At 41.2% G+C, this 205,355-nt stretch overlaps 10 protein-coding genes, 1 long non-coding RNA gene and 1 pseudogene across 39 annotated transcripts; 7 read left to right on the plus strand and 5 right to left on the minus strand.

Moving 5' to 3' along the window:
* Window positions 1-27,447: 27,447 nt before the first annotated feature.
* LOC100698378 (alpha-1,6-mannosylglycoprotein 6-beta-N-acetylglucosaminyltransferase B) lies at window positions 27,448-50,212 on the minus strand. Of its 2 annotated transcripts, XM_025909624.1 has the most exons (18): window positions 50,089-50,212; window positions 49,610-49,665; window positions 47,576-47,691; window positions 41,912-42,041; window positions 41,673-41,821; window positions 37,899-37,963; window positions 36,279-36,452; window positions 36,033-36,200; window positions 35,764-35,933; window positions 35,378-35,509; window positions 34,795-34,928; window positions 33,390-33,523; window positions 31,831-31,986; window positions 31,603-31,749; window positions 31,346-31,462; window positions 31,153-31,227; window positions 29,559-29,719; window positions 27,448-29,248 (listed from the first exon to the last, which is right to left on the minus strand). In XM_025909624.1, exons 2-18 carry the CDS (start codon window positions 49,633-49,635, stop codon window positions 29,077-29,079), a joined length of 2,226 nt encoding a protein of 741 aa, XP_025765409.1. In that variant the 5' UTR covers window positions 49,636-49,665; window positions 50,089-50,212; the 3' UTR covers window positions 27,448-29,076. The 2 variants fall into 2 exon arrangements, with proteins under 2 accessions (XP_025765409.1, XP_025765410.1); XM_025909625.1 differs by lacking the exon at window positions 27,448-29,248 and having other exon boundaries at window positions 29,577-29,719; window positions 31,351-31,462.
* Window positions 29,133-29,645, plus strand: LOC112847649 (uncharacterized). The gene is made up of 3 exons (XR_003221303.1): window positions 29,133-29,265; window positions 29,371-29,439; window positions 29,528-29,645. It is a non-coding gene; the product is annotated as an uncharacterized LOC112847649 (long non-coding RNA).
* On the plus strand, window positions 47,657-67,614 carry tbc1d24 (TBC1 domain family, member 24). 6 transcript variants are annotated; one of them, XM_005448273.4, is made up of 9 exons: window positions 47,779-47,793; window positions 53,544-53,654; window positions 57,546-58,655; window positions 59,390-59,395; window positions 59,574-59,732; window positions 60,056-60,119; window positions 61,376-61,471; window positions 64,322-64,568; window positions 66,579-67,614. In XM_005448273.4, exons 3-9 carry the CDS (start codon window positions 57,667-57,669, stop codon window positions 66,731-66,733), a joined length of 1,716 nt encoding a protein of 571 aa, XP_005448330.1. In that variant the 5' UTR covers window positions 47,779-47,793; window positions 53,544-53,654; window positions 57,546-57,666; the 3' UTR covers window positions 66,734-67,614. The 6 variants fall into 6 exon arrangements, with proteins under 6 accessions (XP_003438507.2, XP_005448330.1, XP_025765413.1 ...); XM_025909626.1 differs by lacking the exon at window positions 47,779-47,793 and adding an exon at window positions 55,161-55,230 and having other exon boundaries at window positions 53,568-53,654; XM_025909627.1 differs by lacking the exon at window positions 47,779-47,793 and adding an exon at window positions 55,179-55,230 and having other exon boundaries at window positions 53,571-53,654.
* Window positions 67,615-70,376: 2,762 nt separating this feature from the next.
* Window positions 70,377-78,312, plus strand: atp6v0cb (ATPase H+ transporting V0 subunit cb). Its single transcript, XM_003438458.5, has 3 exons — window positions 70,377-70,675; window positions 75,347-75,530; window positions 77,096-78,312. Exons 1-3 carry the CDS (start codon window positions 70,600-70,602, stop codon window positions 77,301-77,303), a joined length of 468 nt encoding a protein of 155 aa, XP_003438506.1. The 5' UTR covers window positions 70,377-70,599; the 3' UTR covers window positions 77,304-78,312.
* A 309-nt stretch (window positions 78,313-78,621) lies between these two features.
* nubp2 (nucleotide binding protein 2 (MinD homolog, E. coli)) lies at window positions 78,622-81,680 on the minus strand. Its single transcript, XM_003438457.5, has 7 exons — window positions 81,543-81,680; window positions 80,987-81,102; window positions 80,600-80,798; window positions 80,171-80,325; window positions 79,798-79,908; window positions 79,544-79,613; window positions 78,622-79,088 (listed from the first exon to the last, which is right to left on the minus strand). The coding sequence occupies exons 1-7, from the start codon at window positions 81,574-81,576 to the stop codon at window positions 78,949-78,951; spliced, it is 825 nt and encodes a 274-aa protein (XP_003438505.1). The 5' UTR covers window positions 81,577-81,680; the 3' UTR covers window positions 78,622-78,948.
* Window positions 81,681-82,402: 722 nt separating this feature from the next.
* spsb3b (splA/ryanodine receptor domain and SOCS box containing 3b) lies at window positions 82,403-89,093 on the plus strand. 5 transcript variants are annotated; one of them, XM_019362716.2, is made up of 7 exons: window positions 82,411-82,995; window positions 85,020-85,188; window positions 85,687-85,867; window positions 86,434-86,621; window positions 86,720-86,822; window positions 86,901-87,026; window positions 87,829-89,093. In XM_019362716.2, the coding sequence occupies exons 1-7, from the start codon at window positions 82,955-82,957 to the stop codon at window positions 88,335-88,337; spliced, it is 1,317 nt and encodes a 438-aa protein (XP_019218261.1). In that variant the 5' UTR covers window positions 82,411-82,954; the 3' UTR covers window positions 88,338-89,093. The 5 variants fall into 5 exon arrangements, with proteins under 5 accessions (XP_019218264.1, XP_019218261.1, XP_019218263.1 ...); XM_019362718.2 differs by having other exon boundaries at window positions 82,424-82,995; window positions 85,031-85,188; XM_019362717.2 differs by having other exon boundaries at window positions 82,429-82,995; window positions 85,053-85,188.
* On the minus strand, window positions 88,937-91,955 carry eme2 (essential meiotic structure-specific endonuclease subunit 2). Of its 2 annotated transcripts, none has more exons than XM_005448271.4 (8): window positions 91,360-91,955; window positions 90,629-90,750; window positions 90,402-90,503; window positions 90,184-90,308; window positions 90,001-90,064; window positions 89,712-89,827; window positions 89,439-89,628; window positions 88,937-89,362 (listed from the first exon to the last, which is right to left on the minus strand). In XM_005448271.4, the coding sequence occupies exons 1-8, from the start codon at window positions 91,778-91,780 to the stop codon at window positions 89,207-89,209; spliced, it is 1,296 nt and encodes a 431-aa protein (XP_005448328.1). In that variant the 5' UTR covers window positions 91,781-91,955; the 3' UTR covers window positions 88,937-89,206. The 2 variants fall into 2 exon arrangements, with proteins under 2 accessions (XP_005448328.1, XP_005448327.1); XM_005448270.3 differs by having other exon boundaries at window positions 90,402-90,506; window positions 91,360-91,954.
* Window positions 91,956-92,540: 585 nt separating this feature from the next.
* On the plus strand, window positions 92,541-103,501 carry mfsd1l (major facilitator superfamily domain containing 1-like). Of its 2 annotated transcripts, none has more exons than XM_025909629.1 (13): window positions 92,541-92,577; window positions 93,438-93,538; window positions 95,168-95,277; window positions 95,361-95,416; window positions 95,508-95,651; window positions 95,749-95,907; window positions 95,994-96,109; window positions 96,249-96,349; window positions 100,644-100,755; window positions 100,845-100,982; window positions 101,114-101,253; window positions 101,346-101,457; window positions 101,538-103,501. In XM_025909629.1, the coding sequence occupies exons 1-13, from the start codon at window positions 92,556-92,558 to the stop codon at window positions 101,673-101,675; spliced, it is 1,449 nt and encodes a 482-aa protein (XP_025765414.1). In that variant the 5' UTR covers window positions 92,541-92,555; the 3' UTR covers window positions 101,676-103,501. The 2 variants fall into 2 exon arrangements, with proteins under 2 accessions (XP_025765414.1, XP_003438661.1); XM_003438613.5 differs by lacking the exons at window positions 92,541-92,577; window positions 93,438-93,538 and adding exons at window positions 94,296-94,479; window positions 94,954-95,054.
* Window positions 103,502-104,324: 823 nt separating this feature from the next.
* On the plus strand, window positions 104,325-126,458 carry LOC100697311 (actin-binding LIM protein 1). Of its 8 annotated transcripts, none has more exons than XM_005448262.4 (21): window positions 104,325-104,716; window positions 111,643-111,786; window positions 113,456-113,639; window positions 113,723-113,832; window positions 115,317-115,443; window positions 115,614-115,707; window positions 116,194-116,281; window positions 117,571-117,629; window positions 117,770-117,826; window positions 118,335-118,412; window positions 119,100-119,282; window positions 120,964-120,993; window positions 121,139-121,268; window positions 121,392-121,481; window positions 122,206-122,253; window positions 122,581-122,639; window positions 122,981-123,026; window positions 123,122-123,129; window positions 123,379-123,453; window positions 124,455-124,535; window positions 124,687-126,458. In XM_005448262.4, exons 1-21 carry the CDS (start codon window positions 104,401-104,403, stop codon window positions 124,798-124,800), a joined length of 2,121 nt encoding a protein of 706 aa, XP_005448319.1. In that variant the 5' UTR covers window positions 104,325-104,400; the 3' UTR covers window positions 124,801-126,458. The 8 variants fall into 8 exon arrangements, with proteins under 8 accessions (XP_005448319.1, XP_013128109.1, XP_005448318.1 ...); XM_005448261.4 differs by having other exon boundaries at window positions 104,326-104,716; window positions 122,203-122,253; XM_005448266.3 differs by lacking the exon at window positions 104,325-104,716 and adding an exon at window positions 106,030-106,100 and having other exon boundaries at window positions 122,203-122,253.
* Window positions 126,459-130,085: 3,627 nt separating this feature from the next.
* Window positions 130,086-182,938, plus strand: LOC100697039 (myosin phosphatase Rho interacting protein). 10 transcript variants are annotated; one of them, XR_003221304.1, is made up of 27 exons: window positions 130,086-130,973; window positions 133,233-133,310; window positions 136,018-136,083; window positions 153,884-154,035; window positions 155,698-155,782; window positions 159,552-159,605; window positions 160,509-160,734; window positions 161,059-161,581; window positions 162,744-162,882; window positions 163,803-163,919; window positions 164,837-164,893; window positions 164,999-165,067; window positions 165,176-165,265; window positions 167,030-167,139; window positions 167,286-167,324; window positions 169,640-170,393; window positions 171,414-171,530; window positions 172,283-175,993; window positions 177,822-177,969; window positions 178,059-178,164; window positions 178,377-178,536; window positions 178,623-178,730; window positions 178,808-178,894; window positions 178,977-179,139; window positions 179,561-179,646; window positions 179,764-179,846; window positions 181,613-182,938. XR_003221304.1 is itself a non-coding variant. In XM_005448260.4 (26 exons), the coding sequence occupies exons 1-26, from the start codon at window positions 130,854-130,856 to the stop codon at window positions 181,682-181,684; spliced, it is 7,437 nt and encodes a 2,478-aa protein (XP_005448317.2). In that variant the 5' UTR covers window positions 130,086-130,853; the 3' UTR covers window positions 181,685-182,938. The 10 variants fall into 10 exon arrangements, 7 of the variants coding, with proteins under 7 accessions (XP_005448317.2, XP_025765419.1, XP_025765417.1 ...); XM_005448260.4 differs by lacking the exon at window positions 179,764-179,846; XM_025909634.1 differs by lacking the exon at window positions 179,764-179,846 and having other exon boundaries at window positions 161,059-161,230.
* Window positions 182,939-183,162: 224 nt separating this feature from the next.
* Window positions 183,163-184,783, minus strand: LOC109203147 (insulin-like growth factor-binding protein complex acid labile subunit; annotated as a pseudogene).
* A 1,625-nt stretch (window positions 184,784-186,408) lies between these two features.
* prr35 (proline rich 35) lies at window positions 186,409-196,421 on the minus strand. Its single transcript, XM_005448256.4, has 4 exons — window positions 191,783-196,421; window positions 191,249-191,295; window positions 187,770-189,340; window positions 186,409-187,664 (listed from the first exon to the last, which is right to left on the minus strand). Exons 3-4 carry the CDS (start codon window positions 189,164-189,166, stop codon window positions 186,851-186,853), a joined length of 2,211 nt encoding a protein of 736 aa, XP_005448313.1. The 5' UTR covers window positions 189,167-189,340; window positions 191,249-191,295; window positions 191,783-196,421; the 3' UTR covers window positions 186,409-186,850.
* Window positions 196,422-205,355: the final 8,934 nt, after the last annotated feature.

A 205,355-nucleotide genomic window follows, 5' to 3' on the forward strand; every position in this document is an offset into this window, starting at 1 on the left:
TGGTTGACAATCATGTTTACTTTATGATTTTCACAGTGAAAACAACTAATATACTGTAATCTTATTAGGAGGTGTATTTTGGAACTTTAAGTTTGCAACATGCATCCTAAAATCTGATTGGTAGGTAAAATATCTAGTGCATGTTTGAAGTTACTGGCCAAAAAATCGCCACTTCACATTTGAATAAAGTGCAGGTGTACAGACCATCCAGCAAATGACAGGGGGAATGATATTTTGAGATAGTGGACTGTCAGTGAGGCGCAATACAGAGCACCTGTCTGAGGTATCCCTGAAACCAGAGATGAGGTGGGGGCAGGGAAACCCCCTCTGAGGTCATTGCGACAGATGCGCTGCTTGTTATTTTTCAAGAATGTTACGACTTAGTGTCGTCTAAGTCTGCAGAAGGAAACCTGTTATAGATTAAATGATGTATTCTGCAAAATAAAGCAGCTTCTTTTGTTGCTGGAACAAATGTGCACTATCTTCTTTCATGGAGACGCTTTGCAAAGTCTAAGTTGATGTTCATATGTGAAGGTAAAATCAGACCATTTCCTCAGAGATGAAGCAGCTTTGCATGTAATGAAAAACACCGCATCATGGAGAAGCATTTAACTTCACAATCTAATGTTATCCCCTCTGCTAAAGGGAGAAAACAGACTACAAATGAGAGTTATCTTCAGGGTCCAACTTATCAGGCCCCCCGATCCAGGTGTAGCTGTACCACACAAAAAGCATACATTAAAAACAACCATGTGGGAAGACTTTGTAAGCTCACTGGAATGGAAAAAACCCTGAATCTCTGTCTTGCTATTAAAAAAATTAATGGATATCGTAGTAGAGATGATAGAAATGGAAAAACGGGAAGAAGAAAGAAGGATTTTGTGCATCTTCTTCTTTAGAAAACCCTGAATGTTCATAAGCAAAACAAATAAAAGCACAAAATAAACCAAATTTTATTTCATAATTAAAAATTCATCGTACATCTCTGGCAGTACTCATCCGAAGTCTTTTTTCATCCTTATCTTTCACCAAATCCAGCGTCTTAGTCAGTTAGGCCGGCTTTCAGTGGAAATCAATTACAAAGCACCTTTTGAAAAGTCCCTCAAGACCTGTTTGGTTTGTGGTGTGAACAGCGGTATCACATTACACATCTAAAGTGGGCTTCAATAGGCTACCAGTCATTAGAAGGTGCTGAGCTACAACACGGCTAACACCAGCCCTACAATAACCGCTGTGGTTATGACTTTTCAGCGGTGGTTACCACAGCACTGCTGCAGAGTTAGACCAGCTCGAGCGCTTTGGAGTGAATTAATGCCGACTTGTAACCATTAGTGCTTTCCCTCACAAATCTGTGGACCTGAATAGTTATTTGTGAGTGGTTAATTTGAAGCAGACTTGTGACACGTGTCATCTGAAAAATTGGCTGTAACGTGATGTAAGGTTTGAATTTGACAAAAGTCCCCTGAAAACATTCAACCTTAGAATGAAACATTTATTTGCAATTTAATGTTTGAATTTTTATTCTCTGTTTCGTTTAAATGTGTTTTTGTGCTTGTGACTGAAGATTTTTTGTGTACTCCTGCTGTCACTCAGGTGACTGTCTATATATTTCTCTGTGTGATGCAGGCTTCCTATTCATTTTTTTTCTTTTTTTTAATCAGCCAACATCTGGTTTTAATTAAGGGGCCATATGGATGCCCCCACCTCATGCACTCCTCCTCCACAGAAGATGGAAAGTTACGCATATGTGCAGTCACCTTTATACCTGAGAGGTGAAAGACTGTGAGTGATGAACACTGTGACAGACAGATCCAGACAGCGAGAAGAGAGATGTTTTGGGGGACGCGTTTCCTTAATTTGGATTAAGACTGCTCAGGCACAGGAATATGAATCGCTGAAGTTGAAATTTTGATGATACAGTAATCAATATGAATGAAAAAAGACTTCAGACGTGATACTGTATGTAAATTGCTGTTGTCGACGCTCTTTAAAGTCTAGCTTTCACACGTCATGCCTTCATCCAGTGAAGCCATGCTGTTGCTTTGAATTGCTGGCGAGCAACAAAGTAACATAAAAAGTTAGCTTCTCATTTGAAACCGTCGGTTATTAAGTTACTTTTCAAACAAGCAATCTGCAAAGAATACTTCACACAACAGCAGCCGCAGGATTTTAGCCCGCCTGCAGCTATCACTCTGAGTGAATCCAATGAGCTTGTTGCTGGGCAAATGGTGGAGGAGAAACCCTGAGTATTACTGTGCTGTGCGCTAAGGTGGAGTCAGTGTTAACAGCAATTTTATCTACAGTATATTGAACATTTCATTATACATAAAAACACTGTGCTTAAGGCTATGTTGGCCAATGATGCCTTAAAGCAAAAACAACAAAAATAACCTTTACAAAAATAAAATAGAAGTTAACACAGACATTAACTGTAAGTCTCAAACTCTGGCTGCTGCATTGTGAATAAGATGAAGTCTCCCTACTAATAATTTGGATTATCCTGCATAATAGAGTGTTGCAACAGTCTAACCTGCTTGATATGAATGCATGCACCACTTTCCCCGAGTCAGTGTAAGATAACAATTTTCTGATATTTGATACATTTTTAAAGTGTATCAGTCTCGTACACTGTCATAGCTAAGCGTGATGTCATACTAGCTAGTCCTCTGGCAAGTTTTTGACTAATATAGTTTTATTTAATGGAGGTTTTGGCCTTGTGCTAATCAGTGTTATACTGATATACTATATTACCACCAGGCAGACCAATCACAGTTGTTACATTGTTACAGAACTTCTATAACAGTACTATAAAACAAGCTAATCTGTCTACTTTTGTTGTTATTGTTAAAATGTTACTGTTAAAATGTACCATTGCCCAGCTTTCATGTTGACCTGGACACACAATGCGCAGTGTTTTTAACCTTGCTGTGCTCTGTGTGACTTAATGCTGCAGCAAACATGCAAACTTTCCTCAATATACCATTTGGCCCAAGTCTGGTTTGGACCCAAGAACTGCCAAACCAGTCTAAGCCCTGGGGAGACCAAGTGCCAAGTGAGGTGTAAAGTGATGTTTGAAGGATGTGCTGATTTTAAGCAGTTAGAGAGCAGTGACATTCTCCCTAGATGTATTACAATTTTCTGAACACGGCTATGGGAGTGAGAGGAACTGCTGCCTCTACGGGCAGAGGTATTATGTGTCAGGTCATGCCGGCGAGCAGGCCACAGCGGGCTACACTGCCAGGGGGCCTCTGCTGAAATTGGGTACATCCTGGTACAGAATTGTTTCCTCAGCTGTTATATTTAGCTTTGGATCGTAGGTTGTTTTTCTTTCTTTTTTATCTATTTTAATTCTTTTTCTTGGCTTGACCTTTTTTTCGGTTTGGGCAACAGTGAATATGGCACACCGATCCACTACTCTGAGGAAAAAGGTGAATAAAAGCAGATGGGACTGTTGAACTGTTTGCCCATCACTCACAGTTCTAAATAGAGATTTATTATGTTTGTTTGTTTCGTTTGGTTAAGTTCTTCACCGCCCAATCTAAGTGAATATGTGACTTTTCCTCAGTTTGAAATGTTGCATGTGTTACATTACAGTCATTACCAAAAGTCGTTAAAATTCTATTGAATCTCAGTCAACCCTTAAAGCTAGCCTAAATTCCTAACAGCTGCCTCCTCGCCTCTGCGTTTTCAACCTTGTTCTAGCACAAGGGTTTTACTCACTGTCTATTTATCTTGATGTCTTTCTTTGCTCTAGCTGCTGCCTGTCCTTCAGCTTTTCTCCCACGGTGGAGCGTACAGGCAGGCTGCAGATGGCACAGACCTCCACCCTTTCTGAGTATTCCACCTCACAGCCCCGTGCATACCTGTGGCAAAGCCCAGCTGCAGCAGTACAAACATACAGAAAGCCTGCATTCCTATACACCCTGTCGGACTGCTTAGCATCAACCCCCGACTGTTGAATTTTTTAGTATAATGTTGTGGATATGTTAGCATAATGTTAGCCGAGGTTAAATGTGAAGACAGCACAGCTGGTGCAGTCCAAGGATGAGAGAATCAGATCAACCACATTAACATTTTTTACTTTGAACTTAGATAGATCATCAGTTCCCGATAATCTGGCAACCTGCCAACGAACAATTTAAAGATTTTATATGCTGGTGTTTTTCATACATGTGGTGCCACATATTTTAAAGCTGCGAAGTAAATGTTCTACACAGTCCGGAAAATGCCTCTTTCTGAGGAAGAACGCAGAAACTGAAATTACGGTTTTTGTAACCTGTGTTTCCAGGGCTAAAAATGCTATTTTTTAGTCTTTTAAAGTTGATCTTAAAGTTTTATTTATGGGCGGCTCAACTCATTTCAGTCATCTGGTTTTGGTGATGGTTCTATTTTCTATGCCTGATTAAAATTTCCTGCATGTGTAGACATCATCAGCTGCAGCGGTGTTGAGATTTTGGAGTATTACCAAGAACACTGTCATCACTGTAGCAGTTCCCATTTTAATGACCTTGCCTTTCATTGCCTTAGTCAGACAAAAACAAAAAGCTAGTAATTCAGCTTTTAAGATGTATATCCAACTTTGTTCCACTTGTACACTGGTGTTTTACTTGTGCAGATTTGGGAGATAATCTGTCTTATAACCCTGCAAATAATAACAAATAGTACTTGTTGCCTGAGATATCTTACGTAATTTACATATTTTGTAGTTATGGGCACCAAATGTGAAACATTAGCTGCCTGGCAGGCAGGTTGTGGGCCCAAATGCAGGACCTGGGAACAGGCATTAATCAAAGATATCATTCACAGGGCTGATCAGGCATAACATTATGACCACTGACAGGTGACGTGAATCACACTTAATCATGGCACATGTTACTGGATGGGATATATAAGGAAGCAGGTGAGCACTTTGCCTCTGAAGTTGATTTTAGAAGCAGGATAAATAGGCAAAGGTAGGGATTTAAGCCAGTTTGATGAGGTCTGTATTGTGATGGCTAGATGACTGGGTCAGCATCTACAAAACTGCAGCTCTTGTGGGGTGTTCCTGGTCTGCAGTGGTCAGCATCTATCGAAAATGGTCCAAGGAAGGAGCAGTGGTGAACCAGTGACAAGGTCATGGGCAGCCAAGGCTCACTGATGCTCATGGACAGTGAAGCCTGGCCTGTGTGGGTCAATCCAACAGATGAGTTAATGCTGGTTACAAGGTATCAGAATACACCGTACACAGAGTGCACAGCAGTTTCTTTCATATGGGTCTGCATAGACTAAAAACATCAGGGAAGCATGAACACACAGGAACACAAGGAGTTAATTTTAAACCCAACCATAACTATGAACAGAACTAGATGAGAAACTGAAACCTGCTATTATAAATATAAAGAAACCAACCAGGAAGCATTATAAGAAAAATACAAAACTCAAAACAAATGATTCTCAAAACCAAAAGCAATATTAACTTACTGAAAACACAGGACCCTGGATCAAAAACGCAGGGACTGTTACGACCAAAACTATTTCTCCTTCAAATGTAATTCATCATAACTGTTACAAACTTGGAAAATATGTTTTGTTTTCTTGTTCTTGTTTTGTTTCTATCTTGAGAAAGGAGCTACAGCCTTTGTGCCCGAATATGTCTGTACATGTGAATACAAGATCGTAGCCAGAAACTAAATATGAGCTAAAGAAGTCCAACAATTCAAAATCACGCGATCCTTTCACTGGACTTAAATTCTCCTTTTTCAGAGTAAAGAATAAATAAATGAGTTAAACTGTAATGATGCAGGTTTTCAATAAGTTTGTCAAGAAATGCAGCTATGACAACAGATTCATCACTGAATTACAGGATTAACTGCAGACATTAGAAGTAACAAAGTACAAATACCTTACTGCTGTACTGTAGTAAAAATACTACTTTACTTAAATATTTGTTTTGCTGACAGCTTTTTAATTTTACTCCCTGCATTCAAACACAAATATCTGCACTTTCTACTTTCTTACATTTGAAGACATCCAAGGGCAGCTATCATTTCTCATCACTGTGCATTCTTTTAAATCAACCTGATGCAACCCTAATTGGAAACAATGGAACAATAACACATAAAAGGTGTATCCATTGCAAGTGCTTATTGCACACAACAAGATGAAATAGGCAAAAACTCTGGGATCACAGTGAGCTGGAATGATCCTGAATGGTATTTTTAGTGCAGATGTTCAAAGCAAAAATGTTTTCTTAAATGGCACATCATTTTGAATGTAACATGCAAACATTGAAACAAATATCAGCAAACACGCAAACTATTTATGTGCAGTTTGTCACACAGTGTGATTGCACATAGCTAATGCTAAAGGTACCTAAAGATTAAGGTACAGCTGCTCTGTTTCACAGGGAGAGAAGACAGGACAGTTTAATGCAGGCTACACCGGTTAGTGTGCAGCACTGTGGTAAAGTTTGCAGTAATACTTGCTATGTTGGACTGGTGCAGAGTTGCTGTGGTGTTCATGGTCAATGTAGATCGAATTACATTTACGTTGATCCTGATTAGAGTCATTCACTGAATTCCACCTTTATACTAACAGTTTACTGTCTAGGGGTCAGAGATCGGCTCCAATAGCTCATTCACACACACTTCCAACACTGTAGTGTGGTTCCCCCACTTATTGAATCTCACTGATCCCACCAAATCTATACTTTTATTTATTTATTTTACGTATGGAGGCAAAGTCAGCCATCTAAAATGTAGGCAACAGTAGATAGAGCTATTTTTTTTAATTCCCTTTGATTTTTCAGCTTGTGTTCTACCAAACAGATGTTAGGTAATATTATTTTATCGTTGGCAAAAATAAAATAAAAAAAGCTGGGAGAAACGTCCTCTAAGAACTGCTTTTTTACTTTTTGAATTTGCGTACAGGTACTTTTTCACTTTTACTTGGCTAATTTTTTGACACTATTTGAGCAACCAGTGTGCGTACCTTTGCCACCTCTGATTAATTGTGAGTTAAATATTATTGTTTTGTGTTAGCAGACCCAGACAGCAGCCACAAACTTGTAAAGATTCCTTAAGAGATGCACACCTGAGCCGGTGTGACCTGTGCAGCTGTTTGCTTGTCTTGCTCATTTCTTTTATAAGGGACAACGGTGAGTCAGTACTCGCTGGGCTTTCACTTCAGTAATTCCTATCGGTGACTCCGACCCCGTCACCTTTTATCGCCTCACACACCTGCACATTCACTTAAATACCTGTTACGGCTGCAAACCCCTCATTTACTTTCCCTTAATGGCTTTTCCTCTAAATGACACTGGATAAGTGGATGTTTGTGAGCAGCTTAACATTCTGAGCAACTTAAACCTTACATAAACGTGCATTCGAGAACACACAGCTCGTTACCACATTAGGTTACGCACACACGCTCACTTCCCCTGCATCCATCTGAATATCAGGGTGGAAGGCGAGCTCTTCCCATTGGGAGCCATGCCAGTTTTCTTTTCATTACTCTACCTGGGAACTGAACCCCCACTATCACAATAAGCTTTATTTTTATCGACGTGTCCAGACGGAAGCGGCATTCCAGGGAATTAGGCTCAGTTTCACTTGGCCTCCAGTGTTTTTAGGGAGTACTGTGCTCCAACAACTGCTGACCTCCCACCCCCCTCACCTCAAATTGGAACACGGTGCTCACTAAATATCATATCTCCCCTGATATTGTATACTGTTGTTGCAGGGCTGAGTAGAATGACTCCACTTGTCTGGCTTTCTGAAAGGCTTCACTGCAGCAGTTATTGGGCAATTAATTAAATTACTAAATGAGCGCTCACTTTGTTTACACTCATCACACTGATAGCCATCTGAACTTGTCAAAAGCTACATGTCGCAGGCTTCTTTATCAGATGATAAGCAAAACCTCCTTGAATAGATGTATCAGGTGTTGCGTTTTAGCGCAGTGAGATGTGCCACCAGGCAGGGAAAACGCCAACTGCTATATGAACTGTAGCAAGCTATCATAGCGAGCATACTTCGGGGAGCTGTGTCACATATTTGTCTAGTATTATGTGTTGGTGTACTAGAGCATTTATCTTCTGAGGAATGGTTACAGTTGTCACAAAGTACTGCTGTTGTCTGTAAATCACAATTTAGCTGCTGCAGTTATAATACTATCACTTTGTGATACAAACTTTTTTGTTCCTGGAGGTTTAACCATAGATGTTCCAATGTTTCCCATCAGCTATTCAAACTAATGCTTATGTACGCACTTTGTGGAGAAGTAAGAAAGTCCATAGTCCATGTTAACTTGACTGGGAATTCCTAATTTGTTGTTGGTATAAACATGTTAGCCCTGTGATAGACTTCCAACCTGTGCAATGTGAACTTTGCCTTTTACCCCAGGGTACATGGGTAAAAACAAAATTTTCCACCCATAACTGAAAATTTAGAGTTCGATATCTAAAGATTTTGAATTAATAAGTCAAAATTGCCAGAAATTAACTTGAAATTTTAAGTTAGCTCTGCTAATCAGGAAGCTGATTATCAGGAAGGACATCATTTCCTTGCTGCCCAGAAGCAGAAGGTGGAAGGCTTTAGCTACCAATGCTACAGTTCCTAAAGGAGAGACACTCTAATTTAATTGTACGTACAATGACAAGAAACACATTCATTTATTCATACCAGTCACTACCTGAATTCAACTTACTGACTCAAAATTTCAAGAATATAAGTGGACATTCTGAATTATTTTCTCAGTATTTTGACCTCTTAACTCAAAATCTCGAGTTATAGGATGACAATTTTTCAGTGGTGGAAACAATCTTTCATACTTTGAACATATGAGAAAGGTTTTATGTAGAGTTTGGGCTATGATGCAGTGGTCGTGATCAATAGTGAAATATATCTCAGGTCCAGCTGTATACGTCTGTATACAGCCATTAAGTACCCTTAAACGTTTTTTTTACTCTGCAGGGTTAGTGCTGCAAAGGGCTGCAATCATTTCTCAAACCTACCCAAGCAGTGTTTGAGTCCAAAATGATGAACTACCACATGAATGCAAAAGTTAAAAGTGAGTGAAGAACTCCTAAGCAGGACACAGATGTTGGGATTGCCCCCTTGATTGCAGACTTTCTTTCACTTCTTTTGTTTCTCATTGAATGAGGCCCATTTTGTTGCATCAAGGCACCGGCATCAAGGGACTTTTCGATCCTTCTAACAAAACAGCACCATCTGAAGCCACGAAATGGGAACGGTTGGGTGACTTTATTGTGTAATACTAAAAAAAAGCCCATTATCCTGATATGAGCATAGCATCAAAATAATCCTTACTGTTCTTTGAAGCTCTCAGTCCCAAGGAAAAACTTCAAAATGCAAACAAAATCAAAACTTGATTCTTTGTAGGGCAGATATAGAAGGTCAGTGCAGAGTACAGTCATGTACACAGGGGGCTTTTACCACATTGCTCACTAAAAAAATCCCTCTTTTGCCAACTGAGCACAACTCTAAAGGGAAAACCCAGTGTGGCAGGTATTTCCCAGGAAGTCTGTTCTGCCAGGGTGTGGTGTTTTCATTAGAAAACTGAGGGTTTTTTCAGAATAAAGAACTCAGTACTCAGCTTATCATAGGTCATTTACACAGAAAAACCACCACAGTGTAGCAAACTTGGTATTTGAAATTCTCACAATATTTCCAGGGAAGGCTGATGCTGGAGAAGCTTTTCATTAGTAATAAAGAAACAGAGAATTTTTATTTAAACCTACTAACCACTTTGGAATTGTCACCTAAACTGACTTTTCCACGTAAGAATGTGTGTAATGAATTATTTTTTCCACTAATTGCAAGGTAAATGTGTTGATTCATGAAAAAATGTTTCATTCATCTATTTAATTTAAATCCACACCATAATCATTTCCCATCCTTGTAAAGCATAAGTCAAAGAAACAATACCATTAGTGGAAGGGTTAAACTGCCGCCATTGGTAACCACCTAATATCTACAACTTCTGGGTAAAACCACAATTTGCTTCTTAATGTCTTTGAAAAATAAAATAAAATAAAACAGGTTTGTCTAAAGTGTCTCAAGATAATGTTAGTAAAAACACTGTCGGCCCACCTGTTAAGGCTCAGTTATTGCCACTTTTAAGGAAATAAACTTGTGGTAACAGCGTGCGCTAGCTTGAGCCTATTAGTGTTTTATCATCTAAGGCAGGCCTGGTTATAGAGGTTGAGGGGTTGACCTTGGGTCCTGGGGCCTCCCCCTCAGTGTGTATACAGATCCCCCCACCTTTAATTATGTGGGGATTACCCCTTTATATGAACAGGCTTTGTAGCATTAAAGAACCTCTTCCTCAAAAATCCTCCAATAAAAAAACACTTCTGTAGCATCACAGCAGGGCACAAGCCAATCACTGTCTATCCCCAGAGTCACATGTTCATCAAGTGGATGTCTATGTTCAAATGCAGCCGTTCATTATTGGAAAATACAGCACAAAAAGTATAGTTTTACTCACTACGACTGCTATTGCGATAAGAATGTTTTGACAAGAGGTGTTCCCACACTTTAAGACTTTCCTGTGTTTGGATCGCGTAGCTCGTTTGCCACATGGACTGAATACATTAATGGACCAACATGGCAACTCATCAACCCCCTTTAGTACTTTAAAAGTGGCACTCACGGTGGTTTTTACCTCCAATCCTTTACGCTAAGCCGTGACTCGTTGGCGAATGGAAGAAAGGAAAGGAAAGAACTGTAAAATCATACAGGAATTCTGTTTATGAGGCACCGCAACACAGTTTGTTGGAGCTGGCGATGGAAGTCCATGTCAAAGGACAAGCAGCTGGACCTATAGTGGCATTTACCAGATGTTTTACCAGAAGTCTTTTAATATACATAGACTGACATATTTAACAAGACTCCGACTTACTACAGGTGTATCCACTGTTTCGGTAACACAGTGCATGCACAGCTATCCACCACGACGTCGTGCCAGCTGTGGTGTTGCTCCTGGACTTTGTTCCCCACAGCCTGTAGCAAAACCCTTGCACGCAACGTGCCAACTGAAAGCACCCCAAATCACACAAAGAGAGGAGAAGCCAAAGTGGGAGGGAAAGCCGGAGGAAGCCTGCAGAGGGTTTAGACATGGGGCAAAAAGGAAAAGCCCATTAAGTGACTTCTCTAGCTTAGCCAAAGAAAGTCATACGCAGCTTAAAAGGAACGACTAAATTTCGCCACTTCTCTGCTGCCAGCTGTGAAAAATTATGTTTGTGGATCATAATTGAAATCTTCATTAAAGTGGAGGAAATCCAAGAAATGGCTTTGTTGGAACTCTGTTAAGTTTGGAGAAACATTTGTTCAACTGTAAAGGTTACATTTACCAAACTGAAACATTACAATAAAGCCAGTGTATACAGGTGGCTTGAGGAAAGAAAATGTAATGAACCCCCAGTTTTTACAAGCCTCAAAACCCCTGTGTACACCTCATTCTGGGTTGTGCTTGGACTCTTTTCCTGGCACGTCAAGATGAAAAATAATAATAAAGACAAATATGTAAGCACTGAGAATTTTAAGCCACTGGGATGCTTTTGTAGATGAAACTCCCACTTATGTACGATGACCTTCGACAAAGGTGAGAAAAGGCGGTTCTGCTTGTTCTTTTTACAGGGAGTATTGCTGAGCTCTTGGATTGCGAAGAATAACACACAGTTTTCGCCAACAGAAACGAGTTGTAAGCACTGTTAGACATGTTCACTGGCAGGAAGCCGAAAGCGTCTGTTAATTCAGTGGGTACGGACAAACAGCCGCCTGGCTGATCACTGGTGACTCTGAGCTTTGCTTTGTTGTTCCAGCAGCTTTTTAACTGTTAAATGTGCTTTTTGACCAGTTGTTTGCCATTTGGCGCCAGGTACACATTTGGAGTTTTTCACTTGGAGCAACTTCCTGTTGTGTTGTTAGTGAGAAGAGTGAGAAAGCATCCAGCAGTTTAGTATAAGGAGGATTTTTGTGAAGTGACAAAAATGTTATGATAAGAATTTATAGACTTGTAGTTTTTAAACACAAGGTTTAATTATCAAAGGAGGGAGATGAAATGAACATTTAAACCAGTTGCTTTACTGTATTCTGATGAGAAATATGTGGAAGAGCTTGACACGAAGAAAATCGCAAACATAATCATTGTAGGTAAAGAATATAAATAATTTAGGATTGTTTTAGTTTCTTTTTTATATTTTTATGTCTAATGTATCTGATTGGTAATTACCAACAGGATGTATGTCTGCACCACATGAAAACTCTGTAAACACAATAGCTTGAAAACATTTGAATGAATTCTAATAAAGCTTTGTAGTTGTGTAGAGTGGAGTCATATAAAAATCCATTCAAATTTGGCTCACATCTACCAGGACCTTCAAGGTCTGCTTAATGATTTATTGGTCGAAAAATTAACAAAAAGCCTTTTAAGTTAGAAACTATGATTTTACAAATGTAGTGTGTATTTGTCAATATATAGAAAGTACCGTATACGCATTTAACATTTACCATAGTTGACCTCTGATCTCTCCTTCAGGGTAGATAAATTGATCTGAAGTTCAAAAGTGATAATAACGCTATATACGTATTGTATGTATTGACAACATGTAGGGAATGCTACATGATGATATATGGGGATTCTAAATATCACTTTGAACCTCTGACCTCTTCTTCAAGATCAAATAAGGTCAAGATTTCATGAAATGTCTTTTATCTTAAAGTTCTACTCTCTTTGTTTTATTGAGACTTTGTTGCGTACACTACAGTAACACGTTATAACCACTTAAATACAATACGTTCCTCTAAAAAAAATATCAAAAACTATTACATGACATTTATGACCAAAATTTTAAGAACTATTACTGCAAAATGACAACCAGATGCTAACAGGGTCTTGAGGTGTCATTCCTTTTTATTAAAGGATCTATTTAAAATAATACAGCGGGGTAACGTTTTAAATAAATCCTTTATTCTTCTGCAATTTTTTCTTTTGTGGTAGAACCAACACAACTTCCCTCCCAACTCATCTTATTCCAGCATTTGGTTACAAATCCTTCCTGTCACGTTTTTTTTTTTTTTTTTTTTTTTCAGTAATCACAGTGTAAACACTTCATATAAGGTCTAAAATCTGCATAACAACCAAAGCCACTTACATAAGCCTGGGCTGCGTTCTTATTAACATTTTCACAGACTCTGTATCTCTTTACCGTTATTTTCCCATATAGGAACACTTATTTGCTTTTCTGATACTGCTTGGGCTGGGCACCAAAGTTACATATATCGACAGCATTAACCACAGGCAAATATCTCCTATCTGATATTAGCTTTGCCACCATTTCCTTGGACATCATGGTTATCACAGTCAGCAATAAAAAGATTTCCTGGTGGTCTCTTGGTATCTGTTGCAGTGAGGGTCTTCTATTAAAGCCTTTAGGACTGCATGGACCATTTTTAAGAAATTGCCGTCTGCCTGGCCTCGCAACAAGATGGCACTTTTACTTACTAAAAGGAAAAACTAACTAAGGAGAGATGAATAACTGTAAAGAAATGAAATAAGCAAAAGACAGGGCAGCTTGTGTGGTTGACACACTAAACTGCACAATCAAGCTAAAATGTGATAAAGCAGGCATAAACAAGAGAGTGGCACATGAGACTGCCATTAAGCATTGGGCAACCAAACACACTCACCGAGGCGAATAATGTGGGGTTTTTTCCACTAGCTAAAAACCAAGTAGAGTCGAGATGGTCAAGTCAAGTAGTTGCTAGTAGAAAAGACTAGGACAAAAAACCACTAGGACAAAAAACAAGGGGCTATAGGTCATCCCTCTAATCATGCTCTGATTGGAGCGCTGGAGTCGGAGTCCGGGTTATGTTGCATTCACAAGCACAACTCAGGTGAGGAATCTTTTTCACTAGGAATTCCCCTCATTGATACAAGTATCAAGCATCAGTATATGACCGGTTGGGAGTGAGAACAGGTTCATGGCACATGCAGTAACACCAGGTGCTGACTCACCTTCTTCTTCCCTCTATTTCATTCCTCTCGCTCCCTTTTGAGTCTTTTTTCCCTCTTATTATTCTCTCTTTTTAATTGCAGATATTAAAAAAATGTCCAAATATTTCCCTTTGATGGGGAGGGATTCCTGACATCTCTTAGATGTCTGTGCTGCTTTGTGGTAACCCAACTCTGGTTGAAAGCATTTTCCTGGGAAAAAGAGGCGGCTCGCAATCGACGGGGCACAGGGACACCTGTGGCTCTGGCGCGGCGGCGACTACAGATCATTCCTGGACGCGACTCAACACCGACCCAAGCACACAAACGCACGCACACACACATACACAGACTTCCACTCACATAGAAGAAAGTCCTCCGGCCTTCAACCTGAGACTCCCCCCCACATTTCCAGTGGCCTCTCCAGTTCATTCAGTGATGTGCACACTAATGAGAGTAATATGTGAAAATGAGGACAGCTGCGTCTATAAACCCTGTCATCAATTTGTCCCAGTCATTAAAATTGGCTGTGATTGGCCTAATTGTGGTCAATCATGCTTGCCAATGGTGCGGAAAAGTACATGGTATCCCTTTACAAGAAGAGTGGATGATGAAGTCGGAGCGCGCCGCTCTGCTATGGAACAATGATGGTGAAGTATATTCTTTGTCCAACCCGAGGCCACAAGTGACCCATCTGATTAAGAGGAGAACACATAATGCACAAATAGCTGACAGGTTTAGACAGTAAGGCTGTCTTTCTGAATGTTAACTGCAACTCATGTGATTCCCCCTGAACAATGTTTTATTTTCCCTCCAACTCAAATCTGCAGACCGCCACTCAAAACCAGTATATTATCTGATCAGTCACAGCACTGAGCCGCCGCAGGATTGCATTCTTCAGACCTACATCGTGAGGTCTGCTGAGACAAAACACTTTCAGGTACTGTGAAACAAGACTCCTCCCACGGGGCCATCGACTGTCACTCTTCGGAGCGAGGTGATTGACTCCCCGAATACTTTGCTCTTCAAACATCACATTTCCTATGCACACAAACACGGACGCGGCGTACATGAGGAGAATGTGTGGTGGGCGGCCATGAGTGACAGCTACGCATGCCGGAAAAGGTGGGTGAAGAGGTGGGAGGGGGGGCTCAGTTTCTAGGGAGGTGTGATGGGGCAGCTCAGGTCCACCAGGGCAGATGGCTGTGCCGGTAGGAATTCATATTAAACACCCCCCCCCCCAAATTGTTTCCATCCCGTGGCCATCAAAACGCTGTCAGGTCACCATCTCTTCTCTCGTTTTCATTGTGCTTCATCCCTCCTATTACAGATGCTCACAGGCTTTGTTCTCTTACTTACTGGGTGTTTTCTTTAGAGGGGGGGGCTGTGATGTGTGTGCAAGTAGGTGTGTCTTGCCTGTGTTATATGTGCAGACTTGTTTCTGAGCCATCAGGAAAGGTCTAACCTCCTAAAAAGCAGTGCTTGGAATAATTTAGGTGTAACTGAAAATACGTCTCAGGATTTCATGCATGCTTGGCAGCTGTAATCAATCTCTTTGAAGAAGTGGCCTGACTCATTTGGAAACCAAATAAATGGCCACTTTCGCCGAGCTGTTTGACATTAGTTTAACTGATTGTGGAAAATAGGACACTGATTTTAAGTACTTATGTCACTTCGGGTCTCTTTGTTATTTTTCAGCAGTTATCCAAACTAATATTCGCTGCACAAAATAAAATCCTACAAATTAGTATGGAAAAGGAAGTCCTTCAGCACATTTTATTAATGTCCTGTAAAGTAGCTCTACCACCTCCGATGTTGCTGTAAAGGAAGCAAATCTGAGGAAGTTTACTCCAAGTTCTAGTCCAAGGTCATGGTTCTGGGTCCCAGCTGTGAGCTGTTTGATGGTCGGTTGAGCTCAGACAGAAAAAAACAACCTCTCCCCTGCCTGTCAGACCAAACGTACAAGGCTATGTGTGTCTACGAAAGGTGGGAGAGTGAGAGAGCTCCTATTCGCTATTTTGGGGATCTGGGGATGCTGCGCGGGGTTACTCGGGGCAACAGGCCACGCCTGAGCGGAGGGTTCTGTGAGGAGGGTGGGAGTCAATTAGAAGCAAATGTCCTCCATCATGATCATTCCATTGCAGTACATCTCTTTCATGTTTTGTTGTGCATAATAGGACTTGACCTGACCTTGGACATATCACTCTCACTTCATATCACTCTCAACAACTGTTACCCATATAAAAAAAAACAAAGGGCCATAAAATTGGCTAAACCTTTTGGAAAAGCTTCTTACATCCCAGCACTTTGAGAATGCACTCTAGTCTTAATAATGCATTCCCGTTGTCGTTTCTGCGATATGGGGAGCCCAGTCCTGCTGCCATGTGATTTAAGAGAAGCATCCAGGAGAACGAGGCAGGAACAGAAACTTTAGGATCTGATTTTTTATTGTTTTTCTTCAGACGTGTGGAAACATTCAGCAAAAAAATCCCCTGACTTTTCCTGCTCTCCTGTCACTGGTCTACTTTTATCATGCTATAACGCTCAGTACCAGGAACCCATGTGTCCTTCGCTTTTTGGGCACACATATGTTTTTAAAACTGTCTCATGGAAAGGATACACCTACACGCACTACACACACACACAGGAATACATTTACACCTCAAAGACTGAGGGCTTATGAAGCAAATCCATCCACTGATACACACACATCGCATTTCTCTAGAGAGGAGGAAGATGTTTTTTTGACGTAAGCCTCTCAAAGCAGTGGGATGTGAGAGGTAAATCAAACATCCTGCAGTGACACAGATGCAGCCTCCCTGTAGGAATACCGTTCAAAGATTTCCGAGTAGACTGGATGACAAGTACACGGACCGCTGATGTGTTCAGGGGAGAGAAAGCACCGGGAAAAGGGATGGCTAGCAAAGAAGAAGAAGAAAATGAAAAGGTGAAATGATGCAGAAAAGATGTTGGCAAAGGATATGAGAAATGTAAAAGGAAACGATGCATTGTGAAAGAAAAGAAGGTGGCTGTCAGAGCAGCGGGAACAACAGCACAGACGAGACTGATGGGATGAACGAAGAGACACAAGCGGGGCTTTGGGGGGAGGAAAAGATGCAGACGCAGAGTGAAGGAGTGGGTCCATATACAGCTGATTAAAACCACATGTGTCTGCCTGAGGTGAGGACACCGCAGCGCTGCGCACACATGTGAGGAACGAATGCCGTCACTCGCACCCATCAGGGGTACCGCACGCTTGTTTTCACAATTTATTTTCTCCTGCCAACTTTCTGTGCTCGCAAAAACTTTTAACTTGTCATCTCCGCTGCGTCTGTCTCCCCGAACGGATAAATAAATACACGCAATTGTTCTCGGGCCATCTTTCCTCTTACTTACTCTGCTAATGGAACAATACTTTGGTAAGCGTTGCCATGACAAGAAGCTCCCTAGAGAAACCTATGCGGTCAGAGGAGTCATGGGAAGAGGGCAGCGGGGGAAACCGGATGCCCAGGACACGTCGGAGGGCCCGGTACTATGAAACGTATGACAAGTCAGACTTTCAGGTGTCTGTTTTTAAAATCAGTTACACTATATATTCATCATCTCGCTATCCTCCTTTGCATTTATTCAAATTTGTCTTTCCATGAGCTTCTTTTTCTTTTTTTGGATTCAATAAATATACATTTCCATGCAATTTGGATAACTTACATCCTGACAACCTTCACGTGTTAGTGTGCATGCTTTTAAAGAAGCACAAAAAAAGTCAAATTACAAAAAAGTATCCATGACTTATATATATCATCTTCGGTAAAATGTATTTAGGACAGCTGGAAGAGCCTGGAGAAAGGAGGGAGTGAAAGGCGAGGGGTAGCTGAGAGAAAAGGGGGCGAGACAGCCATGCTATGGGAAAGTGTTTTGGGGAAACCAAATTAAGGGAAAGAAAGGCTGGACACAAAGGCCTTTGAAAGTGGCAGACAGTTCCCTTGACATGTGCCTTAAAAGAGATGCTGCCGCTGATGCCAAGAAGGGGGGAAATGATAGGGGAGAGAGAATGGAAAGAGAAGGAGGAAAGGAAGGAAAAAAGAGATCAAGGCAAAAGATATAGCAAAACTAAGAGGGCAGACATAAGTGTGCACACACAACGAAACTCCGTGGAGGAAGACAAAGGTGAAAAGTGGAGGGAGGGAGCAGGTGAAGTCACAATAGATGAAATGAGCACGACGGATAAGGACATCAGTGCAGGCCTGTGGTCTGTGGAGCAGACCAATTCAAAACAGCCTTCCAAGGTATGCGCTTTGTGAGCATGCCTGTGCACGTGCACGTATACTTATGCATGTGTGAGAACACTTAAAGGAGATGGATGGTTGGCTGGCAATTGTGCACTTAAATGTTCGTGTGGGAGAGGCGTCAGGAAGCGGAAGCTGAATTTAAACAGACTGTAAAACGATGAGCATCTGCAATTGTCTGATCCGGTTTTCAAATCTGAATACACGGTAAGGCACAGCGTTCCGCCCTGTTTGGTTTAACGCAGTGGTCATAACGTTTGAAGAACAGGACGGAAAGTTGTTTTTTAAAAGAGACTGATAACTTAAATTTTAAAAAAGTAACAAGTAAAATCCTCCCAGGTTTATTATGTTGCAAGCCTGTAGATAAAGTGAAAATGTCATCTCCTCCTGCCTTAATTTGAGACACGAGAGACTGTACCATTGCACCATTCCTATTTCTGTGTATGCAGTACCTATAAGCAGAAGAGACCCAAGATCTTCTGCGTCAGATCTAAACAGCAAAACGAATGTACGTTAAATCGCTGCGAGGTAATTTATGGAACTGAAGGAACAGATGACATAAAACGCCCACTTTGTGTGGCGCTGCTTGCTGATGATGTCAACAACAAAATGGCAACATGCTTTTTCTCATGCAGATCCAGCCTCTTTGATGCAGGTCGGCCCCTCTCTTTTTCCGTGTCTCCCTCTCTCTCTCCTTCTGCCATTGTGTGTCCCTCAGAATTCACACTGGACTCTCTCCCTCTCGTCCTCACACACACACACGCACACACACATATTATTCCTTCCTCGGGGCTGTGTCTGACTCCGGCATGAAATCAATTTCAGAGCCTGCACCCTCCCACCCCGGCTTTGGCGCCCATTCTCTCTCACCATGAAGCGAGACTGTTGCTGTGCCAGCCTGAGAATAAACCCCCACCACCACCTTAATGCCCCCTTCCTGTCCCAGAATCCTTCAGTGCTCTACCCTCGTACCACCGGGCTCGCTTCCGTCCTCATCATCACCCGCTGTTCAAAGTAGCTGCGGAGCTTTCAGCTTCCTGTTGTATGTAGCCCACATTTTGATCAATACATGAAATGGGAATTCTTAGTTTAAATATAAAAGTGCAACTTAGGAGATAGTTGAGGAATGCGCTATAGTAAGATTCTTTGTTTTTTTCTTTTACTATCATGTTTGAGTACAGAAACACTGGGGAGGAGTCTGCAGAGGAAGAGGGTTCAGAAATAGACTGAAAATGATGTCTGAGAAATTCTTACTTGATTTTATCATAAAAAGCTTGCCTTTGATCATCAGTACACTCGCAAAAGCTAAATAGGATCCCATTAAAACTCCACGAGGAGAAAAAAATCAAAGGCGTAACAACAGTTTGGCAAAGTGACAACTGCATGAAAAGGCTCGGAATCCCAAAATTGGTATAAAGTGACAAACAGTGAGTAAGTTGAAAGAGGGGTGGACATATAGAGGTCCTGTGCCACAGCTTTTATCACTGTTATTCCCTCCACTGACACACACCGTTCTTTCCTAATCCACACTGACAGAGTTTTCATCATCTGAGGAGGTGGGGACGACGGAGGACTGAAGGGAATTGGTCGAGGCAGGGGGACTTTCCTCCGCTCTCTCTCCCCGGTGGCGTTGCGCGTTGAGCGGCTGCAGCCGTGGCCACCAAGGCCCCCTTTGTGCCGGTAATCACCAGGTGGTGAGTGACGGCACCGTGGCCTCCCGCTTTCAGAGAGGGAACGGGGTTGGGGAGGGGAGGAGAAGGCGAAGAGAAGGTGCAGGAGCGGAGCAGCCTGGAATGTTCCCAGAAGAGACGGAGGGTGCGAAAGAGAGGGAAAAAAAGGAAACGAAAAGAAAGAGGCCGTTTGAAGAGACGGGAGAGGAGGAGTTGGAGCATCTGTACCTGTCTCACAGGTGCACCGCAGGAGGAATGTGCTTCGCTGTGATGACTCAATAGGGCTTGAACCGTCAATGAAATAGCAAGGGGGAAAAAATCTTCTAACAGTGTGGGAATTGTCGGTATTTCACTCATTATCTTTCAAGTTCATCTCATAACCTTGTTTTATTTGACGGCTCCACTTTAACGAGCTGATGTCATATAAGCTCCAACCAGGCTCGCCGCGTGATTACCGCTATGATTTCATGTCTTGACTCAATTATGCTCACCGAGAAACGGCCGTAAGCACCGAGTGATGTTGAAGCACATCCGAGTCTCTGGATCTTGGGAACCAAGCGAGGAGTCAAAGTTCAGTTTTCCTTCCTCTGCCACTACGCTTCTCTCTCTTCCCTTTTTTTCACCTGCATTCCCTCCATCGCTGACTCACCTGTGATATAACAACACCAACGTCCCTTTTTCTCGTTCTATGTCCTACAGAAGCACAGATAGCACTGTCACAGTCGTCTCTCTTTCACACACAAACACACACACACACACACACAAATTCCAAGCCTTCCCAGCTGCCTGTGCACCTGGTCTAGCAGCTGTCATCACTGTGGTAACTGGCATACAGCAGGCTGTGTCACTATCACCTGGTTCATCTGCCTCTCAAGGAGAGAAAGAAATGGGCACAAAAGCAAGACAGAGAGGTGGTTGGGAACAAGAGTAAAAATTTGAAAGTGTGTTTGGACTGAATATCGGTAAATTGACTGGTTATTATCTAGCGCCTTTCTGCTCAAGCACTCAAAGCGCTTTATACAACATGTCTCATGCACCCTTCACACAAGGACTTTTCTTTGTCTAAGTGCTTCTAGCTAACATGCACACTTGAGTGAACGCATCAGGGGCAACTACCTCCTGATCAACAGCCACCCTAATATTGGACAAACAACCTATTGCATGCCATAGCAACTTCATCTCATACAGCAATTTTAATTATACTCATCTCCCATGCCCACCATACATCACTGTTAATAAGTTCCACCCAGCTGCTCTTCATGTATCCAAGCAGCTATTGCTATACCTGAAAAAGGAAGCAACAGAAGTCGGTAGAGTGGTCTCCAACCTCGTCTTACCTCTTCTGGCTCAAACAGAAAAACAATATGGCAACAGCCATAAAGGTAAAGTTAAGGTTCACGGGCATCTTTTAACATTTATGATTACTTTCTGCATGCACTGAGGGTGAATATGATCCTCTCTGTTAGATGAGGGTTTATTTTGCAAAAGAATTTTATTCAGTGCCAGTGAAGCATCTTTGCAGGCACAAAGGTAGTAAGCAAAACAGCTGGCATTGTGTAAATGGATCCCTTAAAGGTACAGTGTAACGTTCTTCAAGGCTTTTTATTGGAAAACAAGAATGTTGCGCTCATAAATATGCATTCATTAGTGTGTAATTACATCTTCCAACAAAGTGATATAGTCTCATAAACTTTAAAAATACATAGGAGCGGGTGCCAGTTTGTGGAAGCCACGATGTTGCCCCACCATCTTGAATGCAGTGTCCAAAATGGACATAGCCATTCCACCTAATCGTGTTTTATGACTGGTCACATATGTAGTACATCGAAGACGGAGGAGGCAGATTTGCATTTAGGCTCAAGATAAGATCATACCTATGTTTTATGCTCTAAGAAGTTGTCTGCTTCACCATAGAAACAGAAACCCATAGTAAAGAAACAATGTGATCGGACTGTGGAGAAAACCTCACACTCTTCCTCCTCACCTCAAGCCTGAACAGAAGTCACACACTAACATATACATAAACATGTTTATTTATTACAGATATTGTTGCAGTCAGTTATTATTATATTAGACATGTGACCCTATCGTCCCGGGAAAGCTGACAGTAAGACAGCTAAACAACAGCAACAGCTGGTTAGAAGCTAAGATTACACCAGCTGATGCTAGTGTTCTAAAATCACACTTTCCCTCTGATAAACAGTTTGATTAAATTCTCACATTATATGAGATTTTATTCACTAAGTTTCCAAGTCCCACAATGTTAAAGCCACTTCAATTTTGCTAACGCTGGCTAACAGCAGCTAACAGGGGCTAACAGCGACCAAAACACACTCTTACCAAAAGAGAAGTTCAGGATATGTTTAACAGCTCACCTCAGTATCGCCGTCTTCGGACAGAAGTGAGCTTTACTGACTCATCAACTCCTATCGAACTCCTTTCACAAAGTTTTACAGCCTCTTTCAGAGTAAATAGGCGTGGACACCAGCCTAAACAGACAGCCTACATGCACTACAGATGAACAGTGGCCGGAGCTCTTTGTCCTACGACAAAGAACTAGGATGATGCATTGAATTGGGAGGGGTAAGAAAATAGAATCAATTTGATTGCAGTCTTTTACCAATCTATTGGTAAAAGTAGTATGATTTTACACACTGTAACTTTGAGATTTTTCTTTACATTTAAAACACTGGAACAAAGCAGGTTTGCAATGGGGTTGCAATGGCCTTACGTTTGCTCTTGTTTGACTTTTTGTTTGTGGTGGACAAAAGAATGAAAGCTATGACTTGCTTCTGAAACTGTTTTAATTTTCCTGCAACAGTATTTGTTCAGGTTGACGTTTGGCGCCTGTCAAAAGCAATGATTGATCACCACCCAGAAATACACAGAAACTTGTTCAACAGTTCAAAAAGCCTTGCCCTTGCCTTTAAAACGGGTGTAGCAAAACAAGACTTTTAGAGACCCCCTGCACGGGCAGCTTTAATTACAGCAGAGGAAGTGGCAGAGCTTAACGTGAACCACCCTGCTTGGCTGTTGCTTCTCATGACTCTGAATGAAAGCAGAAAAGCAGTTTAATATCTTTTAATGTGCCTGTGTGTGAGAGAGTCGCACGCTAGCAGTGTGTGGCAAAGGCACCGTGCAGCATATGGGTAGGCCCGTCTGCTCTGCCTGTTAAGCGCGGGGAGGGGGGGACATCAAAAGGTGGATTTTATACCCCCCCACCCCCTCTGCACACCCGATTCCCACACCTCACTATAAATCCCACCCCAAAAGGAGCCATTTATGGGACAATAAGAGCCAATTTATGGGCCTCCAGAAAATGAAGGCAATTCAGAGGTGTGGGATGAAAGATGACAAGGGCATTCTTGAGGTTACAGCCGTTAGCTAGTTGCCCTGTGTTTTTTCACAGCTCTGCAACAACATTGAATTCTGAAGATGGAAAGAAGAGGTTGGGTATTAGAGGCCTGGAGAATTTAAGGCACACCAGTTCAGCATAAAATAAGCGCACATACCAAACAAAATAATCAACTGTTTTATTGAGTTTTTGGCTGCGTGGTGTTCTGGGACTTAGATATTAGTTCAGATTTCACATTTAGTCGTGTGGCTATGGATTTGTCTCAGCCTGAATGACCTTGCCTATCCCCTGGAGGTCACAAAACGCTTGCCGTTGAATACATACATAAAGACAATGGCATTAGCAGCTTTTTTGAACACACACACACGCTAACACATAGATGCACAGGAGAGGTGGACCAGATCACATCTGCCTCAGAGTTACTCAGGTGTGATGGGTTTGCTAGAATACTGACATGGGATGTTTGGGGGGGGGGGGGGATCACAGAAAGGCCTGTGCTATACCTCAACTATTCAAGCATATACAATAGATCCCTGGCTTGCAGTGAGTGCATTGCCTGATGGGCGTAACAGCAAATCAGGCAATGCACTGCTGCTTTATCTAGCTGCTTGCATGGTTAATCGGTGAGCTACACTCAAATGGTGCATCTCTTTGAGGTTGCCCAACAATGAGTCAGCTACCTACATTAGGTCTGGAAACAACTCCCGAACAAATCAATGATTGCCCCATTTCTTTTTTTTTTCTTTCTCTACTTCTTTTCTTTTTTTATTCATTTTGTTTAATAGTCTGTAATAGTTACCACATATCATTAAGGCCAACCTCTGTGGCTTCTAACAGCGCTGTAGGCAAGCCAAGTGTTTGTTGTCGGCATTTTATTGGCTTCCAGGGAGGAGGGTTGTTGTTGTTCAGTGTAATCTTGGCACGCCAATAACAGGTTTCAATAAAAGCAGCTGCTTTCTTTTGGTAGTTGAGCCGCTCTCTCCCCTACCCCTTTTTGCAAGTGTGTTGAGTGGAATAAATGGAGCGCTTCCTGTAGAGAAGAGTTTGAGGGTCTCCATTTGTCCAAACACATCTGCAGATTTTCTCTTTCTCGCTGTAGCTCTCAAAAAGGTTCAGAAATCACTTGGTGTGTTTGTTTGTCTTTCTTGTCGTCTCTGTCACTCATTTCTACAGCAGGTTGATGTGGTTTATAAGCTAAGACATAGCACAACAAGTTTAACCACACTGCCCCCTTCAGGATAGAGAAGGTTATTGCAAATCAACCAAGATGAAAAAGCAGATATTTCAAAGATTTTCTTGCAGTATTACATCTGTCCTTTTAAAGTAGGTTTGCATACTTTTGAAACACAGGTGAACGACACTGTATGACTAAACTAGAGGTGTTTCAGTGATATTAAGTACCTATCCTATAATAATTTCGGCACCATCAGCACTTTAGTGATAAAAAAAATACAGTGCTTGCCCAAGTTGCTGCACAAAGTTCCCTTAAAAATCCTTTTAACCATAAAGTCTGTCTTATTTATTGTTATATTGGTTGTAGAATTTGTATGAAGATGAAATGAGGAGACGCGGAGATGAAAATACGAGCAGAAGGAATGTTAAGACAAGTGGGCAGAAGATTGAGTAAAATTAGAAATAAGTCTGTCTGAAGTGGTGTCTGACTGGACACCGCAAGAACATTGTGAAACACAGTGTAAACACCATGATTGATTGCACACAGTCCTGCAAATGTAATAAAGCAACAAAAGTTTCAAAATTTTCCAGGAACTCTCAGAAAGAAACAAACATTTATGAGTAATATGTATAAAATCTTTCTGAGATTCTGAGTATGAAGCTTGATACTGACTCCTGATACTGTACAAGGAAATATAAAACGTGTTATCTCAGTTTTGTCCAGAACCAAAAGTTTGATAAATAGGAGTGAAGTCCTCCAGCTTTCTTCACCAAAATATCTCCTTTTCCTTGGCAATGAAATTGAAATTGTCACGACACTCTACAGCTAAAAGATAAAGAAAAAGTCCCTGTGTAACAAAAAGATATCATTTCTCTAGTGTAAAATTAAGAAGCACACTGATAAACATTATTGCATCTCTGCTGGAATATGAACCCTGACACAGCTTAAAGTTTCCTCTCTTGGTTTCCTTGAGGTTCTGTTGTTTTGGTTTTTTTCCTCCTCCATCAATCATCCTTTATTTTCTAGCCGTCTGATCCTTATTTCACTGTGCAGAGGTGGCATGCAGCAGCCACATGCGTCCAGTGGGTGGTCAAATTGTAATGACTGTTCAAACAAACCATACAACATTAAAAATTAACAGGGTTTTTTTTGCTTCTTTGTTTTGTTGGGGGTTTTTAGCTATGCTGGTGGCATGGTAGTGTCAGTCTTTTGTTTGCTCTGTCACTTTGTTTTGGGAAATGTCTCTGTTGGAGGACGACAGAAACAAAGCTTTATACTGATATTTATAGTTCCCAGGACACTAAAGTCAGTGGATTTTTGTAAACCTTATATACTTTGAGTCATATAATGACTCAAATACAAATAAACTTGGCATCAAAGTAGAGTGTACAAAAACTGTATATAAAAGATGGAGTTTTGGATCTGAAAAATAAAGCCAATGAAGAAGAGTCTAAAACCTGCATTAACTAACTAGGTTTTAGGCACATAGAAAGCTGCAACGAGTCAGATTATGAAGGCAACTATGACAAAAAGACCCTACTGTAAACTTTTTCCTATTTGGTTTATAATCTCATTAGCTAGGCTTATTTAAGGACAAGATGCTAATTTTGTCAATTAGAGCCATCCATATATTTTCAAAGTTAGATCCACCTCTGTCTCATCACATCAAAAATCCATGGCCAAAATGCTCAAGATTGGGCTTCATAATTGTTACCACTTGCCACCAAGCAAGGTAGACAAACTTTAAACAATGTCCAAAGTTTGCAGTGACAGTTGGCGAGACCTGACCTAAGAAGGGGATCCCACAGGACTTCATCAACGTCATTAATAGTTGCTACAAAGGCCACTCGCTGACAATGAAGAGGAGTGGAAATGAAAAAGAAGAAAAAAGAAAGAAGAGGAAAAGGAGGATACAAAAGCAAGACAGTGCTCAATGGATAGATAATAAAGATTAAATGTGCTAAATGCTAAACTAAACTAAATGCTGCTATCCTAAACTATGGGGGAGAGACACTTGAAACTTACGTGTAGGCATCAGTTTTATTCTTCTGTTTACTTTTTAACACTTGTTAGCTTAGCTAGCTGAGCAGCCTAGTGTTTACCAACTCTGCTGGCTGTGATGTCACCGATCCAAGTATGTGTGGGCGTGAATCAGAGTCAGGACACTGGCAGTCATAGGCTAAAAGAACGTAGAAGCTAGTAGTTATAGTTTTAACACTTCGTAACCTATCACCTTGATCTTGGGCATTGTTACTATTAATATTATTATTATTTATGATTTTTGCCATTTCTACAAAAAGGTTCTTCTTGTTATTTGTTGTTGATGGTGTGTATTTATAACACAATCGGGCCCCCTGGGAATTTTCCCCTCACTACCCCAACATAACCTTGAATTTGCACAGTCTCAAGCACTGACTCTACAGATATTGCACTGAAAAAAAAATCTTGCATAGACATTATTGTTGCCCTCAGGATGCACCGCAATCAGTTTCCAATCAGTCAGTTAGTCTATAGCACCAACATTTTCAGCAGTTTAAAATATGCTTTGGTTAAAATACATCATATTTTGTGGTGAGCTGCTTATCTATACTATTGAACTGGAGGTACAAATTTGCAGTTTGCAGCAATAACCACAGACCTCAAATTATCATCCAAATCACATAATGTCTATAATCAAATTGGTTTCTGGCAAACATATGGACTGTTTAAGTTCTGCACGCGTATACCCAGTCAGCATGAGGTCAGTAGGCAACCATGTGGAACACTACAACCTTTGTCCTGCCTTGCTCCATCCGTACTTGGGCTTGTTTTTGAAGCCTCGGTTTGAACCCTCTGCTATCAGCCACCTGGGAAGTGAGTGACAGCTTTTATATGCCATAACACATGTAACTGATATGAGTCAATGTGACTCATCCAGAAATTACACTCGATTTTCCACAAATTAGTTTCAGAAACGTCCCTCCGAGTCAAAAACAACTTTAATTTTCCTTTGTTCCAAATACCCTCCTGACTTAAATACAAGTCCATTTCCATCATCTTTGGACGGGTCCAGCTAATTTTGCGAAAGTCACATCTGACAGAGCCAAACAAATTCACAGAAATGCACCAAAGCTGTTACAAATATTGTTTTCGTGGACGATTTCACAGCCATTTACTAGTCTATCATGTTGTCAACCAGTCTTGTTGTCGCAGGCCTGAGCGGTCTGATCCTTGAGTGACAACATGTTCTGGTCACATAAAATGTACTGAAGCAGAAAAAAAGGTCTCTTTTTCCGCCAGTTAACATTCATCAGTGTGTTGTTTCCAAGAAAAACCTCACATCAGTCAAGCTCAAAACAGCAGATTGTTGCCATTGCTGGAGCCATCTTTGCTAACAGCTGTGCTTTGTAAGTGCAGCACCTCATCACTGACTGTGAGCTGTAGTTTCACCTTTACTTGTTATCATTTGTTTCTTTCACGTGTAGTTGTGCAACCGGTTGGTGGGGGTGATGAGAAAAGCCTGTGTGACTCTTTGAGGCTTTCAGAATGGAAATGATTAAATGTACGTATGTAAGATTTCCATTTTTGTTCATATCAGCTTGGAGCATAACGCACCCTTGGGCTCTCAACAAATCTGTAAGTCATGAAGCAATCGGGGAATAATCCTGGAACCCCAGTGCAAAACGAGACAGCCGTTGTGATTAAAATCATTTTAAGCTTTAATTTCTATTTTTAAAAAATCATGGAAACACAATTAATTCTGTCTTAACTGACTTTTTTCACAGGTTCAAATGACATAAAGTTTGCGTTTGAAAGCCAAACAATGAGTTTCTTCCTACAGCAATCGTGGGGGGGCATAGATTTAAAAAGAGCTGAGGGGGTTTCCTAAGTCAAAGATGGTTGGGAACCAATGGTTTAGATGACAGTATAATAATGGTCATATGGCTGTGACCTCCCAAATGGATTCAGAGGTTATCCATGATTCACTCCGATAATGAGCCTCATCACTTAGGCTGTCACCCTCTCTCCTTTAAGGCCCCAGGCTAATATCTGTAGCCAGCAAAGCATGAAGGAGCAACATGAGCAGCAATCCCATGCAGCACTGGCCACTGTGATACATTACTGTAAGCGAATGAATAATTAGATACTTATTTTGCATAACACTGAAGCCTACTGCACTGTGTGTGACTAGAGTAGGCGAAGAACTGATGTGAACTGGCCTGCTTTGTACTCGCCGGTGCCAGTTTCCACTTGATTTAAACACATGTAAACACATTTTCCCTGAGGTGCATATTGCCGGCATTCAAAGGCTTTTTTTCTTAAGTTACAGCAACACTTGACGCCAAGGGAAATCAGGCCTTGGATTTACAGTTCTTCAGCTTGTCAAGTACTTTAAGGAAATGACATTCAGTCATGGTTGCTTCCTCAGAATTGTATGTCATTTGAATGTGTACACGTACACAAACATGACTGCAAGGCTTTCAATGGCTTTGGCGGGAGAGCTGTCTCCCTTTCGCTGGGAATCTTTACCTGTACAGCATGCATTGCAGATGGCTCTTTGGTGCTTTTCCTGAGTTCTTTCAGTGTTACTTAGAGGGAGTCAAGACAGATTGCAACCTATCCAGTTAGGTGAGATCTGCAGGGACACAGTCTGCGATAGGACGGATCAGAGCCAGCACAACTGAAAAGCAGGGGCTCCTGCTGGAGGCCACACTGACGACCCCAAGGACTGTAGGAAGGAAACAAGTGGTTGAGTTCTGGCAGCACGCTGGCGCAACTTAATCCAAGCCTGCAAATTAAAAAAAGGTAATTAGTTTATTTGTATATACAGTAGTGTACCTATTGATACTATAGAACATTCTACTATATTGCATTGTATTTGTTTAATGGTATCTTTGTGATCTTGTTCAGTTTTATGGGGAATCCTGGATGTTGTACAAGAAAAACGGCGGTGCTTACTGATTTTTATCTGCTGAAAAGGTTACACAGCATTAACATTCAGATCTTATTACCACCAAGAGATCTCAAACATTATATTATTCATGTTTTGCCCTCGGTCTGTTTCCAGATGTGCGTCTCAGTGTTTGCTAATTTCTCACCTGGTAAACGCAGCAGGGGTGTTGAGGTGGTGAAACAGAGCCGGCTCACACACGAGGGAGGACCGCCGGCACGCACTCACACAGGACTGACCCAGTGGACCTAGGTGAACCCTCAGAGCACTTTTTGGTGGCCAAGTAGGGACAGATTTACTGCAGAAGTTCTTGGGCGATTTAGGATAACAAAGAGAAGGAAAAAACTGACAACGATTAGTGTTTGAACCAAGCAAGAACTGAAAAATCTCTCCAATATCTAACGCTCATAAGGGAGCAAAGGCCTGGGAAACAATCCTGACTTTAAATTAAAATCCGGATTTATCTATTATATAAATACACATAGGGTCTTCTTCTTGTTCCTCTTCTTTGATAATATTCTGTTTGATGGATCCCCAACTGGAGAAATCTTTTTCTGTCAATACTTTACTCATATGAACTGCAGTTGTGATCAGAAGTTTCCATATACTCATCATGGGCATGATTGTTATGGTATTGCTCTATTGGAATATCCAATAGGACTCAATAGTAAAGTTTAAGAATTTCTTCATTATTCCATCCACTTTGTGCAATGTAGCAGTACCACTGCCAGCAAAATAGCCCCAGAGCGTGATGATACCACCACCATGCTGGTACAGTGTTGTTAGGCTTGAAAGGCTCAGATTTACTCCTCCAAACATACCTCTTGTCACTGTGGCTAAAGCTCAGTCTTTGTCTCATATGATCATAAAACTTTTCTCCACTTTTCTCTCTCTAGTCAAGCTTGAATACATCAATTTTGGAGCACTGTGATGTAAAAATGACTTTACAGTGATGTTGGTGTTCCAGGGGTTTCAAGTTCAGGGCAGGCTTGAGCCCTCCTGCTTCCTGCGTTGTTCCTGAACCCATTTTCCCTTTTCAGGACCTTTGCAAAGAGGTGACACATCTGAATAATTTGTGCTTACGTACAACTGTCTGAATTATGATCTTGGAATCCGAAGTTGTTTAGAAATGGCTCCAACTTGTATAAATCTACAATTCTGTTTCTTAGCTCTTCACCAAGTTCCTTGGACTTTCCCAATGTTCTGAGTATTGGTCAATCCAGTGAGGGCTGGTAAATAAATCCTTTTTGTGCCAGCAAAGAGAAAGAGTTGTAGGCTATCACGATCACTAATGAGAAGTTAACAGGCTTTGGCCTGGTCAAGTTAAAAGACCCTGTAGAACCTTAAACTTATTAAAAGATTGAAGTGAGTGTCTGTATACACCTGAGACTGTAAGTCTAATTTAAAACCTGTGAGGATTAGAGAAAATCCAAACTAATTACCAACTTGTGCACCCAATTTTTCATTTGTAAAGTCATTAAAGATGCATGCTGTACAATCATTCCACTCTCTAAAGAACAGTTAAAAAAATAATTAAAAGCCCCAAATTATCGTGTAAAATTTTGACCACAAAAATTCCAACAAAGGCACTGAGGCATCAACTGATAGGTTTACAAAGGCATTCATTCTTTTTTGAGATTTCCACACATTTCAGAACATACTTCATAATTCTGATTTATGACTGAAATTTGCTGGGGTACCACCTAATAATAATATTCCATCTCCTTTTTACATCTTTGTACCTGGTGAGTGATGTAACCAAGGACCCGCTTCAGCATTCCCACACAAGTGAACTCCTGAGGAGTGAAGGACTTCACCTGCAAGATCAGACATACACACGCTACCTTAAATGGAATTTGGGGAAATAATATATGTGTGCATGTTTGTACTGAGCATACAGTTTAACTGTGATTTGGTATGTTTAGTGGAAACTACCTCACTTCTTAGAATCGCTTTGATGGCCTCGCGTATGTCAGTCTTGTTGGTTACATCCACAGTCCATACGTAGGGTTTACCAATGAATTTCTCAGCATAAGGGTGCTGGGAGGAGATCTACGATTGAAAATTATGAACTGTTATTATATCTTTAATAAAATATTGCCAGTATTTTGAATTCAACAATGAAATAACAATTTAGATAATATAAAATATTATTTTTAAGTTTTTTTCCCCATGATTTAAGAGTTGCTTACCTGTCTTGTGGTGGGCTTGCCCTTGTAGAAGTCATTGTTGACTGATGAGTGTGGAGGGTCAAATCTCGGCTGAATAAAGACACAGCCCATTCCTATTGCCTCAATAGGTGCTGGACCTTCATAGGGGAAGCCAAGACCTACAAACAACTGCAAGGGAAGATTTATAATATTGCAGGTTGTCCAAAATAATTCTCTGGCTTTTTACACTGTGATAGGCTCTAATTAGACCTTAGCTTTACGGAGAAGTTGTTGAAAGTGTTCCTGAGTCAGCAGTCCGTGGTTTCTGATGAAGCTGGGCAGATGCAATGTGTGTCCAGGAGGCTGATAGACTGTGGCGTGAGTCTCCAGTTCCTCACTGATCACTTTCACATACTCATATTTACCCTGGAGATTACACACAGAAAAACAACAACAACAAAAAAACAGATGGAGCACTGAGTACATGGAATTCAGGCGTGTTCAAAACCAAAATATACATGATATAAATATTTTCTTCTGTCCTGTGGCGCTATTTATCCATCTGGTGTAAGCTTCCCAATTTTGGTGATACCGGCTGTAGAAATGTTTGCCTTCACATCAGCATAACGGAATAAACATCGCCAGTCTTGTGGTTCTCCAAAAAAGTCCAAAAAATGCTTTTTAAAAACAGAAATAACGATCAAGTTTCTCAAATAAAGCCACAAACTTTCTGTGAGCAACAGAACCATTTCCGTTCTGTCAAAGTGAACCCACCAACCTGGCAAACATGCAAATAAATGGACTGGTATTTATATAGTATGGTATTTACCTGTTCTGCTCTAAATGAATGAAATCACACCACATAAGCCATATTCACCCATTTACATGGAATTACTTCTGCTCCTTTAAGTGAGCTCAACCTAATAATTGCATTGAGAGAAATTAGAGGTTCAGTGTACGAAGTTTGTTCAACAATATTTTGACATGTTGACTGGAAGATGCCCTCTGCCCCTCTCCTAGCTATCTACCACTGATGAGACACTTGACATTAATGCTCCATGTCTCATCTATAAGGTTTGTTAGTTGCATGTTTTCTTTGGCTGGTATAGTTTGGTATAAAGGCAAAAGCTTCACAACAGTTGCCATGGAGTTTCAGATTTACTTATCTTTTAACTTTTCAACAATTCAAGTAGCTAGTACCCTTAGTAACGCAGTTATTAGCAGTACCATCTAGAACCATCGTACTCGAGAGAAGGCAGACATTTTTATACCCAATATCTCCAGTGCAGTTATGGTAAATGGTAAATGGCCTGTACTTATATAGCGCTTTTCTAGTCCCTAAGGACCCCAAAGCGCTTTACATATCCAGTCATTCACCCATTCAGTGTCTTGCCCAAGGACACAACAACCGAGACTGTCCGAGCCGGGGCTCGAACCTGCAACCTTCCGATTACAAGGCGAACTCCCAACTCTTAAGCCACGATCGCCCCAGTTCACACCAAAACATGAATCCTTGAATAAGTAGTACTACAAGTCTGCCTATTAACAAGGATTTTTGAGTTTTAGGTGACGTACAAACTAAGATCTAGTCGATACAGTGGCCATGAGGTTTCAACTTAAGAAAACATTAACATGGTTTTTTTTCTACTGCCATTGTGTTTTATTCAAGCTTAGCTGTATTGTGTGTTTTTTAATTGTTGGTGTTTTCCTAAGTTGCAGTGCATTTAACCTCTCATAGCCATCAAGTAGATGGCTATGAGAGGTTCTTGGCATAATTTATTGTGAATGTTTGTTTTCTGACATATATGTACTTTTTTCGGTCCTCATACCTGCCACATGTATTCTTGTTTTCCATAGACCACCGCTATCCTGTCTTTCTTGTAGCTCGCTGGCTCGAGCTCGCTTCCCTTCCTAACGGTCCCTTCACTCACAAAGCCCAGGAAGGAATTATCAGGAGTGTGAGCTGGAGAGAACAGAGCAAAGAGGACTTAAAGGACATCTAAAAATAATTACTCAAGGGTTTGAACTTCAGTTACGTTCAGAAAGAAAAAGGTAAAGCAGCAAGTCAGTCCAGCAAGTTTTTGGTAGAAATGCTGACAGACTTGAGTAGAAACTTCTCCCTAACTCGGTGATTATTTTAACTAAACTGTGATCAAAGATGGCGAACACTTATGAACCTATCTGCTCTGAAGATGACATAAAGAATAAGCTGATTGAGAGAAATGTGAAGGCTACCATTACCGAGGACGCTTATTAGGACTACAGTTGAATAACAGTTTATATTAAAATTCTGCAAGAGAGGAAAAACATGCTGTGCAGCATAAATCATCCGCTGAAGGAAATGAGAACTCCACATATATAAGAGGGTTAGGTGTTTGGATAGGCAGCTGCCACCCTGCTGCCCTCTGACACACTGAGGTAGGTGTGAGAGATGAGTATTTACTTTAAAAGGAATGTGCCAGCAAAGGTGTGTGTTCAAACATCGATTTGTAACCTTTGCGTGTGTGTGTGTGTGCTGTCCTCTTGTCTCAAGATACTTGTTTAAAAGACCTTTGCCAAATCTCCCCTCATTCACCCAGCACAGAATTTCCTGCTGGCTCCTTTTCAGCTCCACTTGTCTCCAGCATCTGTCTGGGTTCACCACTTCACACACACCTATCAGATATAGTAGTGATATGCAATGAAACACTGCTATGGTCATGCAGCATGTGGGGGTTTGGAGAAAAGCGACCTTTGGTTTCTTCTGCCTGTTTACAGTTCTTGTTTCCTGTAATCCTTCAGTCAACTGTCTTCCTCTGGACTTTTGCAAAACAGAAGCATAAATGCTTAAACATTCTCAAGCTTCATTCTTTTCTTTCTTCCTACCGTGTCCTTCTTCTGTTTTGTTTTCTTTCTGTCTTTTGGTCCTTCTCACATCCTCAACTAACACCCCCCTCCTCCTTTAGCAGGACAAATAAACAGTGTTCCAAGCTGAGGGATGAAGAGTGGCTCTCGGCCCAGGGCTTCCAGCTTGTCTCCATCTCCCGGCAGGGTGGGAAAGATGACAAGGAGAGGTGTTGGAATGAAAGCTCCGTCTGGGCACCAAGTTTATTTAACCTTAGCTATTAATCCTCCCATTGTAAGGACGCTTAGAGGGTTGCATTGGAGACATATATATTTAGAGTGCATTTTTAAGATAATTGTATCCATGCATAGAACATAGGTACAAATCAACACGCGTACATAATGACTTACGGAACATGGTCATGTACTGCAGAGGTTGGAGATCCCAGCTGCCCCACAGCGTTTTATATCCATGGCTACGTGCGTAGCTCGCAAAGTTAAAGGCCGGTTCAGTGCCAAATGAGTCCAAGATTCTGAAGCGACACCTAGAAAGATTGTTGTTTTTGAATCATTTGTCATTCATTGACATACTTATTACTACATGTTTTGGCGCATAAAGCTGCAATCGTCATGCGACATACTTATATTTAAAATCTTACAAGGCCCTGAATGTGTCAGGCAAATATCAGGGCCAATAAAAACTGGACAAAACAACATGTAAATGTTTAATTCCTCTTTGACTGAAGGATCTCACAGTTTTCCTACTTCCCACTGAAACAATAATCCACTAAAGCAAGCTGTATAAACGTGTCATACAAGTTCAACTTTATGGAAAACAGAACTAATTTTTTATTATTATTGTTATTATCGCCGGTGGCTTTTTTATTAATGACAATAATGGTAGTTTCTAAATCATTTATCACTACATCAAAAGTCTTCATAAGAAAGGACTTGAAATGTACTTCCAATATGATCCAGAAAATTGTTTATGTACTGGTAATGCTTGAAAGCCAGTCCCATGGCTCCTTGGAGGTGAGCAAGGCCATGATAGTCGGTATAAATGAGGTCAAAGGTCAGGGGCCTTTGGATCGGACAGCTGCCTCTGCCTGGAGCAGCACCTATCAAGCTGAATTAATCACAACAAACACAAGTCAGGTTCTAGAAAGGACACCAATAATATTGTTTCCCTCTTTTCAACACTACAGTATGAAGTAATCACAGATTAGCTGGACTGATAAACACAAGGTTGTGTAAAACATGTATAAGCTGGCTTTAAGGTCTGTAATTACATCATATATCAGTGACGCCAGAGTATAAATCCTATTCAGTCCAATTAACTAATTAAATTATGTCCAAATAAATAAAATTAGTAGTAGTAACCTGTGAAGTTGGTGCTGTGAGGTGCTGAAGATCAGGTTGTGGCCAAGGATTGTTAGGCAGGCGCTGAGGTCTGCCCACTGAACCAGTTCTCCTAAAGGACCACCTCTTTCCACCATTGCTTCAAAATGCTGGCCAACACTTCCAGACAGGGCACCAGGATAAAGCAGCACCTAAAGTATATAAAGTCCAAAATTATTATTTCATTGAGTATGGACTATATAAAATGAAATACCTCAATAAACCTTAGTCACTTATACATATACATATACCCTCATCTGTGTGGAGACTGTGTTATTGCTGCTCTCTTTCATCCTCAGACCAGCCTGTATCCACTGTTCAGACATTTTTTCCACTCTGGAGCGGATAAACTTAATTGCTGGGCTGCTGTTGTTGCTGATCGCCTCATACAGTGGGAGTAGAGATTTACGTATCTCAGTCTGCAAATGATTATAACATGAAAGCAGTGAAAATGTCATCATTCCACATCAACAGACACAGGCGCATCAAGAAGCTACCTTCTCTGTATGAGCTTGAGGTTTCTGATGCCAGGGCAGACTAGAGTGGTTTCTTCCATCTTGAGGGGGACAAAAGTCCTCTGTCTGGCTGAGGTAAGTCAGTATGGAGCAAGTGGTACCATCCACTCCATAAAAAGCATAACAGGGGTCTGACTCCCACTGAGCCTGCAGGAACTGCCACAGAGAGACGTGTTATGTCATTAAACATGTTATTTACCTGGTCAAAACTGGTCGTTGTAAAACTGCAAAAACTGAACCATAAACAACACATTCAATTCACTTCCATTCATTTTAATACAACTGAACTCATTTCACTTTTATTTATATAGCACCAAATCACAACAGCACTCATGTCAAGGCACTTTATATTATAAGGTAAAGACTATAATAATAGAGGGAAAACCCCAACAATGGCTCCCTATGAGCAGGTACTTGGCAACAGTGGGAAGAAAAAACTTCTGTTTAACAGGAAGAAACCTCTGGCAGATCCAGATTCATGCTAAGGCAGGGGCTGCCATCTGCCATGAGTGGTTGGGGGTGAGGGGAAAACGATAAAACACACTGAAAAAGAGCTGGAGATTAATAAAACTAATAATTAAATGCAAAATAGTGTATAAGCACCAATAGCAAAAACAGAGGAGTGAAGAATAAAGGCTCAATGCATCATGGGAAGCCCCCAGCAGACTAGGCCTATTGCAGTGTAACTAAGGGAGGATTCAGGGTCACCTGACCCAGCTCTAACTATATGCTTTATTAAAAATGAAAGAGAGAGCATCTTTAAGTAGAGAGTGAGTAGGTACCTTTTTAGATACTGTTTCTAAGATTTTTAGGACAGAGTACAATAACCTTACTTTTATCTTAATTTAGAAACAGGAAGTTAGAGGTCATCCAGGTCTTTATGTTTTTAAGACATTCCTACAGATAAACTAATTGCTGTGTGTCATTTTGCTTCATGGGTAGAAAAAGCTGGTGTCATCTGCATAACAATAAAAATATATGGTGTACCTTCTAAGGGAAGCGTGTATAATGTAAATAGAATTGGTCCCAGTACAGAACCCTGTGGAACTCCATAATTAACCTTAGTGTGTAAAGAAGACTCCACATTTAGATGAACAAATTTTTGACATTGCTTCCACATACATTAGAATAGAGCTTTAGTCACACTCTCTCACAAAGAGAGAAGAGAGAGAGCATAGATCAGGTCATTGCAATGAAGGAACTAAATGCATCTGTCAACAAAAACTAATTTGATTAGCACTTGATTGTGTATAGACAGCCACACAGTGTCTTTTCCATTTACAAGGACTAGTATTACCTGGTTTTTAAGAAAATGCACAACACTTGTGGTACATAATGAATTTAACATGTTGGCCAGTTACAGGTATTGCGTCATAAAGCCATGGATGGAACTGATACAACAACAAATCTGTTAGCTAAGTAGGATAAGAAATGGAAGTCTTGTCTCTCAACCAGGAATAGATATTGACAAAGGTCATTCAAGGTTGAAATGTTTGCTAGGATGTCTTCATAGTAAAAACATATATAAATATATTTTTAATAAGCATAAGCATTTCAATACACCAATTAAATTTGCACTCCCAAACATTTCCACTTTCTCACCTCCACCTTCTCTGCACATACTGGATATGCAGGATCCACTGGCACTTCACACTTCTCGTTGGGCCCTGTGGGGTAACATATTAACCGTCAAACTTTTTTTTCCTTTTTATGGCACTTTAAAAATGCACCATTATTCTTTAATTCCTGCATCAGTAACAAAACGTATACTGTAGAGTCACCTCAACTCGGCTAATGAAGAACAGCAGACAATAACTTTGATATACAACCTCTTGACTGAAATGTGCACAGTGAGTAGCAGCCATCAGCACGATGTATAGTGCTGCCATGCCTGTATGAGGCATTAGACTAGCGCTCTCAGAGACCCTTTCCCGTAAACCCCCCACCATCTCTAGCCAATGTCAATCAACTGGAATGAATGCACTCACGCACACCTGACACACCTGCCTCCTACCAAACATTCCCATTTACCATGCTGGCCCTTGCCAAAGTACACAGTCCTTAACTGTGTAAAACAACCTAGTAAAAAGGGAAAGAGAGAAGAAAACTTGTAGGCAGAGCTGAAGCATGAGCACCTAAAAACAGTGATATGCTATACGAGCACAGCAGAAAGAAAGAAAAAAAACCTTCTGAAAAAACAGGAGTATGGGCAGACAAGCTGGTGAAAGGACTCCTGGGTAATTCAGACATATTTTATGAGTGTGAGGTAATGTAGGAGGGAGAGGGTGAGGGGCGAATAGGCTGGTATTGGGGGGAAGTCTGTGCCTCTGAATATGCGGGTGGCACATGTGGACATGGATGTGTATGCATGTCCACAGAAGTGTGTCTACAAGCATATCCATGTGATGGTGTCTGTGTGGCCTAAACTATATGAATTCCACTTTTTCAATCATACTTACCCATCCCCAGCACTCACATACCCATTCAACCCTTCGCGTGCTAACCGGCATGCGTAACCCGACTCTCACCTGACACCTCACAGGAGGGTCGTAACGTAAACTTTTTTCCCTCCCCATGCCCGGTGGATTGGCGCTGGCTCTGTGGGACTTGTTAAACTTCTATTCAAGGACTTCATCCCCCATAACCACCTGCACACACACTGACCTCTAGCCCCGCCATTCACACCTTCTATTATCACAGCTTGTTAATTTCACTGTGTGGTTAACCTTTTCTAAGGCTGTGAACCATACATTTGGCTCAGAGGATCAGTCTACCGATACAGGCGCCCAGAAAGAGGTAAGAAACCAGCCAATTATTGGGATTTTTTTTTAATTGGTATAGCCAAAGCACAGTTTAATTTTAAAAAGTATAATTCTTATTGGATCTTGGACAATGGAGTATTTCTAATGAAGGGAACTGTAAAATTAAGTTAAACTAGGAAAGATTTATATGCTAATATGCCCGACCTCTCAGTGAGACCCAGTCAGCCATATTTAAATCTCCTCAAATTTGGTTTTGGAGAACTTGAACTAATAATTTGATTACATGTAAATCTTCCATGTCATAGTGTTAAATTTAATGGAATCTCATCAAATTAAATTTACTTGATTGTTATACTGAAAATATTATACTGAATATATTTTTAATAATTAATTATTTGAAAAAATACACCTTTGATTTTACATATTTCAGTTGCAAAGAATCTTTTTTAGAGGATATACAGTTGTATACTGACAGTTTACAAATTCTGAATGGAAAAAATGTTAATATAAAAAATGGTAATTCACTCTTTTCAAATTTAAAATTGAAGTTAAGTAACTATACCTTGGGGTTGTGCAAATGTTTCAGCATCCCGTTAAGTCATCTGTTTTGTATCAAGCTAAAAGTCTGTCTTTATTCTGTCTGCAATGTCCTGCGGATAACTATAACTCCTGAAATAGTTTTAGGTGGTCTTGTATATGTTTAAAATCCCCCTGCAGATTTTCAATAATGTTGAAGTCGGAGATCAGTGGGGGTCATTCCAAAAGCTTCAGCTCGCACTCCTTGGAGATTTGCAAGGTGTTATTTTACCAAACTCCTATGGCTTTTTTGGCCAAATGGCACAATTTAGCATTTATTTGTCCCTCAAAGAAGTCTTTTATATCCAGACATTGCTTTACATTGTTCACACAAGGACTTTTATGATGAGGCTACATGTAGAAGCTGTTAGTGCAGCAGATAAGAGAAGTTCTTTCAAAAGAGGACACACAAGCCACCGTCTGTGTTTGTTTCTCTTTAGTCATTGATTTGAAAAAACCCAGTAGTAACTTGAATTTTTTTAATTCTAAAATTGTCCGATTTGGCCATCGTAAGTGTTTTTTCCTTTCCCTGTTTAGTGCATAGTCAATGGACAGTAACACGTTATAATACAGCCCATAACTAAGAGCACAATTCCCCTGAAATAAATAGAACTTCCATGTGTTTAATAGAAATTACAGTGTAAATATAATTATCTACGAATAATCAAAGGTAGGCAAAGTTAAGCCACTCTATATTTACCGAATATATATTGTTTATTTTTCCGCTATGTTAACAATGAATAACGTAGTACATAAGGTTACTGACAGTATCATTATTTCTTTGTTTACTGTAAAAACCTGACTTTTTACCTCCTTCTTCTAGTGAACCTGCCTTTAAGTAGTTTTAGGCAAATATAATTGCATTGAATTCCAAATAAAATACATTATAATGCCATTTACTTACAGCGGAATTACCCCCTTAGTTGTGGGCTGCATTATAAAGTGTTACTCACTTTTTTACTCTCAACTAGCACACAAAGAACTCTATGAGCTGCATCCATAGACAGGTTTTAAGCACTTTGAATTGTTTGCAAACCCCAGTGGATCCATTACAGGGTGCTTGGAGTTTAGTACCTTACCCGAGGATACTCTGATGTACAGATGCAGGAGCTGGGGATCAAATTGCTGACCTCCTAAATTGGCAGACAGCTTTTGAAGTGTGTAGGTGATGATTGGCTAATGAGGAGATGTGTCTGAAACAAAAAGCATTATCTGCACTACAAAAATAAAATAAAATATAAAATGTCTGAGTAACTTCAGACTTCTAAAATTGACTTCTAATTCTTGACACGTATGATTTGACACTAGGACCATTCAAAAACACTGGCTACTGCCAGCACAACCCCTCAGCCTCCTAGTAGACACATCTATGCTGTGAATATTTGAATCAAATTTAAAATATTCACAAAATTATTAGAAAACTTCTTCTGATCTTGACCTCAAGGTAACTGAGAGTCGAACTCAGCCAAGATTTTTAGTAGATACCCCGATGGTATAAATTTGAAACTCATCCGTCGCCTCATTCTGAAGTTTTTTCCCAGATCTCATCTTGACTACCACAACTCCCTCCTTTTAATTCCTATAGAAACTGCAAGTTGGAATTGTTTTTTAGCTGCTTAGAGCGACTTTTGGTCAGAAGCTGTAATGAGCAGAAAATTCCTAATCACAATTTTTGATGTGTTTATATTTGAAGAAAGATTTATTTTTAATGTCTGTTTGTTATTGTAGGGGTTGTATTCCCTTTATTTTTACTTCAATAATTACCACTAAAGCAAATATTATTTGCTCACGGGTGCCCAAACCATTGCATGCAAGTTTACAATTTCCACCCACAGGAAATAACAAATCCAAACTGAACAATGAAATACAAAACTGTCTCTTGAAGTCAAGAAAAAAGTGAGCACATATGGTAAGTCTATTCCTGTATCATCGTTTTAGTTTCCGTCAAAGAAAAGAGAAGGTTGATCATTGTAAACACAATGTTAACCATCTTAAGTCATTTAAGAAATATTGGAAGTGATAAAAGCCAGGACTTCACCTGTGTGTGATCTACGGTTATCAAGTGGTGTTGGAGCTTCAGCCTGATGGTGGTGTTGGTGGTGACGGCTGAGCTGATCAAGCCTCTGCGATACTCTTTTCAGCTCTCTTTCTACTAAGCGAGCCAAACCTTGCTGGTCCTGTCTGAAGCTGGAAAAAAGCAGAAACCCACGTGTGACCACAAAAATGCACTATAAGTCATATCTATATTTAAAAATACTGAGATCCATAAATCAATACCTCTGCAGCAGCAAAGTGAGATCATTTCTGGTCAGCTTGGAGCCATCTTTCTCTCTGCTCAGCCTCTGTACCTGAGTATTCAAAGCCTCCAAGCGCAGAGCCAGGTTACGAAAGCTAAGCCCACGCTGACCTGTAATTTAAAGTATACACATAGAGTATGTCACATGTTGTAATGTATAAGTGCTATTATTAAGTCTAAAATGAATATTATTAGTCTATTAAATAAAGGTATGCTCCAGAGCATAAAAATACACTCTTTCACTACAAAGAGCACTATTGCATTTTATTGGACAACAGTAAATGATGAATCAGGAGTGAGACCAGTCTCTTTAGCAAATGTTTGATTCTCTATTAGAGGTCACGCTACCTCAGAAAAGGCCTTAGAAAAGGCTCTTTAGCGTCCCAGTTTGCTGGTGGGACTTGAAGCGGCCCGGGTTCGAGTCCCGCCCACAGCCCTTTGCTCATGTCTTCAAACTCTCTTACTCTGCTATCCTGTCTCTCTTCACTATCGCTATCTAACAAAGCAAAAATTTGAATAAACAACAATAATAATAATAATCATGCAAAAAGAAAAGTCTCTGATGTACAGTCATGGTTAGGAGTTTACATCCCCACCTCATTGGCATGAATTTTGGACTTTTAATGATTTCTTTGAACTTTTCTTTTTCGAGAGCAGATATGATTGAGTAGCACAAACCTTTACTGACTTAAATGTTGGATTTTCTTTGATCGTCACAGGGTCAAAGTTCACACACAGACCTACATACAACCCCACTAATAGTTGGTTAAACTTCCCATAGCAAGTTGCACCTCGACCCGATGTTTGTGGCATAATTAGTTCACTCTGCTAGGCAGAATTGGTATAGTTGATTTGAATTGTTTGGTTTCCTGAAATGGATCAAGCTTTTAAGTGTTGTCCACAAATTTTTAACAGGGGTGAATTCGGCGCTTTGGAAACACAATTCCAGCAGCTTAATGTTAGCCTTCTTTAGCCGTTCAAGAACCAGTTTTGTTGTGCGTCTGGCATCATTGTCCTGTTGGAACACCCACTTGTGTTTCTATGTGCTCCAATCTTCTAACTGTTGATTTGAGGTGTAGTTGAAGAATCTGGAAGTAGTCCTCTTTTTTAACTACTCCATCCACTTCGTGCAATGCATCAGTACCACTGGCAGCAAAACAGCCCCGAAGCACCATGCTACCGCCATCATGCTGGACAGCTGCTGTAGTGTTCTTAAATTTGCAAACCTCACCTTTATAACTTCAAACATACCTCCTGTCATTGTGACCACTAGCTCAATTTGTGGCTCGTCTGACCATCAAACTTTTCTACAGGAGGCATTTGGCTTGTCCCCATAGGCAGACGCAAACTTCAGTCCAGGTCGATGGTGTTGATTTTTTGGTCTGCACCCTCTCAGTAAGATTCATTTCAGTGTGGACGGTGACGCTGGTGTTCCAGCAGTTTCCCATTCATGGCAGGTTTGAACCTTCCTGGTTCATGGGGTTTTCCTATCTTAACCGATTTCCTCTCATCTAAGGGTGACAGTTTGAGTCTTCCTCCAGACCTTCGCAAAGTGGTGACACATCTGAATAACTTGTGCTTACGTACAACTGTCTGAATTATGATCTTGGAATCCGAAGTTGTTTAGAAATGGCTCCAACTTGTATAAATCTACAATTCTGTTTCTTAGCTCTTCACCAAGTTCCTTGGACTTTCCCAATGTTCTGAGTATTGGTCAATCCAGTAAGGGCTGGTAAATAAATCCTTTTTATGCTTGCAAAGACACACTACCAGTTGTAGTCCACGATGATCGCTAATGAGAAGTTAACAGGCCTTGGCCCAGTGAAGTTAAAAGACACTGTAGAACCGTAAACCTATTAAAAGATTTGTGTAAATTTATAATAGTGTTTCTGACAATTGTAAACTTCTCACCACAACTGTACACATACATGAAAAAAGAGGTTATTTGCCCTACGTCACCATACATACTTTTGCTAGTTGACCAAAGGAGGTAGGTTACAGTGATATTTTTAACACTATTTAAACACTGACTATTATGACAAGTTAAACGAGAACCCTCTACTTCTTGAGTTTGGACATGTGGATTGAGTATATAGCATCTGGGTGACCTAAAGCAGCATTTTTCATTGTCAGAACCTCAGTTAGACAGTGAAAAAACTGTGAAAATAGCGACTGTATGTTGCCATAAATACTGACGATGATGCTTAAAGAGTTCAGAGTGAAACAGTATATTGAGGATGTCTTGACCAAACAAAAATTCAATTCACAAAGAGCGTTTTAAAATAGTTTTGCTGGCAGTGAGCATCAAATATTGAGTTCTACACTGGATTTAACCTGTGATGCACAGAAAAAATCATGATGTCATTTCATCTTTGTTTGCTCAGCTGATTGTCAACATGTTATTACTGGCCTGCCAGGGCTAAATGCAGTTTTTAAATGATGATTTCATTTATTATGGGAAAAAAAAGTTATCCAAATCAACCTGTCGGTATGTGAAAAAGTAGTTGGCAGCTAAACCTAATAATTGATTGTGTCAACCTTGGCAGCAAGAAGTACAATCAAGCCTTTGTGATAACAGACAAATAGTCTTTTACATCACTGTAAAAGAATTTTGGCCCATTCTTTTGTGCAGAATTGTTTTAATTTAGCTACAGTGGTTTTTAGGCTTTTTCACATCATACTAAAGCATCTTACTTGGGTTAAAGTACAGAATTGACTGGGCCTCTCCATTAGTCAATCAAAGGTGCACTTGCTGGTGTGATCATTGTCCTGCTGCTTAACCCAAGTGCCACTGAGCTTAAGGACACGAACTGATTCTCAGATGTTGTCTTTCAGGATTTCCTGGTAGATAGCAGAATTTATGTTTCAATCAATTATGGCAAATCATCCTGAAGCAGCAAAGCGGCCCCAAACCATCACACTACTTCCACCATGTTTGACTGTTGTTATGATCTTCTTTTTATAAAATGCTGTGTTAGCTTTACATTAGCTGTAAAAGGACTCAAACCTTCCAAAAAGTTAAACTTTTGTTTTTGTCTCCTCGGAGTTCTTTAATAGTTGCCATTTTTGCCCAGTCTTTTTCTTATTGTTGAATCATGACTTAAATGAGGCAAGTGAGGCCTGCAGTCAGGGGTGGTGGCAGGGATTTAGGGCCATGTGAAACAAAAATCTCACTTCAGGCCTCACCACTTGAACATTGCAAACCATAAAGCCAAAAATATATAACACTGTGCAGACATGGATCAATATTCTAGAAGAGAGTATTGGGGCTGGCATGAAATGTGGGATTAAAAGAGACTGGCGTCCCCCCAGCTTAAGTCTAATAAACATGATGAATGAGAAATGCAGTTTGAGTAATGAAATGGTTTTAATATGTGACCTCCTGACCATTTACTGCAATTTGGTGTGTGTGTGTGTGTGTGTGTGTGTGTGTGTGTGTGTGTGTGTGTGTGTGTGTGTGTGTGTGTGTGTACTTCTGTGCAGGTGTGTTGTATCAGCAGGAAATGTAAACATGGCAAAAACCCAGAGCTTGTCTAAGGTCTGTGGTGCTTGGTCAGAATGACTAAGCTAATATTCAGAGAAAGTTTGGTTCTAACATGTATGATTTAATAAAATAAATTATACTGAGTATATTGTGATTAACAAACACATAGCTTTGAAGAGAAAAGGTGAGAAAAGTATTCATTAAAATAAGGTTATGTTGAGATGGATGTTAATGTGAAACTAAGCCTAAGAAAAGTATTGCGAAGTCATGGTACAAAATAGAAAAGAAGAAAATCTAATGAAGTGATTTTAATGTTTTAAATCATGTTGAAGATCACAGAGTGAAAGAGAGAGGGGGGATGATTAAGGTGTAGCTGGACATTGGGTGATTAAATGTCAAAAATGGTGACTGGGTGTCACAGTGGGTGTGAGGTCAGATGTCATCACTAAGACATGACATCCAGGAAGAAAGAGGAGAGAAAGAATGACCGAGTATAAAAGTTTTGTGTATCAGAGATAAGGAGTTCTTCCCTCTGTCCTCTGCAAGATGAGGAGTTCAGAAGGTTGGATCTTGTGAACCAAACATCTACGGTTTTATAGGCCCCGTGTCAGTCATGGGCCATTAGAATCATTACTTTTCTTCCCTGTGGCGTCCCTCCCTGCTGTTCTATAGACGTTTTTCTGGGTTCTTTTGTGACCTCCTGGATGAGTCATCAGTGCACTGTTGGAGTAGTTTTGGTAGGCTGGCCACTTCTGGGAAGATTCACTGCTATTCCAAGTTTTCTCCATTTGTGGATAATGGTTCTCACTGTTGTTCACAGGAGTCCCAAAGCCTTAGAAATGGCTTTGTATCACTCCAGACAGACTGATAGATGTCAATGTCTTTGTTTCTTTGCTCATTCTTTAAATCATGTCGTGATGTGCTGATTTTCAAGCTCTTTTAGCCTGCTTCACTTTGTCAGACATGTTCTGTTTAAGTCATTTCTTGAATCAGCAGGTCGGGCAGTAATCAGGTCTCAGTGGAAAGTGAAACTGAATTCAGCTTTCCAAAACAATGTGGTTAATGACTGTTATTTTATGATTTAATAGGAGGGGAAATTACTTTTTCACAAAGGGCAGGTAGGAAATGAATGAATGAAATCATCCTTCAAAAACTGCATTTTGTATTTACTCGGGTCATCTTTGTCTAATATTAAATTTGTTTGATGATCAGAAAACTGTAAGTGTGACAAATGTGCAAAAAATAAGAAATCCTGAATTTTCATAACATGATATCAGTGCAATCGGACATCATTTTAAAATTTAATATATCAAATAACTTTGCAAAACTGCAAATTTTCCACAGAGATGAACGTTTGGTGATAAATGGGAGCTGGATTAATTGTGTGCCCTTCCAACAGCTATTCCCGTGTGGTATTTTTTCCAGTACAACTACTGCTGGGTGGCTCTTTGTACACAACTTCTGGTGGGTCCCACAGAGCACAAAGCAATTGTGGCTGTGTGTGTCAGTGGCTTAAATGCAGGAGTGGGTTATACTGTCTGCTAAAAACAATTTTCCTAGAATTTGAGACGAAAAGCATCGGAATGTTTAGACAAGTATCATCTTTTGTGGTTGCATTTTGAAACCGATTCACTGGTAGGCACATTGTTCAAGTCTTTCACAAAAGAGCTGGCTCTGTCTTATGCTAAGTGTATATATTTGGTTACTAATCCTCACAAAACGGCTATTTTTATTCACTGTAGAAACATATTATGTATAAATGTATTCCTATGTGTGGGATTACCACACTTCATATAAGTCAAGTGAAGTGAATTAAGAAACCTTCCCAAACAACCATGTCTACACCATCTTAAATGCCTTCCTTTAGAGAAACAGTTTAGCCAGACAAATGATTTTGGGATTGGCCACAAACCCACAACTGTCAGACGCCTGGGAGGACCCACCGGGAACTGTGTACAAATCTTCATGTAACACTGGCAAATCAGTCAGGTCAGATCTTAATCCCTGCACACAAAGAGCTTCTTTCATAATCACTGTTGCCCAAAACTATGGTAATGTGGGTGCGCGCTAATGTATTACCGTTTTTGCATTTTCAGAAAAGTTTTAATAGGAAACTAAATCCACTTGTAAACTAAACTGTGTGTTTGTGTGTATGAGTTACCCAGATCCTCGGGTGAGCTCCCTGCAGGATCATCTCTGGTCATCTCCAGTGGCACCCACAGGCTCTGTAACAGCAGGGTGACCACAGACAGGCACAGACACAGCACCAGGCAACCACTAGAGGGCACAATACACAGAGAAATACTCTACAGCACAATCAGTGGTCACCAAACCCTTTTGGGTGTCATGTACCTCCACAGCCCAGCAAAATAGACTCAGGTAACCTATAGCAGCATGTATCCTTACTTGAAACTGGATGTTATTCAGTGTTGTGTTTTATGTTAACACACTGTAGAAGCCATTGTAGACTTTGTCCTACGTGATAGTGGGTTTACTTTGACTCCAACTCTTCCACTAGTTTTAGCTTCAAACTATATGCTAATACAATTTTCACATTATTGCTAGCTTTACCTATGAGCTACTCGTTTTAGATAATTATTTAAGCTGTTTTTATTACTTTAATATCCCGTTTCTTTTAGGTTAAGCCTACTTACCTGTTATTTTTGTTAGCAGTTGTTGTTGCTTGATGATAAGTCTACCTTTGGCAGACAGTTTAAGCTAACTTTAAGCTAACTATTTCAGCTACCCCATTGTTTTTAAACTGACAAAGAATGTAATCGAATACGATACAGTGTTAAAGTCAGGAGCTATCCCTCATTTTTATACATTGCTTGGATAATGGGACATAGGTGATGCAGTTTACATGGAAATACAGTATATCAGGCAAATGCGTGGTCATTTGGTATGACCACGCTTATTCTTCACACAGTTTGAACTCTCTCAGGCATCTTTCATGTAATTTTATTAAGTACTTTTCATTCATTTATCCAGGCTTTTTCTTTTTGGATGCTGGCGCCTTTTGTTTTGTTCTATCTTGAGATGATCCCACACTGGGCTTTGGGGAGGCCAGTCCATGACTGATAGAGTTTCGTTGTGATTTTCTATCTAGATATACTTTTACTGCATTGTCACTGTGTTTGGGATCATTGCCGTGCTGAAAAATTAAGCTGTTGATAATTAGACTTTTTCCAGATGGCAAATCTGATGGTAAAGTTTGGCTCCTTGAAAGCAAAATATAAAGAAGTGAGAGGTAGTTAAAGACTTTTGCGTGGTATTGAACTACCTCTAAAATTTTGTATATAGGTATATTTGTTATCAAATCATAATTCACGTCTTTTCAAATGGTTGAGGGTGTTGTTTTGCCTTTAATCTCTAAAAATGCCCCCAACGAGAACCTGTCTGACAAGACAGGTTCACTGTAGCATTTGCTACAGTGAACCTGTCTTGTTGTTATTATCTTCTTTGATTGTTTATTTTTATTATTTATTGGTCATGTATCGGGCAGGACATAAAACATTACTTTTTAAAATTAATTTTCACCATGTCCAACCAGTTAAATGTCCTTTAAACTTTATAAATTTGATTTTAGTAGTAACCTTGATGCGATTTAAATAAAAGAAACACACACAGGCAGACTTTGCCTTTCACTAAATTCATTTAGAGAATGTGGAGAGCTAAATTGTTCCATGACTTCAAGTGAGGGAACCCTGGCGTGTAAAAACAAGTATCTGAAGATTTAATTGGGGCTAAGAGAGCCATCACTCTCTCTCACTTTCATCAGGCCAGTAAAAGTATTCACCCTAACCCGAAAACATACTGCATAGCCAGGCTCAAGTGCACACACAATAACTCTGAGGGTTCTCTTAGTGCCTATAAAGCTCCAGATTCAGATCCAGATCAAATTATTTTCCACTCAGTTGCATTTCATCAAAATTGTCAGTCCACTCATCACAAACTTTGAGCTGCACGGCTCAAAAGCCTCACAGGAGAAATCATGTTAAAACAAGTTACTGAGTAATGGTTGGCCTACTGCTGGTGATATCACATGCTGGGGAGATCCAGTTATGCACTAAAGCCAGCTAAAAAATTAGCTGTCAAAATGAGAATGACAATTTCAGGCAGCCAAAGGAAGAAAAGCAATATGTGACCTGTTTTTCTACTTTCTACTGCGATCTATAACGAGACCGAGGCTTACCTACGAGGCCGCAGTGCGACGCGCATGGCCCTCTTTTTGCAGGGTGTAGGATGTCACTGTCAAAGTAATAACATTAGAAATTCCAATAAATTAAACATGCACTACACTGCAAAAGTGGTACGGTTACATTTCTTATTATCTAATTTGGATTGAAGTGACAGAAAAACCTTTGTACTTTTTCTCTTTAAAATTGCAAATTAATGGACACAATTTCCAGCTAAACTCCATCAACAAATTTTACAGACATAAATAGATGTCAGAGCAATGCTGCTGCCTGCAGGAAAGACCGCCAGCTTGTTTGGCCAGTGGTCTTTCGGCATTTCTGTTATGTTCATTAGACTGATAGAAATGCTAAACACAAAAACGCCTGTCACCAGCCTGTTGTGTGTCAATGTGAGTCATACACAGAGATGTCTCAGCAGTTTACCTCACAAAACCAGTCAGCACACAGACAACCACACACTCAGAAACATCCTCACCTCTATAGGTCTTCAACCCAACCCAGTGGCAGCCATCAGGCCTCCTTTGAAAACACAAACTTAAAAAAGGAAATAAAGTTAGGGACGGGACGTGGCTTGCCGCTCTCTTTTCCCTCCATCTCTGGCCCTGCCTTTTCTCTCTCTCCCAGGGCCTATGGGTAGGCATCCTGCGGTAGTCAAGGGAACCAGACTCCCCTTTAAAGAAGACAATACCCGGAGTGCTGCTTCGGCCTTTCAGAGGTACAATGGAGCCCACGCTACTGGGTGTCACTTTCTTTCAGGCTCACATTAAGTGCTAGTAGTGAATTAATACACAAGCTGGGAACTTATTTAGGTAGCTCAGTGGGTGCAAAGCTTTGGTGCTAAATGAAATATTACAGACACAAGACGGAAGGAACTTAATGACAGTGAAAATCATAATGATGGTGACAGAACAAAGAAAATGCCCCCTCGAAAGTGTGTAAGTAACAATGCAGGGAAAAGATTGTAAGTTTGAAATGTTATGTTGGAACTATGTCAGGGTTAGATAGAATTTCATGCGTTTCAGGCGCAGATTTTCGTGTATGTAAAAGTATGTTTCACCAAATCTGATTATGAATTACTTCTGAGATGACCTTATAGTCCAAGTCCTGAGAAAGTGAAAATGAAAAAGGTCTTTCTAAAGCACTCCAGTGTTAACGTGGGCTTAAACACTATAGCAGATAATTTTTTAGGACCTATATTTTCTTTGTTCTATTTGGCAGAAAACGCTCTAATGTGTGTCACATGTAAGTTAACATGATTCAGCGCAGCAAACATTCTAAGCTGGTTCCTTTAGGAGTAATTTAAAAACATAAACTCTACTGTTTTTGTGAGCATGTAGGCGCCGAGTACATGTATGCTGTAAATACACTGCATCCGGCTTCTGAGAAAGTTCTTCCATTGAGACGCTCCAAGTGACCACCATGACTGGCAGTCATCAGGAAATTCACAGAAGCATAGTTGCCTTCTTAACTTGTTCCTAACTCTGCTTCATTCTTTCTTGATTGCCAGTGGCAGTAAACAAAGTGGATGATGCTAACGTGGGCCCAGAGGACACATTACGATGCATTTTGGTACAACTAGGATGTCGCAGTACAGTTTTCCCCCAAAGGGACATATATCATCGGCGTCTATGATGTGGCCACACCCCTGGTAGAATGAAAAATAAAATATGAGGGCGTAGACACACCTGCCACTTCGTATACCTGCTTTATTGTGTCAACAGTCCTGCTGTTTGAACAGAGCTTTTCCTTTATTCTTCCCATTATAACACACAAAGAGCTTTTCTAAGAACTTGAAGCTCTGTGTTGTCTGCATGTATAGCCACAATGAAAGGACAAGTCAAACTGGCCCTCTCTTCCTGCTCAGATCATAAGTGTAGAGGGTAGTATACCTGAAGTTCTGCGTCCTCGGTAATATGTCTGGGTGGCACGATGTTGGCCCTGTGTTATCCCAGAGCCACGTGGCTTCCAATGCAAACATGTACAGCTGACAGAGACTGCGTGGAGATCACTTGGCTATACTAACTGCTGAAAGAAAACAGTATTCACTGACTGATTGAGTTGTCTCTCAGGGACATTCCTGATTTGGCCTCAAAGGGTGACTTGTCTAAAGCCTGTCAGACCAATGGAAGGTCCAGTGCTGCAGCATAGCTGATATAGCTGAGGTGGCTTTGCTGAGCTCTAAAAGGTATTGCAAGTACCATAGTATGTTTTGCAAGAGAATGGGTCTTCTTGGCTATTTGTGCCCTATGACGAGAATGTAGCTCAAAAGTATTGACTCACCATCCTTGCAAAAGAACCCCTTACATTCAGAATGGTATCCACAAACTGAAGCCCTAAATCAGTCAGGGATTATTCCCATCGAGCTAGAACAAGAGGTCAATTCTCCTCATGTGATGCTACAGGTCTTTGTGTGGTACATGGAGGAGCCTGGAAAATCAGATCCCTAATGGTCATTTGGACACCCGTAAGTGGACCCTGTGATTTGACGGTCTCACCATGTGAAGCAGGGGTATTATTAAAAGGATTGGAGGGAAGATGCAAAGAAGACCGGGTGTTTGTGAGACAAGGTACTGGCCAAAAGGCTTGGATGGTGAGAGCATCCACCCACAGTTGGGGTATTTGTCTCTCTATCAAAGTGGCTCGGTTAGTATAGTGTGGTCACAGTGGATGACTGAAATAAACTGTTGACATGAGAGGACACATATACTGAATCAAAAACAGGGTTATTTAAATGTGGTTGCATAGTGGTGATTAAGTACAAGAGAGGTGGGAATTAAATCAGAAATCAGAAATGGACCCAGTGTAGACTGTGTAAACTGTTGTTTTCATTTTTGTGAGGTTCATGTGCATCCCTGTGTTCTAATATGGATTTATTAAAGTAATTATTAAAGTACTGGAGCAAATGTATTCAGTTGCATTGATCCTATCTATGCTTTAACTGTGCTCTAGCCCAGCCCCAACACACCCCTGCACATATGCTTCGTGTGAGATAGTGTGCTGATATTTGTGTGCATGATAATACATCCATTCAGGGTGGAGTGGGAGGTAAATGGCGTCTTGGGTGGTGCAAAGTGTGAAATAGAAAAGACTTGATGAGTTATGACCTTAAGGCTTACTTGTTTCTCTCATAATCCAGAGAACCATGTACATGGATGACAGATTAGATCTGCCTCACTGTGACATAGCTGCTCTCTTCTTTTGTCATTTCTGTGTGCTGTGCAATGTAATCAGTTTTGTGATGGCTTTTTACTTATATTATATAGGGAAAAACACAAGTGCTGATATGTTCGTTTATTACTAGTAGTAGTATTTGCCCCTTTTTCTTTATTACTGAAGTACAAAATGACGGCATAAAAAGACATCGGCAGTGCTTGAGAGGAAGAGAGACAGAGCCAAACAACATTTTACCCAGAGTCGTTCTGTGATGGCCCCACAATTTAATCATCAGTAATAACTGTCATGTGTTGGGCGGTTGTATTTTGACGGTCGCTTTGAGTCCTGGACAAAGGCAGGGCTTGTTGTGCTTGTGAGGGTACTTCCTGTCCTGTTCCAGTGCCATCACATATTTGACACAGAAGGTCTGCAAGTAAACAGGACATAGCAGATAATGGGATCTACCACGCAACAGTACTTTTCTTCAGAAACTAAGCCATGGATAAATATTTGAGTTACTCTTCGGTGCACTCAGCAGAGTTTATGTAATTTCATAGCTTTTTGTGTAACATAAATGTTTGATACTGGCATGCCCATTGCATAAACCCCAAATTTGTCATGTCTGCTACTAATATTATATAGTTTGTATTCTAGATTTATGTTTGTATTAAGGTTGTTGTTTTTTTTCAAAAAATAATCTAACAACCTAGTGAGTGTACAGATAAGTGACTGAGAACAGTTTATATTTAACCACTCCATCTGAGCCCCTGTCTGCAGCTTCAGCAGCTGCACGCTCAAAAACGCTGCGACCGGGATTGGAGGCAGTGCGCATGCTCGAGGGTACTTAATATGAACGCTGTCTCCCGTCTCAAGACATCTCAGACTCAGGTAGGGATATTCATTTAATTTTCTTCTGACAGCTATTTATGTATCGTCTTCCTTGTTGTGGAGTAAAGGTAATACTTTGGTGTGTTTCTAGCTTTGTGGATATGACACGCTTTTCTAAAAATAATAAGCGGAAACGTCTTGTTATAAACAAACTCCAAGACAGCCTTTGGACCAAATTAATTTGTGGTTGACAACGTCCATGCTGGCTAATGAAGCAACGTTAGCCAATAGCTTGCTCAAATGTTTTAGCGTTTGTCCGTATCTGCACGCTTGTTGTGGAGGTTATGTGTTTAGCGAGTAGGTTTTGTGCGTCTAGTTAAGGTTCCGGTTGCTCCTGAATTGCACTGACAGATGCGGCTAGCTAAGGCTAACAGTGCTAACTTGGCAAGTGTGAATGGAAAAGGGTATATCAGATTTACTCCGGCGGTAATGTTAAATACCCTGTGACCCGTGTCCGCTGGCTTCGTGCTAGCTTATTTTGCCTCAGCTGGTTAGCTGACGTTAATCGTTTATAGGATTGAAAATGCAGCTAATTTGGAGCTGTCACCTCAGTATGTGATGACACAATTGTACCTGCAGCCTTACCTTAGCCGTTTATGTGCTTTTACTGAGCGTCCAGGATAAAACTAACAGCAGTAATTGGTTTTATAGTACAGCTAGCTGACAGTACAGTACGCTCTCCGTTAAGGCTAGCAAGAAGCTTCCTCCTCCTCCCCTCTGTACTTTTTACATTAATATCTGAGGCAGAGATGTTTTGTTTTGTTTTGTTTTTTCAAATGGACTTGCAGCATCAGAAGAAGTACGGACATGTTGGGGTTTTTTTTTTTTTTTTTCTGTTTTTGTAAATTTTCAGACATGTCATTCTCATCTACATCTATTATCTGTGAATATAAAGTGTATAGTGGTTAAATCAAAGATTGTTTAGCTGGAAACCCTTAAACTATTACAATATTCCTTTCTTTTTTGTATTTTAAATGCCTGCTTTAGATTTAGGTGTAGACTATTATACAGGAAAAAAGTCTACAGGAAAATTCTGTTGTCTTGATGAAAGGTTAAAAATGCAGTTTGGTTAGCATAAATCCAACCATTTCAGCCCTGAGATTTGGGAACTGGTAATTGGTCAAAATAATGGCTAGGCTGGATCAGTCTGACATCTTTATTGAGCAGCATTTATGTAATTATTTTAAACAAGATTGCGTTTAGATTTTACAGGTCACAAACAAAACAAAACAAAACCACAAAAAAAGGAAATGGCCTTAAAGCAAAAGTTTGGCAATGCTGTGGGACGAACAAGACTATTTCACTTCTTGTTTTTGGGGTTCTTCAGTCATTCATAGTGATTGTACGCCTCTAGTGAGTTTTCCTAACTTTTCAGAGCCATGGTAAAAACTGCAGCTCATACCTTTTGTTGTCATTAATTCCTTGTAGATTTTATTGGTGTAATTCTCCTGTGATAGAAGCTGCCCTCTTTTCATCTTGGCCTTATTTCTTTATTTTTAAATACAGATTTATTCTGTTCTTTAGTCACCCAGTGAAATATTCATCCTGCAAAACAAGCCCAAAACTGCTCATTCCAGTAAGTGGTTAATGAAATTCTAAACCTTTTTTCTCAGAACATTCCTGTGTTTACTGCGGACAGAAATTTCTATTTTTAATTCAAGCAAACAACAAGACTCGTGTGACCAAGGACAGTTTTTCCAATGAAGCCCAGACTACAGGTGTGACCGCACTATAAAACAGTGTGCAACTGTGCTACAGACTGCCAGACTCTTCTTAGACCTAATCTTAGCCACTATATTATCGAGTCTGACTCAAAGTCTGACTTTGATCAGTTGCACCCAGTGTCACGTGTATAATGGCAACATTTAGGTGAAACATGCCCTTATTTAACATAAGTAGGACAGTTATATCGCGAGTGCTCCCAGCTTCTCATGCAAGGATATGCTGATATCCTCCTCTATGTGACAGTTATATAAACAGATTTTTAATGACTGTCTCTTTTAGTGTATTGCAAGCTACCTTTGGACCACCATCTCCATGTGACTTCTTGAGAAAGGGGAAATAAAAGCACCCAAAAAGATTGTGCTTCAGCTATTCTCTGTATATTTCAGGGTGCAACTGATTTGTAGACGTGCCATCTGTCTGTATCATGTGGGATGTGAAACGGTTAGTTAACAGCTAGTGACCTTCAACAATTAGTTTTTTTTTTTTCTCTCTAGTTGCCAATTAAATCAGCCAAAGATATTTTTGTACACAAGTCATTTCAAGCTTTCACAGGTGTATGAGGTGTATGATGCACATGCATTTTTGTATTTGTCAGAACATGATTAGAGAAATTGATCTGTAGTATGTCTTCAGTACAGATTTACTCTGTTCATTTTGCATTCCATCTCTTAAATCGCGTCTTATGGAAACAGAACTTTCTGAGTCTTTATTTTTGTGCACTTTTCTATTTTGACATTGCTACATATTGTGCAGTATTTTATGTATTCTGGTGTAAATACCAATGCTACATTCGTTATACATTATTTATTAGTTTTTCCTTTTATAGCACTCTTTTTTTTTTTTTTGTATTTTGTACAGTACCATGCTATAGTCTAATTTTCCACTTTCAGATATGCATATTTCTTCCTAATTGTATGCTTATCCTCAGCTAGCTCATATGCACTAAATTGCCAAAAGTATTCACTCGTTTGTCATATAAACTTGAGTGACATCCCAAAAGACCCTAATTTATCCCAAAGGTGTTGTATCAGGTTGATGTCAGGACTCTGCGCAGGCCAGTCAAGTTCTTCCACACACAGACCCAGATATCCATGTCTTTATGGACCTTGCTTTGGGCATTGGTGCGCAGTCATTTTGGAACAGGAAGGGGTCATCCCCAAACTGTTCCCATAATGTCTTGATATACTGAAGCATTAAGAGTTACTTTTTACTGGAACTAAGGGGCTGAACTTAACTCCTGAAAAAGAACCCTGACACATCATCCCCCCTCCACAAATTTTACGCTTGGCTCAATGCACAAGTACTGTTCCCCTGGCAACTACCAAACCCAGACCCATCCATCGGTTTGCCAGGTGAAGAAGCATGATTCATCACTCGTGAGAACGCATCTCCACTGCTCTAAAGTCCAATGGTAGCATGCTTTACCTGACACTTTGAATTGTGCTTATTGATGTTAGGTTTGGGTGCAGCTGCTTGGCCATGGAAACGCATTCAATGAAGCTCTCTACGCGCTGTTCCTGAGCTAATCTGAAGATCACATGAAGTTTGAAAGTCTATAAGTACTGACTCTGCAGAAAGTAGTCAACCTCTGGGTACTATGTGCCTCAGCATCTGCTGAGCCAGCTCTGATTTCATGTTTCTTACCACTTTGTGGCTAAGTATCTATCATTCCCAGTCACTTCCACTTTGTTATAATACCACTAGCAGTTGACTTTGGAATATTTAGTAGCAAGGCAATTTCACGACTGGACATGTTGCACAGCTGGCATCCTATCACGATGCGACGCTGGAATTCACAGAGCTCCTGAGAGCGACCCATTCTTTCACAAATGTTTGTAGAAACAGTCTGAATGCCTAGGTACTCGATTTCTATACACCTGTGGCCGTGGAAGTGGTTGGAACACCTAAATTCAATGACGGGGATGGGTGAGTGAATACTTCTGGTAATATATTGTACTTAGTCTAGATCGGGACTAATTAGATAAGTTCACTAAGGGCTCAGAAGGTGGAAGCCATTTTCGAACAAATCTTTCAAGTGATAAATATAAAATTTACATCAGTGGGAACTTAATAATTCCATGATGCTACTGACAGTTACCAATAATGTATTTATCAAAAAAAGCTTATAATTATACACATCTGTCTTGTCACCCTTGTTTTTTCCAGTGACCATAATGGGCAGATAAGAAAAACAAAATATCTGCTGTGTGGAGGATAGAAGGTTAGTAAGACCTCGGCAGATACCTCCTCTCTTCCTGCACGAGCAGTCCAGCAAGTTTACAGCGCAATGGCTGAAGAAGACTATGGCAGCTTTGTGGACTGGAACCAGATGGGGGATTTGGCCAAGAGCAGCGGGCCCACCAAAGTGGACACTAAAGATCTGAAAGAGTTCAAACAGATGGCTCGACAAGGTTATTGGGCCAAGAACCACAAGCTGCGAGCACAAGTCTACCAGCAACTCATCAAAGCCATTCCTTGCCGTACAGTGACCCCAGATGCAGCAGTGTATCGTGACATTATGGGAAATGCAGCCGCAAAGAAAACCTCCACCAACGTCCCACTACCAGAGTTTGTGGATGGAAATCCCATACCGCGGTACTGTTTGAAGCCAGAGGCAGTGGCCTCAGCCCATCAGATCATCAACTGCCTCGCTGGACAGTTTCCAGATATCTCTCATTGTCCAGCTCTTCCTGCAGTTACTTCATTGCTCCTGCACTTCAGTGTAGATGAAGCTCAGTGTTTTGAGCATGTCAGCCGCATACTGGCATGCAACGAGCCAGGGAAGCGACTTGTAGACCAGACCTTCCTGGCTTATGAGTCTAGCTGCATGACCTTCGGTGACCTAGCCAATAAGTACTGCACAGCTGCTCACAAACTGATCGTTGCCACGGCTCAGGATGTGATGGATGTCTACTCAGACTGGCAGCGCTGGGTCCTCGGTGACCTGCCTTTTAGCCATGTGGTTAGGGTCCTAGATGTCTACTTAGTAGAGGGCTATAAGGTTCTCTACCGTGTGGCAGTAGCCTTGCTCAAGTTCTATCGCAAGCATAAAATGGGAGCACAGGGGGGGCAGGGCAACCAGCAGCAGGAGGACTCAAACAAAATCAAGGCAGATATTCAGGCATTTGTTAAGGGCATTGCTTCCACCGTCACACCTGACAAACTGCTAGAGAAGGCCTTCTCCATCCGCCTGTTCAGCCGCAAGGAGATCACCCTGCTGCAGCTCACAAATGAGAAGTCCCTGCAGCAAAAAGGAATCACTGTGAAGCAGAAGCGGTAAAGTTGTTTTGTTTTTTTTAATTAAATGTTTTGTTTTTTGTTTGTTTTTTTTTAAGTGGGTAAATGTACTTTCTAAACATCAAACATGGGCTATTTGCTACACACTGTGTTTATGTCTAAAAATGTGGCTTTATGTCATTAGTCTGCTTTTTTTAAGTTATTGTTACCACATATTGTATAATTTTTATATTAAACTTAATCAAATGGCTTCTCACAGTCCCACATCAGTAGTTAAACTCTTTTAATAAAACGCATCAGTCCACTTTGTTAATATAGCAATATGTGAAATTTAAAGTTTCATATTTTACCATTACCTTCAGTCTGTCTATGGGGGGGGGGGGATCTACTGCCATTAGAATGAAAATTCTTGAACATGACTAAACTTCCTTCACGGTTTATGGACTTCACCCTGGTATGCATGACATGCAGACGACCAATATAAACCATTTGAAATATAATTTAGCACAAGTGTAGAGTAGAAATCTTTACAGTCTTAACTGTTTTAGCAGGGTTTTTTTGTTTTTTGTTTTTTTTATTAGTAGCAATGCCCTCTCTCTTTTAAGCTTTATATTCTGGCATGCTGTAGGAAACCGTTTGAGTTGCTTTGCATTCTTTTCTCACCGTCTGTTCTTGTGTCTTTTCTGCTTGGTTTGTGCCACGATTTTTCCATGCACCATGTTCTGTCTCATCTGCACACCACTCCTGTGTTTGCCACATTGGTTCTTTTACAGCTCTAGGTGGGTGCTCTTTCATGGTTGCACTTATTTCTGATACCTGTTTTAAATAACCTCTGACCAAGTTGTTGTCTTTTTTTTGTTTGTTTTTTTTGGTTTTATGCACATCTCTTGACTGTATGGGATGTTCTTTCCGAACCTCTTTCTCTTTGCTGTGTCTAAATTGCTTTGGCATCTGCAGGCGGAACGTGCAGCTGGCACTTAACCCTGACACATTTTCCTCGGAGATAGTCAGTGCCAAGGAGATGCATGACATCTGGTCATGGATCCCAGAGCGCTTTGCCCTGTGCCAACCACAGCTTCTCTTCACAACCTCCACCCACGGTTGCAGCCTGAACAGGTGCATTTTACAATCTAATTAAGTCTTAGCTGCTGCTCATAATTTATATTTTATACCTTTGAATTAAATTAATAACTAAAAGTTTGGGTAAATCTGAATTTAAGGTTAATTTTTTTTTTTTTTATTGTGTCACATTAATTTCTTTTATGAATTAAAGCAACAACTTTTTGTTTGAATAAAGTAGGAAGATAGTGGGATTTTTGTTTCCAGTACAAAAGTGTGTGACTGTTGCTGCATTACGATCCACTGGATATATGTTAGTTTCAGTATTAGGTGTTTAATAAGACTGTTGCAGTGAATTAAATGTTTTTCCTTTTTTACAGATTCTACTCACATTGTGAGGGCCACGAACCCACTCTGCTCCTCATCAGGACCACAGATGGCGATGTGAGTCACATGCATTGAAAGTATCTGTATACTCTTATTTTATTTTTTTTCTACTGACATAAATGTTGTTTATTTTGTCTGAAGCAAACAAAGGAATGTGCCATCAGATTTTTTTATTATGATCAACGAGCTAAGATAAAATACGGGTAAAATGCGACCACATATTCAGAACCAACCTGTGGGCAATCTCGATCCAGTCTGTGATGTGTGAAAAGGAAAAATTAAGCAACCTCTGGGGGAGGAGGTCAAAAAAAGATTGGAGAGAGTGCCAAGGAGGCACACCCATGCTTTCGTAAAATTATGAATTACTCATACTTTGTACATTTCTGTCACAATAAAGAGAAAGCAAAGATCAGTTTTCTCTGAACTGCAGAAAACTGAACTGCAGTTTGTGACTCTGCTCAGCTCGGCTGCCTCTATGAGCTCAGCGTGATGACGCTTGAACCAGCACTCCACCTGCTGCATCCTCTGTGGTGGAGTGACCCTCCAGCTTGCAGAGGATCTTCAGAGCAGAAGGACTGCTGTCACCGGCTGCAGTCCAAGACACAGTGGAGTTTAACGGTCTATCAGTAAATGGATTGGATTGTTGTCAGAGACGGGCATGCATAAATGTTAGCTTACTTTTTCTCTGTTTAGAGATGCAGGTCTGTACTGAGATTGCATTAAAGTTTGAGTTTAGAGCACAAGTAAAAACATTGGCACAAATGTCTTAACATATTTCTGCACTCCTATTTTCTGCACTTTTTCTTTCTATGTTTCTGTTTTGGTTCCTCATTTTAAGGGCTTTTGCCGACCCAAAGTCATTCTTGCCCTCTGACCCACCCTAATGTATAACATGCATTATTGGTGTCGCTGTCATTAGTTTCTATCTTTGTCTGATACAGGAAGCATCAAAGGTAAAAATGTCATGTTTGACAAGTAAAGTCCTTCTTAGCACATGCAATAGGTGTGACCTACTCGTAGCATTAACTCAGTCATTGCTCTTTATTTAAGGAGTTAAAGAGGCTAAGATTAGGTTTCTGTTTTTCAAAGTAGACTCGGGTTATATTTTTGTCCTGGGTTCTGTGAACTGGGTTTAAAGTTCCTGATTATACATGTGTCATATGACTGGATTATCCCAGCATTAGTGTTGGCATCTTACAGCCATCCCAGTCAGGGTCCTTCCACTTGCTTGACTTTTGTCACAACCACTGAAGGTGAATAAATCCACAGATTAATCTCACTCATGCAGTTTTTACTTAATGTTCTTCCGACAGGTATGTGGAGCCTTCCTGTCCACAGATTGGGAGGAAAGGAAGAGAGGAGGCAACAAGTTGAGCTTCTTCGGCACAGGGGAATGTTTTGTCTTCAGGGTAAGATTATTTTCAGTTATCTAGTAGCAACTAAAACATTTTTTCTTAAAGACATCATTTGAGTCATTTTTAGGGACAGTTGGAAAAAAGTTTTGTAGTGCTACTGTATGACCAGCAGGGGGTACCATCTATCCTTTTTTCAAATATTACTGTTGTCAATATCAATGGCCCCAGTTGGTGTATCATTTGGAGACGTTTTCATACTAGGGCACAGTTCCCTTGTCATTGACATGCTGTCCAGTGCAAAAACAGCCACTCTTCTTGCTATTCTGTTGGCAGCAGTGCAGCATTGCCTAGAAATAGAAATAAAGGCTGGCTCTCTGTTCCCTTCTCTATGAATTATTTACTTGGCTAACCGTGTAAAGCTCAGCTGTGTGCTGTCTGAGCCTAGACACCAGAAAACACAGTCATCTCAAACACCAATACTTAAGCACACACATATCGGAAACTCCTGTAACCCGAATCCCTCAGTATCGTAGCAGGCTCGTACCTGATACCACACCTGACACACACGACAGACAGACACCAGTACCAACGTCTATCAGACAGGCAGTAGAGGTTTAAACAGGGCCAGGAGAAAATTGTTAGCATACAAGATAATGTATGCCATGCAAACATTAGAATACCCCCAACCCCCACCAAAAAAAAAAAAAAGTTATCAGTCTCCAGAAGTCGTAAACTTAAAGGTCTTACCTTCTCTTATGGGATTTTTCTTTTCTTTTTTTCTATTGTTTACATTTTCAAAAGGACCTCAAACATAAGTTTAAGCACCCTGCATGGTCAGTAATGCCCCCTTGACAAGTCTCACAGCTTGCTAATGCTTTTTTTAAAAGCTGTGAAGGTGATCCTCCACTCTTCCTTCATAAGGCTTGTAGTTCTGTAATTTTGGGCCTTGTATCCACCTCTGTTTTGAGGTCTGTCCACAGTTTTTAGGTAGAGAGATTGTGAAGAGGAAAAGCTTCTGTTTGCACCTCTTCAAGTAGCCTATTCTAGATTTTCCCGTGTGTTAGGGAGAGAGAGATATTTTTTTTTAATTTTTTTCAAAAACCTTGAGAAGAGAAGATGCCCGAAGAATGAAGAAGTGTGCTAGTACAGATTTTCTAAAACAAGGGCAACGTACAGAGCTGTAGTACCTACAGAAGGACAAAGTTGATGAGCCATATCATGAAGCTATGGGAAAAGAAATGACGATCAGTGTGTTGCAGTACAGATTCATGATGAGTGAGCACTACAGATGCAATGTTTGCTTCAAGTGTGTTAATGGAGAAGTACGGAGAAGGTCAGAAGGTCTTTGTAGATCTAGAGAAAGCATACGATGGGGTGCCAAGAGAGCAACTGTGTTACTGCATAAGAAGTCTGAAGTGGCAGAGAGGTAAGCGAGGATGGCTAGACAGTGGTGAGGTGTGCTGTAGGTGTGACGGATAGATTCAAGGTGAATGTGGTATTATACCAGGGAATGAGGCCAAGCGGGAATTTCCATGGACTGATCTTTGCAGATGATACTGTGATCTTTAGTGATGGTAGGGAGCAGGTAGGAGAGAGTCTGGAGTGGTGGAGGTTTGTTCTGGAGAGAAGAGGAAGGAAAATTCATAGAAGCAAGACAGAATAAAAGTGTGTGACTAAGAGGAACATAGATGTAACGGAGAAGCTGGAAGGAGAAGTAATTCAAATGAAGGTACATGAGTTTAAATACTCGGGGTCAGCCATCCAAAGCAACTGACCGTGCAAAAGAGAAGTGTAGAAGAGAGTGCAGGAAGGGTGGAAGACGAGTATAGAGTATATGTTAATGAGACATGCTGTGATGGTTTGAGCACGTTGGCACTGACAAAAAGACTGTAGATGAGCTGGAGATGTTCAGATTTTCACTGGGAGTGATCAGGATGGACAAGATTAGAAATCAGTAAATCTCAAAGAAAGCTCACGTTAAAGCTTGTGTAGTTTCTCTTCGTGATTTAATTTACCCCTTTTACTCCAAACATTTCTTTACTCACAGTGGCCATAAAGCTTTGTTTTAACTTCATTAAACCCCTGGATTCGTTTTCTAATGTATGTGCCATGTTTAGATGTTTATTTGAAATCTTCTAATTGTAGACTCGGAGAGGTTTTCTTCTGATGAGCCACGTTTTTGCAGGTGTCACGGCACAGTAAACGTGCCACGCCAGAGTCTACTAAATCATCATGAAGCTGCTCTGCAGTAAAAAGCTGAGTTTTCTTGTTTGCAGTTGTTATAGTTGAAAGGAACGGTAAATTTCATGACTAGAAATCCAAGAAAATCTTCTGAGAAAACTGCTCCAGCTTCTTAATTACATCTCAAACTGAGGACCCCTGAGGCTGGGTGTCTCCTCTGGGAGTACCAGATGGCTGCTTAGAGAAGTCAGAATTTTTAAAGCAGCCATAACTCTAACAAGTAAAAGTTATGTTAAAGCTCCAAACTTCTAGTGTCCCCCATCTTGTGTGTGTAGTGTGCCTTTTTTCCATGATGGATTTCAAGAAACAGAAACAGTAGATTGTAGCTAGCCTGCCAAAAGCAACAGTTGCGTTTGTGTTAAAGAGATAAGACAGTGCTGCCTTATCTCAGCGGTGGAAGACAGAGCTGTTGATCAAATCATTTGCTTGGTGAAGAAAATTCCAATTTTCATGCTTTCTGTCCACAGGAGACTGTTTTTCCTAAAGAATGGTAAATTCCATGATGTAAATCTGTTTGTTAAAATCAGGATTCATTTTGGGATATTAACTAATTTATGTGATTCTTAAGAAAACAGGTGTTTTGTTCTATTGTTACTTCATTTAATGTGTGGTTTTCTGGTGTGTAGTTGTTAATTGTAGGCATTCCTCTGTTTCTCTTGTTAGCTGAAGCCGGAGATGGAGCGTTACGAGTGGATAGTAATCCGTCACCCTGAGCTGGCTTCGTCCATCAAGACCCAGAATCAGGAAGAAACGGCGACATCTGAAGACCAGATCACAGACGGCAATCGCTTACAGCAGCCAGAAAAACCTCCTGGAGAGCTGTCGCCATTTCTGTCTGCCCGCCACTTCAACCTGAACTCTAAGAATACTTCTATGTTCATGGCTGGAAATGTTGACTCCATCATAGTGGGTGAGTGGACTGTGACAATATGTCTTTTATGTGCATTTTCCATTTGAAATCGTGTTTTTAAATAGTAACTTGTATTCTCCCATAATTGGGGAAATCGGTAAAGAACTAGCACCTCATTTCTTAAAGGGGTGCCATCGGGTGTACATAATTCTACCCTGGTGCTGTTTTAAGCACGCTGCTCTCCCCTACATGATTTGATGATGAATCGTCATCAAGTTGTCAAATTCTGAACACATTTTAATGACCACTAAATCATTGTGATTTTTACTTTCCCCAATAATGAGTTAACGCTTTAAAATACACACTTTTCAGCTTTTAATATATTTTGAAATTGTGTTTTTTAGAGACCTGGAATGTAAATTTGCCCGTCTCCAAAGCACTTTTTGTTTAAATAAGCTATAGGCTGTAAATAAAATGGATAGATATTAGTGAACATAAAAAAGGTTCAGTGTCATGTTTCATACACATGTTTGACATAATTAATAAATATGAGTTTATATTACATAATTCTTTAAATTATTTGGAAAAATATTTTAAATGTTTAGATTATATTTAACTTTTACATTATTTTTAAATATCTTTTTATTCATTATTATTATTATTATTATTATTATTATTATTATTATTATTATTATTATTATTATTAAAAATTATTTTTAACTCAGTTCAGTGAGTTACGATCCTATTGAGCCAATACTGATGCCAGACTTGCTACCTATACTATCTATATTACCATCCATCCATCCACCTCTATAAGGCAGCTCTGTATCAGAGTGGAGATGAAGGTTGTGCATAGAAAAGGTTTTTTGGTTCTCTACAGGTACTGCATGCATCTCCTTGTTTGTGTGGTTGCAGAAGTGGTTTATGCTAACTGTGATCAGTAATGCTAAAGACCTTTACTGATATTCTTTGATTTTAAACAGGATAGCACTTGATTGAAAGCTTTTACTGCACATGCAGTAAAGACTTTTTGCAATCTCAAACATTATAAATAACGTTATTACAATACTTAAACAGAATAATGAACCAAAGAAGGGGTCTGGACAGTTTTATGATCTGAGATTGATATTTTATTGTCTGGGAAAATCCTGTTTCACCACAATGCAAATGTGCTGTATTGGCCTGAGATCTATTGACCCTGGAGGTGGTTTAAGTACAGTGAACTCATTGTCACGTTCAGAAACTAGTTAGAGGTGATTTGAGCGTTGTGACCTGGTGTTTTATCCTGCTGAAAACAGCCATCAGAAGATGGTCCTCATAAAGTAGGAAGGACACCATCAGCAGTGGTGTTTGGACAATGGTCAAAGACACACAGTGTGCCAAGACGATGTCCCCCACACCATTACACCAACAACAACCTGAACTATTGATACAAGGCAGGTTGACCCTACCATTTGAATGTTGCAGCAGAAATCAAGACTTATTTTACCAGGTGACATTTTTTCCAATCTTCTATTGTCAAACTCAGTTTCCTGATGTTGGCTGATGGGAATGGCACCTGGTGTGGTGTTGCTGCTGTAGCCCATTTGCTTCAAGGTTGCATGTGTTGTACATTCACAGATGCTCTTCTGCATATTTAAGTTTCTGTTTTCTTCCCATTAGCTTCTACAGTTTGGACCAGTCTCTGTAAACCCCAGAGATGGTTGTGTGAGAAAAATCACAGTATGTCAGCAGTTTGAGTTTCATACCAACCCAATGACCACATTCAGTGACTTAAAACATCCTTTTTCCTTAGTCCGTTTCTCAGTTTTAACTTTACCAAGTAATCTTGACCATGTCTACATGCCTACTTGCACTGAGTTGCTGCCAAACTGATTTGATGTTTGTGATAAAGAGCTGTTGCACAGGTGTATCTAACAAAGCGGCCAGTGAGTGTACATGCTTTTTACATGCTCGCAAGACTAAACACTATATGTTGATGCAACAGTGTTAATATTAAAAAGAATCTTCTTTGAAGAAGTGCTGATCGTTGGTAACTCATGCAAACTCTATCATCTTCTGTCCGATCAGGAGGAGGCGACGGCAACGCTCTGTATATCGACTCCGAGCTGAACCACGGGCGCACTGGCAGTTGCACCACCTTTGACAACCCGCCCCTGTGTGCAGAGAGCTTCCAGATTTCACTGCTAGAGGTGTGGGGCTTCCAGGACACCATGGCCTCATAATGCTGAGCACATACATGCAACACATACTTAGATATTCATCCACAAACACTTAAACATGTGAAATGAGAAGTCAAGCCAAGTGTTGTAGGTGGAAAACAGACAAGCAAACAAAACCACATCCGTCCTGCAAATCCAACTCTGAATTACAATTTTTTTTAATTTATTAAAGCAGTTTGTTCAAATTCCAGCAAATGAACAAACAAATGTTCCTTTTTTTCTGTTTATTTTTGTATTTTTAGATTTGTGTACTCATTTTGTTGACATGATAATGGAAATGTCCAGGATCAACCTGCTGAGCAAAAACATTTGATTTTCTGAATGTAAATTTAAGTCCTTTTTTGTTCTGTAGTTTATCTCAATCTGCCAAACTCATTGTTAAGCTAACTCTGCAGTCCTTAAAGTACTATCAGGTCATGAGGTTTACAACAGCATGTGTGAAGTCGAGTCTCCATGTTTGTGATCCATGATGAACAAAAGAACCTAGATGTTAGAGAACCTGTCGTATCTTCCCACACTTCCTGATATATCGTGAATAAATGGGAGATCTGACAAATGAATTAATGGTGTAAATGTTTATGAATATCTAGTGAATTTGTGTGTTGCCATTTTGCACCAGCTTTCTCTTTGACTCTGTGATGATTGTCTCCCTTTTGTGCAGTATATGAATATGAAGTTGTTGTTTTTTTTTCTTCTCCTCTACATCATTTTCCTGTTATTTCCGTCCTTTCCAGTTTAAAGATTGTAACGAGAAGTTCCAAACAGTGTCCTAAAGTGTTGAGGGTCACGCCTCTGTGTGAGTGTGTGGATTTGAATATGTGCTTCAGTAAAGTGTCAATTGAGTAACTGCAAATGTGAAAATACAGCATTAAGCTTTAATCAGAGTCATTGTGTTATCATTGTCATTTTGTCTTGTTACTGAGGGCGTTTTCACCCACGCACTGCAGCCCAAACACTGCATGGTAGCATCACACAGACTTTAAACATCCAGTTCCCTAAAACAGCTCAATGTGAGAGTAATACTAATGAATTTACAGTGAATAAATGGGTGTAAGTAAAAGTATTTCTAGTAGTGAGAATGATTTTGAAGCGAGCCATCTGCTGCAGTGAGGAAAAGTGAACTCCAGAGCATCTCCCTGATTCTCCTGACATTATCCACAGTTCACATTTGAAGATTTAGCTTTCTAATCCTTTCAAATCTGTCACGTTTGTTCCTGCAAAGCGAAAGTTACAGTGTGCCACATGCCTTTACGGTCAGCTGACCATACATTGTCTTGTGTTTGCTCTGTACTCCCAGCGGTTACTTTCAGTTAGCCTTTTCCCGAAGTGACTGCAAAGTTATACAAGTGTATACTGAGAGCCATATCGCATAGGGATTTTTTTTTTTTTTGTAAGCCTTCAGTGCACCTCAGCAGCAATTAAGTTCTTGCAAATTGCATATAAATGTGTAGTAAAGCTCCAGCTTTAAACTACTAAGAATGACAAATAAATTGCTCAGACACACACGCACCACGTCTATTTTCGTTTGGCTGTCTTGTGCATGTCTCTCTTTTATGGAAGCTGACACTGACGCTGCATGACTGGAAAAAATTCAGCAGATATGAGTCAGATATAGTTATAAATATATCTTGGTAGTGAGCTGCGGTGCAGAACTCAATTCATAGAGATCCATGCCACATTTCAATCAAACCTAACCGAGAACCCGAGCCTGCTGTATTTGAATCATGCATACCCACCGACTCACAGCTGTGGAAACTGATACACCTGGTTATTTATCAGAGATTTTATTTGGCATGTCAATGTGCAAGAGATCAATATCAGTGCAGTCATATAAATAAAAAAAGCGCAAACTGATTTGCAGTGTGTGTGTGTGTGCAGAGATTGTATCTGCAGACATGCAGCAGCTTAAATGGCGAAGGAGTGGAGTAATTCCTTCTTTTACAGTAAGTGGAATTGACTCTGTCTCACCAAGGCTGTGCTCGCCATTCAGGATTCACACTCTGCTAATCGCACATGCGCGTCTATATTTAGCTGCTCCTTTGGATGCTGGTCTGGCGCATCTCCTTGAAAAACCACGCTTCTTAGCCTCGAGGAATAAGATGCTTAAGTGTTTAACAGTACACTGAGACGGGTCTTTTCCTTGACCGCCACCCCTGCCGCTTGGCTTAGTGAGTGGGTGGGTTAAGACACAGGCTGAGGAGGTCCCAACGAATACAGATCTGATTCAAAGACCGAATATTGCAGAAGCTGGTACTGGGGTGTGTGTGTGTGTGTGTTTAAAATGATGTTGAGGATTTTTGTTTCTTATGTAAATTTAAATGTAAGTTAATGAAAACCCATTATCCCAGTCTGGGTATCTCAGTGTTATCCGTTATATAAAGGGCAATTCTTACATTATCTATGACATATAACATATGTGGAACTGAGCAGAGTCACTGAAAGATATAGGATCACAGTGTGCACTGACACTTTGGAGCAAACGTTTCATGGTGCCTTTCATGATGCCCTTCTTCTCACAGTTCCCTCTTTCCCTTCCTTAAAAGTAATTCCAGACATGAGCCAATAAATTATAGCGTATGCTCTCCTTACAACACATTCATTACCATGTACTCAAAACAAACAGGAATCAAGGAAGTAGGTATGTAGACTATCACATTGCATGCTATTAAATAGGCTCTGAGTATGAACACTATAATCCAGTCTCAGCTGAAATGCTACACACCTCTCTCTTCCCCCTCCCCGATCAATGAGTGTTCACTCAAGCACCAGAGAAAGAGAAAACAGAAATGAAAGTCATTTCATTCATAGTGACCGTTTTGCTAGCAGCATCACCACACACATACACACACATCATCCCCATCTCCAAATGTTCTGATCTTGTTTTATACCCCTGATTTACTAAGATACTGGCCAGTTAAAGTGATCGAAAGGAAGGAGGCCTGTGGTCCTTGTGGAGAAATGGCATCACGAGTCATGGGGCTATTACAGTAGCACTGGGGGAGGGGGCCTGCATGTAGTGCTGACTTGACTAGGCAATGCAGATTGAGCAGGGTAAGAGGAATAGATGGGAGAAGAGGAGGAGGAGGAGGAGGCATGGGGACTGCACAAGCTCTCTCTGAGTCACACATGCAGACATTCTTCATCTCTACCTCGGGGTCCGAGCTCTCATGACCCCTTCCTCTTTCTTAATCTCAGTGAAATGGGGATTCTCCCACTGTTATGTGGTAAACTGCTGCATATCACACTTGACTGTAAAGCATCTTCCACTGAATGGCCCTAGCCCGGGTGCAAGGTGTAGAAAATAATAAATAAGATATCCCTTGCTTTCACCCATCATTTCGTCCTAATTCTTCGGAAGGGTGAATTAAATGTAGATATCAAAGGGAAAGCCTGCAGCGGAGCATACCAAAGTGAAGCACAATAGGGGTGACCTTCAAAAAAAAGGTGAAAAGAAAGAACAAAAACGCTGTTTTTCCTCGGACTACGTCATTAAAACATCGCTTTAAACCCGTACATTTTCTTTTGTAAACAGTCTGTGTCGAACAGTGAATCATTAACCTTTTTTTTTTTTTTACTGCGCCCCCCTGTCACCCTGTCAGTGATAGGTTTTGTCCGTACGGCCAGTCAGGTGATATTTTCCGCTTCGCCATTTTGTACTGCTGCGCCGGGTATTTATCGCAGGAGTCGTGACTGTTTCGTTTACACTGTTAGGTTAGGCGACAAGAACGTTTCTTCTTAGTATAGTCGCTTCAGCATTTCAATTCCGTGGCCTTCGACAGGTTTCGTGAAGTGCGCTTTTTGACTCACCAGATATAATTAATTTTGTATATTTAGTTTATTTTTTTTTTTACCGTAAAACGTGAGAAAGAATGTCGACTAACGAAGGCCCCGAGTACTCCCCGTTCTTCTCAGCGATGGGTGCCTCTGCGGCGATGGTGTTCAGCGGTAATTATAAAAGGATTATATTTCATATGTCAATTATTATTTAACCAGTGGCGCTGTTTTCTTTTGCAGCTTAATCTTTTGTGTGTGTGTGTGTGTGCATGCGTCCCAACGGGGCGATCTCAGCCATAGTACTTCTTTCCGAGCTCGCTGTGTGAGGGCCGTTCGCTATCCTGGCTATCGTGGCAAAGCTAATCTCGAGCAGTCGTTTATTTAGACTTCGCTGGTGCAGCCAGTGATTTTTGGCTTTTTCCCAACTTGCTAATTTTTAGTTTGTATTTTTTTTGTAAATACAGTTGTCACAGCTAGCCTTCCCGCTTCAGCACGAGACTGCGAGGACTAGTCAAAGCTAGTTGGCTAGCTGATGACGACTACAAAAGTTAGCTCTGGCGTTAGCCTGTTTTGTCTAAAGCAAAACGGATGAGAGGGGAAGGGATGCGAACATATTTACGATCGTGCCAATACTTTATTCAAATAAAGTAATATTATGAGACTGAGTTGTAATATGGTTCACTCCTAACACGGCCTTTTGTTAGGGTGCTTCTTTTAGGCATGTTGGGTTGATTGCCACTTTCCTGTAAAATGCCACCCTGCTGCATTAAGGCTACAAGGGTGTTGAATAATAGGTTGTAGGAGTTGTATAAGAAAGGATGTAATTTTAGAAAGTGAAACTCGTGAAGCTCGAGTTTTTTCGCAATACATAAACGGTTTGAGTCCTGTTTGTGGCGTGTAATTGAAGTTACTCATTGGTTGAAAACGTCTTTCTTACAACTGAGCATTGGAAACCAGGATCAGCTGGTTAACTTCCTTATTGCTGTAAGGAATGACACAAGATCACATGATTATCACATGATGAGCCTTCTGACTTGGAAATGCCATCTGGGTATTTATCATCTTACACGTTAACTTCAGAATGTTAAAGTTAAGAAGTCAGCAGGAAACTGTTTTAGATATCAAGTCATTGTTAACTCAGTTTCAACATGACTGGTTTCAGGGCTTTAAGATGGAAAGTGGGAAGTAATATAAAAAGTGAACTTTGATACCTGCTTGTTTTTTATTACAGGTCACATTTGTTTTATGGAGTATTTCCTAATTTAATACTTCTCTTCCTTTAATTTGGTGTCACGGCAGTAATGTTTTTCCACACTTCAAAAATAATTTCACATTGACAAAGTTAACTGTTGCAGCACGATTGTAAAACCACCAAGCCACTAATTGACCAATTTACAGAGTTGTATCTCGAGGCCTGAGGAAGCTCTGTCATATTTATCTTGTTGATACCTTTTTTCCACTATTTTCTTTTTTCCAAGACCTCACAAGACGGTTGAAGATCTGTGAAAAGTTGGCATTTTCAGACCTCATCTTGAGATTTCAAGAGCTGCAGCAATTCAGATTCAAATATGATATGTTGGTTGCAAGTAATAAGTAATAATGCCCAGCAATTAATCATGTGTTATATGTAATTGTCCCATGTTAGAAATATTTATTATGATTTTTAAGGCCGTGATAGCCTAAGAGGTTCTAGTTCGTGATAATGAAAGAGTAACAAGTGGGACATTGCAGAGAAGAAAGGAGGCTCGTGCTTTCACGAAAATGGGGAATTTTTATGAATCAGGCTTCAGCTTTGAGCAGTCTAATTGTTCTGTGGTTTCATTAACAGGAATTGTTGCCTGTGCACCTGTGACATCAATCACTGCAGTGTACATGAGCTCTAAAATAGTGGCTGCAATTTAAGTTTATTCTCAGCATGTCGTACTTTAGGGGGTTGGCTAAAGATTCCTACAAAAGAATATTTTAAAATGTTTGAACACATCTGCTGAAATAAGTGGATGCCTCGCTTTTTAATAATGGCGCTTGGCGTCTTGCTGGCACATGCTGTGAGTTGCAGCAGTGGTGTCAGGTGATAATAAATTGTTTTAGTGATCTTTAGCTAAGAACAGGTGATACTCACAGGGTGTTATAATCTGTGGGACAAGTAGCACTTCTCCTGTGGCAGCATTCTTTGTTTTTCCTCCTTCATAAATCACCACAGCACACTTTTCTCTCTGCAGAACCAATAAAAATCAAATGTAGATTTATATCCTGATTGACAAACCTACTGATTGTGGGGTTGATGCCTGTTCATAGCTTGGAAAACTGCTTCTTTTGCTCTGCAGTAAATTTTCGATTTCCTGCAAAGCTTATTTTTCTTTTTTCTGCTTAATCATTCTTAGAAAGTGATTTTTAGTTACTTGACCTTTAACATTTGCGTTGTTTCTGTCTTCCGTGGAGAGAGATGATTGGTGATGGCACATGTAGGCTCTAGACATCCTCCCCTCAAGCTTCTGATGCAATATATCGGTCAGGGCAAGTCTTAGTTTTCACAACCAGCATCTTTTCCTTTCCACATTGCAGCTAGAAGTCCTGTTTTCTAAGACTGGTTAACGGTTTTCGAATGAAGAAATTGCAGTTTCCTCATGTTGAATTTTTCTTTCCTCAAAGCCAGTGCTTCCCCATTTATCCGCATTCATGGCAGACCGATGGGCTGTCTGCTGCGTAGGCATTTCGCATGCAAGATCATCTCTAGCTGCAGGCACCTCCTGCTCTGACATCACAAGACGTCATATTGGCATCCCATACATAAAATATTCTGTGGGGTGGAAGGAGGAAAAGCTCTTTACCTAAGATGAGGGGATTAGGATTAAAATCCAGAGGTTTTGCTTCCACAACACTGTAGAAACCATTCTGCCACACATCAAACTTTTAATCATCAGGACAGAATAAGAATGTTTATCAGCCCTCACCTGTCACACTTGAGTGAGGCCAAACATGCAAAGAAAGAATAGTCGAGGCATTATATTACTGACCGTAATGTATTACACTCACTGATAATGGATGGCTGAATTTTTTTTTTAACTTTTAAATAGACGAAGGCTGAAGTGTGTGTCAGCATATTGCCCTGAAGTCATTTTATATTGATAAACCATAGTTTTCTTTGTGTGAAAATGCCTTAAACATCACTGCTTTCTCAATCAGTTTTTATATTGAAGCGCTGCGGTCAGTGTCACATCTGATTTAAAGAATTTACACCACCGCCTGAAAGTTTGGCACCTTCAAAGTCAAAAAGAAAATTAAAACAATCTTTTTCTCACTTCTTTTGGTTCTTGCAATTCTCACAAAAAACAGTGCCCAGTCATACAAAGACACATCTGAGTAGATGAGCAGGAGTGATTTAACCTCTAGTGATATCATCAGTCTGATGTTAAATCAATATAAGTAGTGAGGGGGGATGTGGCTGGCTGCCATGTGCACATTTGTAGATTGGCCTGAATCTCCTTCCTGTCTGTCTCTAGATCTGTTTGCCAGATCCTCACAGCTAGTTTTATTTAAGCTAACCACAAAGCCATCTCTCCAGGCTCTACACAGTGCAGGACACCTCGGGCTGTGTTTACCAGGCTGTCTCCAAGGATGATCTCACTAGAGACTTTTCAGATTTAATCATCATCTGCGTGTTGGCTACAGAGAGCCAAGAAAATGACATTGTCAGGGCTTTGGTTTTTACACCACTGATATGACAAGGTCAGCCTAAGATCATAGCGTCCTCGTAAATGAGAGGCTACAGATTTACACTTTTTTTTTTTTCTTTTTTTTTCCCCCCGTATTCTCAAATATTTTATTACATGGGATTTGCCAGCTTGGTAACAAAATTTGAGTGCAAAGGCTGTATTGAGCAATATTGTTGAATTTGTGAAAACTGAAAATTTCCCAATAACAATGTGAAAATGTTTATAGCCAAAATGATGGCTCATACAGAATGTGTTTAAGCAGTGTGTGGTCAGAGCTTTGACTTGATCATGATTTTGCTTTGAAGTGAATGAACAGGTTTGCATTAATGTGCACACACCTTTGACAGAGGAAACCTTGTCAAACCAGCCTGTCTCTGATTCTTGACCCTCCACTTTCAGCCTTTTGTTTGTATATTGCGAAATGAGTCACGTTGACCTTTTTTGTCAGGCAGAATTATAACTTGTTGTTAATGGATGCCTTTTCTTCTATATTTGTTTATACTACGCTTTTCTAATTTCGGAGCAGGCAACTATTGATTTTTCTCTTTTACTCTGCTCCTGCTGTCAGACTTGATTGTGTGTGACGTAGACGGTGCCGTCACAGATCAGCAGAGCTAAAGTTGCTGGTGAAGCTTTGTTCTCTACGTCCCCCATTACTTTACAGCCTGACAGGCTAGAGATGGTACACAGCAGATGTTGCAGGCTTGTGAATAAATATGTATTCACACTGCAGTTTTTTGTGTGCACTGAAGCCCAAAGTTCTTCAGAGTGTGATATGTACAGCTCTGCAGCCTAATTCTGAAATAACATTGGCAGAATGAGAATACATATTTAATCGCCTAAGTCTGTATTAGTAGAAATTTTTTTTAATCAGTTTCAATTTGAAGGGGAAAATTTCCCAAGTAGAGCCATGTTGGATTTTTAAAGGGAACAGAAACTAACAGCTGTGTCGTTGCTCCATCTCCTGTTTCGCTTCTGCTTCATTATTCAGCTCTGCCTTCTGGGTTCAGTCATCTGTCTGCCAGCCCATTGTGACCTGTGCATTGTAGTTTGTGTGCTCTAGTTTGCTGTTTTTTTTAATTTTTTTTTTTTTTATCTAACTCGTTATTTTTTCTGTCATTCCTTGCAGCCTTGGGAGCAGCCTATGGCACAGCCAAGAGCGGTACAGGTATTGCTGCCATGTCTGTGATGAGGCCAGAGCTCATCATGAAGTCAATCATCCCCGTGGTCATGGCGGGTATCATAGCCATTTACGGCCTGGTAGTAGCAGTGCTGATTGCCAACAACACCGCAGAGAAGCAGTCACTTTACAAGTGAGTTCGCCTGACAAGTTATTTTCTATAGATGCACAATTTGCAATTTTTCTTTTTCTTTCTGAAAGACTGACTGTCCAGTTCTGCTTTTACACAATTCGGATTTCATTGTGTATACTCTAATTTGGATTATTCAATCATTAAAGGAGCTTCTCTTAATCTCGCTCAAAATAATGAGTTCTGGGTTGGTGAACAGGGCAAAGAAAATTCCTGCTGAAAATCAAGAGTGTCATGTCCCCTCATTATCTAAGGCCAAGTCACACAACTATAAAGATGACCTTCAGTCACTATTAATTAAAAAAAAAAATAAAAAAAATGTATCATTCAACCAGCTAATAAGCAATTGCTGCCAGGCACTAGGTGGAAAAGGCCATTTGCACCAAAAGCCTCCTTATGATTGCTTTGGTTGCTGCATTTTCCCATAATTTGCATGAACAACTCAGACTTCTCTGCAAACAATTGCCAACCAGGAGCCAAGTGGTGGTAAAACTTGAACAAGTGCAGACGTTTCTGGTTTCTTTCGCACTTTTCAGCCTTACTGCCACTTGGAAAGTAGTTGGTTTGGAGAGAAGTCAGCCTCTTCCACCTGAACCTTGGACAACCATGACAACCTGCTAGCAACCAAATCAATCACAAGCAAGTTTTCAGTCCAGCACTGTAAGCCTATTTCACCTAGCACCAGCCAGCAGTCCTTCGCTGGCAGGTCGGATATCACATTTTTCCGTAGCAACCTGTTTCAGGATCGCCAATCTATTGCGGGGATTACATATCAAGACAGACAATTATTCACACTCCATATTTATTATAAATATTAAGAAATATTTGAAATGTATTTATGTTCCAAACATCCTTGATTTCTACCTTAATTCATTTATTCAGTGTAATCCCTGACAGTATGGGCAGTGTGCAGTATGGCCATATGCAGTGAGCCTTACCAGAAAGAGTAATGAGCTACTGAAACTGCTTTTTTTTTTTTTTTTTTTTTAAATATTTATTTATTAAAGAAGTAAAAGTGTTGTTAGGGTTGTTTTGTTTGGGGTTTTTTTTGTTTGGTTTTTAATTTTTTGTTACTACACAATGGAAAGGTGTAATGATCTGGAGATGAACACCACATGATCTATTTTTTCCTTCTGGATATCACATTACTTTTTTTTTTTTTTTTTTTTTTTTTAAATTTCAGAATGACTTTCACTACTCAGTATCATCAGATCTTCTTAAACTAATCAGACTTTTAGCTGCTCTGAATGTTTGCCTGGGCTATCGAGTCCCTTGCTATAAGCAAAGTCTGTTAATTGAGAAATGGGGAATGAGTCATAATGTTGGACTGGGATATAAACAGCAGCCTCAGACACGACTCCGTAACTGGGGGGAGGAATCAAATGAGCATGTTGGTGATTGGATAAAATGTTGCATTGGTTACAGCTTGAAAAAGAAATATCAGCTTATCGGGTGACTGGACTTGTATCGAATGACAGGCTGTGATTAGTCGCATTAATCTTAAAGATGCTCTGACTCGTGTCAACTTCAAAGGTTGTGCTGACCACTGTCTGTCTCTCTCTGTGCAGGAGTTTCCTCCAACTTGGAGCTGGGCTGAGCGTGGGCCTCAGCGGGCTGGCAGCAGGTTTTGCGATCGGCATTGTTGGCGACGCGGGCGTGAGGGGCACAGCTCAGCAGCCAAGGCTTTTCGTGGGCATGATCCTCATTTTGATTTTTGCTGAGGTCTTGGGTCTCTATGGGCTTATTGTTGCTCTCATCCTCTCCACAAAAGGGTAAAATGAGAGAAGGATGGGTTTGGGCAGGGGATTTTGGCACGCAAGATGAAAGAAGTGATGCAGGAGGGGTAAAAATAAATTAAAATGGCTCCATAAATATGGTCTTATCTCAACAATGTGTACAGTCGTCCCAATTTGATAGTCAACTTGTAAATGCGCAATGTAGTGATTTGTCTGTCTCGTGTGTGGGTGTGTGCGTGTGTTTAAAAACAACTGTATGATGAAGATTCCTTTTCTCCCTCCACTTATTTCAGGCTTTGAGGCCAGCCTGGGCAGCTTGGCCTCTGGTCTTAGAGAGCTGACCAAAGGGCCGCACAGCTTCTTTGTTTTTTTCCTCTCCTCCCATATCAGCCTGGGAGTTGACACAGTTTCTGCATTAATCTTGAGGATCTATTTGTAAAGAGAAATGTGTATGGACTAAAGATCTTTTTTTTTTTTTTTTTTTTTTTTTTTTCCACTGATTTTATTTATAAGAAATTGTTCTTCGAACTGTTTAATGCAGCAAAAGTCTCTTAATTCCCCAGGATATATACATATATAAATATATAGACATATAAATATCTATATAGATAGATTTAATGCACTGTGGGTTAATCGTGATAAGTGGTTGGAATTCCTCTGGATGTAATTCTCGGTTTAATAATTAAGATTGCCTTTAGTATGTTGCTGGTGGAGTGGGAGTTTTATGTGTAGCTGTATTCTAATCATTACGCGAACATTCTCAAACTTCAGTGTTTTTCCTGTAGTACTGCTGTTTGCATTAAAGGTGTGTGTGCCCTGTGTTAGGGTCTCACAAGTGTAATTTCCACATTTCATCTCCTCTCCATCTTATTCACCTGCCCCCCTTCTCCTCCCCTCATCCGTGGATGTACTTCATCTCTTCCACATTCCAGCCGTAAGAATCCTGCATGGGTTTTAGTGTTTTGTTGCTGTTGGAACATGAACCTGAAGCGCAGGCTGGTTTCAGAAGATTATGATCCAGATCAAGAATCAAGATTTGATGCAAATAATATATCATTGCAAAAAATTAGGGTTAAATGGTGTTTGGGAGATGTGTTGTAGGATGTAACAAGAATCCAGGGAGATTAGCATGCAAGATTCGACCTAGTTTCCTACATGGACTTGACCAATTTGATCTGGAGTCTGTTTTCTGAAAATGGCACTGCTGCTGACGCATTTTACCGAAGCACCAATCGACAAACCTGTATTATCACTGGTATTGAATTTATCCTGATGTGTCGACGTGAATGTTTTCACAATTGAATTAAAGAAGATTCCAACTTAGATTTGACTTGCGTCCAAACACACAGACTGTAGCGTTTTCAGTACTCCATATTTTACTGTCGTTTAAAGCCTCTCTTGGACAGCACAGCTTTGCATCGTATTACAAAACAACATACAAAAAAAAAAACATCAGCGAGTTGTTAACAGTAGTTATCTCTTCCTGCTTTCTTTGGCGCTCAGAGCCATCAATCTTCAAACCACAACAAGTGCAGCTTCAGCAGATATGCACAAAGTCTGCTGTGCAGCAGAGATAACAGATACTACCAGCATGATCAGTAAATGGTTACATAAGGCTGGAACTAAACAAGACAGGAAGTCAACACTTAATGTAGTTTTCACAGCACAAATATGCAAAATCTGTCTCAGTCAGTTTGTAGGCTGTTGAGCAAAGCCTGCGAAATACTGCTAATGGCGCTGAAGGTGGCGCTATCAGGAAATGACTCTGCGAAGTCTCTGCCCTCCTCTATACTGGCGCTGAGAAGAGGATCCAATGGCACAGAACCTGAAATGAGTGAGAAGAGATGACTGATCCTACATGAACCACATGAGGTTAACTCTTAATACACATCCCAGCATCCTATGTCAGTAGTGAAACTCAAATTAGTCATTGATGAAATGTGCTATAGTTGTGTGCTGGCTAAAGCTGTACAGCACTTTAATATAAAGCTGGTGACTCAGTGCCACTGGTAAGCTGATCTAACTGCATTATTGATTTCCACACAAAGTGGGTACGCAGTCAGGAGAAATTATTAAATGATCTATTCATTTGAGTGACACCTATTGATATGTATCATTCCTTTGAACAAAGCATCTGGGTCCACTGTTTAAGCAGCATGGAAGTGATGGAAAACCCCCAGAATCATGAATGGTGGGTCAGGAGTGAAACTTCCTGCTAGAGTACTGAGACACCTTGTGGCTGCACGATAGCATTACAAGTAATTCACTACTGTGACTCACCTAGAAACACAGACCCAGTCATTTTGGCCAACTCTTCACCACCGCCCTTTGAGAATACATTACTGCACTCCTAAAAAAAAAAAGAAGTAATGATTAAAATAAAGTCAGGTTATACTAAATGGGAAAAATGGAGATAAGACTAGAAGAGTGCTAAATGTATATCGTTTGGTGAGTAAATAACTGAGGAGATATTAAAATGAGCACAGTGTCTATTTCAGTAGAACAAATAAATTGCAGCATAAAGGCTCACTCACAGAGCAGTGTGGACAAACAAATCCACTCATGTTCTCTACGATGCCCAGGATCCGTACACCTGTCTTCTTGCAGAAGGTGATCTCTCTTCTCACATCGCCTGTAGATACTGCCTGTAAGAAAATGCATGACCAACTTTGAGTGTCATTCATAAAAGAGGGCTTTTATTAGCATGCATTAGCTGGTCCAGCAGTTGTGTAGGTAATAATGACCCCAATTAAAGGAATGTATGACTACATATTTTGGTCTTTGCTGAGAATACTACACAACAGAGGTGCAGTGATGGCCAGTGTCCTTATTTACCTTACTATGCAACGCATATTTTTTTTCTTGCCTCAGTGTGTTTAAAGTTGGGTCTCAAAGTCTGATATGTACCTGAGGGGTGGTGACCAAAATGGCTCCATCCACTCTGTGCTTCTTAAGGTTTTCCAGTACGGCCAAATGCTCATCTGATGTCCCGGGCGGCGTGTCCACCAGCAGCACATCCAGCTCTCCCCAAGCTACATCTGACACAAACTGGCCAATCAAAGCTGTGGGTAAAGCACATGCAGACATGGAGAGGATGAAGGGTAGAAGAAACTTGAGCTCAACAGCAAAGTTTTCAAATACTGGGCTGGTGACGCAAACAGTATATCATAATGTACAATTACTTAAATTTAGTATTGTAAATACACACAGGGTTGGAGCTTCTTGGGAAGCACAGGGTGCTCTTCAAGACCTCAGAGGATGTCTTGAAGAGAACCTTCACAGGTCTTGTACAGTTCAAGCCTTTCAGATTAGCCATTTAAGCAGTCTAGCAGATACCTGTTTTCTTGGGACCCCTCCACACCACAGCTTCATCTGGGTCCTCCAATAGAAAGCCAATGGACATAAGGGCCAAGCTCTTCTGGGCGTCAGTGTACACCGGCACCCAACCCGAGTCACACTGGTGGACGTCGGGCCGGCCCATACTCAGCATACGTGGAATGCTTGGCCCACAGAGGTCAACGTCGAGGATGCCAACCTTAAACCAGAGGTTCATGAATAAGTTGCTTCCCATTTGTATGAACACAATCGGCAAAACAAAATAGTAGCACTGATAGGTAGATAGATAGATTTCTTCATTTTTTTTAAATAATGAATCCAATTAAGCATTATAATGTGTTGTAATATAACAGCGTGGTGGCATATATTGACATGAACTAAGCTCACCTTCTTCCCAGCATGCTTCAGGGCCAGGGCCAGCTCTGTGGTGATGGTGCTCTTTCCCACTCCTCCTTTCCCTGACAGCACCAACACAACGTGTCGTACCTGAGCTAAGTTTCCATCTGATTTAAAAAGCAGAAAAAAACTAATAAATTAAACTTATATTAGTTTAAATTTAAACAAGCTGTGAGACGCTCTAACTAATCTGGAAACAGGTTTTAGATAATGCGGAGGTCACGAGCCTAGTTCACAAGTTCAGCATCAAGTTACTGTCGTTACAGTGCACAGTAACTATATAATTATACATGTTTATAAGAAACATTCACTTTTCTAAGGCGATGAAGGCCTTTATTGAGTATTGAACGATACGGTGGTTAAACCTTAGCAAACGACAGTCAAACATAATCTGAAACGTTCAGTTAGCTTCTGCTAATTAATTGGCTTGATTAACCGTCAACTACAGTCTCCTCGCATGACGATACACAAAATACACGAGAATTAAAAACCGCAGGTATCTGCGAATACTTCGTGAAAATTTTGTTCGCTAGTAACTTCGACTTACCATTAATTTCTTCCATATTGTTGATCTCAAACATGCACACAGAACAGGAGGGAACAACTTCCGATATCGTCACGCAGCACCTATCCAATCATACAATACATCCTGCATCCAAGTCCCGCCTTTCCTTAAACACAACCAATAGGTTTCTGAAGGGTAGTGCGCTGCATTCAAGAGCGAAGCAAACATTCAAGAACACAGCGTAAACTCGCCGTGTGACTGCGCGATAATGGTGATCATTATGAGTATTTTAATCTGGGTCGAAATGTAAAGTCCTACCACACCAAATTTATAGCAATTTAGGCGATATTTGGTGAAATTGTGGCAAGGCAGCTAAAGACCAATGTTGTTTACTCTGTCCACTGTCTATTTTACCTTTTTTCAATGACTTTTAAAAATTAATAATATTTTCTATCCACTATTCAAGTTAATGGACTGAACTATTTTATTTTATTTTATTTTATTTTATTTTATTTTATTATTTATTTATTTTACTAACAAATAGTAGTTAAAGCTGTCTCCTTTAGAACAGGATCTTTCTCATAGGCAGCAGGTGAAGGCATTGTAGGAAGAAGAGTACAACGTAACTATCCAATGTAGTTAAATTTTATTTTGTATTTATTTATTATTTATCCAGAGCTTTTTGGAGAAAAAAAAAAGCAGACAAAACTGCTTTTATTAACGTTGCTCTTGCGTAAAGAATGGGAACACACAAAAAATCACAGAAATGTAGAGCAACTTGTTGAGACGCTCACGGATTTAAAAGCAGATGAATGTGGTAGTTTGGGGTGTTATAAGCCTTTTTTACGATAGGAGTGCCAAGCCCATTTTAGAGAAATTTGGCAGTCACGCACAACACCCATTACCATGGTAACTTTAACAGCTGCTTTTAGCTGGTGAGTCATTTAAAATCGATCAGCCTCATTGGTGGATTTGATTTTCCTCTTTAGCTTTCGCTCTTTTTCTTAAATGTATAGTATTTAAGATGTGTTTTCACAATTCGTCTTTCCATTTCAAACACAAAACTTCGCCTGAAATAGACGTGCACACAGTTTCAGCCCTTTTTTCTTTTGTTGTAGTCATACAGTGTGGGAAATACAAACACAGACCACGACACCTCATCACCGTCTGCCTTTTTATTTGGTTTTTATTATCAGCAACTCACAGAACAGAATTTGTTCAGTAGCAACAATCCCACCGCATGAATATACCGTATATATAATTAATATATAGTTATTTTGCCTTATAAATACTGCAACTAGGTGACTACATAAACCAGCATGAACTCCTCCTCCACACGTCTTATCCAATAAGCTGTAAAGAGGGCGTGGAGAAGTAATGTTTACTTCTGTCTTGTGAGAAGTGGGACAGATGCACACTGCACCCGTGACACACTCGGATATAGAGACAAACCAATGAGCCACTGCAATACAGTGAGCAGGAAGACTACTGCAAGGTAAGCGCAGAATTCCTGCTGGGAATGACACAGTCCTGTTGCACTGCCTGTGATATATGTGTTAAGATAAAGGATCTGATCATATTTAATTGAACGATCCACAGCAAGCGTTATGGAGTAGACAGCATTCCTTCATGAGGAAATGGATCAGATTCAGATAAATATGTACATTTTCAGTAGTTTTAAACGTGCCTTCATTATTGCTGTGGCAGTCCATTGGCAACATACCTGCCCTCACATAGACTGACCAAGGAGCTTCTCTAACTCGGTGCTCCGGATGATGATGATGATGCATTTAGAGTAATGTAGGGTAAGGCCCAATTAAAATGAGACTAGCTCCAGACTAACTAATCTAAATTAATGGCACTCATCTCCTGCACCTGTTTGCAAAGCGGTAACCAGCTGTTCCCTGCAGGCATTAACCAAGAGAGTTAACAGCTCAAGATGTGTAGTTTTGAGCAAATAAAGGCTCTGGTTATGGTTTGGGCCTTAACTGTATGTTATTACTGGGTATAATAAGTCTGCTACTCATATTTTTCTGTAAACAAGGGGACATTTCAGAGAGGCAAACACTGCCATTGAGGCATTTGATTGTGCATTTGGTAAACAGTTTGAATGAGATTAGATTGGATGTTTTAAAAAGCACACACAGTCTGGTGATGTTCTGGTTACTACATTTGTAATTACAGGGTTTTAACGAGTAAAGCTAACTAAGAATGAAAACAGTGTTGTTGACAGCTTCATTTGTAATTGACTGCAGTCAGCTATCATTGTAGTCTCAATAGTGTACGTGCATTTTATAGCTGTCTACTGGCTGCCACTCCCTGTGCCTGGTTCTGCCAGAGTTTTCTTCCTGTTTTCCTTCCCACTGTTGCCAAGTTCTTGCTCAAAGGTGGTCATCTGCTTGTTGGAATCTTTACATTACAGTTTGACGCGACTACTGTTGTGATTTGGCAGCATAAAAATAAAACTGAATTGATTTATTGCTCTGTTAACAGCCATAATCACATGACACAGAGGAGATAGGTTTCTTATTTTAGCTGTAATTTCTGTTACTTATTACAATCAGTGGATCAGGTGACCCTGGGAGTCCTGTGAAGCATGGGGGGTCAGCTTTAAAAAGTCGAAGGCGTGCTTGAAAACACATCCTGTTGCTAACTGTGGCATATGGGACAGATGGAAATAGGGAAGCTGGCACACAAAGATTATTCGAGGTGACTAGAAAGGCTTCCTCACAGTAAATCGTGCAGCTTGTCTCTAACTGTAATATAATATGTGGAAGTGAAAAATAAGATCAGCAAATAAACAGCTGAACTGACAGTGAGTAGTTTGGATTGACCTACTTTCAGTTGCCCTGCAGGTTTGTTAGAAACTGGTGAAATATGATAGCAGTGAGAGGTGGTTCAGACATGCTTTTTGGGCCTGGGCCTTATTTTGCAGTTAAATTCAGAGAAGTCAGTATGCTGCTTATTCCTAGACGGAAAAAGTACATATCTTACTTATAGTATGTTGAGATGAAATTATTTGAAGTGCCTCAATTATATGCTTTATATTAACTAAAGTGTCATATAATTATATAGTGTAGTATTAAGTGGACATGGCCCTGAAAAATAAAGGCATTAAACTATTTGTCCTTGGGGAGTGGAATGCTGTAGACTCTCACCCTGGGAAAAAGTAGATAACAGGGGACCATCTTCGACCATCTTCTAGTGGAAAGTTACTGAAACACTGTTGTTTAGACTAGAATGAGAGAGCTGGTAATAAAACTGTTAGGGGCGCACCACCATTTTCAGATCCGCTGTCATGCAGGATGCATCTCCCTTCTGGAAGTATTGTGTAAGAGAATAAAAGTGTGAATGGTCCACTGAGCAGTGTGTTGTCTTCCATCGGATGCCTATGAGGAATCAAAAGAACTCGGTGAAGTGTTGATATTTAACAAGTACAAATACAGTGCTAAGCAGGAGTTCAGCAGTGACCGCACTTGACATAAATAAGAAATATGTGGCCTCCTGTACTCATGCCAGCTGGTCATCAGGTGCTGGGTTGGCTTTCCACAGAACTGCAATGCTGAGAAGAGGCAGAAATCGACGCGCTCGGCATTTGGCCTGGAATCAAACCTGGCAAGAGACAGATGCCATGGCTGTGATCCAGTCATCAGACAGAGAGGAGCAGGAGGGTCAAACAGTCGCACAGGTGAGACTTTCCTCTTTGTGTTTATTGGAATATAATTGAAACTGAGCTAAATGGAAAAATGATTTCACTGGAAATCAAGAACCATATCCCTGTTATATGAAACAGAATACAGTAGTTCTGTTTAGAGTAAGTACAGCTAGTTTTTCCAGTTGGACTGTTCCCTTTCTGGAATGGCAGTGTGTGAAATGTGGTAATGACATGACTGTACGCCCAGTACTTTTGGAAGGCTTCTAAGTTTACTTGCTTGTACACATGACCTCACATCACCGGCGATACACAGTGTTTAAAAACAAAGCACACAAGTTCCCATCTGGCTATTTAGATTGCAGAGCCCCCCTTTTTTTTCCCATTCAGCCTCGGCAACCTGTGTTGCTCTTTGGTAGCAATTTGTTGCGCTCCTGATCGAGCTCTACCGCTGGAGCTCACTGCCAGCGTCCCTGGACTAGGGCCACGTCCGTGGACTTACAGGATCCTGTTTGTAATGTTTGCGTCAACCAGATCAGCTACTTGGAGCCTGAGGTGGATTACCGGGCCGGTTTCCAGACTGTCTCCGAGGTGGTGGCATTGCCAAGCACAGTACCAGTGAAACAGGAGTATTTCTTCCACTGTGACCCAGAGGAAGAGCTCAGCCCTGGTCTCGGCGTCATCAGTGACTGCCTCTATGAGGAGGACGATCAGGGTGAGCAGAAGCTAATAAGAGACAGCATAAAGATGCATGTAAATAAAATTTTAAGTTAGGCATGTTGGAGAGTCTTTATATGCTTACGGCTGTCTGTCGGGTAATATTAACACTATATTCATTCATATTACAACTTCTTTGGCTTGTAATTGCTGTGATTTGTGCCACAACAAGCTGCTGAATTCTTTACCCGATGAACATCGAGTCTCTTTCGCTATCAGTGTCATGTTTAAGGTTCAGGACGGTCAGACATCAACATCCTATTTATTTCCTTTGCAAACTCATGAACAGGATAAGAAGGCTGAGAGTCACGTACACACCGATAGATCAAACACGCTCATGATAAGCAGCTGTAACATTTACCCATTAAGATGCTAACATCTGCAAATTTGCTGAGCACAGCATACAGCTGTGCCATGAGGTTTAAAGCTAGTTGATCACAGATCCCTCAAAACTAAATGATGAACAGCCTTCAGGTGATAAAAGATGAAAAGCCAAGAAAAGTCGGTGTGCTTCGTTCTCGGAAGAACATCTGGCATAACTGCTCGTGCATGCCATGTGTCCAGGTTTTGACTGGGTGTGGGATGATCACTGTAAGTCCTCTGGAGCCTTTCTGAGCTGTGACAACAGGAAGGTGAGCTTTCATTCAGACTACAGCTGCGGCACCGCTGCAATCCGTGGCAACAAGGAGCTCGCAGACGGCCAACACTACTGGGAAATCAAGATGACCTCCCCTGTCTACGGGACAGATATGGTGCGTAAGAGAAGCTAAAAGAATACTAAAGTTGTAACAAAGTAACCTGAAAATGAACATTTTTTAAATTTTTGTTTTGTTTTGCTTTTCTGGTGTAGATGGTGGGAGTTGGGACTTCAGAGGTGAACCTGGAGAAGTTCAAGTACAACTTTGGCAGCCTGCTGGGCCATGATGAAGACAGCTGGGGGCTCTCCTACACCGGTGAGTTATCACATATAATGACTTTGATTGATAAGAAAACAGTAAATAAAACAAAAATGTTTCTCTGTGTGTTCAAAGGTCTGTTCCAGCACAAAGGGGACAAAATAAAATTCTCTTCTCGGTTCGGTCAAGGCTCAATCATTGGAGTGCACCTGGATACGTGGCACGGCACCCTCACCTTCTACAAGAACCGGCACTGCATAGGTTTGTGTTTTCCTGCTTTTTAAGGATAAGGATAAGCTTTATTTGTCGGTTGCAGTTGCCTGCAGCTGAAATGACAGACCTAGTCGACCATACATACAATGCATACAGTATACAAACACTGGGGAGACAGGTCAGGCTAGGCAGCAAAAAAAAAGGGATAGACAGTGAGATGTGTAACACGTAGGGGCAATTCAGGAGAAAAAAAGGGGTTCTGCCCGTGACGACTTCCAACAAGGGAGTCATCATGAGGAGAAAACAAAAAACTCGATAGCACATAAAGAAGCACAGATATCATCACACTGTAACACCATGAAACACAGACAAGCAACATGAGTGGGGAGGGTGGGTACACCAATGTACACAGTGGTCACGGTCGCTGCGATTACTGATGCCAGCTGAGCCGCTGTCTCCATCGGGTGGGAGGTAAGCATGGGACGAGGCGTTGGATCGGGGAAGGGAGTGTGGTGAGTGCATATCAGTATCAGTGTGCATGTGTGCGTGTCGGGGTGTGTGTCCTTTCGCCTGTTAGGCCAACATCAACAGTCTGCAGCCTACGCAGGTGGCCTTGAGGAATAGAGCAGAGAGTCAGGTTGTTCTCGTTATCATATTTCTTGGAAGAATGTTGTTGTTCTCCTTGGCGTCAACCGTCAAGCAGCTGGTGCCGTCAGGGGGTGGGGGTATAGCCGCATTAGAGATGTAGGTAACTGGTTTAGGGCGAACGGACTGCATCCATTTTTCAGTTAGTTACGTTTGTCTGCGTATTCTAATAAATCCTAATGGGCTCTGCCTCTCCTGCCAACAGGTGTGGCTGCAACAAGGTTACACAACAAGAAGTTGTACCCCATGGTGTGCTCCACAGCAGCCAAGAGCAGCATGAAGGTGATGCGGGCCTGCTATACACCCACCTCCTTGCAGTACCTTTGCTGTGCAAGGCTGCGCCAAATGTTGCCGTGCTGCCCAGACCTGTTTAATGCCCTGGATCTGCCCCCCGGCCTGCGTGTCCTCCTCCACATACAGCTGGGCTGGGTCTTCAGTCTCAGCAGCAGTCCCGAACCCTCAGAGGAGCAGGAGGATTTCGGCAAGACGAGCCTACCTTCGAGCCCCTCCCCCAACCCGAGCCCGAGCCCGGTATCCAGTGCCTGTGCCTCCCCCAGCCCCTGCACCAGTCCGATTCCCAACACGGACCCTTACCCGTCACCTCAAACTCATTCCAGCGCTTGCAGCTGTCCCCCAACTCCTCCCAGCAGTGACTACGAGAGCTGCTGCTCCGAGCCGGAAGATTATCAGTGCAAAAGGTGCCGTTGGACTTGACCACGTGGTCCAGCGGAGGAGATGTTTGACAAAAAAGAACGAAAGAAAGAAAGAAAATTGGCACACAGCTTTTCTACCGTTGCCACAAATTTCTCCTTTTGTTGATCACAGAGAGATATTTTAGCCAACATTTGAGTGGATCGTTGCTTATTTGTTTGCGATGTAACAAGTATTTGTCTTCCACATAATGTTGAAATGAACAAGAACAAAGAAGTGTGTGTGTGTGCGAGTGAGAGATGAGGCCTGCTGCCATTTAAAGAGCTTAGACTCAGAGAGAGAAGAGGCAAACAAAAGGTAAACTTCTAGAAAGCCGTAGACTCTGGAAGGAACAGAGGTGCTTTTTGATACTGTGAAATCGACTTTTTGTAAACGTGTTTTGTAATCGCCATTTTGCTTAAATGTCAACGGTAGCTCTGCGCTGCACTCCGCAGTTTTTTTTTGTTTCATTTTCTATTTCCAGTTTTTGCTACTTTTCGTTATGGATTTTCTTACTCAGGTTCATTCTTTAAAATAAAACCAAAAAACAAGAAAGTGCCTGCTTCAGCTTATTTATTCTAGACAGATTCATACATATACATACAACTTATACAGCTTATATATCTCCTATTTATACACAAAAAGCTGTGCTGAAAAACAGTCATCACATTATTCCCTGTACTCCAGATTATATTCTGGTAATCTATACATTTGATCTGCAGGAGTTAAAATGAGAAGAAAAAGTGCTTTTCCTGGAAAGTAAATCTCAAATCCAAGGCATATTTTTAACTTGTAAACATCGACATTAACATATTAGCAGCCAAGTGGAGACAGAGCATAATCAGAAACCAGATTCATCCTCACTGATGTCTCCCGGTCGTCTTGCTCTCAGATTAGTCCAGGACCAGCTGGGGGTTGTGGGCTGTGAGGCAGCGATAGACTCTGGCTGATATCTCCGGTCCCACGCGTCTCTCTTTGCCGCCGCTTTTCGCCGAGAGGCCGGCGAGCAGCCCTTTTCTATCCTCCTCTGACCGCAAGCTGTTGTAAGCCTAAAATGAACAGAACATTTTACAGAAGAAGAGCTTTTCCTCACGCAAACCCTATCAGACCACAGCGTCTCCTCACCTGCAGCAGCAGCTGGGGAGATGGATAGGACGCGGTCACAGCAGAGGCCACAGCAGGGCTGACTCTGTTCAGCTGCTGGATCTGCCTGCTCCAGACCTGAATCAGACCGGAGCCATCCTTCTCTACCCGGACCCCACTGGCCCATGAGCCATCCACGCAAAAGGGCAGTTCTGCTCCCTCTGTCAGGACTCTGCAAGAGCACAAAGTGGAGGTTTCATTAATTCACAGTCAGCCGCTATACTGTCTATGTCAGGGCACAGAACTGTGGCATACTTGAAAGGGCGTTTGGACAAAGCTTTGGTGACAGCACAAACATGATCAGTGACCTCCTGCCAGCTATCCAGGAAGACCACAGAGATATTTTTGTAGAGCTGTAGATACACGAGAACCTGGAGATGAAAGTGTTTCGAAAAAAAAGAGTGAGAGAGAGAAAGCTATTTGTTATCCATCAAGCTTTTTTGAAGATGTATATGAGTTGTGTGTATATGTGAAAAAATCAGGAAGAAAGACTCACAAATCCAAGAAAGAAAGAAAGAAAGAAAGAAAGAAAGAGTAAACTGACCTCCTCAATGTCCAGATGATCCATCCCCAATTTGTATTGCAGTGGCACAGCGTGGGTGTTTGACCTGTTGGTAAACGATAAATCAGGTCATACAATTTCCGCACTTTACTTAGAATCAGAAAGTGGAGAAGTGAAGGAGCCACTGGGTGGCAGAAGAAGCTGAGGATTCCCAGATAAGCTTACCTGTAATCTGGCTCAGAGTCTGTTACTAACAGAGTGACCACCTTCTTGGCATCACGGTTGAGAAACTCCAAAAGCGGACTCCAGAAAGACCCCACCCCCGTCTCCACCCCTTCGCTGTGGATAATCTGTGGAGTGGCAGAGTGCAGTGTGAGTGCGAGGAGCCAGAGCTCCTTCATACAGTCAATCACACCATTACAACAGCTCGGAGGACTGCTTACTCTTTTCACAGAGATCACTACATCCATGAAATCAGCCAGATTCAGGACCAGAAGCACCTGCTCCTCCTCCTCCTCCACCACTGCGACCATGGCACCTTCTCCCTGCTAAAGCCAAAACAGTAATCCCTCACAGGAATCAACAAAAATGCAGCAAATTGATGAATCCAGATTTAAAGAGAGCATTTAAAAGCAGATCGCTCTGTATGTCAGAGGTGTGAGCTGCCTACATGAGGTAAATCTCGGGTCCAGGCGATGCTGCTAACGAGCTGATCGCTCTCGATGCTGAACTTCCAGTCAAGGGAAACCAGAGTGTCCAGCAGGACGTCCGAGCCATCCTGCTGCAGAAGAGCTGAAGAAAGACACAAAACGACGTAGCGATTAGTGCGTGTTTGTGCATTATACAGTCCACTGCCATCCCCCCAGAAGTCATAGTCAAGGAAAATAACATTTTTAAGGTGGTGCCTTTTAGGCTGGAAACAACAGCCACTACTTAAAAAGTACTTAGGTAGTGGTTCTTAAAGACTGAGACAGGCCCTTGCAAGGAGCGTTGAGTCACTGCTGGGGAACGTGGACCAGGATGGAAATGTGAGACTACAGTTTGACTTTGCTGCAGTTTTTTCCCCTTAAATTCAAACTGGACATCTTGTTATTGGTAATGAATGTGGAGTTGGGGTGTGAATGCTTTTGAGCTTATGCAGGGTGTTGAAGAAGTAAAGATACTGTGGAAAACAGTATTGTATGGGAAGAAACTAGAAACACAGAAAATACTCTTTAAGAGTCAGGGATGGGATCCGGCACACTAAACATACATGACACAAATAAAGTCAACAGAAAAGAGATCATACCCGTGTCATTTTACATCTATACATATTTATTTATTTTTTAAAGTTGGCCCCAAATTGTAGTTGGAATGTTAATTTCCGGCGACACCTGAAGGCATCCCTGTGTCCGCGTGTACCTGGGTGTATGCAGACAGTGATGCATTTGAGGCAGTTTTCTGGCCGGAGACTCTTGAGGGTCTGGGCCGCCTCTCTCCTCCTCTGCTGCTCCTGTCTCCTCTCCTCCTTCTCCTGGGCTCTGGCCGCTCTCTGGCTCTCTCTCGCCTCCTTCCTCTCCTTCACTTTCAGTCTGTCCTCTTCTATTTCCTCCTTACTACGACGTTTCCTCGCAGGACTCGGTTTACCGGACTCACCTGCTGGTGGAGGGGCCAGAGCAGCAGACCCTCCCCTATTTGCTGCTGAACTGTGTGAACCCTGCTCCTGCTTTTCTGTGCTGGCTGTCTGCCTGCTGTCATCGCAGCTCAAACCGGGTTTTGTTTCAGCGTCGCTGTCCTCAGATTCAGAGATTTCCCACGTTTTAGCTCTCCGTACCACAGACATCTCACATGTTCAAGACGCAGTCGAAGTCCTTATTTGTAAAACCGTGAAAAAAGATTTGGGAAAACTCTGAGTGGTACTGCATTGTTTGTATAACCCCACGCTGGTGTGCGATGAGGGACAAAACACTCAAAACGCGCAATGCATACGTTCTTACTTTATTTAAAGAGGAGCCTTTACACACACACACACACACACATGCACACACAGCTATATATACAGAAGGTAAAGAGAGAGACAGCAAGTGATAAACTTACACCTGTTGTTTCTATTGGATTAAAATCCCAGGGCAGTCAGGTGACCTAGTGAGCAAATAAGAGGAGTGGTGTGGTGTACTGCAAATTTGGGTATTGATCCGATAACAAGTAAATACTGATACAAATAGTGATAGTTTCAGCTTACATTACAAAGACAACTTAAAAAGTGACATTTTTTTCTTTAGTTTTTAAATAGCTTTTAAAATGTTCCTTTCTTTAAAGCACGTTGGGTCAACTTCAGTTTTTAAATGTACTTCCTAAAAGTAATAGCCGTGAATGGTCACCCAACATCAAACTATAATCAGTCCAATGTGCAGTATAGAGCCCTGATTATAATGTATATAGTGTTGTATTTGTCCAGGACAGCTGTAGGTTACTTAGCAACAAACACTCCGTCCACGTGGTTTTAAGATACGAGTTTCCCGACGTCAGCCGCAGAAGAAGCGCAGCAGCCGCTCACTCTGTGCACGTAACAACGGCGAAGAATATGATTTTTGACGCTTTGTTTTACAGATAACACGATGGCGCAGCCGGCGGAAAAAGGTACGTCTCACTGCAAAGTTATTTATTAAACACAGCAAGTCAGCATATAGTTAACTGAGCTGAACCAGGCCTCTGCTTGTAACCCTGCACACACTTCCCAAAAATCTCAGCATTTTATGCTTCCAGTAGGATTACAGAATTACATACTTTTTTCTCCTTAAAAACCAACCAACCAAAAAAAACAAAAACTAAAATGTGCCGGTGTTGTGCCAAAAACTGATTGTCTGCCAAAAACTGATTTCCAATGTTTTTGTGTATTTTTTTTATGTGTAATATCTTTACGTATGTTGGTAAATAGACTTCGGTGAACAGGGTTTACAAAGGGGTTATATATAGAATTAAAAAATTATCTGTTTTTCAAGTATCTTTACAACTCTGTGTTATTGTACTTACATTATAACCAATCCGGTCCTTTATCCCCACTTAAAATATTTTTACTGAACTATTGTAATATTTGCTGCCATTTCTGCTGTCCTCTTGGCCAACTTACTCTTACAAAAGACATTTTTAATGTTAATGAGATTTTTTTTAACTGCATAAATAAAGGTTATATAAAAGTCACTGGCAAAAACTGATTGCGGCTTCTACCTTGTTACACGAATGTTGTTTGTGGCTCCAGGTGACTTTATGTCATCCATGAGGGATGCATTTCACATATGTTTCACATATTATAGCCCAACAAGTTACTTATAGCAGTTTAAATACGAGCGATCAGTTTTTGGCAAATACCGGAAATCAGTTTTTGGCAGACAATCCGGGTCGCACAATAGCGCGATAAGTATTTGTTATTGATCTGAGTGTGTTGCATTTTTAAATCACCTGATGTTGCCGTTGCTTTATTGTGTGTCACTGTCTTGCAGCATACTATCGCTTTGTGGTGCTCTTCTTTAACTGTCTGCTGACCTTTGGGTCCTACTTTTGCTTCGACATTCCCAGTGTGTTACAGGATCAGTTCCAAGGGGTGAGCAAGCGACTGTGTCTGCTCCCAAATCAACAAGAATCAAACCAGTTTTAATTTTGATTCTCTTCCAGGTTCATTATTGTCTTTAAAATTATATAAAAGGCTTTAAAAAAGAATCTAAAATTGGACTGAAATTATGTGTAAGCCAGTGCAACTGACATTTTTCATAGTGCATGTTTGAGGTTTTCTTTTTAATTTCTTTTCCTCTTTTCTTTTCATTACTATACAAAGCACCTTGAGGTGAGTGTTGTTGTGATTTTGCACAATATAGATAAAATGAATTTTTTTTTTTTTTTAAACCTATTTATTTAACACTACGTACTGAACGAGTATACTACGATCCGCTAATATCGATTCGATACCAATACCAGCATTGGTGTCGATATTATGGATATTTGCCCACCTCTATTATTGAGTATAATGTGATGGTCAACAGTATCAAAAGAAGAGGTCAGGCCCAAGATCAGCAAAGCAGAACATTGTCCTGAAACACCCAACAGCAAACTGTCATCAGCCTGATGAGCAGCACAGAAACCTGATTGTAAATTGTAAAAAAACAAACAACAACAAAAAAAACCCCCCAAACCCCCAAATGAAATAGATTTAATTTGCTTTTTTTTAAAAAATTAATATACTAATTTTGCTGAAAATGTTCCGCCTATTTTTGGATGTAAACGTTTACTTGTCAATAAAGCTTCCAAAAAGAAAAAAAAGCGGGGTACTTCCGGTCTCCGCTGCTTCGTAAACGTGCCGTACGTCATTACGTGTTCATATTTACGGCAGCAGCTCCATCCATGTGGTTTTAAGATCTGCGGTTTCCCGACGTCAGCTGCAGAAGAAGCGTAGCAGCCGCTAACCCTGTTCTTGTAAACAACAGCGAAGAATGTGATTTTTGACGCTTTGTTTTACAGCTAACACGATGGCGCAGCCAGCGGAGAAAGGTACGTGTCACTACAAAGTTATTTATTAAAAACACAGCAAGTCAGCATATTTTACTGAGCTGACCAAGACCTCTGCTTGTAACCCTGCAGACACTTCCCTAAAAAAAAGCCTCTTGGTGACCAACTCAGCATTTTATACTTTCAGTGTCACAAAAAGAGCTCGTGACTGTAGGAGAAGTTGCCTGAACACGAAACTCTCACTCAGTCTGTCAGTTCGCTCTTTGCGCAATTAGGACACATAATTCTCCACTCTGTTTTTCTTATTTCATGAACTTACTGTACAGAATAAGAAGAATTGCATATATTTTTCCTCCTTTAAAAACAACAAACAGTACCGGGTCGCACAGTAGCACTTTGCTAAAAGTCAAAAACATCCCCATACATAATAAAGTATTTGTTAAATTGATCTGAGGGTGTTGCATCTTTAAATCACCTGATGTTGCCGTTGCTTTATTGTGTGTCACTGTCTTCCAGCATACTATCGCTTTGTGGTGCTCTTCTTTAACTGTCTGCTGACCTTTGGGTCCTACTTTTGCTTCGACATTCCCAGTGTGTTACAGGATCAGTTCCAAGGGGTGAGCAAGAGGCAGCGCTGCTTACAGACAGCATCAATATTGCACGAGTTGATCATCAGTCAGCAGGATAGGACTGATGGTGTTTTTAATGTTTGACTGTTGTATTTTGACAGAACCTGACGTGTCCCAATGCGACAGTGATCAATGGGACAGTGGACTGTGTGGAGGGACTGGGGATGACCCCTCAGCAGTACAATCTTCTCTATGCCATCTATGCTTGGACGTAAGTACATTAATGCATTGATTTCACTGTGAAAATGCAGAAAAGTGGCTTATCAGTAAAGAGCTTCTCTCTGTTATCAACAGGAATGCAGTAGTGGTGATCCTGGCTGGATTCCTCATTGACAAATTAGGAAATCGCTGTAAGTCTGCATATGTTTTTTCCTACATCTACTTTAATCTACTGACATTAAAATGATGATACAACCATTTCTTTTTTGCTCCTCTTTGCAGTCGGTGTGTTTCTCTTCTCTTTTCTCTGTGTTTTGGGCTCATCGCTGTTTGCTCTCGGCTCCCACTTCAAGGGATCTCCCTACTTGCTGCCGCTAATGCTTACAGGCCGTCTGCTGTTTGGATCAGGCAATGGATCTCTGACTAGTAAGTTCCCCTCATGGATATGAACATATATTCTATGCAGTGTCGTCTTTGAGGAACATTTCTTAACCGCTCAGTTACCTTTCTCCTTGTTCATTAGTTGTTCAGAATCGCATCACGGCCTTCTGGTTCAAAGGGAAGGAGTTGGCTTTGGCTTTCGGCCTGACCCTGGCCTTCTCGCGGCTGGGCTCGGTGTTGAACTTCTTCCTCACGCAGAAGTTTGAAGAAAAATATGGCATGCAGTGGACACTCTGGGGTGGTAGGCGACGAGTGTGAAGAAATCTCAAGGTTTATGGTGTGGTGGGTTGCCATGTGACCTGGGTTTCTCATGTTATTGTTTCTCAGGAGCACTGTTGTGTGTGCTGGGCTTCACTTCTGCTGTCGTTGTCAGCACCTTGGACAAGATTGGAATGAGACAGCTGGGTCTCGATGGAGCCATCCAAGAAGAGTCTCGCAAAGTGGTACAATCAATATCCTATAATAATAACAACATGCATCAGTAACACTAATGATTTAAATCTTATTTTTTTAAGTATTATGGACACACTGGTGATCTGTGTGGGGGAGCATTATTTATTTTTGTTTGTTTTTTATGTGTAGAGGATTCAGGATGTGAAGCTCCTGTCAGTAAGATACTGGCTGCTGGTTCTCACCATCATGTTCTTCTACAACGGCATCTTCCCCTTCATTGCTGATGCAAGGTAGAGTTCTCGACATAAAGTGTGTGCATACTGATGAAATACAGTGATGTGAAAAAATGTTTGCCTCCTGCCCGATTTCCTGTTTTTGTTTTGTTCGTTTGTTTGTTTTTTCAACCATTTGCGATAACTGGCAATGAGTCTTTTACAGCGCTGTGGAGGAATTTTGTCAGGCTCATCTTTGCAGAAATGTTGTAATTCAGCCACACTGGATGGTTTTCGAGCATGAACCGCATTTTTAAGGTCATGCCACAGCATCTCAATCAGATTCAGGTCAGGACTTTGACTAGGCCACTCCAAAGTTTTTATTAGATAAGATGAATTAACTGTGGTGTAGCAAATCTTTGGAAATCTGAGTTTAGTTTCTCTAGCCACACGCAGGTCTGATTACTGCCAGACGTTTTTGTAAAAGTAACACAGCATTTTAGAAAAGGAACATCATCTTCTTCTTTCTAGCGTTTATCCCGCATGGCAGGGTCCGCTTTGCGACAAATCCATCTCTATTTGGCACGATCAAGGGCATCTTCTGGGGTGGCATTGACGATCTTCATGTCTTCCTTTATTGTATCCATCCACCGATTCTTCGGACTGCCATGGGGTCGCTGGCCACCGGGCTCAAGCCTCTTTGCCATTTTTGCCACTGAGCTGTCGTCTGAGCGTAATATGTGTCCGTACCACCGTAGCCGTGCCTCGCGCATTTTCTCCGTGATTGGTGCGATGCCGAGCCGCTTTCTGACATCTTCATTCATGACTTGGTCCCAACGCGTGAGGCCTAGACACCACCTGAGCATTCGCATTTCCACCGTGTGCAGGGCCTGTTCGTGCTTGGCGGTGGCTGGCCAGCACTCCGATCCATACAGGGCAACTGGGTGGACTACAGTCTTGTAAATCTTTGCCTTGAGATGGTTCGACGGTCGCATAGCACACCTGTCACTTGACGCCACTTCATCCATGCGTATAAACAGAAGAGGCGAGAGTGCTGAGCCTTGGTGTACACCTATGTTGATGGCGCAGGGCGGCGAGACCCCCACGGGGCACATGACGACGCTGGTGACGTTTGTGTACAGTAGTTTGACCCAGTCGACATAAGCTTCTGGGACTCCATGAGAACGTAGGGCATGCCAAATAAGATCGTGCGGTACACTGTCAAACGCCTTCTCCAGGTCAAGGAAGGCCATGTGGACTGTCGATTTCTTCTCCCGGTGTTTCTCCACAAGTAGCCACGCAGCATGAATGGCGTCAATACGTAGTGACAGACCCCTTGACGAAACCGCACTGGTTTGCCGTGATGGTGGCGATTTGCCTTAGGCGGGCGTCCAGGATCCGCTCAAAGATCTTCATAGCATGTCACAGGAGGCGTATTGGGCAGTCGGCCACGTCGCTTTTGGCTTTCCAGATTGGGACTGTGATGCTGGTGCTCCAGGCCGTTGGGGGTTTGCCTTCCTGGATGATAGCGCTGAATAGTGTGTTGAGGGCACCCCGCGAACCAAGGAGCTTCCAGGCTTTGGCAGGGGTATCGTCTGGGCCAGGTGCTTTCCCATTCTTCATTTTCTTTATGGCGTCTTTCACCTCTGCTAGCATGATCGGTGGTACTGGGCCATGGACGGGTGCGGCGCTGAGGATTGGGGTGTGTGGAAATTCTTCGTTGCTGATCTGGGAGACGTGCTCGCTCCAGCAATTGAGGATGGCGGGCGGGTCGCGCAGGACTTGCTGATTCGAATCTTTGCCGTGTTTCACCTGACCGATGTCATGTGTTGAGCGATGCCGGCTGTTGGCCAGACGATAAATCTTGTTCGCTCCTCCAGGGGTGTCAAGGTCGTGGTACAGCTGGTCGTAATGCGCCACCTTTGCCACTGCCACTGCTTTCTTCGCTTTCGCCTTTAGGTTCTTGTACCGTTTGTAGTCCTTGTCGTGTCCGGACTGGTGCCACGTCTTCAGCGCGGACTTCTTCTCTTTCACGGCAATTTGGACTTCTGTGTTGCACCACCATATTTGCTTGTCAATAAAGCGCTTTCCCAGCTTGGTCTACCCAGGACGCTGGTTGCTGCTTCTCGGATTTGGTCGGCTATATTGTTCCAGGGGGCCTCCACTAGCTGGTTTGGGTCAATGTCAAGAGCAGTTGCACCCAGTGCCACCACGAGGTCCCGCTTGCGTTCGGGCACACGCCACCACTTGATCTTCTCGTTGGTGGTGGTTCTCGCCTAGGGATGGGTATTGATAAGATTTTAACGATTCCGATTCCATTTTCGATTCTGTTTAACGATTCGATTCTTTATCGATTCTCTTATCGATTCTTGTTTTTAAAAAGGAGAACACTAAGGTCGATTAGCTTAGAACTGTTTTATATCTTCTCTTTCAACAAGATAGAAATTTAGGAGTAACATGGCCTTACAAACCCAACAGTGAGATCTTAAGAGATCCACAGCCTACAGCTCTTCAATGGGGTGTCACAGGGTCCCCGGGGAAAATTGTAAACGTAAAATAATAAAATAAATATTCTTCTGTAGCAATAACAAAGTATAACATAAATTATTCTGTAGCAATTACACAAGAATATCCAGTAATGTCCCTGCCTACAATTAAACACATTCACTTACCATCTGCTGTGGCAAATGGCTGCAAGGTTTTGACCACAAACTAGTCACTGCTCGGTGACATTCGGGCCTGAAAAGAGACGCTACCGGTAGACTGCAGCGACAACTGCCAGCGAGCGCCAGCCAGAGTCTGTCTGTCTGTCTGTCTCATCATGGTCACCTAAATGCACAGTAATGGCAGGTTTTGTAATAAAGCAGATCGCGCTAACATAATATGCACTGTTAGTTGATTATTTACCTGCCGCATTAACGGGAGAGGACGTGCAAACGTTACCGCTGCTGCTGCTGGGTTGAGATTCACGAGTCCGGAGCGGAATTAAAAACACGACATTCATTTAAGTTCATCGTGTGTTTTGTGAGCAAATGCTTTTGCATATTCGTAGTGTTTCCTCCCTTAATGAAATATCTACTTTGCAAGTATTGCAAGTTGCCCTGTTGTCATCCGTTCTCGTAAAGTATAAACAAACTTTTAAGCGTTTGAGCCGCTTAGGCGCCGTGTTTCCTGCCAGGTACGCTCTGACGCTCCACAACGTGGTGACGTCATTCAGGGCGACTGGAATCGATAAGGGAATCGTTTGCTAAAATGGCAAACGATTCCAAGGAATTGAAACACTGGGAACCGGTTCTCAACAAGAACCGGTTTTCGATACCCATCCCTATTCTCGCCTGTCGCTGGTGGTCAACGTCGAGCCTGAGGCCTGAGGTCTATGACGCGAAGCCGATGTTGGGGGTCTATGTTCATGGATGGGATGATCTTCGTGTCAGTCATCAAATTTAGGTGTCGCCTCCGGATAAGCCAATAATTGATCTGGGTGTCTCTACCTCTACTGGAGTACGTGCCTAGGTGCGCCAGTCTCTTCTTGAAGATGGTGTTGGTTATAGCGAGATCGTATGCCTCAGCACAGTTGAGGGCACGCTCTCCATCCTTGTTTCGGCTTCCAAATCCTTGGCTACCGTGGAACATCATACCAACAGTAAAATATGGTGGTGGTAGTGTGATGGTCTGGGGCTGTTTGTTGCCTCTGAACCTGGAAGACATGCTGTGGTAAATGAAACCATGAATTCTGCTGTCTATCAAAACATCCTGACGGAGAAAGTCAGGCCATCTGTTCGTGACGTCAAGCTGAAGGACACTTTGGTTCTACAGCAGGACAATGATCCAAAAAAATGGCTGAATGTCTGAAAAAAAGCAAAAACAAAAACCAAAACGAGGCCTTTGGAGTGGCCTAGTCAAAGTCCTGACCTGAATTTGATTGAGATGCTGTGGCACGACCTTAAAAAGGTGGTTCGTGCTCGAAAACCCTCCGAAGTGGCTGAATTACAACATTTCTGCAAAGATGAATGGGCCAAAATTCCTCCACAGAGCAGTGAAGACTCATTGCCAGTTATCGCAAACGCTTGAGTGAAGTTGTTACTGCTAAGGGTGGCCCAGCCACTTATTAGATTTATGGGATATCACTTTTTCACACAGGGCCATGTAGGTTTGGAATGTAATGTAATATTTACATTTGTTTGATCTGAAACATTTAAATGTGACAAAGATACAAAAAAACAGCAAATTAGGAGGAAACACCTTTTCACACCAATTTCAGAGCAATCAGTGAATTATAAATCTGCATTCCTTTGAATACACCAGCACCAACATGATCCTAGTGTAACAAACATTCACATCTGCCTTTCTTTTTTTTTTTTTCATATCCCAGCAAGTTCATCCAGGATAAGTACAGCTACTACAGCCAGAAGGAGGCGGCTTACATTGCAGGAGCAGTCTATGACAGCTCACTGGTCCTCTCAGCCAGCGTGGGCATTCTCATTGTATGTATCTTTAGTATAAACCCGAATCTTATTCATGTATTGAGCTGAGTTGGTTTATCTTGACACACTCTCCCTGCCATGTGTTTCAGGATTATGTGGGTCTGCGGGGAGTCTTCGCAGTGGCATGCGCCGTCCTCACGCTGCCCGTGTTTGGACTCCTGGCTTTCACCTTTGTCCCTCCTCTGGTTTCAACCATATGGCTGGGAGTCACCTACTCCTTTGCTGCTGTGAGTGCAGATTTTTTTAATTCATTTTTTATAAATAAAATCTTAGACGTCAGTGTTAAAATGGTAAATTATTACTATGAATTAATGTATTTTTCCAGTATGTTAAACTTGTTGCTGCCTCTGTATTCCAGGCCAGCATGTGGCCGTCTATTCCACTCGTCGTACCTCAGGCGACTCTGGGAACTGCCATGGGCCTGGCCACCTCCGTACAGATGATTGGGATCGGGATCTCCAATCTCGTTGTTGGACAGATACTAGGCACCAAGTCCAGGTGGGGAGTACCTGACATTAGAATCTCATTGCCGTGCACTAATGGTCCATCCAGTCTTGTTTAGCTCTGCGGTTGCTCCATTTGTGTTGCAGTGAAACTAAGATCCCGCTGTGGCGTTGGCAGAGGATGATGATCTTCATGTTGGCCAACACCATCAGCTGCATTGTGACCTCAGTGCTGCTTAACATTGTTGATCACAGACAGGTCAGACATCTGTAGAAGTTATCTCATGAGTTTATACTCTATACACAAACTCAGCACTAAGTTAATTTTTTTCCCTACAGGGTGGGACCCTGAACAAGACAACCAAGAAGTCAGGGCAGGCACCGAGAGACCCAGACCGAGAGCCACTCACCCAGGCAGAGGATGAGCCAAATGAGGAAGATGGTGATGCTGTTGGATCTCGTTCTATCAACTCTTGAGCTTTTCATTTACAGTTTTTAAGAAATGCAGTCAACTCAGAAGGAATTCGAGGCCATTTATTCTGGGTCAGATTGTCTTAAAGACCATTCCTTTTCCTTTTTGATGCCACTCATTAAGTTTTCAGCAGCTCTGACAAGTATCCCTATATACAACCATCATGCTTCACTGTAGGGATTACAGTAAAGTTTTCAGCAGGTTATGAGTCATGTCTGGTGTTGGCTAGATTATCTTTTCCTTTCCTTTGAGAGAGTTTGCCGTTTGGAAGCTCCATGAATCTGTTATGCCTTTTAGTTAGAGTAACTTCCATGTGGCTGCACAGCCGTGAAGGTGATTAGTAAGGTGCTGTTGAGATGGATATCAGGGGCTTCTCTCATCTCACAGATAACCGAACTACCGTTAAAGTGAGTCTCAGGTCCTTGGTCACCTCTTTGACCGAGATCCTTCTTGCAAGAAAAGCATGTGAGGAGTCCTGCCAAATCAGGTCGTTTATTTCACTGTTTTTTAAGTCAAATCGTTCCTGAATACTTCAGAAGTCGTTTTATAACCGTAGATTTAAAAAAAAAAAAAAAAAAATTTAAATCATGTTTAATTCCTTCAGGTGGCCACAGGTGGATTTACATCAGGTTCTAGAAACATTTCCAGGATTATTAAAGAAAAAGGGATGTATCTGATGATGGGGACACAAAAGCAAACAGTCTGAATACTTACTTAGTTACAGATTTCCATTTATTTGAGTTTTAACTTTGTAATTCTTTTATTTTTTTTAACACAAACACTCAAACCCTTTTTTATCAGTCTTGTTGTGACTATAATGACTCCACTGCTATAAATAATTGTGTGGACATTCCTGTAGTTACTAAATAATTGTATTTGTAACAACAGTGAGATTCTTGCAATTCTGCTGCTTTCCAAACTTTTATCATTTCAGTTTAGACTTTTATCTGTGCAACTTGATACTTAATTTGTTTTCCCTCACAGTGACCACAAACACAGCACATGACAGACACAATCGGCACCTAGCTGCTACACACGGTGGTGCCTATAACTGCTAGAAAGAGAGTTGTTTCTCTCAGACGTTTGGTTTCATGAAAACAGATTTAGAAAAGAGTGATCAGGACTTGCGTTTATTGGAATAAGCAACATAAATAGTGATCATGTAAACAATCAGTGTTTTAAAAAAGGAAAAAGTAGTGTTCACAAAATGTTTTTCTTCACGCAAACACGTTAACGATGTTCTTGCAAAGTTGCGATTTCAACACGTCAACTTGACCTGCAGGCGGAGTGTTCGGTTGAAGTCTCTCTTTTATGAGTGCATGTTAAACACACAACAGCCATTAGGTGGCGCTCCTCACACATGTACAGTTTGTATCAAGATCATAGGATTGTGAGTGAGTCCACTTTTCTCTTTGCATGATTTTCACCTCAGTTACTTGGATGTTGTTAATCCCCAAATATGTAGTGGGCACTTTATTTTATTTTTTTATAAGTGATTGTGGGCATTTTCGGGGTGGTAGGCAGAATAACAGTACTTCATATCACATCCATCAAACTGTCAACACCTGTAAGAATGTGGCCTTGGTTAAAATAGCTGCAGATAAATAGCAGCACACCCTCTTCAGTGAATACCACAGAGTCTTTAAGGCGTTCACCGATTTTCCCCATGCCCCCTAATTCTGGATATGCTACTACTTTTATATTGGTAGTGACATTGATGTATTTAGTTCCTTTTTCCATTTGTATTGGCCCACTGCTACTCAGTCTTGTACAAGTTTTTCCATTTCTAAAAGACAAACATCAACGCTACTAAATAAAATCTAAATGCAAATAATTGTGCAAAATGCCTTTTGATTCTTGAGTTACAACTCAGTTTTAAGGAGTATGACAGGAGTAAGATGTGAAGTTGGTGAATCTGACATAATAGAAGATGTTTATTTTCATGGTGAGGTTTTTTTAAAATATAGATGGATAGATATAGATATTAGTTTAGAAGTTTAGACCTGATCAGATGGGTTAACTATTATAAGACATGTTACATGGGATATTTTTATTTTGTTTAGTAAAATATATCTGTGCAGATGCAGATGTAACAAGGTTAAATAAATTATAATAACAATAAAGAAACTTTAATAAGCTGCATTTAGGGGTTCTCTTTTTACAAGAAAAACAATCCTGTCACATTTACCATTCGGTCACGCGTGTTGCTTCATTCATCCTCAGGTTAGGTTACAGCTAAGCTTAGACAGCATGAGTAAGGTGGGTTAAATGATGCTATAAGGTTATTGAATATCATTTACATGCACATGTGTGTGTCTGTGTCCAGCTGTCCTTTAGTTCAGCCATAATCCATCCAACCATCAAACAGACTGACTTGTACAGATATGGATGGCCCTTTTGAGCACACAGCTCATAATCTTCTAAAAAGACTGCCCCGATTGAGTAGAAAACAAAGATTCGAATGCTGACATACTTGTGTCAAGTCAGTGTTACTAAAACAGAGAGAAGGTTACTTGAAAGAGACTTCCAAGAGCTGAGATCCTCTGTTACTGTGAGGATCAACCCTAAAAATACACCTCACCTAAGCTTCTTAAGGGGCGTGCGGTGGGAGTTAGTCTGCGACTGCCTGATGGACAACACACACACACACATAAACACTCATGCTGACTCACAAAGTCGACTTAATACCTGACATTCCACACAAGGGCTTGACATCTTCACGTTTGCTTTATGGTTTCTAACCGGCAGTCGGTCTTCAGCCTGAACTGTTTGGCTGAAAGTCTCGACAACATGAGCGTGTCAAGCCTTCTCAACCTCAGCAACCTGGGCAAGATCTGCGGCTCCAGCCGCAGCAACGACATGATAGTTCTGAACCGGGTGAAGAGGAAGAACTCCGTCAGGCGCATGTCAATAATTGAAGACGGTCAAATCGCAGAGGTTCTCTACCTGATTCCAAAGCAGTCCATAATGGAGCAGCTACCGTTCCTCAACCCTAACGACTACATTCTGTGTGAAAAGCTGGCAGGTATACCTGCAGAGCTGTCAGGTAATGACTCGTTACTTCATTAGGTGGTAGCTATTGGTCTTATCTTTTGAAAAATGAGCTGCTGCTTGATATTTCCCTCAAGTTTATAAAGTGGTTTAAAGTTTTCTCTAATCCATACTGGGTCAAAATTATAGATACAGACATAAACACCTAACTAATATTTAGTTAAATGTCACTTAGCAAGCTGTACTTTGGATCAGATGCTTTTGGTATCCATCAACAAACTTCTGGCACAATTCTGGCTGAATATTTGACTGCTCTTCGTGATAGAATAGGTAGAGTTAAATCAGTTGGTTTCTTGGCACAGACACGGCTTTTAAGCGTAGTTCACAAATTGTCCATAGGGTTGAGGTCTACATGCACTCATGATGACTGCATGCATCACAGTTTCAGTCAACACAAGTCTGCACAACCCTTGCTGTGTACGCCTTTCAGTAAGAGTTTGAGAAAGCTGAAGTTGATTGAGCAACAGAAAAAAGGTCTGAAACATCACAGAAGACAGCTAAAGTGTATAATGACAGAATTATTAGTTGGTTTTAGAAAAGGATAAACATCTGAAGGCCAGATTAGCCTTTGCCAGAAAACATCAAACAGACTTTGAACAGTTCTGGAAACAAAATCTGGGCATGTCTGTCTGGCAGTGGAACCAGGTGATCAGTGTTTATTGATGATGTATCTGCTGACAGAAGAAGCAGGATAAATTCTGAAGTACACAGGACTATGCTCTCTGCTCAGTTTCAGACAAATGCTGCAAAATTATTTGGACGTTGCTTCACAGTGCAAATGGATAATGAGGCATGGCTTTTGCAGCGAACCGCAAAAGCAAAACAAGAGTTTGGTGCCAAAAATGCACTTTTATGAACATAAGAGCCAATTTAAAATAAACTATTAGCCAAACAGGCATGCAGAGATCCCCCAGGAACGTTCAGTCCCAGAATGATCTGACAGTCCCAGCTGCTGCACCAGTGTGATCGCTTTTCAAAAACAATCATGTAATCCTGATATATGATTTAATGCCGACATAGAAAAGTTTGTATGTTTTTCCCTCTAAAAGAAAACCCCAACACTAATACTTCAGAATAACACACAAGTGCAGCAGCGTTATATTTCAGAGAAACAATTACATCATCGCAGTGAGCTCACATTCACATACTCTCCCCCTCAGTATGGATGAGGTCATGGATCAGAAGCACAAGAGATTTTAATGGCAGTCCTGCTGTCCTCTTTCATTGACACACACACACACACACACACACAAACACACACCCCTGGCCTCTGTGTTGTGGAACCACCCCTTTCTCTTGGACCAGCAGTCCAGTTAGTGCCTCTCCTCACTCACGCCGTGAGCTCCAGCGCAGAAGAACAGAAACCATGAAACAGAAAGGTAGACATTTTCAAGTGTGTTTGTGTGTGTGTGTGTACAGGTAACAAAGAAAGGAAACATGTCTCCTTGTGTATATTTTTGGTTGTCTTTTCATATTTATGAGATGTTATTTTTGTCGAGTTAAAGTTGGATCCTGATGACACTTTTGGTCACGGTAGTAAAAATGAAAAATGTGACGTTTTTCATTTCAGATAAATTCATCACTGAACACCTACATCTATGCTAGATTGACACTGTGCATGTGTAAAAGTGTACGGTGAAAAGTGCAAGTACAGCTGTTACAATAAAAGTAGAACATGGTTGGGAAAGAACAGCATGTGATTTTAGAAATGCCTCTGAATTAAGCAGCGATTAGCCCACTGTGCAGCAACAAGGAGCACTCAGATGATCTGTGACTGAAATGTGGAGGTGACTCTTATCAGAGTGACGGTATTCTGTCTTCCACAGCAGCAACAAGAAACATCAATAAATAATTTAAAGTCGTTCGACTAAATGAGCGGTTGTTCGGATAATATTCTCACACATGGTGCTCTCTACTCTAGAAATTCCCGATGCTACTTTGCTCCTACTGAACTTGAAGTCATTTGAACGGTTACGCTGATTTTACATCTTTGTAGTCTTTGAATCACAGCCTGAGTGCTTTAATAAAGCCTCTGTAGAGTGCAGGTAGGGTGCTATTAAATCTGTCTGCCCAAGATAATGATGGCATCACAATACACTGCAAGACTTTAATTTGTAGTACATGACAATATCTGTGAATATGAAAAAAACCTTTAAAAATCCAGATTAGAAATGTAAATATTCAAGGTTTTATTTAGGTTTAGTAATGTGTCACTTAAGTCGACCTCTGACCTAAGGCAAAAACAGATTTTGTACAATTCTAATGAGCTTGAAAGTCATTGCCTGGTATGATCACCTTTATTATTTAACACAGCCTCTGCTAGGCAAGTTTTCTCATAATTTCAAGTCTTCAGGAAAGTTTCTCTGGGCTTCTTGAAGTACATTCAAAGCTCTTCTTTAGATGTAGGCTTTCCTATTTTACTGCTCTTTCAAGATGATCCCACACTGCTTCAATAATGTTGAGGTCTGGGCTCTGGGGAGGCCGCTGTGTGTTTTTCTATCCGAGTACTGTATGCTTTTACTGTTGGCAGTGTGTTTGGGATCATTTTCATGCTGAAGAATGAGGCAGTTGCCACTCAGAGGCTTTCCAAATGGTATTAGAAGGTGGATCAAAATCTGATGTTACTTTTCAGTATTCATAATTCCATCAGTTTTCATAAGATCTCCACCACCACTGGTTTTACAGCTGTCTGGAGACACTCACTGTTGTATTATCAAAATTCTCTAATTTGGACTCATCACTTCATCAGAGCTGTTGTCTCAGATACTTTTTACATAATGTTTTAGGCCTGCAACATCTTCTTTTGTCCTCCACTTATCCAGTTTCCTCATGTTTTTTTAAGGTCACATTGATATGCCAAATTTCCAGCTCTTTGGGAACCACCTTCCTGATATCGCCAAAAGTTAATTCTGTTCATCTGGACGTAGTGTTTTCAGTGGGAGAACTGTTTCGTAACTCATCCAAGTGACTTCTTCAGTCTCAGCTGACTGCAGGCTTTCTCAATCTTATAAACCGTACATCAATGGCCTAAACTAGCACCACTGAAGGAACAGTGGGCTGGGAGGTCAGTTCCTTGATCACTAATCAAGGATCAACTTTTGGGGAATTTCCTACCTGGATGATTGAGCATGCATCAAGACACCTTACTGATACAAAAATACTACTTTATGTCAAACTGTGTTGCCTTTGGCATTTTTCACAGATTCGGCTAAAGGATTTTCAGTGATTCATAGGTCAGTTTTAAATGACAAATGAACCAATGTCCAAAGGAAAACTTTGAAAGAGCTTCAAAAAGCCTGGAGAGCTATCATTCAAGACCACCTTAAAATATGACAAGAAAGTTTGACTCCTTGTAAAGTGATGAGCGGTGATGAAATGACAGGCAATAAGACCTTTGCACATTATTTATTATTGTGCAAATTATATGTTATTAAAAAACAAATTCAACATCAGGCATTAAGGTCACTCAGATGAAGTCCAGAAGCTGATTTGGAAATGTATTTGTTTGACAATAGAGTTCTAAGAACTGCTGAAGTTTAAATCTTCTTATGCCATTTTACTTCCCCCTACGTACATAAAAACTAAGCATACCGAAAATAGATGCTCCCGTCCTCCTCTCTCTCTCTCTCACACACACACACACACACACACACACACACACACAGATACAGATTTTCATAGCTGGGCTGTGTGTGATTAGCTGTTCGGCTCGGGTTTCTCTCCATTTGCTGTCTTTCTAAATCTACCGTTTGCTAATACTTGACACGTATCACATATCAGCTTCAGATTGTGGTAGAGATCAAGAAAGTGTGGGAGGGCATCAAAAAGCTTTCCATCTGAGGGCTTCAATCTTTTTTGAGTTTTACCATTAAAACAAAAACGACAATTAAAAGCACACTTCAGGATGACACCACGCACCATACAGTGCAGTATAGTACAGCTAGGCCTGATTATATTCATCATCTTGTTTCCAACAAAAATAAAACTTAAAGTATTTCTGACCTCATGACAAGTGAATTGCATGAATTCGTGCTGGCAGAACATCTCATTAACAAATGTCCGAGGCGCTCTAGGACAAAGACCTGTTTCAATAGTTGTTACAGTCCTATGCCCTAATTGATGGGCTACATTCCAACTAGGCTCATCCCGTCTGCTCTAACACTCTAGATTTGTATGTTCAGTTTTATTCCAGAGCACTGGGATGATAGATTGTTGATTGATAGGCTTTTTCATAACTACAGTGCTAAATAATGTACATTTAACCGAAGTGTCTGTAGAATGAGCCTTTGAGATATGGTCCCTAAATGTCACTTGTTGCCATAGTAAGAAATCTCTCCTGGTGCGGGGCAGATCGGGGCCACATACCAGCGATGCTTGACTCACTTCAGTAACATTCACAAGCCCGTGCAAAAAAACATTTCACCTTCAAGTCTGCACAAATCGTTCTGTTTGAATCAAATAAGTTTAGACCCAGCTCATTGAATTTAGTGTGACTAATAGTATCTGAGACAGATTTCCAGTTAGTGAATTTATGTGTGTGCATTATGGAGCACTGTTGAGTTTTTGGTTGCCAGCAGTATATGAAAAATGAAATTCATGTGTCTGTCTGTTTGTATGCTGGGTGTCCTCTTACTGGATGACAGACTGCTCTCGACACAACACATTCTTTCCTCCCTCTCCTTAGATAATCACATTAAGGACGTTTCAAGTGGCTGTGATTAGATTGTACAGGCATGCTGGTGCTGTCATTCAAACAAGAAAGATACAGAAAGAAAAATTATCTTAAGAGTTTTGGTAAGATGTAAGACAAAATTTTGCACAAGGGCCACTGCTCTTGTACATTATACCTACTAAAAGTGTTGTAACATTAAAATATTTATGTTTCCGTAGGGGAAAAAACAGTTTTGTGATGTTGTCTGACTTTTGTGAGGTAATATCCACCTGGCCAGCCTGTATTCAAAGTCTGTGGATGCGTAAGTGTAATTAAGCCAAAACATAGTGCACATGTACCCAGTTCTGAAAAAGCTGGGATACTGTGTAAAAAGTAAATATTCTCTTGTAAATAAAATGCAATATAATGCAATGATTCTGCAAGTCTCTTAAATCCATATTTTATCCACAATAGAACCTAGAAACATATTAAATGTTTAAACTGAGAAAATGTACTGATTTAAGAAAAATATTAGCTCATGTTGAATTTGATGGCAGCAAAATATCTACAACAAAAGTTGTGGCAGGGGGTGGGGGAGTAAAGTTGCCCCATTCTTGTCCGATACAGGATTCTAGATGCTCAACAGTGCTGGGTCAACTTTATTGTATTTTTTGTTTTTGTGGTGCCAAATTCAGTCCAGACCTTGCAGTCCGAGGTCTGGACTGCACGTAGGATGTTATGAAGCCATGTTGTCGCTGAAATACGCAATGCCGTCCCTAAAAAAGACGTCGTCTGGATGGTCCCTTGCTTGGTGTTCTTCCAAGAAGAACTTCAAATTTTGATCTGTCAGACCACAAAACAGTTTTCTAATTTGCCTCAGTTCATTTTAAATTAGACTTCCCTCAGAAGACAGCTTTTTGGATCATGTTCATAAATGGCTTCTCATTTGGATAATACATCCTTTAGCCTGCATTTGTGGATGGCACAATGAACTGTTTACAGACAGTGATTTCTGGAAGTGTTCCTGAGCCCATGCAGTGATTTCCATGACAAAATTATGCCTGTTTTTAGTGCAGTGCTGCCTGTGTGTCTGAAGATCATGAGCAAATAATACTTTCCAGCTTTGTCCCGTGCGCACAGAGATTTCTCCAAATTTTTGAAACTCTTTGATGATGTTTTGTAACGAAATGTTCAAAGTATGCACAATTTTATGATGATGAACATTAGCTCTGCCACTCTAAAATGCTCTTTTAACCCAGTCATGTTAAGTTCTTTGCTGAGAAATGTTCTTAAAGTCTTTTCTTTTTAGTACCAACTTTTTAAAATGTTGCTTCAAAATGCATATTATACCTTTCATGAAATAGTGCAATATTTTAGTTTAAACATCTGAAATGTTTCTTTGTTCTAATGTGAATAAAATATAGGTTTTATATGCTATAGTGTCCGAACCTTTCAGATTTGGGTCGTACGTTCATCTCAGTTATGTAAAAGCTGAACTGACTGGTTGAGTGGATTAACGTTATGAGTTGTTCAGACAGAGCAGGATAAATTCCTATGGATGAAAAACGATGATGAAAAAGATGATTGCTTTACAGTGACTTGTATTAGAAAATGGAGTAATGTTGATTGTCATGTAATTGCACTGCGGGCGTGTACATTTGTGTACATATGAGGGGCACAGCGATACATTTTGTGTTTTAACCTCATTGATTGCATGGATCCAGGGAATTAGGTCTAAGCAACTGGTTCTAGACAACAATGGGAAAACAGAGTGAAAACTATGAAAAGTCCTCTTATGATGCTGAGTTTAAATGCCTCATGATGCTCATGAGGCATTTAAACTAGTGGTCTGAGAACCACCTGTGTACACGGTCCTAACAAGTACTGGACAAGTTGCCTTAAATTATTTGAGGACATTCATGGTCCCCACAGGATGAATTCTGGATCAACAGGTCAAAATTTTAGTTCGTCCAATTACTTTTTAAAAAACAAATGGCCAGTCCTTTGGCCTCATCTCGTCTTAAGCACTTATTAGCGAATGTGAACATGCTAAGTTGCTAAACATGTTCACAGACTGTTGTGTCTGTGGAAGTTTCCTCTACCAACATGATGTTGCAACTATTAGTTTGCAAATAATTATGTAAGACTCTGCAATGCACAACTCTGTTGCATACAATAGACAAAAAAGAGCAGTGTAAAGTAACAAAACTATAGCAGTTAATCGACTGATCAAGACTTAACTGATTCATTTATATCTTGTGTTCTTGTAGTACTACACACCCAGGATAGCTGCCACCCCTGCCCTCCAGCAGGGAAGAAGGTAATCTGCTGCTTCAGGTGTGGGGAGTCATGCAGAGGAGAGGTGCTGCGTGTTCAGAGCAGCTACTTCCACATAAACTGCTTTACATGCAAAGGTGAGTGTTGATGGAAGGACACCACTGCACTGGTATGACTGTGCTGGTAACGCAGCACTCGAGTTTTAGGCTGACAGAGGAATCTGTTTATAACAGTGTTCCTGATTGTCATTTCCATTTCAGTCTGGCTTTGTCCAACCAGACAGTGATGCAATTTTCCTGAGAACAACAGGCCAGTAATTCGGCAGGCTATTGTGAGAACCACCTGGGTTGTCAAATGGCCAATCAGTGGTGTTACTCTGCTTCGTGGAAAACATGCAGTGCTTCCTCTGCAAGCAATTGTCCCCACTAATAAGCTCTGACAAGCTTCTCGTGTTGTTGTCCTTTCATGTCATTGTGACGATGTTTACAGCGCAGGGGAAACAAAGAGACTTTCAGAGAAGAGAAGCTTGCAGTACCGAGAGAGCAGGGCGAATGAATCAATGCCTGACTGTCAGAAATGTGTCTATTAGTGTTTGCTGTTAAAATACAGGACATTTTAGAGTAAAGTAACCATACACTGTTACTGTTATTGTTCCTCAGTCAATCTTTTTTGAGTCTGTTGCTTGCAAAATCATAACACTACCTCATTTCGTGCACATATCTCATACAAAAATCCAAATGTCAGAAAAAAATATTGCAGTGAGCCAAAGAGGTAGTAACTCTGGTCAGCAGCTATCCCAACAGCTTCACATGAATGTTAATATTTATGTTCAAATAAATCTTCTGTCATTTCAAATGTGTTATGTTATCGTTTGATTGTATAAAATGTGTGATTTATTTTTCAGCTGTTTATGTGGCCAAGAACAGTGTTAAGCTTTCGCCAACTTGGTGCCAGTAAAAAATAATATCCTTGTTAAAATGCAGTAAATTAGGGCTGTCGATATTTTGTGAAGGATTGCCATTATTTTTGTGCAAATTCACAGAAAACGTTTCTATTGCTTAAAATAATCCCCTGCTTTGAACATGGAAGCAGGGGCATGTTCAAAGATGGTTGAATTCAAAATAGCATAATTTGGAACTTGTTTACATTGTTAGAGAGTAGCAGGAGGACAGGAATAGAGCAGCACAAATCTGTCCTTGGCATTGTGTGCATTCTGTTGTGGCAGGCGCAGCAGGACAGGTTGGATGCTGGAGTATCAAATAACTACGAACAAGCAGACAGACAACTCTATATATCGCCTGTAACCTGGCACGAAGCTGATCAGTACCGCGCACAATGTAGACAGATGTTTACATTGTGCGTAATGCACAAAACCACAGAGACGTTTCAGAAAGCCTTAAGAATCAGAGGGTCAGGGAGCAGAAATAGCATTTATCCGATGCTTTATTAACTTCCTACTGTGACAACATCCAGAGTGAAGGTGACACTTTACGTTAGCTACGGTCTGGAAACTAAACTAAAGGGCAACAGAGTAAACAAATGCACAAAGACAAAGGGAAAAGTAGGAAACATTACTTTTTAGACCAACTTAAAGTGGCCACTTTAGGGTCAAAGGTTTGATGGGTTTTGATGAAAAAGATGTCTGCAATGACTAAAAGATAAATGGGTCAGGCAAAGTCTCTAAATAGAGCTGGTAATAATCCTCTTTGGTGTTATCACTAGCTTTTACATCACTAACTTGTAACAGTCTTGATATAAAACATTGGAATATTGATCAGATCTTTCTCTGAATGTGTCTCTGTGCAGTGTGTGGCTGTGATTTAGCTCAGAGTGGCTTCTTCATGAGGAATGGGGACTACCTCTGCCCGCTGGACTTCCAGCGACTTCACGGCACAGCTTGCAACAGCTGTGGAGAATTTGTGGAGGGAGAGGTGGTCACGGTGTTGGGGAAGACCTACCACGCAGCCTGCTTTGTTTGCACCATTTGCAAGTAATCTTAAAAATGATGTTTGGGAGGTTTTAGTTCTTGGTACAAATCCTTGGTATAATTGTGTCTCTTACTTTGATTCTCAGACAGCCTTTTCCTGCTGGGAATTGTGTCACCTTCATTGGAAAAGACTGCCTCTGTCAGCACTGTATGGAACCTGTGTCTCCGTCTCCAAACGCCACCAGCTATTCCAGCAGTAAGAGCATTTCTGCATACTCTCTAAGCAGTGTTCATATCGAAATATTCAAAAAATATATCAAAGGTTTTGATCCCTTGTAGTTTTAATAAGACAGTGGATTATACATTGAACACTGGCCAGCTGTGGGTATTCTGCCAGCTGCCTGTTTATTTAGTTTATCCTGTCTTCAAGAGTCATTCAGGGTCAACATCTGTCAGCAAATGGGAAGTTTAAGTCTTCACTTTTTTGCAGGTAGCACATCTGACTCTCCTGTGCTTGTGTAGAATGAATTGGATAACAAAAGTATTTGGGATCATTCAAGAAATCTGCTTGTAAGAGGGGAAAAGAAATCAATCATCAGTTGTAAGCCTTTTTGGGTAATGTCACCTTTCTTATCACTATGACGACTACACAGTGTCACTAAATCCAGTCTAATACCCGCCTGCAGCTGTTGCGGATTTCTTTACAACCCTTTAAGTTGACTTTCCTTCACGAATCCAGTCATCCTATTGTGAACCTGCCAGTATGAAGCAAGAGATACAGTAAAACTTAACTCTTTACCTCTGCTTGACCTCATCTGTGTAGTGATTATAGATAAATGGGGGATAAATAGGGGATTCAGACTCACAAAGCCTCTGGACTAAGAGGATCTCTCTGCAGGAGTGTGCGGAAAGGTGCTTTTCTCATGGCAGAGATTCATCAAGCTGCTGGAAACATTCCTCAGAGATGTTGGTCCATATTGACATGAGAGCATCACACAGTTGCTGCAGATTTGTGGGCTGCACAGCCATGATCTGAATTTCCCGTTCCATCCAAAAGGTGCTCTATCGGATTGAGAGCCAGTGACTGTGGTCATTTGACTACAGTGAACTTATTGTCCATGTTCAAGAAACCAGATTGAAATGATATGAGCTCTGATGTGTTATCCAGTTGGAGGAAGCCGTCAGAAGACGGGTAGAGTCAGGTCTTAAAGGGATGGGCATGGTCAGCAACAACACTCATGTAACCTGTGGTGTTTAAACAATACTCAGCACTAAGGGGCCCATAAGTGGAAGCTCAGAGGGGACAGGGCACTCTCTGTTGCATCCCCTAGTTTATGGAATACATTTCTTTAAAGCTCATCTTAACACACATTTATACTCTCTGGATTTTGACCCAATATTGGTTTTATTGGTATTGTTCTTACTTTTCATCATTGTCAATGTATTTGTTTTTACCACACCAACTATAAATGAATGAGTGATTATTTTAGGTACTGTTGCCTTCCTATAAGCTCCAAGCAGTCCAGCCATTCTCCTTTGACCTCTGGCACCAACAAGGTCATTTCACCCAGAGAACTGCTGCTCTCTGGATGTTTTCTCTTGGCTTGGTCTATATGGCTAAACGTCATGTGATTGGCTGATTAGATATTTTCATCAATGAGCAGCTGAGCACGTCTAATAAGTTGAGCAGCTGCCTTTTAAAGTGACCACTGAGTATAAATGTATATGTTGTGTTTTCAGACTGCACTGGCTGTGGTAGAGACATCAAGAATGGACAGGCTCTATTAGCCCTCGGAGGCCAGTGGCACCTAGGCTGCTTCAAGTGTAAAACCTGCAGGAAAGTGCTGAGCGGAGAATATATCAGCAAGTAAATATAAATGTCTCATTCATGCACTCACTCATTCAGTATGCTTTGTGTTCCTCTTCCTTAATCTTTTATTTCTAAATTGAGTATGATTAGATGAATGCTGCTAAAATGATGATACAAAAGTTCCACATGTACTGCATGGGTAAGTGTATGTCATGTGCATCTTTCAGGGATGGAGTTCCCTACTGTGAGAGAGACTACCAGATTCAGTTTGGGGTAAAATGTGAAGCATGTCAGAAGTTTATAACTGGAAAACTCTTAGAGGTAAGAGAGATCTGCTTTCAGCGAAGAGTCTTACTCCTGTTTCAATCTTTGTTCTTTTTCTATTGCAGTACATTTTATTACAAACATTAGTCTCAGAAGCCCTTCAGAGATTTAAATCTGTTAAATTCCTCTTTGTAGTCCGCAGCTGCCTGTCTTTAATTTTGCTCAGTGTTCATGCAACTTCTTTCCCTGGAGTGTCGAGTGTGCCGCCACTTTTTCTGTTCCTAAAAAGGTCTAATCACCTGTTTTGAATGTTATCTGTCTATTTAATGGCTATTATCATTTACCACTCCTAATAAGTGTCCTCCCTCGCTAACGACCACACTCTAGGCTGTTAACACCTCATTTAGTCAGCGGTCCAACTACACTGCTGGGCAGACGTAACCTGACGAACTGCAATGTGATTTCTGCAGCTGTTCATTTCATGCAGCTCCCGTACGTACGCAGTCTGTGAGCCACTTTTGTCTTGCTCATTATCTGACTTAGGCTGGGGACAGACATTATCACCCCAGCTGTGCAAGATGCAGCCGATGCGACAGGATGTTCACAGAAGGAGAAGAAATGTATGTGCAAGGTCAGTTTGAGATTGTAGCCTCTCTTTAAATAAACGGCCTGTCCATTCAAGGCCAAGAAGCATTTTTGGTCGGTGATGAATGCATAAACACGGCCCTGTTGGTTAAAAACAGTAAAAGTTCAATTCAATTCAATTCAATTTTATTTATATAGCGCCAAATCACAACAAAAGTCGCCTCAAGGCGCTTTATATTGTACAGTAGATAGCACAATAATAAATACAGAGAAAAGCCCAACAATCATATGACCCCCTATGAGCAAGCACTTTGGCGACAGTGGGAAGGAAAAACTCCCTTTTAACAGGAAGAAACCTCCGGCAGAACCAGGCTCAGGGAGGGGCGGCCATCTGCTGCGACCGGTTGGGGTGAAGAAGGAAAACAGGATAAAGACATGCTGTGGAAGAGAGACAGAGATTAATAACAGATATGATTCGATGCAGAGAGGTCTATTAACACATAGTGAGTGAGAAAGGTGAGTGGAAGGGAAAAACTCAATGCATCATGGGAATCCCCGGCAGCCTACGTCTATTGCAGCATAACTAAGGGAGGATTCAGGGTCACCTGGTCCAGCCCTAACTATATGCTTTAGCAAAAAGGAAAGTTTTAAGCCTAATCTTGAAAGTAGAGATAGTGTCTGTCTCCCGAATCCAAACTGGAAGCTGGTTCCACAGAAGAGGGGCCTGAAAACTGAAGGCTCTGCCTCCCATTCTACTTTTAAATACTCTAGGAACAACAAGTAGGCCTGCAGTGTGAGAGCGAAGTGCTCTAATAGGGTGATATGGTACTACAAGGTCATTAAGATAAGATGGGGCCTGATTATTTAAGACTTTGTATGTGAGGAGCAGGATTTTGAATTCAATTCTGGATTTAACAGGAAGCCAATGAAGGGAAGCCAAAACAGGAGAAATATGCTCTCTCTTTCTAGTCCCTGTCAGTACCCTTGCTGCAGCATTTTGGATCAGCTGAAGGCTTTTCAGTGAGTTTTTAGGACATCCTGATAATAAAGAATTACAGTAGTCCAGCCTGGAAGTAATAAATGCATGAACTAGTTTTTCAGCATCACTCTGAGACAGGATATTTCTAATTTTAGAGATGTTGCGCAAATGGAAGAAAGCAGTCTTACATATTTGTTTAATATGTGCATTGAAGGACATGTCCTGGTCAAAAATGACTCCAAGGTTCCTCACAGTGTTACTGGAGGCCGAGGTAATGCCATCCAGAGTAAGAATCTGCTTAAAAGTCTTCTCATTTTGATAAAAGTTGCAAAAATCAATTGTCTCTTCTTTCACAGGATCAGTAATTTGGCACCCAGATTGCAGAGGAACCAGCAGAATGGAGGACAGCTACAGGGTAAGTTTTTTTTACTCACTGTTAAACATGTTAGTTTGAGCATTTTCTAAATCAAATGGAAGTGATTTTACAAACTCACATACCAAAGACTTACTGCAGCTGTACAAGGTGATTTCTTTACACGATGTATTCCTCCCCAGGTCGGAAGACCTAAAACGCCCTGTCTTGATTTCTTTTTCCCGCAACATGAACTGAAGGTTAATACTGCGAGCAGGTCTGCGGTTTGCAGTGAGCAGGCTGCGATCTCGTGATTTGAGATTAACCACACGTGCTTGTTTCACAATGCAATATGAGAGACACCTGGCTGGTCAAATCAGAGCTTGTTGCCTTAAATTGACAGTCTAAGATTCCCCTTTTATACATTTGATTTTTTACATTGCACAATGTTTAGGTGGACTTTTAATAAGCTACTGCTTGTGAATGAACTTTGTTGGCAGTACTGCATGCTCGGCTTCACACTTTTTTTTGCTATCAGGGATTGTTGTGGCTATTAACCACACTGAAATTGCCTGGAAATCTCTTAATTAATCACATTACTTAGTTAAGTACCTCTACTGTACACTGAGTGTGCCATGGATTGCAATCCTGAAAGAAACGCTTGTGTGTGTGTGTGTGGATGTAAGGCCGCAATCGACAGCAAAAAAAAGTACTGTTTCTGAGGTAGCTGTTTCTGTTGCTTGATTTTTTGTTTTCCCCCATTCTCAGCGCACTAGATCATCATCTGAAAGCTCCTGTTCCAGGCCGGGCTCGTGCACTCCTGGCAGCCCAGGTCGAACTATCTGTGTAAGTTCACAGGCCAGCATTTGCATCTATGGTGTGTGATTCACCGTGGGTTGATCTGTGTTTGATCTATCCTTTATTTATACAGGGGAGTCGCACGGACAGAGTTTCCCCTTTGCGAAAAAATTCGTATTGATGTGAGAAGTGGAGAAACACTTAGGAAAATAGAGCATTAAAATCAGTAACATAATTCAGCAAGTGGTACCTTGACTGATCGGAACTAGTTTCTTGGTGCTTTTTAGGCAAAATGTGATTTTAGTTGTGGCTGAATGATGAAGACTCTCAATACATCCATAAATCTCCTGAGAAAATCAGGGTTTGAATGCATTCAGACCGACTTTGATCACAAAAACTGGTGCTTTCAGTGTAATTAGTCTCCTCCACCCAGCTTTTTATCACCCACAGAAATGACATAAACTTTACTCCCACCAAAACACCTCAGAATATAAGAAAACTACCTCTGCTATGCACAAAAGCCTGGAAATCATTTTGCATGTTGAAACAAAAACATTGGATTTCATAATAGACTAACCGAATCCGCTCACCTCATGTGCCTAAATCACGGGATTAAAGTTTAATTCCTCCCTGAAATGATGTAATAAGACACCTCTGACCTTTCATAAGACCTAATCTGTTGTGTCTGCTCCTTGTGCCTCCTCTCCTCTCCTCTCCTCCCTGTCCTGTTCCCAGGCCAAAGTAGATAATGAGATCATTGATTACAGAGACTTAGCAGCAATTCCCAGAGTCAAGGCTATATACGATATTGAGTATCCTGATATGATATCTTATAAGTCTGTGAATGACCACCCCTCTACTCTGGATGAGAAAGGAAACACACAACACAGCCAAAGAGTCCAAAAAAGTCCTGCAGAGGTAATTTCATCCAACGCTCCAGCTTGTGTCGAGTGACATGTTTGTGTCTTTATTTTATTTAGGAGTCTAACCAAGTAAAGTCTTGTTTTTCTCATTCTTGTGTTTAGTTGTATTTGGCCCAGAAAATAAAAACATCTATTGTAAAAAAAAGTCTTTAGAGGGACAGATCACCCTAAAATGAAATATGCATGTCATTATTGTGGAACGTGGAGCTATTTATCTATTTAGTCTGTTTCCCTGTCCTGAAGGAAGCGTGCTGTGAAGAGAGGCAGATTCTCATTAAAGTGGCAGCATTAATGACGTCTCTCTCAGCTTAGCTGTGATGTGAGGTAACTGCACGCTTCCTTTAGTTTGGCAGGTGGAGTCAGAGTTCCTACATTAAACTGCTTAAAATTAGATCTGTGGAGGAGTTTTTCAAAGATGTTTTTTGGTTCTTGCCATTTAGTTCAGGCGTATTCAAAAGAAGCATTTCTACAAAACTTGGCAGTTAACATCAGAACAGTCGAGATGGATAAATAGCACCACAGGCCAGAAGAAAAACCATGTATATTTTTGTGAATTGTCCCTTAGAGTCTGTTTTGAAGCAAGAATGCTTCAAGTTTTAATTTTTACATTAGCAAAGTACCAGCCCAAATCATTTCGAGTATGCAGAATACTTACTTGTATGAACTGTGGTTTGCAGTTAATGAGTTTGGTTGATGGTCTAATGCATAACAACAGAGAGAGAGCATGCAGTTGCAGTTTTCAATCACATCCTTTTATTTGCAACTTCTTATTATATTTCTGCCTTTATGTAAAAACAAACAACTCCAGGTTCAGTGAGTTTTCCGATTTAGATGAATGAATAATTTCTCACTCAAAAAAATTTTTTTTTAAGGGTTAAGCTGTGACCTGAAGTCACATATGGGTCATTTCATCTCAAATCAGCATGGGCCTTCTGCTTGACGGTGTCCAATTTGAATAAAAACTTTATGGTCCACAGTTTAAACATATATAATGAGTGCTGTGAAATTTTATCTCTCTCTATATATAAAATACTTTTCAAGATATATACTTTTTTTTTTTTTTTAAATGGTCCATCAATCCACTTTCATGTGTTTATCTCACATTGAAATTTGAGTCAATGTCTGAACATGAATCTCTCAAAAGCTATTAAGGATACAAGCCTGCAATTTTTATTGATCTCACTAACCATCACAAAGAACCAGAATCTGTAATTTGGGACAGATACATCGAAAAATGTCTGCATACTGACTAATTAAAATATGACAAAAAATTGAAAAAGCCCTGTAAAGTCCCATATTTTAGTGTGCACTAGTTTTAAAAAAAACCTTGACATTGCAAAAGTCACAGAATACTTGTTAACATGAAAGTCTTAGTCTCAAAAATGAACAAATCGTATTTTAATAAACCAATACTCAGATATTTTTGGATGTATCTCTCCCAAATTACAGATCCTGAATCATTTTAAAAGGGATTCAGGATTTTATCTTTTATAGTTTTTTTTGATTGTCATTGTCAAGCATTGCCTCTTGACAAATGAAGATAAAATGCGTGGAGAAACGTATAAACTTTCTAATTTAAGATGGAATCACCCATATGTTGTGTTACCTTCTATTTAACACGGACTACGCGATTCAGTGAATGTGCTGATTTTTCTTCTTTTCTTTGTCTGATTTAGTCACCAGAAATCAAAATTGAACCCACAGAGGTAAAACACACTTTTATTAACTTTACTTAGAACAGACGCACAGAAATACCACGAAATCTGGTATCACACAGTGTGAGCCAGTCTCCCCTTTAAATCTATTTATTTTCACATGGATTCTTTGCTGGTTTTGTTTTCCTCTTCTCAGGAGAGTTTTGAAATAAGAACACGTGTACCAAAATCTACAAGCCAAGGCCCTTTAGGACTTCATACATTGTACCATCGTCATAGCTACACTCCAACTTCGTCCAGATCACCACAGCACTTCCACCGACCAGGTGAGATAAGCACAAAAGAAGCATCCCAACACTCTTTTTAAAGATATGAAACACATCCCATGTTCACCTGTTCTCTGTTTTACCACCACAACTCCTCCTGTCTGCACTTCCCGAAATCCAAAGGGTTCCCGCTTTCTTCCTCTTTATTCTGTGGCAACACTGGCACTTCCCCTCCTTCTCTTTATAATCACACCTTTCCCTCTCAAAGCAAAGGTAAGACCCCTGCTTCTGCGCCACCGTCTTTAACTCTTCTCCTCTATTAGTGTGTTAAATTGCATTTTGTATTCCTTATTAACCCAAATTAATGGTGAACGCAGCACTGGATTTAGTCTGACACACACAAGTAATACCAACAAACTATTTGGGACTCGCACACATGGAGAGTTATGTTACTGAGATGAGGTTCACTTTATTCTTTGAAACACTGTGCCACCTAGTGGTCAAAATTCAGAACTTCAATTCTGCCTGGTTTAATTAATTATTTTAAAATGGCTTTAATTGATTAGATAAATATTTCAGTCTCTTTTCAACTTCACACACAGCTTCCTGTGCAGCTGTGGTTATTTATAGCAGCGTTGTGCCTTTGGGTGAGGTTTATCATGTGCCAACGAGATATGCCAAGCTTTGATCAGTCATCACTGGTCTGTGTTTTTGCTGTGGAAGATTACAAACTAACTAACTGCCTTTAGGAAACCATATTTGCATTTTTCATTGTTTGAAATGCTTCCTGATTTTGAAGGTTTATTGTTTTCAATTTCAAGCAAGAAGCTAGTGTTAGGTAGCCCTTTAATACTAGCTGTTTAAAACACTGTGAATAAAAGTGGAATAGTTTGACAGCCACCTTCCAGAGACATACATTCATACTAATTGAATGTTTCCACTGTGCAGTAGTTAAAAATGAAGCATCTGCTAACACTCCATTCTTTTCTGACAGCAGATGAAAGCTTCAACGTGTACAGGAGGGCCCCGATTTATAAACAGCAAGGTACAGTATTTAAACCTGGTGTATGTTATGCTTGAATCACTCAAAATTACATTTAAATTTCAGTTGTGTTGTTTAAAAGTATTCATTTGTATCTTTGTAAGTTAAGCTAAAGAAACAACTATTTATCAAGACCTTAAGATCTTGATAAAACTTTACCTCAAGTCACTACATGATATTTTAAAGTCAGCTTTGCAGTATAGTTAGTAGTAAATGGCTGAGCTAAGAACCGGAGAAGGTACATTTTTCTCAGTAAGTCTATTTCGGGCAAAGATCCCAGTCTGAGTGTAAATCGTCTCGCGATGAGCTTATCTGTCTGCTTTCACACAGATCCAAATTCCTCGACATCCCCAGCATCCTCTTTGGCCGGCCGGAACAGCCTCAGCCCGGTAGGACACGCGTTACTAATGCCTAAATCTCACTTTGGAAACATTGCATAAGCCTGCTAAATGACATTCTTCTAATTGGTGAATTAATTAGATACACACTTTGATTAAGCTTTGTTTTTAAGTCAAATTAAATCAGACAGAACCACCAATAAGGATCTTTTTTTAAAGCGCACATCTTCGTTTGATTTGAGAGGCACATCTACAAACAAACATCTAATTTTGTACAAAGTATATTTATTTTTAATGCTTTTCTATTTGATATATGTAGGCGCTAAATAAACACTTTAGAAAAGGTTATTATATTAATATTGTGAAAATTTTGTTTTCATGTGTTTTCTAAGCCACGGCCAGCTGATTTCTCCCGCTACCATGACGACAGATGCAGAGGTATCCATGTAGACAGATGTGGTTAATTACTATTTTAACTACCATTAAAATGAAATTAAATACATTTTGTTTGGGATTTGCTCTCTCTCTTTCAGACTTCAGGGTATGTGACAGTAACTGAATGGAGTTGGTATTCGAGTCAGTCCTGGTTCCCTGTTTGGTTTGTGGCATATTTTTGAAGAACTGGCCTAACTCATTGTGTGAATATATCTTTATTAACTCATATTTCTATGTAACCTGCTCTTTAATCATGCATATATTCAGCTTTACTCGCATTTATCTGGAAATAATCAGCAAGTCTTCAATCAGGTCACGATATTTTCCAATTGCATGTGTTTGCTTCATATTGTAGCTCATCTATGACCATCAGTACCCATTAACACAAATGGAGAGAGGAGTGTCTATGCCTAATTTGTTGGAACCAAATGCAAGTATTATATTTTATTTTATTATATAATTTGTCTTTTAACACACTTACATCACATGAGATTTTTAGTAGATGCACCTATGGTGTGATTCCAAAAAAGCAAGTTGGTTTGTTCTCGAGTTAATGCAATCACAAACTTGGGTCTCCACAGCACCCACGTGGTGGTGTGATGACAATACCCCATCAGTCTTTTACGGCTGAGGGATATAGCGTCTGGTTCCATAGCAGGTCCTGAAAATATGTAAATACAACCTCAGCTGAACAGCAACATGACACATTACACCGTGCTTAGCAGCATAACTTAAAGTAATGATAAAGTATGACTTTTTCTGTTGTAGATTTGGGCTTTGCTTGGGATCACTGTCCTGCTGCATGGACCCAGTTTTGCCCAAGCTTTAGTTGTTGGACAGATGGCCTTACATTTGATTTTAGAATACTATAGAATAAAGTGTTGATGGTCGACTCAGTGACTGCAAGGTGACTTCTATGCTCCAAACATGGCACAGTGCATTATTGGCAGACATCTCCACTTTGGTTTCATCTACCCAAAGGACATTGTTCCCAGTGTCTTGTGATTTGTTCAGATGCAACTTTGCAAACCTGAGATGTGTTTAGACAAAAGAGACGATCCTTTCAAACAGCATCGATTTGTTGAGTCGTTTTCTAATTGTACTGCTATGAACTTAAACGTTTAACACACTTGAATGCTTCAGACCAGCAAGCTGCCAAAACTTCTGCTTTTATGCCACAAGTACTCACATTTGTTGATGATCAACTAACAAGCGAATACTTACCCACTAAATTTCTATGGAAGCAGTACAGGTGGACTTTCACACGCTGCTTCTGAACTTTGGCTTAGTTTGTGTTAAACAATGAAACTGTGTAACATGTCATGTATTTTTGTTCATCTTAAGTTGTATTTACCAAATTTTAAGACCTGATGAGGTCGTGTAGATTCAACTTATGAAATATTCTCAAATGGTTTTTATTTGTTTGTCAAGATCTATCCATATGAAATGCTCACAGTTAGTAACAGAGGACGAGTGAAGCTTCCCAGGGATGTTGACAGAACAAGACTTGAGGTGTGGCTTAAATGGTTTTCTTTAAAAAAAAACTAGTTATAAGTTTCACTTAAATGTAATGTTTGAGCTTTATATTAAGAAATAATCAGACAGAATTACTCTGCGGCTTTATGCACAGAAACATTTATTTCATCCTGCTTTCTTTTTGCAGCGTCACCTATCCCCAGAATCATTCCTCCACATCTTTGGAATGGATGTTCAAGAATTTGACAGACTTCCACTTTGGAAACGTAATGACATGAAGAAGAAAGCCGATCTTTTCTAATACATGCTGTGAATATGTGATGCATGAGCTCCTTTGAACCTGTATGTTTATTCGTATGTAAAAATAGCACAGATTCAATAGCAAAATAACTGATTAGAGAAGATTTGGCAATTTTTTTCATGGGCACAACCCACACACTGCTCAACCTACAAATACATTTTCTAACAAATGTAGCACCATTTAAGGGAGAATAAACAGGCTTTTCAGCCGCATAAGATTTGTTGCCAAGAAGCATTGTTCAAAGCAACCAAACACAAATGTCCTTACTTTCTGTGCTAAATTTTTGGCACAGAAATATGAAATGTTTCCCTAAAAACCGGACAGTTCATAATGATCCTGGGACACTGTACCTTTTCACCTTTTTTAGTTATTCATAGGTTATAGTAAGGAATTATAGCATAGTTAAAATTATAATATCCTAAGACAACGAACTTAACCTTATTTATTTGTGTTTCCACGGGCAGCCGTGTATCCTCTAGATTCCCTGCTTATATTAAACAACTCCATATTTTTATTCTTGGACTCTGCTAGAGCAGCTGTTCATGATTTACAGTTTTTAATAATTTTCCTTTCCCTCTCCTTTAAGACAACTTTCTTCTGGTTCGCTGATGTCCTCACATACAGATCTGTGCCTGAGATGAAAATATTAATACATCATACAGAGCCAAGGGTAGAAAAAACTGTCAGTGTTTAGCGGTCTAAAGCCTGAACTTCAGACACATAGATATTATCGCTTGGATCATTTGAAACCATGGCCTTGTTTAACTTGAGCATCCACCATTGTAACTATATGTAACACTATATGGACAATAGTATTGGACCATGCCACTAGGATCTCTGAATTTAAGTGTGGTACTGTAATTGGATGTCACTGTTGCAGAAAGTAAATTTGTGAAAAGCCTTCCCTTCTAGATATTGAGTGATCAGCTCTGAGACATTTTATGCTACACTCATCAGGCTCTTTGTTAGTGTCGCTCAGTTTGAACTTCAGCAGGTCATTTTCACCAGCGGTCCCCAACATTTTTTGCGACATGGACCGGTTTATGTTGGACAATATTTTCATGGACCGGCCTTTAAGGGGTCACGGATAAATACAAGAAAATAAAACCAGTACCGGTACCAAAAAAAAGAAGATTTATTCCTAACACACAGGAAAAGACCCAGGGAAACCGAGTTAACAATAAAAAATAAAGATAAAAATCCCGAAAACCATAAATTTCACACCAGAGCCTCAAGTCTCATGACCCCGTACCAAACGACTCATGGACCAGTATCGGTCCACGGCCCGGGGGTTGGGGACCGCTGATCTACACCATGCTTACATGCCAAAATGCACTGAGTTGATGCAATGTGATTGGCTGATTAAACGATTGTGTTACCGAGCAGAAGAACAAATGTACCTAACAAAGTTGCTGGTGAGTATATAAGTAATACATAAGTTTGCTGGTGAAAGAAACTGAATATGATGATGATATTTTTTCCTATTATGTTTATAGAACTGAACTCTGTTTCATACCCAGTGATATAACAGAAGCACTGGCATGCTGCAGGAATTCCTCAGACCTGAATGGATCCTTTAAGTAAATCCCATTGATTTTGTAGTGGCTACTTGTTAACTGTTACAATCAAGCTCATAATAAAAAGTCACTGATGCACCATGAGCAAGTAGCCTGCGATGAATATAAGTTTCTTTTTCAAACAAAATCTGAACAGTCTGCTTGCTTTTTTCCACAGCAAGTAAGATAAGATAAGATAACCTTTATTAGTCCCACATGTGGGAAATTTGTGCAAACAAATGTGCAAACAAAGAACAGAGTGTCACTCAGTTGAATTTCAATTTAATTCTATTTATGTTCAGGGAAAACATACGGCATGGACGACATAACAGAAACCAAAGGGAGACCATTTTTACATACTGGGTAATTAGAGAGATGGGAAACACCAGGGAACACAGCTAAACAGAATCTGACTAATGACAACAAAGCCAAAATCAGCACACATGAGACGAGGGACTATCAAAATAAAACAGGAAATACACATTTGACACATTGACAACATTGAGTCCAATGTCAGAGGCCAGAGTTTTTTAAAAATCTCCGTTTTCAGTAATCGAAAACGCCGTTTACGTGTGGACGAAAGGTGCAAACTCATAGAAAAATCTGCGTTTTCGAAAATACCCGTGTACGTGTGGACACAGCCTCAATCAGTTCTCCTACCCATCTTTTCTTGAATTTGATTACTTTTTTTTTTATCTAGGTCTGGAGTAAATTGGACCTGAGGCAACATTGCTCAAGTTAAATGTGTGTTTGCAAGCTTATCAGTAATTAACATCCTTAGCTAGCTAGCTAAGTTGACTGCCAGGAAATGCCGTGTCCGTTAGCTAATCCATAGACATAAATAAATTTACCATGAATGCTTGAATATATGCAGTCAAGTACTAAACACATTTTAAGGCTTCAAAATGAATCCGACCCCAACATTTAAATGCAGAAAAAAATAAGAAAATATTTGCTCAAAGCTGATTGTGAGCTGAAGTCCACGAGTCAGAGAGACTGAATGAATCGAATAAATATGTGGGGAAAGAAATATTGAAGGTTATAAATGAACACATAGCTAAAGTTGAGATTCTGATTCTGCAATGAAATTTCATCAGAAAACAAAATAACAACTGGAAATGATCAAGAGTTAAGAAATTATTAAGAATGAGAAAATACTTGAATAAATACAAGTGACATCATACAGAGCCAAGAGTAGAAAAAATTGTCAGAAACAAAGTGTTTTTGTCCGCTGTGTTTTCAAACATTTGTGAAAGAATGGGTTGACTGAATTTGAGTCTTGCACAGGATGCAACTGTTACAGAAAGCCAGTTTGTAAAAAGTCTTCCCTCCTATATATTCAGTGATCAGCTGTAAGTGGTATTATATCAAAATGGAACCTTAGCAAGTTGGTCATTAAGTGGCAAGCCACATAAAATTACACAGCTGGGTCGCTGAATGCTGAGCCACATAATCTGTAAAAGTCATCAACACTGCTGACTCAGTAACTGCGGAGGTCCAAACCTTCTCTGGCATTACCATCAGCACAAAAGCTTTGCGTGGGGACCTTCACAACAAAGCAGTTTCTGTAGGTAGCCCAGTACTTTTGTTCATACGACAGGAAATAAAGAAGTGAGGAAATAATTAAAGAAAGTTTCCTTTAATTGCAGTAGTAGCTTTGAGTACTTTTAGTGGGTTAAGAACATCAAAAGCAGGCAAAAAAAACGGGACACACAAGCAAAATGTGTCCAGATCAATAAAATAATTAGAAGGCACATCCTTCAGAATTTGGGTGGTTGAGTGTTACATACTTGCTACACCACAAGCATAAGATAAAAAGTAACGTTATCGGTGTGTTGTTCTGCTTGCCTTCTTATAAATATAGTGTTTAGGACTGACCGCAAACCAGTTGCGGGAGATGGCTGCCCCTCCCTAAGCCTGGTTCTGTCGGTGGTTTCTTCTTGTTAAAAGGGAGTTTTTCCTTCCCGCTGTCACCAAAGTACTTGCTTGTATGGGGCCATCTGATTGTTGTGGTTTTCTGTTTTTTCCCCCTGTATTATTATAGGGTCTTTACCTTATATAAAGTGCAATCCAGTAACTGTTGTTATGATTTGGCGCTACACACACACATACCGAAATGGTCAATGGTCAAGTAGTCAGCAATGTTCATGTTAACCTTTGTGGATCAGTAATACTACTCTTTCTGGACAACAGTCCCAAATATCAAATTCTTCACTAAATACTGGATTCATTTTCAAAATAAAATGATGTCATGGTTTTATGACTCATGGGATGCATATTTCTTAGTTTTCTAGTTACTCAGGAGCATGTTTCAGTTTAAAATGGAGAACATATTTAAAAAATGTATTTCAGTCATTTACTGTAATGGCCTAAATGAATAATTACACATAGTTTTGCTTTAAATTTCTCCCAGACTCAGCTGTTATGTTACCCCACATGTGCTCACTTGGCGTTACAATCCCACCACCTCAAGCTGCATAATCAAAATCACACACTTCTTACAAGCACTGGTTTGTATTTCCTAGCACTAATTTCTTTCTCCAAGTTACAAACAACAACAAAAAACATAAAATCGTGCCTCAAAACACAGCATGATGCAATAACTCATAGTTTTTGCCCTGAGTTCACAGTTTTTCCCAATCTGAAGCATCAGCTTGGAATCTGAAAAACATGCTGCACTTCGCTTTCAAGTGCACTTCAAAGAACCTGACGGCGATGACAGACATCCATGCTCCGGTTTTCTCTTCTCTGCAGAAATATCTGCACAGTTACTACTCTTTCTTTTGTGTGCAAATAGCAAACCCATGCCTGTCCTCCTGTTCAGGATGCACAAAGTCAGCTTAAATAAATGGCAGCCAGGAGGAACACAAGCAAAACGCAACCCAGGTCCATCATTTTCCACACCCTCTACATTTCCTTAAATAAATATATGTTTCTAAAAATCCCAGTCAGGCCATTTGAAATTCAAGACCAACAGATGGTGCTCTGGAGTCTTTTTAAGATTGACGTCTATGTTTAAAATAAGAACACCTGCCGGACTTTACGTTGCATTTGTGCTGTAGATTTTATTTGATTTTTTTCTTGATGATGATGTATGTTTTAAAACACCATAAAGTAGCATTAGCATCAGCTTGGAAGTTGCATATGCATATGGTGTAGCCTACTACACCATATAAGCCACACTTATTTTAAAAAAAATGTATATAATGTAATCCTTTTACATTGTAATACACATTAAGTTCAGGCTTTGCTCCTGTACACCCTTTATAGATTCTTTTCACGTCCAGTTTCCATAACTCTTAGTGCATGATGTGTGGTGTGTCCTTTTTTTGGCCTGCTGCCATTTATTTTATTAGTAACATTAATAGTAATTCATTAGGAACCCATTTCTATGTATACCTTTAGACTTTTCTTTTATATGTAAAAACCAAACCGTATTCCACAAGCTGAATTTAAAAAATTAATGTTTTTTCATTAGTAGAATAACATCGACGCGGATACACCCTACACTCTGGCCATTTGACTCGCAATTAAAGCAAAATATTAGCACAGGGAATTTCAACAACATCAGAGTTTTTGTACGGAAGTTAAGTGGGCCTTTAAATACCACCTAGCATGAGAGAAAATATTAGCACTTCGGAAGATTTTCTATTGGTCCACGAAAGAAAAGGCCTGGATTTTGGGCGTGTCCACCTATTCCTATTGGTCGAAGGCGTTGTCTCTCAGCCCCACTCTCTCCCTTTCACCTCCCACCTCTCCACCGACTGAATGTCCGGCCCGAACGAGGATTTGCACGAAAACATCAACCGCAGACTGCGTATCAGTACCAGAGGGGGAGCAGCTCTACGACGAACAGGACCCGACGCTATTCATCCAGCGGCATGACAACCACGTCGATGGCTTTTCCGAAGTTTGATAACGTTCCGGTGGCCCTGAAGCGAGACGTTAGAAGCGCGAAAAAGATTTAACGGCAATGACCGCGCTATCACTTGTTTGATAGAAAGACAGAGAGGGGGGGCCGAAGTGGACTCCCTCCCCCTCAGTGAAGAGCCGTTCCGCCCGATGGAGACTGTGACGGGACCTCTGCAGCGAGCTCGAGGCCCGGAGCGTCACCTGTGAGACGTCGACACCTCGCCGGAGGACGTAATTAAGAGAGAGACGCGAACATCTGTCTGCACTTTCGACGACTTTATTTGACAAGTTCTGCGCGAGCCTGCACGCTAAAACTAAAGTTAGCAGGTCGGCGTTAGCTGCAGGAGGCGACCCCGCGTGCAAGATGACCAATATAGATATCACTTAACGAGAGGTTACGCACCGCCTCAGGTAACCTCGGGACAGGTGAACTGCGCACTGTTAAATGGCTTTGTTCTAGAAAGCATACATCAGCAACTTGCCTCAGTCTTTGCTGTGAGAACTGATTGTTCCCCCCTCAAACACGGACTTTTAAAATAAGTCTTTTTTTTTTTCCCTCATCGAGTGTCGCTCCCTCAATCAACCATGTCACTCAAAGACAATCCCTGTCGGAAATTTCAAGCCAACATTTTCAACAAAAGTAAATGCCAGAACTGCTTTAAGCCCAGAGAGTCGCATCTGCTCAACGACGAAGACTTAAACCAGGTAAACAAACGCTTTTTCCAGCAACTTTCCATTGCGTTTCACTCTTACTATGCACCGTTTAATGGGAGTGCAAATCCTGTTGCTGTCTTTTCTGTTTGATGTGCTCATTTCAAACGACTTGTCGTGTGCTAATAGACCACGAAGTGCAAAGGTTGGGTTAATTGGACATAATTAGTTTCCAGCCCAAGGGCGCATATTGACCCTAATTCATGCACACGCAGGCCTCCACCCAGCTCCATGCCCTGCAGCACAGGAGAAACACTATCAGCTGCTTTTACAGGAGCTGTAATTATTTCAGATTATGTTGTCTCCTTTGATCATTTAACTGTAGTTTGAACCATACTATTGCTTAAAATAAGAAACTGTAAAGTTTACTTTAACAGGGACTAATATTGTGCGAGGCTGACTTAGTATTATTATTATTATTATTATTATTATTATTAACATTATTATTGTTTTAGTGCAGATATTTCACTGTTTACATTGTCCCCAGCAGGGAGTCTTATGTTGTGAAGGTGGTATGGTATCATGCTGAACTTTGTTGACCCACATTGTGATCATTCCTCTTGGGAGTCTTGTTTAATGGGAAAGATCAAGGCTCATTCTCAGGTCTGAAGATTGTACAAGTGATGCTTTTTCAGTTTCTGTGAGACATATTGTCCACTATCATTGTCCTCCACGATGTTGGTACAGAAATTGGCTTATGTTTGTTGGCCTCACATGGCTATTAAAGATTATTAGATCGTCTGTTGCTGGAGGTTTGAAGTCCTGCAGTCCATATATTAAGTCCTTACACAGACACACGCACAGAAAAAATATGGAAAAGCCGAGCATCTATTTTCAGCCAGAACTGTCATTCTGACCTCCCATCTCTCCAATTTCACTTGCCTTAAAGGCCCAGGCTATTGAAGCAATATTAAAATCCTTTATGATTACATGGAATAGGAGGTTGTGAGGTGGGGGGCATTGCGAAATGAAGACACAGGAACACGCTCAGATGAGTGCATTTAACTGCTGAACCATTAGAGGCTAAAAAGTGACCTAGATTCATCTCGCTTATTTCTCGGTCTCAGGGGGGACTTGCCATTGGTATGGCTGTCAAGTCTTATAAGGACAGATGAGATGTTTTTCTAAACTGTGTTTTTTTTTTTTCTTCTTTCTTTTTTTTTCTACAGGCATTAAAACAACAAGTGTCCCACTGTCTCATTCTTTCAGTCACATTATCAGTTGCCTTCATCTTGCAGTTTTTTTCCCTCCATTTTTAGTGTCTGAATGTTTCTCTTGCAAGTCTGTTCAAACTCTTGACTGTCCAAGGTTATAATTTGGACTTGTGCTTGGAAATTAATGTTATGTCATTTTGTTTACACAGTCACTCAGCTGGGAAATGTGCTGTGCTGCATGTAATCAAAGCAAAAGAGGATTTTATGGTGGATTATGCTCGGCCGTACATAGGGTGAAGTTATGACCGTAATCAAAACCTCAGATTGAAAGACATGGAAGTGCCAGACAGCTGGATATGTCAAGCTCTTTTGACTCAGATTTGTTGGCTACTGTTTCATAGGCTGGGGGGCGAAGCACACGTGCATTTATGTAAGACGCTTAATTTGATAAGCTCTTTAGGCTAGGCACAGGTACGATCTTAATGTAAACATCAAGTTCAGCTCGGTCTCCTGCGCGCAGTATGCATGCAGTGGTTATGCAGGGCTTCTTGGCTCGGCAGACAAGTGCTGACTACTAGCGTGGCTACAGTTCAAGTATGTACCAGAACAACTTAAGAAACACTGCCAGGCCAACTTGCGTCTCTCAGTACATGTTTGAATTGCAAATCTGTAGCCACAAAAGCTCGGCACTAATTCTCTCTTCTGCTTCTCATCCACTGTTTTTTTTTTTTTTTTTTTTTTTTTCCTTCTTTCCTCTCCTAACTTCTGCCTCTTGCTTCCCCCACCACCCACCAGTCCACCCACTTAGAGGATCAGAAGAAAAATTGTGTGTGTGTGTTAGCCTTTCCTTTTTCTTTTTTTCAGGGCAGCATGGTGCTCTGGAATAAAGCCAAGTGGAGAGTGTAGCCTAAAGTCAAGCCAGCTAATGTCTATTATAACACTTTCCTTGAGTTTAACACATATTTGTGCGTGTGTTTTAAAATAGGTCATAGTATGTGGTCTCAACTTGCAGAATCAACTTCTGTGTCCCATAATTAGACAGTTATTTATTATGCTAATGATTGCTTCCAACACTGTCATTGTGTTTTCCATTCACCAGGCGAAACCTATATATGCAGGATGGCTGCTCCTGGCACCGGAGGGAACAAATTTTGACAATCCCTTACACAGATCTCGGGTAAGTGGTTTCATAAGTGTTTAGCTTTTCTGGTGGTCAGATTGCTTGTGTTTAGAAGAGAGCATTATGTTGTGACTTCACCTTTTCTTGACTTTCTTTTGGAAGTTTTGGCAGAAATTCATGGCAAGAAACTGGTGCTCTTTATAAGAGAAGAGGTGCATTTAACCTGTGTGTAACCTTTGTGTTTAGCTTCTGCTCGTCTGAATGGTTGATTGGTGTAGTGGTTTTGATTTTGTGTTAAACTGCTTTGAGGAAAAATGAGCAGCCTGTTTGGTTTTGAGCTGACAGATGACGTTATGGCATGGCGAGGCATCTGCTGTCTGCCTGTCTGTCCACTGTTCGCAAGAAATGCTGCTCCTCTGTTGGTCACCTAATAGGTTTTCACCCAAGGTGTGAGAAGCTTAGGGGAAACTTTTCATCCTAGTGTACTGATTTTAGTGACACTTGCACACGGTGATCATCTAACAGGTCTTTGCCCAAGTTATGCTCAAGGTCAAGTCAAATTTGGATACTGATGAAAAGTTTTGTTGAGGACAAGAAAAAAAAAAAAGTGTGAAATCTATGTCCAGTAACACGTATCTATGGATTAATGGTTGTGACTTTTTTCACAAACTGCTGTGAGACTGTATTGAAGCCTTTCTGGAGCTTCTTGATGTGCTTGCGTGGTTTCTGTTCAGGTACGCTGCCTTCCTCCCACAGTCCAGACATGATTGTTGGGTAATTGGTGATTCTAAATTGCCCAAAGGAGGGATTGAGAGTGCAGATGGCTGTCTAGTTACCAGGGTGTACCCCGACCATCATCCACTGGCGGAAATCCCAGCATAGCCATTATCCATTTTTCTTGTCTGTGATGATTTTTGTTTTGGTTATAAGCTTACCCCCCACCCCATATAGTAGACCCCCTACCCCATTTAGCTAGGCAAAGCTATGTTGTTTACCACCAAAGTTCTAAGCTAAGTTTGTTTTACCAGCTCAGAGTGCTAGGTAAGTAGCGTGGCTACTCCTCCCTTTAATTTCCTTATCCATTCTGGCACTCATTTGATAAACAAGAGCTCTTGTTGTTGTGGCTTCAGTGGCTACTTCATGAAATCAGCAGATTCTTATGGGAATCTCGGTCCTCTGTCAGTGAAGCCTCATTGTTAGGAAATAATGAGCCTAATATTGACTTCATTTAATAACTCTTACCGCTGCAGTATCGTGTAATCGGAGCCGTCGTTTATCAGCTGCCAGATTATATGCTGTGGTGGTGCATCCCAAAAAGAGGACTACGGAGAATGTGGGGGAGGAGAAGAAAGGTCTCCGTTCTCACAGCCTCGCTGATGGCTTCCATATGAGTTTTGGGAAAAGCACCTCTGGATCTACTATCAACAGTCTGCCGCTGCTTTGACATCATCAGTGATGCGTTCCGCCTATTCTCCCAGTCAGCGTTTCACTGCGGGGGTATAATTGCTGGCTTGTACGTAGTGCTGACGTGAGCACATTTGTCAGGTTTACACTGAAACAAATAACAGAGAAACAAAAAACTGCTGATGTCTCAGGTGAGTCACGTTTTAGGGTCACTTTAGTTTAACAGGTTGTGGAGGGGTCTGGCTCTGTTTTGTGACAGTGAGGCTGGAATTCTATAATCAGCCTCTGTAGCCTGTAATATATTGTGTTTGTGTTTTTGTTTGGTTTGGTTTGGTTTATTTTTAAAAAGCATCTGTGGACTGCAGTGTCCCTTTAACATTGCTTCTGAGGCTTCTCGGCCCCCCTGTTGAGACCTTCCAGTACCCTTTTAGGTTAGAGAGCAGCTCTCAATATTTCATGCATCAGGCGCTGTTAGAATAGGAGCCCAGGAAATTTAACACTGAGACTAAGCGGTACATTAGGATATGAGGGCGGTGGAAGAGAACTGATCAAGACAATGAGGATGAATATCAGTGGAAATTGTATTATTGTAACTGACAGGATTCCCATTCAAACCAAGACTTAACCCCCCCCAGCTAACCTGGTACATCATGATATAACACTGCGCTTCACAGTTGCATGCCTTTCCATATATATCCTACAGTTTAATCTGCAGTGAAATCTCATCTTCTCTTATGAACGTCTGTATCCACTTAGCTCTTGTTGTGATAACACCCGCACTTTATATATGAAGGCCTTCTTTCCTCAAGTAGTTGTAAAGAAAAGGAAAACAATCTGAAATCTTAATGACCGAATGCAGCTGATGCATGCTGATAAAAATGTTGTCCAGCTTGTCACAGCTTGAAAGCCTTGTGATGTCCCGTAAGAGGAACGTGTGCCAGCATTACTTGCTTACTGCTGTATAGCAACTGTTTCCAAAAACTTGATTGCACTTCCTTTTAACTGTTTGTTTGTTTGTGTGTGTGTGTGTGTCTCCGTGTGTGTATGTGTGTGTTGTATTGGAGGTCTTTATACCCTAAGGTGTGTGTTCAAGCTTTTAACTGGAGTTTCTAGATCCAGAAAAATAATCTCAGGCTTCAGAAATTTATTGGCCTTCCACAAATCTGTGTTTGACTCTCATGCCCAGAGTTATCAAATGTGTAATGATTGATATGATAAATATTGGCACATCTTCTTGTGAGGCTTCTTTTTAAAAAAAAAATTTTTAATATAAAATGACTATGGTTTGCTGTTGATATCTTTTGTGTGATCATGTCAGTAATGACAGATTTTTTTGTTGTTGTTTTTTTTCTTGTTACAGAAATGGCAGAGGAGGTTCTTTATCCTCTACGAGCACGGCTTACTTCGCTATGCTCTGGATGAAATGGTGAGCTTCCTTCCTGTCAGCTGATGATTATTTTGTTGCCTGTTTTGTTCATATTCTGAAGCTTGTCTGTGACTGTTAATAGCTGGTGGCACAGTCTAAACAACCACAGCATGGGTCAAACAAACAGCAGCATACTGTACAGTGTATCTGTGTTATAATGCACCATGATCTGCTCATTTACACAGCCTTATTCACCTCATTGCTGCTACTATGACATTGAAAATATGCAGCATATAAATAAAAGGGAAGTTTTTTTCCCCTCTCTTTGACTTCTGAAAACAAACAACTCCATCAGCAGTTTGACACATAAGGGGAACAGACGTTAAAACTTTCACTTCTTTCTTTTTCCTGCTTCACATCAAAGGATTGCTCTCTTTTCACTTGAGTTAAACCAGAGGCTTTGGCTACTATTTGATCATTTACAGTGGCTATTGTTACTGTAATACAGTTGTATTTATTGTAAGATGATAATGAAGTATGATCATTTTTTCATTGTTGGTTGCAAGTTTAGTTTCTCTGAGAAGAAACGCTAGTTACATGATTTCTGTGCAAAATTAGTTGTATTAAAACCAAAGAAAAACTTTGATGCAAGTGCTGAAAATGTGAGATTGATGAGACAGCCTTCACATGGTTAGCACCAGTCCTTTGTTCCATACAACCAGGTATTTAGTGAGCGTGCTAAACACTAAGCCTGCTTGTACAGTAGTGTCAAAAGGAATGAGAGTGTGGTGTTGACATTCAAAGTTATGTACCTAGCTTTGTGTGTTTATTTAAGTGGTTACTACACTGCGCACTTGATGTGCAGGTGTTCCGTGGTTACTTCCTGTTCTTAAAGGAAAGACTGGAAAAACCACTCATTGATTGACATATTAAATCACCGAGTTATATTTAGTCAGTAGACTAAAATCTATGTAGTAATTATAAAATTAGTATGTAGACTTTCTGTCTGAGCTTGAGTTTTGTAGTCGACTTGGTTCAGGAATCTAGTTTGTCGGTTTTATTGGCACTGTAGGATGCAGGCATGCTGAATATTGATCGACCCAAGCAGTGTTCAACAGCCTTTTTTTTTTTTTTTTTTTTTTTTGTAAGCGTAGGATGTGTTTTGAAATGAGGTGAAAGCAGAAGTAGATGAAACTGTATTTGTTTTATTGACTTTGACCCTTTCACATTGTGGTATTTTAGTAGAAGAGCTAGTGTGAGGTTTGATGTAATAAAGGGAACAGATGCTGGGGTGCAGTGTGGCATTCTTCTTTTCCTCCTCATATTAAGTCCTTTTACAGTTATTGCATTCTTACAGTTGAAGTCTTGCAGACATGACTATTGCTTGCTTATTGCTGGGTTGTAGGTTGAATTGCAGTGACGGACTTGTTTTCCTTCAAAGTAAGAGTTGCACCCTTTTAAAAAAAAAAAACATTTGGCTAAAGCGAAGCTTCTCCTCGCATTTTTTTTAAGTAACTACCCCTCAGCTAGTAGTTAGCAAGTATTTGCAAACAAACGTGAAAAACTGCAGGCGATCTGCTAGCAGCCAAAGGAATCACTAGAAAATTTGTGCATACCCAGCATTTTACCCAGCAACAGCCACCAACCTCCAGGAACTACTATACTATCCAGTCAGGGAATACATTTTTTTTTTCCCTAGCAGCCAGCGATATATCATATACAATATAGCTGACGACTCTTGAGATACATGCACAAGACAGCACGTGAGCAACCTTACATTATGTCTATTTGCAGTGTTTTTATTGGAAAAAAATAAAACCACTGGCTAACAAAATCTGTCTGAACATAGCTTTCAAATCCTGCAGTGGCCCTAATGTGTTCTTCATATTGAGGCTCGTTTGTGAGGCACTCAATGGAGGAGGAGGATGACATGGAAAGAAACAGATGATAGGGAAGAGACAAGTGAAGTGGCGGATGTCCTCCCTCCATTCAGTGTTCTCTCTGGATGTCACTCTTTGTGTTTTCATCCCTCTTCTGAGTGGAGGATCAAAAGTATACGGGACAATGTGGGTCTGGAGCTTGAAATATCAAGTGCCACTAAATATAGAGCCTCGCTTGTCACACGAGGCTGATTAGAATAATTGTTTTCAGTTGAATAAAGAGCTGCACAAACTTGGCTAAATGGTGTACATGTCTGACATTAATATTAGGCTGTTTTCAATTTGATTAGTATTGAGATTACATACAATTAAATATTCAACATGGAACACACCAAGGAGCCACAATAATCATTACTTTCCAAAGATTATATTGTATTTATAGCAGTAGTAAGGGCGTTGCATCCATCCATTTGCAAATGTGCATGTGTGATAGGAGGTGAACCTACATTTAAACATATTAATCATTTACATACTTTATGACAACAGATAACAAATCGGTATTCCGCTTTGTTTCCAGTCAGGTCTTCAGTCACGTGCTCAGAGCAGCTGAATGATATTAAGGACTGCTTGACCAGATCAGAAAGCTAGTATGGTAACAAAACACAGGGCAAGTCGTGACTAGCTGTTTAACAGTGACTGGATTTTCAAAATAAGAGCTAGAGGACGTTCATAAATGTTAAAGAGGGGGAAAAATGGTAAAATATGTCTCAAAATATTCTTGATTTATTGTAGTCTGTACGGCAAACACTGGTCAACATTAAGATCAGATGAACTAAATTGTGATTTCTAAAGTTTGCCAGCTTTCGCCAGTATAACGTTCCTCTAAACCACATCAAAACCCAATTTTGGGAGCACTCGTTATGATTGTAAATGAGGAGGTGCCCCTCTGTTTTGCTCTTAGCCTGGTTTTTATGGCTCTTCTGTCTTGGCTTAACCAAACCCAGATGGGTTGAGGTTCCAACCTGCAGGATGTGGCATGGCTCTGTGGGAAAGGAATGGACTAGCAAAAACCTGGGAGGGAGCACAGAACTTGAAGTCATTGATTTGGGGTTGCCCACCTACAGTGAACAGCTAACATGACACACCGCTGCCATGATTTTCTGCTAAGAGCAGCGGTGGCTCTGAAGAACTGTTATGTGCACAAGACAAGTGAGGGGGGGGGGAATATAGCTGCAGTAAGAACGATAAAGAGAACTGTGATAAAGAGAACTGTTTACTGTTGCTGTTTGAGTGTGAATAGCTGAAAATGTGCCACTAGTTCACAGAATACGTGTTGTTTTATTTGGTATTTGCAAATATGGAGAGAAGACAAAATTATTTAGAAAGCTCACTTACAGTTCAGTCCCCAGTATTTGCTGAATGCACCAGCTGGATTGTTCTAAGAGCAGACTAACACAGTTTTGTCCAGGCAGCGTTGCTGAGGCAACACGATTTGTCCCTTTTGTCCACCGGCAGTTTACCATGGTATTTGATGCATGGGGCAGATTCTCAGTTTTGTTGAGAGCTCTAGAGGTCTCTGACCTGACTGATATAGGACAGAACAGACTGGAAGCAAAGTGCGGATTTGTGCACTGAAGTTGTCTCTAGGCTCTGTCATGTGGCGAGCAAGCCTTTCTGCTGTGGCTGTGGACAAAAACATCAGACACAGCATCAAAACAAATGTGCAAGGCTGGATTGGACAAAGTGTGTGTGTTTGTGTGTGTGCACCTGTGAGAGAGGGTACTAGACAGCAGTGGACACGTCTGGAACAGGTGTTGCAAGTTCTGAGTAAGCTCTTTATTAAAGTGTTCCTTGTTTGCAGAGAACAGATACAGAATGTGGGTTTTATGATAATTTTGAGTTAAACATAAAAACAAATAAGACAAATTACATAATTGTGTGTTGAAGTTGTCCAAGTTTGGTGAGAGAAACAGCCTCTCACACCAGATCCATTATCACGTCAGAGTGAGGGCAGGTATGTAGGTGAGAAAAACTGTCAGGAAAGCTGCTTTAATGACATCAGCGAGAGTCAGAAAGATCAACACCCATACTCTAATAACCTTCACTGTGCAGTCAAATGCCCTACACATCACCTCGCACCCAGTGAACGTCCTTTGACCGATAGATAACCTATTCTAACTGAAACATGCTCTTCATTATGTGATCTAAACTTTCCTCTTTGGGAATTTATCAGTCTTGTGTTGTGGTGTCTGAGGTCACACTGAATCATCAGGCTTGTGCATTGCTAATCTCTTATTAATGTTGAGGGTGGTTTGTGTGCAGTATTTCTTCATTGTATTTCGAGACCTTTGCGGGAACACAGTGCAGGTTGTGTTATCACGCTGTTCGCTTAATGTATTTTATCCCAGGCTGAACAAGCACAGTATACCTGCGAATGAAGTGAGGCTCCCTATTGAGTTGCAGTACACAAAAGACCCTTTCAGATACACTTGGATTGCGTTTGCCTTTAGAGTGTATTGACTGCAGTCTGTATCGCAGCCGTATTCAACGAGAACATGATGTTCTCATGATGTTTTAGCTGTTTAAGTCATTCACATTTCATCTTGGCTCAATTAATTTGCTGTGTTTACTGGAATTCAAATAATGGACTTCTGCCCCATAGCTTTGTCCAAGAACTGAGAGGGGTTTTTTTTTTTTTTTTTTTTTTTTTTTTTTTTTGGACAAACTTCCTTCCATTTCCCACACATTTGTGCATTCTTTTAACTTGAGATACGCACAGGTCCTGCTGCATCTCTCCTTAATCTCTGACATGAACCCATACAGCCCCGGCCTGTATTTGCCTTCAAGCCTTGTAAGACCTTTTCACATGCTGAGACATGTGTAAATTCTCTATCTTTTTTGCACCTGAGAAACATGAATCTAAACGTTTCGTGGTGAGTGTCTGTTTGGGGTGAGAGCTAGGGGATAGATGAGTGGGCAGGGCTTTTGAGCTGTGTTTCTTGCCTCCAGGCCACTCTATGTGGGGAATAAGTAGAGTTTTACCACCCTACCCCATCAAATTCGGAATACTTAGAGGTGCTCTAGTCTTCCACTCACAGCAAGCCATGAGAAAATGACTGGAGAAAGAAGTGTGAACCACCTGAAGTACATTTGTGTTTGCATTATAGCACAAAGGGGCAAGAATAAACGTTGGTTGCAGCACTGGTGGATAGAAGTGGTATAATCTCTCCATATTAGAGCACTAAATATGGATTCTGGGTGAGGCATATGTTGGTTTTGTAGAGATATGGTGCGTGAGAGTCTTATTTAACCCCTGCCCTTCCTTCCCCATGGTTCCAGTAGGAACTGATCTGCTGGAATGTAAACAGTAATGGATTACAGTTTGGGTCACTATACCCAGTGCACAAAGCCACAAAACCATGGGAACAGCAATTCATACAGCTTGTAATAATCAGGATCCGCAGCGCTGTAACTGACATTCAGCTGAATAGCAACCCCCAGTCATAAAGCTTTCACCCAGTGCGGTACATTTATAATAAGAATTCCCTTGTTTTTGTTTCTGTGTGCAGAAATGGGGACTTTGTGGGGATTTTTTTTTCTTCTTTTTTGTCCCTGTTGTGTCCTAGTTAAATTCCCAATTTTGCACTGAAGATCTTATCATTGCTCTGACTTGTTGGCTGATAAAGTTTCACTACAGTGAGAGGGCCCAACTTCAGTAAGCATTGTTCCCGTGGCACAACCAACCAAAAATGACAACACAGGCCTACCTGATTAGAGATTTCATAGCTTGATGGTTGAATTGGATGAGTATATGCTAAAGCCATTATAACACAAACGGCAGGCTCAACAGCTAGCTTGCAATTAAAAACAGTCACATAGGTCTAAAGGCTGGCTGGTGGTCGCATAGCAACCACCAGTCATTAAGGAAAAATTTTTGTTCCCGCGACTGGTTGCCAACTGGTTGGCTGGGCGTGAAACTGATTCCTAAGGACCCAGACACACAGGCTTGGAGTCCTGCAAGTGATGCTCTAGCAACCTCCGGTCGCTAGGGAGGTTTCAGTACACCTGGGAAGTGGTGAGTGTTTGCAAACTTCCATGCAAATGCTGGAAGACAAAGAAGTTTTTAGTGCAGCACTGGCTTTGTGAATGATTTCGCCTGACGATGGCCAGGACCCTCCAGCATGATTTGACAGTGACAGTGACTGCAGTACATGAATCAAGGTAAAAATGGTTACAAAAAAATGAAGTAAGGTCATGCTTCAGGCCAGCTCACAAGCACAAAGTGCTATGTGAATAAGTGTGTTAATGAGAGCATGGGGTTTTTAAATAACACACCACTCCTGTGCTCTGGTTCAAAGTACTGTTTTGCCATGAAAACATTGTTCTGTAGAAGCATCATCATCCTAGGACAACAGTGATTTGTCATTTGTAGCTTTATGACCTAAGACACGACTTTTTTTTTCTGTTGATGTCTCTTATTGACTAAACAAGCGTGATGCATGTCAGCCTCTCTCTCTCTCTCTCGCTCTCTGAGATCCAGTTAGTTTCAGCTCATTAAAGTCAGTTAATCCAAGTCAACACACACACCCGAGTACCACATCTAGTTGATGTGGATAGAGTATTTCTTTCTTGAATATCTCTATATACCTATTGGCCACTTCAGTAGGTCCACCTCGCCTCGATCAGGCTGAACCCTCTTTTTTGGGACTTCAGAAATGCCTTCATACCTCACAGCATAGATTCAGCAATGTGCTGGCTTTGATATATGTTTGTAGCTCACTTGTTCTCTCCACCTTTGTCTCTCTGTTCGTGGGAAATAATCGCAGAAGTGTTGAGCAGGAAAATATGTTTTTGTCATTTGAAGACAATAGGTCCTATTGTTTAAAATCTTTTTGTCGCTTCTTCACTTCACAACTCTGAAATGCTTCTATGAACATTGAGTGAAAATAGTGGTGATCAAGGCATGACTCACAACAGGAGAAGACTGTCAGTAACCACACTGTGGTTTCTTTAGGGAGGCTTTAATCTATGACCCAGTCTTCCAACCCCGTAGAACACCTGACCCCGAGTAGCACTCGCTTTTTCCAGCCTGTGTTGTGATTGCTCAGTGTGTTCAGTAAAGATACGAAAAGATGCATGAGCACTCTCCAACTGAGTGCTGACATGCAAGTTTGCTATTACCAAGAGAGTATGACTCAACTAAACTAAACACGGTGAAGGGTCTTAGGAAAGATGGGCTAGGTTGTTAATATATTACCAGTCTTGCTCTGTGTTATGCTTTTGGCCTGAATTTCTCCATCTGTATTCTTATCTTTGCTCCTTAGTTTTTGTCTCTGTCTTAGTGACCACATTGTTCTGGATATGGCGGATATAAATACTCAAGTGGTTCTGTTGAGACATTTCCTTTTCTTCAGTCAGCAGTATCCTGTAACTGGCTCAGGACCAAGTTTGTCCTCTAAATATTAAACTCGTGGGCTTAGCCTAGCTGTGGGCTGCTATCCGTTACTTTTATTGTTTAAAGTTGTTTCATTGACTAGTATTAGTTGTTTTCTTTTAAATATAAAATGTGATTTAAAGTTTTATATTTTCATATCTTCTCACTAGCTTGCCTTTGTTCATTGTGATTGTGTGTTCCACAGCCAGATGGCTTAATATGCCTGAAAATAAAGCGCTGAAATTACTGTAGTGTCAAAAGATGTACTTACAATTATGCCAAAATATATGTCACTCACATCCCAGTCACAATTGCTAGATGGTAGGTTATGTGTAAGCTATTATGTAAAGTAGCAAACACATACTTTTATCTTTGCAAATTCTGAAGTGAAATACTTTTTTAAAGACCTTTTGCTGCTGTAGTTGTGAACATATTTTGTGCCACTGTGTCCATATTGGTACTGGTAACCTTAGTGCATCGCATGGTATTCACGGTTAAATGCCTTTGTGTGAGACTAGATTATAATAATTAAGGTTATGCAGGGTGTTGGACTACTGTTTGTTATTTCATGGACTGTGTGGGGATTTTGGGCATCAACAGCAATGATGGTGTTCGAATACTGATTTAGAACCTCGCTTACCATGGCAGCGACCTGAACTTCGAGTTCAGGGCATGATACCCTAGTGATTATATTGGTGTTCAGTGTTTCGTGTGTGTGTGTGTGTGTGTGTGTGTGTGTGTGAGTGAGACTGTTGACAGGATCATTAAGAGTGTGCCAGGTCTCCATTTTGTGTTTATGTGGGACTTTAGCTGACTGTGACCTTGCACTTTCTTTCTTGTGTCATATTTCTCTTGGCGAATATGAAGGAGGTTTAGTTGAATTCTGGTTGACAGTGGACGAGTACTGTGCCGTGGCGAAAAGTTTTCAGAATATCCTTTTACCATCCTTCGTTTCGACCCTCCCTCAGTCACTCTTGTACTTTTTAATGATTTCCAGCCATTCATTAACCAGAAAAAGGCTTACTCCTGGAGGATTTGGCTACACCAAGTGTGCATTCTTCACTTGCAAGAACTTCACTTATACATTACTCAGTCCCATTCACTTTCCCGTCCTTTTACCGCTCACTTGTCCTGCCACTCTCTTGTATCTCTCCCTTCCATTCCAGCTCTGTCTGGCCAATAAACCGTTTGTGCTGGGGGAGAGCAACCACCAGTATTGTGTAACTTCTTTTCCCCCCCTACACCCCTCCCTGCTCTATAAAGCCAAACGGGGCCTGGCAGACTGCTCGCTCAGTTTGTTCTAAACACCAGACCAGGACACTGACAAAAGATTTCATTTAAAGTATCAGGGTGAGAGGTTAGCTAGCTCCAAGAGGGGCGCTAATAAAACAGTGGGAAGGTCTGCATGTTCAGTGGTGGTGGCGCAGGGAAAGTAAAAAACGTACATTTAAAACCAAACCAAAAAATGCTTCCTAATATATTTAGATTACTTTTTTTGGCTAGATACATTTTGGACACACTTTTTATAATAAACCTCCTGTAACTGTGTAATTTTTGATTTGGTTAGCACCTCAGTTGGAAGTTCAGTTGTAGGCTAGCCTTAGATTTGAAGCCGTTGCCTTGGGATAGCCTGTAGTGGCCACAGCTGCAGTTGAATGTCTTTCAGAGACATGACAGGTGCAGCTGTATTAGGTGACCTTTGACCTTTTGCCTCAACATGGTGACCCAGCAATCCTGTCACCTGTTAATGTCAGGGCTTTGCAGCAAAGATATCTTTAAAAAGTGCAGCCTCAGAGCTGCATCTGGTCACCACTTACAATTACAGGATAAGAATAGCATTCACATGTGATGGTGCACACTTTCAGCTTCAAGTATGTTTGATATACAGGTGAAAATGTCTCCCAGTAGAAGTATTTACCTATGTGGGCCTCATTTAATGAGTAGCTCAAGCTTATAAAACCTACATTACGTGGAGTTGAAGATTTTGGCTTGCTGCTAATTGTTGTTGGGTGAGCGACTCTCTCTTTAATAACCTGCTCCAGCTTCCTCAGGACCTGGCCCAAAATTCCCTTTTCCAGCAGCCGTGTTCTGGCTTGCTTCCAGCGATTGCACCCTCAGTGTGGTCCTCTCTTCTGTGCTTTCTCTCAGCTTTAAAGCAACAAGCACACACACCTTCTTTGTAACTTTAGCTATCAAAAACGACTCATGAATGCAATTTTTAAAAAGTCCTTGTAATACAGTACTTACAGCTTTACGAAAAACATGTTGCTTCATCATCAGTGAGCAGTTTTTTATACATGACAACATGGTGTGTTCACATTTTAGTTTGCTAGTATATTAGAATACTTAAATTGGAGAACACAAATCCAGTTGATGATGGTTTGTATTTGTATTTTTCTTTAGCGGTGAATATAATTACTCATGTATATGCAGTATTATATTTGGTAGTCATTTTATTGTATATCATGTTTTAGGTTGTAGTTTTCATACTTAAGAATAAATAAATAACTTTTTTTAATTTTAACCCTTTAATTCATTGTTTTTTTTTTTTTTAATGAACTATGGTGTGGGTTAACCTGCTACAGCTGCTAACTAGGTCCAATTCAGTGAAGCCTAGCAAACAGCTAGCAGCTATGGCTGACTGTTTTGGCATCTACCTGCCTGTCACAATGACCAGATGGTGCTTTAGTTTTAATGGTGTCTAGTCCTAGAACGCATAAAGAAATCTGGAGAGTTTTGTTACCTGATGAATCCTCGCTTCATTGCTTGAAATTGTTGTCACTGCTGTTTTGATTACGCTGCTTTTCATCCTTGTAGGGAAAAAAACTAGCTCCACAGTTGATGTATTAACTTAATTAAGTGAAGAAACATTTTCCTGTGCCTCTTCCATTTTCCCTTCCATTCCTTTCGGCTTGGTGGGCAAATTCTGCCTCGACTGGACTGAAGAATTATTTGGTATCTCCCTGCATGTCTTCTGTAATTTCTTCATAGAGCCGACTAAGGTGCAGAAACTAGCTGTTTAATTGAGTTATTTGTATTTGTGTACCTTTTCTGTGACTATAGAAGTTTATATTATAAGACTGTATCAGAAGACCAAGCATAGCACGGGTACCTTTTCACTTTGGCCTACTTTCCAAAGTGCTGTGTCAGTGCACTGAATGGCGTGCAGCAGCATTTCAGACAGTTGTGTTTGGAGGCACCTTGTAATCTTATAACAAGTGCTGTGTTTTTGCAGTGGAGCCAAAAGCTGACCACAGAACTGTGGCTTTAGGGTTTACTGTGCTAGAAGTTAGTGATTAAGATCATTAACATTTAAGACTAACAATGGATAATAGCAGTGTTGCAAAACAGTCTTAATGCGCTGGGCTTCCAGCAGTCATTTGGGAGAGTAGCTGTTGGAATGAATTTAGGCTGGTGGACTGCTTGATGAATGTGTTTTAGGATCTAACTGCGGCACTGATGTGACATGCATTTGTGCATTCAGCTCCCAACCACCCAAGATTTTACATAAGGTCAGTTTCCTGTCTCTGTGATCCATGTGGCACAACAAAAAAAAGCTTCTTTACAGTCTTTGCAGTGTTTTGTTTGTCACCTTATTACTCAGACAAACAGAGGTATATTTTAGATGATTGTTTTGTCTCAATGTCAGTGGGAGTATACAAAAGGTGCAAAGTCAGATTTAATAAAATTTGGTGGAGATTTTGTTATAAAGCTGGATCACTTTCATTTAAGGTTGACGTGAGACAGTGGACTTGGCAGAGAAAGCCCTTCTCGGTTAGAGATTGGTATCGTAGAAACCAAGAAATACAGTCTCTTCACACATAGGGTAATTATTTGGCACAGTCTCTACAACCTCAAGTGAAGGGTATAAACTGAACAGATAAGCAGTGAGTAGACATAACAGGCTCCATTCATCAGTCAAGAGAAGTAGTGAAGACGGAAGGAGCAGATGAGAAATTATTAAATAATGATTTTTGACACTGAGAAGATTCAGAGAAGAAAGGGGCAGCTTTCACAAATATTGGGAGAAAAGAAAGAAAAAGGGTCTCGTCTGTGGGGAAACAAACACACACACACACACTAACAACAACTTTTTAGACCTAACAGCCAAGGCAACATGACACAACTCGACTGTAGCACCTGTTTCTGCTGCCAGCGCATCAACTCTGTCACCACCTCAACATAGGCTGACAGATTTCTCACACTCTGTCTGCCTTTTGCTGCTTTTTATTATGTAGTCATTATTACAGGCGTCACACCAACAGTTCCTGTCTGAGTGACACTGCGTTAGCGTAAACGCCTTGTTTGATTTTTGTGTGACTACATGTGTTTTTATTATTCTGTTCTTGGCTTGCCACCATAACGGGCAGCCGGAGATCAGGTTCACATAGTTGTAGTTTACTGCACTTGATTGACCGATTGCAATCATAGCCTGCATTTGAAGAGAATCCTGCTGTACTAAGCAGCGGCAAAAAAAAAAAAAGGAAAAAACGAAAGGTCTTCATCATCACTTACTCACCCTCATCTTCCTCCTCCTCTGCATTCGCCGGCTGCTGGCCTCCTAACACAGCATTAAACCACCCACATTCTCTCACCACTCTCCATAAGAAGAGAAGCGCTGCTGCTGCTGCCACCCACAACCCTCTCTGAAATATCTTCTACAAATATGTGTGAAATGTGTGCTGTGGTTTTTCCTTTGCTCCTGTTCATTTTTTTTTTTTCACACAATATTGTGTGTTAGCGCTGTGTTCTTCCAGCCTCCGCTCTGTTGCTTCGTTACCGTCTGAAAGTCCAGAATGCATACCAGTGGGATGAGGTGTATCTGAGAATGCCTGACAGGACTGCACTTGGCCCTGCAGCAGAGATGTCAGCTTTATAACACATGGTTTATTTTGATTATTGTTTTAATCCATCTATATGTTTAGCTGGAGTACAGACCTATGTGGGAGGGCATTACAGAGGGGGCTCTTACTGTGCCTGCTGAAAGCAGTCTTGATACTGAGGTAAAATTACATAACCAAGACGCTGTTGGACTTGATGATTGTAGTGTTGCCTGTGACACATCTCTCAACTCTATTTTGTAGCCTGATTACAATGTATATCTGTTGTTGTATGATGATTATGTGCATGGGAAGGAGGTGGTTTGATGGTCCTCTGCAGCACCACTAAAGGTGACTCCCATCCATATGGCACCTGAGGATATTTCCCTGCAGCTGGTTGTTGGCTCGATTACTGGTATCAAAAAATGTGTGTTTGCCCCTGTTGTTCTCGGTTGCTATGGAAAAATTTATCGCATAATTGCCGTTATTTGTAGCGAGCAGAGGATGGACCCTGAAGAGACCTGATTTCAAGCTTTTGCACACGAGTCAGGATGAAGCGGTGCCAGTTCATCGGCTTTTCTTTTGGCTCCAGTGTCTGAAATGATCAAACTAGAATAGCTTTGGATGCAGAATAAAGAAGCCTGCTGGTACATGTCTAAAGACGAGTAATGTAACTCAAGAAGTGAAGTCATAGCATTTGAATTTGTCACCACACAGGATGGCAGACAGAGTGGCACCTAGTAACCAATAACAGATGTTTCTAATTAACGGACAGGTGTTCGTAGCTAACCTTGGCAGCATATTTAGTTGCAATTATGCTGATTGTGAGAACTTGACTGAATGTATTGGAAAATGTATTGCAACTTGTGACTCACACAGTATAATGCAGTTTAATTTACCTCACAATCTTCGTGAGTCATTTTCAAACGGTCTCTAGCTTTCCACAAACAGAAACGAGTCAATCGAACCCAAAAATGTTGATGGCAGAGGAAGAGAATTTGCTTTGCAATGAAAAAAAGAAAGCGGACCATCAGCGAGCTGCCAAAAGAAGCAAATATTTCTCCCACTGTGTCATAAGGGAGAATGGGCTGTTTTGCTTAGCTGCAGAATTGCAGTGAGCGAAGGAAGCCGAGGCACAAAGATATGTATGGAACTCACTGATTACCATTATATAAACAGATGTGGTTTCTAATGAACACCACCATATTGCCACACAGCATCTGAGCAGAATAGTGCATCCTGGCTGCGATATTGTCAGTGGTTTTAATCATTAGCACCCCCTGTTCTCTCTGACTGTACAACTTAAAATAGTTGCTGTTGTCTTTAATTGTTTTCCCTCCATAACCTCACTTTCTGTTTTTGACTGTGTAAGCACTTTCACACTGAGTGAAGTTATCTACAGTTACCTGGATGGTGTACTAGTATTGCTCACAAAGTCAGTTGTGGCAATCTGCACATACCCCACACTCCCAAATTAACTGGGCACAAAGGGAGGACCACCAACCAATTTTCAGCTATTAGTAGGAGGATGTGTCATTGGCACTTTTGTCAGTGCCAGCTAACAGATGATTATTTTTAGGTATTGATTGTGTTGTAGGATTATTTAGTGCTCATACATATAACGGTAGAAGAAGTTTCATATTATCTTTGCTTGGAGGCTTGGCAAGTTGCAAATGTTCACACAAATGGTGCAGTCAGTTCCAATAAGTGGACAACTTGCCATGTTTGAAGTTCACATCCTGCATAAATAGGCTTAAATGTTAGAGTTATCAGAACAAATTCACACAGCCCCTCCAGCCACTAGCAGCTGAACACATGAACAGTGTTTGTTCAGTTTTCTTCTTGTTCCAACTTTTTTGAGGAATTTCAAGATTTCAGTAGACCATTGCTTTAAAGTGCTAAAACGCTTTCATAACCTGGCCAACAAACATGTTAGCCTTTTGACCATTAGTGATTATCCAATAGGCACAAACCCAGCCTCAGTGTGCTAGCTTGTGAGCTAGTGCTAGTCCAAAGCCTGCATAAATAGGAAGGTTGCATAAGGAATTACATCCTGTGTAAAGTCATCTGGCTGTGGTGACCCCTTGGGATATGAGGGAGCAGCTGAAAACATGTATGTAAAATGTATATCAGCTTACAGTTAAATCTTGTAGGTATTTCTTTTCCTCTTTTTTGTGTGCTACATCAGAAAGCTTGAAATGGTATTGTCTGATGTTATAGTTGTAATTTTTTTTTGCCCCCATGATATCGTCAATGGTATTGAGTATTTTCCTGGGTATCTGTATTGAGTTTGAAATTCTAGTATCCTGACAACCCTAACACATGCACATATTATATTACATGAAAGGGTACTACCTGGAGTATCCAAAGTAAGAAAATGTTTGTCTCTTCCTTTTGCATGGCATGAGCAGTTTAAGAAATGCGGCTGTTTTCATAACCTGTTCATTTTAAAAATTGAGCCCAACCTGAATTGCCTGTGAGTAAAACAAAATCCTAAAATTTGAAAAATTAACTGAATTAAATGAATCATACATTTTCCAGTACAGTAGCCTTGCATGTATCTAATCCCACAGTTTACAGTGTTTATAAATGATGCGACTGCATAGTTTTCCTGTAAAGGTTGTTATGACAATTTTACCTGCAGCTGCTGATTCAGTATTCACATGCTAGACTGGAGAAATCGGATCTCTCCCTGATTTGTCCCTTCCTTTGGGACTCTGCTCAATGACTCCCATGGAGTATTTCCACTATTGTTTGAGAAACCTCAGAGACAAGAATAAGTTTATGCTGGCTTCATAATTTTCATGCTGTGACCACAAAAGGAGATTTGTTTGGGCCTCTTGTCTCCCGGTCATTTCCTTGTTGAGGGTTAACGGGAGGAGTGGCTCTGTGGACTGTTGCGACTGACAATCCTACATTATGTGAACTGGTGCTGATTCACAAAGGATTCATTGTGAAGAGCGGTGGCCCTGGGAGAGTGGAATGGGTCTAGGTTAGGTGACAGAGAGGTGTGGGTTCAGGGGCCTGGGGCTAGAGGCTAGAGGCACTATGGCTGGCCCAAAGTGGGGGCGTGTATGGTGCCCAGCTGACACGGTGCTGGAGCTGGGAGGGGGCACACGTGTGAGAGGAGCCCCGTGCTGGTCGCCACACAGCTCCAGCAAACATTTACTGTACTCCCACTGCGCTGCCTCCTACTACAGTCAAAGCACTGAAATCCCTCTCAGAGGTGAGCTGCTCTATGAAAATAGGTTCCTAATCGAAGCTGCTGTCAGTCTGATTTATTTTCTGTGTTCATGAGAATCCAATGCAGCGCTTATTAAACCAGGGCCTTAAGCTGCTTGTACAACTGTTCCCAGAATCAGACATTTTTTGCCGTTTATCCTCTTCTGACTCCAGCTCAAGGACAAGCCCACATGTGTGGTGTACTCTAGATTTGTTTACACAGACAGATGGCCGAGCAGTCCAAAGTCAAAGTCCACAAAAGCCCTTTTTATTTTTTTTTCCTGCTGCACTGCTGTTCTGCTTGACCACTAGCTCAAGACCTTAATCTCCCTCCTCTCACCCTCTACTGGTCCTCCTCTCTGTCTTTCTAAATCTTCAATCTCTCTGTGAGGGTGAGACCGGGGCTTTCAGGTCAAGCTGACTCCAGTCTCTCTAGCTGGCCAGTATGGACGAGGACTCAGTCCTTGCCCAGCTGTCCCAAGGGCTGTTTACATGGCTCTGTGTCAAGTCCGGCTGTTGCCCTGGCCTCTCACCTTAGTGTCAAAAGCCCTTCGGTTACAGGCCATTTTAAAGTTGTTGAACCAAAACAATGGCCAACTGAGTCATCGCCTTTTTTTTATTGCATGCATATTTGACTGCAAGTGAAGAGCCATAATGCCATAATACTACACCACATAGATGTTAGTCATGTTAGACTAACCTACTGTCCTCCTGCTCCTAGTTTGCAGTGCCAAAATTTTGACTGTTACGAAATAGAAAGTGGTAAAATAGATGAGTAAAAACCGACACTTAATAGCAACAAAGTAAACGGGGCCTCTCATCTTCCCTCAGGGTGGCATTACCACAACTGTGGATTTCTCTGTCCATATTAGAGGCCATAAATGGGCCTCAATTGCTCTCTTACTGATAGGTTACAGTTAAGCTGCACTATTTGGGTCCTTGAGTCAGATCTATTGGATCACTACGCGACCTTTTAATTTTCTTTCCATTTCCAGCTCTCTCGTAATGAATGCAGATTTGCTGAAGGCTGTAATTTATCATCTTTAGTCTGCTACGTTAAAGCTTGTTGATCCCTGCATGTGGGGTTGTTTTAGTGAAGGTAGAGCAGTTGATAGAGTTTTAGTGTAAACTTTGTCAGTTTGCTGTATTTTGTTTTGCTAGAATGCTGTTGTTTTATTGTATTATAAATCCCTTCACATTAGTATGCTTTGTCTTTTTTTTTTTTTTTTTTTTTTTTTTTTTTTAAATAAGGGATTAAAGAGAATTTTTGCATTTGTTGTTCAGTTGACTTGAAATTAAAATCTTGGGGCTCCACCAAGACCATTTAAGCTCAATAAATGTATGATATTTCTAAAGCCAGCGAGCAAAACTATTTAATAATCGTGATCTCAGTTTTTTCCAGAAAAGAAAATCGTAGATATTTTTGTCCTAAGCTAGTAGAACAGATTAGATATGCAGTGCTCACTTACTTGATTGAACAAATTTAAATCCCTCAGTCAACATAGGATTATTCTGGCTTTTTTTTTTTTCTTTCTTTTTTTCAGGGCTCGTGGAAGTCATTTGGAGGTCAGACTGAATTAAAGTCAGGTGTCAGAGCTTTGTAATATTTCTGGTTGCTTTTGTGCAGTTGTTTGCTTTCTTTACTGTCTTCATAAGAAAGCAATTGCACAAGTCTTTTTACTCCTTGGTCCTCCTAGAAAGCCATGATTTTACAACACTGTAGATGAGTAATGCAGTGCCATTGACTGGTATAACTAGATTATATGATCTTAGTCTGTATTCATTGTAAATAAGCCGTGGTGCATTTAAAAAGCTGTTGTGTACTTACACAAACTTCCATTGAAACCCTAAGTCATTGTACACAAAGTGGTATGATTCAGAAAGTCCTGTGGTCATGGTATTTATTGCTGACAGATGGCATCCTTGTCAGTCTACATAGCTGTGTTTGCACATCGCGGCTAGGCATCAGACAGCGAACCACGTAATGAACCTATGAACTTGTACTGTAACAGGCATTTCTTTCACAGGGCAGTCAGTTGAGTTCATTTGGGAAATTTGTCATTCATTTTTATCTTATTTTTGGGTACATGTGCTTATTTAACTTATCCTACAAATAAAATTGCACCTTCACTAAAAATGTAATACAGGCTTGATTATTGACTTCATAACCGTTTCATGCTGATAACATCAAAGCTGCAAAGAACAGCAGCTTTTCCTCCTCAAAGATCATATTTTTCCTAGAGCAGTGCTGCATATGTAAGGCAATTATGGAATTAACGCAGTTTAAATGCTTCGACGCATATCTCAAATCACAAAATACTGAAAGTGAGCCGTGACAAGAACATTTGCGTTTGCACAGACTGTTATATCAGTGTGCGGCATGCCAAGCTTGGCATGAAATTTCATGCTGGGGCGGATTGTGTGAGAAGGCAGACCATGTGGAGGGATTTGCGAGCACGTCTGTTAACTTTCCCACTTACCGCTTTCTCCCTGTGCCTCTTCAGCCCAGCACGCTTCCCCAGGGTACAATCAATATGAACCAGTGTTCTGACGTCATCGACGGCGAGTCCAGGACAGGTCAAAAGAACTCGCTGTGCATCCTGACCCCTGAGAAGGAGTACTTCATACGGGCCGAGTGTAAAGAAATCATCAATGGGTAAGACGTAAAAACCTGCTATCATAGTACTCATAATCATCCACTATATTAGGATTTACAAATGCACATTCTGCCATTATTTGGATACATATATAGAAAGAAATGACTTCAGGTGGGCAGTGTGGTTTATGCTGCTCTGTCTTCTGGGTTGCATGGACAGTGGTGACAGAAATGAAGTGGTATGGCTGTGTGTAGCTGCTGTGGCAGCCAAACTGCTCTGCCCCCTGCTGTCTCCTTTGTGCTGTGCTCTTCAGATAGTTGTAATTTACGCTGCAATGACAGTGCACATTCTTGAACTGTTGGCTCTCCCTGCTTTTCTAACCCTCTCCCTGTCTTAACGAAGTCCTCTACAGATGAGAGTAATAAAAAGTGATCTTCATACTTCAGGCTTCATTTGAGCCTGCAGTTTTCTGCACTGCGCTCTCCCCGGCCGGCTGATACACATTATAGATATTCTTAGGGAACTGTGACTCACAGCACCCACTCTTCATCATGCTACCTGCTCGATCACTATTCACCTCCCACTCTCCTACCATCATCATCTGGCATGCATGTGTTTGTTCTAGGCCATCGCAGAACCATATTAGCTTTCCCAAGTTTGTCATTTCCTGACAGTGGAATTTATTTTTCACTATGTTACTCTCCTCTAAGATGTCTTTTGACTTTTATTAGAGTTTGAACACAGTGCCATGTGTTGGTGTTCTGTCCTAAAAATGTTGATCACTAGATTTGCTAACCCTGTCCGTGTCAGCACTTCATTCAGATGATGTAAGCATCTAGATTGTCTGTTACCGGTGTAAATATTTGTGGTGGTAAAGCACCGTGGTTTACCAAATCCAACAAAATGCATTATCCCCATCTTTTTAACTAAAGCACAACTTCAAAAGAATGAATATGCAAACAGAAATTAAGATCTGTTATGTTCTATGATTTTTGTTCTCTACCATTTTCTTATTTTCTGTCATAAATATGCTCTTAGTTTTTGGTGGCTGCTCAGATTAAACATGGACACAGAATCCCAAAATGAAGTAAGCATATGTACGTGTCATCCCAAAAGCTCAGACTTCAGATACTCCTAAATGCTTTGACACAGCCAGGGTTTCTTTCTACTTTTACCTGTATTTACTGTCAGAGAGTAGATCTTGCTAATGTGGTCATCTCGGACACAGCTCAGGCTATGAGCTCAGACGCCCCACTCACCTGCTGTGTAAACCTTCTGTTTGTGAGAGGCAGCCAAACTGAACAAAGTAGTTCCAAAGAGAGGCAGGCCTTAAAGGGAAGCAGCTTGTTTCAGGCAGAGGATGAAATAAGAGGCTGTACAAATGCTCAGTATGATGCATATTAGAATCTAATGAGATGTATTTTGAACTGTGAATTTGTAAAAGCTACTTTACTAGAGTCCAAGACTACAAACATGGAGCTGGAATAGGCCACCTTTTAAGAAATGAAACAGAGCTGACTTTGCTGCCTTAGCCTTTAGTTTAGTGTTGCAAATGTGTTATTAACGTATCACTTTGTAACTATATGCCCGGGCATGCTTCGTAGTTTATTCTTTGCTGCAGAAAACTTTGTCCCTTTGCATGCTTAATGGATTCATTTACAGAGTTTATGCAGTCAGAATTTAAGAGTAGAAGAACACTTACACTGTTTCATTATTTGCAGGTGGCAGGAGGCTCTGACTGTGTACCCCAGGACAAACAAACAGAACCAGAAGAAAAAACGCAAGGTTGATCCACCCACTCACCAGGTAATGAACTTATTCTTTCTTTGCCCAGTGAACAACAGGCAAATTTAAATTGTTATATTATATGTCATGAAGTGGATTGTTTTCTTTTCTTTTTTTTCAGTTTAATATCGGTGGTTTCTTGCTGCATTATTTAAAAAAAATCAAAAGCTTGGTACTTGCGTATATAAATGTCAAAGAACGTTTATGTTATACTCTTTCAACGTGTTTTGTATGAGGGAGAAATATGTTTAATAACTCATAATGAAGCATCTTTATGTTTCTGTGCTTATGACAGCTCTGACAACAGGATTTATATGCTTGAGTTCATGTGGCTGTCCACAGCCCCAGTCAACCCCACATTCATGAATGGGCTTTCTCTTAGATGTCTGGGGGGAAATATGAACTCACATATGAGCTGATTAATTAAAACTCAGAGGTGGTTTTTGACTGTAACGCAATGATTATGACACAGTTTTACCCAAATATGTACAGTAATAGGATTAAATGATGACTGGATCACAGGCTGTAGTCCGAAGGTTTGTCTGTGTCGACATAGAGCTGCAGCTTGACCCTTATGTTTTAGATATTGTGAACATTATAAATTATCCACATGTGGCAATTTCTTCATTCCTTGTCAACAACAAAGAGAACATATATTTAAGGATGACCTCTGCCATGGAAATATGCAGAACGGATGCCTCTCATTCCTCTCCAACTACAACAGCTTTTTTCCCCCCTTTGAGAGGGAGACAGATGTAGTTTTTCTGCCAGTGACATCCTCAACAGTTTAAACCGCCTATATTTACATTCCTGTGTCACATGATATGTCAGTTTCGACAATAGACAACACGCCTCATACTTGTCTAATTTAACTCCAGCTATCAGTGAAGCACACATCGTGTTACATATTGTTTCTTGGGTGTTGTAAATCGCATGTGGTACTGTTTTCCACAAGTAATACATGCTTTATGCTTCCAGCAGTGCATAATTGCATAGATATGGAACAGTATCACAAGGTTGGCAGGCAGCAAACATTAGTCAGCTATCAAAATATTCCTGAACAAACAGTGAAGGGAAATGTTGACAACTGCATGTGTGCTGTAACAACATTCAGCAGCAACTTTGATCCTCTTGCACATGAATTTGCTGGTGCGCTCAGTTTCATTGTCATGTCCAGCAGCTGCAGTCACACCTGTCAGGCTTTTTCAGTCCGTGTGGCGATTAAGCATTTGGTGCTTATCAAAGCATTCTCATTCAGGACTTATCGAGGATTTAAATCCTTAAATATTTGTGGTGACCCAATAAAAGTTTTGTCATTTCACACTGAGCTCCTGAACTCTTAACAAGATGCATGTTTAAGTCTGTGAGCCGGAAAAGGTGCACTTTGGGTTTTGAACTCCTGCAGTCCTGCCTATTAAACGATCTTTGCAGAGTACATTTAATGGGCTAAAAAGGGTCAAGGTAAGTAATGTGTCTTTCAAGCCCGTCTTGCAACACCTTTCAGAACCACAATGGGAACAAAAAGCAGTTTTTGCGTCAGAGCAAGTTTTGTATTCCCTGGCAGGTAGAAATAAAAGAATAATGGTCCAAAGTGATGATGAAATATAAGAATATGATATAATAAAATTGCACAGACCACCCACCATGGCATACCAGTTTGTCCCCCCCCTACCTCCTGTGTGAGGCCAGGCCAAGTTTGTGGTGCATACAAACAAACGTACAAACTGAACTTCATTGTCTGGTTCCTCTAATGACGGCGCCCCGAATCAGACTGTGACCTTGCTTGGCTTATGCAGACTGGCTCATTTACAGAGAGAGCGGCGACACAGACATGACCTTGACTGTGTCGCGCTGTGACCACCATCAGTTACGTCTGTTTTCATAGTTCTTGTTTCTTTTCTTTGCTGCGTACAGTAACTGTACGTGGAGGTAACCAAACCTGAAGCTCCTCTTCTCTTCTGTTCACATATAATTTCCTCTGAAAGGTTATTCTTGGATTGCTATTCATTTTTGTTCTTTACTTGTTCATTTTGTTGGTAAAATCCACAATTAATTGGTTATTTAATAGTATGGTACCTATAGACTTAAACACTATAGGGAGGCATGGAAGTCAGGCCTACAGCTCTAAAGCTACATTGTAAACACTTCACTGGCAAATGTGATCAAATTTATATTGTGCCAATGTGCCAAATAATTGGGCTACAGCAGTTCTAGTGACTCAATGGTGAAATGCATGTCAGCCTATAAAACATTCAAGGAAGAATAAGAAATATGGAGAATGCCAGAGTTCCAATTTTTAAAAATGAACCGTTACTGTCGCCTAAAGCAGACCCTCAGTTATCATGCCATATCCTGATCAGCAGTTGTATTCTATTGTGAATCACGAAGAACTTCGTGTTTTATATTTGTATTAAATATATGTGGGAAAATGAATAAAACCAATAAATATAATTAAATAAAGTAAATTGGGGGATTAATGCAAAGGTAAATAAAGAAGAAAAGGCAAGAAAAGTAAATTCATGTAATATTTTAAAGCCAGTCACTCCTACAGCTATTTATAATAGTTCTGGTGTGTTTAATGGTATGTGACCACCCACTGAGCTAATGTGGTGGGGAGGTATGTATCTGTCCATCCCTCCAGTTTCCAGGAATCACTCCTCCTTGACTATTGGTCACTTTTTAGCGAAACAAAATTCATTTGTCTTTACGTGTGACTGTTGTGAACTGCAGTACAGCAAAACGGACTTACCACTCTCTTTCTGTACTTCACACATTACAATAAACTGTGAATTGTGATGGATCCAATGAGCTACTAAGTGACTGATCTGGTTAGTTCATCCAGCCAAAGGACTGATGAGCTCTCACCATCCATTCACAGGACTCTCTACTCCTACAATGTTGGTCAGAATTTAATTGGTCTGAATCCAAGGTCTTATTGCTCAAGGTCATATTTGTTGTTTTAATTAGATTTTAATTCAATAACAATACAGGGGATGTTTTGTACAGTAATTTCGATGGACTAATCAGCTTCTACATCATTGATTTAGTCCATTTTTATTTTTATTTTTGGCAGTTTGCCGTTAACAAAGAGCAGTTTGCTTCATGGTCACTTCACAAGCACAATGCACATGTTTATGGTTTTAAATAGCCGTGATAACCCTTTAAGATAGCACAAACATCTGCAGTCATATTTCATTGGGTCCAAACATAGCTGATGTGTGCCTGTGGGCTTCACTTTTAAATACCGCTGTAGTGGTCAAGGCCACCGCATAATTAGGCTTGGTAATATGTGAGGATGGTCACGCTTTCGCTGCTTGTTTGCTGGCAGGTTCTATCAGTATCTCTTAGGTTATTCGAGTGGATAAATACCCAGCGTTGTGTCGAGGCTTGAATTTTCCACACCTCACTGTGTCAGCTCCCTACTTCCACCTGAAAGCTCCCCTCCCACTTGTGCATATTTTACTGGAGACATACCTGTGCACAGTCGTATTTGTCTTGTGGGTAGCGCCCTTTAAGTACATTGAGTACAAAAAAAAAAATTGATGTCATGTGACGCGTGTGTGTCACTGTAACTGAAAGTAGTCTGCATTTTTAGTTCTTCTCCCGTAAAGCCCTTGACATCTCGTAGTCATGTTTTGTTTTTTTCTTCTTTTTTTTTTTGTTTCTTTTTTGTTTTTTGACTTTAAATAGAAGTCGCAATAAAAAGAGCGGTCCATGAAAATGTTATGTATTGATCATAATGAGCACTAAATAGCAAGCATTAACATCAAGGGCTTTCTGTGATTGGCAGGGTGGAGTAACTCCAAGACAGTGTTTTTCAACTGAGGACATGAATGGGCACCCAGTGAGTTCAGCTTGGCCAAACTTCTTATCCTGCTTCACCTTCAAAAAAACCCCCTAAATTTTAAAACTCTCGTCCCTCTGTCCCTCTAAATTAATTTCAGCATATTTTCAATCACTCCAGGTGAAGTGTGAATGAAACGGACATGCTTTTAGCCTACCTTTGCGATGCCTAAAGAGCAGTTCTTTGCACAGCATCAGCATGTTTGTGGTGATTTGAATAGGCTGGATGAAAGTGGGCTGTTTCAGGGTCGCTTTCTTTAAAAATCTTCCTCTTTCTTGTTATCTCAGTGATTTTGTGCATCTTCTGATCACTGAAGGGATTTTTCTGATTTGGTGAAATCAGATCTTTGAACAGCTTTGATTTTGTTTGCATTTGTTAATCAAATCAAGACGTTCTCGGGCACTTTTAGCCAAGGAAATCTGTTCCGACATCATCCACCTCTGCACACTGTCCTTTTGGGGCGTTTTAGTTTGCTCTCGCTATTCCTTATAAGTACGCGTGTGTCTGTCTAGTTGTCAGTCCCTTTCTCCCTTTTACTGTGCCACCTTCACTCTTCCAGTAATTTACTAGAAATAAAAAAATTTTATTGCCTAAATGTTTGATTCATATAAAAAAACCAAAGCAAAACATCTTAAAGAGGACAATGATTTATCTCTACAAATGCTTACTAATGTGATCAGAACATGATTGGACCCCACTCCAGCTGAGAGTGGGAGTACAATAATCAGGATTTGAGTAACATACATATTCCAATATTTGATTTCTCATTACATTTACATTGTAAATGTTCTTTAATCTCTTTCCTCCTCATATTCCTTTTTTCTGTAGTCTCTCTGTGACCTTACCTGCCAATATATCCTTTCCTCTCCCCACCCACTCCTTCCAACCCCAACCATTACCCAGGAGCCTGGCCCGGCTAAGGTAACAGTGACCAGCAGCAGCAGCGGGGGCAGCATCCCATGCCTGCCCAGCAGTATCGCCAGCGCCGAGCGGGTGCCGATGACCCGCGCCACTCTGTGGCAGGAAGAGCCCCGCTGGAGCAGGGCCACCATCCCCTGCAGCCGCAGTGCCTCCTGTCTCAGCCAGCTGGGCCACAGTCAGCCAGACTCCAGTATCACTACTCAAGATGGTGAGAACTTTAAAAAAAAAAAAACTCTATGAAACTCACAGCAACTGTATTTACAAGGATGTTGCAAGCAATTTACTAAACTCGTAGGGAAAAAAAATAACGCCAGTATATTTTTTTTATTAGAAAAATAATCTAAATTGAATATGACAGATTGAGTACAAAAATTTGTGCATTTAATCACGTTCTTCAATAAACAAAATGAATTTCATGTGCAGCTGGGGAAAAAAAACCCCAACTTTCCCAGCAGTAAAATCACAGGAATGCTTTTTTTTTTTTTTTGGTTTCATAAAGTCTGCAGTGAGCTGGACTTTTTTTCTCCCCCAGATGGTGGCACTGTGAGCAGTGGACGTAAGGTACGAGTTGAGAGTGGGTACTTCTCCCTGGAGAAGACCAAGTCGGAGCCTTCTCCACAGTCTGCACATCACTCACAGCCACCCCAGCATCTGCCCCTCTCCTCTTCAGCATCTTCCTCCTCTTTAGGAGCTCCCAGTTCCAGGTACAACTCTGAATCAGAACCCCAGACTTCCCCTCATCAACCCTCCCAAGACCCTCTCCCCTCTCCAGGTTCACTTGTCTCCCCAAGCTACTCCACCATCAGCTCTTCTCAGAGCTCTCTGGACTCTGATCCCAGTGGGGCTACATCCACTTGGGAGGGGCACAATGGTGGCGGGGGCGGCCGTGTCGGCCGTTCCGGCAGGGAGTACGCATCACTGGCAGATGTGCCCCGGGCTCGCAGACTGAGCTACCGAGAAGCTTTCCGCTCAGAAAAGAAGCGCCAAGACCTGAGGGCGCGGACACGGAGCCCCGGGAGAGAGGAGGTGGCTCGGCTGTTTGGGGAGGAGCGCAGGTGAGGATGACAGTTCAGAGCCGTTTTAAGTTTCCTGCTCTTCCTCGTGATAGACCCAATCAGTGCTGAACAAACACCATAACAAATAAGGCAGATTAACTTGTAATAATGATGGCAACATGATTGATAATCATTAATGAGCCACTGATTGTTAGCTAGAATAGAGCATGCTCAGTGTTTATGTGAAGTTCATCCATTGCTGAGGATACCCAACACAGTATTATAGCACCACCCTGTGGCTGCTCCCTCCAAGCATCTGTTGCTGTTGCTGCCTACCCTAGCTTATCAGTGGTTTGCCATTAATGATTACAGGGATTTAAATGCATGTGATGTTTTGTTTTGTACTGCTCTCTACCTTTTTTGCTCTCGGCTACCTTGCTAGTTTGTTTTGTTGTTTCAATCTTTTCCAGGGGCTTCTGATCAGAGCTTCTCAGAGCTAATGCTCAACCAACCCTTCCACCCTGCCCCAATGCTGTTCCCTGCTGGTCACCGCTGACTCCTGCTTTCTATCATTTCATCCCTGCACTGCCTCGGAGCACACACACGCATAATAAATACTTAATTTCCTGTACATACCATGCATACAACATACTGACAGGTTGGGTTATAGATACGGTTTTGTTTTCTCCAACTTCAATCACTACTTATTTTTCAAATACATATACATTAACAAGTGCAGTGCCTTAAGGTAATGCTGACTGTTGCTGCTTCTCTTGCAATTTGTTTAATCCTCCATTCTATTCATTTTCCATCTCTCCTAAATTTGATCTCATTATATAACACCATTTTTTATTTTTTTATTTTTATTCCTAGAAATGTCTCTGGGTGGTTCTCTTTGGTAGTATTTGTTATTTTGCATATGTTTATGTTGTATTTTCTGTGGAGAAGACTTTGTGTGTTTCTAAAATGATGTTTTATTTGTGCTCACTGTAAACCAAAACCTCTTCTTTCCTTTAAAACATGGATTTTGACTTTGATTTGCTCATGTTTGGTGTCTTTTTTATTCTGTCTTTGACCATTTAATGACACGACCATGATGTGCCATACTGTTATTTTTTTCTGTATGGTGAAAAAAAACAAAAAAAAACACCTTTTTTTTTTTTTTTTTTTTTTTCTTTGTTTTCAAACTTGAATTTTTGAATGTGATTTTTGTGTCTCCTAGGCGATCTCAAATCATTGAGCGGTTTGAGGATGGTCAGCATGTTGAGCGCATGGAGACAAACGGCTCTGATCCTTCTGCTAACTCCGTGCTGATCCAGAGACAGGGACGCAGCGAGAGACGTTATTTGGCTAATAAACATGTACGCTCTCCTCTGATTAATCCTGAGTAAATCAAACCAGAAAGGTCATACAATACTTACGGTGGCCCTGAGAGGTCAAACACACTCCAGCTTTAGAAAACACCAGCAAGTAGAAAAACACTGGAAAAGCCCCAAAAAACCCCAAAACAACAGAAATGATAAAAAAAAGACCACAAAAGCACGTGCGCACACACACACACACACGCGCACGTGCACACACACACACACACACACGCGCACGTGCACACACGCGCACGTGCACACACACACACACACACACACACGCACGTGCACACACACACACACACACACACACAAACACACAAAAGAAACCTAAAAAAAACACAATAGCATAACAGAATAGCTGCGGAAGTGACAAGCTAACAATGGAGCCGACCCAATCCTTAATCTTGACTCTAATCAAAAGATAAGAGAAAGTGATGCATTTCATCAAAAATTGTATTAAAAAACATAACCCAAATTGCTAATGTTACCCAGTCATATGCAAAGGCTAATGTATGACCCACCTGGCACTGGGACACAAACTACAATAAGAACAGTAAATTTTGGTCTGAGTAATGAGTAACATCACAAACTAACCACCTCCTATTACCAACTTTGTCACGTGTGCATATAACTAAATAAATATGTAACTATACATATTTGTTATAATTTCAAACTGAGTAATTTCAAACTGAATTTCTGTAATTACAGCAGCTCATCAGCACTTTTGTCATGGCTCATCTGGAGCCCCAGCCCACACTTTGGGAATCACGGATCGATCTGTGTGCTTTTGCTGCGTTTTTTCTGTTTGTTGGTGTTTTCTTAAGTTGCAATGCATTTATTCTCTCAGGGCAACCTTACATACTTTAGAATTAAAATGAACTTTAATAATTTTTTTTTACATTTTTTATTTGTAGGAGATGTCACTAGATTCAGCAAAGGACCGTTCAGTTCCTGATGTATCCAGCTCCACTTTGGCCAACTTAAGAAGGGCCAAATCATTGGACCGCAGAGTCACTGAGTCCTCGATGACTGTGAGTGTTGAGAGTACTGCCAAACTGTAAAGCGTGATATGTGAAAGAAAAATATAGAAATGTATATTTTTAGGAGATTTCCTCCTCCTAAAGGTGTCTCTGTTCAGCAGAGCATCAAGCTTGAGTTTTTTTGCTTTCTTTATATTTTTGCACACAAGTTGCACAAATTGCCACACGTGCAGTTGTTAGACTCGATCTCTTCAGTTTTCAGCTACAAAATTAAAGCGTTCAAGTTACTTAAGGTTGCAGTGGTATCATCTTGAGCTCTGACTCCTACCCGTCTGATCTGCGGTCACTGCAGGGAGGGTAGCAGGGGTGATCCACTCGGTGTGTGACTTGTCTTTCTAGCCAAGCTGCAGCTGCCCAAACCCACCCCCCTCCACTCACTCAAACACACACTCACGTACACAGCACTGCCGCCACTGCTACTGGCGATTATAAATAGCGTCCACAGAAGCAGCCGCAGTTGCGTGTGTGTCCCTGAGACAGAGGGAAAGAGAGAGATTGTCAACATATGAACTGAAGGCAGTTAGCCATCATAATGACTCTGTGCCAGACGGTGACACCACACCTGATGAAGCTCAACAAAAACAAGGTATTGTTGAGTTAGCGGTGCCCAGGTTTTGGAGGAACGACTTACTTTAGAGTCTATAAACAGCCTTGAGTTTGTGTTTCACGGGAAAGTCTGGCTCCCGCCAGTCAGTCTCTGTAGCTGGAGCCACTTATTCTTTTTTGAGCCGAGGTGTGGATATGAATGTAAATAAACATAATTATATTGTTATTGCCATGTGATACCAGGGTTAAATAGTCAATGGGTTAAAGGTGTCGTCATGTTTATTCATTTTTTAATTTCTTTTCAATGATTAAATGACATTCTTTACTCAATGATCCATTTCTATGATCTGTCTTAATTGCAGCCCGATCTGCTGAACTTTAAAAAAGGATGGATGACAAAGCTATATGAAGATGGAGTGGTAATTTGCTTTCAGTATTATCTGCTTCTCTGCAACATTGAATAAATAAGTTGTACAGAAAACTGGTGAATATCCAGTTAATGGGCTTTTTTTTTTTCCTTTCAGTGGAAGAAGCACTGGTTTGTCCTGACAGATCAGACTTTGAGGTACTATAAGGATTCAATAGCTGAGGAGGTAAGGCTTGTTATTCACTTAATAAAAAAAATAGTTTTAAACTTGATGAAAAATGACACATTTGTACTTACCGTCGGGTTTATGTTTTTGTTTTCCTCCTCCTCTCAGGCTTCAGAAATGGACGGCGAGATTGACCTTTCTACGTGCTACGATGTCAAAGAGTTTCCAGTTCAAAGGAATTACGGTTTCCAAATCCTGGTGAGTGTCGAATCTTCGTGTCAGTGTTTATCCCACATCATTAATCATCAGTAAAGACGAAGCTTATTGTCCACACAGTTTAGATCCGGTGTCTCCTGCCAGTCTATAAACAGCTTTATACAGCATGTGGTGCAACTTTTGGGTATCAGGTTTTGTCATTTCTCTTCCTGAAACAATTCTTTGTTTGTCATGAAGGATGTCACTTGACTTGTCATCTCTCTGTGAAAGGTTGACATCATAGCGGTCTAAATCTGCCACAGGCGTTGCCAGCCCTGCCGGTGTTTCTGAACCAATGTGGCTTTCATCTGCACAATTAAAAGCCCCGTCCTTGTGAATAATGTCTCATTAGCACTGACAGAGGAAAAACTACACAAATACGAGTCTGTGTGCAGTAGTGTGGACCCTGCTCTATATGGAGCAATGCTTTATTCATATAATCTTTTGGGCGTTAAACATTTTTAGCGCTTGTTGTTGTTGATGAAATGCTTAGTGGAGGTGTATAGTTGCTTGCAGTAAAGTGGTGCCAGTGGGGCTTTCGTTCCTGCTACATGCTTTAAGCTCGCCACTCTAAAGCTGTATCTGAACAGCAGCTACAAGGTCATTTCTTTTGTTTGCATTTGCTTGAAGTAGCTTCCACAGTAATTTTCTGGAAGAAGTCGGAAATAGATTGCTCAAGAGGATTGTGCATTCTTTGGCTGAAAACATCATTGATCTAGTGTTGTGTGCACCACAGGTTAAGGTAGATGGAGCTATTGTCATTAGTGTTTTTGATTTCAAATCTCACTACTTCACATAATCAGGAGTTTTATTCATAATGGTTGTTTTGTAGGAGGTCCTTAGCTTCCACTAGAGGTCTCTGTAAATGGAGTCAGAAGGTTAGTGCTTATAGAGTGCTGCTGTTTAAAAGAAAACCTCTGTTTCTGTTGTTAGGTGAAGGAGACAAGTCTCATCACAGTGTGTAATTATAGAGGTTTAGATCTAGGTAGCACCTAAATTGATGTCTTGTTTGGTATAAGATTTAATATAATGAGTAATTAGTTACATTTTTCTGATCAATTAAAATGTGTTTGCATTGTGTGGATTGTATTTCCTATGTGTATCCTACCTTCAGTTCATCTGCAGTTTTGTCTTTGTTGCTTCAGAAAAAATGCGCATTGCATTTAGTGTAGCAGGTTTGTCTTTGCCTCCCACCCTCCCCCAAAAATCCCCAGCCACCAGTTTCCGTAGTTCATAAAAGTAACTCACAATTAACTTACATCTATTACAAAACAACAGCCAGAGAACGGCTTTTGCATTAGTGGCAAAAAGGGGCATCTGTCATTACTGTAGAGTTCTAACTATACATTAAGTCGAATGTGTTGCACATTCAGCACAAAGCACCTCTGTTACTTGTTTTATCAGTGCAGATGGTGTTATAAACTATGGCTAACTGACTCACTTCCTCTCAGCAGTGTGGCGCTTTGATGCTCTGCAGCCATTCAAAGCCAGGACAATGTTGTAGTTTGACAGCATGAGGTGTTAGTTTTGTTTTAAGTAATTATCCTGTCAAGAAAAACAGAAGTGAGGCTGAGAATATACTCCTGTCAAAAGCATTTCTCTGACACTTTTGAAGTGGACATAAGCATCTGTTAAATTGAAAAAATTAGTAATGAAATAAAAAGTGGTTAACAGCAGTTAACTTTATTAAAAGTACTTTTAGAGCATAATTCTTTGAAATGTGTGGCTTCCGAGTGAGTCAGTTAAATGCTCTGCCTCTGTTTTCAGTGTAAAGAAGGAGCGTGCACCCTGTCAGCGATGACCTCTGGAATCCGTCGTAACTGGATTCAGGCGATCATGAAGAACGTGCGACCCACTATCGCCCCCGATGTCACCCGGTAATACCCACTGAGGATTAACCGTCACCACTGGCAGATATAACAGCTGCTTTTTTGTTTTATTTATCTGAATTCCTATTTCCTCCTCACCTTCTGTTTCCTTCTTTTTCTTCCTCTTCAACCTGTATTTTCAACCTGCTTTCCAGGAAAAACATCCCTCTGAAACTATCGGTTCTGAAGCCCAGGTTGGAGTGCTTGTGTGTAAAATATCTCCCCCACCCCCCAATGTTGATGTTCTTGCTCAGCAATGTCAGCCCCACCGTTTTTGTCATCCAACCATATGTCATGTGATTATTGAGTAATGTCTCCCTGTTAGTTGTGCTACTGTAGAGACCCACAGTGCAATCACATCTACATACTAGTATAATCTGCCCAACACCACAGGCCAGTGTCAGTCATGCCTGTAATGTGACGGTCCACTAACTGTTGGAAATGGTGCCACAACAACACCAAAAGCTCAAAATAACTAAGCTTTGGGCTGAGTATAAATGTCCACCTCAAAACAAGAGCTCACTAACTACGTAAGCATTTATTTTTGTACTTTTCATAGCAAAGCTGGAGATTATCTTTCACATATCAAATGCTGAAGTTGCACATATGACATGTTATATGTTCTTGAGCTCTTTCCCTCCTTGAGAACGCCACACAACACGGTTAAAAAGGATTGTTCCATCAGGTCACCCTGCCCTTTAAAGCAGTGCACATTAGTGAGCAGTTTACTGCACATATTCACATTAGGCCACTGTTAAACAGCTAAAGGCAGGAACCTGTCATCAGGCTTACATCAGATCAAGTTGCTTTTAGCCCCACTGTTTGTCTTTATAAATGTTTTTGGTGTTTAATGCTTTGACATGCATTTTATTGTTTTTAAAATGGGGTATCTGCTGGTCTTCAAAGTTAAAGCAACTTCCTCTTTGTCACTAACAAGACCTAAGAATTTTTCACAAAGAAAACCAGACTATTGTTAGTTGCCATTGTTGCTTTCATTTTTGCTAATGGGATGTCAGTCATTGTTGCAAACCAACAGACTCAGTATTTACTGCGTTCCCTCTTGTTACTCTTTATTTTATTCACTTATCTAGCCGATGGACTGATTGGCTTATGCCATGACAAGGTGTCAGTTATCCCTCTATCCAGAATTCACAAGAATAGCTGCTACTTTTAAAATATTGGTCAGATTTTAGTCTAAATCACGCATATGATCACCTGCTGAGATTTACCCAAACTTTGCTCAGTCAGGATCATATTGGTCATTTTACACACTGTAGTCAATAAACTTTGGTGCTACTACATTGCTGACTTTCTGGTTTAGGTTTTTTCCCTGTTAAAATTATTTATGACACAATGAATTTACAATTGAGGTTAGTTTAACAGAAACTAGATTGTTGTGGCTTTTAGTCCACAACTCGTTTCAGTTGTGGTTATATAGCACCAAAACACAACAATAGTTGCCTCAAGGTGCTTTATATTTTAGGGTAAAGACACTACAATAATACAGAGAAAACCCCACTACTAGACAAACCCCTATGAGCAAGCACTTGGCAACAGCGGGAAGGAAAAACTCACTTTTAACAGGAAGAAACCTACAGCAGAAACGGGGTCAGGGCAGTAACTAAAGAGCTTAATCTAAAAATGTAATTGGGTTTAGGGTTTTTTAACACCTGCTGTGTCCATTTAAATTGAACTCTTGAGTGTTTCCCCCCTTGGCGCGGTTTGTTGGTGCAGGTGTGAATACAGTCATCTCGGGTGTGGACCAAAACAACTACAAAAAGACCCAATTGGAGGAGGTGGTCTCGGTATGATTCCAAATGAACTCCAGATCAGTTCATTTATGGTGTGAACGTGTTCCCACCCCGATCCGAGCCAACTACCAGGTTTACGTTACAAGTTTGAGCTAAAAAAACCGTCCCGTACTAACGTATGCTCAATGCGGGAAGGTACTGTAGATGTGCAGAGGTCTGTACAGGCTAACGTAAATTCTCAGTTTTCTGACACAGGACCTTCTTTGTGTATTTAGTTTTGTTGTTCCTGCCCCAGACACATTTGGCCAATGAGCAGACTGAACCTTCTCACACTACAGTTCACATCACTTAGAGTTCACTTAATTTTTTTGTCTGCGTGAAAACAAACCCAGTGTTGCATGTGGAAAAGCTACAAGTTTACAAATTTGTTGACTGATTCAGACCACAGTAAAAGAATCATAGGTGGGAAAACTCCCTCAGACTTGAATTTAGATAAAATTTTTAAACATGTTTTTATATTTTTGGTGGTTTGTTTGTGAATCAGGTAGTTAAATGTCACTGTTTACCTCACCTGGGCCCTGCAGAAACCCTTGAATGCACAGTTAATCGAAGCTACAAAACCTGAAATCTCATGTTGTTGTTTCGTCCAGCAAAGCTTTATGTAACAGCAGCTTGAGCAGATTTGAATGCAGAAGTTCATCCAGTTATCTTTGAATTGACTTATATATGTTTTGTTTTTTGTGCTTTGGTTTGTTCAGATCACTCCCTGATGAGAAGATAAAATCTCAGGTGATGTTGGACCCATGCCTACAGGTCACCCCTGATCCAAGCCAAAGTCCAGAAATCCCCAAGTCTGATGGGCAGAGGCAGCCACCTGGTAACAATGCCTCTGCCCCTGCCTCTGAGCCACGCAAAAGCAGAGTTCGTGAGCGCAGACGAGAGGGCCGCTCAAAAACTTTCGACTGGACTGAGTTCAAAATGGAACAGAAAGAAAAGCCCGTAAAAGAACGAGCAGACACAGTTGACCTCAGCTCATCGTTCTCCACAACCACCTCCTACTGTTCTGCCTCCTCTTCTCCCTCCTCCTTGGCATCATCTCCGGTCTCTTCTTCCTCCCTCCAAACCTCATCTGCATCAGCTGCTCACCCACCTTCAATTACAGAAGAAGCAGAAAAGGAGAACGTTAATGGGGGAACTAGCAGTACAGCTCGCACACCAAATACTGTTACTGTAACTGTGATTTCAACGCTAAATGCTACATCACCAGTACAGCAACCAACACCTGGAATCCAAGAGCAAGGAAAGATGGAAGTGGATCACCCTGCTGCCATTAGTCCAGCCAGTGAAGACAAAGACAGCAGAAGCTCAGATGTTCAGAATGAGATTGAGCAGCGATGGCATCAAGTGGAGACAACACCATTAAGGGAAGAGAAGCAAGTACCAATCACCACTGCCTTAGGAAACTCTGAGAGACTGCCACCGCATGAGCTTGCTGCTCTACTAGACAAAGAGGTGAGTGTAATCAGCGTGGGTTATATCATTAAAATTTCTCGTCACCCTGAACCTGTGTTTTCCTTCACACTGTCAACGGGTGCTTGCTCATGGGGGAGTCGTCTCATTGTTGGGGTTTTCTCTGTATTATTGCAGGGTCAATTTAAAGTGCCTTGAGGTGATAGTTGTTGTGATTTGATGCCGTATAAATAAAATTAAATACAGTTTGTTTTTGGACAATTAGACATGTCTAGTTCTTGAGATTGTTTTTTCATTTTCAGATTCAATAGGAAGTTTCATACTGGACACAACATTAAAGTCTCAGCTTTAATTTGAATAGGTTTACATCAGTACTCTGTAGTACTGTCTTACCCTACACTTGAAATTTATCCAAAGTTTTAGAAGGCTTCAAAAATGACATTTTTAATATTTTTCTATCTTTTCTGAGATCTTTGCACTCGTAGACCATCAAAGATGATTGATCAGAGGAAATAATATTTGAGTATTTGGCTACTTGCCTGTTTGTTCATGGGGTCAAAATTGCATTTTAGGACTGGATTTGGTTATTTGCTGAGTCTCTGCATGTTTTAACTTGGTAGTAGCATTTCATGTCTTGAAATTCATTCATTTGTTAAGCTGTTCCTACTGTGTGTTTTTTATCATAAGCAAATTTGTTTGGTGTGATCAGGCTAATTGAAGGAATTCATTCCAGCCTTGCATGTTGTTTTACGTGTTGCACTTCGTAATCCACCTGGTGATGAGAAATGCTATACTGTATATGATCTCCTTTATTCCATTAAAAAAGCATTATAATACTTTGTTTCAAATCACTTTTGTGTGTTTATGCTTGGGGCGCTGTTTTTAAAGTCTCCATTTCATACATTTTTTTTTCAAATTATACATTGAAAACTGTCAACCTGAAAAAGTAAAAAATGCTAAACTGTCCAGATGTTTTCAGTTATATATATATTTTTTGGTTATATTTATTTTATAACAACACCCTGTGCTATTTGTTCATTACCTCTTCGCCTCTCTTGACAGTTGGGACAGAAGCAGAAGGAGCTGGACCAACTGCAGAAGCAGAACAACCTCTTAAAGGAGCAACTGGAAAATGCGCTAGTGAGAGAGCAAAGTGCCAGAGAGGGCTATGTACTGCAGGTAACTGCACTCTTTATATATCCTGCAACCTTATTTTTCTTTTAAATTGATGCCACAACATGAATTAACTTAAAGAAATGTTGTGGTAGAGCGGTGTTAAGAATTGCAAAGTAAAAGTATGTACTGTACTAACAGGTGTGTGGGTGCTTATTCTCTGATATTGCTATGCGTGGTTGTGGTTTTCTTAGCATGAGATTTTCACTAACTGTTTTTTGATGGAGTTTCACATCTCATGGGAAAGTAACTGATTTGATCTGATGTGCTTAAGGTAAGAAAGAGGATCAATAAACCTCATGCTGTGCTTTTTCTCTCTGCATGTGTCCTTTCGCAGCTTGATTTCTGCATGCTTTGTGTTTCTGAATAAAAGTGTGATTATTGCCTTATTTTTCTTTTTCTTTGTTTCTTTTTTTTTTTCTTTTTTTTTTTTTTACATTAAACATTTTTAGGTCATACCATGAAATCACATTATGTTTGGTCATTTTGTTTTCTTTTAAATCACCATATTGATCACCCATTTAAGTTTTTGGTTAATTGTTTTTTTGGGAGGTGTTTGAAGGTGACTTCATCTAAACCTTTGTTTTCAAGTGACCTCTGAAAAAGCACAGTAGAAGCTTGAGGGAAAATTTGCTTTCCTAAAAAAAAGAGAACAGTTATTTTCTTCCTGGTAAACCCCGAGATGTGGCTCTCTGTATTTAGTAGAGGGGAAAGTAACGTGATGATATTAATGAAACTATCTCATCAATCTTTTCAAGAGCGCAACACCTCCTACGTCTTCACCGCACAGAGTGCCATGGCAACACTTGCACAGGCTTAATCAAGATTTACAGGGTGAACTGGAGTCCCAGAAGCGCAAGCAGGACCTTGCACAGCAACAGATCCGGACATTGAAGAGAAGCTACACCGAAGCCCAGGATGCCGTAGAGCGCCACGAGTCCGATATTCAGGCTTTGCAGTCTAAACTTGCATCTGCAATGGCGGAAATTTTAGCAAGTGAACAGGCTGTGGTCCGGATGCGGAATGAGCTCAGGCTAGAGCAGGAGCGTTCAAAAGAACAAGAAGAAGAATACAGTCATAGTGAGGCTACCCTACGAGCCCAGCTGAAGGACAGTGAAGACAGACTCCGTGAAGTAGAAGCCAACCTCCTGGAGAGAAACCAGGCCCTCAGGCAGCTGGAGCGCCAGCAGGCACTGCAGCGAGACCACGTGAGGGAGATACAGAGGTTGCAGGAGAAGCTGCAAGAAGTGACTGCACGACTAAGTGCTACAGAAGAGGGTCAGGCACTGAAAGAAGAGCGCCTTAAGCAGGAACAGCATAGCATGCAAGAGAGTCATGAAAGAGAGAGACAGAATCTGTGCAAAAGATTAGCTGAAGCTGAAACGGCACACAAGGAAGTAGAGGACAGGCTGTTCGAGGCTGAGCAGCAGGTAGAGGCCTTGTTAAGGGGTAGGCGGGCCTCAGGAGATACAGAATGCAAGCAGGAAATGCTGAAGTTGCAAGAAGAGCTGGCTCAAAAGGCTGACATGGTTGAGTCACTGAAGGAAAGTGTCCGTAGACTAGAAGAAGAAAAAGGCCATCTTACGTGTCGTTGTCAGGAACTCATCAACCAGATTGCTGAAGCAGACCGTGAAGTGAACAAGCTTCGGACTCGACTGGAAACGGAAGAAGCAGATTACTACACCTTGGAGCATTCATATGAGAGGGCTACTCAAGAGTTTCAGAAAATGAGCCAGTTCCTTAGAGAAAAAGAGGAGGAGATCAGGCAGACTAAGGAGATGTACGAGAGACTGATGGAACGCAAGGAGGAGGACCTAAAAGAAGCACTTATTAAAATGACTGCACTTGGCAACAGCTTAGAGGAAACTGAGCTGAAGCTGCAAGCCAAGGAGGAGCTTCTCTGTCAAATGACTCAAAGCCTCTTGGACAAAGTTGAGCCTTGTAATGCTGAGAAGGATCTGCAAGCCAAGCTTGTGGTTGCAGAGGACCGCATTGCAGAGCTGGAGCAGCACCTCAATGCCCTACAGCTGGGGTATGCTAATCTACACATGGAAAGGCAGCAAATCCCAGAACAGAGTGAGGAGGAAAGAACATCACCCTCCTCATTATCAAACGCAGAGCTTTCTCTAGACAATACATCTACAACAGAGAGCTCCCCAGACGATAAGGAGTCTCAGGCTAAGAGACCAAGGATACGTTTTTCTAGTATTCAGTGTCAAAAATATGTCAATTTTGAGGTCCTGGACACTAGCCAAAAAATGAATCAGGATGTAGCTGAAGACATTGAGTTAACTAAAGGAACAGCTACTCCTGACTTCACAGCCCCACATACTAATGACCCAGAGAAGTTTATTTCTATCATACATGCTCTTGAAACGAAACTGCTCGCCACAGAAGATAAGCTAAGAAACCTAACACAAAATCTGGATAGGCAACGATCCACCCAAGCAGAGGACTTGTCTGATATAGATTTAAAGATCGGCGAAAAGGATTCTTGCCCAGAGAAAGACACTAGTGATGCAAGTGGTATACAGAGTAGTGCTGGCATTAAGCATTGTACCAATGCCCTTGTATGTGTGGAAAATGGTCGAGAGAAAGTTAGGGCTATTCTCAGTGGCTCACATGAAACGGATACACAGCTGCACTCGTTGTGTGAGATAGAGAAGGATTTGTTCAATGCATCGCTGTACCTTCAACAGGGACAAAAGATGTTGGAAGAGCAATCACCAGCTTTCCATCCAAATCAAACCCCAGAGACTGTAGATAAAGAGGCAATGCACCTCTTTGCCAAAACCTTGTCCTTTGAGGCGATGGTTTTGAACAAGATGGCTTTGTTAATACAAACGTCAAAGTCTGACCTCCTGCAGGCTCTTACTGAGATCTGGGAGGACATTGAGCACATTAAAAGGAGTGACAAAGATTGCTTGGCTGTAGTTTATGCCGATGTCTTGACCAGGAAGCTGATTTTAGAAAGTGGGTTCTGGAAAGAACTTGAGAAAGCAGAGACGGATGTTGCTAAATCCAAAGAGGGTGGTGTATTAGATGATGTAGATGTTGATGCCAAAGTTGCTTTCAACAACTTCATTAAAGCAGAATTAGCCTACTCAATTCAAAACCTTAAGCTTTGCTATGAGGAGAAATTCAAAATACTTAAAAGGGAGCTAGCTGTAGCTCATAAAAACCTCTATGAAAGGGAAATGGCTTTGAAAGCAATTATTGAAGCTTCTAAAAGGCCTGATTTGAAAACGGTCATAAAAGAAGTCAAAAACAACTTTGGATTCAACAAACAAAAGCTGGCGGACATTCACCCTCCTGAGCTTGCTCCATACATGGAGCAGATCGAAATAGAAGAAGCTAGAGACTTGGCTGAGGAAATCGTAGACAGACACTTGGCTGGTGAAATGCCCTCTTGTGGCATTGACTCTGTTGAATCACTGCAAAATGCTCATGAAAGCCTGGCTAATGAACTTCAAAGACAAGCAGCGATCCTCCACAAGTATGCCCAAGAACTAGAAAGTGGCGAAAGCCATCCCGGACTGCCTAAAATGATCCAATCTCTTCTAGGACACCAAACCTCACATTTTTTCACGAGTACCTCTCTTTGTATGCGTGAAGCCCTCACCCAGGCTCAAGTGGCATATGTGGCATGTAGGTTACGGGCCATGCATGAACAAGATTTGGGCTATTGTAAACAGACCAGTCAAACTATGGATGATCTCGTGCAGCAGCATGCACGCAGTGTCACAGCAATCCAAGAAAAATATGAAGAGTCTTTACAAGAGGAGCGCCAGAACTTCAGGCAAATGGTGGAATCTCTCCAGAAGGAAAATCAGACTCTAAAGAGTGAGATCAGCAAACGTGTGAATCAGCTCTCACAGCAGCAGCAGCAAGTGGTGTTCTTAGAGAAAGAGTTTCAGAAAGAGACGGAAGACCTGAAGCAGAAGCATCAAAGGGAGCTGAGCCAAGCAGAACAAGGCCGTGCCTCAACAGAGCTGGCCCTCATGGAAACAGCAGCTGACAGTCAACGAAAGTTAGAGGTTCTGCTAGCAGACATGGACACAATGGAGGAGAGGCACGAGAGTCATGTGAGGAAACTTGAGGAGCAGTTTGAAATGAGGGTTTGCGAGCTCCAGCATATCCACAAGGACGACATCGAAAAGTTACGTTCAGAGTATGTGGAGAACATTCAGAGTCTCAAAGATCACCGACCTTACAATCAAAACCCTGAGGTCTCACAGCCACCTCCTTATGAGGAGGCTGCTACGCCAATGGAAGAGGAAGAGCAGGGAAAAGGGGATGATGATGTACAGCACATATCAGAGGTCGACTCCATGGTGGTTCTGAAAGACCGCATTCAAGAACTGGAGACTCAGATGAATAATATGAGGGACGAACTGGAGAACAAGCACCTTGAAGGAGATGTGGCCAGCCTGAGAGAGAAATACCAGAGAGACTTTGAAAGCCTCAAGGTTTTTGCTCTTTCATTTTACCATTTTAGTGAATAAACTCTTTTTAAGGGAGAGAGATCAGTAGTTATATAGCCAAAGAAAAAAGTTAACTTTGATTCTTTGATTTCTAATCCTCAGTAACTGGTGATTCTAGTAACTGAGGATTAGGAATTGGGAAATGGTGTGATTTGAGTGAAACATGTTTAAATTGAACAGTTACATCATGATTGTAACTGGAGCTTTAAAGGATGTCCTGAACTCCTAGGTGATAAATCATAACCACTGTGGTAACTGTAGACTGTATATAAAGCATGGAAATGGGCTCTAGGGCAAACCCCTTTGATCTCTAACGAACTGGACCAATGAAACTTCCCTTTCTGTCAGTGTAAAGAAGTTTAACTACACATTTAATATCCCTGAGATATCTTTATATAAGTAAAATAAGCGTATTTTCCACAATATGTCTCAATAGTTCTTTTACATCATATAGAAAAGCTGCTGTGTTAAAAGAAAGAAATCTTTCAGCACAACTCTTTGGGCTGAAGTTGTAAGAAATAAATGTGTAAAATGACACAAAGTTCTGGTAGCTCATTGCCCAGACTCCCCTGTAATTGTAAAGCAGAAAGTTTTTAATGTTACAGAAAATTGCGTCTTTATAAAATAGTTGCTTCAGTGTAAAAAACCAAACAAAACAAAAACCAAACATAAATATCTATAGTAGATGGAGGAGGGTTTTTTTTTTTCTGTCATTCAATTCTTTAGCTATTACTTAATTACTTTGGTATGGTATGAATGGCCAAAGGCAGGCTTTTATCACCGATGAGCTGTGACACTTGTGAAAATACAGCTAAATGTCCAAAATGTACGTACTCTTTAATATTTTCCAAAGCTATCCAGTGAGGCAGATTGCCGGGCGGATTCTGGCCTTCGGGCCTTATGTTTGACGCTGCTGCTTTAGGTTTTTAAAACTGATGAAGTGTCTTGAATGTGCAATATTTCCAATGAACAGCAGGGGGCGACAACTTTGGTTTACATATAGAAGTCCTCAGGAAACACATTCGTAATGAGTTAATGGCCTCAGCATATTGAATACAACAGGAATTTATTGTATTGTTTATGTAAGTTAATAATCTTGTTGGCCAAAATGCTGTTGCCATCTGAGCTTCAAAAGCTTGCTCGATGAATGACATCAGTAGGTACGTCCATCTTTTATATACAGTCTCTGCTAATGAAAGTGTTGCTAATTAATAGAATTAGTCTGTTAATTAGACTAATAGTCTATACAAGACTATTAAATTGCTAAAAGTTTTAGAATTATGTTTCTAAAAGGTTTTTATATCTATCAATCTATACAGACATATAGATATAAACTATGGGTTTGTTGTCTCAGGAAGGTTCTGATCTTTCGGTGAGTGGGTATTCTTCAAATCCTGCCGATCAGCTGGGGACATCCTTTTTTGTTTCAAACAAAGAAGCAAAGTAACCAATAGCAGGTTGTCTTGAGTCCTTTCTGACACAAATTGTATTTCAGTTTACTTTAAATACTCATTTGGGCATCAGTAATCATACCATTTCCCACTTTCAGAATAAAGTAACCTATCAGAGTAAGAGTCTATCAGTATAAAATGCAGCTTGGCTGGCCTAGAATCTCTATGCTTTACTCGCTCTGTTACTAACATAGACAATTTCTACTTCTAAAAGTCTTGCATGGCCTCTATCACTGATTTTTGCATGTAGTCAAGTGAGTTATAGATAATTTACTAAATCTGTAGTCAAAAATTAAAATGTAGCTGCAGTGAATACATAATTCTTTTCGCAACGACAGATTGTTGACTTTTTCTTCCACTAGGCCACATGTGAGCGTGGCTTTGCCGCAATGGAGGAGACGCACCAGAAGGTGATCGAAGACCTCCAGAGGCAGCATCAGAGGGAGATTTCCAAACTCATGGAAGAGCGAGAGAGGCTATTGGCTGAGGAGACGGCTGCCACGATTGCTGGTAAAGAAAGCGTCTTATCGCTCGTAGCTGCTGTGCTTTGAAGACTGTCATACAGTGACTTGATATATGTGCTCTCTTTTTTAATGTAGCTATTGAAGCTATGAAGAATGCGCACAAGGAGGAACTGGAAAAAACCCAGCGCTCCCAAATAAGCGGACTGAACTCTGACGTCGATGAACTTCGCTTACAATACGAGTACGTTTTTTACAAGGGGAAACCTAAACTTTGCATCCAGTGTATTTACTATATCAGTTGGGTGTCAGCATTTAATCTTGACTGGGGCCTAAAAACTGTACTGATGTCTTGCAGTTGCTTTTGGGAAAAAACAGTTTTATTATATGATGAAAGAAGCTTCTGGGCTGTGAAAAACACAAATGCATGTTGACACTGATTATCTGACTGTGTAGGGAGGAGCTGCAGTCCATCCAGAGAGAACTGGAGGTGCTGTCAGAGCAGTACTCTCAGAAATGTCTGGAGAACGCTCACCTGGCTCAGGCGCTGGAGGCCGAGAGGCAGGCCCTCAGGCAGTGTCAGAGAGAGAACCAGGAGCTAAATGCACACAACCAGGTCAGACTCCGCAATCCTGCACACGTACTGTGAATACAAACCTGTTTTTGTCCACAGGTTTGAATACTTCTCCATTTTTCTAACAGGAATTAAATAACCGGCTGACTGTAGAGATCACTCGGATGCGCTCCTGTTTTAGTGGGGAAACCGCTCACTCGTCGCTTTCCCAGGGCAAAGATGTGTATGAACTGGAGGTATGGTTAAACAAGCACACACACAGATGCTCAACTCATGTTGCTCTACACCCTAAGTGCCTCTCCCTGTCTTGTAGGTATTGTTACGAATAAAGGAGTCGGAGATCCAGTATCTCAAACAAGAAATCCACTCTCTGAAAGACGAGCTACAGTCTGCTTTAAGGGTAAGCAGAGCCGGTCTTCATCTCCCTGAGAATGATTTAAAAAAGCTGAGGCCGTATATTCATCCCCGATCATTTTTACCAGGACAAGAAATATGCCACAGACAAATATAAGGACATCTACACAGAACTCAGCATTGTTAAAGCAAAAGCAGACTGCGACATCAGCAAGCTGAAGGAGAAGTTGCTCATTGCCACAGAAGCTTTAGGTGAGAGGACTGTCGATGGAACAGTTACATCCGGATATGGTGAGTAGAAAATGCTCAATTTGACTTTAATCTTTGTTATTTTTAGTTCCCATTTATATCCAGATATCCGTGAAGTCTACTAACATGGCAACAACCAAAGGCTGAGTAAACTATGTTATTATAACTATGTTACAACCATCCAACCAACCACCGTTAGTGCCACCCGGGGATTGTCTCTTTTTGGATTGCTGTAGGTTTGAACTGGGGGAAAAAAATGCCTTCAATCTTTGAAATGTTTTTAACATTGTGTTGCTATCTTTATCCTTCCTGAGAAAGATGCGTCTTCCTCTTGGTAAAGTTAGGAAAAATTGTTTTAAGATTACTGCTTAAATGCGAACAGATGCTGTCCGTTATATATCTTTTGAAGAAGCATCATCACCTGAAGGTAATGTTAATAATAGGGTCTTTATTGTGCTTTCAGATATCATGAAGTCCAAAAGTAACCCAGATTTCATGAAAAAAGAACAGTCGGCGAGCTCCAGGCATTCACGAGGTTTAAGGTCAAAGGTGAGTGTTTGCCGTGTCATTTGTTGCTTCTGTGGTAGAAACGTGTTCAGAGTCGGTCAGAGGTCATGTTTTACTGAAAGTGCTTCAAGTGTTTCATCTGTCTGTTTTATCCGTCAGTCTGTCACCGAGCAGGTCTCATGGGATAGCTGACACTCCCATTGTGGGGTGATCCCCTCCCAACCCCCGCCCCAACATATGCTGTAGGTATAATGTGATAGACAAACAGCATGCCCTACATGCCTACCTACCTAACTACGCATGATTTCATCTCCCCTCTGACCCCAAACTCTTTCTTTTGGCTCCACCGTGAGCAATCGAAATATGATATTTCAGCTGAATATCAGAGGTGTGAGGGTGTTACTCATCAAAAGATTTTTGGTTAGAGTCCTCTCCTCCTGCGACTGCAGAAACGGTTAAAAGATGAAAAGAAAATGTAGCGCTTTCACATCAATGAAGTACTGAACTGTGCTAGGTACTCACTGTGAGGACTCCCAACTGTCTTTTGTTTTTGTTCTGTGTCGTTTTTCTTTATTTAAAAATGTTTTTTACATTAACAGTTTTTTTTGTTTGTGGCTGTTTGAATCCTCTGTTTTGGTGTTGTGCATACTCTTACAGTACTGTGCAAAAGTCTTGAGTCACCTCCTCATTTCTTCATTTTGCTTCCGAGGAGCCAGATGTTCAGTTGTTTAGTTATATTGTGGTCTTGACCAATAATTCTTCAGGCTTTCTGGGTCCTTGTCCCCAGTAACTGACTATTTTCAGATGAGTGTTTTCCTGTTTTTAAGCCACTCAACACTGGCTTGAATCTTTAAAGTACAAAAGAAGGCACCTAACTAAAGGGTTTAACCAGTTTGGTTTACACATAACTTGGAAAAAAAAAAGTGTTTTTGCTATTTCTTTAGTTAAAACCCCAACAAATGCCAAGATAACACAGTTGGACAGGCATAACAAATATTCTTACATCAATAAGAGAGACTGTTTCGGCATGGTGTGCAGCGAGTCCTTAAATGTGATTGAAATGGATAAAGAGAACAAAAGAAAAATTTGTGACCTTAAAACAAAAAAACAGGACAAAATCCAGCCGAGACCTGACACAGATAATAATAATAATAATAATAATAATAATAATGCATTGGATTTATATAGCGCTTTTCAAGGCACCCAAAGCGCTTTACAATGACATTATTCATTCACGCTCACATTCACACACTGGTGGAGGCAAGCTACGGTTGTAGCCACAGCTGCCCTGGGGCAGACTGACAGAGGCGAGGCTGCCATATCGCGCCATCGGCCCCTCTGGCCAACACCAGTAGGCGGTAGGGTAAAGTGTCTTGCCCAAGGACACAACGACCAGGACAGAGAGGCCGGGGATCGACCCGGCGACCTTCCGGTTACAGGTGCCCTTCCCAACCCCCTGAGCCACGGTCACCCCTGAGCCACGGGGCGACCTGAGCCACGGTCGCCCCGTGGCTCAGGGGGTTGGGATGAGAGATATATTTGAAGGTTCATCAGAAATTGTCTCAGAATTGCTTTCAGGAAGCCATTCTTAACTGAGAACTTTACCTGAAGACTACTTAAAGAAAGCAGAGGAAAGCTTGGCTAAGAGTTTAAGCTGTGTTGCAGAGTAAAGGCGGTGATATCAAATATAAATTGCAGCACTAAACTTGCCATTTTTCCAAGCAGAATATAAATAAATAAATAAATAAGGGCTGGCTCAAGACTTTTTCTCTGTACTGCATTTATGTGGCATGACCATATCCATTTATAATTGTCCTGTACGTCGTGTGTTTTAACCTAAAGTGTGTTGAGCAGAACACATCTGGGATTAGAAGCTGTGACTGTTTTGTTGTTTCTGACTTTGTGGGTTTTTTCCTTTGTGTCTGTGGGTATTTGTGTGTTTGCTCTTTTCTGCCCACATGCGCATTATTGTCTCATAACAGTAAATGACTTTGTTTGTCTTTAACAGAGCCTGAAAGAGGGACTCACTGTGCAGGAGCGCATGAAGCTTTTTGAGGCAAAAGATTCCAGAAAGATTTAACCTGAAAAGTTTTGGGGGGGTTTTCTCTTACCTGCCCTCTGTTTTTGTTTTTGTTTTTGTTTGTTTGCCCCGGCCGTGCCAGCATGGGCTGAAGATGTTGGGTTGGCGGAGATCAAGGACTTTAACCTATCTGTTCTAAACCTCTTCCACGTTTTAGCTCGATCTTGTCTCTTATTTTAATTCTTAAAGTACATTCACTTACCATCAGGCCAAGTTGGAGTTGTGTCAAATGCGCTGTGAGAGAGATTAGATTACAGCTTTTCTGTTGATCCTCCAAAATGCCAAAACTGACAGCAATACATAATATGAATAATATATAAATATAAATATATCCCAATATTGAATTAAGTATCTGCTGTATTTTATTATTGTAATAGTGTCTATATCTAATAATTTTTAATGTGCTTAATGTTGCACCAGTTCTCCTGTACATAACTACTGGACACATGTAGAATATGGTTTGCTATTGATTGTTGGGGCATCTGCTGTACTATTTGATTGATATTGGAAAACAATGTGATGCTTACCTTGATATGATGTATGAGTGTTTTATAAAACGGTGTGTCTGCGTGTGGAAGTGGGGGGGGGGGAGGTGAGATTGCACTTACCTTTTGACTACTTGAGGAGGCTTGTTTTTATTCGTCTCAGAATCGGTGTAGTGACTTCCAGTCGATTTATTGCAGTGCAACCAAACATGCTGACTCACGTCACATTAGGTGACCAGCCGTGATTTGTTAGCGATACTGGAATTTATTTCTAATTTCTTAAATTCCGACTTTGTGTTTGCTCAGTTTGGAGTTCAGTGTGAGAATTCTCATCTCCTTAAAGCTGAACCTGTTTTTTGGATTTGCATGATCACGTTGCCTCCTTTTCCTACTCTTTGCTTTAGTGTGGCGCTCTAGACAATTATAAGCTTTGCTTTGCAAGTCCTACTGTTGAGATGCTGAGATTGAGATGTTTTACTGTAAGCGGCAGTCTTGAAGCACTTGGCCCAGTCCCTGACCTCTTACTGAAATCTAGTCGTGCCTCAACTGAGTGAAGAATATAGACATCCATGAAACCTGTGCAGCTATGGATACACACTGTATAGTATTCAAACCACGCCTTGTGTATATAAATATATGCCACACGGAAGACTTCTGTGTTTTGTTTTAAAACTTGTACCTTGCTCTCTAGCTCTATAAGAAATATATATGAATATTTTTTATTTTCATTTGAATGTATAACGTCAAATAAATGAAGTGTTTAAAAATCTTTGGCTTGTATTTTTCTTTTTACAGACTTCAGATTCAGCAGTTTGTGTCCTGTAAATAAACATAGAAAGGAGATTGCACCGACTCCTTAAAATATTAATGAAGAAATGTGTATTTAGCTGTAAGGTGTGAGTCTGTGGTGGATGAACCTACTCACCGGACATTTGAATAAGTCCACCTTTCCAGTACCAGGTTGGACTCACTGATTTGCCTTCAGAGCTGCCTTTAATTCTTTTGTAGATTCAACAAGGTGCTGGAAATGTTCCTCTGAGATTTTGGTCCATATTAATATGATGGCTTCACACAGTTTCCATGGTGAGATCCCAAAGGTGCTCTATTAGATTGGCATCTGCTGACTGGAGGCCTTTTGAGTACAGAACACTGAGCTTTGTGCCATAGTGCATTACCCAGATAGGTACACTGTGGTCATAAAGGAATGGACATGGTCAGTAACGGTACTCGGGTAAGCTGTGGTGCTTAAATGATGCTCAGTTGGTTCTACGGAGTCCCACGTTTCCTGCTTTCCAATCTTCAGGCATCATTCTCGGATCTCGGGCATCAAGACGGTATTTTTACCCAGAGCTCACTGATAGTTTCTCTTTTTCAGTCTCTGAAGAGATGTTTGTTTGGGAACCTCAGCCTGTCTGGCACCAACAACCATGCCACATTCAGAGTCACTTAAATCACTTCTTTTGCCCACTCTGATGCTCAGTTTGAACATCACTGGGTTTTCTCGACCATGTCTATGTGCCTAAATGCACGGAGTCAGTGTCACAACAGTCAGGATGTTCAGTGTCAGTCGATGTTACCCAGTGCTACCAGTGCCTTGAACTCCAGAATCCATTGCTGGATAGTACATTGGTTATAATTTTAAAAATTTATTTTTAAATTTCTTAAAGTTTATTTTTTAACAAGTTGCAGATGAGTCAGTCTCTTCAGAGGGATGAACCACTTTGGGTCAATGTTGTGGATTTTGTTCTTACCAAAGCTAAAAAACGGGAGGTTATGCAGGCCTTTGAATATGTCCTGATGAGCGGTGAGATTATTTCAATTCAGGGTTTTGAGAACCCTCAAACATAGTGCTGGTGGGATTTAGCCTGAGGTCCCCTTACCCAGTGACAACTGAGCCACATCTCCAAGATTTGCATCCGGAATAATAACCACTTCCAAGGATTACGTTCCACGAAGCTGGAGTTGGGTTCAAATAACTTGGATCCTTTTCAAGTTAACCTGTTTCAAATTATTCAAGTTTTGTGTGAATCTAAAGTGCAAGAGATGCTACAAAAACAAAGAAATGCAACATTACATGAGCTACACATACATATACTTATTTTACAGCGATTTCTTCATAAACAGAGAAAAAAAGCCCCAGGAGAACTTCTGGATGTTATTGACTAAGAGATTGAGATACCTAAGAGTTGAAGAACTTCCAACCTCTTCACAGCTGAATGACTTGAGCATGTTGAGAGACAAATGGAGTTTCTGAACCGCAGGGAGGATCAGAAGGAGGGTTCATATAGGTGAGCACTTGCATTGTGGTGGATGTGTGAGATGTTGTTGGTTTAGAGCCTCCAGGATGTCCAGGTCTCTGAATTCTCCACCTTTTAGAGACACAAACTTTTTCTAGCTCCGCTCCAGGTTTTTCAGCCTAAGAGATCCACCTGGGATCACTCTGATCTTGTTCTTCTACAAGTTGATTGTAGTTTGTTATCAGGGATGATGCTAACAAGATCACAGAGGTTAACAGAGTCGCGGTTAGGCCACCACAGGACTGTCTGAGAGCAGCATTTAAAGTAAGAGTACAGCAGGCTGAAGTGTTGAGCAGAAGCAGAACAGCTCACAGCATCTTGACATCACAGCTCCTTCAAGACTGCAGTGAGGTCAGGCCTGAGAAATCTGAACGTGCAGCAAGCTTTATTGGCTCCAACAGCTAAACACGAACGGATGTTCATCACTATGAGACAGCTTTTCTTTGCATTCTTGTTGTCACGTACAAACTAGTCAGTGGCTGATCTGTGATGATGGTCACGCAATTTTATCTTAGTGGCTGATGTCTGAGAAAATATAACCAACATCGTGCAAAAGATCACCCCGGTGAGTTTCTGCCGTCATCATTCGTGCTGGATTCCTTTGTGTCGTCAGCACTAACCTTAGGGATGCTCATCTGGCTTTGTCCACTTGAGGGCGCTATCAGCTTGGCTCATACTGTTCCTGAAACAAGAAAGAAAAAACACCCAAACAGGCCACAGACGCATGTTTTTCTTATTTAATTTCACAATCATTATCAAGGTGTTGCTTTTTCTGGATGCCTTTGCAGAAATTTTCTGTAAATTAAAGGCAGATTTCTTTTTTTCCAGCCAAGGAGAAAATCTACAAATCAAAGATTTATATTATTCTTTCATCTTCTCCTCCTTCTACTAATCTTAGTAATACAAACTACCTTGCACTGATAAAGACTTTCAGCACCTTCATTCTACCCTATATAATCATTGCCTCTGGTTTAATGATCTATTCATTATCATTATTATTATTGTTGTTATTATTATCATTATGTATTTATGGGGATTTCTTTAAGTATTTGTTTTTTTCTCATGGTCATAGGAGAGATCTAAATCTACTCTAAATTGTTTTACATATATAACAACAATAAAAAACTATTCTATTCTAATTATAAGAATAAGACCTAAAATAGATAGAAGAAGAGGAATGTTCATCTTGCTTAGTTAGTGCTTTGACAAATCATACAGTTTCCGTGCACCCATCGCCTTCTGCTTATCCACTTCAATCACCTTTCCCAGCTTCCATAAGGCCGGACAGGTCGGCTGTCTGTTGCAGAAACCGAAAACATAAATTCAAAGCTTATTGTTCTTTCTTTAGCAGGAAAAAAACAAAACATGTGATATTGCAGGGACTAAATCTTGAATTTGCTGTTAAAATGAGCGGACAGTCATTTTTGGCCTGACCTCTTGAGGTCAAACATCGAGCGGTGGCTCTTCTGGTCGTGGCAGCTGACCTTTGCTGCTGCGTCTGGAGTGTGATGGTGGTGACGGGGCTAAAAGACGTGGGGCAGCCCTGCTCTCTGCGTCAGTCCTCGGGGGAGACAGGTCTCAAGTTTAGTTTACGTGGAGGTCGGCCCTGCAGCCTTGACCTTAGTACGCGCACAGATAACCCGGCCGATGGCGCTTTGGCTTTAGGAGCTGCTTCACCTTTAGCACAACGTAGGCAAATTCAGGTCACGGTGCCTCTTTGGATCCATTTGTCTTTTTTTTCTCCCCTGTTTTTTTTTATTTCTATCGATATAGACTACAATGATAGCATTTGGCTTTGTGATTGCTCACCATGCAGCAAAATGTTCAAATTAGTACCTTTTCTTTGCAAATATTGATTAAAATCTTCCCATTTTTCATTATTTTATGTGTCTTAACCCCTATTTTGCTCCGTTTTTGGAAAGAATGGATGTGTTTGTGTGTGTAATCCATTTTATTTTCAGCCCAACATGACATCATCCATATAAAAACATTAGCCTTTAAAACATTTTACATTAATTACATTTATTTTCAGTACAATATTTACAAATCAGCTCAGAGGATTATCTCTCGTCATGATCATTAATGTGCACGACTGTTTAAATTCGCCTGTAAAAAAATGCTGATGTAACATTTTTAAAATGTCTAAACGTCCTTTAGTGTATCAGAAAAAAAATCCTTCTCCTTCAGACTTTTCATTCATTCTCTGTTTACTTTATAAGGTGCAAAAGGTTCTGTGAACAACTGAGAAAAACAGCGACAGTCTTTCTTTTCTTCTTTTTTTCCAGCCGATGAAAGTTTGAGGCATGCCAGTAACCAAAAACAAAACTACACGTGAACTGCTGGATGGGTTCGGTTATTTTGCAGCCAGAGGAGCAAGCAGAGCTTCAGTTGTCGGTAGCTGTTAAAGGGCTTGGGGGACAGTGGGCTTCGAGTTGCTGTATGGATGGGGGTCTCTTTGGGGGTTTGGCAGAGGAGGGGATGTCGGTGAACACTACTGATCGGCCGTCGGGGCAGAGCAGGACGCTGGAGTCTGCCTCACACTTGGTGGTTCTGCTTGCCCACAGAGCCTCAGCAGGACTGGGCCTCAGGCCAAGGCCACCAGGAGAGAGGACCTCCGTGTTCACCACTGACGCCTGACTCATCTTGATCAGCATGTCCAGCGACTGTTTACGACTCTCAAGTGAAGCCCTTATCACCTTCCTCTCGCTTTCGTCCTCCTCGTCCTCTCTTCTCTCTATCAGCTCCTCGTCCTCCTCCTCTGTCTCAGTTGCGTTTTCCTTAAGACCCCCATCTTCCCTCCTGCTCTGATCGCCAACCGACTCCGTCGAGTCCCTCTTTACCGACAGGTCGAGAGGCCCGTCGCTCTGGCGAGCTGTTCGCTCCAAAGCCTGGTGAATGTGAGAAAGCTCGCTGCGGATTTTGTTAAGGTGCTCCCACAGATGTCTCTGGGCAGGAAGGTCTTCCTTCTCTAGGTGGGAGATTTTGTGCTCGGCCTCGTGGTACTCCTGCAGCGCCTTGGAGAGGTCACCGAGCAGAGCAGCGACTGACTCAGACGCCCCGATTGTCCTGGCGGCAGCTGAGTCCTGGCTGTTGGGTCTTCCACAGGTTGACAGAGAGGATGTTTCGCTGGTGGGGCTGGTGAGAGGATCGTTGTACCACAGCTCAGTGGGCCGACCTTGAACATGAGCATCCTGCAAACTAAGAAAGAGTGAAAGAAAAGAGTTAAATAAATACTCCTAAGAGGTTTAATCGACACCACAACTACTACCTATTTTATAACGAGGGCAGTTCTGAGCTGTTTACCTGTCCGAAGAGAAGAGAAGTTTGTCTGTCCCCACATTAAGAGTCGATGCAGTTTGAATATTTTTCAGAAGGTCTAAAGTCAAGCCCAAGTTTGGCTTCTTCTCTGCAGGGGCCTCTTGGTTTCTTAAAGGAGCTCCTGCCCTCTTCAGACCCCAGCTTGCTCTGCCTTCCTTGGCTGCAGCCTGCAGTTTATCCCCCAGCCTGTAGCCCTGATCGGGGGAGTCTCTCTGAGGTGACACCCAGCCAGCGGGAGTGATGGTAGATCCCGGCCTCACAGCAGGCACTTTCCACAGATTGACTTTGGGCTGGAAGCTGGACAGAGGACTTGCTTCTAGCGTGTTTGTTGATGTCTTGAGAGGCTTGCTTGCGTCGCTCTGACTGGACGCCTGTCCGAATGTGTGCTCGCACAGGAAGGGGTAGTATAGTCGAGGGGGGATGAGAGCTCGATCTGCATGTGCGCTGGAGGCTGGGTGTATCAGCTGAGCGGCTGAGGCCAGGAAGGGGAGCTGGGCGAGCTGTGCGTGGGTCTGGGCCGTGACACCGGAGGCTGCGGTGGGAATAGCTGAGTTCATGTAGGAGAAAATGCCAGGGCTGATAGGATAACCTACCCCAAGCACTGAAAGGTTAAGCCCAGTGGGGTCCTGGTAATCCACCAGGTTTGGTGGTGGGGGGTAACAGGGGATTGAATTATTCACTCGAGGCTGAGGACCTTCAGCTTTGGCCTTAGTGTGGCTGGATGCCAGCAGCCGCCACTGCTCCGACAGTAACCCGGGAGCTGTTAGGCATGTCTTTGATAGCTTATAATGTCTCAGTTGGGCCTCTACCTCCACAGAGCGGGCGCGTAAAAACTGATCTTCGAGGGAGAGCATGTCATCAAGCTCTGAATCTGGCTGTTTGGTTTTCTTCCTAGTGCTTTCTGCTGCTTCACCTCTGTCGCTATCACCGGAGCTTTCTTTGATCAGCCCAGCGATCTCTACTACTCCCTCTCCTCGCCCCTCTTCATCTTCTGGTCCCTGGGTGTCTCTGCCCTCGCCATCCTCCTCCGCAGACCTCCTCTGACCCTGCCTTTCCTCAGTGCGAATCACCTGCTCTAGCGCATCCTTTCCGGGAGCGTGCAGGCCGTGGGCCTGCTGAAAGGGCCGGAGCTGCTCTGGGTGCAGGATGTTGCCCTTTTTATACGGCCAATCTGACTCTATAAGCAGGGACAGGGAGTTCTTGCACAGGCTGTACTTCATATGGTTGTACAGGTGAGACTTCTCCATGCAGGTGAAGGGGCACTGGAAGCACTTGTAGTTGTAGGGTTTGCCCCACGGCCGGGGGATGTAGTGAGGCTTCTTTGGCTTGCGCTCCTTGTGTTTGCTGGCTGACGTGACTTTGCAGGTGTCATCCTTGGACATGGTTGAGTCTTGATATTTCTAAAGAGCGTGTGATTTAAATTTTGACAATTCAAGCTAGACTTTGAGATATTTCTTTTGCGTCAGAGTACATTTCATTTGTTGTGAGGTTTTCCTTAATTTTGCGGGTAGGTGGCGATGAAGAAGAGCATCTTCTTGGTAAAATTGCAGCTGTACCTGTGAAATAAACAAGAGAGTGGATCATGAATGAACACACAGACTGTATATATGATGTTTTGTTCTCTGCGAGTCAGAAGGAGGGATGCGGTTTTCATTTCTGTAAGAAAACAAACTATGTGAGGTAAAGTTCTGCGTGCACTGAAGGGCGATTTATGCCATTATGCACATATGTGTATTATGAGAGAACATTTGTTTTCTGCCTAAGCTGAGGGTTGCCACTAACCTAACTGCAGGGAGGCCCACGCTGCTCTGTTCTCACTGTACCTGCCACTACTCATTAGTTCCAGTGCAGTACCAGGCACTAGCAGGGCCCAGGGCTGGGGGGCAAAGAGGGCTGTCACGGGGGACTCTGCACCTGTGCAGTGGGGTCTCACAGCATTCACAGCCCTGCTTGAGTTTTGGGGCCAGGCCCTCGAAGGCCGGCTACAGGCACCGCACGGCCATGCCTGGGATTGCACAGCGCTGGTACGCAAAGGAGAGAAGTTGGGGGTTTGAGGCCTGATTCCTAATGAGAGCCTGGCATCATGCCTATAGGGCGTCATTAGTGCTAGGACTGGGATCTGGGTCAGGACACAGTGCATAGGTTCCACTGCCTCGACTTACTAGCTCTACATTTAGACTGGGGTCATACTTGTTAGGCAATATTAGCAGGGATCATGACAGGTAGCATTTTTTAAGAGTAGATTTAATTGAATTGAATTTCCTTATGATTGGAAAATATCAAAATATACATATATTTATTTACAGTTAGACATGTCTTACAAAAGAGGCCAATTAAACCTTTAAAACTTGAGCACCTTTAAATATTATTACTGAGCTTTTACACTACTTTTAAACATAATGCTTCGTTTTATGAATAAACAGGCAGATATATTGTTTAATTTTATTTTTAATTTTCTTCTGCATGTGTTAAGCAGGCTCGTCTTTTGAATTTCCACTCTCTTTTTTTTTTGCTCCTCTTCATCTTTTGTTATTTCATTAGTTCAGAATTTAGTTTAATTAACATCACTTCATTCCAATCCTTTCGGATAAATTCAAAAACATTTTTCTCCCCATCTGTGAAATTGCAGAAACTTTGTGATCTCTTTGTACTGCGAGCGAAGCCATTGGGTGAAGCCTGCAGTGAAAAAGAAGATGCAAGCAGGCTAGCGCTCAGTTTAAAACACTCTGCTTTGGGGGCTTTTATTTTGCCGTTTTTCCTCGGGTCTCTCAAGATGAAAGTCTGCGTGAAGTTCAGGGTCCACGCTGAGGTAAAAAAGAAACTTCACCAACTCCTTTTTCTTTAATGCACGAATCTCTTCAAGATTAGAAACAAAGGAGACCCAAGCCAACACAGTGACGGCGTGGAGCATCATCTGTGAGTCCATGAGACGAAGGGTAACAAAGGATGGCTGCTGCTCACCACTTTCCCAACTGGACCCCCAGAACTGGCCCGTTAGTGGGTGACCATTTGATTGGTTCACTTGTCCACCCCGGGGCTCTGACCTGAGCTTTGGGCTTATAATGGAGTCTAACAGCTGCTGCTGCGAGCCAATCAATAAAAATCATTTTTACAGTAGATTTTTTTCCCCTCTTCTGGCCACCGCTATCCGCTCTCCTCTCCACCGACTGCGCTCTTTGGCCCCCCCGCTGCCCATATCTGAACCCTGTGGTCTTGTTTTAAGCTTTTAGGGACACTGATCAAACAAGCTTAACAGCTTGAACATCTATTGTTGCAATTAAGGAGGCTCGCCACACTAAAAGCTTTGACAAGTTACATGCTACAGCAACCACACCGCTGACAGCAGAAAGGGACTGGCTGATTTTTTTTTAATGCACAGGAAGTCGATGCACGCAAAACTGCAGGGGAAATTATTTTTAAGCTCTCGTGTTTAATAAATTCATAAGTTAAGTTTAATACTTTACCTAAGATGATAGCTGGGGTGAGCTGTCACTCCCTCTGAGAAAAAGTTCTAAAAAAAAAGAAGACAAGAAAATTTTTATGTTGACTTTCTTCTATGATTAAAAAAACATGAATTTACTGTAAATTTACAAATCAAGTAATATTGATATATTTGCATTTAATTATTTTAACCAAATTTAAAAGAAATTTAAATGATGATGACTTAAAATAAGCTGACAATAATTCATTTTGACACCACAGAAATGTATTTATCCAGTAATATCAAAATATACATATATACAAAAAATTCTCACGTTAAAGCAAAATAGTAATATAGTTTAATTAAATCTATAAATAATGACATCAAAGCCGACTTTTTTCAAAATTAAAAAAACAAAGGCATAGAGCAGGACATAAAACAGCATCAAACATTTCTGCCCTGCAAACAAAAGCAGCATTTAAACAGGCCTCTTCTTAACTTCCCTCTAAAATATCTCTCAGCCTTCACAAACAAACCTTGCTTCTTAAAGGAAAGGAGGAAACGTATTCATTCATACCTAAAGTGAGCGTCCCGGTGTGGCTGTCTGTCACTCCTCTGCAGCGGCAGGGCAGCGCGTCCCGCTCAAATGGGAGCGCAGGAGCGAGTGTGGAGATATATATTGACTGGGAGCATTACCCTGAGGCGCTACAATACAGCAGCTCCCCCCCTCTCCACCCTGTTTGCTCCCCCCCTCTCCACCTCTCTGGATTGTCAAGTGTGGTCTCCACCTTGCAGTCAGAATGCAATGTAACAATTTACACAATGCTGGCAAAGGTTAGGTTAGAGATGGCTTCTTGTTACAATGTAACAGAGGACAGAGAGGGTTAAATCCTCCATAACTGATACGTAATACTAAGAAGACTGACTTCTAAGGCTGACTCTGGATATTCAGTATTTTATTATATTGGATTATGAGAAAAAGCTCTTATGAATGAACTATTTTTAGGCTTTTTACCTAAAAATTGTTTAAAACTTCCTTGATTCTAATATCTGTGGTTTTAATTAGAAGCCTTAAATTTTTAATAATCAAAAGCCACCAGAAAATATTCCTTCTTTTCATCTTATCTTGTGTATGCTAAGCGTTAAAGTCCACAGTGGAGGTAAAGGTGTGTGTTGTGGAGTGGTTAGTGGCTGTTTCCGCTTCACCCGTCTTCACCTCCATCACCAGCTACGTTTAAGGAACCTGTGCTGAGGATGATCAGTGCAGCGTGTCGGGGAACGGGTGGTGTACGCTACGAATCTCATCCACGAACAGTGACTTAGACATGACGCTTGCATGCACATATTCCCAGTTTAATAAAAGACGTGTAAACAGTGTATTCCTTTTATGTATTCCAGATTAGGATGTTTGCAGTATTTTCCAGGTGAGAGATATGCTGACATGATTTGAGTTTTCAGAGCAGCCTTTGAGCCTGTATACAGTACATTTAGATTTGCCTGTTTTGGGTCAGGTTTGTCCTCCAGTTTCATCTGAAAAGTCTCCACTTATCAACAGGTTTTTGGATATGCAAAAATATTGCCTTATCAAGAGCTTTTACAGCTTCGAATTCATGTCTGTGCATGTAAACGCGGACATTCTCACTCCTCTCCTAAATCTAATCCCAGCCTCTCAGTCTCCTCTCTTCACCCCTTCTTTCATTCTCCCTCCTCCATCCGTCCCTTACTCTCGTAGCCTGTGGCGGGCTTTGGGTCGACTTCAGGTTCTTCGTTTCTCTCTTCGGGCTGGGTGGGAAGCACGCACGCGAGCCCCTTTGAGAAATGTCAGTGTCCGTGTGCCGGGAAAGTCGGGGGCCCTTCACGAGCCATCGGGCCTGCTGTCACACAGAGGCGGCCAAATGGAGACTGACAGGCCACTCCATAGAGCCTAACCATCTGTACCAAATGTGACAGCAGGGGAAAGAGGATGTCTGGTAAATCAGGAGGAACGACAGGAGTGCACTGTGACACGAGGAGGAACTAGAGAAGGAAGAGAAGCTGGAGAAACAAAGATCCCTCACTTCTTAGTGTGGCCACGTGGGAGCAGATGTCAGGGTTTTTTCTTGTTTTTTCCCAGAGAGTAAGGAAGCATTTCACTCCAACTACAGGAACACTTCGGACAAAGTGTCAGTTTCTCCTGTTAAGTTTAAATGTGCAGAATGAGAATTGTCTCCTTCCTCTTCATTTGATTCAGTGTCTTATTAGCGTCTCACTGACTTTCTTTTTTTTAAAGAGGTTTAAATGTTTCACCTTTGCATGAGTGTATATAAATGTTGCATGCAAAATTACTCAAAATAAACATAACAGGACAGAAAAGGGGATTTTTGAAATAACTAAAGGGTCTAAACTTATATTATATACGTTTTATTCTTGAATTGAAGAGATTGTAGTACTCTATTATTAATAAATTCATCAATACTTGTGCAGCAGAGTGGTCAGAATTTCCCATAAACACTCCTAAACCTGTGGAAATACTTCCCAGAAGAGTTGAAGCAGTTATTGGACATCATATTAAACCTTATGGATTAAGAATGGAATATCACTAAAGTTCATATGTGTGTGAAAGCAGACAGGTGAGCACTTTTGGGAGTGTAGTGTCTCCGTCATCACTGCTGCTCTGCCCTCTTGTGATGTCCATGCATGCTTGTGGAAGAGAGTGAAGGCCCCATTACAGAACCACACTGCTACATATAAATCATCACAGATGGAAACAACAACTTTTTTTGGACTACAGTGACAAAACTGCAGTTAATATGAGACCAAATATCAAAAACAAAACCACTGTTCTCCTGTTTGGCACCACAGTAAGTGCAGCAGGGTTGAGTTTGCATGTTTTCCCAGAAAAGCATGTTTCAAAGTGTTAGATTGGTTGCAGGTTAACAGTTCACAGAGAAGTATCACTCATCCGAAGAGATGTTACAATTATAAATGTTCTCATGTAAAGCTGTGGATAACTCAGTTAGCAATCTAAACTTGCAGCAGCAGAATCAACAATCAATGGGAACATTTTGTCACCGCACTCTGTCGTCTGTTATTTCCAAGTATTAGACTTCCAATAATAAATTATTGTGCTGCATTTTGAACTTATTGAGCCACAGTTTGATATGAATTTAAAATGGCTCGTGGCCTTGTCTTCTGCTGCTCAGAAATATAGTACCGAGTATGGCACTGCGTTAGCTTGTTAATCTGAAGATCACAAACGATTCAGAGGCTGTAATGCCTGAAATTAATTCTTTTAGTCGTTTTTTTCTTGCTTTTTGTTTTCTTAAGTATACGTATTTATATTCTAGACTCTGTTTTTTTTAATTAAACTTGCTGCACATGCTCCTAAATTACCAGAAAAGTTGGCATATGTACAGCTCTCTTTACAAACTTCCTCCAAGTCTGACTGTAAACTGCAGCGTTTTATCTTCAGAGAAAGTAGAAACGTGCAGAAGCCGATACTCGCAGTGTGAACACGAAACTCTCCTGGCGAGTTGAGGGTCCTTATGGAGCAGCATCTGGGGAGGCTGACAGCAGCACTCTATTACCACTCAGAGAAAGGAACCAGAGGGCTGCAACAACACCGCTACCGGCCAGATCCAGCTGTGCAGATGCCTCCAAACGTACGCACACTTAGACCCATGCAAATTAAGAGAAACATACAGAACGCACACACGCCCGCCGTCCCACATGATGGACTGTGTGCTCTAAAAAGAAATATATAAAGATGGAAAGATGAATGACTAAAAAGCGACCGCTAACCCAGGATAAAGCTGAAGCTTTTTCCACCGCCTGGGTTTTTAGGCCTGAGGTGAAATCGCTAACAGCTCCTCTCTTAGCCTGCGCTGCTGGGCACATTAACTAAACTCATATCGCTCTCAGCCACTATCAATTATTCACCACCCCTCCCCTCTTTCCCCTCATTTTCAAAGGAGAAAAACTCCAAGAGCCATTCCCAGCTGCACTGACACACAGCCACAGTGACAAAACAACCCCCTGCCTTTGGTGCCTTACTTTATCCTGGATGTTTTGATTTTAAAATCCTCATTATGATCTTAACAGTATTCTTTAACATGCTAATAATGATCTTACATCATTGTTGCAATAATATACTTCTTTAAAGCTGAGCTTAAGCTATCAAAGGGAGAAGTTGGAGAAGTTGTAAATATCCGGATATTTGAATTGCAGCCTGACTGTGGGATGATGTGCACCATCACCAAACTGAGAAAGACCACACCCATTCAGCTGGTTATATCACCAATCATAGAAGGACTTTTTAATTAAAAACCTCAAATTAAAATGATCTCTACAGTCTGTAGAAATATTAGACAAAAATATTATGCCATATACAACACTTAACAAATTTATTAGACCACCATCCATGCAAGGTTTGTGCCACAACTGCTGTAAATTAACAATTTTTGTAATTTTTTATGTTTCTGTAATTGTTAATAATTAATGTTAAGCTCACTCGCTTTAATCCAAATCCTATTTTTAATGCTAAAATAAAACTAATGTCTCTAAGCATGAAATTTCAATTTTACTGTTTTACAAAAAAGCTGAAAATATTAGTGGTCGAATGTTACGCTTGATTCATTCCTGACTTTTCAGAGAAGTTCAGCGTGCCGGCTTTAAAATCGAGTATGTGAACTCAGTTTGCTGTTTGCCAAATAAATAGCAATATCATTTTTTGGTCTAAACATGTTTTTGACAGATTTCGAGAAATGTAACAAATAAATTAAACCCTTAAAATATTTCAAGGTCAATCTAAAACTAAAACGTGACTACCTGAGCATGTGGCTCACATGTAGTGTGCCTAATAAGACGAGTGTTTCTTAGCAACCTATGACTAAAAAGTACATGAAGTACATGGCTGCTGTTTATTAACCACAGTCCAGATCCAAAGTGTTGACAACATGACAGACAAGTGTCCTTTTCAGAGGTGAATCGCCCCCACAGTAGGTCAGGGATCGGTGCTGGGAGCACACAATGAGACATTTTCAGCTTGATTATACAGAGGGGGGCTAGATGAACGCTGGCCACTTTCCAAATTACAAACGGAGCCTTGAATGTGAGCTGGGTTAATATCTGAAAAGTGCAGATGTCAAGGTTCAGCCATGACTCTTTGGATTTTTTCCTCTGCAGATATCTGTGCCCTTCTCTGAGCCTTAACGTCAGACGGATACATCTCGGAATCAGCGAGCGCGACGGGCGTGTTGGGGGGCATTCATTTGGAACGAGATGCAGCTGACGCCTGATATTCGCTGTTTATCATTCATATCTGAGTGTGACGAGAGGTGGAGTTCACACCGCCGGGAAGCAGCTGGTGCCTCACTCCTCACTCGTCGTCTCTATCGTCCCCCCCCCACCCCACCGAACACGCCCGCAGGAGGCCGGGTCTCTCTCGCCAAGGCACCTGTGGGTGTCACCTGACGGGGGAAAAGCAAGTGGAAATGAAAGGAAGCAGCCGATTCTGTCAGAGCACATCAGGACTGCTGTCCATCACTGCGCCGACCTCCGGGGGTGTGTGCGCGCGTGTCTATCAAACAGCAGTGGGTTCGAGTGTGTGCAAGAATGTGCATATTAAGTCACTGACCCACAGGGAGTGTATGTGTGCATATGCTCGATCATCAATGCAGGGTGTGTGAGACCATGTGTGTATATTAGCGCCTTTATCCCGGCAAGTGAGTGTGTCCGTAAACACATAGACCTCGAGGGTGTGTGTATGAGTGTGTGTGACTGTCTATATCAGTGCAGTGATCTGTATAAGAAGCTGCAGTAGCTGGTAGGTCACTGACAACCCTTGACTCCCAAAACCGAATCTCCTGAGCACGCTCAGTTGGCTCGCTCACCTTCGACTTCAGACAAATTCCCAGGGCATCCATTACCTGATGCACAGCGAACATCATTATATGCTGAGGACCCCAAAACCACCAGCGTGTCCTCATGCAAGGACCAGCGCTTGTAGTCTCTCAGCAACAGGCCTCAGAGCAGCACCACACTCGGGGACCAGGGACAAGAGGATGGTGTCAGGCAGTTTCTCAGCTGCAACCAGGGCCCCAAAGCCAGTGGCCCCTCACTTCCCCCACTTCTCCATCTTTGACTGGGTTTGACTGAGGGTGGGTGTAGGGGTGTGAGCAGCAGCGGCAGCAGAGAGAGAGAGAGAGAGAGAGTGCTGCTGACTCCTGGAGGACGGCTGTTCAGCTCTGGCTGTCCAAGCGGGAGAAATTGAGGGAGACAGGGACCAAAGCCCGTCAGCTCCATCCCTTAGGGTGCCTCGGCCTCCCGACTACAAGTCTATGTTTTAGCAAACCATATGTTCACCCTCTCCCCCAAACCCCCACCCACCCACCCAGTTAGCAAATAAACAAGTCAGGAAGCCATAGCTAGAGGGAAGTCTTGTTTCCCTCTCACTGGCTTTGGTTCCTGCATAGTCTCACTGCAGCTTCCAGGCTCAGTCCTCTCACATCTAATGGTGTCAGAGCTGCGATGCACGGTGCATGGACGATAGACTCTTCTCGTGTTTTTATGAAGTGTTTTTTATATGAAGTCTCTTATTTTCTTTTCATTTTTGAATGCTTACCTAAGTAAAATGCGAGTGAGTTTGGTATAAAAATAAAAGCAATAATGTAGTCAGCACACGTCTGCATCTCAGGGTTTACATCTGTGGCCGATAAATGAATTAGCACCCCCTTTATTTAACAAGAAGGTGCCGAGGAGAGGGTGGAAGTTCAGAGTTTTGAGTTTATTTTGAGTTATTGACAGTAACGCTGACTTTTAACTAACTTATCTTTCTCACACCTTAAGTGCATGTTAATTTACTGCAGATTCAAACTAAACATTGCCATGAACTTCATTTGAAATTGTGCAAAATCATCCAAAGGTTGGTTCTGCAAAATTCAGTCAAGCAACACTTACAGTAGTTTGAGTTCAATATAATAATCTTGACAGTATTAGCTCTTTTCCACTAGTACCAATCTCAGCTTGACTCAGCTTGGTGCAGTTTCGTTTTGCTCATTTTCCATTATAATTGAGGACCACCTAAAGTGCATGGGGTTATTAGAGCAACACAGCATGTCATTTTTATGCGGCACAAACACAACACAAGAATGGCTGACGTCGAGGCGATGGTATACCTGCTATACGATGTATGGCTTTTTGTCAAACTCAGGTACCATGGTGTTGGTTTCTGTGCAGCGATTTCCTTCGGTGACTTTAGACCAGATCCACCCTGTTGTTTATCTCAGCTGTCGATGCTAGGTGAGAAGCATCCACATCTGTTTACTCTGGAAGAGGCTGTAAAACTCTGTGAAAAGATTAGGATACATGTCGATGAGTCAGTGAAAGTCACTTCTTTTTGATGACAGCGATACTGAGGTGACTTGTTGAGGATATTCTGAACGTTTCTGTCAGTAAGTTCTGTTGTTTTTGCCACTGTTAGCTGCTGCTAGCTTCTGTTGTCTCCTGTTAGCCTCTGCTAGCCACTGTTAGCCTCTGCTAGCTGTTGTTAGCCAGAGTTAGTGAAACTTTCTTTAAAGTGGATCTAACATTTTTGGATTTGGACAATCAGCATATAAACTCTCATTCAATGTTTATGGAAAAAGTTATCGGGAAAGTGATCTTTAGGACACTTGAGCCCAACATTAGCTAGCATAACATTAGCTCATAACCAGCTGTTGTCAGCTGTTGGGAGAGGCATCTGTTGACAAAAGGTAACAGTGACAATATGAGGAAAAAGGAAGCATTTTGTGTTCTTTTTGTGTCCTAGACTTGAGTTCAGGATATGAGAGTTGAGGTGAGGTTTTATACAGATACTGGTCACGTTTTCTCTTTAAAACTTTGATACAGTTCTTCTTTATCTTGAGTCTGAAGGTGCAGCACGAGAATGCCTACGAGTTCTCGTCTCCACCGCCTTTAACATACTAATTAAAGTCATTTGCACTTATGCTCTCGGCACTGAAATATATGTACTAATAAATATAACCAATTCTACAGTGACATCTCACTGTACATGTGACACTATACTACATTACCCCCTTTTTAAACTTCTAGTTGAAAAAATTCTGCTGATTTAAGAAGTGTATCATTACTCTCTCCATTCCATAAAACTTCACAGACTAAATCAGCACGTATAATTCAAAATCAACCAAAGTTGTCTGACTCTGAAAGCCCCAAACAGACGGGCAGCATGTGTATACAAGGTCCACTGAGCCAGTCGGCTGCCCCTTTGGGCAGAGAAATTGTCCAGAGATGGACAGCTGTGCCCAGGGCAGGGCATACAGGAAGTGAAATCACACACAGTATTTATGGCCCCCTCAGGGTCTGGGGACTCACTGACCTGGGTATCCAGCAGCAGACAGGCAGACAGTTGGCAGTCCAAAGTTTTTCACAAGGTCAGCCACCATCCATCACAGTTAGTTCAGTGAGGTTAAAGCATGAGTTTGTCCGAACTTTACTTCTCTTTCCTCATTTTCTATTGATTGATATCGATATCTGTAATAGCTGAGGTTAATTATTTATTTACATTTTGGAGAGTTTGCTTTAAAAAGAGATTTGAGGCTCTTGGGTCAACATGTCTACTGAGATGTGCCACGTATAGCAAAAGGGCTTTACAGGGTCATAAAACATTAAAACAGCAGTGGGAAAGATGACAGATGGGAGAAAAAAGTGACCAGAAATAAAAGCAGCAAAAAATGAGTAGAGTTTAATGTTGTTCACAGCGCCGTGATCTTTCTATGAGAAGTTACACATAATCTCTGAGTCCACCTGATCTAATGCAGGATTTCAAGTGTGTGATTTTGTGTTAGAAGAACCCTGAGGGATTTTCAACACGGCGTTATAGATTTCCCTTTTTTCTTTTTGGTCATTGATTTTGTCGAGGGCCTTGACAACACTTGTAAACACACAAATACACCTGTGTATACACACACACACACACACACACACACAAATATGGATACGTTGTTAGTGACATGACAGCCTGCTTCACTGACCGGTCCATTGAGTCATCACTGACCTTACGTGGGATTGGAGTTGCCAGGCCAATTGACCAAAATCACTGATCTTTAAAAGCAGCTCTGTGGGTAGGAAGGAGGGGGTCGAGTAGCACTGAATACACACACACACACAAACTCACTCCATCCACCTCATTCTCTAATCAAGGAGCAGGCAGGCAGGACTCTGGGTCGGCACAGCGACACTAACGAGAGGCGACAGCTCCTCAGCGCTCGGGGCAACGACCAGCTCGGCTGTCGAGACTGCGGAGAGAGTCCGCCAGGCACGCACTGAGGCAAGGTTTGCTGTTTTGGGAGGAGGAGGAGGAGGAAGAGATGGAGGAGGGGAGGGAATGAGCTGGTGGTGTAGATGCGTGGAGAGTTAATGAGGATGCGTGGACCTGAGAAGTGATACACACCGACTCGTTCTATTGATCCACCCAGTCGCTCGGCTGTCCTTAGGTCCACTTTCACACATTTACCCACATTTTGAGAGGAGAGACGCACAAAGCAACACCAAATATACAAGCAGCAGCACACACAAGCACATAATCCGAGCCCACGCGCACCCTCACCGAGCCATCCAGCCCCGGGGCTTCCTTGCAGAGTGCTGTTGCCCCCTCCTTGCTTCCCCAGCTCCAACCCCCGCCCCCCATCACCACCCTCGCCCCCATCTCCTCTGGAACACAGTTTAACTTCTGTCATTTAGATGAAGCAAGTGAGTCAGTCTAGCAGCGGCGAGAGGATGTGACAGGCCGGTAATGGACAGGACAAAGAGGGGATTTATGAAGTATTAGTAAACCTTAATAATTCACTAAACGAAAGACCCCAGGAGTCCCCCCCCAACCGACCCCCTGACTCTGGCTCTCATCCCAGCCACGACATCCTCTGGATCTCTCTCTATCACAGTTACCAGATAAAATCAAGAACGAGGAGAATTCAAAGAGATCTGACTGAAGCGACTGAAGAAATCATTTTATTCATTTTTTAAACATATTGACACCAATGACAAACCTTTAAAATATTAAACACTCTACACAAGTGATTCTGAAATCATATGATCAACCATATCATTCTATATATATATGTAAATATTATATAATCAACATGCCATACGAAAAGAATTCACTCACTCATAAGTAGATTAATCCAGAGGTCCATAAGATGTGTGAAATAGACGCTACACCCTTTCTGTGTTGTAATGTTTTCCTGGCATTCGTTCCAATTGAGCCACACTTGTTTAGTCTTTTTCTAATTGTACTGTCATGAACTTTAACATTTAACATGCTAACTGAGGCCTGTAGCTCTTGTTTTGGTTTTGGTTTTTTTGCAGTTTTTCTGAACATTGCACAGTCTGACCTTGGGGTGAATTTGCTGGGACGTCCACTCCTGGTAAGGCAACTGTCTTGAATGCGTGAATGTGAAATAACTCTTCCCAGACTGATAAGCAGTGGCGATTGCTTCTGTAAGATCATTACTGATGTCTTACCTCCTCACCTGAATGCTTCAGACCTGCAAACTGCCAAAACTTCTGCCTTTATAGAGATGCTCACACCTTCTTAATACTTCCTCTTTTAATTCCTATGAAAGCAGTAAGGATGTACTTAGTTTTTCACACACTGCTTCTGCATTTTGGCTTAATTTTGGTAAGATAAATAGTGACATGCTGTGATATGTCATACATTGTTGTTGATTTGATTGAGGTACTTGTACTTACCTCATTTTAAGACCTACTAAGAACTAAATTATTTTGATTATGTCCTGGTAAGCCATTGCAATTAAAAGGTCTACTTTCTTTTTTTTTTTACAATAATTGTAGGTGCTTAGATATCACATTTACTATAACAACACTCACATACTAATGTTAAACGAGCACAATGATGAAAATGATCCATGTCTTAGAGTTAGCATGGAGATATTTCCCGATGAGGGCTGAACAAAGCAGCAGCTTCAGGGACTGAAATATGAAGCCAACATGGAAACGCAAAACACTGCAGTTATTTTAATGTTGAACGCCATTCGCTCCAAAAGAGTTTAAAAATAAAAACTATTTAAATTACATTTATATTTGAGGTGGTCAATTTGACTCGCAGGCTCACAGAACTAGATTTCTATGTTCATATTACGTGGTAATTAATAAGCTCGGCTGGTTGGCTGAACTAATAGATTGTCAAAAAGTCTGTATTCGTGTTCATGTTTCCACTTTAGCAATCGAGGTGATAATTAGCTGATTACTTAGCGCTCAACCTTCTCGTCCATATCATTTCTGGCTTTAAGAATCTGAGACGGCAAAATGGGACTTAACAAAACAATGTCGTGGCGGGCATTGTGGGTAACATGTCCATCTTTTGTATACAGTCTATGGACGAAACAAGTACTGAGCCATAAAACTAGGTGTGAACATTTGAAGCTGTCACTATCAAACCAAAAGGCATTATTTATTGAGTTCATCTAAAGTTTTCACTGGAGAAAATTCAGGAAATCACCAAGTGATAGTATCGTCAAGAAATTCTTCTTCTTCTTTGTGGAAACATGTCTGCTGTATACAAATGTATGACTGTATGTGCAGCTCTTCCATAAACAGAGCAGACTGATACAAAACGGGACGAAAATCTCTGCGATGGAATTCTCATAATTCCACCTCCTGATTAGTTTGGTTAAAAAATTCCATTTTGAGCCTGATGGGAGCAGAAAGCCTCGTGCATATCTGAAGACTAAAGAGAATTAGGTCAGTATCAAGTCATACCTTCAGTGGCACCTGTATGGGAAGAGAACAAAAGACAAACAATAGCCACGGTCTCAAATTTAGGGTACTACCTCTCAGCACTACTGGCCACCAATTAACTGTGATCAGAGTTCAGCGGGTTACAATCAGTCAGACAGGTGGCCTAAAGGGAAACACACACAAACATCTCTGTCGCAGCTGCTCCTCAGTGGGTCCATCACTAAAACAAGCAGAGCAACCATCTCTGTGACGACTGCAGCCATGGCTGTGAGTGGCAGGTGCAATCATTAGATCCCTGGATACCCCCACTGGCTGCTCTTTTTACCCTCTTATGTGTGTGCACGGTGGTGGGGGCTACAGAGGAGCGGTGATGGGTGTCAGTACTCGTGCCCAGACCAGTCTGCTGTGGACTTGTGTGACAGCACCGCTGCTTGACCATCCCAGCCATGACCCCCTCGTCCCCTTCCTCCCTCCTGCCTGGATCGCCCCGAGAGACATAGAGGGTGATGGGGACTGGCACCGCAGGGGCCGGCCTGGCTGGTGCCTTTGCTGGTGGTCTCTGTGGCCTATTAGTGTCTTGCTATGGGCCTGTCAGACTGACAAAACAGGGGCCTGTCAAATTAAGTAGGGGCTGAGTATCGGAGATATGTATTCAAACGCACCAAGGGGAGATGGTGGCGGGGAGGGGTGAAGGATGAGGAAAGCACCGGTGCTAATGTCGACGCTAAGTGAGAGTGACAGGTTGCGAGCCGATCGGAGGGAAAGGATGGAGAGAGAGAAGAAGAGGGAGAGAAGCAGTAGCGGTAGTTGATAATGGCGGTTTGGTTGTCCTGAGGAGACTTGTTAAGGGCCAGTCCAGACCGAACCAGACTGTGTGAACGCAGGTAAACCGCTCCAAGTTTGACCTAAACAGCTGGGAGTTACAGCACTCCCACTTAATGAGATCAGACTGATGAGCCCCGTGTTCAGGTGTGCGCAGGTGTGCGCGCGCCTGTATGCAACAATCCCAAAGCACAAGAGTACTTACTGCAACAATAGATATTTCCTCTATTTGCTAACTCGTGTACCCAAGGCTCTGCTGACTTTTCCTGCTGGTATGCACATGAAAAAAAAGCCAAGCATTTATCTGGGTACCAAAGGCACCTTGCACCATCGTTTCATATCGCTTAAACTTTTTCGTCTCTTCACTGTGTGTGACTTCACCTCTAGAGACACGTCGGTTCCTCCTGCTTCAGGCCAGGCCATTACGAAGCCGGGCACAGTGTACCTGCACTAAGTCCTCAAAATGTCAGAGTGTTACAAAACAACTCGGTCCAGCCACTAAACGTGGAGGTATCCATCTCGGATATCCAACTTGACCGTGTTATATAGGATGCCTTCAGAAGAGGACAGCGAGACTAGGGTGCAGGCGGAAGATCAGCAGCTGGATCAGGTGTTTGTGGCAGTTTGACAAAGCCCCGTGTGAGCATGCATGCACGTATGTTACCAGAGGAGCTGTGGCACTGTGTTTGGAAGAGGGCTGCGACTCTTCCTCTCATGTCGCTGTGCGTTGCTGAGACTGAGAGGCTGATGCACAGTGGCAGCTCCCCCCTCGCAGCCACAGGCCTGCCCAGAGCCACTGCAGATGATAGTTTTAATTGCTTTCAATCTTTCAGGCTAGTCCCTGCCCAGTGGCGCAGGGTGCTCGCGCATGTGTGTGTGGGTTTGTGCGCGTGTGACATGGTGTTTCTGTGTGCGTGTGCACATGTGGAGTGTTTACATCCAACAGTCATTGTCTGTGGATGCTGTACACATATGTGGAGTCTGATGAATGTGTTTGCCCAATACGAGAGGAAAATTAAGAGAGAATTAAGGCCTTAGAGTGATACATCTGATGCACATTTCTGCAGAAGAAGACTGGGAAGAACATATGTTTATCTGACAGAGTTTGTGAGAGCACGCACAATCAAGGTGACAAGACCGGGCGCACGGCTTAAATAGATCCCGTTTCCATAAAGCATACGTGCGCGTTTATAAATAATAAAATTCTGGGTTTACATGCAAAGACCTCAAAACATGCACTCACATCCTTAAAAGCACTTTGAACACGGTGAACTACAAAACCAAGTGATCAATAATTCACAGCGAATGTTGAGATGGCATAACAGATCACAGAGAACAGACCGCAATTAAGATGGCAGTAATTTATTCCATACATGTGAATAAATTGCTTTGACTGATATCTGCACTCAGACAGAGTGACTGTGGATGCCGGGGTGTGAACTCTTCTGTGGGGGAAGGACACGACTGCCAAAACCCTGAGCCCGTGTTGGCTATCCTGTTAGAAATCGTATAACTGAAAGCGTATTTTTTACACTACATGTCCTAATGTGAAGTCAGGCTGTAAAATGCGTCAGTACATGAAATGAATAAGT

Source organism: Oreochromis niloticus, linkage group LG8 (genome assembly GCF_001858045.2).
Source record: "Oreochromis niloticus isolate F11D_XX linkage group LG8, O_niloticus_UMD_NMBU, whole genome shotgun sequence".
NCBI lineage: Eukaryota > Metazoa > Chordata > Actinopteri > Cichliformes > Cichlidae > Oreochromis > Oreochromis niloticus.

What these genes read in the sequence shown, in the direction of transcription:
- LOC100698378 (XM_025909624.1), bottom strand. Translation starts at nt 49,635, where the DNA reads ATGCGCGTCGCACTGCGGCCTCGTAG. An exon ending in CAGTCTCCACACAGATGAGG is followed by an intron (nt 35,934 to 36,032) that starts GTATATGTATAT and finishes TATATACTTTAG; the next exon opens with GTGCTGCTTTATCCTGGTGC. An exon ending in GCAAGCCCACCACAAGACAG is followed by an intron (nt 31,463 to 31,602) that starts GTAAGCAACTCT and finishes TTTCAATCGTAG; the next exon opens with ATCTCCTCCCAGCACCCTTA.
- tbc1d24 (XM_003438459.5), top strand. Translation starts at nt 57,667, where the DNA reads ATGGCTGAAGAAGACTATGGCAGCTTTGTGGACTGGAACCAGATGGGG. An exon ending in CACGGTTGCAGCCTGAACAG is followed by an intron (nt 59,733 to 60,055) that starts GTGCATTTTACA and finishes CCTTTTTTACAG; the next exon opens with ATTCTACTCACATTGTGAGG. An exon ending in TCAGGACCACAGATGGCGAT is followed by an intron (nt 60,120 to 61,375) that starts GTGAGTCACATG and finishes TTCTTCCGACAG; the next exon opens with GTATGTGGAGCCTTCCTGTC.
- atp6v0cb (XM_003438458.5), top strand. Translation starts at nt 70,600, where the DNA reads ATGTCGACTAACGAAGGCCCCGAGTACTCCCCGTTCTTCTCAGCGATG. An exon ending in TGCGGCGATGGTGTTCAGCG is followed by an intron (nt 70,676 to 75,346) that starts GTAATTATAAAA and finishes CATTCCTTGCAG; the next exon opens with CCTTGGGAGCAGCCTATGGC. An exon ending in GAGAAGCAGTCACTTTACAA is followed by an intron (nt 75,531 to 77,095) that starts GTGAGTTCGCCT and finishes CTCTCTGTGCAG; the next exon opens with GAGTTTCCTCCAACTTGGAG.
- nubp2 (XM_003438457.5), bottom strand. Translation starts at nt 81,576, where the DNA reads ATGTTTGAGATCAACAATATGGAAGAAATTAATG. An exon ending in CAATATGGAAGAAATTAATG is followed by an intron (nt 81,103 to 81,542) that starts GTAAGTCGAAGT and finishes TTTTTAAATCAG; the next exon opens with ATGGAAACTTAGCTCAGGTA. An exon ending in TTTTGGTCACCACCCCTCAG is followed by an intron (nt 79,909 to 80,170) that starts GTACATATCAGA and finishes ATTTTCTTACAG; the next exon opens with GCAGTATCTACAGGCGATGT.
- spsb3b (XM_019362716.2), top strand. Translation starts at nt 82,955, where the DNA reads ATGAGCCACTGCAATACAGTGAGCAGGAAGACTACTGCAAG. An exon ending in AGGGTCAAACAGTCGCACAG is followed by an intron (nt 85,189 to 85,686) that starts GTGAGACTTTCC and finishes TGCGTCAACCAG; the next exon opens with ATCAGCTACTTGGAGCCTGA. An exon ending in CTGGGGGCTCTCCTACACCG is followed by an intron (nt 86,823 to 86,900) that starts GTGAGTTATCAC and finishes GTGTGTTCAAAG; the next exon opens with GTCTGTTCCAGCACAAAGGG.
- eme2 (XM_005448270.3), bottom strand. Translation starts at nt 91,780, where the DNA reads ATGTCTGTGGTACGGAGAGCTAAAACGTGGGAAATCTCTGAATCTGAG. An exon ending in GGACCCGAGATTTACCTCAT is followed by an intron (nt 90,507 to 90,628) that starts GTAGGCAGCTCA and finishes TTTTGGCTTTAG; the next exon opens with CAGGGAGAAGGTGCCATGGT. An exon ending in TAGTGATCTCTGTGAAAAGA is followed by an intron (nt 90,309 to 90,401) that starts GTAAGCAGTCCT and finishes GCCACTCCACAG; the next exon opens with ATTATCCACAGCGAAGGGGT.
- mfsd1l (XM_025909629.1), top strand. Translation starts at nt 92,556, where the DNA reads ATGGCGCAGCCGGCGGAAAAAG. An exon ending in TGACAAATTAGGAAATCGCT is followed by an intron (nt 95,417 to 95,507) that starts GTAAGTCTGCAT and finishes TCCTCTTTGCAG; the next exon opens with TCGGTGTGTTTCTCTTCTCT. An exon ending in AGGCAATGGATCTCTGACTA is followed by an intron (nt 95,652 to 95,748) that starts GTAAGTTCCCCT and finishes CTTGTTCATTAG; the next exon opens with TTGTTCAGAATCGCATCACG.
- LOC100697311 (XM_005448261.4), top strand. Translation starts at nt 104,401, where the DNA reads ATGGTTTCTAACCGGCAGTCGGTCTTCAGCCTGAACTGTTTGGCTGAA. An exon ending in AGCGGAGAATATATCAGCAA is followed by an intron (nt 115,444 to 115,613) that starts GTAAATATAAAT and finishes TGCATCTTTCAG; the next exon opens with GGATGGAGTTCCCTACTGTG. An exon ending in ACAGCACTTCCACCGACCAG is followed by an intron (nt 121,269 to 121,391) that starts GTGAGATAAGCA and finishes CGAAATCCAAAG; the next exon opens with GGTTCCCGCTTTCTTCCTCT.
- LOC100697039 (XM_005448260.4), top strand. Translation starts at nt 130,854, where the DNA reads ATGTCACTCAAAGACAATCCCTGTCGGAAATTTCAAGCCAACATTTTC. An exon ending in CAGTATCACTACTCAAGATG is followed by an intron (nt 160,735 to 161,058) that starts GTGAGAACTTTA and finishes TTTCTCCCCCAG; the next exon opens with ATGGTGGCACTGTGAGCAGT. An exon ending in CACGAGGTTTAAGGTCAAAG is followed by an intron (nt 179,647 to 181,612) that starts GTGAGTGTTTGC and finishes TGTCTTTAACAG; the next exon opens with AGCCTGAAAGAGGGACTCAC.
- prr35 (XM_005448256.4), bottom strand. Translation starts at nt 189,166, where the DNA reads ATGTCCAAGGATGACACCTGCAAAGTCACGTCAGCCAGCAAACACAAG. An exon ending in CTTCTCTTCTCTTCGGACAG is followed by an intron (nt 187,665 to 187,769) that starts GTAAACAGCTCA and finishes ACTCTTTCTTAG; the next exon opens with TTTGCAGGATGCTCATGTTC.